The 267440-nt window shown below is 44.0% G+C and overlaps 1 protein-coding gene, 2 long non-coding RNA genes, 2 other non-coding genes and 1 pseudogene across 8 annotated transcripts in view; 4 read left to right on the top strand and 2 right to left on the bottom strand.

Annotated features, from left to right (window-relative positions):
* Positions 1–25651: 25651 nt before the first annotated feature.
* Positions 25652–192449, top strand: Sash1 (SAM and SH3 domain containing 1). Of its 3 annotated transcripts, XM_076926829.1 has the most exons (20): positions 25652–26006; positions 65134–65262; positions 99608–99658; positions 99776–99825; positions 125625–125665; positions 128918–129004; positions 131446–131558; positions 135065–135166; positions 158523–158655; positions 163935–164281; positions 169100–169174; positions 170619–170762; positions 172540–172675; positions 173367–173536; positions 174571–174780; positions 175471–175621; positions 180859–180972; positions 184422–185533; positions 187007–187138; positions 189223–192449. In XM_076926829.1, exons 1-20 carry the CDS (start codon positions 25860–25862, stop codon positions 189484–189486), a joined length of 3708 nt encoding a protein of 1235 aa, XP_076782944.1. In that variant the 5' UTR covers positions 25652–25859; the 3' UTR covers positions 189487–192449. The 3 variants fall into 3 exon arrangements, with proteins under 3 accessions (XP_076782944.1, XP_076782946.1, XP_076782945.1); XM_076926831.1 differs by lacking the exons at positions 25652–26006; positions 65134–65262; positions 99608–99658; ... (3 more) ...; positions 131446–131558; positions 135065–135166 and adding an exon at positions 152831–153628 and having other exon boundaries at positions 189223–190159; XM_076926830.1 differs by lacking the exons at positions 25652–26006; positions 65134–65262; positions 99608–99658; ... (3 more) ...; positions 131446–131558; positions 135065–135166 and adding an exon at positions 158223–158357 and having other exon boundaries at positions 189223–189635.
* LOC143439967 (large ribosomal subunit protein uL15 pseudogene) lies at positions 39348–39794 on the bottom strand (annotated as a pseudogene).
* Positions 90402–90534, top strand: LOC143440201 (small nucleolar RNA SNORA36 family). The gene has a single exon (XR_013108043.1). It is a non-coding gene; the product is annotated as a small nucleolar RNA SNORA36 family (small nucleolar RNA).
* Positions 192450–198865: 6416 nt separating the features above from the next.
* On the top strand, positions 198866–252176 carry LOC143440145 (uncharacterized). Of its 2 annotated transcripts, none has more exons than XR_013108010.1 (6): positions 198866–198926; positions 199356–199516; positions 219231–219350; positions 224490–224569; positions 234516–234614; positions 251986–252176. It is a non-coding gene; the product is annotated as an uncharacterized LOC143440145 (long non-coding RNA). The 2 variants fall into 2 exon arrangements; XR_013108011.1 differs by lacking the exon at positions 251986–252176 and adding an exon at positions 236895–237024.
* Positions 252177–258200: 6024 nt separating this feature from the next.
* LOC143440196 (U6 spliceosomal RNA) lies at positions 258201–258302 on the bottom strand. Its single transcript, XR_013108038.1, has one exon. It is a non-coding gene; the product is annotated as a U6 spliceosomal RNA (small nuclear RNA).
* A 5467-nt stretch (positions 258303–263769) lies between these two features.
* LOC143440146 (uncharacterized) overlaps positions 263770–267440 on the top strand; it is a 3965-nt gene continuing 294 nt past the window's right edge. The window contains exons 1-4 of the long non-coding RNA XR_013108012.1: positions 263770–264049; positions 265080–265149; positions 266052–266173; positions 266703–267440. The exon at positions 266703–267440 is cut by the window's right edge and continues 294 nt beyond it. This is a non-coding gene — a long non-coding RNA (uncharacterized LOC143440146). The remainder of the gene's footprint in view (positions 264050–265079; positions 265150–266051; positions 266174–266702) is intronic.

Below are 267440 nucleotides of genomic sequence, written 5' to 3'. Positions count from 1 at the left end.
GAAAAAAAAAACAAAAAACAAAAAAACCTTCTTTTTAGTCATCTTTCTGTGTCTCTATAAAACTGGCCACTTTCCACATTCATAACACCACCTTCACAGGCAACTGGAGGAGAGGAGGAGAATCCTGCCCTAGAAGGGCTTACAGTATATTGAGCTGCCAAATCCATAAATAATAGGCTCCTTCTGCAGCAGGATATTCATGAGCCAGCTTCCTAGGAAGGGCTGGTCTTCCACCCCTTGTTGCTCACAGGCTTCACAAGATGATGTATGGTTTGTGCTGAGAATGTGGCCCTACCAGAATGACCCGTTGTCTCCCTGGTGTGGCTAATGGCAGCTGCTTGTCAAATTGGGTTATTAAAATTTTGCCCAGCCTCTTAGTCGATTTAACTTGGCTCTGTTTTACTGGAAAGCAAATCACTTGCTTGGTTGGAATGAGTCAATTGGATCACTTGTCTCGTGGCTTAATGAGTTTTCCATTGATATTTATACAACAAACATATTTTATTTAATCTTACCCTGAAATAACTCAGATAGTCTGATAGTTTGGGTGTAGAAAGCTCTGAAGGGAAGGCTGGTCCCAGAATGAGTTCTGAATATTAGGAGGACAGAAAATATGGGAGAGAGACAGCTGGGCTCTCAGAGATTTGCTGTGGGAACAAGCAGGACATAGAATAAACACAATACTGTTCCTGTCTGTTGTCTCTTTCTTTGCCTTATCTGGATCTGTCTTCTGGTGTTTCCCAAACACTACCTCCCTCTGTCTTACCTCAATTTCTCTGGTATATCATACAAGTTACTTTTACCTATGTGTACACACACACACACACGTATGTATGTGTATGTATGTGTATGTATGTATATGTATATATATGTATATGTATATGTATATGTATATGTATGTATATGTATGTATATGTATGTATATGTGTGTATGTATGTGTATGTATGTATGTATATGTATGTATGAATGAATGAATATATGTATGCATGCATATAAGTATAAAACTTAATGGCATTTATCTGAATTAAAATTATTGTTTTAGGCTGGCCAGTGCTGGCTCACACCTTTAGTCCCTGCTCAGGGAAGGCAGAGGTACGCAAATCTCTATGAGTTCAAGGCCAGCCTGGTCAACACAGTGAGTTTCAGGACAGCTAAGGCTACACAGAGCAATCATCTCTCGGGAAAACAAGCAAACAATGAGCGAAAAATATTGTTTTTATACATATATATACATGGCGGTATATGTCTGTGGCCGCAGCACTTAGGAGATTGAGTTTGAGGTCAGCCTGGTCTCACAATCACTTCTGGCCTCAGTTCTTGCTCCAAGCTGACCTGCCTGCTGTCAGAGCAGACTAGCAAATGATCACCTCTCAGGGCAGCCAAGACTTGAACACAATAGAAGGATGTGGCTATAGGAAACACAATTACCTCCACGCCATTAATAGACTAGGACTCTGGCTGCTGCTTTTTTTTTTTTTTTTTAAACAGAAAGGCTAACTCCTTTATCCTTAAAATATGAAGGTCAACTGTAATAGAGGCACATGGCCTCCCCTATGTATACAAGCACCATCCTCTTTTTGCACAGACAAGCCAGGAACTTTTAGTGGGAGCAACTGTGTCCAAGACACCATGTCTTGTGGGATACAGAAAAGTACGTCTAAGAGTTTAGAACATGCCGAGCGGTGGTGGCACACGCCTTTAATCCCAGCACTTGGGAGGCAGAGGCAGGCGGATTTCTGAGTTCAAGGCCAGCCTGGTCTACAGAGTGAGTTCCAGGACAGCCAGGGCTACACAGAGAAACCCTGTCTCGGAAAAAAAAAAAAAAAGAGTTTAGAACACAGTAAAGTAGACTGGGGACCTAGCTCAGTTGGTGGGATGACTGCCTAACATGTACTAGGCTCTAGGTTTGACCTCCAGCACTGGATATACCAGGCATGGTGGTGCATATCTTTATTCCCAGCACTTGAGAGGTGGAGGCAGGAGGACCAAAACTTTAAGATCATCCTTGGCTATATAGCGAGTTCAAGGCTGTTTTGGGTTACATAAAATCCTGTCTCAACCTTCCATTCCCCAAAAGCAAAAGTCAGAACCCAAGTCAAGAATTCAGTGTATGAGTAACGCAATAGTAGGAAATACATGGTGAGCACCCAGACTCTAGAACCGGAGAAACCTGATTTCAAATTGGTCTTTTACACAAATGTTGCTGGAATTGGACACCACCCATGTGTTAGAAAAAGAAACTCTCCTCACACTAGATCAGTTACTCTTCTCATGGCCATGACAAAATTATCTCAAAGGGGCTGGAGAGATGGCTCAGCAGTTAAGAGCACTGGCTGCTTGCTCATCCAGAGGTCCTGAGTTCAATTCCCAGCAACTGCATGGTGGCTCAGAACCATCTCTAATGTGATCTGATGTCTTCTTCTGGCATGTAGGTGTACATACAGATAGAACATTCATACATATAAAATAAATAAACAAATAAAAATATTTTTTAAAAATTTCAAGATATCTCAAAGAAATAACTTAGAGGAACAACGGTTTATTTTGGGTTGTGGTTCAGGGAATACCGTCTCTGGTGGCACAGAGGACAATGATATTCTATTGCTGTGAAGAGACACCATGACCTTTCAATTGCTCTATTTCATAGTTACCCAAATGAAACAAAAACCCTATGTCCACCGAAAACTGTCCATGCTTGTTCAGAGTGGATTTGCTCTTACCGTACGAAACCAAAAAATAGCCAAGGCGACATCAGCTGGCAAGCTCGCAGATGCAGTACATCCTTACAGTGGACAACTAAGCGGCAAAAAACGGAGCATCACAGGTACCTAAGTGGCTATCACCGGCTTCCCGCCTAGTGAAAGGTTCTAGATCCCAAAGGCCACATGCCACATGAGTCTGTGCGCAGAACATTTTTTGGGAAAGGCAGGATAGAAAAACCCCAAACCCGATCAGTGTTTGCTAGAGTTTGGGGATAGGAGAAGTTAACTATTGAACAGCAGAGGGGATTCAATGGAGTGATGGAAGACCCTATACCTTGACTGAGATGCTGGCTGCGTAGTGTAAAGCATACCGCACTGTACTGTGAAAGAGTTTTTGCAATATTTAAAATTTACCTTCATTATCCAGACTTAGGACCAGGTAGATATAGTGCATTGGTAGAGTATATGCCTGTGTTTGACCCAAGGCACTTTAAAGGATAAAAAATAAAATAAAATAAAATGAATTTAGAAAAAAAAAAGATGTACTGAACTGTTACTATAGACAGTAATGTGTCACTGTCAAATATCATTTGGAAACTGCTCCTGCAGTTCAAAGCTAAGTAAAGGGCCAGAAACATTCATTTTGACTTCTTCAATGTATTTAAAGGATTTTATTTATTTATTTATACATATGTCAGAACACTGTTGCTGTCTTCAGACACACCAGAAGAGGGCATTGGATCCCGTTACAGATGGTTGTGAGCCACCATGTGGTTGCTGAGAATTGAACTCAAGACCCCTGGAAGAGCAGTCAGTACTCTTAACCACTGAGCCAATTCTCCAACCCGTATTTATTCTTTCATTTATATCTGGGAAGGATGCCTCACGGAGCCCAAGCTGACCTGATTTCTGATCTTCCTGCCTCTACCTCTTGAGCGTTAGTATTATTGACAGGTATTGGTTATCTTGCCAAGGTTTGCGGATGGCTGGATCTGGAACCCAGAGCATCATGACTACTAGGCAAGCAGTCTGCCAACTGGGCCACACCCCAGCCCCACCTTCCTAAATTTCTAGCTCCTCGTTTTTAAGTTGTGGGGAAAGCAGTGATAGCACTGCAAAAAAAAGGCCTGTTCTGAGAGTTAACATCATAGATCATAGAGTAATATGAGCGGAAATCTGTGCCTATTGGGTTCTTACCAGGCTTTCACTATGCCTCTGTTCTCTATGTAAGTCAGTGTAAATAGCCTCGGGAGATGGGTTCTGCTACGCTAATGCATAGTGCAGTAAGACCTCTGGAAGAGTCTTACTCATGTATTTTGAACATTTTTAACTTCCCAGGCATTATGTTAAGGTGCTAAGAATAATGGCTGGGGGATGGGGTTGGTGGATGGGGATGGGGGTAGCAAGCCATTGTAGTCTGTAGCTCTGCCACTGGAGCCGCTCCATCCTGAAGGACAATGAGACAAACTAACTATTTAAATGCAGGGTGGTAAGTCTCTAGGGGGTGGGTTTTGCAGGATGCTTGGCAGGAAGAGGAGGAGGGGAGAGAAAAGCTGAGTGCAGGCGGAGGAGGATGTAGAGGCAATGTGGCTGGGTGGGAAGAGACCGTTCAGAAAACCTTCTAGGAAAAGGAACATCTGATTGCATCTTGATGGATGAGTAGGGTACCATCAGGCAGAGACCCAGTGGGAGGCAGGCACAGTGAACTGGGAAAGAGATGCATCAAATGATATCAACGTGAGCGAGCACATGCACACACCTCTAAACCCCAAAGCTAATACCAAACTAAGGGGGACGGAGAGAACCCAGAGATCTGGCTTTAAGATCACATAAACCACATAACCAGGTGCACATGTCTGTAATCCCAGCCCTCAAAAGGTGGAGATAGGAAGATCAGAAGTTCAAAGGTCATCCTTGGCTACAGAGTAATTTCAAAGCCATGGGAGTTAATGTCAGAGGAAGGAGAGACAATGGAGCCAAACCAAAGCTGGGCTGAGAGGTTGTGAGTCGGAAACTATGTTAGCGGACCGCATGACGGAGATCTCTGGAAGCTGACATGATCTCCTCCTGTCTAGATCTTTGGGGAAAAGCTTTCAAAATCCTCTCTTTGCCCACTCTGGTGTCTCAGGATTCACCCCTGAAAATGTGTGAGTGCTCAGAGTAGTGGTCCTCTAGGTTAGGTTGGTTGTGAATGCAGATGGAAGGTGACTCAGAAACCCCAAACTGTCCGCTGTGCCCCTAGCTAGGTCTACCACACAATTCTGAAAGCCCTGTAATCCAAACACAGCTTGTGATCTTCTGGGTACCAAGCAGAGCAGAGGGAGGTGGCAGGAACAGGACACTGAATGGAACGACTCTTTGTTTGCATAAAAATACAAACCTGTGTTAGGAGTAGCCCTTCTCCACCACCCTACAACTCCTCAACAGGTGGCAGGAGCTTGGTGACATTTGCTCAGCAGATGGGGTATCATTTTTATATTTCTAACTGATGAGGACCTTGGTGACTGTCACATGTTGCTCTGTGTGTGTGTGTGTGTGTGTCTGTCTGTCTGTCTGTGTATGTGTTGTACAGTGATTCATGGAGTTCAAAGTTGCTACCTGCTCTTGGCAGAGATCAGAAAGCCTATAATTCTGCCTAGAATGTATTGTTAACTCCAAGTCAAAGACTTGCCCGGGTGGTGTGTCTCCCTTGACTTGCTCTTTCCTTGTCTTCTTGAAGGCTCTAAGTTCTGGAAAATTCATCAAGGAAACCTTGTCCCCCTGCACATTGCCTTAACATGAGCCCAGTGTTTTCCTCTCCAGAGTTTTACGAGCAATGAGCAATTCAGGTTGCATTAAATTTGTACCAGAAACAGCTTGGGCTTCTCAAAATAGGAAGCAAGGAAGACTGGGAAGCGGCCCCAGAAATCCATTCAGGCTACCAACAATTCCAACCAGAAGAAAATGTGCAGACAAGCCGTCCTGCCCCTTAGCAGCTGTGGTTTGTGCAACCTTTTTTTTATAGAGCCATATGTGAGGAGATGCGTCGGCATGCCCTAGGAGTAAGCACATGCAATGCCAAGGCGACAGCCACACTGCCCCTCACTCATCACCCAAGGCGACCCTGCACGCTTGTCACAAAACAAAAGAAAAAAAAAAAAAAAACACCTGGTGAATTTAGGAACAAAAGAAGAAAAAAAAACCCACCTGGTGAATTTAGGAACGGACTTTGAAATTCTATTGGGTTTCTTCCATTCATTCAGCTCCTTGGAAGAAAACAAATCCCAATTATGAATCATATTCTATTTGATCAGATTTGAAAACAATTTATATGGTAGTGAGGAATGAACGTGCCGAGCACACTACCTTGTGCCTGATGTCTGAGGGTTAGTTCTCAGACATTCACGGTCATTTCCCATAATCAAAGGGGCATATGTTTTCATTTGAGTTCCTCGAACACAAGTTTGGAACATGATGGGCTTTCTATATCCCTTCTCTTCCCTGCAGCTAGCATCATCGTCATGTTTTCAGTTCAAAAGGAGAGACAGGAAAGAGCAGAGAGCTCTGGGTGGGCAGGAGGCATAGAACAAACTTTTCTTAAGTACCAAGGATCTTCATGGGGAAATAGTGTATATGATTTCTTTTTTAGGGTCTTGGATCAAAACTAGGGGTTCAGGCATGAACCTAGAGAAGTTATCGCCTGTAGGCTACATCCTTACTCTCTAAATTGCTTTTTGAATCAGCCAGAGATCTGCAAACTTTCTCGGGACTACTATTTATCATTGATAGCAACTGAGAGTTACAGTGACCACTGTGACTGTCTATGGAATCGTGCTTTGTACCTGGAGCTAGATATTTACATTAAGAGCTTTTCTGTGAGATACGTTTTCAAAAGTAGATGTGCCTCTTAGGGTGGCAATGCCAGTCTGTAATCTTAGCTCTTGGGAGGAGGGGGTGGGTTAAGGGGGTGGGGAGAGGCTGCTATTTGAGGTTGGGGTCAGCCTTAGCTACATAATGAGTTCCAGGCCAGCCTGAGCTATAGAGGAAGACCCTCAATAAGTGAGTGAGTAAGTAAACAAACAAACAAACAAATAAAGGTAGTATAGTTTTATTGATTATTTACTGTGGGCCATGTATGCAATATTTGCACTTGACTTTACTAACCCCTCACATGGATACTGTGGCATCAGCTTGTTTGCTAACCCCCTTTTATCACGAAGAAAATAAACTTCAGAGACCAACTTACCAGGAGGCGAACTTGGTGTGGTTGAAACCAAAGCCCCTACTCTCAGTCCCTTTCTTAGAGTGTAGGTAAATTTCTTTGAAGGCAGCATTTTTTCCTGATGAAAATAATTTTACTATTTGATCAGTTTCACATTAATTTGAACCCTGGGACTCTGGGTTTGATCTCTAGGACCCTAAGAAAGACCTATAATATCTCCCATAAACACCTAGGGCTTAAGACAAGGATGTATATTCTGGCCAACCTTCTTCTTCTTGTCACTCCTCTTGAACTAAAGGCACAGTGGTGATGATGTCTGGAGGAGTAAGAAGAAAGAGTCAAAAGGTTTTCTTACCTTTTTAAGTCAGTGTTTCTCCCTGGCAAAAATCTCAAAACTCAACACAGCCTGCCAGCAGGATCCTGGCCATCTTACGATTTCTGAACCCTTGTGATGTGGCCCAGTGGGTGCTCCTCCTCTCAGCTCTAGGGACACAATACTCCCTCTGTCCACTCATGTCTTGAAACACGGAGGTTTTCAAACCAGAATCAACACAAGGTCCAAACATTCCTTTTACCTAAATCGTCCATTACTTGTCCGAATGTCTTGTCGGAGTCAGATGTTTCCTTCCGAAGCTTGGGTTGTATCTGGGTCTTGAAAGCAGTTGGATGTAGCTTCCATGTCTTCTCCTTGGTTCCTGGAAGTCTCAGTGAGAAAGTCTGAGGGACCCACCAGAGTCTTAGCAGGGGCAGCATTGGGCTGGCTGACCTCTTGGATTTTCAATTCACTGAACATGAAGGGAGTCGCTCAGAGGTTGTTTTCAGTCTAGACAGGATATGAGGATAATAGCAGAAATAAAAGTTCATGTATTCACGCCAAGAACAAATAAAGTGGGTACGCAGCACAGATGATATAAGTCATGGTGTTATTGACGTTGAGTGACCCTCTGTCCCTGCCCATGTCAAGGCATGGTGCCCAGATTAATTTGCCCAGAATGAATTTTGTGATTAGCAGAAAGCTCTCAGGAAATAATGGGCAGTGTGCATTCAGACTCTTATATATTTTTTTTCTTCTCTTAGCACGAAAAGCGAGGAATCTTAGTGTGCAGATCAAAAGAGTGGATGGTATTTGGCATGACCAGCTCCTGAGAGTTTTTGATGGTTTTCTACCATAGATTATAAGTATCTCTGAGTGAAACCTGGCTCCTTCTGTTGAGAGGACGCAGGTAGAATGTATGACTGCTTTACTGAGATCCTCAGTCCCCCACACAGTCAGGAGTTACAGAATCACGGCACCAGGTCTGTATCTCTAATCGGTATGTACACACAAGAGCAAATAAGAATGTTTTTGCAGTAAAGGCTAATGAAACCGAAGAATGGAGATGTTTCAAAATGCTGCCACTTGGGTCTCCAGGAATACGGTTTTGATCAGACACAGAACTGGCTAAGTTTGCAGTGTATTCTGAGTCAGCCAGAAAGAGATGGAGTCAGGGGAAATGGTGGATAGTTCAAAAAAAAAAAAAAATAGTACTTCTTAGTGGAAAAACCTAGAGATGAACAGTAAAGAAGGTAGACTCTGTATCCAAGAAATTTTAGTGGGAATTTGCTGCTGTTGCTGTCCAGAGGCTAAATCGTTGTCTTGGATGCAGACATGGTGATCCCAATGGCATCTACAGACCTAGGCAATCAGAAAACCTGGTCCAAAAAGGAGTTCTTGGTTGCCCATGACACCATGTTAATCATCAGACCTAAAAACCAAGAAAGTTAATCATCGGAAAAACCAAGAGAGTGAAACTCCATGGGTGGATCCAAAGAGGTGGCTCTGAATATCTGCCATTGTTGCTGAACTCTGAGGCCATGCGTGAAGACTTACAGGGTTAAGGACTCAATGGTTTAGGCTTGCTGTTGTTGGATGGGTTCGTTTTCCATTTGTGAGCTATTTGCCATGGCCTTTTTGCAAATGCTGCTCTATTACATAGACCTTTCTACAACACATTCCATTCTCTAACGGGGAGGCACCGAGGAATACTCACAAAGGGGTAAAAGGGTACACTTTCTGTGGCTGTTTCAAGAGAAACTTTCCCTTGATCCCTCAGTTTCTGGAACCAGGTCATTCCTGTTCTAGCAAGTGTTTGCACAGGGAGTGTAAGCATCTCACTCAGACTTAAGTTCTGAGACATACTGACTATGTCACACACTGGGAACCTTGTGGTCTAAAGCACCTGTTAATGAGCCTCAGTTTCTGCCACATCCATTTACTGAACTAGCCTGCTTGCCCGATTGCTTGCCTTCATTGCTTTCCCTCCCTGTCTGTCTCCCTCCCTCTTTCCTTCTCTCTCTTCTTCCTTCTCTTTCCTCTGGGTCTGCTAGCAGTTAGATTTGCCTCCATAAAATACTTAAATCTAAAGGTGGAAAAAATAGCAGCCCTGTGTTAGAATCATCCCTGGAGGATCTGGAGTTCAAGGTCAGCCTCAGCTACATAGTGAATTTGAACTCATCCAGGGCTACAAGAGACCCTGTCCCCCAAAATAAATTTTAAAATAGAACTCAAAATATTTAACATCTAAGGGAGTGCCCACATACAGTAAATGCTGGGCAAGTATTAGTTGCTAACAGTTACAGTGTTTGTTATTAAGTAAGCATAGTAACTGCACAGATGGCTTTTCAAAGATAATTTAATCCAAACTTCCACCATCTTCATATGTTAACATGTTCTATCTGATAGTCTCTCGTTCATTCAAAAAAAAAAAAAAAATCCCAATCTCCTACCACACAGTTGCAAACACTGGCGTAGGATGTTTGTGAACTCACCTCACCTGTGTGTGCTCACGTGCACTCTGTGTCTGAGGAAGGTTTCCCCACAGAGGCTCATTAGCATGCTCGTAGCATGTGTTTCCACTAACATCTTAATCTATACACATTAAGCTTTCCAGACACTGTATCATCATCGATTCAACCATTCTTCAGCTATAAAGTGGGATGTTTCTTTCCAAATCCTCGATGTCACATACAATTCAATAATAAACCTCTGGGCAGAGCTTTTGCTCCCACAATTTACATGGATAAATGACCGTGATTCTGAATGCTGGGTCAATGCATATGAACCTCATGTAGTTTTTCCAACATACTGCCAAGATTTTGAATCTTGTAGCAATAAACAAGTTACAATTTTCCTTACATCAGTCACATTCCATTGGCAGCCTTTTGAAGGAATTGTTTGGTTTCTGGGTAGGAAACTTTGGGATGCTTTTAGTGTCATCGTTGAGGTGTACATTTCAGGACTGGACATGTCGCTCAGTGGTTGAGTTCTTCTCTAGTTTATACTAAGGACTTATAGCACTGTAGATATAAAAGGAATGGAGGGAGGACGGGAAGAAGGGAGGGAGGTGGAGAGGGAGGAAGGACACAATGCCTTCATATTTTAAATGGACTAACAATTTTACTATATAGAATATATGTAACTGCCACTAAGTAGAAAAGGTATTTCTTTGGTTCCCAGTTTTTCAAGGTCTCCACTTAAAGCTGAATGTGGCACGTATCTATAATCTCGTCATTTGGGAGGTAGAGGCAGGAAGGTTGGTAGTTCAGAGCCATCCATGACTACAAGGCTAGCTGGGGCTACATGAGACTCTGTCTTCAAAAAGCAAAAACAAAATCAGGGCCTCCCTTCTGTTTGGGGCCTGAAGTCATTTCCACTCTCTTGGCATCCACATGTGGATTACAGAATGCTGGGAATCAAAAAAACCTTGGACATTTCTCTGAAGGCCATTCTGAGTTTGGGGTAAAGGGGAAGAAGGGTGTGGAAGGTGATGTCACTTTAGATCCAAGACCTGACAAGACCTTCTGAACCTAGATCCTCTGGGAAAATTCTGCTGCCAAGGAGGTGGCTTTAGTCCCTGTTCTGTTGTTGTGAAGAGACACCGGGTCATGGCAACTCTTACAAAGGAAAGCATTTAATTGGGGCCCGGCTTACCATTCCAGAGGTTTGGTCTGTTATCATCATGGCTGGAAGCATGGTGACATTCAGGCAGACATGGTACTGAAGTGATAGTTGTCAGCTAGCATCCTCGTCCATAGACAGAGAAAGAGAGGCACTGGGCTTGGCTTGGGCTTTTGAAACCTGAAAGCCCATCCCCCAGCGATGCACTTCCCCTAGCAGGGCCACTCCTCCCAATCCCTATCCAATAGCACCACTCTCTAATGATAAACATTCAGACGCATGAGCCTATGGAGGCCATTCCTATCACTGTGGCCCATGTACTAATGTTGAAAAGAAAAAGAAGTTAGCACTGCTGAATAGTTGAGCTCCAAAAAGGGGAGTTATGCCTGTCATTCCTCACAAATGAAAATTACCATCATCTTCATCATCATCATCACATCATCACCATCATCATCACTATCATCACCAACATCGTCATCATCACAGTCCTCATCTCTGAGGCATCATTTTTAACAGAGCTCTCTCTTAAATCTCAATGTCTCCGACTGCAGAAGCTTGAGGGTTTTTTTTTTTTTTGTCTAGTTTATAAATGTACTCCAATCTTTATTATTTTTTCAAAATATTTATTAACCTGTCCCTGTGTGTCTATGTCTGTGTGCCTGCACATACACATACGTTCTGTGGAATGGATGTGGGGGTCAGTAGACAGCTGACTGGAGTTGATTCTCTGCTTGTACCATGTGGGGCCTGGAGACAAAACTCAGGTCATCGGAATTGGTGGCAAACATCTCTATCCACTGACTAATTTAACCAACTTCCATCTTTAATATTCTTAAACATTTGTCTTTAAAACTTCATCGCTATCTTTTATTTAAAATGAACCTATGGCAGATGGCAGTGTAGCGTGTCAGAGCCCACTCACCTCATGGTAGAGTGGTGGGGTGAAGGAACCCCGACCGGGTATAATCCTCTTCAAAGGCACATACCGAGTGTCTTATTTCCAGCTAAGCCCCAATTCCTAACATTTCCACCATGTCTTACAACAGCGCCACCACTGGGGAAAAGCTACTCAACTAGTGAGCCTAGGCTGGCCCATTTTGTTTCAAATACAGCAAACATCTTCTAGGCTGTTTCCTTCCAGTTTGATCCTGTTGCTCTGAGTTAGCCCCTTGAAGTACAAAAGTCACCCTTAGGATTTAGGATTTAGCTCCATGATAGGACCTGTGGTTAGCAGGCCTGAGGCCCTGAGTTCAGTCGGCCTCGCCCAAACTGAGCAAACAAATTAAAAAAGAAAAAAAAAAAAGAAAGAAAGAAAGAAAGAAAAAGCGAATTCTTGCCCAGTCTGGAATGAATCAGTATAAATGATCAGCTAAAGCAAGCTTATTTATGGACTTACTAGCAAGTGATTAGCTTGTGCCTTTGCTCTTGGGAGTTGCTACAGAAAGAAGTGCAGGTCCTGTTTGTGCTGATAAACAAAGCACAGCTCTTTTTCAGAAGGCTCCTCCTTATCTAGCTGCAGTGAAGAATGCTTGGGCAAACGCAGACTCTTTTTTTTCCCCGCTCCCATGTGTGTTCCATTTAGATCAGGAAACTGGCATCTCAGCCTGGAAGACTTCGGGCCAGATGTTGGTTCGCTGGCTGAAAGATTTCCTGCCCCAATAGGTGACCTCTGAAAGCAGAATAGGCTTTTTCTTAATGGGTAGACTGTCCAGATGACCTCATTTGCAGAACAAGGGTTCTTTGTGAAGTGTCCCTTTGCTATTAGAATCAACATCATCTGATTTTTGAGAACATTCATTAGATGAGGGTAGATAGCACCTAGTTGTTCCTTTTATGAGCAGTGAGAACAAATTAGGCCCAGGCACGCCACTAAAACATTTTTTTTTCCTTGCATTCACTGAGAGAGAAATGGTAAAAAGAAAATCTGGTGCCTGCTTGCCCATGCAACTATTTTTTTTTTTTTAATTTCAAACGCTTTTCAGGCCAGCACCAGCCATAGGAACAGTGAATGTTATATACATCCCTAAACAGGGAACTGTCTCACCAACTCCACCAAGGCGTTAATTAAAGAGGCCCTTCTGACCTACTGTCCTGTAACTAGAACCTCCTGTGTCTCCTCATGTGAGAAGCTCTTTGAGGGAGTCCCTCTGAGCCACCTCTTTGGATGAGTTTGTCACAGGGCTTGTTTATTAATATCTGGAGTTGTGTAAGAACTCTCAGAGAGGCTGCAATAATTGAGCCTGTGTGTGTGTGCATGCGTGTCTCTGTTTCTGTGTCTCTCTGTGTGTCTGTATGTGTGTTTGCGTCTCTCCGTGAGTCTGTATGTGTCTGTGTGTCTGCGCCTCTCTGTATGTATCGATGCATATCTCTGTGTATCCGTGTGTCTGTGTGGCTATGTGTGTCTGTGTCTCTATGTAGGGATCCTTGTGTATCTTTGTGAGTCTGTGTCTATGTGACTGTATGTGTCTGTGTGTCTCTGTGACTGTGTGTATCTGTGTGTCTGTGTGTGTCATGGGAAAGGAAGGATCTAGGAGAATAAAAGAACCTTGAACATCTCTGGGAGAGTCCATGAGACTCCACTCCTCATGGGAAAGGAGGGGAATTGAATCGCATTAGAAGGAGATTCCAAAATAATAGAGGTTTAGCTGGAGGGACAGTTGGGGTTCTTTTGTTTAGTAACAACGACAGGAGCATCTCTTTGTACAGGGCAGTGGGTGAATGTTACTAATAGAGAAATCAAGTTTCATGTGATCCAAAAGCTGGACTCCTCTATGAAGAACAGAACAGAATGGACTAAGCCACGAATAAGTTAATGGTAGGGCTGGGCATTCTCTAGTCATGTCTATAGTAAATTTCTTAGTCTTTTAAAAAATGATTAGTAAAAGAGATATCACACATGATTTTTTTTAACAGAATGTTACACTTAATCCAGGGCTTTAGAAATGTGACTGTGTAAAGTACCTGCCCAGAAATCACAAGGAACATAGCTTGATCCCCAGAACCCATCTAAGAGAAAAGGCAGTCCTAGTGCTTGTTTGTGAAGCTGATGTTGAGGAGACAGAAGATCCCTGGGGCTTGATGGCTAGCCAGCCTACTGTTATTCAGCACTGGCTTCCAGGCCAGTGAAAGACCCTGCTTCAGCAACAACAAAAAGGTAGAGGGCGGAGAGATGGCTCAGCAGCTAGGAACTCTTGCAGAGAAACTTTCTTTGGTCCCCAGCACTTCTGACGTGGTTCATGATGGCCTATAACTCTGATTCCAGAGCATCCAGCATCCTCTTCTGACTTGTGGGCTCCTGAATGCACATGCAGCAATACACTCAGGTGGCTGATGCCTGAAAGGACCCAAAATTCCCTCTGGACTCCTCATTAGAAGTGGAACTCCTGCCCCATGCAGCAAAACACTGAGGCAGTTCAAGGAAGCAATGAAGCAGTATTAGATATTTTTAATTGAATGGGAAAATTTTTCTTCCCAGCAACAAGCATGCTTAAGTAACAGAGAAGCAAGCAGGCATTCTCATAAACTTCACAAAATAGACAAGATTGATGAGCCAGTTTGGGTGGTAGATGCTCTCCAGCTGTGCCTTTAAGTCTTTTTTTTGCATAACTTAGAAATACCACAATCTCTGTTTTTTTTTTTTTTTTTACATTCCCAAAAACTATAAGTAAAAAGGTAAATAGCAAGACCATGAAAGTAGCAGTCTCCACACATTCTTCTTTCTTCTTATGGCAGGATCATCTCATATAGCTTCATGGCTTTCCATAGGACAGACCATTTCCACCTTATTTTTTTTTTTTAATTTATATTGAGTTGGACTTCCTTGGATCTTTGCTTTCAACAAATAGCAGTCAGCTCTAGCTACCCACATTTTTGGTCCTCGTAGGTACCCGTAAACAGCCCACTAGAATCTTGCTTCCTGCCAATAACCCATATTTCTGAGCATATTCCTTTTGAGTGACTGTGACCAAAGTATCCGGAAGAGACAATTTCAGGAAAGAGGCTGATTTTGACTCATGGTTTCAGAGGGCCATACTCCACCACACTAGGAATGACAGTAGGTACTGTGGACTGAAACATCCAGGGTCACACCCAAAAGAAACCAGTTAGCAGAGGAAAAGCTAGAACCCCTTCCTCACTTGGACATCATGGAATAAACAGAACATATTAAAAAAAAAAAAAAAAGTCTGTGCCTTCCAAAGTAGAAGCAAGTAAATATCCTTCCTATACAGAATATAAACCTGGTGGCTCAATCTCAATACTTTTGGGGGCTTTTCCTCAGCTCACTAGATCATGTTCACTCTTGGTACTTTTTTTCTTTCTCAATAAATACGGAATATCATCTATCTATCAATCAGCTATCTTTCTATTCTATTCTATCTATCTATCTATCTATCTATCTATCATCTATCTCTCATCTATCTAACCATCCATTTATTTATCTAGCCATCCTCTTTCTAACTATGTGTCCCTGCCACAGTCCCTTGTTCTGGAAGACAAAAGCTTAGCATCAGATACCTTCTGAACTCCAACCTGTAGCCTGGCACTAAGCATGCTCTTTCTTTTCTTTTTTCTTTTTTAAATCTCTGTCTTGGATATTGGCTGTCTTATTTAGAGTTTCATTGCTGTGAACAGACACCATGACCACAGCAACTCTTACAAAGGAAAACATTTAATCGGGGCTGTCTTACAGTTTCATAGACTTCATCTTTTATTGTCATGGCAGGAAGCTTGGCAGGGCACAGGCTGCTGGAGAGGCAGCCGAGGTTTCTACATGTTGAACCACAGGCAGCAGAAGGGGACTCTCTTCCATACTGAGAGGAGCTTGAGCACAGGAGACTTCAAAGCCCACACCACATTGGCACACTTCCTCCAACAAGGCCACACCTACTCCAACAAGGTCACACCTCCTAATAGTGCCACACCCCAGCCCACCCCCCACCTCTTGGGGTCAAGCTTTCAAACACACAAGTCTGTGGGAGCCACACCTATTCAAAACACAACACTGGCTAAAAGCCCAAGCATGCTTTCTCTGAAATTCTGAACTCCCTCATGTTTTTTCTGAAGCCTCTGCCCCTTCCGCCAAGCGACACCTACTGGACCTCTATAGCTGAATGAGCCAGTATTTGACCTCTAACTCAAAAGGCAGACATTCTTGCTTTTCTCCCTCCCCACAATGCCACACCCTCCAAGCTTCCTAGATTTACAGATTGCCCACCCTGCTGTTCCTCTCTTAAATTCTGATGACATTGTTCTTGGGATTCCTTCTATGTCCTTTTTAAAATTCTTTACTGATGAAATTAAGAACCCAGACGGGACCATCAAATTCCTTGCTCTCAGTAGCAGGGAAGGCATGATAGAACTGTCAGCATCAGAGTGTGTGACAGGCCGGGCGATGGTGGCGCACACCTTTAATGCCAGCACTTGGGAGGCAGAGGCAGGCGGATTTCTGAGTTCGAGGCCAGCCTGGTCTACAGAGTGAGTTCCGGGACAGCCAGGGCTACACAGAGAAACCCTGTCTTGAAAAAACAAAACAAAACACAAAACAAACAAACAAACAAAAAACCAGAGTGTGTGACAGACTTTGCTCGGCAGCAGGCAGGACAGGATGGCCGTGTGCAGGAAACAGGAGTGGGCACGACCTCCAAAGGCTTGCTTCTACTTACATTGCCAGCCATGGCCTGCGGTCAGCCACGCCCTATGGTCAGCCACGCCCTATGGTCAGCCACGCCCTACATTCCAAAGTAGCCACAGCCTTCCAGATAGTGTCTCATCCTAGGAACTCAGGGTTTAAGTGAGCTGTAGAGACATATTTAAGATTCAAACCAGAACTCTATATAATGTGCCAGTTCCGAATTACATATGGCTTTAGGAATTTTCTAGGCTGCCTGGGCATGATGCCATACATTTGCCATTCTGATACCTAGGAGGTTAAACTAGAAAGACCTTGTATTTGAGGCCGGCCCAGGATGTCCTTAAAGGACAAGTGACTTAAAATATATTTATTTTAAAAGTATTTGTATGCTGGGCGGATTTCTGAGTTCGAGGCCAGCCTGGTCTAAAAAGTGAGTTCTAGGACAGCCAGGGCTACACAGAGAAACTCTGTCTCGAAAAAACCAAAAATAAATAAATAAATAAATAAATAAAAGTATTTGTATGAGTGTGTCCATGTGTGAATATGTGTGAATATGTGTGTGTACGGTATGTGCACATGGTGTTCAGGTGCCTGTGGAGGGCAGAGGCATCAGATCCTTTGGGGTTGCAAGCACTAGGCACTTGTATGCCGTATAACATGGGTGCCGTGAATGTAACTCAGGTCCTCTGCAAGAGCAGTACCAATATGCGCCCTTCATTGCTGAGTCATCTCTCCAGTCCCAGGAGTATGGTTTTTATTGTCGCTACATTTGTTTGTTTCTTGAAATGAGTTCTCACTCTGTAGCTCCAGCTGGCCTGAACCCTAATATGGTCTGGAACTCATAGAAATTTGCCTGCCTTTGCCTCCCAAATGCTGGGATTAAAGGCAGTCTCCACCACTCATGTGATCTTAGATTGTGGGATGAAATAGCTGTGACGTTACTGTTGTGTCCGATAGAGTCACTCAAAGACAGAGTCTTGATTTTTCTATAGCAACCACCACAGAGGAAGACCTGTAACTGGCCAGGGAAGCAGTGTTGTTTGTATCACAATAGAAGAGATTTCAGCCAGGGTTGAGGAGATGACTCAGAGGGTAGGGGCTACTTGAGGTTCTCACAGAGGACCAATCTAAGCGTGGTTCCCAGTACTAACATAGAGAGGTTAACAACCACCTGTAACTCCAGCACCAGGGCATCTGTCATCCTCTTTTGGTTTCTGCAAGCACCCACATGCACATGTATTCATAAGTATGTGTGCACAGGCTCTCTGTCTCTCTGTGTGTCTCTCTCTGTCTCTTTCTTTCACTCTCTCTCACACACATACACACACACACACTAAATAAACAAATTAATTAATTAATAATAAAATGTGCAAATAAAGAGATTTCAGAGGAATGTAAAGCCTCTCATTCTTGCTTTGTTTGCCTTGTCACCTTGACTTTTTCTGTCAGTTTTCAACTTTTACAAGAATAGTTCTTAAATTATTATTTTATGTTTTGCCTGCATGTATGTCTGTGCACCATTTTTGCATGCCTGGAGCCTGTAAAGGCCAGAGAGGGTGTTAGATTTTATTTGCAGGAATTGGAGTTACAGATAGATGGTTGCAAGCTATCATGTGGGTGCTGGGATTCGAACCCAGGTCCTCTGGAATTGCAGGCAGCACTCTTAACTGCTGAGCCATGTCTTCAGCCCATGCTTTCATTTTGTTTTAATGTCTCCTTACCTTGTTCTCAGATCTTTTCTCAATTCTCTCAATTAGTTCTTGATGGAGGGGATTTATAGCAAAACAAAGCAAAACAGCAACAACCAAACCAAACCAAACCAAACCAAACCAAACCAAACCAAACCAAACCAAAAAGCCAGGCACTTGATTTTGCATAGGTTTGGATCACCTTTCAGGTCTTTGTGAGAGAGAGAAAAAAAAAAAAAAAAACATTGGAAATTTTGTTAGAGAAAAACGTTTTAGCCTGTCAGACAGCCCTGGAATTTGGTTCCCAAGGCATTATGGAATGCCCCATTTGGGAGTGCCAGAGATGAGACAGTGGTGATGAGTGGCAAAAAAAATTAGATAGGCTTCTCTGTTTTCTTTGCTCAATGTCCATGCCAAGCATAAACTGGTCTGTTTATAATCTCGAGGATTTAATATATGCTATCAGCAGAAAATATGTTGTTTGAAACAAAACAAGTATTCAAACAAAGCGTTGTTCCGAATACAGGTGCCACTCTTTCAGAGAGTCTATTTTAGTGTGAATACTTAATTTTCTGCCCTTCGAAACCTGGGTGTGGAAATTTGGAAGCCTGGGATTCTAGCACGCAGGAAGCTAAGGAGAGCGGGAGGATTACACATTGCAGGCCAATTTGAGCTCTAGAGAGTTTAAAGTTAGGCTGGTTTACATAATAAGACTGCCTCTCACCCAAACAAAGCAAACAGCAATCAATCAAAACACCTGAAAACATTGCATCAAGTAAGCAGTTCTGTTTTCTTCCCTCTTTTCCTCCTCCCCCTCCCCTCCCCCTCTTTTCTCTTCCTTGTCCCTCTCCTCTCTCCTTCCCTCCCTTCCACCTCTTTTTTTTCAGACAGGGTCTTAGGAAGCTCACGCTGGCCCTGGGTTTCTAATTTCCATGCCCCTACCTCTCAAGTCCTGGGATTATAGATATGCAAAACTACAACTGCTCACTTATCTCCCAACAGCATCTTTAATCAGTGATGTCTCTCCTCTCTCTCTCTCTCTCTCTCTCTCTCTCTCTCTCTCTCTCTCTCTCTCTCTCTCTGGTTTTGAGCCTAGCCTTTAACGGCTAACCCCAAATCAGTAAATTTTAAAATATTTATTCCTTTGCCGGGGCACACGAGTCTAATTTTTCAATATACTTTGTTAAAACTTCACATTTCCTCAGTGGTACCCCACTTTTCCTGTTCTGACTTGCCCAAAGTTTGTCACACTTGAGCCCACAGCACTATCTCCCCCCCTCACTTCCCACCCCCCCCCCAAGTGGCATCTACAGATTGCCTGGCCAGGCATGAAGGTGCAGACCCTTTCATCCCAGCCCTCAGGAGGCAGCAGGAGGAGGAACCCTGTGAATTCAAGATCACTCTGGTCTACAGAGGGAGTTCTGAGCCACCCAGGTTTACATAATGTGAGACCCTGTCTCCAAACCAAACCAAACCAAACATCTGAAGAAACACACAACAAAACGAACTTGTAGATGATGTTGTAACTGTACCCTCTTTGTAGGAAGGGCCATTATTGGTAACATAGGGTAGGAAATGGTAACCATAATGTTCCAGAGGCTGGCAGTGAAGATGAAGGAAAGTGGATCAACTTGACCCAGATACAGGAAACCATCAGCAGAGCTCATGTGTTTTAGGCGGGAATGGTAAGGAAGGGAGGAAAGGATGAAGCTGGGAGGGGAAACCCAGCAGATGAATGGAGTGGAGGATTCGAATGAGAAGAAATGAGTTAGGGGATCCAGCTCACTGCTTGAACCCTTGACCAACATATTCGAGGCCCGACACTCTCAATCCCTGGTATTGGGGAGAAATGCATGGGACTGACCAGCTGGTTCAGGGCTTAAGGGTGCTTGTCATGCCACCTTGAGGATCCGAGTTCAGATCCCAGCAACCACCTAACATGCAAGGAATGACCTGTGTTATTCACACCTCTAACCCCAACCCCAGCACTGTGGAGTTCAGAGACAGGAGAATCACTGGGGATTGCTGGCTGCTATCCTATCTGAAAAACAAACAAAAAATAAACCAAGAGCGTTGGGCTCAGTCAGAGACCTGGCCTTTAAGGAATTAGGCACAGTGTACTCACAGGCATGAATACGCCTCCCACCCGCCCCCACTGTACACACTTATACACAACAGGAAGGAGCTGGGTGTGGCTTTGGATGGTGAAGGGAAATCCTAAGCAGTGGTTTAAGAATGTTGATGTTTATAAAATGTGTTTGTTTGTTTGTTTGCTTTGAGACAGGGTTTCTCTGTGTCGCTTTGGCTCTCCTGGGATTCAGTCTGGCCTAGAACTCAGAGATCCGCCTATCTCTGTTTCCAGATAGCTGGGATTGACCGGCAACTACCACCATGCCCAGTTATAAAATGTATTTTAATTTTAAGCACAATTCCAAAGAGAAAGTAAGCCTAAACAGATAACTGTCTTAACTGTTATCTTTATTATCTTCACTATGAAAGCTGACGAGAGATGGATAATACAGCTTGGTGGGAGAGGCTGGGTTTGACCTCCGGCACACAAAAATGAACAAACACCCAAAAATGACAGCCAAAACAACAGAGAGTACAAACAGAGGTGACCATAAAGTCCTTATGACCACACCCAGCCAGAGGTAGCCTCTCAGCTTTGTGACTCATGACCACATTCCAGGGCAAGGAATGACTTCTTATGACCCAAGAACTTAGGTATGATGAAGAAGGAAGGAAACTCAGATCTTGCCTCTCAGGACAAGTGGGGGAGGAAGGGCTGGAAGGGGCAAAGTTCTACTGGGTAAAGATTCTTGCATAATCACCAATAACCTCACAACTATGAAAACAAATGGAATTTCCCTCTTTTACATAGGAGATAAATAATTTGCCAAATGTTTTAAAAACATGACTGTGACTTGTCACATTACTGATATTTGTGCTTTCTGGGTTGGGGTTTTGCTCAGTGGTAAAACACTCACTTGTCTAGCAAGCCTAAGGCCTAGGGTTCGGTCCTCAGCTCCAGGGGGTGGGGGTGGAGAACTGGGAGCAAAATAATATTTGTGTTTTCTCCATGGTAAAACTTTCACCCCCACGCTGCTGCTTGACAGTCCAGTTGCCTTTCTTGTATTGTTATGACAACTTACTCAGGCTGAATCAAGAATCCTAAGTACCTTGCAACTTCTGATGGTGTGGCCTGAAAACTTGTAATCCTGACTCACTGAAAGAACAGTCACAAAAAGCCATTATAAACATGTTTATGTAGTCCTGTGTTATATATAACATATGTATAACATGACATATGACATATTGGGACAATATGCCAGCAATTTCCAATAAATTTATTGAGATAACCACATTATCAAAGAATACATTCTGACAGTTTTCTGCTCATTTGTTGCAGTAAATATTTATTACACCAGGTGTAATGGTTCAGGTCTGAAATCCCAACACTTGGAACACAAGGGCCAAGGCTATCCTTTGTTACCTACTGAGTTCAAGGTTAGCCTGAGTCATGTTCTATTGGTGTGAGGACTCACTCACAAAGGTTCAATTCTTAATCCCGATTCTTTCAAATAGCAAGGCCCTCTGGTGATTTAGCATTCAATTTCAGGAGCCTGTGGGGGCCATTCTTATTCATACCACCACTCTGACCACAGAAACTCATATAAGAAAGCGTTTAATTGGTGCTTGCTTACTGTTTCAGAGGTTTTAGTCCTTTACCGGCATCGTGGGAGCATGGCATGGCACCAGAGCAGTACCTGAGAGCTAACATCCTGGTCTGCAAACAGATAAAAAGAAAAATAGACACTGGGCCTATCTTGGGCTTTTAAAACCTCCAAGCCTACCCTTGGTGACCCTCTCCCAACAAGGCCATGCCTGCTTTAACTTTGTTATGATTACCTCAACTCCTAATCATAACCCCTTCAAATAGCATCACTCCCCGGTGACTAAGCATTCAACTACAGGAGCCTATGGGGACCATTCTTGTTCAAAGCATCACAAATACATAATATCAACAAACAAAACCATTTGTTGAGCCCCACAGAATTGCTTTCCCAATTCCAGCAAGCTGGAAAAGAGCCTGGGTAGAAAGGGAAACACGGAGAAGGCAGGGTCTTAGTGTACTCTCTCCAGGGTTTACCTACCTTGTCAAGGTTTGTGGAAATCAAACATAGACCAAAATCAGATGAAAAATGAAGATGAGGGATGATGGTCATTCTTTGATAAAGGAAAAGGAATAGTTTAAAAGCCCGAGAAGGCGTTGGTAGGGGAAAAGACTCAATCTTAGGGCAATAACTAGTTACATTTTAAGTTAGTTTATGAAAGTCGATAAGGAGATTCAGCGTTTGTTTGTTTGTTTGTTTGTTTGTTTTGAGGCAGGGTTTCACATAGCCAAAGCCAGCCTTGAAGAACTGATCTGTCTGTGCCAGGATGTACAGGCTTAAGCCATTTTACACACACACACACACACACACACACACACACACGGGGGGGGGGGCGGGCGGGGGAGAGAGACAGAGACAAAGAGAGACAGAGAGACAGAAACAGAGAGACAGAGTGAAACACTTCTGCTTCACCTTTTTAAATGGTCAAAATTACTTGTTCCAGAGGTAGAGAGGTCACTAGGCAATCAGGCAAAAATGTAACTTGCCACTATAGACATAGCCATAGGCCCACCCCCAGATCTTGTTTATCTCATTCCCCCAGCCAGGTGTAAGGAAGTGCCAGGAAAGGGAGCTCACTGTGGAGGAGATTAAAGGGCAGACAGCTTTCAGTGCCAAATGCTGGCTAGGGTTCAGTTACATTGATGTATCTCATGTGTTACAGCAAAGCCTTATGATCCTTTGGTGACATGGGAACATACTGGCCCCAAATTCAGTGGGTAGCAATTAGGTTGGCCTTGCTTCCTCTTGGACAGGGAAACTGCAAAATGGGAAGGCTCATGTTTTGCCTCAGGTCATCTGAGTCAAGAAGAGATAGACTCCTGATTGGTGTTTGAGATGGGTTCTTCTTAGTCCCAACCCCAACTCACTTTCCAGGTTGTTAGGCAGAGCATAGACTGCACACAAAACTCCCTGAAAATGCCCATAAAGTCATTGGTAAAGGCTGCTTTCCCTTTCTCACCATTTATTTATTTTGATGTCTTTATAGATAAAACCATTTTCTTTCTTAGTGGAGTTTGTTTCGGCTTTCGGCATCAAACAACACCAGTGAAGCCAGGACATAGATTTTCTCTGCCAAGAGAATAAACCAATTCAAGCCAAATTAAAGTAGAAAGGCAGGCTTATTGGGGGCAACTCTCAAACTGGTTCACCAGTCCCAAGAAATAAGACCAGGGAAGTCACCATGCAGAGGGGAGGAGGGAGAGAGGTAGGAGGTTGGGGGAGAAAAATTAAGAAAGGGGGGGTAGAGAGAGAGGGGGAGGGAAGGCAGGAGGGAGGGAGAACAGGAAGAAGGGAGAGAGGAGAGAGAGAGAGAGAGAGAGAGAGAGAGAGAGAGAGAGAGAGAGAGAATGAGAATGAGAATGAATATGGGGAACAGCCTCTGGGAGAGGGGAAGCCCAGGTCTAGTAGGCCAGGCCAGCCATAGGGGATTGAGGGATTCTGGAATAATCCGGAGGCCAGGTTGGCTTTGATATGCTAAATAGGCACCTCACTCGCTCCTCCCAGCTCTGAAACCCAACATTTGGAACCCTCTGGCTTAACTGCATTAGCCCAGAGAAACTTGTGGCCTGGCTCCACTGATTCAGGCTCTGGGGCTCTTCTTCAGTTAGAACACCACACACACACACACACACACACACACACACAGTCGGGGAATAGGTAGTAAAATCTTTTGAGTGTGCGTGTATGTATGTAAGTGTGTGTATGTGTGCATGTACACTCATAAGCATGCCTGTGGAGGGCAGAGAGTGATGTCAGGTGGTGTCTTTCTCTAGCACACACCACCTTATGTTTTGAGACATGATCCATCTCTTATTGAACCTGGAGTTTACCAGCTGTCTGGAATGCCGGCCACTAAAGCCACAAAAATCCCGCTGTCTCTGCTCCCCAGCCCTGGGATTATAGGCCCATACTGCTATGCTAGGGTTTTCCTTAGATTCTGGGTGCATCAGGTCACCAGGCTTTCTAAGCGATCGCTTACACCCAACACTCCGTCTCTCCTGCCCACTTCTTTCATTTTTAGGTTCTGACCTTGTCGATGAGAGCTATTCACCCATTGCACAGACTGGTGTTCTCAATGGCAAGATGATGCAGAGGCAGCTTGACCCCTTTCATTTATGCAAGCTGAAAGAGAGAGAGAGAGAGAGAGAGAGAGAGAGAGAGAGAGAGAGAGAGAGAGAGAGAGAGAGAGAGAGAGAGAGATGGAGACACTTCAGAAGTAATCGTTCTATCCGGGGGTGTCCCTCATTTCATCCCCGCCCACTCCACCTCTTTAATAAGGGTCAGATTCCGTGGGTTTCTTTAGTTCCACAACGTGATCAGCCATAAAATCAAATAGGATAGGCACTGCCATCTGTTAGAAAAAAAATCTGATTAGTTTATAAAAGGAGGAGGAGAGGGAGAAGGGAGGAGGAGGGGTAAAAAAAAAAAAATGACCTCTTTAGGGCTATTTCCCTCTGGTATTTCCACTTGTTTAATCATATCGAGGCCAGAACTGTGCATGGGCTTAGCGGCCACAAAATTAACTTTTAGTTTTGAACATACTCCCTTGCCTGTCTCTTCCATGTAAAAAAAAAAAAAAAAAAAAAAAAAAAAAAAACTCTTACAACCCAAAGAGGGTCTCATCCTAAAACGCTAGAAGTGCACGGCACTGCCGCCACTCGGGAGCCAAAATGCCCCCAACTCACGACCCAAACAATGGCTCGTGACCAGGAGAGCTATATCACACTTTGTTTTCCAAGAAGCCTGACAAACAGGACTGTAATTCCATGAGTCGTTCGACTTCTCGAGGGCAAGGTGTGGGTTGTCACCATACTGACTCCTCGTGAACTCGAACTCAGCGAGCAGCTTAAAGATTAACTTTCTGCAGTTTCCGTGGCGGAAGGCGCGGGGTGAATGGCGCGATTGGGGACTTGTGCAGGGCCCGGGGCCCGTGGCGCGGCTGCGCTTTCAAAAGGCGATTTGTTGGCCGGGTTGAAGCTCATTTCCATGCAAAGCGCCTGACATCAGAGCACCTTTTGTTGCTAAACGCTTTCTTGAGCCTGGAGGGGAGGGAGTCATGTGGAGTTGGAAGAGCTCATTCTTAAGAGAGGGGTCCAGGACTGGCTTAGTCAGGGTCCACAGGCGTCACTGTCCCCTGCCGGGCTCTACACAGACTCTCCAGTAGAAGCGAGTCGCGTGTCACCCGGATCCGGTCTCCGGAGCAGGACCCAGCGCCCGTGCTTTGAGGGTCCTGACTTCTTCGACCCGCGAGCTCCCCGCCGCAGCCAGTGGTGTGGACTCCGCTTCGGCTACCCTGTTGCTGCGCCGGGCCGTGCTAGGAAAAGTTTCTGGAGTTGTCAATCGCGGTCACCGCGGATCGAGGTGCCTAGTCCTGGCAGTGGTGTTCGTACCCAGCGGAGCCTGGGGCATGCGACGCGGGGGCGCGGCCCGGTGACGCCGCGGGCGGGGACCTTGCGCCCCGACGGCCGACTCGCTGCTGCGGGCCGTGGGCAGCGTGGGGACCCGGACGCACGGGGACGCGGCCATGGAGGAGGACGCGGGAGCTGCTAGTCCGGCGCCGGAGCCGGTGCCGGAGCCGGAGCCCGAGGTGGATCCCACTCGGGAGTCCGAGCCCGAGGCCGGCACGTCCGAGGCGTTCTCTCGTCTCTGGACCGACGTGATGGGCATCCTGGTGAGCTACCTGGGGAGGCCGGCTCGGGAAGCGGGGCTCACCCCTCGCCCACCTATTGGGCACCCTTTTTTCTCTACGCTGTATTCTCTCTATATAGGGGTTGAAACTGAAATTTAAAAAACCAAACAAAACCAAACAAACAAAAAAATCACCCACCGGTCACATCAGAGACACCTCTTCAGCAATCGGCTGTATCCAGGGACACCTGCTTAGAAAAGTTGGTGTGGAAAAAAAAAAACAGAATGAGTAGATGTAAATACTGCTTGTAAATATTTGGCGGGTGGACTCCTAATGGCCTCATGGTACTGATGTTTATCCGCACAGGGATTGTCGTGTGCCCATGAGAGGAAAACAACTATTTCCTTGTGCAGAACTACCACGGTGTTTACTTGCTCTGTCCTCAGCTCTTCCAGTTTGTAGAATTCAGGATATTTGTTTTATGTCTTTGGCACTGAGAACAATAAGACATATATTACTGAATCCGTGCTGATGAGAGGTTTTGAACTGTCCAGTGATTTGGCTTAGTTCTGTAAAGTAGTTCTTTTACTACTGAGGATGAAGTTTTAACCTGCTATGAGTTTACCTCGAAAGGATAGGGTTTTAGCAGCGTCGCTTTGGGAACCACACAGTGTGTATAGTTTTCTCCATAGTGGTTAAGGTCTTGGGCTTTGAAGTGAGTTAGCCTGGTTCAAATCCCTGCTCCCCAACTGTCTATCTATAATTACCATGGCGAGGTCATCCACTCCTTCTGATTCTCCATCTCATTTGAAAAACAGGAAGACTTGCATCTTGGGTTTTATGAGAGGCAGGCACTAGGTCAATGTGTATGAGGTACTCAGTATATTGCCTGATGAATGGTAGATGGTCAATGAATACAGCTCTGTTTATATAACTTTTCTTGCAAGTAGAGCCTGTGTCTCATCTTTCTGGACATCTTGAAGTTCAGCGTATCCCATTTTCCTGGGTTAAAGATTTCTGTCTGTGCTTTCAAATACATAATAAAAGACATGTTTACCTCTGCTAGAATTTTAGATATGTATGCTGTGTACATATACCATCTCTTTTGGATTTAAAATCCATTGCATTTTCTAAACCTTTCAGAGATACATGCGATGATCAGTAGAATTCCAGGAAAACCAGCGATTGTTTTAAATGGTGACAATCTTAAGTTCAACAGGCAGACACCTTATCTTGGTTCTTGCCCAGAAGCCACTCTGGCTTTTCAGTCACAGATAATGCTGGTTTGACAGTATCACATTGCATCCTTTAGGTGGGTGTAGGCAGGGTGGGTGAGTGGGGGTGGGGGAGGGGTGGGGGTGCTGGGGAAAGTGCAAGTCATACTGAGTGCTGTTTAGGGAGGAGGATTGGCAGGTCACACTTTCTGAATATTTGCTTCCCTTTCCCTGGCAGATCCCAGCCCTGCCGGGGTAGTTGTAGCAGAGTGTTCTTTGGCTGAGGTAAAAGATGGGGCGGGGCTCTAGAAGATCAAACCTGGTATTCAAAGAGCAGATGAAAGAGAAAATAGATGTTCTTACTCAGCCTGGAGTTGAGTGTGGAGCAGGAGAGGTCAATGTGGCCCAACCCTTTTCCTATCCTTTATACAGTCTCCATTTTCTTTGGGACAAACTTAAATGCAGAGAGGGAGACCTGGCTGCCTGCCTCTACATTCTAGTGGGAAGGTCTTGTGTTGGAAGGAGGACCAGAGAGCTGTCCTCCAAGTGTTTATTAAAACCTGTATCTTTGGGGCAATATATCAAGACGCAGAGGTGACATTTGGGTCGCTCTGTTTTTGTTGAAACATGAAATACAGTTTCTTTTATTTTGTGTTTTTAATTGTGGAATTCTAAAGTCATCTGAAGGGTTTGACCAATGGCCTGTACATTGTTGGTGACAATGTTGGAGGTGACCCCAGCCCATTGCCTATCACCCTAGTAGGCGAAAGCCTTTTTGGGTAAAAGAGCAGGACCCCCATCTCTGGTAGTGCTGAACAATGAGAGGTGCCCCCTAGATCCCTAACAGGGCCAAGGCAGGGGGAGGGTGGAATCTGTATGTTATAATCTAGGGGAGGCTGTGGCATGGGGTTATTAGTTAATTAATTAGTCCTAATTCAGTAAACAGGGTATGAATACTTGAGCTCACAAGAACACCCTTTGCTTATAAATTAATTCAGTCCGTTCACAGGTAAGCCGCAAATGGTTGCTTTCAGATAATTGTTAACAAAATACTTACTTAGAGAATAATAAAACAGTCTAAAACAGGGAAATTAATCAGTGATAGAATAAATAATACTAATAAGTCAAATTGTGAATGAAGAGAGAATGGCCCATGAGAAGCTCTGCTTGTGATTATCTGGAGAGTGGGGTCAGCATCCGAATTCAGTGTTCAGTCTCCAGTGCCAGGAGTTACCTGGTAACTAAGAGCATAATTATGTCCAAGTCAAAGAACTGTGTACTTGTGAAATACGGAAGTCTCATTACTATCCTTTAGAACAGGGAGGACTTTCAAGGGTGTTAATGATTTCTGTTCCAGCAAAAGCTACCATCTGGGCAGTTCCATCAGGCAAACCAAAATCCAGGCGCTTGTAAGATAATAAACTTGCCATCGACCCCCACACCCATGGAGTTGTTACAGTGTGGCCAGGCCTAGAGTTTCAAAGCAGAGCACCTTTCCCTATTCAAGGGATGTCTGCCCAGAAGTGCAGAATTATTCCAGTCTACTATAATTGTTTTTTCTTTTCTTTCTTTTTTGGTTTTTTGAGACAGGGTTTCTCTGTATAGCCTTGGCTGTACTGGAACTCACTCTGTAGACCAGGCTGGCCTCGAACTCAGAAATCCGCCTGCCTTTGCCTCCCAAGTGCTGGGATTAAAGGCGTTCGCCACCACAGCCCGGCTTGTTTTTTCTTTACCACCTCTACCCTCAGGCTTTTGATTGGGTACGGTGCTTGTTTTTAAGAGTGGAAATTGCCAAATTTATTTAAATGTGGTTAGATATGAAAAGCCTTTTTCTTCTCTTTTCTGGTTTTTTTTTTTTTTTTGTTGTTGTTGTTTTGTTTTTTTTCAATTATCTTTCAAGGACTGATTGTTCTTGTGGCAAATTGGGATGGTCATTTAGCTTTGGCCTTTAGCAACTGAGGGCCTCTACGGCTGAGCCAGGCCTCTACTACTTGAGAAGTTTAGTTAAGTCCTTATTGTTCCCAGGATCCTGCAAGACACACCTCCCCCAACCCTAAGCTTCCTCTGGCCCCTGCAGACTCAGTAGTTTGTCTTCAGTTCCTAACACTGCACTGAAAATACCCATTGTGTGGAAAGATCCCGTCTTAAGCAAGTTGTGAAAATCTGCAGAGTAGGCAGGAATCCTCAGAACTATTATGTTTAGATGTCTTGCTGTCTACATCAGTTCAAAAATAAAGCAGAACCCAAACCCTTCAGTGAACTAAGAAAAAGAAACTAAAGAATCCATTCCCTTTTTTTTTTTTTTTTTTTTTTTTTTTGGGTCAGGCCTAGAGTGGGGGAGGAGAGATGTTAGTGAGATCCCAAAAGGGTAGTTAGAGAGGTGACTCCTCAGGGAACAATTCATTTACAAGTACCCTTGGGAGGTGTCTTGCTTGAGTTAAGCCTATCAGCTAATGACCTAATTAGATTTACACATTGGCATTTGAGAGTGGGGGGGGGCACCAGAGGGGTAGCTCAGTATGCAGCCTGTTTGCCTAGCATGCCCCAAGGAATAGCACATTATCCCTCTGGTGTGAAGACATATGTCTGTACTCCCTGCACTCCACTGGAGGCGGAGGCAGGAGGATGGGAAGCTTAAGAGTGTCCTCAGCTGCTATGACCAGAGGCCAGAGATAGGGTTGGGGGTAAGTTGGAGAACCTTGGTTTAAAGTATTCTGACTTTTAGTCAAAAGCCTGTGCCTAACCTGCACAAGTTGGGAGGGTCCCCAGGTGAGTTTGGTTGATGACTGACTTGGTTCAGGTTGATGACTTGGTCCAGGTTACTTGTCTTCCTGAGAAAAACCAAACCAAACTAAACCAAACCAAGCCAAACCAAGCCAAACCAAGCCAAACCAGAGCACAGAGCTGTTTTTTGTTTTTTTTGTTTTTTTGTTTGTTTGTTTGTTTGTTTTTTTTGTTTTGTTTTGTTTTTCACCCGGCTCTGTTTTTTGTTCTTAAAGGAGACTCCTGTTCCCTGCCACCTCCTTTCTTGGTTGCTTGCTCATTGGCTTTTATTTGTCATTCTCTGCCTACGCTGGGCCTTTTGCTCCATCGTAAGACCCTTCTCTCTTCTCTGTGGTTGGATGTGGCTATAGGGTAGAGGCAGCCCTTAGCAAATATGAGGATGGTGTTCCATTGCTGGGCTGAGCCTGTGCATACCTGGTCCTGACCCTTTCAGTAGGTATGACCTGTCCCAACAAATTATGCTTGTACATGCCTCCAGATACGTCAATGAAATGGACAACTAATGCCAAAGTAGAGGCAAGCAGTGTATTCAGTGTGGCCACATTAGGAAGAGGGGCATAAGACAGATCCCAAGTTTGTCCCCAGGTTTATTTAGGTTTAAATAGAGACTAAAGTATGCTTACTGAAGCAGGCCTGGTCAAGGTGTGCTCCTGACCGCCGTTCACTCGTTCTTGCCTCTGCAGTGGTCCACCAAGCTTCACTGCTGGTCTGTCAGCCTCTAAGGTTGTTACAGCTGTTCTTTTCTGGAGAGGACAGTCTGTCCTGGGAGGCTTCACTCTTCCTGGTGACTTTCTGGCTTAGGACACACATGCACACACGCACGCATGCGCGCACGCACGCACTTGCATGTGCAAACACAGAATATTACATTAAAAAAAAATAATGCATGTTGGTGGTAATACATTATCAGTGATGTGGAGGAGGAAATGAAACACTTACAGTAAAGGTTTTTATACCTGTTGGAGCAATAGAATCCTGTGAGTTTGGAGGCTTCGGTAGAGAGCCAGGCAGAAGTGATGCGAGCAGAGGCTACATGTATATACATTTCATCATTCATTCTCTCTCCTCCCCCTTGCCAAGCCCCACATTTGACTCAGCATCAAAAGAAATGAAGGGTTGTTCCCTACCAACACTTAAAAGGATCAACACTACTGCCTGTATGCCTCACTCCATCAGTCCTCTTCTGGCCTCCATAGCCAACAGCACACAGTGTACATACACATAGCACATACACACGCAGACAAACATACACACACTGGAAATACAATAAATCTTTTATTTATTTTTTTTATAGCCTTGTACGTATGTAGCTCAGGTGGCCTGAAACTCTATGCAGCCCATGCTGGACTCAAGCTCATAGTCCCGTCTACCTCGCTCTCCCAAGTTCTGTTTACAAGTATGAACCACCGGGAGCTGGAGAGTTGGCTCAGTGGTTAAGAGCACTGGCTGTTCTTCCAAAGGTCCTGAGTTCAAGTCCCAGTAACCACATGGTGGCTCACAACCATCTGTAATGGGATCCCATGCCCTCTTCTGGTGTGCATGAAGACAGCTAAAGTGTATTCATATACATAAAATAAATAAATATTAAAATAAAAAAAAAAAGTGTGAACCACCATACCCAGCTGTAGGTGGAGACCTCTTGGGCCAGGGTGCGGTGGCGACATCAAATGACTTTTTTATTAGGAGTCACATATCAGATATCATCCTGTACAACAAATACTACAATTTGTAACAGTGACAAAATTACAGTTATGAAGTAGCAGCAAAAAATAATGTTATGGGTGGAGGTCACCACAACCTGAGGAACTGTCTTAAAGGGTCACAGCATTAGGAAGGTTGGAACCTTTCTAATGAGAACCTGTAGATAAGATGTAAGATGTCTACTTGTATATTTCACCTGATAAAAAGTATACTTTGCTATAAAGTATATACTTTTTTTAATACTTTGCTATAAAGTAGGTTTTTATACCTGTAACAAGAAAATCCTGTGGTTTGTTTTTGTTCTGTTTTGGAGTACAAACCCAGGGTCTCACATATGCTAAAGAAGTGTTTCTACTACCTCTGAGGGTCTTCCTGACTTACGGAAAAGTTTGAATGGCTGGAGGCTAGAACTCGGGGTGAACTATCCCATATAAACCAGTGGACTTAAGACCAAGGCTTTAAGAATTAACCAAAGCTTCAGATGAGTTTTGAGGTAAGCTATATTTTGATAGCTATGAGGCACTGCCGCCATGCCTCAGAAGTGTCCTCATTCATTTAATTGCCTTGGTAATGGGACCTGAGCATGGTGGCCTTGCTCCCAGCCAGCTGCTTACTGCCTCTTTTGCTTTGTTGAGCAGTATTAATTCTTTATGAGGAGGGATGCCACCTGGAGACAACCTGTCTTGTGTCTTTCTAAGCACATTAGGCCGAGTGTTCTCAACATCTCCATCCGAGAGACTGCCTTGCCAGGCAGGGTAGCTCTGACTCAGAAAGGGAAGCTGGATGCTCCAGTTCTTTGTAGTCAGTCTTTGGGCCGGGTTGCGGGTGGGGTGGGGGGTGTGGTTTGCCTACTTCTTGGACCTTTGAAAGTTGTCTGGTAGAAATGGGAATCAGTTGTATTCAGATTGTGTGCTTTCAAACTGAGGCTGCCTGTGTTGGCAGAGATCCCTGCTAACCATCTGAACATCTTGAGATTCCCTCCCTGCACAGCTGATTTTAGTACCCAGTCCATTGCCATCTCCCCCTCCCCCCACCTTCCTTTATTCCTCGTATTCCTTTTATTCCTTTTTGAGACGGTCTACTCTTTATCGCAAACTGGGTTGGAACTCACTGTGTGGCTCACCCGCACTACCTTTGAAGTTAGGGGGGGTGGGGAAGTGGAGGTTGGGGTTGGGAGGGTGGGGGGGTAGGGGGTGGGGGAGCGAAAGGGGTGGGGGAGGGCATGCCAAGGTGTCACTCAGAAAAATCATACCACGTGACAGACCTGGGAGGTTTATTGTGTGGGAAGGGAAGGAAAGGGAATAAAGGCCTGGAGAAGGGGTAGAGGCAGACAGAGCCATGAGGGCAGAGAAAGTGGGGATAGAGAAGGTCAGAGAGAAAGAGAGGTCTCTTGGGAACTATGGAACAGAAGGAGGTAAAGAGACAGAGAAGAGGGAGGGAGGGAGGGAGAGAGAGAGAGAGAGAGAGAGAGAGAGAGAGAGAGAGAGAGTGAGAGTAGTGGGGCTAGGGTAGCGAGCAGTCCTCTTACACCACCCGCACCCGGTGGCAGGTGATGACATAACTGTTGCTAGGTCCCTGGACAGAGTCTAGCGGAATTGTCTGTAAGCCAACAACTAGGATTGCAGATGTAAGCCCACCAAGATAAGATTTTCACGGTTTTGAAGCAGATGCTATGGTGGATCAGTGCTGTGTACCTGCTCGTGGCTCCATTTTTTCTCTTAATACACAGTTAATAGAGAAGAAAATAGACGAGTGTACCACATACTTTCAGCTAAGTGCCCTTCAAGACCAAATTTCATTCTTTTCAGTATGTGTTCTACGTCCTAGCTACTTTTGAAATTCACTGGAAGCCCCTTTGACTATGTTGATTTTTAGTACTGCTGTCTAAGCCTTGTCTCTGCCAAGTATTTATTTTCATTTAGAGCAAAAAAAATGATAGGTTTATATAATTTTAAAACGTGTGCTTTAAAAAAATGTGGTCTTCTATATTGAATTATTTGTAGAGAAAAGAAATGATTTAGTTCAAGAATGTGTATCTCTGCCATAGGATTATTCCTATAATGGAGGTGGGTTTTAAAGGCCTTACTTATGAAGTAAACAGTTAACAATCGTGCTTTGCCATCTCAAATACCTTTTTCTTACACACAGTTTGGAAGCAAATGAGTAGCCGGTCTTTGTGGCACATTCCTAGAACTTTAGCCCTTGGAAGGCTGAGGCAGGAGGATTAAGAAAGGCCAACACAGGCATAGCAAGACTCTGATTCGAAACACAAGACGAAAAAAAGAAGAGAAAAACAAAAATAAACTCGTGAACCACTTCAAGCTGTTAACTTCTCAAGTTAACGTGCCAAGACATGTGTGTTTAAAATATTTTCTGTATTCAAAAGAGAAAACTTGAACACTATTAATAGCTAGGGTTTTCTTGAGGCAAAATGATAATTTGTAATGAAAATGTGATTTCTGTTTAAAAGTTGTCTAGAATGTTATTTTTATATTTCATTGTGTCTAAGTAGTACAATAACGTGAGACTGTTTTAATTCTAAGTTTTTTTAAAAAGAAGAATCTTATGATTTTTATTATTCTTATAAGTACATAAAACAGTTATGTTTTAATTTTATTAATTAATTTAGTTTTAGGCTGGGTCTGATGTGGTCAAGACTAGCCTCAGATTGGATACATAGAGCAAGATGGCTTTGACATAGGTTTTTCTGTCTGTGCCTCCCAAGTGCTGGACTTGCAGGTGGGAATTCCAAGGCTAGGTTACTAGAACTTCACACCTGCTGGACAAGTACCACCAATGTGCGGGGCCACCATGCCCAGCCTCTCATTTAATTATTTGTAATTTATTTTTATTTTACGTGCATTGATGTTTTGCCTACATGTTTGTATATGTGAGGGTGTCAGATCCCCTGGAATTGGAGTTCCAGACAGTTGTGTGAGTCGCCGTGTGGGTGCTGGGAATTGAACCTGGGTCCTCTGAGAAAGCAACCAGTGCTCTTACATTTATTTTTTTTAATCATTGAAGAAACAAACAAAATAAATCCAACTTTGTGTGCAATATTCAAATCAAGTCAAACCTGGCCATATTCTCTCACTTTAACATCCCAGAGTTTTTTCATCTAGTTTTGGAAACACACAGCATATGATGATTGTTGTTTCTGTTCATCCTGCTGGCAGCATAAGTGCAGAATCTGTTCCTCTAACTGTAACTTGGTACCCATGACTCAGTTTCTCTTCTCGCCTTGTCCCTTCTCTTTCCTGCTAGAGGTGGTGGCCTCTGCTAACCACCACCACCACCACCACCACCACCATTATTATTATTATTTTTGTATTATTTTTGAAGATTTATTTATCTTATGTATGAGTACACTGTCACTCTCTTCAGACAAACCAGAAGAGGGCATTGGATCCTATTACAGATGGTTGTGAGCCACCATGTGGTTGCTAGGAATTGAACTCTGGACCTCTAGAAGAGCTAGCTGTCCGTGCTCTTAACCGCTGAGCCAACTCTCCAGCCCTATTCATTATATTATAATAAAATGTTTTGTCAATATACTTTTTGGGTACTTTTTATTTATTGATTGATGTAGTAAGGTCTCACTCATATAGTCCAAACTGGTCTCAAGCTTGCTATGTGGTGAAAGATGACCTTGAACTTCTAATCCTCCTGCCTCCATTTCCAAGTGCCAGGATTTTAAGGAGTGTACCCTCACATCAGTTTACATGGTGCAGGCATGAGCCTGTGGCAAGCATTCTATGTGAGTTTTTATTTGGAAGTAACTTTACTATAAGTCTGCAGAAATGTGTATTAATGTATAGAAAATGTCCAGAAGAAATTTGAGATCTGGGGGAAAGTCTGGGGGGGAAAGACCATGAATAAGTTATGAATGAATAAGGCAAAGCTTTCATTTGAAGTATTTGATTATGAATTACAGATCCACTAACAACTTTCTAAGAATGTTTGGATTAGGCTGTGTCTTTTGGGGTGTGTGCCTTCTGTAGCATATTGGAGGGACCTAGGTCTTCTGTGGTGTCCAGGTTGTAGTTTAATGGAGGAGCCGTGTAACACTACTGCTGTGTAGCCATTTGCCTTGACTGGAACATTATGAAACCGAGACTTACCGATGAGCATTAAGTAGGTGTCAAATGATTCATTCATCAACGGTACATGAGAGGAAGAGGAAAATCTGTGTGATGTAACTTTAGCGTCGGCCAAGAACAGTGTCTCGTCTCAGCAGAGCTGGGTCAGATACTCTTAACACCCCACTGATGTTCTGCATCGGGACCTTTCAGCTGTCACTTAGCTGGGTGACACATCTTGGAGTCTGGGTCTACAGAAGGCAGGATTCCTTCTATAGTGGAAGCACTTCCATAGAAACCAAGAGGGGGAGATAAATGGAGGCCAGCCACTCCTTAAACGTGGGGAGACGTGTAGCAGGTGTTGTCATACCCCCTGCTCTAATACTGTTTTAGAGGGGAGACTAAGCATTTTTATCCTGACACGTGGTGTGTCATATATACATGGAGGACCAGTTTATTGATTGTGTACTTTTTATTTGGTTTGGTTTTTTTTTTTTTTGGGGGGGGGAAGGGGCCCAGGTCCTGACTTTCAGCCTAGGCTGATCTGGGGTTTCCTATGGCTGTGAGTAGTCTTGAAGTCATCAGCAGTCCTCTGGTTCAGCTTCCCTAGTGCTGGGATTCAGGTATGAGCCATCATGGCCTGTTTCCTTGGCCAATTAAATGCTGTCATAGCTACCTACCAACAATTACCCGGGTTGACACCCACAGTCCTTTAGCCACATAAGCAGCTTGAGCTTCCTGGTTTCTTTGTTATTTCTTCTAAGGTTACATTTATTTATGTATGGCGTGTGTGTGTGTGTGTGTGTGTGTGTGTGTGTGTGTTTGTAAGTGTACATGGTATGGAGCACAAATAGAGACTTACCCCTTTCTGCTGTGCTCATGTTTCAGTACCCACAACTCAATAGTCTGGCTTTTGCAAATCTCCAGTTCAGGTTTCTAGGCTCTCCCATTTCATCTTATGTGTTTGCAAAGTGCCCTCTGCAGAAGATCGGATGCAGATGGATGTGACTCTGTTGGTGTGTGTGTGTGTGTGTGTGTGTGTCTAAGATTCAGGTTCATGCAGCTTATGTAGCTGACCTAGAACTCACGACCTTGCTAAGGATCCTCCTGTGTCTGCCTCTTGCACCACCGTGCCCAGTTTATGAGGTGCGGAAAATTGAACTCAGGGTTCATGCATCATCTGTAGGTTTCTGCTTACTAAAACAACAACAACAACAACAACAATAATGATTGATTGATATATAAATAAATTGATTGATTTAGTATGGGAATAAAGAATGGAGAGGTTGTCACCCATGCCATGGTGTGAGTTTGGAGGTCAGAGGACATCTCTCCTGAGCCAGTTCTCTCCTTCCATTATGTGGGTCCTGACCATTGAACTCCACTTGTCGGGTTTGGTGGTTAAGGATGTGTAGCCACTGAGTTGTGTAGCCAACTTGTATCTGCCGTTTTTGTTCATGTTTTTTTCTTAGCAGCACTTGTGTGTGTGTGTGTGTGTGTGTGTGTGTGTGTGTGTGTGTGTGTGTGTATTAGCCAGAAACTGGCCCGCAGACTGGTTTTTCACTAGGCTACCTGGTTCTGGAGATACTGGATGTTTTCTTTGGGTCAGTGCTGCAAACTCACCCCTTGCAGGGAACCAGAGAGCATCACAGAGACCTGCTGTCTTCCTGCGACTGCTGCTGTGCTTATGACAGCTCTGGACCATCACCATCAAGTCTTGTGACTTCCAGTCTGTTCTCTTTTGGAAAACAGGAAGCCCCACTTCCCCAACATTGGGAAAGACAGCAGTCTCTTGCTGTTGGCCAAACTAGTGTTTCAAGCCTCAGAGTCGTTTGTTCAAGTATGAGGTTTGGCTTTATGAAAACATTGAGGCTGCAAGACACATAAATCTATTGTTTGTCTGCCTGTAGATAGACTTGCAGACAAGTTTGGGTATGCAGCTTCAGGTCCTTACACAGGGAGAAAAGATTCCAGGGCGGGGATTGCTCAAGGGCACTAAGTAACCCATGGTTTCCGAGGATCAGCCAGAGATCAAGAGAGCAGGTCAAAGCACATAGGTTTTGAATCCTGCATTTGCTAGTCATGTCAAGATAAATCCTCAGAGAATTATGCAGTGGAGTTGGCAGAGATTGTTGGTAAGGCTCCAAGGGTTGTTTTGGTAGAGAAATGACTTAGCGAAATAATTGGGAGGAGTAGGTGGTAGTGCCTTACCACGTTCTGTGGTCCTGTGAGAGTCTGTATCAAAACAAGCTTTCTGAGTGCTGAGAAAAGCATGCTGGGACTGTACAGCTGCTGGTTTGTCACTGTTGTACAACTGGATATGGCTACACACTGAAAACTCTTGTTTATTTTTAGGCTAAATCTTGCTTTGTTCCTCAGATTGGCCTCAAAGTCCCGGCCTTGTGTGATCCTGTTAGCCTCCCACGTAGCTGGAACTAAGGCATGTGCCGTGGCTTCTTATACTCATTAAAACTAAGGGTGATCGTGCTTTGTTTTGTTTAAATTGAATCATTCTTTAAGGGATTTTTGGGACAGGGTCTTCTGTATGCTACGTCAGCACTCAGTCAACTGAACTTGTGTGTAAGCCTTAAGTCTCTCTTTTTGGATGGATTGACAGTTGGCAAATACCTTTTTGGTCTTTTATTGCAATGCTTAACCTTTCATTGCTCTTGGCCTTTTTAGTTAGTATTTTTATGTATTCTATACTTATATATAATATGTAATATATAATGTATATTATGTATAAATATGCATAATGTATAGCTCCACATATCCAGATAAGCATAGATATAGATATATGGAGATTATGGGGAGGCTGCATAGTAGAATTGAAGTGCTTTTCCTCAAATCAAAAGAACTTAGCAATTCAATTGTATGCATACCCACAGATTCTTTGGAAGCCTTCCTTTAGTGATTTTTACAGAGCTTTGCATTCCAGGCATCCTGGAAGCCACAGAGCCCTTCCATAGGACAAAGGACATCCTCCAGCTTACCACCCAGACTTCCATTGTTATTATTTTTTCCCAAGGAGTTTGGTGGGCGGGGATGTTTTTGTCTCTGCTTGGAAAATTGGCTGCCACGAAGATAAATTGCATCCATCCATCCATCCATCTATCCATCCATCCATCCATCCATCCATCCATCCAAGATCTAAGATCTTGCAGTGTACCCTAGAGGAGTCTCAAACTTGGCATTCTCAGATTTGGGATTTTGGCAGCGTGTTACCCCTCTGGGTTAAAGCTTACTTTTAAAACATTTTTAAAAAGATGTCACAGGGCGAAAAGAATAGGTGATCTAGGAATAATAAGGGCTGAATTAGACACTGTCACTGAATTCATTCTCAGCGCCAGATGCGGCAGTAGTACCGTGAATACCCGGCTGAAGTCTTAACTTGTAGACGCTTATGGGTTCTTTGTAGACTAAACTAAAAAAAGATGTTTTTGAAGTTGGGCTACATTTATTACCACAGACTGAGTGACTCTGTCAAGGGCCAGAACCTCACATCTTCCTAGGCAGATTCCCAGCATGCAGACAAGGAAGGATGCAAAGAACCTACCCAGACCACATAGAAAGTGTTAGCATTTAGTTAACCTCTGGAGTGGCTTTTAAGCCACCAGAACACAGGCACTTCCAACACCCTTAATCTTCTCTTCAGCTCTTCTGCTGAAAAATTTGGCCTTCACGATGACAGGTTGCCTAGGGAGCTTTCCCTTGCCCAGAACTTTGTAGTAGCCTGATCGAACGACATCAGTGATGGGAGCAGCTCCAGTCTTGTTTCTGGCTGCGTTGACCCGTGTCTGCTCGCTGACCAACGTCCATAATTTATCCAGGTTGACAGTTGGCCAGAAGCTCTGGTTCCTCTTCAAGTGGTAATGCCTCATACCAACTCTCTTGAAGTAACCTGGGTGATATTTGTCAAAGTTGATCCTTTGGTGGTGCATGCCTCCAGCCTTCCCAGGGCCTCCTGGGTGCTTGCGGTGCTTACTGATGCAGCCATGACTGGGACTCACGTGGTCCCAGAGTTTCCAGGTCTTCCTCAGTCTGGATGGCATGGCAGTGGCAGAAAGGAAAGAAGAGTAAACTAAATTTTAAGATGGGGTCATTAGGATGATTTTCCAATTATGACTGATATCCCTTACAAAAGGGAGATTTGGACATAGTCACAGACAAGCAGGGGGAAAGGTGGGCATATAAAGAGATCCAAACATCGCACGGAGAGTCATACTGGAGAGCTAAACCGTTGTTGGCACACCACTAGTGGGAAGAAGCCAAGAAGTCTCCTGTTTCTACAGGTTTCAGAGGGAATCCTGACTTCTGGTCTCAACAACTAAGACAATCCATTCCTGTTGTTCGAAGTCTCCTCATTGCTGGCACGCAAGAGCCAGCTGTAGGACACTCCTATAGGTAGTCGAGTGCTCTCTGACTTTGTGCTGGTGTAGCATGAAGCCAACTGGGAAGAGGCAGAATCACTTTGTAGGGCCCAACGCCTCAACCAGTAGGAAGAAGAAAACACAGAGAGAGAGTTAAGCTGGGCAGCACAATACAAACCTGTCTTGGAAGCTTGGAGACAGAGTCAGCAAAAGCTGTTTATGGGGCATGAATGGGGGAGTTAGTTAAGTCCTCTGGGGTATTTACTAAGGAGACACAAAGACAGGAAAGTTCGACACCCAGCATTTCATGTTAGAGACTATCCTGAACTGAACAAGTGAACCTTGGGGAGACATTAGAGTGTGCTTGTCTCCTTACAAGCACATTTGAGAAATCCCTATGGCCTTCCTTTCTCCCTCTACTGATAGTGATTTGTGTGCATTTATAATAAAGTGGGCGGGATCAAAGAGCAGTGAGGATTGGGAGCCTGAAGCCTGCCTTTGAGCTGTCTTAAGTTTAGTTTTCTAAAGAGCCCAACTTTTGGCCTTTAGGTCCCCATCTCAACCACCTAAGGCAGAGCTACAAGAGGGTGTGGAGAGAAAAACTTTACAATACAGGCCAAAAAAAATAAGTGTCGTCGGTGCTAGGTCCTAGAACTGACTTCTTGGTTGGGTGGATAAGCAAGTGTGGGGCAGGGCTCTGGTAAGGGGTTTGGGGATGTAAGGAGAGGTAAAGAAGGTAGTTTCTGATGGTGGACTCACCCTTCATAGCAAACGTGACGGTGTTGTATGACTCCTGAGGTAAATCTCCTAACCTTGGTGTTCTGTGAAGACTGAGTTAGGGAAGGGGTGATGGAGGCTTCTGGATGGGAAGGTTAAGTTCTCTGTGTTGAGAGTCCTCCTGGCACTACTTTCTGTCTGGCACATTGCACAGACATCTCGCCCGTGACACCATCCTTGGGTGTTCAGAAACCACTCTCAGATTGCTAATGATTAGGGATTAATGGAAGGGAAGGCGTCGAAAAAAAAATGGAAACCATCTGTAAAATCTTTTATTCCCTGTAGAGTCTATGTTGGACATTTTAATTAAAATCAAATAGGTCATCCTGTCATTTTAAAATTCATTTTAATCTCTACTGTTCGCCCAGGGTAAATGCATCCAGAGGAATGTCTTCATATAGTAATAAAAAAAATGGTCGATTAGAAAAATCAAGTTTCCTGGCTCGTCTGTAGCCCTGTTAAAAGTTTTCTATTCCCTAAAGAATATTGCTGCTCACCACCATCCGCTTCCAGCCCAGTGACTCAGGCCAAAACCTCTGTCACTTCCCTTGGAGACAATTATGCAGCCCAGCACACTTCCCATTAGCCAACTTTGGATTTGCAGAGGAAAAGCAAAATTTTAAAGTCGAGACTCAGGCCTGAGTCATGCTTCTAGAAGAAAAGGTCCCTGGAAGCTTGAAGAAATGGCCCATAGCTGTCACCCTACCTTTGCCAGTCATGCGGCTACAGGAGTGCCCAGTGGGCTGTCCCCTCACAGAAAGACAGGGTTGTTTGAATCCAAACTTCACGATAAACAAAAATGAGTGGAGTGTAGAAACCGCATCCGTGGTGTGTTAGACACTCTACTGAAATGCAGATATTTCCTGTCCTGAGTCTACTCACAGTAAAATTCTGCAACATGGAGCTAGGTTTGCTTTGGGGATAGGAAATGATAAAGATGAGAGGAATGTTTTCCTGGAAGAATCAGGATCAATCTGAAAGTAAGTTCTACCACGGACAGGGCACAGGAGTAGTATCTCCACCATTCACAAGAGTTCCGACAGCTTGCAACTTGGCAAAATATTAAGAAAGTGAACTCAAGGATATTGGTTTTGCCAAATGAAGAACATTTGACGATAGTCAAAACCCTCTATCAAGTGCATTCATGTGTTAGTGACAGGCAGGTTCCAAGCTGTTTGCTCTGCTCTGTGGCTTCCAAATCGAGACAGTTTCTTTTTGGGGTGGAAGGCTTGATGGGAGATCTTTGCCATGTTGTATCTCTGGTTGTCCTGGTGCTAGCCTTGAACACATAGCAATCCTCCTGCCTTAGCTTTCTGAGTGCCAGGTTTGCAGAAATTTACTGTCCTATGCAAGTAGTGGACTATTCTCTCTCTCTCTCTCTCTCTCTCTCTCTCTCTCTCTCTCTCTCTCTCTTTCCCCCCTCCCTCCCTCTCTCCCTCTTCTCTCCCTCCCTCTCTCCCTCCCTCCTTCCCTCTCCTTATTTACCTTTTTAAAAGTATACATCCCAACATTGTAAATCAACTTGTTCTAATATCCACATAATCTTTTATTTTTTTGGTTTTTAGAGACAGGGTTTCTCTGTGTAGTCCTGACTGTCCTGGAACTCACTCTGTAGACCAGGCTGACCTTGAACTCAGAAATCCACCTGCCTCTGCCTCCCAAGTGCTGGGATTAAAGGCATGCGCCACCACTGCCCGGCCCACATAGTCTTTATTTTTTTTCCTGTGTAATCTTTATGATACCTACTATTTGTATCATGCGTTTGACATTCAGTTTTCTATAGGCTTGGGCACTTGTTAGGTTTTGTTGGGTCATGTGCTTCTGTCTTGTTATTTTCACCCAGGCCTGTTGGGTATGTGGACAGAGCTGAGAGGAGGGTCACACTACCATCCTAGTCACTCGCTCCTACCTCATACTGCATCCCCTCCTCTTAGAAACCCCTCTTTCTACAGTCCTTAAGCACCTCTTGGGTCTTGCTTCTTCCTGCAGTAGTGGCCCAGGTAAGAGGTGTTCTGACTGAAGGGAAGGGCATGACTGGAAAGATGAAGGTTGGTTTTGAGAACAAGGTGTTAAAGAAAGAAATGCACTGTAAGATGCAGCATGAGGAAGAGTTGGGTGTGCAGGAGTCCAAGACATAGCAAGAAGAGCCTCATTTACTGGGTTCTGTCTAGGCTTGGAGAGGTGAATGGTGGGTTTCTCTGTCTGATTAAGGGTCTAGTCCTGAGGATGAGCTCAGCAGGTTGTTAGTGGTGGCCCTGAGGATCCCCTCTTTATGTAACTTCTTGCCCCGTTATTTTATATTTGGAGCCTAGTGGGTTGTGGAACTAATGCGTAACTCATATTCTGAGGATTTTCTGGGCATTTAGAATATCTTTTATTTCCTTGTTTTGCCCCACCTCTTTGTGTGTATTTGTGGGTTCACTTTTAGGTTGATTTTTTTTTTCTTTCCTGAGAGAGAACATCTCTCATAGCATGCAGAACTGTATAAGTTATAAAAATTGACCATGATAGTGGACTTTACCTAAAGTAGAGTGTAGAGGATGGATGAAGTGTGGTCCTTTAGTGGTGACTCAAACAGACTGAAAAAGTGGCTCTCATCTAGTATTTTGAATTACTGCTTAGAGTTCTTTGTGAAGAAAGACAGGATAGAAATATATAATGTTTAATATGTTTTGAGACCATCTTTTTGTTTGTTTCTTGAGTAAGCTTTTCTCTGCATAGCTCGCTGTCCTGGAACTTGATTTGTAGATCAGGCTGGCCTGGAGCTCAGAGATTCACCTGCCTTTGCCTTCCAGGTGCTGGGATTAGAGGCATGTGCCACCACCACCAGGCCTGTCTTTTATTTTTGAAGTGGGTACTTGCTCTGGTTCTTAAAAATCACATTTATATACTGTGTGTGTGTGTGTGTGTGTGTGTGTGTGTGTGTGTGTGTGTGTGTATGTGTGTTTGTGCTCACACACACAAGCTTGTGCACAGATGCACATTTTCACATATGCTGTGGTGCCATAGGAGGTCAAAGGAGAACCCATGCCTGTGGGAGTCAGTTTTTTCCTTCTACCATATGGGTGCTGAGTATCGAAAACTCAGGTCTTCCAACTTGGTGACAGTTGCGCTGACCAGCTGAGCCATCTCGATGGCCTGCAGAAGTGACTTAAGTTCCGAGTTACATAGTTCTTAAGGACTCAATGGGTGGCACAATCTAGATTCCTCAGTGGCTGGGTTTAGACAGAGTGAACAAAGACAGAGCTGATGATGGATCAGATGATGGATATCTTGGGAGAGCACTGTCAGGACAGACAGACTGTCCACCACAAAGGCACCAGGGTAGACTGATTTTGCGATTATTGTTTAGTGAGTATGAGAGATCTGAGACCGGATCAGGGAGCAAGGCTGAGGCCAGATGGTAGATGCTGCAGCTAGCCTATGGTTGGAAGCCGCGGGAGCTTTTAAAACAACTGACATTCTTGCAAGGTTACTGACAGCGTTTAAGAAATGAAGTCTAATCTATTTCAAGTGAGACATATCAGTGGTCCCAGCAAGGTTGGAGTTCTGGAGCTGGGGGAAGTGGGCAGATGTGGAATCTGTGAGGGAGGTGGACTGCCTAGGTGTGGGTGGGTTCAGTAGTGGGGCAGGGAGTGACAATCAGAAACTAAGGAACATAGTGGGATGTTTGTCTGGTCATCTAGGTGGAGCGGCTTCAAGGGCAGTAAGCCCTTGAATGAACATACTTGAATGAACAGTTTAATGCCCAGTGCCATTAAACTGGGTTTACAGTGAGATTTTAAAACTGTGGAGCAGGCTGGCCTGCTGTGACTGCTGTCTTTCCTATAAGGGAGTTAGCTGGGACCATTTCATTAGACTTGTAGCAATCCTCCTGCCTCTACTTCTTGAATGCTATATTAATAGGCTTAATTAATTAATTAATGCCAAAGCTGTCCAGTTTCTACGAATCCCAATCACTCTCCATCCCACCTACGATGACTTGGGGCAGGTGCTTTGTCACCAGGACTACTTTCTCCTGGACAGCACTAAGAGTCCCATGGTCATGTTGTCCTGTCAGAAAAGGGCACTGTGATTTGTGCCACAGAGCGGAGGTCCTGGGTTCAGACCCACGTTAATTACAGAGAGGTGTTTTCTTGCCAGATTGATGAGAGACAGGGAAGGTTCTAGGAGGACTTAAGCTCAGTTAAAGAGACCATGCTGTGCGAGGTAGCATTTGAAAGGCTGAGGCCAAGAGATCGCTGTAATTTGAGGCTAGCCTGAGCTACAAAATGAGTTCTAGGATATGTAGCCTCTGTCTCAAACCAAGCAAAGCAAGCCACTGGTAATACTTAGCGTCTGCTTTGGATGGGACACAAAGAGGATGGGAAAGGAACTACACCATATTGTAGTGACCCTGGTATCTATGTGTCTCTATGGAGGAGAATGAAAACAACAACTGTTCTTTACATGAGGAGTGTGCGCTCTCAGATATGACTGTTCCTGTCTGCTTTCTGATACATACAAGTGCTTCTGACCAAGTAGAGATGGTCTTCAGTCATCTTCCCACCCTTCCTGCCTTCTCACTTAGGATTCAGTTTCCCATGAGTCTCTTGCTCCTCCTAGGAAGTAGAGTGGCCAGAAGTTGTATGGCCGGGGTTGGAGAGATGGCTCAGGGGTTCAGAGCACTGACTGCCCTTCCAGAGGTCCTGAGTTCAATTCCCAGCAACCACATGGTGGCTCACAACCATCTGTAATGGGATCCGATGCCCTCTTCTCGTGTGTTTGAAAACAGCGACAGTGTACTCACATACGTAAAATAAATAATTCTTAAAAAAAAAAAAAAGTTGTATGGCCACCCCTTTAAGGTGTGGTCCTTCTGTTGGCGTCCCGGGACTCTCTTACTATACAGGACCATTCTCAGCTGTTGAGGAAAGCCAGGCATCCATATCTCCCTCAGCCATGATGCCCCACTGCTTGGCTGGGACGATGTGTGATCTACAGTATATGTTGCTGGTCTATGGCAGTGGGAAGTTTGTTCCCATGCTGACTAGCTAATCACTAACATGTAAGTAATGACATGTAACAAGTAATTACTTACATGTTAGTGATGGCACTCAAGCAGTTTCCCGGTCTTAAAAAACCAAATCATTTCATATAATTCAATGAAGCTTTTTTTCATTCATATAATTCAATGTTCACTGTGATGGCAGTGGGTTGAAATTGTGGCATATTTTAATTAAATATGTCAGAAGTCTCTTTGGGGTGCAGGGGATGTGGCTTGGTGGGGGAAAGTGCTTGCTTGTCATGCATGAAGACCTGGGTTGGATCCCCAGGACCTTATAAATTTAGTTGTGGTGCCACAGGAGGGTCAGATCATTTTTGGTTTATACACAATAAAAGGCCAGCCTAGGCTACATGAGACTATCTCAAACAGACAAAACAAAACATAACCAAAATCCCATCTTTTCCCCCTGAAAACTCCACCACTGTTCCTTGGAAAAAAATGAGTTTCTTTCATGGGTGTTGTAGAGGTGATATTTAGAAAACAGCACCTAGTCCTTGTTCCCTGGCAGCCACCATGTTCCCGCTGGTCCTCAGCTCTGACCAGGGCTCCAGCTAGCTAGATGCACAGGCCCTGGCACCCAGAAGATGCCAGAGTGGGGGAATGGCTCTACCAATCCACCATGCTGCATCCACAAAGCTCGGCTGAACCCCAAATAATATCTGCCACCCTTGCAGTACCCAGTAGAAATGAGACTCTTAAATCTTAATGATAATCTAAAGGATTATATATTTAGAAATGCTCAATCAACAAGATGCCCACACAATTAGAGTTGTTACCCAGTATCTAACCTTTTGATAGAAGTTGCTGCCCAGGACAGGTTTCAACCCATCCGTGGTTCTCTATGGCTGACAGCCTCCTTCTTCTCCCCTTCCTCTTTTTTTCCTCCCCTCCTCTTCCTCTCTTCTTCTCGCAGCTCTACCTCCTCTTTTACTGCCTAATCACCGAGCTCCACTGCGAATACAATGTAGCAGAATAAATATCCTGCTACAGGTGTTGCTATAGAAAGGTAATGCCCTAGTCCTGCCCTTCAGTAGTTGCTCCTGGCTGAGGTCGTTGTAGCTGGGGAAGCAGACCCTGTTGGTTCGAAGCTCACTAGGGCTTGTCTCTTTGACCTGAGCACAGCCTGTGGTGAAGTGTAGGGATTGTTGTTATCATCCCCATTTTACAGATCAAGCAGAGTAAACTTGGGTAAAAACACAGGAATTCTGCCTTCATATGGAATTCAGCTTTTCCACTGCAGTGCAGTGGATACGGAGTCAGTTACAGCAACCTTCCCCGCCCCTGAAAGGACATACAAGCCATTTGCCTGTGGTATGGTGGTAGCTATGATGGTCAGGTGCCAACTTGCCTTCCAGTCTGACAACAGGAACATCTGGCCCTAGTGACGTGGGTGACGAAGATAGACAGGAAGTGGGGCTGGATAGGGAGACACATTTCTACACTGGTGAAAGGAACACACAAATTCTATCAGGCTCCATAAGATGTGAGTTCATTAAGACACCAGAACAGAGAACATATGTTAATGTCCCTTATTAGCTGTTTTTAGCCTATAGAAAGGCAGGTTCCAGACTCCTAATGCAAAGGAAGAATCAAGAGACAACTGTAGTGAAGTAGTCGAGTGGGTGGGGCTGGGGTGGGCATGAGAAGGATGCTGGAGGGAGGGGACACAACCTTCCTTCTACTCACTCTCTTTTCCCCCCACTTTCCATATTTCTGGGTAGTGGTCCTGATGCGTATACCTATTTTGAAGTGAAAGCCGAGAAGTGGCTTGTGAGGAGAAGTCTTCATTTAACACTATGTATTGAGTAATTCTATGTGCCAGGCACTCTAGAAGAGATGCCAAGGGATGCATGGAGTCCAGACAGAGACACATTCTGGGCTTTCTGACCACCGAATAGAAAACCTATCCTCACAGTGGTCTGTGTCTTTTGCTTCATTCATCTGTGGTCTTATGTAGCCCAGGCTGGCCTACTACTCCCATGTTTAGCTGGTGATGAGTATACTTCTCGGATCCACATGCCTTCATTTTCCCAGTGATAGGATTTCCGTCCTGGTTTATGCAGTGCTGGGAATCCAACCCAGGGCGCTGTGCATGCTGGGTAAGCGCTCTACCAACAAATCTAAGTCCTTAGCCCCTTTGCCACTTAGTTTAATTCCCCCTCTTCAAAACCAATCAGTGTTGGTGAGAACCTCAGTCCTGACAGGGGTTGTCTTCATCTGAGCTGCTCTGTGCATTCTGGACTTGTAAATTCTCATTCTATAAGCCATGGTGGCCCAGCCCACTCTCTAGTTGTAATGCATCAAAAAAAAAAAAAAAAAAAAAAAAACCTTGAGCCAGAGGCTGGACAGGTTTGCAGGACACAGAACAAAGGACTAACCACGGGGCTCCTGTTTACGTCCTCAGGCCTGGGGCCACCCGTGTTTCTGGAGAAGTCAGGATTTCCTGAGGAAGCCTCCCGAGGAGGGCGTGGTGCCCTCAGCAGGATACGATGACACGCAGCCCCCTGCCCTGGCCAAAGCCAAGTTAGGGTGTGTGCCTTGGCCCACCATTCCCAGCCAGCATATTTCCAGGCTAGCCTCTTGCCCAAGTGGGGCTGGGGAGCTTGGGTGGGGTAGACCAAGGTTCTGGACCTGGCACCAATCTCTCAGGGTGCAGTGGAGCTGAGAGGCTGCCAAAGTCTCAGGCCAGAGCTGCATCAGCATTTGAGGCCCAGTTTTTCCCACAGGACCTTGGGTGGGGTCACTCATGGCTGCCGGGTCAGCTGAAAGCCCTGGCTGCAGGAAGAAATGATGGACCTAAGGATGTGACAGTTTGTTTGGGCTGGCTAAGCACCCGGGCATGTGCTTCCTCAGCTGTGTGCTGCGTGTAGCTGAGGGATACTGAAATTCACACTGATTTTTATTTAGCCATATAAAGTGTGAGCTGGGGGTGGGGCCGGGCGCCACTCCGTTCATAGGTCTCTTACTGAGCGAGCATTCGAAAGGCCCTGGGTTTGATACTAGCACCATATTAACCAGGTGTGGTGTATCACTTGCGATCCTAAGGAGGGTGGAGGCAGGAGGATCAGGAGTTCAGGATTATCCTCTGCTAATATAGGAAGATCAAGAATAGCCTGGACTACAATGACAACTTGTTTCAAAGTAAAAACACCTGACAGGGAGATGTCTGGTAATCCTAAACTAACCTCTCTGGTTCTTCCCTTTCATTGGCTAAAAACTCAGATGTTCTATGGGGAATAGAGGGAAAAGAAAAACAACCCCCCAAAACAACAACCTAAAAACCAAATACCCTCCTTACCCCCCAAATTTACAGATTAAACAATCTATTAATAACAAATACTATTTTCTCCTTGAATAGAGGATGGGGGTAGGAAAAAATCAAGTGAGTGATTTTTTTTTAGGTCTATTTGTGCAGCTTTTATTGAAAAACAATTTATATGAACAAAATACAGACAGTGTATGTAATGACAAAAGCTTATAATCCTAGGACCCAAGAGGCAGAGGCAGGATGATTAGGAATTCAAGGCTAATCCCAGCACTTGGGAGGCAGAGGCAGGTGGATTTCTGAGTTCGAGGCCAGCCTGGTCTACAGAGTGAGTTCCAGGACAGCCAGGACTATACAGAGAAACCCTGTCTCGAAAAAAACAAAAACAAAAACAAAAACAGAAAAAAAAAAAAAGAAAAAAGAAAAATCAAATAAAACACAAAGGGGATATGGACAGAATTCATTGCAGTCCTAAGAAACAAGTAAGCATAAGCCTGTTCCTAGAGGTTTAGACACAGCAAGATTTAGAATCTGGGGGAGAGTTACATAACAGTTATCCCTGGAGAAAATGAAATAAGTAGAAAAAAGATTTTAGGGGCTGGAGAGATGGCTCAGTGATTAAGAGCACTGACTGCTCTTCCAGAGGTCCTGAGTTCCCAGCAACCACATGGTGGCTCACAACCATCTGTAATGAGATCTGATGCCCTCTTATGGTGCGTCTGAAGACAGCTACAGTGTACTCATATACATAAAATAAATATATCTTTAAAAAAATATATTTAAAAAAAGAAAGAAAAAAAGATTTATTTATTGGTCAAGTGTAGAAGTGCATATACCTTTAATCCCAGCACACTGGAGGTGGAGGCAGGTGGATCTCTGTGAGTCCAGGGCCAGCCTGGTCTACAAAGTGAGTACAGGAATGGCCAGAGGTACACAGAGAAGCCCTGTCTGGAAAAACCATAAGAAAAAAACATTGTTTGTTTATGTGTGTATCTTTCTGAGTCTGTGCACATTGTGTGTGTGTGTGTGTGTGTGTGTGTGTATGCACGAAGGCATGTGATTACACATACCTGTAGGCACGTATAGAAGCCAGGAGCGAGGGAGGGTCTCCGAGTGGGAGTTGCAGGTGCTTTTAGGATGCTTGGTTTGTTATGTGGTGCTAGGACCTGAGCCCTGGTTCTCATAACTGTGTGGCAAACATTCTTAAGTGCTGAACCATCTGTCCAGCCTGCTTTTTAGGCCTAGAGTCACGGACAAACCCCCAAGACCACTCAGCAGGTACCTGCAGAGCCCTGACATTCCTTTGAATTCTTAGAGCTCAAAGCAGCGCAAGGAGCCAGCATCTTCCCCATCAGGCACCCCTCTACCCCGACCTGCCATCCATGGCCCAGAGGGGAATAAGATATCTGCTGTTCCTCAGAGCACAGTTAACTCAAATGGCCGGTGGAGGAGAATCTTTATTTCCTGTGTTTGTAGCTCTGGCTTGGAGATCAAAAAGGGTTATTCCACGATATTTTTTTTAACACAGCAATTTCTCTCATTCATAGTTGTGTATAGAATTTTGTCTCTTGCTGTCGCACCAAAAAATTATCCAGTTAGTCCACAGGTACACTTTGTGACCCAGGTTATTCCACGATATTTTTTAACACAGCAATTTCTCTCATTCATAGTTGTGTATAGAATTTTGTCTCTTGCTGTCGCACAAAAAAAGATTATCCAGTTAGTCCACAGGTACACTTTGTGACCCAAATGCGCAGACTGTCTGGAATAACCCTCATTCATACGTATTAGACCAGTCCATGTAACTGTCTCCCTGTTTGAGCCGTGGCTGCAGAAGGGAGCACTCCATCTCTCCTCCGTCAGTCTCCACCAGCATGTAGAAACCTGCCTCTGCTGCTGCTGTGTTCCCTGACTCTTGGACTTAAAGCCTAGAGCCGTTCTTAGGCTTGGCTGTGGAGTGGACTCATTTCCTTTGGTAGAAGCTATTTTGCAATATTATGCTTATTGTGTTTGACTTTCTCACATGTATAAAACTAATAAACCACACACACATAAAAGTGCCCAGTGTTAGAACTGACAGTCTCGGGGGCTTGTTTTTAATGAGCGTGTGTAATTAACACCTTGAACTGTATCCTATTTGTTTCTTTTGAAACCGTACAAAGAGGATGGTGAGCTCTACCAAATGCAAGGCACCAGCAGAGTTAATACTGGCATTTTAAATTATAATGAAGACATGGGAGTTGAAGAAATTAAAACATGCAAGCTACTTTTATGGCTGAGGGATGCAAAGTAGGTTTGTTACTTAAAGGAAAAATTAAAACATAAAGCAACATATAAAGTGTTCCTATCCATTTGCCCCTAGGCCCAGCCTGGCACAGAGCTTACTGATGGATCGTCCGATTTTTTTTTCCCATGGTCCTTTGTCCATATAGTTAATATGCTTATATTGAGAGGCTGTTAAACATTGTCCTAAGCTTCAAATAAAACTCAGAAAAATATTTGCTCTCTGGAACACAACTTTTTTTTTCCCCAAGGGTTTCTCTATGTATCTGGCTGTCAGGGCACCCACAAACCAGGCTGGCCTTGAACTCACAGAGATCTGCCTCTTTTTTTCTGCCTCCAGAGCGCTGAGATTAAAGGTGAGCATCACCACCAACTGGCTGGAAGTCAACTTTTTATTGGGAAATGAGAGGAGATAAAAAATCTAAGTAATGGTAATAAAGTGTTTTAGGTGTAAAAAGTGGAAAAAGAAATGTAAGGTAGAGAATGGGTCAGAGACTTTAGATATAGGGGAAGGAGACTGTGATTTACTTATATATTTATTTATTTGAGGCCAGATCGCATATAGCCCAGGCTGGACTTGAACTCCATACTCTCTTTTTTCCTCCCCCCTGGCACTAAGGCATGGGTCTGACGGTATCTGGTTTATGTAGAGCTGATGTGGAACCCAGGGTTTTGTGGATACTAGGCAGGCAATGTACCAGCTGAGTGACTGACCCAGTCAGCCGAGACTCAGAGGATCTGAGGGATGTCTGCAGGTAAAGGTGAGTGACAGCAGGCAGAGATGGGGCACTTTCCAAGCTGCTGACCGTAAGCAGGCATAGCGTGTTGAAGGATTATCAGGACAGGCGAGGGATGAGGCGAGCCAGGCAGGGTCCACAGGTATGTCGTCTCTTTTTATTTTGTTATTATTTAAGTTTTCATTCTTCACATCTATGGGTGTTCTGCATGTATGTGCATTTTTGTACCATTTGAGTTCCTAGTGTTTGCAAAAGCCATATGAGGCCAGATCCCCAGGAGCTGGAATTACAGACAGATGGGAGCCTCCAAGTAGGCACTGGGGATTGAACTCAGATCCTTGGAGTCTAGGCTCTTAACTGCTGAGCCATCTCTCCAGCCCTGTGTGGCCTTTTACTTTTATATCGTCACAGCGACTGTGTGGCCCTTATTCAGAATGAAGCAGGAACTTGAGAAGTCCTCTCAGTGGGTCAGTGGGTCATGGGCTGTTAGGTTCTGACAGGACTTTTCAACCGTTGTGTTTACAGGGAGGGCCTAGCCTTTAACTGCTAGGTATAAAAGTGTGTCATTGAACCGATGTGAATGGGGAAACTGTCTTGACAGAATCAGACTTTCCTTTTAAAAAATAAAAACAGAAAAACAAAACCAAACAACGACCTCCCTCCCCGAAACCCCTATAAATCTTGATAGCGCATTTAATTATCATATCACAGTAGGCTTTCCTCCCAACAGTGCAGACAATTAAAATAAGTATTATTTATTCTATCCACATCACAAAGAAGAAAGTGAAACTGACAAATCCCCCCCCACACCCCAGCTCTTTTTATAGGGCCATTCAGAAGAGTCAAAAAGTCTTGGCAAAAGGAGAAAGTGGACGTGTCTTAACTAGTTTATTTCCTGCGTGAGATTGCATCCTTGCAAATCCAAGAACGTGAATGAAGTTGGGGGTGTTAGCGTAACGAGCTGGTTCCCAGGGTCTGTTTGATGAACTGGTGGAACTGCCCATGCTTTGTTAGATCAATTGCTTTTCCAAAAAAATGGGTGGTAGATTAGGTGCCACACACGAAAGCCAGTAATGTTCTTTAGAAACTCCCAGCTCATGAGCTACTTGAGAAAAAATGGACATTTCCCTTCCCTCAGTCAGCAGCTAGAAAGACAGACATACATTTACTGCCTGTTGCTGCAGTGTAAGAGGAACGTAAGAGGAGCATCCAGTTTACAGAGCAGAACTGGGTAGGAATCGAGCCGTCTCCGCTCTCAGCTTCTCAGATGTTTTTAGTTTGAGAATAAGAACCAACCCACACGTGTCCGGTGTCTGTCAGAGAGCACTTCAACATTATATTCTGGCAAAAGCAAATGTTTTTTTAGGATGAAAACTGAGATCATCTTGAGGAGAAATGATAGAGTGAGCAGAGAACTCTGAGCTCTCAAGAAAGCGCAAAAAGCAAGTCTGACCATCTGATCCCTGGGGTGGCTCACACAGTTGTATGGTTGATGGACAGACAGCTGTTGGAACAGACACACTCTTATGCAAGAGCCGTTGGTGAACCAGAGGCTTCCTACACCCCATTTTCTGTATCTTAGGGGTCAGAGAGTTGTTTGAGGTGGAACTGTCACTCTTCCCATCCATAACCTGTACATGAACTCAAGTCTCTATATGGAATTCCTAGCACAGTGGAGCTGCCACATGACGGTTTTGGCTCCAGAAACTAGCCACAAAGGAGCCTGGGTGTGTGTGGGAGGGGGGTAGGGTGTAAGAACATGTTGCTTGAGACCCTTGGGTTCCTTTCCAGGAGCCTGGGAGAATTGTGTTCTTCCTGACTTTTGAGAGATGTCCCACAGTTGGTGTCTCTTGAAAGAAGAGCTCAAAAACAGTTGTCAGCAAATAAGAATAAGCAGTTTCTCTCTTGGCTTCGGCATGGGTCCTGACTTTTTTTTGCTCATTGCCCCAGGAGTCTTGTGTGTTTCTGAGGCTCCAACATTGCAGTTTGTTTGTTTTCTTTCCACACCTGGACCTGAGGCTTTCCAGCTGTGCTTTTCCTGTCTGATGTGAGTGGAATATTAAGGAGTCAGTCAGACAAGCTTCTGGTGTTGTCTTTTTTTTTTTCTTTCTTGTTTTTTTCTTTTTTCTTTTCTGTTTCTGGTTTTTTGAAACGGGGATTCTCTGAAGCTCTGGCTGCCCTGGGACTCACTATGTAGACCAACTTGGCCTCAAACTTGGAGATCCACTTGCCTCTGCCTAGTGAGTGCTAGGATTAAAGCCAGATGCTACCACACCAGCTATTTAAGTTGTTGTTGTTGTGGTCGTCGTCATCATCATCATCATCATCATCATCATCATCATCATCATCATCGTTGTCTTTCTTTTCTTTATTCTCCTCCTTGTCTTCATCTTCCTCCTCCTCCTCTTCCTCTACCACCTCTCCTCTTCTGTCTTTTTCACATAATCTTTGTTACAAACTCTTAATGTTGGGATCTCAGAAGATGGCAAAGCGTTAGTGAACTTAATTAACCATACTACACCAAAGAAATTTTCCTTTAATCTTTTTGCTTAAGAATTGTCTTTGGTGCATACCTTTACTGCCAGCACCCAGGAGGGAGAGACATGTAGGTTTTTTGGGGGGTTCATATACAACCTGGTCTACATAGTGAGTTCCAGGTCACCCTTTGTTATGGAGTGAGATTTGACCCAAAACAACAACATAAACAAAACAAAACAAAACAAAACAACAACAACAACAACAACAAATCCTGGTGGTCATGGTTACCATAGACAGAAGGAGAACTCAAGACCAGACTATGGGCACACAGAACACTGAGAGTCCAGACTAGCCAGGGCTATATACAGAGGCACCCTGCTCCCCAAACAGAGAAGAGAAAGGAAAAGACAAACAAGCAGAAAGAGACAGTAACCTTTGGATTATATTAACATTTATAGCCATCAGTTTGTTGAGCATTATTAACACTTAGTAGGGCAACACCTTGGTTTTCCACTTCTATTTCTCATTGTTCAAATGAAGTAACGAGACAAGGCCATATTCAAGATCTTTCCTGACTTTCTAGGTGTCTCAGTATATGTATACTAAATTGGAATCCTATGAGTGACCATGTGATATGACCTGGTTCTTCTAAATAATAGGGGTGGTGGGGGGGGCTTTTGCTTTCCTGTTAGTGGAGGAAGATGACCTCAGGGGCGTTTCTTGGGTACCAGCTGCCTTGCTATAGATGTATACTACATGCATTTTACTTAATCCTATCAGAGTCAATTGGTTAGTAACACCGCTACCATTTTAGATACAAGGGAGAGGTGCATGTTAAGATATCTTACTGTGGACCATTAACCAGTAACTGGCAGAGTAGAGTTCGCCTGTAAGACCTCTTTATCCATGGCTAGAATCCTTGGCCACAGCATGATTCCTTCTTTCGTGGGCCATTCTTATTCCATGTAGCTTTTCTTTCCCTGGTTGACCAGTTATCCCTGGAGAAAGGGCTAATGCCCAACAAGTTCTTGCCTTTGTTGTTGGGATGCAAGCCTTTCTGTGACAGAGATGGGAAGGGGTTCTTTGGCAGCGATCACGGAGACACACACACACCCCGTTATGTCTCTCCTGGGGTCCCTTATGTGATGAATGCTGGTGTCAGCAGCACGGATGGTTTCATAACTTGACAGAAACTAGATGTGGTGGAGAGGAGCAAATGAGCCCCCTGGGTCAGTTCCTCATTTTCTTAAGGGGGTTTTCTAGCTGGGGAGGGACAAGGTGCTGCCATGCCACAAGTCTCCAGGATGTTTTTATGCGTAATGTGCACAATGTGTGTAATGAGATCAATGACCCTGTCTCTAAAATCTGTGTGATTTGATTGTCCTGGAAGCACATGGCTATTTTAAGCAGAGTGTTTGTATGCCATCGCTCCCAGCTTAAAAAGCTATGTGTGATTATTGATTCACAAAAAAAGCCCCAAACCTAGGGTCCTCATCTGTCCCTGGCCTACCATACCTCTGCAATCTGATGCTTTAGTCTTAAGTAGCTTTTCCTCTTGGAACAAGTTGGCCTGTCTCTTAGAACATAGGCGCCAACGTCCTTGCTTCTGCCAGAAGCCACTTCCCATGGTTTCTCACTTCCCACGGTTTCTTACTTCCCATGGTTTCTAGTGATGTGTTTCTGTTCCGTTGTCTCACTCACAAGACGTGTGTTGTGGGTCTAAGGTCGGTGAGAACAGGAACTGATTAAAAGTTTACCATTCTGCAATAAAACGATGGTTTAGGGCCAGGGGGATGGCCCAGAAAGTTAAAGCTTGCCACCATGCCTCATGACCTTGAGTTCAATCCCGAGGACCCACATGTGAGATGAAGAGAACCAACTTCTATAAGTTGTCTGTTGACTCTCCTGTGTATGGTGTCGTATCACACATCTAAATATAGACAAAGAAATCAAAGTAACATCGTTAAAAAAAACTGCTATAGTTGGAAATTTCTCAATTCATAGTTGCTGAATGAACTTCGTGGAGCTCTCAAGAGGCGTTCAGTGTGTGAATAAGTGAGATGTATACTCATCGGATAGGTCTTTCTTACATAACTGGTTAAATATAGGGTGTTGCTGTGGAGTCAGGTACGAGGTACAAAACTGAACAAGCCCTAGCTGAAGGCTTCAGAAACTCTTGGAAGTGTTATGCTGATAACAAATGGAGGTTTAGTGGGAGATATTAGAAAATGAACCCACAGACTTCCTGCGTTACTGCTGGGCTACTCTCTGCTGAGCTGGTTCCACTGGGCTGTTCTCCAGCTTGCTCCCGTAGCGACCGGTCACTGCATTTTCAGCTCCGGTTCCATCATCCCTGAAGCCGCTAGTTCCTTCACAGCCATATCCACCTGGTTGTCCGTGGACCCACCTTCCAGTAACCCAGTAAAGTAAAACTCTAAAGCTTAAGATTAACCAATGGATTTATATATCAGCAAATACTCAATACACAAGATGCCCACACAATTAGAATTATTATCCCAATTATCTAACCTTCTGATATAACTACCTGAGACTGCTAGAGACACTTGGGTATACGTCTGCTGCCTTCTCGCCTCCCTTCATTCTTCCCTTCTCCCTCTCCTCCCAACTCCTAGCTCTGCCTCCCTCTTCCCTGTCCAGTAACAGGGCTCCCGCTGCAAATACATTGGGCAGGAAATTTCTGCCACACTAACACATAACAACATTCTTAAAAGACCATTTATAATAGAATATTTCATGTGTAGGCAAAAGCAGAGTGACCATCACAGAATTGCTATGTCACTGCTAGAGTTTTCAATTCTGGCTGACTCTTGCTTTATCTCAATGTTTTCCCTGGCTCTCCTGATTCTATGAATTCTAGGCAAAGCAGGATTATCATGTTAGGCCACCTGTGTCATGGGGGGTTGTGAGTAGATGACGAACCTCGGAGTTCAGACACCTCCAGACTGTGAAGCTGTTACCTGTTGGTTCTTAAATATGTGGCTTTTTGGTAGCAGCATCACAAAGCAGTTTGAAAAATTGGAATTGCAAGCGTGTCGACTGCTGTCCGTCAGGTTTGATGGAGTTGGCTAGGATGCCTGTTTCACCATTTGCACCGAGGAAAGGTTAGCGGAAGTCCATCAGAAAAGGCTTATGGGCTGGAGGAATAGCAGAGAAGGCCAGCCAGACCCCAAGTAGAAGATCATTTTCTAGAGCTGAATGGAATTTTCAAGCATGACAAAGTACTCCTATATTGTAGAGTATTTGACGATGTTGTCAGAAGCTTACAATTCCCATACTTACTGCTACAATTTGGGAATGCCATAGACTAGTTTTTTCCCAGTCAGATCTTGGTCAGTCAGACTTAATAAAAAAAAAAAAATGCCTCCATTTTCAGGTTCAGGTGCCAAAGTCAGCTTGAGAAAAGTGTGATTCACCCTCATCAAAATTTGTGAGCATGGCCCGAAATGGTGACTTCATTCCCATCTAACTAACTGTGCTGTTCTTTCCAGATCAGGGACTCCGTTAAGCTCAGGGCAGCTTAGACATGGAAAATGAGTTCAGCCTAAATTTGCCATCTGCTAAATTCTGGTGTGCACTGGGGGCTGAATTTATACTTGTATTTAAAAAGCAAATTCTCAGTGCTCTGCTCACTTGCTCGCTCGCTCGCTTGCTCTCTTCTGCTTTTCCAAGTCCTTGGGTTTCCATCATGGACCACTAATAGAATGGATCTTTCCGAGGCTGCAGTTGCAAAGAGACCTTATGCAATGTATACAGTTCACTAATTTCCTTCAACACATTTCTGTGGTTTGGCCAGATAGCCACATTAAGTAAACTAAGGGACACACCTTGCTAGTCTGTCCAGCCACAATAAATAAAAATTCATGTTGTGTTTGTTGTTCTTGTTTTTGAGAAAGGATTTCTCTGTGTAGTCCTGGCATCCTAGAACTCGATTTGTTGACCAGGTTGGCCTCAAACTCACAGCATCTGCTTCTGCCTCTGGAGTGCTGGGATTAACGGTGTATGCTACCATAACCTGGCTATGTTTTATAAATTTTTTTTTATATTGTACTCTCAATACTAGTTACCAAATCGAGAATGTAGTCCTCTGTGTATTCTGGTTTTGTCATTGTTTCTGTGATGCTAGGGTTGAACTCATGGCTATCGAAAAGCTGTACCACTGAACTACACTCTTACACTGCAGAGAATTGAAGATAAAAATACATTGGACTGATATGGGTAAATACTTGTGAAGAGATGTGAAACTCATCGAGTGGGTTCTATAGCCCCCTTTTTTTCCTGATATTTTTTTCCCTTCAGATTATGTGGAATCCAGCGGTCTAGCCTTGAGAACTAAGTATTGAGGATGGAGCAAGTGCTCCATCCTGCCTTCTTTCAGAAACAGTTTGTGTTAATTGGGACACACCTACACTTGATAGTGAGACCTCATTTGCCAAAGTGAGAATTACTTATTATATAGGTTCTGGTAAGTTCTGGGTATTTTGGAGAGGGGAATGGAAGGCATGAAGTCAGCCCTCCTCCAGCCACCTGCTACATGGGTGTGCACCCTCCCAGAGGCCTTCCTCCCCTCTCCATGATCTCATAATTCCCCTTAGTGTAGCTACATGGTTGAGTGTGTTAATTCTTTTTCCTGGACTGTGGTCCAGTTCAAACCATCTTTAGAAGTAACACAAACAATCCCTTAGAGATTAGTCAGTTATTTGAGATCAGTTATATGTTCAACACATTTCTCGAAACGTACCACGACAAGAAGAGACAGGATGGGATGGGGGACACAGTTGCTTGAGCAGTGTCGTTGCACAGATTCAGTAAGGTTGAACACAGAAACCAGAACTGAAGCCGTCTGTACAGTTTTACCTGAGAGAGTGCTTCAAGTCCTTATCAGCTCAAAACCTTTAAGCAAGCTAATGAAGGATGAAGACACATTGGGAATTCATTTTAGGAGAGCAGTTAGGCTTCCTTGCAGTGTAGTGATTTTTTTTAAATGAATTTGGCTTATAGGTTTGTGTGTGTGTGTGTGTACTTACATTCATGGACTCATACAGTCTCTATCCAAGGAAAAATAAGAGCAATATAAATAAAATAAAATATACAATTAATATCCTGTAAAGTACACCATGCATGTACTTAGAAGAACAGAAAAAGAGAGAATGTAATCAGAAGTTTGCTCTCTTTTCTTCCCTCAACTCTTTTGGTTTTTTGAGACAGGGTTTCTCTGTGTAGCCCCAGCTGTCCTGGAACTCACTCTGTAGACCAGGCTGGCCTCGAACTCAGAAATCCGCCTGCTTCTGCCTCCCAGTGCTGGGATTAAAGGCGTGCGCCACCACTGCCCGGCCTTCACTCAACTCTTATGGAGTTACAACAAAACACCGAGGCTTTCTCCTAGGGCTCTTACCTTTATAGAAACATACAATAAAAAATTAGGGGCTGGAGAAAGGACTCAGCAGTTAAGGATGTAACTGCTTTTCCAGAGGACCAGAGTGTGGTTCCAACACACACATAAGGCAGCTCATGACCACCTGTAACTCCAGCTTTAGGAGATCTGATGCCTCTTCTCTATTTCTTGGGCACCCTGTGTACACACTGTATGAACATATACACCACACATAAACAGAAGAAGACCATTAGTTTATTTGCATTCATTTGCATACAATCTATATAAGCTCTATCTCATTGTTACTGGTTCATTTGCATTCATTTGCATACAGTCCACATAATATCTGTCTCACTGGTGGCTCCTGGTGTTTTCAGAGATCTTTGCTTTGCTTTGGCTGTCAAGATGGTCTAAGCCATAAAAGACATCACAACAGCAGTTCATCTAATCTGATCTGTGTGTTCAGAGTGCTTTGTCTCTGTGTCTTTATGCTGTGTAAAGTGCCAGATATAAATGTGCTTCTTGGCCTCAGGAGCAGGTTACCCTCTGTCACCCACTGAACTGACTGTATATACAATGTGTCCCAGGTTTCATCCACACAGACTCTGTACGGATGTTGGTGATAGGGTCTGCTCTCTGCATCATCTCTGTAGTATAGAAGGGCAGTGGGATTTGCCCATAGCCCCCCCTTTTTTTTTTCTTGTTCACAAACATGGACTGGGAAGAAAACTCTTGCTGGAAGATAATATGACTCAAAATTTAACAGTTTACTTAAACAGTCTTTTAAGGAAATGAAGTTAATTTTCTTCCTAAAGTCAGGCTATAGACTGGCTTTGTCTAATTTACGAGAACCAAAAAGAAGAGAAAAAGGGAAAAAATAAGGAAATGAAACAAATTAGGCAATTAATTAAGTCTAGTCCAGAAACTGACGACTTTAATTATGTGTGTGTAGGTCTGTGCCTGTGGTGCAGGCTGGAGGTGTCAGATCTTCTGGCGCAGGAGAGACAGAGGCAATGGAGAAGCTATATCTGCTGTAGGTGCTGGGAACTGAACTCAAGGTCTCTGCAACGGCAGCGAGTGCTCATTGAGTCTCCGGCCATCTCTCTAGCTCCAACACTAAATAGTTTTTAAAAAAAGTGTTTCAGTGTTTTCTTAATGGTGTTTATGATAGCAACTGAAGACATGATACAGAGTTACACTTCTCTTCTAGAAGATTATTTAAGATTCAGGTGAGCCTTCTGGAGTAGGGAAAGATGCAGTTTTGCATTTCCACAAAGAAAGATGCATGCTGGGTGTTTTGGCTCACACCTGAAATTCCAGCACTGGGGAGGCTGAGACAGCGTGATTGCCATGCATTGAGGCCAGCCCCGGCTACATATGGAGACCTGAGAGAGAAGATGTAGTGTAGAACAGATCAACAGCACCGTTGAAATTCCCCCACAGGCTTTGGTTGCAAATCTTTAGTGGGATAGATACTTCCTTGAAGTAACTCTGTAGCTATGTCAAACAAGGGCAGGCTCGTTCAAAGTACTGCCGAGGTGGGCAAGTGATTTGAAAGAACACAAATTAACTCCCCACACTCCCCCACCACACCTAGGAAAAAAACCTGTCCAGAGGAGAACAGACATTGCACTGATGGTCCCATAAAAAGCTTTGCAGACTTAATTCATACACTTGGGGTGAGTTTGGAGACCAGTCTTCCCATTGAAAGCTGTCATCCAGACCGTAAAATTCATCATTGCCTGGGGTCTCCTCCCTCCCTCTTCGTTATCACTAGTTTTCTGTTTTCTTTCTTTCTTTTTTTTTTTTTTTTCTTTTTTAACTTAAGAGCTTGGGGTTTGAATGGATAATGAGAAAAATCACCAGGTATTTCTATGGTTCTATTTGATTAGAACATAAAGATAATTTTGTGGATATGGCAGACACACTTTTAAAAGACACGTAAATTCTTGTAGTCTTTGGCCATTTTGGCATCTAAATCATCAGTGCACAGAAAGAGTAATTATAGGGACTTGCTGCACATCTGGGAAGCAATTCGGGTGCATGTAAAGGCAGCTGTGCTGCCCCACTTGAAATTCTTAACCACCGAGTGACACATGAAGAATGGCCACATGGCTGTATTGAAGGTGTGAAATACGGGCTGGCTGCGGCCCGACTGGAACAGAACAGATGCTTGCTTCCTCAGGAGCAACAGAAATGTTTATTAAGGCCTCCAGAGTACCAGGGGAGTTCTGAGCGATGTAGAATGGAGCTGAAAAGCCAACTGTCCGGCTGGTATGGGAAGCCCATTAGTAGTCAGTGTTAGACGGTAGGTAGTAGATTGTCCTTTAGGATATATAGAGAGTAAAACAAATAAACAAAAACATAGTTTGAATATACCTTTATAAGTATTTCAATGCTTTCAGGCAGCCTGGAGTGGTTTAAGGAAGGAAACAGTCGTGAATGAATCTATAGTTCACTAATGGGGAAAGTTGTACAGAAGCATCCATTTTATTTGCCTGTTTGACACAGGGTCTCGTGTATCTCAGGCTAGCCTCCAGCTATCAGTGGAGGTGAGCATGATCTTGAACCTCGGATTTTCCTGTCCCCTTAAGTGCTGGGATTATTTATAGGCGCGAAACATTAGGCCCTCTTAATGTGGTGCTGGAGATCAAACCTGGGGCTTTGTGCATGCCAGGCAAACGCTCTCCCAGTTGAACCGTATTCACTGTCAAATGCTAGTGTGTGTGTGTGTGTGTGTGTGTGTGTGTGTGTGTGTGTGTGTGTGTGTGTGTGATAGAACGTAGGACTAGCAGGTCAGAGCTGAAGACATGGCTCAGGGTTAATTAAGCTCAATTACGATTCTTGCAGAGTTCAAAACTGTAACTCTAGGTATAGGAGATCTAGTGCCCTCTTCATGCCTCAGTGGACACTGCATGCACATACATACAGGCAGGCAGGCAGGCAGGCAGGCAGACAGACAGACAGACAGACAGACATACATACACATAGCAGGCAAGGGGAAACATGAAGTTTGACACATTCAGTGAGCCCACTTGGTTGGGTATTACAAGATGGGATTGGTGTATCTGGTCCAGTGTGACAAATGTGTTGCCTCCATGGATGGATGGAGACAGAAGTTTCTGGGGAAGGATAACATCACATTGTGGAAAGACTTAGAAAGTGAGGAACCCAGTGTTCTCCAGAGGCCAGGTTGTTGTTGGAACCAGGGCTCTGACTCATGCCAGTGAGTTCTCTGACAGTGTTTGCCAGAGTCTTGCTCTCCTCAGACAGCAGACACACTGAGGAGGGCACCCCCATTTCTCCATCTTGCCACTGTTCCCTACTGGAGACCCGGAGGGCAGATGGTGGGCTCCCTCCTCTCCTGCTGTGTCCTCTTTTCCCTAGACAGGATGATTTGTATTTGAAGACAAACTTTTGCCCAGACTTGTTCAAATGCTCAACTTACTGGCCTTGTTTGCATCTCCCTCTTCCCCCTCTGTGCTCTAGGAGAGCTGAGACAGTTCCCTCCGAGGCAGAATGTGTTAGTGGTCGAAAGGAAGGAACATTTCTAGAAAGCCATTTATTTCAATTTCCATGCTTCACTCCCAACTTAGTTCCTAAAATCAAAAAATGCCAAAGTAGAGCAAGATGGTCGCTGGCTCTCTTGTCTTTTGACCTCCTGGGCAAGGCTTAGGTCTGCACACGAAGTCTTCGGGAGACTTCTGCTAGCTGGAAGGCTGCTTCGCTGTGAGAGATCTGTTGACACCTGCAATGCACTGACATTAATAACCCACGGGTCTGGTTACCAGTCAGCAGTGTGGCTAATCGGGTGTGAATGAATTTTAGGACATCTATCAGTTGTGGCTGTCTTAACAAAATTATGTCCTTCTTCTCTGTCCTGGTCAAGTCACCCAAATTAGGGGAGATGTGTGGGAGATAAAAAGAGGAGTGGAGGTATCTTTTGCATGAAAGACGTGATAAAGAAATGCATAGTTCAGACCCATGTAGCATTCCGGTCACCCTCCATGTGCCAGTGTTCAGACAAATCCACTAGCCTTGAGAACTGTAGGAGGATTACCTCTTGTAGTGAATGCCACTGGGTAAGGAAGGATTGCACATTTACCGTGTGCCAGGCAGTCTGCGTGTTCAGAGGTGAGGCTCTGCTCTCACTCCTTGTCTGGCAGGTACTGTCATTAACCCGGTGTCACCAAGAAAGCTTGAGAAATGCGCTCCAGGCTCGATAATTGAGGGATCACAGAAACGGATGTAAACCCGTAGCGCTGTCTGAAAATCTGCCTCTGTGAGGAAACGGGTGACATATTTATTTATTTATTCAGGTGAACTTGTGCTCTTGTACCTGGATGTCTAGTAAATAATGAATCTAATGAATATCATGAATATTAATGATGGCAACAATGAATAACGACCCCTAGCAAATTTGAGTGATGAAAGGCTTTCTAGTTTTCTGTCTTCTGTGAGGGGACACAGTATGACCTCCATGTAGCCTCCTCCCATGGAGTCTGGAGTCCCAGGCTTTATTCAGAGCTTGGACATCTGAGTCTTTCAGAAGCTTTCTGGGAAATTCTGTGCAGCCATGGCCATAGCCATGGCCATGGTTGGGTATCAGTGAGCCTGTTACAGAGTCTGCCAAGTACACTTGCTTCCTCGGTGGCTCTTTCAGCCAAGTTAGACAGCTATGAGTAGGTTATTGTGGCTTTGATCAGTAGATCCAGAAACTGCATTTCTCGTTAACCCTGGAATCTCCAGGCAGATACTCATGTTTTCTGAGCTAGCTTACCCAAAAAATACAATAAAGAAAAGACCTGGTCCCATTTCAGAGGACTGTCCCGGACATTCTATCTAATAAGTAAAACAGCCTGGCCCATGAGTACCAGGTAATGAATATCAGCCATTATTATATATTATTTTATATATGTCAGCCACGAATATATATTATTATTATATAAACACTCGTTAGCAGGGAATTAGATGCTATGTGGCTTTTCCAAAGCGGGCTGACCTGACTGCCTCTCTTCTTTTCCTGTCTCTTCCTTCCTCAGGATGGTTCCCTGGGAAACATTGATGACCTGGCACAGCAGTATGCAGATTATTACAATACCTGCTTTTCTGATGTGTGCGAGCGGATGGAGGAGCTTCGGAAGCGGCGTGTTTCCCAGGACTTGGATGTGGTAAGTGTGTAGCTGTGGGATGTGGCTGCTGTCAAGTGGGCAGTTCCCATCGATGCTTCCAGCCTTGCAGCCTTGGTCCGTCCTACAGCCCATCTCTGTCTGCTTCTGGCTAAGTGTGGTGAAATGTCAGATGCCCAAGAGACCGACTTTGTTCTTCTGAATGAGTGTTGACTGGGACAATATGACCAGTAAAGCTAGATCTCTCTCTCTCTCTCTGTCTCTCTCTCTCTCTTTCTCCTTCTCTCTCTTTATCCCTCCTTTCTTTTCCTTCCTATCATCTTTCTTTTCTCCTTTTCTTTCCCTTCCTTTCTTTTCCTCTCTTCTTCCCTTCCTCCTTCTCTTCTTCCCTCCTTCTCTTTCTTCATAAAGAAAAAGGCTATTTATGTAATTGGCCAGATGATACTGTGGTTTGTTTCTAACTACCAGCTGAGGGCTTGTCAAGGCAAGTTTTTTCCTTCTTTTTTCTCATTTCTTTTCTTCTGGTTTACCCCAACCCAACCACATGGGTGCTGGGGATTGAACCCAGAGCCTTATATGAGTTAGATAAGTTCTCTGCTGGTGAGCGTTTGAAATGTAAACTGACATGTGAAGAGTCAGGAAGTCAGTCATAACTTCCCTCCTGGGCAATGAGGCGGTGTATGCATGGGTGCTACTTATGTAGGGATCAGAGGACAACTTTAGGTCGTCTTGCCAGCTCTTATTTCACATTTTCCTTCTTTTTCACCAATTCAGTGATTTCTAAGTGACTGAGAATGAGCTATGTCAGCCGGGGACAGAAAGATACTCTCTGGGGAGCCTAACAGCATGACCAGCGTGGCATATGCCGTCGGCATTGCCCAGGGATCGATTCTTAACTTTGTCCTCTTGTTTGTGTGAGTGGTAGAGTTCTCTTTCCTTCTCCCTCAATCCTGGGGGAGAGGGGGCTCAAATGCAGGTCACCAGGCTTGGTGACAAGCTCCTTTACTCCCTGAGCCATCTCACTGTCTCTATTTTATTTTTTGAGACAGAGTTCCATGTATCTTTTTCTAGCCTTGAACTCACTAACTAGGAAGAAATGATCCCGAATTTCTGATCCCCCCTCCCCGCCTCTACTTCCTAAGGGCTGAGATTACCAACATGTACCACCTCGCTGGGTTTATGTATTGCTAGGGACAGAACCGAAGACTTCATATGTGCTAGGCAAGCTCTCTGCACACCACTTATTAATTAATTAATTAATCAACCAATTAATTAATCAAATGTATTTCAATGTTCTGTCATCATGCACACCAGAAGAGGTATGCATTACAGATGGCTGTGAGCCACCATGCAGTTGCTGGGAATAGAACCCAATACCTCTCAAAGAGCAGCCAGTGCTCTTAACCACTGAACCATCTATTCAGCATCCAGCCCTCCCTGTTACTGTTTATTGTTTTTGTTGCTTTTTTTTTTTTTTTTTTTTGGCAGAGTTAGGGAATGAACCCGGGTCCTTGGCATATGCTAAGCCAATGCTATGCCATTGAGCTCTAGTCCTGGCCCTTACTTCTTGATCATTGTCATTTGAAGCTGGAATGAATGATGATATAGTTAGTGTATGTCTCCCCAGATTGTGAGGAAATGACGGCTGTGAACTGGTAGACGGTGGCTGACAACAGCACTAAGCCGCTCTTCTCAGAATTCTAGCTTGTATAGATTTGGGGTTACTGTAGTTCCCCATGGCATTTGGGAATCCCCCCCAAGGCCACACTTCTCAGTAGGGCAAGAAGCCTATCAGTGGGCTAAGTAGCCTTCTTCCTGTTTAGACAGATGGGCCTAATTTGGTATGCGCTCTTCCAGAGCAGAGAAAGACAGTCTGGGGGGAAAAAAATCACAGGAGCTTAATTAGTTCCCATCAAAGGTGGTGGTGGGTAAAATTGATGGAAGCTAATTTGAAGCAGGCTGGGAATTTGACGCTTCATTTTTAAACTATAGTTAGAGAGATCAGTAGGACTCCAGAGGGGCACAGTCAGATCTTCTTCCAGTGCAAGTCCAAGCAAGTCAGAGTGTAAAGGTGATTATTGTTTGAGCTGCTGCTGGCCAGGTTATCAGCTGGATTTTCCAGTGCCATTCACTCAGTGCCAAAGCCTAGAAATCCATGTTAGATGCAGTTCAGGTTCCTCCCTTCTTCAGGCCATACATACAGTGCCAGCATCTTGCTCACGGTCCCCCTTTCTCAGTGATTAGCTTGCCATGGGCTAATGTCCATAGGAGTGCTTGCCTATCGTGGCGGAAGCTCTGAGCTTAGTTCCCAGGGCTACACTTGATGGCTGTCTTGTTGTATACCGATAGAAAAGCAGAGATCAGAGGATCAAAAGTTGAAACTCACTGTCAACCACATAGCTAGTTGGATGCCATCTTGTACTCGGGGGCCCCTGTATCAAAAATGAAACCAAAACACTCATGTCGAGTTTGTAGTAACAGGCTAAATCATATTATGAATTTCTTTATTCTAAATCTTCTGGGTAAATTTTTGAGAATTGAGAATAAATATTCTGTAGGAAGGTATTTAGATACTTGTATTTAGCTTAGTCAAGGGTGAGGACCCTGTATTGTCCCTAAGAGCTAATTACATGTCAGCTGGAGGACACACAAACAAGAAGGACGACTTCCCTACAGAGATGTTTGACTTAGTTCTGAAAAAATAAAAGGTTTTGATAATTATGGTAGTAATTAACTTTCTGGACTAGATGGTCAGCTACTTCTCAAGGAACTCAGTAGAATACATTTGGTAGCAGGGCCTTGGGGCCAGTGGCGAGGAAGGAAACAGTGAATACAGATGGGAAGGACCTCCACAGTACACTCAGTAGTTCTGATTGGCATATTGATGGGAAACAGTTTTTACTTAGTACCAAATAGGCCTTAAAGGGATGGTGTGTTTGGACAGCAGCCATGGCTTCTACTGAGGATAAGGACATTAGTGTTTGTGAGCTGCGGGGAAGTGGCCCATATTTCCACACATTTGGCAACTCCCTAAGCACCATGTGATTATTTTTGGCTGAGAGAAGATGCAATCAGAAGTGGCAGCAGCTTTCCAAGTCCATAATGGGCTCATCTCTAGTGATGCTAAGTTTGACATCTGTCAAAGTGGCACCTCGGCCAGGAGAGAGGACACACTCGAGGCTATGGCCTCTGATTACTGGCAGCATCAGCCTCCTTGGTGGAGTTGAGGTTAAGGCAGTTTGGAGTTTTGCAGAAGACTAGGTTTGTGTGGTTCCTGATGTGGTACAGAGCTGATGCAGAAGTCTCCACCTATGGTGACGTGCAGTTGATGGTGTTTGTTGGCAGCTAAAGACTGGCCTGGAGTTTCTGCCAAATTATCATCATGGTAGTGTGTGTACAAGAGAGAGGGAGCCAGGTAGAGGCTTCCCCAGATCTTTAGATAATAGAAACATAAGTAACAATATAGCATTGGTGAAGGGGACCATCAGAACCACTGTTTCTGATGTGTGGAATGCTTTTCAGTTATAGTTACTATTCCTTGCAATTTTAATAATTTCATTTTTTTCATGTTAAGTTGTAATAAGATCATTTTCCAAAATGCAGCTTTTAAGTACTATCGAAACAATGAAAGCAAATCTGGTGGTATACATCTGTAGTCCCAGCTCTTAGGATGTTGAGGCAGGAGGACTGGGGAGTTAGACCCAGGTTTAAATTTTGTTTCTTTCACTGTCTGATGAGGCAAGCCTCAGTTTCTCCATCTCTAACTGTCTCATAGTTGAGAGGAGTAAGTAAAACAAGCTGGGGGTCACCCTAAGTGACTTAGAACTGTTTGCTTCTTTTCCTTCTTCCTCTTCCAAGTTCAAACATTCCTGCAGGAGTGGGGAAGAGTTTCTAGTATTGATAACTTCATTAATATCTATTCACATGAGTGCAGGGGTTTGGGATTTTAGCTTTTTTGTTTGGGGGCAATTTCAAGCACACATAAACAGTAATGACAACGAGTTTCCTGTGCATGACACTCATCCTTGGCAGTTCCCAGCGTCCTGTTACTTTGATCTCGTCTTTACTCCCTTCTCCCACAGTACTGTTATGACTCCTTTAAGGCAAAATGCAAACTTACAGTCATCCAGTTCTGTCAAGTGAATACACACACACACACACACACACACACACACACACACACACACAAACACGCCCTGATACCCATTTTCTGAGATTGTTTATATATGGAATCAACAGAAAATATTTAGTGAGCATAGAGCCCACACTTGGATGGCATTTTAGTGCTTCCAGAGACGCCAAGTAAAGATATTCTCTCTACTCAAAAAGAGTTCAGAGTGTGCTGGGCATGAGAGAAGCTAACAGATTGTTCGGAGGTTGCACAGGGATGCAGATGAAGAGGGTCCCTGGCTCAGGAGGAAAGTTTGGAAGCAACCTAGAAGTGACACCTGGGCTTCCCAAGTACAAAGAATTTGGGAGGCTTTAAAAAAAAAAAATATATATATATATATATATATATATAGTAGGTGAACATAATGTTAAATTACCCAAGGTAGAGAAGTCAAGGCCATAGTTTGGGGGAAGGCCAAAAATTGAGAGTTGGTTGCAGAAAATATACCAGAGCATATTCCAGGTAGACAAAAGCAAAGACTGATGTGGGGACAGAATCATGGTGCTCTTCATGGGACCTCGGGTTATCAAATGCAGAAAGAGGTCAATCAGAATGCTCTTCTGATTTGTCCGTTAGATAACATAAAACAAATATATTTTCATTTTCACCCCCATTGACCAGCTGGGTCAAGGGGAACTTGTTCTTGTATGGCATAGCTTCACACAGACAAGCATGATCAGTCCGCCCTCTTTGGGACTTGCTGTTATGTTTTTGATTCTTCTTCTTCGCGGACAGAAAAGCATGCGGAAAGTAGAGTTTCTGCACAGCGGGGCTTCTGAATATTCTAGAACGTATAGGGAAAGTGAAGTCATCTAGGCTAATCTGCAAGGATCCTGGTGTTGTCAGGGAGTCTCACAGAGCTGAGAATAAGGGACATCTGAACCTTTACTGTTCCTGTTCTGGTTTTCATCGGACGAAAACCCGACAACCATGTTGCACGGACTCCTGAATTACTCCGCTGGAGCCCCCCAGCACCCCCCCAAGCTGGCTGCTCTGAAGGGCGTTTGTTTTGTTCTGTTTCTCCTTGTGTTAACTTCCATTATTTGCTAACTTTGGGCCACTGTTGACTTGCAGATTGCAATCAGAATCAGTGGGCCCGAGACAGGAGTCTGAAGTCCGTTCTGCTGGGGGATTCGCACACCCGATGTCAAAGCACACTGAGGCATTATATCTTAAGCCAGATGGTAACACTGCCCCCTGTTCTGCCTCCTCTCAGACAAAGTCACATTTGTGTTCCCAAGGCCGGTCCCAATTTTGTCAGCAGTTTTTGTGCATTGCACGGCATGAATGTCACCGTAAACAGATCTCTTGGTGCTGGGTTTGATCTTGGCCTACGGTACCTCTGTTTAATAGGAAGGGCTTTGCCAATCCAACAATACATTTGTGGGTTTCCGTTTTTTCTTTGGATGTCTTTGCAGTCTCTTTGGGGAATCGCAGACACCTGTGTGTTGTGTGAGGCCTGCAGAGTTTTCAAAAATGCCTCAGCAGCTGCTTCATTTTGCTCACAAGTGATCTGGTTTTAGTTTGAGTTGCTAAAAGACACCAAGATGAGAATGCCCTAAGATGTATGTCTTTTGTTTAAAATATAAACACCTGGCTGAGGAGATGACCAAGTATCCTGTAGTGTGCCTGCTACTCAAACAAGATGACCTGAGTTCAGACCCCCGGCGTGGAATGCATGTAAAGTCAGGAATTGTGGCCTGTGTCTATCTATAATCCTGATGCTGGTAGTTAGTGGAGACAAGAGGATCTCTGGAGCTCACCCAGTCAGTTGCTCTAGCCAGTCGGTGAGCTTCAGGTTCAGTGAGAGACCCTGCCTCAAAAATGAACAACACAGGAAGCTACCTGAGACTCTGCCACCCCCCATGAGCATGGCACACACACACACACACACACACACACACACACACACACACACACATGCAGAGAGAAAGAGAGGGGGAGGGGGAGAAATATATATATGTGTGTGTGTATATATATATATTTATATATATATTTGTATATATACACACACATATATATTTGCATATATATATATATATATATATATATATATATATATATATATATATATATATATATTTGCAGAGGCAGGCGGATTTCTGAGTTTGAGGCCAGCCTGGTCTACAGAGTGAGTTCCAGGACAGCCAGGTCTATACAGAGAAACCATGTCTCCAAAAAAAAAAAAAAGTATGAATTGCCAACAGGGGAGCAATTTGCTATTTCTACTTATGTAGGTCTGAGAGACCTCCTGAATGCTAATAAAATTCTCGTCAGCTGGGAAGAGAAAAGCGATCCCAGGAAAAATGAGCACTTACTTCCCTGGGGCAGGAGGCATATGGTGATATTACCAGTCCTTTCCAATAAAGGCCAGGCCAGTGTTTCTTTTGGAACCCTGGAATATTACACCCCAGTGGCCAAAATTGTAGTGTGATCTAAATGTTTACATTTAACAAACACTGTTTTTAAAAAAATTATGGAAGATTACAGTACTAATCACGAGCTAATTACAGGCTATGTAAAAAAATTGTTTAATTTGTAACCCTCTAGAGGCAGTTTGGTCTTGGAATGAAATGCAATTTGAAGGAATGTGTGTTGGGATTGATTGCAAACTGTCCCCATGGCATTTTTTTAAATGGCTTGGCTGTAAATTGGTGGGGCATTTGGAAGTGACTGGTTGATAAAGTCGTAATTTAATGGCACTAGAGATCGGACTTGTTGGAGGAGGTAGGTTTCTGGGGTTTGTGGCTTAGAAGAGCAAAAGCTGTCCCCTTTTTCTGCTTTTTGTCTCATGTCACCATGCCTTGTCACATGCTCCTCCATGAGGATCAGGTCACCATTCATAGCCAGTCCTGAAGCAGTAGAGAGCGAAGCGATTGCGGACTCTCAAACCATGAACCAAAATTATTTTTTCTTTTCTTTTCTTTTTTTTTTTTTTTTTTAAGTTGTTTTCTCAGATATTTTGTCATGGCGGTGAATGTGTGTGTGTGTTTTCAGGCGGCTGAAGGGAGAAGTTGAAGTTTCCAAGCTATGTCTATGATGTCATTTGGGGAGAGTTAGCATCTGGAATGGGGTCACAGACAGGTCTATAGAGAATCTAGCTCGGTGGTCGCCTGAGACGGGGCTGTGAGCTTTGCAGAGGATATCATAGCTACCGTCGACCTCCTTGGTCCACAGATCCACATTTTAGACTGATGTCCTACCTCAGAAAAGAAAAAGAGAAATTATTCTCCACTTATGAAATGAGCCAATTCAAGCCAGATTAGAATATATAAAGGCAGGTTTATTGGGAAGCCACTTTCAGGTGGGTTCACTGGTCCCAAGGAACCAGGCCAGGGAAGTCACCATGGGCAGGGAGACAGGCGAGGGAAGAGAGAAAAAGCTCATACAGGGAAAGAGAAAGCCCTAAACATCTGGGTTATGTAGAAAATAGCTTCTGGTGGAGGGGAAGCCCAGCCCCTGGGCTGGAAAGTTCAGGGTAGAGGTCCTACCTGTATGCTAGGTAGGGACTGAGGGATGCTGGGAGAACCTGGAGGCCAGGTCCACTTTGCCATGTTAAATATGCACCTCAGCTGTTTGTTCTAGGCCTAAATTCCAACAAAAACTATCTATGGGTAAATCCACATACACAGACACACACCCCTATGCATTCATTTATTCATTGACATGCTGAGGAATTAACGTCAAGCCTTGCATGTGCCTTGCAAATGCTATTTCAGTGAGATGGTACAAAGCTTCATTAGCAACTACTTTGGTTGTCTGTGTTTTGAAAAACCTCTTTTCAGGTGACTGTACCTCGGCAAGATGTTTTGATTTGCAGTTGGTCCTTTTCCTTTAGTTTGGAAGTTTCAAGGTTTGTATTTATTTATTTATTCGTTCATCCACTTAGGCCTTTTGAGACAGGGTCTTTCTAGGTAGACCTGACTGGCTTGGTACTTGCAGGTTACCTTTGAATTTTTGATGGTCCTAATGCCTCAGCGTCCCGATTACAGGCATGCGTCTCTACAACCAGCTTTCAGAAGAGGAAAAACAGATAGTGAAGTGTTCATGAAGTTTGTTTTGGGTCATTGGTTGGGTCTGCTTTTCAACCACGTGTGCAGTATCTGGTAAAGATGAAGCTATGTGCTGATGTTGTACAACTCAGGGACAACACCCCCCCACCCCCACCCACACACACACCCCACACACACACACCGGAAAGCACAATTCTTACCTTTTCTGTAATATGCCCTGCATTATTCATCAAAGAAAATCCGGTGCTAACATCCCCGCCCCGCTTGATTTGTCCACTTGTAGCCCTACCTCCCCTAAAAGTCAGGCCCCATATCTTAAGCGGAGATTTGATTTCATTCCTTTAGCAGTGAAATTAGAGTTCAGAGTCAGGATTCTATCCTTGGCATTCCACAGCCTGTAAATAAAGTATTCATTTATAAGGGGTAGCTTGAGAGACTTTCTGCAATCACTTAAAATATGAAGATGCTCTAAATTTGTACCACGGCACCACTGTTTATCTCAGAAATCCACCAGAAGCCGGTGGAACTTAATCAAAAATAAATCAAGGACAAGTCCAGACCAAATTGGGAGAACGTCATGAATATTCGTGAACATCTGGATGTGTTTGTGGGGGTGCGAGTTATTTTTCTAATGTGCGCGGGAGCTCTCTCAACAGAGATGCCCAGAGGAAGACGGATTTCCATCTGTGATTTCAAAGGGTGCATGTGTTTGTTTGTATTTGCCCTTTCTCCTTGGTTCTGGGCCTCTCTTCTCTTAAGCTATTCCTTTGATCTCTTTCCTCTGTCAGAATCCGTTTCTCTGCTTTATCTGAATACTTGGTTGGAGGCAGGCACTTAGCTCATGGAGCTTAAACCTTTCTTGATAAGAGAGAGTTGTAACTTAGGGAAATTTTACTATTTAATGTTTTTTGATGAATCTTTCACATGTCAATGATGTTATAATTATCCAGTGATACAGTCTGCATCATTAGGACTGCTCTGCATGTTCTCAACCTCGGGGTGTTTTATGTGCTGCGAGGAACCAGAGTGGAGGAGGCTGCACTAATGGCCGTGCTGATAATTGCCGAGTGACATTTTAAAAAGCACATTAGGCCCGATAAGGCTTCCATGTCTCTTACCTCATTGAGTTCTTTTTAATGACTTGCGGGGTGGGTATGACCAGTTGTGTGTAATCCTCGGGACAGAGGCAAAACCCAGTGATCCAGACAGGGAGATGATCTAACCCTATGGGCATGGCCCAATCCACTATGCTCCTCAGCCTAGGCCTTTGGTGAATATCCTTCACTGACAGTGTGTGTGTGTGTGTGTGTGTGTGTGTGTGTGTGTGTGTGTGTGTAAGAGGGCAACTTACAGGGATCAGTTTTTTCCTCCATGTTGGTTCCAGGGACTGAGTTGTGTTATCAGACTTAGTGGCATCCTTATCCACTCAGCTGTCTTTCTAGCTCCTCCTCTCCCCCCTCCTTCTCCTTCTCCTCCTCCTTTCTTCTCCTCCTTCCCTCCTCTTCCCCCTCCCCCTCCCAGTCCTCCTACTTTGGTGTCCTGAGCAGTTAGGATTTATAAACATGACGTCATAGGGTTTCTTTTGGCTGTAATGAAATATCAGGACCAAAAAGCAACTTGGGAAGGGACAGCACAGTTCATCATCACAGGAATTCAGGGCAGGAGCTCAAAAAACGGCAGGAACTGAAGACAGGAGTTGATGCAGAGACCATGGGGGGATGCTTCTTACTGCCTCATTCCCACTACGTTGCCCAGACTGCTTTCTATAGAACTTAGATCACCAGCTCAGGGATGGCACCACCCACCATGGGCTGGGCCTTCCCCCATCAATCACAAATTAAGAAAATGGCTTACAGCTGGATATTATGGAGGCCTCTTCTCCATAGAGTTCCCTCCTTTCAGACAACTCTAACTTGTGTCAAGTTGATATAAAACTTGCCAGGATACCTGCACTATAACTGTGTCTGATTTAAAATCTTTATATTTTTTTAGAACACAACAGAAAAGACTTCAGAAACATTCCATTTGACAAGTTGAGTTAAGATAAAGATATTTTCATAAAACTTGTGGCTTTTTTATTTTTAAAATGTTTTTTCTCCATTTATTTATTCTTTCTTTCCCTTCCTCCTCCTTCTCTCCCCCTCCCTTCCCCCTTCTGAGAGAGAGAGAGAGAGAGAGAGAGAGAGAGAGAGAGAGAGAGAGAGAGAGAGAGGACTCATGTAGACAAGCATACATTCAGGTGGAACTTAAGGGACAATTTTCAAGGGGTTGGTTCTCCTTCCAACATGGGTTCTAGGGATTGAACTCAGGTTGTCAGGCTTGGTGGCAAGCACCATTACTGGCTGAGCCATATTACTGGCCCTATAAACTTCGTGAGGTTTTTTTTTTTGTTTGTTTGTTTTTGTTTTGTTTTTTAAAACAAAGTTTATTTAATAAGACAACCTGGTTTTAGAAAGTTCCATAATTTTTTTTTTTAGATTTATTTATTTTATGTATTTGAGTGCTCTTATCTGTATCTACACCTGCATGCCAGAAGAGGGCATCAGATCCTAGTATAGATGGTTGTGAGCCACCATATGGTTGCTGAGAATTGAACTCAGGACCTCTGAGAGAGCCGACAGTGCTCTTAACCATTGAGCCATCTCTCCAGCCCCAAGTCCCATAATATTTTGCCAAAAATTATGTATATTAATCAGCAGGAAAAGTAACAGATTTTTTATGGCATTTTATAAATGCTTTGCGCCCGCCCCCCTCCCATGCTGTGAATTTTTAGTATATTATGTAAAAATTCTTGTATCAATTGCTAAACGATGGCCTGTTGCATTTTACTCGAGAATAAGTGTTGGGAAACAGTAACAAAAGGAAACCAAATACTTGGTGGAGTTCTGGTGTGTTTTCGTAATTTGGTATCACAAAGAACTTGCTGTTAGGATAGGAAGCACAGCCATGTGTCAGGCAGGTCGTGTTACAATGGGACTAGACACTCACAGATAAAGATCGGATTAGTCACACTCGTCGTCGTGGTGACAGGGATCTGTGTACAGCAGATTCCAGCCTCTAGTTCTCGCCTGTTCTCACGGAGATGGGTTGAAACCCTAGGACGACAGGACCGAAGTGAAAGTCACAGTGCCAGTGAAAGGGACAGTCTGTCTGCCTGGAGTGGTCTGGGAGAGCAGTCCCATCTAAGGCGGGGACTCTGCAGTGTTCAGGCTTTAAGGATGGGGACAGCTTGTATCATTTCTCAGCTCATGCCATGCAGTAAATAGGAACCAACAAATGGGAACAAGCAGACTGAATGCATGGGACAGGGCTGAATTCAAAAACACAGTGGCAGAGCACTAATGCCAGCTATAATAAAAATTAAGGCTTTATAGGTAGACATTCACCTGTTTAGGTAGCTATCTTTTTATTAAATGCTTTAGCTGATTGATTGATCGATTGACCAATCGATTGATTGAGACAGCGGCTCACTGTGTAGCCCCAGGGCAGTCTTGAACTCAGTGCATATATAGCTCAGACTATATACTCTGGATTGTCCTGCTTCAGATTCTCAAGTGCTGGGATTCCAGGCCTGCACTTCACAGTGTGGCTCTGATCCTGTTCTTTACTGGATAGATATCTGCCATGTAAAAACATCACACACCGCCTGCCAAACTTTCACAGGTACAACCCATAAAATTTACTTCCTAAAACGTAGTTCAGTGGTTTGCAGTATTTTCATAAGATTGTACAATCTTTTTTTGCTGATTCCCTAACTTAAAACCTTGAGTTTGGTTTCTCACCTTTCCGTGGGGACCATACACTAAGTATATTGTCTATTACTGTATCTCTGAGAGTAGAATGAGCCTTGGCATAGAATGTATGACCAATAAACGTTTGTTGAATGAATGGATCTCAGTGGTTGTGCACTTGAGAGCTATTTAGATTTCGCCATCAACAAATGAAGTTTTCTATTATTCTGTTGTTTAAAAAAAAAAGACGTAAGAAAAACTAATTTTAAAACCCAGAAAGATTTTAGAATTAATGATTCTGAGAAGGAAGTGCCTGTATTACCGCTGAGCCTTCTGGCGAATAAAAATGTAAAGTACGTTGAGGTTCACACGTCTAATTAAGAGGAGGAAGGGTTCCCAATTAAAGTATATTAGGTAATAAAAAGCTCTTTCATGCTTTAAGGGTCGCTTCTATAAACCCATTTTTAATGCGGTTCTAAGAGATAGGCTGTTGTCTTATAATAGATATCAAAGTGTGGAAGTCCAGAATTCAGTGAGAACAAAACCTGTAAAAACTAAAATATAGGAGAATAATTCACCCTAGCCCCAAGCTCATTTTTGATGCTCTATCTATGTGCCTCCCTCCTGCTAGTTTTTGGCCGGGGCGAGCAGGGCATACTAGAGATGGAGCCCAGGACTTGGTGCACACTAGGCAAGCATTCTGTCCCCGATTCAAATCCCGTTCTGTCCAATGGAGAGCGCGCCAGGAGCAGCAGGCTAAGCTTTTCATTTAACTCAGCTGAGTGTGTGAATGGAGAGCGACAGAGATGATAAAATAATCCCGTTTTGGAAGCTGCACAGATTGGGAATCACCGGTAGCTGTTCCTGACCAAGGAGAGGCTGGGTTCTGCTCATAAACACGCTTCCCATCCTTGTACACACTGCTTACAAGGTCTTCTTCCAGCTTCCTGTTTGCTCTCTGACCGCACGCCCTAGGCAGGGACACTTCCGGGAGTGCGTGCGTGGGTGCGAGCGTGCGTGCGCGTGCAAGTAAATATGTGCTATGAGCAGACACTGGTACTAGAAGAAAAATATTCTAAAGGGGAGGAGGAGGAAGAAGAGCAGAGAATAAAGAGATAAGCTCCTTTGTTCCCACCCTCATCCTCCTCCCATGATGATAAGGGGTTGAGCTGGATGGCAGGAGGTGAGAGATTCCGCTCTCTTTCTGGGGCTCTACTCCATGCTTGGTTGAGAGAGATGCCTAGGAGGCGCTGCCTGTCCATTAGACACTCTTTCCCTCGGCACAGTTCTTGCTTGCTGTTTGCCAACAACTCTTCATCCTCACGCCCTCCGGGTTCATTCCTCCACCTTAATTAACCACCTGCTTCTCTATCCATCGACTCCTTTGCCTTCTTTTCCAGGAGTCAAGTGCAAATAGCCCCCAATCCTGGCTGTAGCTGTCCGGCCAGCCTCACCCTCCCCTCCCCGGAAGCTTGTGCTTTTTTTGCTTTTCACACAGGTCCTTTACTCCACCTCACCATAGAAACTTTCCCTGCGTGGTGGCCAAGTTCCACCAAGTTATGGATATCCAAGTTATGGATAACAGCATAGCTGGGGAGACACTGGGTTTTGTGGTTTAGCCTGGCGTTGTGACTGTTACTTTTGCTCACTTTGCTCAATGTGGAAAAGAAAAGAAAAGAAAAGAAAAGAAAAGAAAAGAAAAGAAAAGAAAAGCCAGACATTGACAATATACTCTTTGTATCTCGTTTTGAGCTGAAAAAAAAAAAAACCCTTCCATGGGACACCTTGGAGATAGTTTTCTCTGATAAAGAAAGGCCTTAGGACCAGATCCTTTGATGGGCAGGGGACAAGGTCAAAAAGGGACAGGACTATAGGTCATTCCAGGTGGTCACTTCTTTCATTTCTGGGTGCCTGTCACCTAGCTTGCTGCAAAGAGGTGGAAGTGTTGAACATTGCCACCCCTTTCCTCCAGCTTGAGTGTTCAGCCCTGTGCTTCTTGCTTTTTCTGCTTATTAGTTTTGGCCAGATGAGCTTCAGAGAGCACTCCTGAAAGACTTTATTAAGAGACCCAGTGTGAACCATACTGATAGGAGGAAAACCTGCTTCTGAGCTGCAAGAGATAAGAAAGAAGTTATTTGGCATTTGCTGAGTGCTGTTGTAATTCTTGAATTATGTTAAGCAGTGTTGTGGTTTGCATACAGATTTCGAAGGCTCCTGCTTAGCCTGAGGACTGGATGCTACTTTTGCCTTCTAGGTCTTGATGGATACTGAGAGAGATGGCTTAGATCTCAGTAAGGAAAAGAGTGGCATGGCAGGCCTCTGAGCTCAGGAATGTTCTGGAGGGGACCAGCAGGTTTAGAAGGCATTGACCAGAGTGGGGAGGGAAAGAGGAATAGAATTTTTTTGGTTGAGTTTTATCTATTCTTCTCACACCCCCCACCCCCACCCCATCCTCCCAATAGAAACCAAATCCAGGACTTCGGGTGGGATAGACAAGTACTATGCCACTAAGATGGTCTCCAACCTCATCATTTCCATTTTGTTCATTCATTCGTTCATTCATTTATTCACTAATTTATTTATTGATTGATTTTTCCTAGACAGGGTTTCTTAGTGTAACCAGCCCTGGCTGTCCTAGACTCGTTATGTAGACCAGGCTGATCTCAAACTCACAAGAGATCCACCTACCTCTGCCCTCTGAATGCTTTGATTAAAGGCTTGTACCACCAAACAAATGGCTCTCATCTCCATTTTAAAGCATCTTCTTCACATTACTGTCCTAACATGACAACCGTCCATCTTCAGAACACTTTTCCTTTCCCCTTCAGAACTGAAGCCATTTCCTCCTGCACGCAAACTCCCCCGGCTCACCTCCCAGCCCTGGCAGCCTCCACTTGACTTCCTGGCTCTGACTTCTGTTACTCTAGACCCCACATCCAAGTGAGATTCTACAGTATCCATCCTCTTCCCACTGGCTTGTCTCACTTAGCGTCATGTCTTCTGTGTTTATTCACGTTGGATTATCTGTCACAAGTTTAGTCTTGAAATACGATGATTTTATTTTTAGGGGGCTGAAGAGATAGCCCAGTGGTTAAGAGTGCACGCAGGTTGGGTTCCCAGCATCCAGATCACATAGAGTTAGACTGCTTGCCATTTTGAGGAACTCTGAGAAGGTTTTCTCTGGTATCTCTTTATTTTGAATCTTGCCAGCAGAGCGGCCAGATAGGACTCCCCCTTCTGGACTCTGATGACACCTGTATATACCACTCCCCATGTACACACAAACATTAAAAATCAGTGTTATTTGTGTTTTTATGTCTGTGGGTACATGTATGTAAGAACTCTGTACAGTCTGTTCTCTCTTTCCGCCATGATGGCTCAGGTTGTCAAGGCTCGAATGGAAGGTGCTTTACCTCTCTGAGCCATCTAGCCAGCCCACAATCTCTGTTTTAGGATCGAATAATATTGAATAATTCTATTGTGTTCATACCCTATGTTTTTAAAACGTTTATTTATTTATTTATTTATTTATTTTAAGAATTATTTATTTTATGTAGCTGTCTTCAGACACGCCAGAAGGGGGGCATTGGATCCCAGTACAGATGGTTGTGAGCCACCATGTGGTTGCTGGGAATTGAACTCAGGACCTTTGAAAGAGCAGTCAGTGCTCTTAACCACTGAGCCATCTCTCCAGCCCCATACCCTGTGTTGACACATTCATTTTTTGACATTCGGCTGTGATGGGGTATATACATTGGAGTTCCTGCATCCTTTTCTTTGGAGGAACATATCCAGAATGGCTGCTTTTAGTTAAGTTACATCTTTGTACTCTTCAGAGGTAGACTGTCTGATCGTATAGAATTAGATTGCTTGCCATTCTGGTGTCTCTTCTTTTGAATCTTGCCAGGGGAACACAAACATTCCCATGTTTCTATCTCCATCAACACTTACTTTCTGTTTGTTTTGTAAATAATACCGTGGTGACAGGCATGGGTGGCATCTCATCCGATATTGGATTTGCATCTTACTAAGGATCGGTATCGTCGGATGTTGTGTGTCTTCCCCCACCCTCAATATATCTGCTTTGGAAAAAAATATCTATACCTGTATTTTTGTGGTTTTCCCCTTTGGAAAATGGGTTGGTTATTTTCGTTGTTGAGTCGTGGGTCTTCTTTATGTATTCTGGATATTAATCCTACATCATCAGTTCTGTGATTTGCACATATTTTTGTCTGTTGCAGGTTGTTATTCTCTATGCTTGATAGTATCCTTTGAGGTGTAAGGGTCCATGATTCGCAGAAGAGTGATACCCCAGACTCAAATAGTATGTAAAAGCAAAAAGTGTTTTTTATTCTGCAGAAGTCTGGCATGTTTGGGGTCTCCCATTCCGAGATGGGGGCTCCAAAGCGAGCTCGCAGGCTTGTTTTAAAACACATTAGGGGAATTCTGGGGAGGGGTAGGTGACCTTTGCCAGTGGCTTTATCTCTAGGGACATTCCAGAACCACTGCTGGGGAAGTTTGGAAACTGCTGCTAACCCATTTTCCTTGCTTCAGGCCATGTGGTAGGGCAGCTTCTGAGGCCTGGACTTGCCTAGGCCTAGTCTCCTGAACTGCCAATTTGAAGCCTGTCATGGAGTCAGCCTGTCTCATTAGAGGCACAAAATTTTATAATTCCGATAAAGTCCAATTAATCTTTTTTTCCCCTTTTGGTGTTATACCTCAGAGGTCACTGCCATATCTGGTGGCATTGCCATCTCTGCGCTGTCTGTAAGAACCTGCTACTTTAAGCTCTTAGTTAGGCCTCGTTCAACCTAAGTATGGGTGTGAGGCTCTCCCTCGGGTTCTGTTATCAAGATATTTTAAGGAAATTATGTCTGTCATGCGTGCATACATGCATGTGTAAGTGTGTGCATGCATTCATGAATGTGGGAACATGTCTGCTACAGTGTGTGTGTTGGCTAGTTTTATGTTAACTTGTTAACTTGACACAAGCTATAGTCATCTGCGAGGAGGGACTCTTAACTGAGAAAAGGCCTCCACAGGGTTGGGCTGTAGACAAACCCAGCCCGTGGGGGTATTTCTTAATCAGTGACTGATGCCGATGGACCCAGCCCACTGTGGCTGGTGGTCCTGTGTTCTATAAGAAAGCAGAGTGAATAAGCCCCCCAGGGACAAGCCAGTAAGCAGCACCCTTCCATGGCCTCTGCATCAGTTGCTGCCTCCAGGTTTTGGTGTTTTTTTTTTTTTTTTTTTTTTGCAGAGGCTTTCTTCATGGACTGTGATTCAGGATAGTAAGTTAAGTAAACCCTTTTCTCCCCAAGTTGGCTTTTTGTCACGGGGTTTCCTCTCAGCAGTAGGCAAACAGGATAATGTGCCTGTGTGGAGGTCAGAGGACAACCAAGGTCTTGAGTCTCCTTGCCTTCCACCTCGTTTGAGAGAGAACCTCCTGTGCCCCACTTTATATGCCAGATTAACTGGCCCGGGAGCTTTTGGGGATCTTCCCATCCCCGCCCCCCAGAGCACTTGAATCACAGGTGTTCACTGCCCCCATCAGCTTTATATGAGTCTCGAGAATATGAACCCAGACCCTATAACCACATGGCAAGCACTTTACCAACTGAGCCATCTCCCCAACCCCAATGATTTATTTTAGAGAATCCCTTCCTCTGCCTCCCGGGAATCACCATTGATCATGCCTGTCTTATTACTCTGTGGCTCTAAGGTCACTTACTCTCCTGGCCCTTGCTGGTTTCTCCAGGAGAAAAGAAGCATTTGTTTCTGAACATCTGTGGCATTGTTATTGTATGTATTGTACGTAGAGCGTGCTGTCTGCTCTTCTGTCTTGTACATGACTATTTACTATTTATTTTCTTCTCACATTATAAACCCTGGCCTGGCTAGTGTTAAAATTGAAGCCATGTGTTCTCAGATCATATGTCACAGTCCCCTGTGTCAAAAGCAACTCAGCACCCGTCAGCTGGATACCCAGTTACAGAGTGTCATACCCAGAGGTAGTCTGTGGATAGAAATACCGAGCTCAGAACTTTTACGACACAATATTGCAGTTCAGTTTTGCTTTCTTTAAAGTGGAGTGCTGATGAGATGTTGCTGTAATTACTGAAGAGAGAGACAAGAGCTATTTTGACATTGATGAGTTATGTAAGGATTTTTAACCAAGTGACTTCAACATTGTCCTTAAAGACTGCAGCCATATTTAAAGCCAAGCAACAGAAGATGTCCTCATGTCTGTAAGAAAGCTGAACTGCTGGAGGCGGTCATGAGGCATCTGTCAGATGACGGCCTGGTCACTCTGCGAGTTGCTTTCCTCATGTACTGCAAAGGAACATTCTTTCCTTGACACACAGACACACGCTGCCTGTGGGAATCTTCCTCGTGTGTCGTCAACCAGCAGCTGTAAACACACTTAGGGCAGAGGACCTCAGGGCAGGGACATTTTGAAAGCGTGTTGTAGAGCAGTCCTCGGTAGCGCCCACCATAAGAAGTTGTTGAAGTACTGAAGTACACATACGTTTGTTTATAAGCAAAAGAAAAAAACGACAAAGATTGTGGAAGCCATCCCCACATTTAACGACTCCAAGCCCAGATCATGGCAGAGGATGCCGGATAATCTAGAGCAGATGTTCTTAAAGCTGTCCGAATGGGGCCTCTTGATGCAAGGGTCATCTCTCTTCCTATAAAGCCGGGCAACCGTAATTACCAGCATTGCATTTTTGTCTACAGGGTAGCCTTAATTATAAGGTAGCATTTAAAGTAACAACCCATATTACATGAAGCTGCGTTTTATAAGGTGGCAAGCAACCACATAGCTTCAGAGATTTTCTGCCTAAGGTGGGTCATAAAGAAGACCTCACTAACAAGCAGGCCCAAGTGCCACAAGCTACCCTGAGGTGCTCTGAAGGCTCTGCTCGTGAATCTGTGGGCAGTCATAAGAAAGGTGGAGTTCAGGGTCAGTATTATCTCATTTAACCAGTTCAATCAATTCTATCCAAGTGTGTTGTCCTGCCATTCAGTCAGTCACCAAATATTGATTGAGCACTGACTGTTTACCCTGGGGACTATAAAAATGTAACAGGAAAGTTTTTCCTACACAAAGAACCCATATGAAATAGCAGGGCACTAAATTTTTGAAATTTAATGTTATACGATTGCATTCATTCGACATTAATTGAATACTTGACCTATGTCTTAGATTGCATGGAATAAAAATAGTTCCCCCTTTATCTGGGCACTGCGGAACATGCCTTAGACTCCAGCACATGGGAGATAGAGGCCAGTGGGTTTCTTGTGAGTTCAAGAACAGCCTGATCTACCTAGAGTGTTTCAGGATAGCTAGGGCTACGTAGAGAAACTCTGCCCCAAACACAAAAACAAAGGAAAGAAGGAAGGAAGGAAGGAAGGAAGGAAGGAAGGAAGGAAGGAAGGAAGGAAGGCAGGCAGGCAGGCAGGCAGGCAGGCTGGGTATGGTGGTGCATGCCTTTAATCCCAGCACTTGAGAGGCACAGGCAGGAGGATCTCTGTGAGTTCAAAGCCAGCTTGCTCTACACGGTGACTTCCAAGACTATAGACAGAGATCATGTCTCAAAACAAACAAAACCAATAAATTAATAATAAAAATAATGCCTTTTGATCGTTTAGTAATTATCTCCTTTTCCCCTTCTTCCTGCCTCTTCCTCTCTTTTCTTGAGATAGGTGTCCCTGCATCCTAGGCTGACCTCAGTCTCATTATGTGGCCAAACACTTAACTTCCTTCCTCCGCCTCTCTAGTGCTAGGATTCTAGGCCTGTACCACAACGCCTGGCACATGCTATCTTGAAGTAAGAATTCTTCAGGACATCATAGCTGCCACGAATGCTTCCAGGAACAAAAGAAAAGTTGCCTAAATACTGATAGAAAAAGACACATGGAAGCATGTGGTGTTTGGCTTTGAGATGTGTGCGTTTGTACCATGGCTACTTCAGTTCTCAGAGCAAGGAATTACAGCAAAATTATTACGATTGAAGAAAAGAAAAACCTGTATTTTTAAAGGAAAGGACTCAGTGTGTCAGAATATTGCTCTGGCTTTAATGATGAAAATTAGAGCAGGAGGGAAACATTTAGCTTGTGAACCCAGAAATGGTGATTTCTTGTAACTCCAGTAAAACATGGAACTCTTTTGTTAACTTTGCTTTGTTTATTGTGAGATAGTAGCTCACTGTGTAGCCCAGGCTGGCCCCAAACTTGAGCTCTAATCTCAGCAGGGCAGAGGCTGAGACTGGAAGTTTACAAACTTCATTCTAGCCTGGGCTACATATTGGGACCCTATCTCAAAGGTAGGGAAAATAGGAGGAGGAGAAGGAGGAAAAGGAAGAAGAGGAGGAGGAAGAAGAAGAGGAGGGGGAGGGGGGGAGGAGGAGGGGGAGGAGGAGGAAAAGGAAGAGGAGGAGGAGGAAGAGGAGGGGGAGGGGGAGGGGGAGGAGGAGGAAAAGGAAGAGGAGGAGGAGGGGGAGGAAGAGAAGGAGGAGGGGGAGGAAGAGAAGGAGGAGGGGGAGGAAGAGAAGGAGGAAGAGGAAGAAGAGGGGGAGGGGGAGGAGGAGGAAAAGGAAGAGGAGGAGGAGGGGGAGGAAGAGAAGGAGAAGGAGGAGGAGGAGAAGGAGGAGGAGAAGGAGGAGGAGAAGGAGGAGAAGGAGGAGGAGAAGGAGGAGGAGGAAAAAACTCATAATGATAATAGTGTTAATTATGAGAAATGATCTTTTAAAATCTTATCCAACACATAATTATTAAGTACCTCTTGTGTGCCCAGCACTGGTTGTGGACCTGGTCACCAGCAGTGGAGCAGATGAAGCGTGTGCTCCCAGGAGCCATCATTCCACTGTATACTAGTACATTTGTTGAAATAAAATATCTGATGAGAATCACTCAGGGGAGAAGGGGGTTAATTTTGCCTGCAGTGTGAGTGGATGTAGTCCATTGTGGTTGGGAAGGGATGACAGTAGACAGTTGAGATGGCTGGACATTGCACTCCAAGCCAGGAGACAGAGAGATGAATGCTGGTACTCAAGTAGATGTCCCCTTCTTAGTCAATCCAGGACCCCATTCATAGGATGGCGTTGCCCACATTTAAGGTGATCTTCACTAAATTACTGAGTAATCTCTCCAGATAAGCTCCGAGACCCGTCTCCTGTGATTCTAAATCCTGTCAAGTTGACAAGCACTATTAACCATTGCAAGAACCGAAGGAGTCGCTGTAAGACTCCACCAAGTACAGTGGCAGGTTGTGCATAGTCAGTGGATATAACACTATTGACTTAATAAAGAGCAAATTGGATCAGATGGTGATGATCTTCCCAGCTCGACTTTGAACTCAGCTCAACCAGTGCTCCCTCCTCAGACTCCCACAGTTCTGGGACTATAGACATATGCCACTGTGTCCAGCTTGGAAACGGTTTTCTTATTTTTCCAAAGATTTATTTATTTTTAAGTGTGTGTGTGTGTGTATACACATGTGTGCATGTACTGAGTGTTTGTACATGTTCGATATGTGTGCACGAGCCTGAAGATGTCAGAAAACTGCATCAGGTCTCCTGGAATTGGAATTATAGTCCACTGTGAGCTGGGAGCCAAACTTGGGCCAATGGAAGAACATTTAGTACTTTAAAGTGCCAAGTCATCCCTCCAGCCCCATGCTTTCTTACTTTTATGGTGACCGATATGTAGGGCTTCCAGTGGCAAATGAATTTAGAATTCTTGAGTTAGTGTGTTTGGCAGCTGAAGAATTTAGGTATTGGTATTAGTCAATAATAGTCGCATGTATCTAGGTAGTCTAGATTATTCTCAACCTTCCTAATGTTGTGACCCTTAAAACACAATTTCTTGTGTTGTGATGACCCCCTAACCATAAAATTATTTTCATTGCTACTTCATAAATAATTTTGCTACTGCTATGAATCATAACGTAAATGTCGGTGTTTTCCGATGGTTTTAGGCAACCTCCATGAATGGGTTGTTCAACTCTAAGAGTTTTGCAACCCACAAGTTGAAAATCACTACTCCAAAGAACTCTGGGTGCTTGTTCTTATATATCTTCCCTTCTCTCTTAAATGCCAAGCACTAGGAATGAGCCTGACGTTTTCTGACATTTGCTCGATACAGGCTTTTCTCCAGAGTGTCCCTACATTTTGTCACATTTTCTGAGGTTGAAAACAAGACCCATAAAGCAAAACTTGAAGGAGTTATATCAGTTAAATACTGCACAAAACTCAACCCTAAAACAGTTGAGTTCAAGGTGAGTTATAACTCAGCTTCGGGTAGGAACTTTGTGTGATCGAGATGCTATCTGAGACATGAGACAGTAAAAGATAAATCCGGAAGGTTTTGGCAGCATGTTAACACTTGTCCCTGCAGACTTCAAGACCTGAAAAAAATAGCGAACCGGTGGTGGCGCAAGCGAACTGGTGGTGGCGCAGCGCGTAAGGCGGGCGCCTGCAGAGGGCGCGGGGGCCCTCTGCGTGCGTGCTCTCTAACCCGCGGGTTCGAATCCCACTCGCTCCCGTCCATCTCCTCCCGCGTCTCATGGGGAGAAAAAAAAAAGAAAGAAAGAAAAGAAAGAAAGAAAAGAGCCGGGCAGTGGTGGCGCACGCCTTTAATCCCAGCACTTGGGAGGCAGAGGCAGGTGGATTTCTGAGTTCGAGGCCAGCCTGGTCTACAGAGTGAGTTCCAGGACAGCCTGGGCTACACAGAGGAAAAAAAAAAAAAAAAAAAAAACTGAAAAAATGATGGTAATCATCAGAGAGCCAGTAGGACAGAGCTCCCTGAGCCAGCACCTAGCTGTATTAAAGGAGAAGCCAGGTAGAATGTGGGCAGCTATCAGTAGTTCTGTCACTGGAAATATGTCACTCTAAGTGGACTACCCTCAAACCTCTTAGCCAGAGGCAATTTATTAAACCTCCCTTTAGCTAAAGGAAGCTCTTTGAAAGAGGGAATTAGGGACCTACCCTCATTAATTAAAGATAAACCCTTGATTTTTTCCCCTGAAGCCAGAAAAGCTTTTGCGTACGTAATTATGGTTTGGTAGGAATCCGTGATACCACATCTAAACCCACACCCACAGAGATGCTTGGCCTAAGCGCCCCAGCGAGTACATCCAGGCTATTGAGAAGCTTCTTTTGTTCTTGTGTGAGCTACCCCTGAAACCTCTTGAGCATGTCCTGGGGTGGCCACAAGTAGTGTGATTCACTGGCTTATGTGCAAGTGACATCCATAGTCTGTTCCCTCTTTTCCCCTGGAATTGCTTGCTTTCAAAAGCATACATGAAACACAGCAAGCACTTCATGGTTTCCCTCCAAACTTGACATGGAGTGCAACTTCATGAATTTTGGGGGGGGGGGGGGCGGGGGAATATCGTCTATAACCTTTTCAGCCCCGCCCCACAATCGTGACACTTTTTGAGGTATTCTCTTTCATTGGTCAAATAATGAATTCACAGTGCACTGCAGGAGATGCTTGTAAGTTCTGCTCAACTGGTGGGTTTTAAAAATAGCTCCTGGATTTTGCAGTGTGGGGCGCCATGTGTGAGATCCGGGATGACATATGTGCTACATGTCGCAAAGCCCTTCACAAGTGTCACCCAATTAACTGCATGCCCTCTGACAGGTGGCGGGGCCCCTCTGTGGCTTACAGAAAGGCAGCCCCTGCTTGCCTTTCATTGACTCGGGACAGTGCCTCTGGGAGGGGGGTGTCTGAAGAGAGAAGGCACCTTTACCAAAAATTCTTATGGGTCTTAAGTAATTACGAAGTGAGTTTCAGCACCTCACTTTGCAACTTCTATCTTTTGCCAGACAGAGCCAGTTCTTTGTTCATTTGGTGGTGGTTGTGGTGGTGGTGGTGGTGGTGGTGGTGGTAGGAATTAGGGCTTTACCCAGGCTGGGCAAGTGCTTTGCCTCTGGATGACTTCTGACCAAAATCCCAAAGTCAGTCATTGCAAACAGGAATAGACCACCCTTTGGCCGTGTCTGTTGGAGAGATCTGCAGTCCAGGTAGTTGGGCTCTTCAAGACAGGCTAATGGATTCACATAGTGCTGGGAAATTGAGTCCATCCTGTACTTAGATGGCTGCTTTTTATTGGGACTGGTAGCAAGTAGAAGAGACTCAGGTACTAGGCCTATCAAAGAGGGGACAGAATCCCTGTCCCGAGAGAAGAGGAAAGTTACTGCACATTATGAGAGCCAGACCTTAGGAAAGGAACGGAACAGAAGGGTGGGCGCAGGCTAGGGAGTAGAGGAGGACAGGAAGCCCTAGAAGCTGAGGGAAGCCTTTTTGCATGAGCACCAACCACAGGGTTCAGCAGATGAGCACAGCGGTGTGGCCTGTGCACCCACTATGTATCAGGGACCCTCCATGGACTCAGCCACTCCTAACACAGACCTCTCTTTGTCTCAGCCTTTTCTTTGGTGCGAGTAAGTAGTAAAGCATCCTACCTGACAAGCTTTTGGGGGAAACTACATTTTAAAAAAAATGTGTGAAGTGCCTGGAACCGTGGGTGGTGTCAGACAAGGATTGGTTAAGTACTGTGAGCAAGAGAGAGGCCGGGAGTAAGGAAGACTGAGATTCTATTAGCTCAATTTGCGTTACTATGATGAAATACTTGAGATGACCAATTTATAAAGATAAAAGGTTAATTAAATTAGGCTCTTAATTTTGGAGGGTCTGATGTAAATCAAATGACACATTGCTTTGGGCCTCTGGCACCATGGTTGGCAGGGGGCTCTTGCAGGGTAACCCACACATCTCATGAGCCAGGGTCCTCCTAGCCCCTTTGAAAGCATTTCTGCGGTGAGTCTGTACTGATGATGTCTGTATTCATTGCTTTTCTGTTATTGTGATAAAACCGTTATGATCGAGACAACATGAAGAATAGGGAGTTTATTTTGCCTTCTGGTTCTAGAGGAGTGAGATTTGGTCATGGCCGGGCAGCGTGGCAGCAAGTGGCAGACATGGTAGCAGGAACGGGAAACAGCTTACACTCTAAGCGTGAAGCAGGGAGAGAGAGATGACCCTCACTGGGAATGATAGCAAGCTTTGAATCCTCAAAGTGTGACATACTTCTTCCAGCAAGGCCACATTTTTTTTAAGATCTCCCCAAACAGTGCCACCAACTGGGGGGGGGGCAAGAATTCAAACGCCCAAGACTACAGGAAACTTCTTCCATTTTCATTTACACTACACGATGTCTCCTTAGGTTCCACTTCCTAAAGATTGCGCTCCCCCACCCCCCAGAGTGTTGAGTTCAGTTCAGGGCAACTTCCCTGTTCTGTTAATTAAACTTTGGGACATTGAAAGTGGCTGAGAAAAAGTGATTGAATAGAGAGTATTTCTCTATTCATAGACTTCCTAGCCTACACCAATTAAAGCAAAAAATTTACCACCTCCCAGTAACCCTAGCCCAGGAGAAGTCTTTAAGATAAAGAGTTTTATAGGGTTGCCCATCCGAACTGAGACAGGCTTGATTTCTGGATGGAGATTCAGTGGGTGCTCTCAGGGGAGCGGATGCAGGGTGAGAATTGATGGGCCATCCTTGGTGGATACTTAGATAGTGTGTGGGGCTTACGAGCTTCACAGAGCAGGTAGCCCACAGGTATTTGCTCCCAGTCTTTCTGGAGTTAGACTGTCGCCGCAGTGTGGATTTCTTCTTTATATATATTATCTTGATTGGAATTATTTAAGAGTTGTTCTTTAAGAAGTCAGCTCTGCGATTTTATTGGCACTGCCCTCCTTTCTGGTGTTTTATGACCATCTCAGGATAAGTAAGGACAAATGTCTGTTTGTGATCCCTAGCAAAACCCTGGCACATGTGGCAGAAGATATTTATAGAGCCTGGTGCGGCTCCTACCCTTCCTTGAGTGTGTTTCTGCCATTGTTTTGCTTTACAGCTTCAGTATTCTGTCTTTCTTTCATGCTTCATGAATCAAATCTACAGTGTGAACACCTCATTAATAAAATTTGAATTGATTTATAAATTTTTATTGATAACCATTATGTGTAGCACGCTGGTTCTTTGTACCATAGTGTCTCACACCCCCCTGGTATTTTAATACTTTTTATTCACTTATTCATTCAACAAAGTGTTATTAGATCCTTAATCTACACAGATACTTTGTTAGGGCTTGACACAACAGTGCCTGGAGGCCTTGTTGGCAGGAGAATGATTATCCCCTACCTGTCATGGGAAGACCGGACGCAGTCCCAGAGGTCCACGGAAGCAGATGGAGAATGTGAAGCTTTGAATTTTGTTAAGGTTCTGTCAAAAAAAAAATAACACTTTAACCTTGTACTTGAATCATGATCTTCAAAAAAATGTCTTCAGTCTTTGCTCAGCACTAAAGTTGCCTGGTGATTCCTTGTTTTCTGTTTGTACTTCTCAGAGGGAGCAGCTCTAGAACACTTTTGTTGAGATTTTTTTTTCCCCCTTCCCCTTTCCCTCTTGCTCCAGCCCTGCTCACTTCAGCCCTGCTCACTTCAGCCCAAAGGTTGTTATTTATTTATTATATGTAAGTACACTGTAGCTGTCTTCAGACACCCCATAAGAGTGCATCAGATCTCATTACGGATGGTTGTGAGCCACCATGTGGTTGTTGGGATTTGAACTCATGACCTCCGGAAGAACAGTCAGTGTCCTTAACCACTGAGCCATCTCTCCAGCCCTGGTGAGATTCTGTTTGTCAAATTATATAGAATGAATGAATGAAAAGGGTCAGGTATGAATGCTTTGATTTGCATACATTGTTTTAAGGCTCCATAGGGAAAAGTATGTCTGGCTTGGCAGTGGTTTCCTACACTTTAGAAGTTAAGCTCTTTAAAAAAAACAAAGCACTGAGGGGCTGGAGTGGTGGGTCAGCCGTTAACAGTACTTTCTACTGTTGTAGAAAACCAGAGCTTGGTGCCCAGCATACATGTCAGCTGGATGATAACTATCTGTATCTCTATTTCCAGAGGATCTCATGTCCTCTGCTGGCCTGTGTGGGCACTCACACATGCACACACATGTGTGCACGTACATACACACACAATACAAAAAAACAAAACCTACCTTAACAATAAAACCAAAACACCAGCTCTGTTTGTGTTGTGGACAAACCCTTTCGAACCTTGTTTTTCTAGCTATAACCCTACCTGTGTTGACTTCCCTTTTAAATAGACTTGTGGTTAGGGACATTGCCAGTCTCCGCATCCTGTCTTCCCAGCTAAATCACCCACAGTTTCCAGGCTCCCTGCTTTTATCTGCCTTGCTATGGACCTAGGAAAGGACCATGTGTGTTCTGCCCTTGACCGTCCTGTCTGAATATGTTTCCTGTTTGTACTCTTGGGGGGGGGGAGGGTTTGTTTGCTTTGCCTGAGAATATAACAGTATAAGAATATATATATATGAGAATATAACAGTATAAGAATATATATATGAGAATATAACAGTATAACAGTTTTCTGATCACCAACTTTATGCTATTTAGGTGACTGGGGTCTAACTGAGAAGAGACGAGAAAATACCTTCATTCTACCTTTCCATACTACTACAGTGTGTATGTGTGTATGTATATACACAAATTATATATATATATATATATATATATGATCAACCAATATAGAATATTTTTTGTACATGCATACTTTCATGTCTTTATTTCTGTGACTTATTTCTTAAAATCATGAGCCTATTTTTCTTTCTTTTTTTTTTTTTTTTTTTTTTTGGTTTTTTGAGACAGGGTTTCTCTATATAGCCTTGGCTGTCCTGGAACTCACTAGGTAGACCAGATTGGCCTTGAACTCAGAAATCCGCCTGCCTCTGCCTCCCAAGTGCTGGGATTAAAGGCGTGCGCCACCATTGCCCCGCCCTATTTTTCACTTGAAGTAATATTTCTTATTAATTTATCAGCACTCCCCTCCTCTCTCCGACTCTTTCTCCTCCTCCCCTCCAGATCCTCCTCCCCCTTTCTCTCGCGCATGTGTGTGTATGTCTCTCTCTCTCTCTCTCTCTCTCTCTCTCTCTCTCTCTCTCTCTGTGTGTGTGTGTGTGTGTGTGTGTGTGTGTGTAGGGACACACGTTTGTCGACGTGTATGCCTGTGCATATGTATGGACAGAGGTCAATGTCTGGATTCTTTTTTAATGGCTTTTATCTTAGATTTTGAGACAGGATCTGCCACTGAGCCTGGAGTTCAGTGATTGGCTGACCATCAAGCCCCAGGTATCTTCCTACCGTCCTCTCTCCAGGGATGGATCTACACATTCACACATGGCAGTGTGGATCTGCAGAGCAGCCCCAGTGCAGACAGTCTGTACATTGACCCTTTAGCTTGTTAGCTTATATGGCATACCCTTAGGTGGAAAATGTGTCCTTTCTGTTCTGTGTTTCCACGGTACTGGGACTAGAACCCCGGGCCTCACATGTGCTAAACACAGATTCTTGCATTGAGCTACACCACCAGGCCCAGAGAGAGGGGGTGGGTGAGATGGGGGGGGGGGGAAGATAGAGATACAGAGACACAGAGATACAGAGAGTCAGAGACACAGAGAGTCAGAGACACAGAGAGTCAGAGAAAGAGTTCCTCAAGGTAATAGAGAGAAGTAGGCGTTTCAGACTAAAATTTCTCTCACTGGTGAGCAGCAATGTCCTGGCTTCAGTGGCTTCAGTATTGGTACAGTACCCACAGTCATTAATGCTCAGTAAACGTGTTACAATAGCTACTTTCCCCATTACTGTGATCAACTAACTACTTGACGGTCTTAGTTACATAGTTGTCCCTCCCCCCCGCCCCTGCCCTGCTCCTGTTTGTGATAAGTACCCCAGCCAAATCAACCTAAGGGGGAAAGGGTTTATTTTGGTTGACATGTCCAGACAAGAGTGCATCAAGGCAGTGAGGGTCTGAAAGCAGAACCACAAAGCCATCCCGTCAGACATCAGCAGTCTGTAGGCAGATACCCAGCTAAACTTCTCTGCAAATGTCCTTAAAGACATACCCAGAGTTGTGTCTTCTAAGTCATTCCAAATCCAGTCACATAGATGAGGGTTAACCATCCATTAACAATCCACGGTGTTGTGGATTGTCTTCACAGGGCCAATTGCTGCTTCCTGGTTGAGCTGCCGCAACCATGCATAATGTAAGCGGGCATTTGGGCCTGCTGGGTGGACTTTATCCTGGTTATGGTGCTTCTCCTCTTCCCTTCCCCACTGTAGCAGTTAGTACAGAGTGGAGTGGTGCTGTTTAGAGTTGTAGAGAGCAAACGTAGGCCTTGTGGCTGTGAAGTAACAAACGAGATCTTGACAAATGGCTGCTGCTGTGCAGTGCTGGGAGATTTATGTTTAGACCAGAGTAAACTATGCATCCAGGTAATAATTTTGAGCAATGAAGTAAGTTTGCTACAGGAATCGTTAAAGAAACAGATAAATCACAGTAATTTCAACATGGCACTTTTGCCATTCAATAAATGGGTATTTTAAATTTCATTTGCTTTTGAACGAAGTTCAATAATTTATAGAGTCAGTCATTCAAAGATTAATGCTCAGGAGGGAAGAAAATCACCACACAAGAAAAGAAACATATCATTTATGTATATTATATTGGAGCCTTCCCTGCCTCCGTTTCCATTATAAATCCGATTTTGCAAGCATGTGTTATAAAAAGTTTGCCACGGGCTAAACTTTGACATTTGTCTCAACCTCCTGAGACTTTTTTTTTTTTAATTTGGTTTTCTTTCTCAAATAGTATAACAGCTAGTTAAGGGTTGTTTTATTTTTTTTTTCTAGAGGTGTGTGTGTGTGTGTGCACACACGTGCATGCAGGTGTTCCTTGCATGTGTGTGCATGTGGAAATCAGTGTTGGGTGTTTTTCTCAGTTATTCTCTTTCACCTTAGTGTGAGTGTGTGAGCAAGTCTGAGTGTATGAGAGTGAGTGAGTGTGTGTGTGTGAGAGAGAGTGAGTGTGTGAGAGTGAGTGTATGTGTTGCCCACATGTGCGGGTGTGAAGGCCAGATGTTGCCACTGGGTGTCACGTAGACCTACTAAGCCTTGAAAGTCAGGGGTAATTGTGTTTAAATCTTCTCATGAAAAGCTTCTTTATGTGAAATGCTGTTACATGTTGTATGTTTCTGTGCGTGTGCGCATGCACATGCAGTGCTCAGGGAAGGATCAGAAGATAACTTTAGGGACTTGGTTCTCTCCTTCTATCATGTGGACCCAGGGATTGAACTTAGGTTATCACGTTTGGCAGGGAGTGCTCTTACCCACTGAGTCATCTCACTGGCCCTAAAGCACATTTTAAATTTACCAATGTTGACTACGAGACTCCCTGAGTTAAAACAGCAGACCAGTGAGAGCATGAGGCATTTTGCTTTTCCCTCATGTTCCACTAAGTGAGCCATGGAGCCCGGCTTTTTCCACCTCCTTTGTGGTCCTTGTGGAGGAGGAGAAGTTGGCCCTGAGCTGAGTTGGTGGGTGCTTGGTGTTCTTCCTTTCTGTCTTTGGAACAGCACAGTGGTTTGTCCCTCCTTCCTTTCCAGCTGTAAAGTTCATTTGGCGTGGGACTCTGGCAGGAATAAGGGACAGCGAAATGTGAATTTCCACAAGAACTTGGAAACATCTGGAGAGAGGGATGGGTCATGGAAGCTATTTTCCAGGACCTTATTTCTGCCCTCAGGTGGATTTGGAGTCTGGTGTATAGCATAGCAGGTTAGAATACATTAGAAAAAAAGTATTCACTTAATGCCTTAGTGTTGCATTTCTTCTACTTGTTGGGTAAAGTAACTGGACTACACATGTGCACACATGGACAAGCAGGTGGGGGCACACATGTGCATATCTGTTGATTTTTTTTTGTCAAGCAACTGGTTTTGCGTTGAGCTGTGTATCTGTGCAAATATATTTTTTTCTTACAGAAATACACTTTAAGCTTGAGAGTCTTTACGTATTGTTTCCGATGCTTAAGTCTCTGCCTTCCAGTTTGGACTGTCAGCAGCAGGCATGCTGACTGCACCAGGGATCCACACAAGACCAGTTGGACTTATGTTCAAGCTCTGTCTTGTAAAAAAAAATTATGTGTCAAGTTTGCTACAGAAATAGAAATACTCTAAACAAATGGCAAGAAGAAAAAACAGGAGGATGGGCTGGCGGGATGATGGCTCAGAGGGTGAAGTGGATCTAGCCAGAGCCTGACACCCCCAAGTCCAACCCCTGGAGCCTACAGTACAAGGAGCAAACTGGTCCCCAAAGTTATTCTTTGACCTCCACAAACACTCTGTGGTACACTCATACTCCTCCCATCACAATAATATACATATATGATTATTATGTTATATAATAAATATATATTTATATATGCATGTATATATACATGTAGTATATAGGTACACATATATAATTAATATATTGTATTATATATGTGATATATATGTAATATATATTACATGTATATATACACGCATATATGAATATGTGTGTATATGTGTGTGTACACACACATACTTCACACATAGGGCAGTGAAGTTCTGTGGTTCTTCATAAGCTAGGGTGTAGGCTAAGAGGCCGAGCAAGCAGCCAGTCCCTTAAGATGTTTTCCCTCATTCAGGCTGTTTGTGCACAATTAACTGTCTTCTCAGATCTACCCATTTTGGCACACTCATTGTTTTTCTTGTGGCAAAAACAAAAACCAGCCTACATGGCGTGCAACCCACCCTCCTTCTGGTTTCAATGTATACAGTACAGCATCACCCACCACATGCAGCGTTGAGCAGCGGCTTCCCAGAGCCCACCCTTTCACCCTGTGAGAAAGCGCGCTGTTGGAGACGGCCTGTGTCTGGGCCTGATTTTCACCACATCCTCACATCTGTGGCTTTACTCCGAATCGTCCTCTCTCTCTGCCGCTTTTCTCCGTCAGCACAGTTCCTCTGCTGGTCCTTTATGATCGTGTTAATCATGACTCATAATGAACTTAGTACAGAGGCCCATGAGGACGCATTACTGCACATGACCATGACCTGTCTGATTCCTAGATGTTGGTTGAGGCAAACCAAACAGCTCCTAAAGTCATGTAGTCCTGAAGAATAGATCGAACCATAGTTAAACTGCTGCAACCAGATTAGTGAAGAAATCAGAATCATTTGATAGTTTGAACTATAGACTGCTTCTGCCTGTGCACCATCATCTTACAATAAGCTGGTTGGGGAATGATAACCAGTGCCTTGGCTAACCCTAACCTGATAACTTGAGTTCTGCCAACTTTGACACGCTAGGCTCAGCCATTTATCCCCAGTATGCTAATTTCAGATGTGGGAAATAATAATGAGCACACAGGAGATTTATTCAAAGTAGCCATGTTAGGAGGAGGGACAGATAAAGGTGGGAGAAGGGAGGGCTGTCCACTGGCCGAATCCATTTTCTAAGTGACCTCTAAGAGATGGTTTCAAAATGCCAGGTCTGCCTAACTGGCCTCTCCGAAGCTGCATAGGGGTGAGGCCTGAGGTTTGCTAAGAACACAGGTTTCTTACAAATCAAAGGTTCAAATATGTCTTCTAACAGCGCGCTAAGGTTTGCTAAGAACACAAGTTTCTTACAAATCAAAGGTTCAAATATGTCTTCTAACAGCGCGCGCGCGTGTACACACACACACACACACACACACACACACACACACACACACACACACACCTTCTTTCAGTAAATGGAGTTTCAGGGCAAAAGCCTGGCCCCAGCAGTCTCAATAGGCTCAGCTGCTCATCTCAAAGAGTAATCTGAAAAAGCAGGGAGAGAGAACATTTAATCAACATTACCACATCGGGTAAAACAGATAAAAGATCCAGTGACTCCAAGTCTGTTTTCAGGGTACTGACGTGCTTTTGGAAGATCAGGGGTCTGCATAGGTGGGCCGTCTTGGTCAAAACGTGGTCTGCTTGACCCTTGTTTGGACTCTGTGAGGGTGGTCTGAAAATGTCTAGTCTCATTCATGCATAAGAGTATAAATCTGATCCCTCTATGATGAACAGTCGTACTCTAGGGTATAGATAATTATTGTCATCTACTCTAGGAATCCGAGGTGACTACAGGATCAGGATCAGGACCTAGCTTTATGCCTTCTACTGAAGTAAAGGGGTCAGACAGGTGCACAGTGAAGGCAGAGGTGTCAGACTTTGAGTTAGCAGTGGCCTAGGTGTGGCCCAGGTGAAGAGTCAATGCTTTTAGTCTGTTTATTTGTTTTGTTTTGCCCGAAACAATTTCTAAGTGTGTGCTCTTTACCACGCCTTTGGAGACTTGCCTTGGATACGAACCTTTGTTTACACTGGTGTTGATTTGGAAATTAGTCTCTTAAAAGCAAAAGAAAAGAAAAGAAAACAAAAACAACCGATTGAGTCTCTGTTCTGTGAGGAAGGCTCTCCGTGCCCATTGAATTACATCCACATGTTTTCGTGGTACAACTTTCACATGCAAACCCCCAGAGCTCATCTCAGCCCACTATTTGCATCAGATGCTACTTATGCCTCTCTCTCCCAGTTTGTTTTTACCTTTCCAAGGGAATCACAGCCTTTCCTATAAAAGCAGGGTTTTATAGGACATGGTTTTATCTCTAGAATTGATTCCTCTGTCCTTGTGATATAATGGTTCTCAATAAACTCACAGCATCATGCATTTTTATATCATTCATAACCTGTAAGCTGAGAGCTTTTATAAATTTTCAAGCAGGCCAGTTCATTTGTATTATATTATATGGTAATTTTAAAAAAAGAAAAGGCTGAAAAAATATCCAGTTAGTTTTTCAGCTTTCTAACACACATTTACAACAAGCTTTATATTACTTGAATTCTTCGAATACATTTAGAATTTCAAAAAACCACCTTGGGAGTTGCCAAGATGGTTGTCCCAGCAGGTAAAAGCACTCTGCTAGCAGACCTGTCGACCTGAGTTTAATCCCAGGAGCCCACATGGTGGAAGGCATGAGTTGACGCTTCCACGATGACCTTTGACCTCCACGTGCATGCCAGGACACCAGTCTGCTGTCCTGTTCTCCCCACTCACCCCCAAGAAATATAGACAAATAAATATAAAATAATGAGGTCTGAACTCTGCTGTTATTGAAAAATAAACTCATCTTCAACAGCTGCAGTAAGTTCAATGCCCAGTGGTGGTCCAGTGTGTCCCGATTCTCATTTCACCAGTAACTGTCAGTGCCTTTCAGTCAATGGTGCTTATGTGTATTAAAATTGCAAGAAGACAATAGATAGCAGTGGAGTTTGGTAAACAGTTCAGTTCTGAGAGTCCTGAACTTCCATTTGAAAAGCATTTCAGGTTTTCCAGAAGTATCCATTTATCTCAGCCATCTCCTCCCTCTATAGAGCAGAGCGTTTCCCAAATCCTCCCATCTCTTCTTACACAACTATTTATCTTTCTGTGTGTGCCACGTTTGGGAGTCTCATTAAAGCTGCATCTGTTCTGTTTTAGGAGAAACCCGACGCCAACCCCACGTCACTTCAGCTGCGGTCCCAGATCGAAGTAAGCACAGCTATGTTCATCAGCAGTCTTGCGTCTGCCTTTTCTCTTAAGTGATAATTCTCTAGAAATCAGTCTCCGCTCTCCCATGCTGACACAAGAACCTTCTCTCTCTTCTAGGAGTCCCTGGGCTTCTGCAGCACCGTGTCAACACCAGAAGTGGAAAGAAAGTAAGTCACTCTCCTCCTGGCCCAGCCTGAGCTTCCAGGACGGTGTCAGAGCTGGACTCAGTTGTGATATTCTTTAACATGTTCTGTGTGGCACATCTACCAAGGTGGGCTTCGCAGTCCAGCTGAGTCCATGCTTGAGGCTTTCTAAGAGGATTATTAATTTTGCATAGCTAGTTGCAAGGGAGTCCTGAATAAATGCCTAGAACTAAAAAAAAAAAGGGCAGGTAAGTCATGGGGCTAGGGTTGCATCTTTGGTGTTGGCTTTTAATAGAGGATGAAAAGCAGGAAGGAACCAAGTTTTTTTTAAATGGAAATAAAAAATAAATTCTAAGTAAAGCAGTAGATTTTGAAAGGCCTCCCTACACCTCATTTAGGTATGCCACCCCAAAACAAATGGGTGATGTATGTGCAAGAAGCTTGCACATGCTCGTGAACCTGTTCTGTTAAAGGAATATTTTTGTTCTCTTATCCTAACTTAGACTCTATAATTTCTGCTCACATACAAGATAATGTTGTGTTTTATATTTTCAGCATTTCTTTTGGACAACTTTAAAAAAAAAAAACCTTTTTTATATATAGGCTTTCCCTTTTCTGTTTTATTCCAGTACCATCATGGTTTACGTGTGATTGTACCGAAGTAAAGAAATTTAAAGAAAGTTCACATCTCTAAGCAGACACTTCCTCTGGCCCAGAGCCATTTGTCCTGTCCTGTGCCAAGGGAGGCAGAGCAGTGGTTTAGGAATGAGGTATTTTAGGAATGAGAAGCACATGCTGGGGGAGCGTGTGTGTGTTTTACAGCCCCCTCTGCCTAATCCGGCCACGTGTGCGCTGCTGGCAGGGCCAGCATCTAGGAGTGAATGCCACTTTACCAGAACGCTGCAGTTCTGAACCTAAGGGACTGAGTAGGCTTGGGGGCGAGACTAAAGAATAATGCCATTGACACCAAAGAGCTAACACAAAGCAGAGGTTAGAGGACGTAAGCATACACGCTGTGTGTAAGTATGGAAGCATCTCCTGTTCCAGTTGACTTGGATCTTGCCAGGATCCTAGTCACGCCCAGGCTGAAGTGGACCAAGGGTGTATGTGCACATTGACTTTGAACCAGTAGGTACTGAGATGCTGGGGCAGCATTGGGAACAGGGGCTGTGGGCTCTCTTGGCCTATCGTATCTCTTGGGGATGAGGTAGGCAGGGGCTCAAATGCTCCTTCAGAGCCTCTGAGTCCTTCAGGAAGGAAGAAATGCTCTTCCTTCCTAGGGGGAAGTGACTCACCCAGTATGGATTAGCCTTGGTTAAGCTGGGTATTCCTTTCCCTCAGTGGTGAGGAGTCATGTTTTCCCTGTTAGTATCCTTTCCTTCAAAATATAGTGTGTCTCCTGTGGCCGAGGGAGAGACAGATGGACTCCTGAGGTTAACAAAAAAATCTGCACCACACACACTGTTTACAACATCTCCCCGGACCGACCCCATCTCCCCGTCTGTATGGTGCAGCCATTTTGCTTCTGTTCTTTTAATTGGTTAAGGTTGAAGTATTGCTAGACATTTTTGAACTTTTTAAAAATATCTTATTCATTTCTCTAGTAATGTTTCTTGAAAATTATAGCATTCCTTTTTAACTTCAAAACAAAGCTTTGTTTCAGAGTCAGCATTTACTGACATGTGGATGCTCTTTGTTTCTCTCTCTCTCTCTCTCTCTCTCTCTCTCACACACACACACACACACACACACACACACAGTTGCTGAGTTATTGGAGAGTAAATGACACACATCACAATCTGAAACCCTTCAGTCCTTTGGCATTTCTTAAGGACAAAGGAAAACACTCTTGTTACAGAACCACACGGGATTTACCAAGAAAACACAGTGAGTTCTGGCTTGCAGCTTTCTCTCATTGCTCCAGTGCTGTCTCCTATAGCGGTTTTTTTGTTTTGTTTTTAAAATTTTAATTCAGCACTTAAAAAATTGCTCATGGCATTGTCTGAAAGGCTTTGTTAGTCTCTTGCCATTTTTTACGGAGCGGGCTAGTTGTCTTAGTTCACTAGTCCCGTGATTGGTGACGACGAAGTTTGATGGTTTGCTTAACCATGGTATCTGTCAGGCTTCTTTGGGGAAATAATGTCCTTTTTTCTTTTTTCCTTTTTGAAACACTCAATGAGGAGAATTTCTGTGACTCCATCCCAGCTCACCCCTCATCAAACTTTTACCAGGGTCTTAGATTCAGCAATTCTTCCTGAGTCAATTTTTAACACAATGGCTGTAAAGTAGAAAACACTTATTAGTTGATAATTATTTTGAGACTAAAATACTTTTAAGAGGTTTCAGGTTTCGTCTTGTCTTGAAAGATGAGCTATCACTCTGAAATTTCTAAGTCAGATACAGTTTAGGACAGATTTAATGCACGGTTTACTTTGAAAAGTTACTCATTGGGCTTTAAAGGGCAGGTATGTTCAACTGGAAAATTCCCCGATTCCTCCCACCCGGACGCGGCTGGCATCTTGGCAGTTAGTTGCTCATTGAGACTATGGAAGATGACTTGGCAAACCAGTTGGTTGTGTCTGGTTAGTGTCCTTTGAGTATCTGCCAACTAAAATACTTCTCTGACTCAGAGTGCTGCCTTATGGGTAAAAATGTTCTTCTGCTTTTTATTCCAAACCTATGAGATCTTAGTAAACAAAAAGAGTAGCTCAGGGCCTACAGGCAACTTCAAGACTACAGCAGCCTTCAGCCTTCTGCATCCAGTGTCCCCCAGTGTCTTGGGGGACCAGAGCTCCCACACTGATGCCTTAGGTAAAAGCTATGCTAAGACAGGAATCTGGCCTGGTGTATGGTGCAAAAGAAAACAAACAAACAAACAAACAAACAAAAATAGTACTTTTTCCAGGGTTGCTTTTCACTTAATAGGGTTTGAAGTCTTGAATTCCAGGAAGTGAGCCTGGATCAAGGGAGGTAGGTGTGGTGAGTCTGTCATGGAGAGGATAGCAATGAGGAGATCTGACCCCACTAGCATCGCCTTCCTTGATGGTCTTGCCTGATTTGGCTGTAAGCTTCTGGGTTCTAGGCTGCTTGGCCTGCCCAACATAGAATCAAAGAGAAAGACAGACAGGGAGGTTAGGTCAGTGGGAAGAGAAACTGGCTTCTCCCACCCCATCACCTCCTTGACAAATACCCTCGTTTATCCTGGTTTTCAGTAGGATGGTTTTTGTTTTACTTGTGGCACTGGGGATTAGACATGGGACTTTGTGTGACACGTGCCACAGCAGATCTGTCGATGAGCTGTGTGGCCAGCCACCATCCTCCTTCTCTCCTGCTGGATGCTTTTACTGAAAAGGCGATTATGGGAACAAGGAAGCCTCCATTTGCACCCTTAATTTTCACAACTGTCCGAATTACCCGTTGATGAGATAGAGTATACACTTCCTGGCCGCAATCTTGGATGACTGTCTGCTACCTGGATGGATGAATCTGAGGTAAATTTCTTGTTAGCAGCTATTCTCAAAGACTGCTAAAAAGCAAAGCCTTTCTTTCTTTTCTTTTCTTTTTTCTTGGCTAGGATATATCTTCATATCTATGAGGACTTAGGTTAACTATGACTGTCAGGAAGCCTGACACATACTGACACAATACCAATTTCAATAGATCCATTTTTGTTGTTGTTGTTCCTAATAATATATTTGGGACTGGCCCTGTGACTTATGTCTTTCAGGAACCCAGGCTGCACTCTTTGTTTTGTTCTGTTTCTTTCTTTCGTCATGGGAGTGGTGGGAGAGTGTCATCGTGACCACAAAACGGCTGCTACAGAAAGCGGGGGAGGGGATGGCAAAGGCAAGCCTTTCAAAAAGTTTACTCAGAAGCCTCTCCCCACACCATGCCTCTCTCTATTCTTTGTTTCTTCATTCAGCAGCTGTTTGCTGAGCACTGACTTGGCATGGAGGGCAGACAGTCTTCTCTGTGTTGAGATGTGGCAATGCCCAAACAGATAGCTCAGGTCAGAAGGAAGAGAGAATTACAGGGGAGAAAAAATCATACATTTCATAGCTTAAAGCAAAGAGGTGGGTGATTTGAGGCACTGGCTTTGGCAGCAGGTAGACTGAGTGTACTGTGACCTGGGATCCCCCTGTGAGGACCCCCACGATGTGCTTCAGTTGCCACAAATCCCTGAATTCTACCACTCCACTGGGATAGACTGAGACCCTCCAAAACCAGGAGCCAAAATAAACGTCTCCATCCCCCGACACCCCCCCCCAATAAAAGTAAACAAATCAAGGGAATTGGGTTATTCCATTGCTGGATTGCAAGAAAGTTTTGATAACTGAACACATTAGTAGCTTCCACAAGAGCTAATAATAATTCATTTGTGTGCTATACACACTTATAAGACTGAACTGAAAATGAGACAGATGCCTCATTTTCACGTCATGCCAGGATGCTCTGTTCTGTATGACCGAGGAGCCATGAAGCCAGCAGTGTCTATGGTCATCTGCTTGTTTCTTTCATCTGTGCAGAGGTGGTCTCATAGTTAGTTCATCTGGATTGCAAATCAGAAAAGAGAACAGTAAGAATATGTGCTTTAGGGTTTATTATCTCCCAAGGATGGTTCCCGACATTTTGTGCACATTCAGTACCCACAGTCCTCTTCCTGTGACACTCTTCCATTACTGTCCCTTACATTCACAGACACAGAAAGCAAAGCATAGAGGGGCCATTACATTGTTCAAAGCCACACAGCCACTCAGTGTAAGAACCCAGATTTGATCCCAATTAAAGTGGCTGAGCATGTGCTCACAGCACTTTGATTCCAAACTGTTTACAGTTGTTTTACTTCTGCAAATCCAGAGGTTAGGGGTAGGGGTTGTGATGGTAAATCATCAGTTGTCAACTTGACTGAATGTTAGATCACCGTGGAAACACACCCGGAGGCGGTGCTTCTTTAAAGGTATTTTGGAAAGGTTTATCTGGAGGGAAAATGCACTTTAAAATGTGGGTAGCACTGTCCTAGGGACTAGGATCCCAATTTGAATGCCTAGTTGGGTACTAGCATTCGTTCCTCCCTCCTCCTGGCTGAGGACACAGCACCTCACCAGCTCAAGTTCCTGCTTTAATGCTTTCCCCATCATGAACTGGATCCCTTGAAACCTTGAGCCAAAGTAAATCTTTCCTTCCCTCCTTGCTTCTTGCCAGGTGTTTTGTCATAAAGGGAAGGTGGAACCCAACAGGTTCATTTGCATTAGATACAAAGCAGTTAGAACCTACATTCTACTGTTCTTGAAAACGGATACCAGGTCGACTCTCACTGAGGTCTAAGCTGGGCCTCAGTCATTTATTTATCCACCGAGGCAAGAAAGTCTGAAATAAATCGCAAGCTTCACCGTCGGCCCGTATTTATAACTTGTTTCTTACTAAGTCTCTCACCGGAGTTGAACATTCACTGATTTAGTTTCACCTTTTTCCATTCCAGTGACTACACTTGAACTGTTTTATGGCCAGGAAAAGTCCAAATATATAGGGTGATAGAAAAGGTAGATGCATAAAGGGAGTCAAAGGCAGTGGAGCAGGCTCTGTGCCCAGCAGTGGTTGGGATACACTTGGTGACCGATGAACGCCCTGTTGGCACATGTGTGGAGCTCAGCAGTGCTTTCCTGGCTTGTCTGGCAGATGAGGGAGGACTTTTCCTAATGTGTCAACTTCCTATCACCCACCTACTTAACCACCTCTTCCCTTCACCGCCCACACCCTACCCCCCAGGCTCAGGAAGCCGTCTATTCCTTTGGCCTTTCTTCTCCATCTTCCTGTCTTCAGGGAAGTTGCCCCTGATTGTGTATTTGCTCAATGCCTGACTCTCTCCTGCCCCACCCCCTTCTCTTTGAGCCCAGTGTCCCATATTCTGTTCTCCACCCACGAGGTCACCTCATGCCCTACCACCTGCTCCCCAGGCAGGTTCCTCAGGCTGGTCCTGTTGTGTGGTGCGGTGTGCTTAGCCTCTGAACTTGCTCCCTGTCCCCGTGGGATGTTCCCATCTGTGAGATACATTTGCGTTGTTGTGACCAAATAGCTGACAGAAAGAGTTTGAGGAGGAATTTATTTTGGCATAGGATGCAGGGGATTCAGGCTGTCCCAGTGTGGAAAGCACAGTGACAGCATCAGTTTCTAGCCCTGGCAGCAGGAATATGAAGCAGCCCGTCACATCCTGGTAGCTGAACAGGAACCAGAGTGCTCCAGCTGGGAATAGGGGGTCAGACTGAAGCCTCCAAAATCTGTCCCCCGCCATGCTTTCTGTCTCAGAGGTTCCATAACCTGCCAACACAGCACCACTAGCCAGGAATGACATGTTGAAACACACGATTTAAACCTTTCGTCATTACCTGAGCAAAATCTATCCATTCTCCACAATTCAACTATGAGCTTGCCTACCCTGCGAGGTCTTTCTGGATTCATCCTTGAGACCAGCCAGTTATTTCTATACTGGCCATTTTATTGCCTCTTGTCACTTCGTGGTTCATGAGCTCTTTGAAGGAGATTCCATTTTTTAGAGTAGTTTGCGTGCCTAAGGTACCAGAGCTGGACACAAACATGCCGGTCCAGTCTTGGTGTTCCTTTGGCCATCGAGTAGGGATGACCTGCCTGGTTCCAGACTTGGAGTTTGGATCCAGGCACCAGCTCTGCAATCCTGGGGCCCAGTTCTTTGACTAAATGGGATGTAATTATAGTAAGTATCTCACTTAGTAAGCTATCTAACACACAGTAAGTACTCTGTAATCTTATCTGTTGCTATTATGTGTCTAATATGGCTCAGGTTCATGCCCTTGCCCATGGCTCTGGTGATTATGTTCTTGAACCTTACATGAGTCAGGCTGGCAGGGACTCTAAGGCTTTTTCCCTTGGATCTTCTTGGGGCTCAGAATTAGAGCCCATTCGATACTTGCATCAAGCTCATTGCATGTCTTGGGTTCTTTGAAATAGGATGATGGTAATGGACTGTTCCCAGGCATGAAATCTGTAGAAGACCACTCTTGATCTGTGTTACCTAGCATGTTTCAGTGTCTCCCCAAACAGAAAATAGCCTATTGACATGCTTTCTGCCTGCAATTACTAACACTAAAAGGTCACCTAAAAGCAATTTAGTGGCCGGGCAGTGGTGGTGCACGCCTTTAGTCCCAGCACTTGGGAGGCAGAGGCAGGCAGATTTCTGAGTTCGAGGCCAGCCTGGTCTACAGAGTGAGTTCCAGGACAGCCAGGGCTACACAGAGAAACCCTGTCTCGGAAAAATAAAACAAAACAACAAAAAACAAACAAACAAAAAACCAATTTAGTGGAAAGAATCCCAGCTTTCACCAATCTCCCATCTTTTTCTAAGGACTGTCCCCCTTCTCCGCCTGATTTCATCCTGTACTCTTCAGGTCTCCCCTCATTTTCTCCAACTCCAAGCAGAAACACCCCATAAAGGTACGACATCTAGAAACTTCATGTAAAATGCTGTATGTATTCAATTGTTTGAACTTCTGAAAGAAGCTATTTGGTTGAGGAAGTGCTTTTATGCCATCTTTGGTAATTCCTTCATTGAGCTGTAATTTGTAATTTCTCCACCCACTAGGTCACCTCATGCCCTACCACCTACTCCTTCCATTAAAAGGACCCAGGGAATGTAGAACACTCCTATGTGGCCCTGGGCTCGATGGCTGGCACTCCACACAGGCAAATAAGGATGCGGTTTAACTGTTTCTAGTATGTTCAGTTTCTCAAACATCACCACAGTAGTCCATAGCTGGCTTCCTGTCGCTTAACCCTACTGTTTCCCAACAGTTTTACAGCTGTACTTTATTCCATTAGGCATGCCCGCACATTCACATTCCTGTACGCATGCGCGTACATTCGCATTCCTGTACGCATGCCCGTACGCATACCCATCCGGCGTTCTGTTTATCCATGGCTGACTGATGGGCGTTTGTATCGTTTTCACCTTTGGTTTCTGGGAAGAATGTTACTGTGACCGTTTGTGTGCGGGTCTCTGTGTGCACAAATGTGTTCTTGTCTTTATCAGCTTGGTCAAGATATAGTACACGTACTGTGCAGTGTATCCACAAAAGGGGAAATAGTGCGTCGTTTCTTCACAGCTGATTGTTGTCATTGGCATAGTCATCAATCTTATACTGTTTCTAACACCCCAGAAGAAGCTTCCTGCCCGTTAGCTGTGACAGTCCTATGGTTGTCAAAACCCCAAGCAATCATTCATATATTTGTAGATGTGTAAATTCAAATAAATATATATTTGTGTATATATATGTACATATATATGTATATATATATACATATATATATACATACATATACGTATATATATATTTGTAGATGTGTCATATAAACAGAAAGTGTACCTTTGAAAGAGAATATATTAAATTGATAGTGCAACATTAAGAATAGACCCTTGTGTCTGATTCTAACTCTGCATCTAACTCTTTTAGAAATGTGTAAGAAATCATTCCCCTTGTAGTATAGTATTTCTCTACGGGCATGGTTGTGGGCGTGGCTCTAGGAGGGGGTTGGGGCTTTATCTGTCTGTGTATGTTCCCCAAGGACACAGGGTCTGTCGTCTGGTGTCACGTAGACCTGTCTCCAACATGCCCAGGGTCCAGCACTAGAGAACCTTCCTGGATGTGATAGTTCATGTGTGGAGGGCTTATTCATCCTTGGAAGTAGATCAGATCCACTAACAAGAACAAATCAGGACCCGAGATAGCTAGGAAATCCAGGTCAAGCCATGTCCTCTGGAGCTGAGACTAATACATCCTGTCTCTATATCCTGTTTGTGACAGGGATGTGGGGTGGGATGGGCCACCAGTGCTCCCATGAGGCACAGGCCTACATGTTCCAGGCCTGGGTCTGCCTCAGTGTGAGGAAGTGAGGAAGTCACGTGGGTGTACCCTTAAACAAGTTAATCGGTTATCCTTTCCTGTTTGAGATGGGCTGGTCTCTCTGCAGGCTCCCTGCCCTGGGAGGTTGTCACAACACCATAGAGAACCAGGACATCTTGGATTGTCATGATTTGGTCCTCCTACTGTAATCGGCATAGGTTACATTCAGGAGATAAGTATGCTGGACCAAAAGCCAAGTATTAGCGTATGCACTATATGTTGTTTTGCCTTAATAGGTTTGTTAATTACCGTTTATGGGAAGGCCAAGGGCATAAGGGCAAGGTCCTGCCTGGGAGTTTGAGGGAAGGCTCCTCTGTGATTCATTAGGACAGCTCACCACTCTGGGCTTTGCCTTGTCCATGTCTACCTTGCTAGGATGAGGAGACGCCTCCCTTGGAGGCTCCTCTACCTCAAGGGCCTTCGATTTGCTGATCTCAGCGATGTTGGGGTTGTCAGGGATTTGCCTGGGTTGCTGGTATCAGCTCCAGAGACCAACAGAATCTATACCTGAACTTCAGCTCTGCTAGATCACCTTGTGAACAGGAACAGTGGATTTGAAATTTCTAAGCTTTGAGCTCCTAATCAGCTAGACATGGTGACAAGTCTTCCCAAGGGCTGGCACACACCCAGCACAGTACCTAGTTTGTCCCCTCACCTTAGGGGTCTGTGTTGCTCCCAGCAGAGGTCTGTCAGGGGGTCTGTCTTTAGCCTTATGGATGGGGCCATACGCAGAACCAATCAGTGGCCACCATTACTTAAAATTTCATCATTCCACATGATTTTTAGTTTGCTTTCCAATTTCACTAGTTGGAGGAGGAAGCTAAGAAACACCGGTTTTCTGGAGCCTCTGTGCTCAGTGTGTCTGTGTTTGTGCATTTATCGGTGTCCACACGTGTGCACACCACTGTGTGGCATATTTGAGGGGCTCGACATTCCTGAATGCTGGGGCCGGGGGATGGACAACAGCTGTACTAATGTTCCCTGCCTCAGCTGTTCCCGACCGCCCGACTGAGAAGGCTTTTGCTCTTCATTCTGGCTGATCAGTGAGCTCCAGCTGGCCTCACCCCAGCTGGAGGCCACGTGCCATGCCCGGGTTGCTTCCTTCGAGGTGGCAGGCTGTGTGCTGCCACTGAAGGTGGGGGGTGGGGTGGGGGTAGGGGTGGGCACTGCAGCCAAAGATGTTTAACACATAGAGGTGACTGCTGTCTGTCCTCCTGCCGGAGAAGTGAAGAGAATATTGCGTCAGTGCTGAAGGAAGGGAAAAACCATTTCATATCTATATGCAGGCTAAGAGGGGACTTGACTGAAATTAACTAATCGATCCATGTATATCTGTATTCTTTTTTTAGATTTATTTATTTTTATTTTATAGGTATGAGTGTTTTTCTTGTTTGTGCGTAAGTACACAACACACTTTCCTGGTGCCTGTGGTGGCCAGAGGAAGGCAAAGGATCACTTAGAATGGAGTTACAGATGGCGGTGAGCCACTGTCTGCGTGCTGGGATCCAAACCCAAGTCCTTGCAAGAGCAGTTAACTCTTAACTGCTGAACCATCTCTCCAGCATCCCACCCCCATCCTATATATCTTTTTAATCCTGCTAACAAATCAATAATTTGGATGGTTTATAGTAAAGGAGACCAAGGTTCAGAAAGGTTAAGTGATTGCTAAAACCGCGAGACTTGTCCTAGGAAGATCAAAATCTCTTATCCAGGTCCCTTTGTCTATAGGCAGTAAGGCTCTTATCAGATACCTTACCTCTTGGAGAATAAAAGCGTAATATTCTTTGGAAAGACCCATGATGGGCTAGACAGCTAATAAGAATTAATTTAATAAATACTTCCCACATTTCTGGCTTATGCAAAAACCTACTAGATCCTGGTAGTAGGAGGGCAGAAACAAATGATGATAGGCAACGTGAAAAGCATCATGGGAAAGAGGAACCAGGGGCGAAGGATGGGGGACTTTGGAGGATGGGCATTAAAGGCCGTGTAACTCAGGGTCTCAGTGAAGCAGCGTGCCCAAACTATGTTACTCTGGGATTTGACCTCATGTGTTAGTAGGGGCTGGTTCCACAATCTGGCTGAGGTTACTCCTCCGCTGTCAGATGGCATAGCTTGCAGTCAGCTGAGCTGTAGTGTGGTTTTAAAAACCATGCATGCAAAGTTGGAGAAACAAGACAGACTGCAGGCAGCCAGGCTGGGTGTGCGCCCATTGCATCTCTCAGCATCCCCAAGGGAACCTTTAAATCCATCCTCGAAGAGGACCACAGGAGTTTTTATATCTTTCCCCACCCCCACCCCCACCCCCCAGTCAACATGCCTTGAGTCTGTGAGTCAACAGGAATATGAGTGACACAGACCAGTTGCTGTCCCACGCTGTCCAAATCTCAAGGGAACAGCAGTGACACCTGCTAGCTACGGCTGTCTTCATGCCTGTACTGACCTTGAAGGGCAGAGAGAAAGTGGCTACCTCCACCTCCCCTATCTGCTCCTCACAGAAAATGTCATCATGGCCCACACCAGAATCCATGCAGGGAAGAGAATTCTAGAAGCTGTGAGGCAGCTGAGCTATGCTAACACACACTCCATGTCCAGTATGGGTTTGTAAGGAAGGAGCTGAAAAGCTCCTACAGGGTTTCTCAGCACAATAGAGAGGAAGTGAATTCCAAGCCCAAGATAGGACTAGCAAGGCTGCTGGGAGAAGGTGGCATGGTCGAAGGGTATGCAGCTCTCATCTGGCTCTTGGTGGGCCTTCAGAAGGTAACACAGGAGTCCCACAGTGTGGGAAGGACCACTGTCGGTGAGAGGTTGATGCCTCATGGCTTCAGTGTAGCCTGAAGTCAGTGGTAGGAAGCCTGAAAAATCTGAAACTTTAGGAGCCCCTTTAACCCGTGCTTGCAGCTGAATGCTTTTACCTGCTGGCTCATTCTGTCATTAGGTCTTTAAGGAGTGCCTCTGAGCTGGGAATACACAGCCTTGTCCGGATGAAACCAACCAGACAGGACACTATTAGGAGTGGCCTGATCACTTGTGTTTGGGTTGTTCAGCACGCTGTTCTTGACTGAAATTCCTCTCGTCCCACTCAGATGCTGGGATAGAAGGACGGGGTCGGGGTCGGGATGAAAAAGGACCCAGCCCCAGCTAGTACTATCCTGTCTGTCTCTATTTGATTGACACCATTCCTCCACCCATATCCACACCCAGGAAAAGATCCAAAGTGGTAGAAAGGACAACCCACAGGCCTGTTGGAGTAGTCTGCAGTTGAGAAACCCTGGAGAACGACCGGAGTGTTACAGTAAGAGTGCTAGGCAGGCAGCTGGGTTTTATGAAATGCTACCCAAACCAGAGTCTTATCATCAACCAGATGTTGGGGGCTCTGTCTCGCAAACACAGGTGGAATTTAGGGGGCTAGACATCTGGTGCTGGGAGCTCCTGTGTTCATGATGAGCCTGACAGAGCTTTGTGGCATCCTAGTCTTCTCTAGCAGGTGCTGGTGTGCTTGCTTTGGCTAAAACCACGGTCTGTGAAGCGGGCGGGGTGTGAAGCCACCCAAAGGTGAGGTAAAAGCAGCCTGCGGATAAGAGAAGAGGGAGTGTGTGAACGGCCTGGTGGGTTTTCATGCACGAGGACACGGGGGTGTGGGTTAAGATAATGCTGAGGAATTTCAGAATAAGATAGAAGACAGGAAAGCCCAGGCTCTCATTTTCCGTTGTGTTTAGAATGTTCTCACAGATATGTCATCACCTGTCTCTGTCAAAGAATTTAAAGTGTCTGGGGAGAAAACAGAGCTCAAGTGGCTCTGCCAGCGGTCACCATGGAAGGGACCCAGATTCAGGTCACCACTTTGTTTGTGCTGCAGGCTCGGAAGTAGGGCAGGCAGGAGGCTCCCACAGGGGTGTCCAGGAGGGCCTCTAGCAAGGAGAGAAGGGTCCTTCATACCCAGAGTTCTCTGGCTTTGACCTTCAGAGGCAGTCTCACCATCCCCCTGCCCCACTCCCTCCTGTCCCGGAGCAGGTGATAGGAGAAAGGCTCCTCAACCCCCTGTCCCTGCCTGGGGCCGTCTGCACAAGCAGCTTGTGTGGCCAGCAGGCTTGGGTGCTGGTGAATGGGAGCTGCTGTTTGTTTCCACTGAGAAAGTTCTGACCCGCTTCCGGAGCTGTTACCATGGAAACGACAGGAGGAGATAATTGAATGGAGTCTCTTTTTCTTCCTCTCATCCTCGCTCCTCCCCACTCTGAGGCCAAACCTGGTAAAGATGGCCTCTTGAGGCTAGTTTTCTCAGTAGGGTATAATAGCTTTGTGAGGAAACCCAGCTCTCCTCACCTGGGATCCATTACCCAGTGTTCCCGAGGCCTGCCTGTTTGATGGCCACTTGGTCTCCAGTGCAGAAGACAGAGGTGGCCTCCCTGTACGTTCAGCAAAGCTCCATCCCAGACTTCCTTGCTGGGAAACTTTTTATTTTTTATTTGTTACACATACTCAGAAACTCCTCAAGCGGAACTAGGAGGAAAGGTAATTTTGTGGCAAACACGAAATGAGTAGCAACTATTTAACTGTTAGGCAAACGGTTTTTCCTTTTGTTTCCCTTGGGTTTTGCAGTGTATCTATCACCTTGGGCCTTCTGCACACTGGGCTACACCCTCCAGCCTTACATGTTTTGGTTTATTTATTTTTCTTCTTCTTAGACTATTTAAGCTCATATACAATTACTTATAATACCCTTTAGTTTTGTGAAAAGTAGATTTTTGAGGAGAAAAGAACCCCCCAACCCCATTTTGTTTTTTGTTTGTTTTTGTTTTAGACAAACCTAATAATTATGAAGATATAAAAAAAAAAAAAAGCTAAATAAAAGTTGAAGTTCTCAGAGGAACTGTGAAATGAGGGCGGAGAGAATGACGAGGCGCAGTAAATAGACTGAACAAGATTTTCAAGGTTCTTTACAGCTCTCTCCGCCTTTCTTTGTGTGCCTGTTGAGGAATCACCGAAAGTCAGAGTTTGAGGCTGGGGTGATGGCTTAGCAGTTAACCGTTGTCTCCAGCAGCAACACCAGATAGCTCACAAGTCCAGCTCCAGGGCACCTGTAGCCCTCTTCTGTTTTTACAGGTACCTGCATGCTTATGCTAGAAATGTAGACACACACACACACACACACACACACACACACCTCACAGACTGGTGATGGTGATGATGTGTCTGTTTTTAAGCCAAAGTTCGATACGGGGCTTGAGGCTCCAGAGGCTGATCTACAAACCCGTGTTGTGTATTCATTGCTAACAGCAGCTCACAGTATTGGACCCAGCACTCGGAAGATAGAGGTGAAGACAATGCTGTGACCTCTGCATTCACATTCATGGAGGCCAGCTTTTATTGAAAAACTACTGGGCTAGATGTTTTGAAGAACTGAGTTTAGCTCTTAGCTCTACAACCTAACAATTAACAGCTGTCTCCCCTCTGATACACTGCATTACAATACTTTTTGTCTATTGTCTTTAAGGATAGTGCTTCATTGCTGACCCGAGCCCCCAGTCCAGAAATCATTTCAATTTTTCTAAATTGTTCATTTGTAAGATTTACTCCAAAATCGCAGTATTTGCTCACGGGTAACTGAAACTGCGGAAAGCAAAAACTACATATACATTTACCATTTGCGTGGCCTTGGGTAAGTCCCTTAAATAAGCACCCTAGGCTTTGGTACCTTCACCTGTATACTAGGGTATTGTTCTTTTCAGGATCTCTCTGGGCCTGAAAGATGATGAATTATATAAAGTTTGTCTTCTGTAGCTTTTTTCATGTTTGGTTGTTTTGTGTTTAGACAGAGTCTTGTCTTACTGTGTTGTAACTCAAGCTACAATTCATGACCTTCCTTCCTCAGCCTCCCCAGTACTCAGATTACATAGTATGGAATACCATGCCTGGTGTTCTCTGTTTCTTTCTCTGTCTCTCTGTCTCTGTCTCTCTCTGTCTCTGTCTCTCTCTGTCTCTCTCTGTCTCTGTCTCTGTCTCTGTCTCTCTCTCTCTCTCTCTCTCTCTCTCTCTCTCTCAATTCGCTAACCAACTGTGTCTGTTATGAATATACCCTCAGGTTAATTTGACCTCAGCATTGACACTCTCCTATAGCCAGGACCCTGAGGGGCAGTATTCCAAGACTGGTTGAGCTGGAATTACTTCCTCTCTGCTACACCATCCTTAGAGTGTGACTTCCTTCCTTATGGTATGCATCCTGTGTTTTAGACAAAATGGAGGAGAGCAAAGGAAGAGGGTGTGTATGCTGAAATAGTTCTTTCAATCACACAAACACTAACTTTCTTAAAACTACCAGAAAATTGTAGTGTTTCTTTCCCGAGCAAGGGTGATAACTAGCTCTCCCATAGCTGCAAGGGAGTCCAAGGAAGTATTTCACAGAGTATGCTGCCACTCAGCCCAAATCAAAACTCTGGCAGGAAGAAAGAAAATGAGAAAAGCTATTGAGTTAGGAGGCAAGTTAATTTATTACCTTAGAGCAAGTTAATGAAATCTACTTGATTAATTGTGGACTCGTGGAAGCCGTGTACTGGACCGTTCCCTCATCAAGTAACATAGAACTTCATTATCTCTACCAGGCAAACAACAAGCCATCATTAACATCATTTTATATGAAACTAATCGGTCATGATTCCTTTCTGTATGATCTTACTTAAAATATTATGGGCCACCCAGTATGTCATAAAGATGTTCTGAAGATCGATTACTTCATTTGGAAGAACTGGAAAGGCATTTATCACAGATGCTGGAATATATTGCTGTTACTATCAATGATTATTACCAGCAAAGCTAGCATCCATGTATCCATTTGGTATTCACTTCTTTCTTAGTTCTGAACCATTGAGTCACAAATGAAGAAAAAATATGAGGGCTGGAGACGTAGCTTATCACTTGGTAGAGCGCTTGCCTACATAGCATGCATAAGGCCCCTGGTTCCTTCTCGAGTGACATATTAAGCCCTATGTGATGGTACATGCCTGCTGTTCTAGCATTCAGAAGGTGAAGACAGAAGGATGAGAAGTTCAAGATCATCCTAGGCTAAACAGCAAGTTTGAGGCAGCTTTACCTACATGTGAATCTGTCCAAGACAGAGAAACAAAGATAGAAAGAAAGGGGAAGGGGGAAGAGACAAAAGAAAATAAAGGAAAAGAAAAATATGGCTCCTAAGGAAGAGAGAAGCCACTGTAAGAGGCCCCTGGGAACTGAGGAATAGCACGGTGATACAATATAAACAAATCTGTCCTGGATTTGGTTCTTCATGCCTCTAACTCCTAACCTGAAATCACAGCACAGTGTGATCAACTCCACCCTTCTGCTCTTAAGTCCTGGCCTTAATGAGCCTGTAGCCTGGGCACAGTCAGGCCCCGGACTTCCGCTGTGGATAGATGGCATTTGGCTGTTTGTCAGACTTGAAAGTCTTGCGTTTCTGCCAGTGACCTGAATCATTAACTTGCAGGACAAGTTACTAGCTGGTGCATGAAAGGATGCACATCCCTTCAGTGCATCTCTGTGAAGGGTTTTCAGTTGCAGAAGGCTTGGAACCCTGCTTTTTGGCTTGAAGGACTTATTGGCCACACTGGAGGTGCCGGAGAACCAAGCTGAGAAGGTGAAGTACATTTTAAGAAGCTTTGAGAGAGACATGAGTCAAAGCCCAAAAAGAAGAGCTACTACATTTCATCATATTTTATTAAGTTAATGCTTAGCATGTGTACACATGATCTACTTACCATCCAGGTCATCTCCTTGTTTTCTCAATACAATGTTCTTCTGAGACATCTCATATGGAAGGAATGGCCTTATTTAAAGTGGTTTTGAGGATAATTTGAACCAAGGAAATTATGGAAAGGAGACGGGATAGAAAATTGTAATTGTGAAAGTTCAAGGATTGAGATTTTAAATGTCTTCCACGTGCTTTCAGCAGTCTCTAGGCCTAAAAATTCGTACCTCAGGGTAACAGGACCTTGTCCTTTTCTGAGCTGTGATAAAATGCCCCAACAAAAAGCAGCTTAGAGGAGAAAGGCTTTTGTTGATTTGTTTGACGTATAATCCCAGGTTATTATTGTCAATCATTATAGGAAAGCCAATATAGACACTCAAAGCAGCTAGTCACGATCACATGCAAGAGCAGAGGGAGAGTAAGCATGCATGCCTGTATAAAACTGGCTTTCCTTACTCCTACAGTCTAAGCCTCCTTGCCTAGGGAATAGCACCACTCACAGTGGGCTGACTCTTCACATATCAGTGAATGTGTAGTTAAGACAGTCTCCCACAAATGTGCACACGGGTCAACCTGATCTCGATAATCCATTCCTCGTTAAGACTCTATAGGGTGATCCTAGGTTGTGCCAAGTTGACAGTTAAAATTAACCATCCCAGATCTGTATATAACAGAATTAAAGAGTAGGTGGTAGTATTGTTTGGTGACAACAATTAGACTTCATAAACTTGAAAAGCTTACCATTACTTTTAGAAAGTTATTGTGACATAATTGATGGATTCGAATCATTTCCTAGGAAATGTTTCCATACTGAAAAACCTTCTCAGCCTTAATAAAATTAGTATATAATATGCTTTACCAAGATAAATACTGCCCTGGGAGACATTAGGATATAAAGACTTTAAAAAATTCTTTAAATTTTAGACGCACACACATGTGCACACACACACTGGTGCCCTCAGAGGCCAGAAGGAGGTGTGGAGTTCCCTGGAGCTAGAGTTAGCTAGCTGGTTGTGAGCTGCCTGATGTCGTTGTTAGGGACTGAATGTTGGACCTGTGAAGAGCAGCAAGCGCTCTTACCCACTGAGCACGCCTGACAATAAGATATAAACAAATGGAAATAGTATCATGTCATAAGTAAACTAGATAAAGAACAATTGACATCATACTCCATCTTCAAGTGTACAATTTGTTGGGATTCTAATAACAAGTAGCTTCAGGGCCTGGAGAGATGGCTTAGCAGTTAAGAGCACTGGCTGCTCTTCCAGAGGTCCTGAGTTCAATTCCCAGCAACTATATGGTAGCTCACATCCATCTGTAATGGGATCCAATGCCCTCTTCTGGTGTGTCAGTGACAGTGTACTCATGTACATGAAATAAATCTTTAAAAAAAAATAATAAGTAGCTTCTAGAAATGAGAAAAAGAAATAACTATATCAAAATACTGGAGAGAGGTTGACATGAAAAAAATTAGCACTGGGACAGCCCAGTGATGGGAAATGGTTTAAATCTAGCATAGGGGGTGTATGCCAGCATCGTGTGCCGGAGTGACAAAGGTGATCTTTGTAGAGCATGCTGGAGGCTTCAGTTTGCCCATGGCTCTGATGAATATTTACGTAGGTGTCATTTACAAGGATCTTCCTAAGTGGCAGGCGACACATAAGATGTTTCCATTCATCCTCTCAAGTCATCTCCCAACAGCTTGGTAAGGTAGGAGCCATTTTATTATAGCTATCACCCAGTAGCATCAAGGTATAAACAGGGGGCAGCTTTTGTCTCCTTCCAGATCTGCTTGACTTCATAGTGTGTGACTCTTGTCCTGGGCTGGGCTTGTTGGCTTGGATCTCACACTACACAATTCGCCTTGATCATTTTTGGAGGTCACTTTGTTAAGCAGAAAGCCAGAAAGTACGGGCCAAAGCTGAGCACGGTGGCTTGTGACTACAGTCCCAGCAATCCGGAAGCTGATGCCTGAAGGTTGCTGTGGATTTAAGACCAGCCTGGGCTATGTTCGTAAGTTTTGAGCTAGCATGGACTACAGTATGAGACGCTGTCTCAGACAAAACAAAAAGCCAACAAACCAAAGAAAAGACAACAAGAAGAAAGTTCTAGCTGAGAAAAAAGACCCTGAAGTGAAAAAACAAAGGAAAACAAAACAGGTCTGAATAAGAGAGTGTTTTGACTGGGTTGATAAAATATGACTGGTGTTGCTGTTTGCACTGGATATTTATGGAGTTCTAAGACTCCGTGTGAGAATTATTCTCAGTCACAGTTGGAGAATTTGCTGAGCTGTGATGTGTATGAAATCCAGCCTTTCCATGAGGAAAGACCAGGTTTGGTATAAAGCAAGAGAGTTATGCAGGACTGAGCACTAGTGGGCGCCAGCTTTGTCTCTTCCCATGCTTGAGAGTGAGCCTTTTCTTAGGGCCCAGCTGGAGAATGGTGACCTCTTGAGTTTTTATGGCAGGTAGTAGATAGTATTAGCTGAATACTGTTCCGTGTTTATTTCTATTAAATAGAAAAGTGTGTTCATGAGATAAAAAATGTATTTGTTATCTTAAGGATAATAATATTTATCAGGCCGGGGAAGATGGCTCAGTTTGTGATTGTTTGCCTAGCATGAGATGATATGGGGTGGATGGTGACTTTCTATAGTCTCAGTGCTTCGAGATGGAGGCAGAAAAGATGAGAAATTCAAAGCCAGACTTCAGCTTCATATCAGGTTAGAAACCAGCCATGGAACATGAAACCCTGTCTCATAAAAATTCGATATAAAAGTGGACACAAAGTCTCACCCCTAGCTAAGAACCTATTCACAGTTGATAACCACTGAGAAAAATCAGTTAATTTTGCCCAGTGGAGTGACACTGGGTACATCAACCACACTCCAGTGCAAGCCCCATTCTCAGGAAGATTTAGAGGAGGGAAAAGAATGTGACAAGATCTTGTATAAGTTCCCAAGGAATAAATCAAAACATTAAAATCCCATACATGCCTACTATGTATGTATTACCAAGCACAATAGAAATTATATATATACTTACGCAGCTCATGAAAAAGAAAATTGCTTTCTTTAAGATCAGTAAGCTATTTTTAAGACAGAGTCTAGTTGTATAGCCCAGGCTAGCCTTGAATTCAGCTCTCTTCTTGCCTCTGCCTTTCTAATGCTGGGAGTGTGCAGCCCCAAACTGTCACACCACACCTAGCAAAGACCCTCTCTCAACCTTACCACCTTGTAGCACAGCCATGTCCCTTTTCTGTTTCCAGAGAAGAAGGTGACTAGCTTTGGGGGCACTTGGGCTACCCCCAGTGAAGCTGGATAATAACAAGAACCGCAAGATCCCCATTCAAAATTCAGAAGGGAGAAAACTAGTGCCCAAGTTTTATATCCTGAGATTTAAGATTATGGCACCATTAAAAAAAAAAAGCCTCTGTAAGTCCAGGTTTCAAGTAATGTATAACATATGTTGCTTCTTATAAATTAGATTATAACTGCATTTGTATGTGTATGCACATATATTTGTTTGTTTAGTTACAGTAATGCATTACTGAGCCTGACATGGAGTATACCTTAGGATGTTCTTTGAGCGCCGACATTTATTGTGGTTTTGCTAAATGCTAGTCTCCACATGTGAAAATGAGATGGGGTGTTTTTCTTTTCTTTTCTTTCTTTCTTTCTTTCTTTCTTTCTTTCTTTCTTTCTTTCTTTCTCTCTCTCTCTCTCTCTTTCTTTCTTTCTTTCTTAAATGCTAGTCTCCACATGTGAAAATGAGATGGGGTGTTTTTCTTTTCTTTCTTTCTTTCTTTCTTTCTTTCTTTCTCTCTCTCTCTCTCTCTCCTTCCTTTCTTTCTTTCTTTCTTTCTTTCTTTCTTTCTTTCTTTCTTTCTTTCTTTCTTTCTTTCTTTCTTCTTTCTTTCTTTCTTGCCAGGGTGCACCTTAGGATACTTAGATTGCAACAAGAAGAAATGGGTTGGACACACTGTAGTCATTCTCCTTCCTTCTGTCAGTGACCAGAGGCGTTGCAATATCCCCTCAGCCAGCTCCTCAAGCATCCTTGAATCATGTGGTTCTCATGTGTTCATGCATCCTTGTTCAGATCTGGGATGAGAAACATAGCATCACATGTTCTCGTGAGCAGCTGTCTATTAGTTATGACAGAGCAGGGCCAGCGTATTCCAGTGTGCCCTTGAAGTTCATCTCAAAAGCAGTGCATTCAGCAGAAGTGTGGTAGGTTAGTCCTTCCTCTGTGCAAACGCAAGAGAAATAAAGTGATGAGATGCTGGAAGACTGGGTATTCCTGTGTCCCCTGCTCTGAGATTTCAGGGGACTCATACATTCAGCGCTTGAAAATGTCTACATGGCAGTCTTGACTTTGAAGATTGAATTCTAAAGAGGAGAATACATTTTGACCCATGTTTTTGTTCATCTGCACAGTGGGTGGTTTAGTGAGGATGTCTTTGCTAATGCAAGAACTCCATAGAAAGTAGGGTAGCCCGTGAACAGCCCATGCACCGAATGTGAGGCAGACTATAACTAAAATTGGCTTGAGTTTTATTCCAGTCAGAGACGTGAACATCCAGCCCGTTTTTCTCTTCTCTCCCAACAACTTCTTCCCTTATCATTGCCTGGTCTCTCTTCTTTCTGATTCCTAAAAATAAGGACTTGGTTTCTAAAACGCCTCTTTGTGTTATACTCCATTGTCTCCCCCCCCCCATTGCTTTATAATATGAGTAATATCTATTGAGCTTTTGTCTGCAGCTCTGGTCTCACATATGCACCCAGCTACTCCTTTTATATCTCCACCCGATACCACTGGCCCAAGGTAGACCCCTGGATGCCCTCCTTCGTCTCTGCCTTGAGTTCTTCCCCACTGCTGGGGTGTGACTGTCACAGCGGCTCCCCCCCTGCTCTACTTGAAGGCTATGTCTTCAGGGAGGTCTCCTACACCTGTCCATATCCCCACCCCCGCTCTGCAGCTCTTCCTGCATCTCCACCCTAGCCCAAAGCACAAAGCCTCACCTGTCTCCTTTAGCCAATGCCCTCTGTGCCCCAGAGTGCCTGACTCACTGGGATCTGACTGCTTACAGAGCGGATGGAGGAAAGGAAGTATGGTTGGAAATGCTTGAACGAAGGAAAGACATGGGCCAAGTTCTGAGGATATGCTTCCTTGATTTTTTTTTAAATCCAATAATTCCTTAATTTAGGAATTTTCTTAAATGAATTTTGCCTTTAGAAACAGCTTAAGTAGTTTTTGGATCTTAAGGAGAAATGTTCACATATTAGCGATATAGGGGATCTTAACCGTAGTTATTGAAGAAAGACATGTTTACTCTGGCTTACTTCTGGAGAAATAAAACAGGCTTGTCCGGGATTTGAACCCAGGACCTCTTGAACTCTAAACAAGACATCACATCCCCAGATTGATTGAGACTTTAGGTGCGATACTTTCAGAGTGTAACAGACACTGAGTATTGCGTCCTGGTGCCCATCCCATACTCCTTTATCAAAGGAACTGATGGTGCTGGGGGTGAGGGGTTGGCATAGTGGTGGGGCCAAACATCCTTCAGATCTGTCACTCTCAGGCACACGGTGTGAGCTTAGAAGAAAGTTGTGAGTGAAGGCGGCTCGACCACAGGACCAGGAGATGACTCTCCTGCTGCTGACATACAGACTTGGATGGTCACATAGTTAGTTTCAGGCCCTGTAAGATGGATGCTAGAAATGGCCTCAAGAGCGTGCGTGGGTTTGTGTGTGTGTGTGTGTGCGCGCGCGCGCATGCATGTGTGTGTGCATGGCATTTTGTATTTTCCTCTGCCAGCCTTGCAGATAGAATTCACTCTGTCCAAATTTATATAGTGTCACTTTTCTCTTTTGAGCGGTGGTGAGCTGAGGAGCCTCACACTTAGACACTGGCTCTAGCCGGTCTCTGTGTTGTAAACTTGTGAAAATTTAAAAACAAAATTCCACGCTCTACATTACCACTGAAAGAAGCTACAGTGCCATCTTCAGGCGATCTGGGGAAATGCAAGAAGTGTGAGTCCAGCCAAACCAGGGATCAAATTACCCAACGTGAGTGATGATTTGAAGAGAGTGAATGAAGGTAACCAAAGGGCTGTAAGTCTGTACTTTGGGGTGGAGCCTCCAAGTACATTTTGTAATGTCTAGGTAGCAGTGAAAACGAGCCTTTTTCTCAAATGGCAAATTTGGAAGCATTTTTTTTTCTTATGGTATTGAACATTTGCATTTGACTGAAAGTATGAAAAGATGACTTTGGGATGGAAAGGAGCCTTTGAAAATTTCAAAGATAGGATTGAAATGATTAATGTTCATTCTATCCGGAGAGGAAAAGGCGTACATCCCGAAGACAACTGGGCCTCAGCGGGACAACGGTTGTGGTCACAGAACAACAAACTAATCCACCTTCCCTTCTGGGGACTGTAGCTTCCTATAAAATTAGTATATAAATCAAGTGATAGTTTAAAGTCATTTAACTCATTAATATTTACTAATCTCTGTCATCAGAGGAGTTAAAGATTTCTGCAGACCATTTGCCTGAGAACACATTTCTTTCAATGTAAGGAAAAATGGCTGCAAACCTCTGACCGCATTGGTGCTGGTTTTAATAAGCACTGTGGATATTTGATATAGTGGGCTCTTAGCAGTGGCCAGTATCATTCAGATGCTAAGAATTCAACAACAGCTCAAAGATGATTCCTCTTTGAAAGATTCCCTGCCTTTCTCTCCTGCCAGCTAGCCAGCTGATGGCTCAGTCTCGACAGTCTTTGTCTTGTCTCATAACTCACCTGTGTCCATGAACCTGTAGCTGTCCCTACTCCTCTGGCTTCCGGTGTGCATCCTTGTGTCACCATTGTGACAAGGGCCAGAAGAGGAAACAACTTAAGAGAGAAAGGATTTGTTTGGGCTCCTGCTTTTGCTTGTTTCGGGGTTGAGATGAGGTAAGACACTGTGGAACAGAGAGCAGAAGGCATTCAGAGAGAACAGTGTTCACGGCATAGTGTCTGGTAAGTGGAGACTTACCATGGAGTCCTGGACCATTGAGACTTTCTCCTTCCCGTTTTTAGCTTGTCTAGGCTTCAGCCTATTAGATGATAAAACCCATATCCAGGTGGGTGAGTCTTTTCTCTTAGTTGATTATCTTGTGAGGACTTTCACAGATGCATCTAGACTGCTTTACTGATCTCCTTGTACTCTGCACTCCAGTCAAGACCAACCAGACCCACCCCGACATCTTTGTATGCCTCCTTGTTTGTTTGCTTGTTTGAGACAACTCCAGAGTGGCCTTGAACTCTCCTCTGTGTAGTAGAGACCCTCCTGCTTTCACCGCCCAAGTGCTGAGATTACAAAAGAACACCAACTCCTCTCAGTGTTGTGCAGCGATGGGTCAAAACCAGCGCTCTGTGTGCTAGACCGACACTCAGCCAACCGAGCTACATCTGTATCCCGGCATGCATCCTTGTTCATACACACCCGCTCTCTAACCAAAAGCCTCATTTCTCCGTACCTTGTCCCTAATGTAATATTGCTAGGTACATTTTGACTGAATGTTTATAGAACTTAAGATGGCTACCACCTGGCACCCTGTCAGGTAGATGTGAGTCGAATCTCTTATTTTTGCAGTATGAAGGAGGAGAGAAAGAGTAGATTTTAGAGCTTTTGGGGGAGGGGCGTAGTTTGGTGATCAGGTATGTTTTCTTACTGTGGGAGGGTCAGTGTGTTTGTGTGTGCACACACATGTGTGCTGTGCTGTGTTCTAGAAAGGGGGAGGAGTAATACATTTAGCTCTTGAACTTGGCCTCTGCAATGGTTTCACCTGTGTCTGTTTTTTAGTACCTTTCCTAGTTTATCGTGGAGATCTTTCAGGGTTTTGTGCCCGCCGGAAACTGTTCTCGCCTCTCAGATGTGGAGCACCATGTTGCACACAGGGTCTGGGTACCAATTCACCGGTCGTCATCAATACCTGTACATCTAAGTAGTGCCTCCATCATGGGGGAGGGGAGAACTGCACGGGAACCCCCTTTCCATTCTGCACCTTAGATTCTTGAGGTCCATGTACCTGCGAGGTCTCTGTTAGGTGTGTAAAGGTTCTGCCACGTTTCCTCTGACTGTTCTCAATCTTATCTCTCAACACCCGGCCTCACAACTGGCTTCCTAAGCATCTGGACAGTAGCTACAGTGTTTATTGGCAAGCATCTTTTTGATCTTCCTTTTTGGCAGAGAACTTGGAGAGAAGATTTGGGTGTGAATTCTCTTAAGTACCCAACTTGTTCTGATACAGGCTCTTTGGCGTGCCCAAGGGCACTAACTTTGTCCTCTAGGGTCTGTACCCAGCAAATGAGGATTTTTGATATGATCTCTACTTGCACTGCCCCAACCCCCGCCCCACATTAATATCCTTTGCTTTTCCTGCTGTCATGCTTTAAGTTGGTATTGTCTGAGTGCTTCCCAGAGGAGCACGTCACTCACTGGTTTTAGGCTGTTACTACCCCACATTACCTGGGTTTACCTGGCTCGGCTATCTCACACTGACAGCCTGGTTCAATGTGGGATGTAAAACAGACACAGGTTGACTAACTTGGATCCATTTTCAAAAATCTGCCATGACTTAAAAGCACGAAGCTTTCACTGGCAGATTTCCGGCTTGATGTTGAGTTTTACAAGGTCTGGCAAAGCCAGCTGTCACCTTTGCCAGTTGGAAGTCACCAACTACAGGAGCTCTGTACTGCCTGCCCCTCCACTTGGGCATTGAGTCTCATTTGACGGCATCTCCCACCATCCCAGTGTACACTGATCTTGTCTTCCGGCTGCCAAGCAGTCACTGTGCTGTGGAGTCAGTATGGTCACTACGATGTGCTGATTCTTTCCCATGTGCCATATAGACGGCCTGGTGACAAAACTTGACCAGTGATAAGCAAGCTCACGGACAAACAATCTGTAGTGACAGACTGGGCCTTTCATTAATCAGTATTGACAAACGGTACCTCAGCAGATAGATGGGAAAGAGGAACTATAAAGATTCCCCAGGCTCGGTTAAGCACAGTTGGGCCGAGGTCCAGCAGGTTAGGAAGGTTTCAGTGAAAATCCCCTAAAACCAAAGCCCTCTATTAATATATATGCCTTTTGTTTTCTTTTCTAGGTACCCTCTCCACAAATCAAACTCAGAAGACGGCTGTGTAGGTCAGTATCATTGCCCTTGATTTAAATATTTAATTGAATTATTTTATTTTCATAGATTATAGAAGATATATAGACATGTAGAGTTATAGACCTTGCCAAAATAGCAATAGTAATCACCATCATCATTATCACCATCATCATCTGTCAACTCAGAAACAAACACTAAAAAGATTGTGTGTGTGTGTGTGTGTGTGTGTGTGTGTGTGTGTGTGTGTGTGGTTGAAGGCCCCACTAGATGTCCTCCAGTCATTCTCCCCTTTACTTTTTGGGAGGTCTCTCATACTTGGAGCTCCATCAGTTCAAGTAGACCAGCTGGCCGGCAGCCTCTGGGCAAACCTGCCTGTCTTTCTCCTTGGCATTAGGGTTGCAGACACATGCCACCATGCCGTGCTTTTTATTGTGATTGCTGGGCATCCAAGCTCAGCTCAGCATGCTTTTTACGAAGCATCATATTGGCCGAACCATCTCTCTGGCCCTGGTATTTGACGTACAGTTTTCTTCTCTTTTTCCCGTTATGAAATAGTTCTTTTGAAAGTACAAGTAAGCATCATAGGCTACATACTGTTTTACAAGTCTTCAAAAATGGGGCAGGTCATGAATATCTCCACCTGATAAATGTTAACAGAGAAAGGCTTGCTTCTGCATCATACTGGATGCGCCATAATCTCATTGGCCAGCCTGTTTGCTAGATATTCATAATTTTCTCTGTCACAATCACATGCCACTGTTAGAGAATTCCTTAAGCTTGTTTCTCTGATGGTGCCCTCTGACAAACCATTCCATTTGGAATGTGTAGCTAAAATAAGATGCACTCAAGGCATTATAAATTTGATATATCCTTGATTGTAAGATCTACTCTTGCTACAGCAAAGGCCAGAGGGTGGCTGGGTAATGAGCACTGAATTCTGGCCACCAGGATTTGAATCATAAACGCTGACCCAGCAGTGACCATGGTAGGACATGAGGGTAATTTCAGCACGTGGGAGCCTGAAGCGGGAAGGTGCTGAGTTCTGGGCCAGCCTGACATACATGATATGGCCCTGTCGCCGTTATAAAGAAGGAGGAGGAGAAACACGAGAGATTTAAATGAGATAGGCTGTTAAACAGCGAACGGTTTGGGTACTGGACGTGCTGAAAAGATGTTGGCTATTTTCATTATCTCCATTTTACGGAAGCAGAATATGAGCCGGGTGGTGATGGCACATGCCTTTAATCCCAGCACTCAGGAGGGATACACATACATGAGGGCAAAGGAAGGGAACACAGCTTATGGATAGAGAAACGCGTGGTAGCCTCCTCCCTAAGAAAAAGCCAAATGACCGACACTGAATCTGCTTTAACTCTTCATGGCTGACATCTGCTTTCAGGGTCTGCTTGCAGGCAGCAGACCCCATGAAACTAGCCTCGAGGATCCGAGAACCTAGGAAATCCAAGGCAGAAGGGCTTGGGTTTCATTCCCGGGCTTCCAGGGCTGTCGGCATATAAATGAGGCCATCCTGTTTTGACAAATGACACCCTTGCTAGCTTGGGAGCACCAGAGATGGAGTTCCCACATGGCTGTTCCATGCATCATTGCTTGGCACCGCCAGTCTAGACTGTGGAAGCCGCCACTTTGCTGGGCCTTGTTTCCAGTGGCCACAGGGCAACCAGACAGACACCAAATGGAGACAGAGCTGCTGCCCTGGGCGTGCCACATCAGCACCGTGACGGCCATTGCTGCCGCTGCCTCATCTTTTTAAAGAATAAAGAAGTTCCCTTCCCATTTACTGACTGTCTTCCCTTATGTTTGTCTTTTAAATGTGTGTGTGTGTAAGAGAGAGAGAGAGAGAGAGAGAGAGAGAGAGAGAGAGAGAGAGAGAGAGGAGAGAGAGAGAGAGAGAGGAGAGAGAGAGAGAGAGAGAGAGAGAGAGAGAGAGAGAGAGAGAGAGAGAGAAGCAGAGACAGACATTCATCAGAAACTAGCTACCTTGTTTTACACAACAGTCTCATTGGCCTAAAACACCCAGGTCACTAGGCTGACTGGCCCAGGAGCCAGAAGGAGCTGCCCTGTCCCACAATGGGATTATAAGTATGTGCCACCATGTGCAGCTTCACCTTGTGGATTCTAGGAGGTTGAACTTAGAGCTTCTCATGCTTGTAAAAACAATCTCTTCACTGACTGCGCTGGCATCCAGCCTTTCTGGTTGCTTTTAAAAAGGTATTTTGTATTATCAATTACTAGAACCATAATAGATTGAAAAAAAAAAGTCTATCGATGGCAAATTTGTTTTCATTGGTGAATCACCTGATCCTAGTCTGAGATAGGAGCTTGGTCAGAGCAACAGTGAGCTAGGAGAAATCACAGCAGGACTGGCCTCTGTTTTTCTTGTCTTTGTGACTTTGTTAATCTGTAGGTTGGTCACCAAGAAGCCTAAACATCAGAGAGGTGTGGGTCATGCCTTACCCAGGCTATAGATCCATGTCACCAAATACTACAGTGAACCAGGCGGCTTAGCCTGTGCTGACCAGTGCATACCGGTCTTGTGTTTTCTCCATTAAGTTTGGAATAGGAGAAAGCAGTGGTGGGCAGACAGCAGGAACAAAACAAAACAACGTGGACCTCGAAAGCCTTTTATTTGTGGCAGAGTGGAAATAATTGTGGCTGCCACCAAAGGGCGGGAGTGTACCACAATACAAGGCGAAAGGCAGGCTGGCTAAACAAACTTCAAAGTGAGTGCAGGAACGAATGCCTGACCTGCCTTCCTGATGTTTCTGTATTGCTTTTCTTAACCCTGTCGAGCCTTTCTTCCTCTTCTTCTTCTTTTCCTTCTCCTTTCTCCTTCCTTTCTCCTTTCTCCTTTCTCCTCCTCCTTTCTCCTCCTCCTCCTCCTTTCTCCTCCTCTCTCCTCTTCCTCCTGTCTCCTGCTCCTCTCTCCTCCTCCTCCTCTCTCCTCCTTTCTCCTCCCTCTCATCCTCTTTCCTCCTCCTCTTCTTCCTTGTTTTTTTTTGCTACTAGCAAATTTGCATTCCTTTTAAACAACTTTACAGCTAATTCCCCCATCCTTCACAAACCAAAAAACTGTCTTTTTGTAAAATCAGAGTATTTGTTCAAGCTTTGACATTGTAATAAAGAGACTTCTTTTTGGTATTAGTGAATTTAATGCTTCTCTCTCTCTCTCTCTCTCTCTCTCTCTCTCTCTCTCTCTCTCCCTCCCTCCCTCCCTCCCTCCCTCCCTCCCTCCCTCCCTCCTTTTCTTTGTTTCTTTCTTAAAGGCAAAGGAGATTGGAAGAAGAAAAACAAATACTTCTGGCAGAATTTCCGAAAGAACCAAAAAGGAATAATGAGGCAGACTTCAAAAGGTACCGTGATGTGGGTCCTTGTAGCTTTCTGAGAACCAGAAGCCCTGCCCCTGATCTAACTGGACCCCTCCCCCTACCTGCAATATAGGATTAACTCATCGCTTATAGCTTCGACATAGTCAACTTTTCCAACATTTTTTTCATGACTTCAAGATTTTGACCCCATGAGTTTCTTGAACTTGAAAAGACCATAACTAGATAAGCTCGTGGTCTTCTGATACCGGGGACCACGTCTACAAATGTCCCCCTCATGCCAGCCACCCTGCTTTTTCTCTTAAAGCCGCCAAGCGCTGACCCCAACGGGTCGAGGGAATCTTTGAGTTTGTTAGTTTTGGACCCTCCAGTGCATGCCCCCACTTGGAGCCTTTGCATTCTTCTGAACGTTGTGCTCTGTGACAGGGACAGTTATGGGGCTGTTGCCCCTGGAAACCCTCTCTGGGTCTGACATCATGAGAATTTAGCCGGCTGCTCTGTTGAAGGGAGCTCTGCCCTTTCTCCAGGCCTCGCTTTTGTTTTTGTTTAGATAGCAAATAAATATATCGTCCCCTGGAGCCTGAGTTCTGTAATTTATGTTTCTCCCAGTACTCACAAAGGAAACCAGGACACATAGACTTCCACATTCCTGTCTCACTGAAAGGGGTTATCAATAAGTGAACATGTTTTGTTGTCCACCCCTGACACTCTTTTCCTTTTACACAATGACGTGACCTCTCCTGGCTGGAAGTCTCCCCAGACACCAGAGTCGTGGCAGTGGATTTTAGCTTCCCTCTCTGCACACCTAAGCTTTCAGACGGCTCTCAAGTGACTGTTTTTAGTTGTCCCACTTTGAGAGAGTTAGTTATTCTTCAATGAACTCCCAGCTTTCCGTTTTGGTAGAGACCCAGAATCCTCTGTGGTTCTGAATAGACTTTGCATTCTGACAAAGTTTTTACTTAGAAAGCTGTAGAAAAAGAAGGCAGTGAAGAGAGGGGGGCAAGGCCTAAAGAGAGAGCTCAGTGGTTAAGAGCATTTGCTGCTCTTCCAGAGGACCAGAGTTTCGGTTCCAGTATTTCTGTCAGGCAACTCACGTTGTATTTAACTCCAGTGCCAGGGGAATCTGATGCTCCTTTTAGCCCTTTGTGAGCCACATGTGCTACTCACTTACACGGAGACATGAATGCAAATGTCAAAAAGTCAGATTGGTAGGTAGGTAGTAGGTAGGTAGGTAGGTAGGTAGGTAGGTAGGTAGATGTGATAGAGTCAGCAGTTCACACGGCTTTGTGAAACACCCAACCAGCTCCGAGTCACTCAACACAGGAAATAAATGAATCAAACGAGTAGGCTTCTCTCCACATCCAGCATGCCCTTTCACTTTCCCACAAGGGGATGAGTATCAGAAAGGACTTGAGGGGTTCCTCTGAACTGACTGGTTACAAAATGGAAATGAGATGCAGAGCCACGGGGAACACAAATCACAAGCTAGGTCCCTCCACCATGGTTTCCCGTGAGTCTCCAGGTAGCCTCCTTAGTCCTGTCCTTGTGCAAATAGGGTATACAGAGCCCTGACTGAGGTCCCAGTGATACCAGAAGCCACATAACTATGTTGGAGGAAGATGGGGCTGAGGAGAGGGGCCAGCGCCTACAATATGGCTTCCTCCTGGTATGTGTGCTAGCTTACTGTCAATAAACCCTTTCCCACATGCTAACCAAAGATGCAGCTGGCCAGTGGAGCTCAAGAGGAATGGTGTTGTTTGCCGTGTGGGAAAAAACTTTTTAGAAGGACTCAGTAGTCTTTTCCTCTGTAGTTTTGGTAGCCTTCAGCTCTGAATTAGATGGTGGTTGCTTGTCACAATCTGTAGGCCCATGTGACTGCAGTGCTTCCAGATGCAGGTAGCTGTAGTACTTGCCCTCCACGAGGTCGACGTGCTTAGCATTCTGCTTTATTTATGTGTTTGTTCTGTGAGAATTCTAGCCAGATAGCTCAGTAGAGAAGGACAGTTGAATCAGGCTTAGCAGGCTTGGTTCTGTGGCTTGACTTCCCATGCTCCCACACAAATAGATGTCCTGCTCATTCATATTTCACTTGGTAAATTACTAGCCCAAAGAAGCCTCGCAATGCCTGTCTGATCAAGTTGAGTGTTTAAGTGAGATTCCTGGCCCACCTGTAATAAGAAATTCCCTGCCAATTTTGTACCGCGTCTAGAAGGCCTGATTTAACACTTCTGGTCATTTGAGAGGATTGCTTCTGTGGTAACTCACACACATTCTTAGCAAGCACTCCCCAAAGAGATGCGCTCCGGCTCTCACACAAGCAGCTTGGCTCTACATCCCTTTGATCCAGCCCTAGCATGCGAGATCGACAGGGTACCCGAGAAACATTCCTCCCTCCCCCAGGATGAGGGGCATCCAGTCTGGAGGGCTGCTTCGTCCCTCATTTGTGTTTGTCTGTCTTTAATCCCCAGGAGAAGATGTGGGTTATGTGGCCAGTGAGATTACGATGAGCGACGAGGAGCGGATCCAGCTGATGATGATGGTCAAGGAGAAAATGATCACCATTGAGGAAGCCCTCGCCAGGGTAAGGGTGCCGACATTCAGTTTTACCTATGAGTACCAGCTTAAAAAAATGTGTGGGGGCACCAGAGGGTATAGGAATCTAATATCTACAGTGTGCATGTGCACGCATGTAAAGCATGCCCTTGAGTATCAAAGTTCCCAGGTATTCCTCCATAGTTCCGTTCCTCGTGTGTGTATGCCCCAGCACTGGGGGAAAGTCCATCAGACTTTCTAGAAAATACATATAAGGGGAGTCTACCTATATGTATCTTCCTTGTGGTGAGTAGGCGGTTTTCTTGCCTCCTGGAGAGTCGGGGAGGCCCCACTGTTCAAATAGCAAACTCCATCATCTGAATGCAGACATACAAGGCTGTTTCGAGGCGCCTGTGTTTGACATGAGAGTTGCATCGGCATCGGCTGCCGTTTTCTTGTTTCCTTGGAGCAAGGGAGGACATTTAAAGCGGCCTCCGGATAGTCTAACACAGACTGCCAGAAAAGAAAGGAATAATTTCAAACTTGTAGGGGAAAAAAAAAAGGAGGGGAAAAATGAGCTCCTAATTTTAGCCACTAGACAGAGGTTAGGAGACAGCCTAAGGCGGCCAAGCCTTATGCAAATGAGTGTGAGGTTTCAGAACGGCCCGCAGCATGGCTACCTTGGGCTTGCTGACCTGTGCCCAGTCTCTAGTGGAGCCATAGAGTTTACAAAGCTCTCAGTTCAGGATTCTGTCTTTTTTTTTAAATGTCAAGAGATAGCTTATGATAGCTTACAGATTATTTCTATATTAGCTGAATGGTTCCGTCAAAGAAAATGGCATGTCAAACAATTTCTAGGAGTTTTGTCATAGACACATGCTTTGGGCTTTAAGGAAGTCACTCTTGTTCATTAAGCAAAAAAAGATTAAACGTTTATGTGGGTCTAGGTATTTGGCGGTTTCTGAATAATACAATCAGCAAGTACTCATTTTAAGCACACGAATAACTGTTGGCAATTAAGTTCAGGTCTTCATGGACTAGAAAGTTCCATGACATAGGGTAAGGTATGAATCATTCATTTATCTGGGTGATTTGTGCATTTGTAAGGGTGGAGTATTAGGCTAACACAGGGAATACACTCCCATGTAAAGCCTTGGATCGAGCTAAGTCCTGCTTATTCTATCACAGGGACGCTCAGTCACAGCACAACGGGCCTGTGTCATAGAGAACATACCTTGTTAGTATTAAGGAAAAAAAATAACAAAGAAAGGAAAGTTAAATGCTGTTGAAAAGTGAGCAAGTTTCACTTAGCCAGGCTGGGTTGAGGCTCTCTCAGAGCGCCATGTCTGAGACGGTCCAGGAGTGTTTACATAAAGCACAGGGGAGCTGCACTCAGTACTCAGAATTTCAACTTTCTGGATAGTGTCTGGATAAACATGACAGAGAGAGAGAGCCCATAACTGTGGCATTGTAGTTTTATTTTCTTGAAAATATAACTCTTAAAACCGAAGCTGCTATCCATACCATGACCTAATTACTAAATTGCATATTTACTCATCTGATAACCCAGGCCTGCTCCTAAGCTATGTCTGTGTGAGTCAAAAAGAAAGTCCTTCAGAGGTGAAAAAGCTTGTCAGCTTACAGTTGCCCAGTTAGGAATTTGTTTCTTCGTGTTTTACTTAAAGATGAAGCTTATTTAGTGACTCCTGGTAGTTGGAGCTAAGACGGAGCGTAGGCATAGAAGCCTGGACAGAAGTGACAGTCTTCTGAGGATCCCTTTCCACCTGACAGTTCTTCCTGAGCATGCAGGGAGGAGACAGCATTTCAGAAAGCACACAACCAGATGGAAGGATCAGCCCAGTAGATATAACATTAGTATACCATAAAGATGAGGACAGTGTATATGTCCCTGGTGATACATGTAAGATTAAAATGATTAGTGTCACTAACAGCAGAAGCTTCGGGCCATATGCTTTCAATGTGAGCTGCGCGCTTACCTGAAGCCACAGGGGTGGCAGTCACGGTGCTGTATTTGTACATAGATGTGTGCTGAGAGCTTCTCTGCGTCAGCTTGATTGTGGTCACGAGCTTCTGACAGGGTTCAGTGTATCCCGTTGTCCTAGAGGAGAGGATGAAACAGAGGGGGTCAGTTTTCTGTCCCAGACTACCAGTGGTAGTTAGTGTCTACATCCAGGCCTTTATTCCATAAGCAGTGCTGTCTTTCTCCTCTTCCTCCTTCTCTTCCTCCTCTTTCTCCTCCCCCTCTTTCTCCTCCTTCCTTCCTCCTCTTTCTCCTCCCCTCCTCTTTCTCCTCTTCCTCTTTCTCCTCTTCCTCTTTCTCCTCTTCCTCATCCTCCCCTCCCCTCCTCCTCCTCCCCTCTTCCTCCTCTTCCTCTCCTCCTCCTCCTCTTCCTCCTCCCACATGCAGAGGTAAAAGAGACATCCTGGTTTTCAATAATACAAGGACATTTGTGTTTCGGATGATAACTTTGCTGCGTCCCACAGCTCTGGCTGAGGAACACTGTTAATACCCCGATGTCAGGTCGTTTCTCTCTTTAACTTACTTGCTTCATGAAACAGGGCTTGATCAATGACTTCATTTGGATATGAAGACTAAATTACAAGGAGGTGTGACTGCCATATCAGCTTAGGTGCCTGAAGAGTTGAGTGCCGCTCCGCTGGGCCGTACACAAACCACTCTGGACTGGCTCACACTTGGCGTTCGGAAAGAGCTCCTACTCTTTTGTTATATTTGCTCCGTTTTCTATAACATTTTCTTTCCTTTCCGTGTTCATTTTGCTTTTTCTTAACACTTAAATACTGTTTCTAAACCTACATTTTCAGCAACTCCGAAAGGTGTTTTGTTTGTTTGGTTGGTTTTTGTCTTTATTATTCTGTTCCCATGTTCAAAGTCCCTAGCGAGAGTTATTTCATGTTTGTTAGGTGATAAAATTGTCAGACATAAGAGTCATAGCCTTAAATGAAACAGGCCAGGCCTCCTGGTGCCTCTGCCTCTCTGTGCTGCTGGGATGACAGCCACCTCCCCCCCACACCCCCCATGCCCAGCTTGTGAGATGCCGGGGAGTTGAACCCAGGGCTATGCAGGCTAGGCAACTACTTGAGCAACATCCCTAGCCCTGCCCTGACATTTCTAAAAGTTGGCTTCAGGCATTCTGCCTTTGCTATTTGGATGTCGCTGGCTTCTTCCACTGCCCTCTGAGAGGATGGATGCACATTTGGTTGTATACATGTGAAACTGTGCTATAGAAAGTTCCTGGTTTCAGACTTATGGAGAAAATGAGTCTTGGCGTTGGAGGAGGAAAATCAAGGTTCCTTTTGGAAGAGCATGCCAAGAGTCTGTTGTGTCTGTTGGTCTGGTTTGAAACCCGAAGGCAGGGTTTCATACCCTGCTCTTGTGGTTCTGGAAGGCTTAGCTTTGGCTAGCCCTGGGTCACCATCACCAGCGTGGGAAAGTTCTATGTGATTTCTACTGTGGAGTACACGGCAGTAAATGACCATTATTCTACTTTACTCTTTCATTTATTCTTGCTGCAGCTGAAGGAATACGAGGCCCAACACCGTCAGTCATCTGCCTTGGACCCTGCAGACTGGCCTGATGGCTCTTACCCGACACTGGATGGCTCATCCACCTGCAATGTGAGTCCATGTCCCTGAGTGTCTGGACCATTTGTGCTGATCAGGGTCAGCCTGAGCTGGCTCAACCTTTGCGTTTCTTTCTAAGGTCTCTTTCCATAGACCTCTTCTCCTGGTCCCACCTCAGCTGAGTCAGAATCCTGTCGTTCAGGCTGACCTTCTTGGACTTTGTAAATGATGACTAAATGTGCAGAGCAAACAATACTACCACGTTAACTGGCTTTGAGCATTCAATTCAGCTTCAGTGAGTGTGCTCACACTGTGGACCATGGTCCACTTCTTCCCATACAGAATTTCTTCCATAAGCATCGGTTGCTTCCACCCCCAGGCCTTGGCTGCCACTACTGTACTTTGTGTCTCTTAAAGGCGGACTTGTTCCATGTTTGTTTGTCCATCCTGTGTCTGTTTGATCTCAGCACCTCAGCATGGACTGCAGAGTCCTTTTTACTTTACCCACACATCTGTTGATAGGCACAGTTTATAGGGCAGAGCCACCCTTTAAATATTGTGAAAAATGCTAATTAAATACCTTGGGTTACACTATCTGCTTTGTATGGAGTTAAATAGAATTCTCTAAAGTTAAATATATGGCTAAAGACTCAGAATAACGAGTAATTCTGCATTTAACTCTCTGACAACTTCTGTATGTTTTCGACAGTAACTGTAAACCACACTGGCTGCAGTGTATTGGTGTTCCAAATTCTTTCTCACCAACACATTTTACTTTATTTTTTTTTCAAATTTCTTGATCATGGCTGTGAGATGGGATTCGTTTGTGTTTCTGGTTTTCATTTGCCTAATAATTCATTATCAAAGTTGAACATCTTTTCAAGTGATCGTTAGCCATTTGTGCGTCTTTGGGGAAAGGTTTATTCAAATCCTTGGCACTTGTGGCCTGTGACCCATGACCCCCATCTGTTTTTGTTTGTTTGTTTGTTTGTTTAGCTTTTTATAATGCAACAACAACAACAACAACAACAACAACAAACTTCTGTTATTTTCTCCCATCCTATATGGGTGGCTTTCTTTGACTATGTTGATGATATTTTTGGTACTGATGTTCTTAATTTCAAAATTCCGTTCTCATCATTTTTCCTGTTGCTCATACTTTGGGTGTTATATTCATGCCATCATTGCCAAAACAATGTGGAGGTGGTGATGATGATATCACCCCGTTTTCTGCTGGTGGTTTTGTAGATTTTAGCACTTACTTTTTTTTTAAATCCACATTACATTAAAAACTCGTCTGCTTGTGGCTATCCAGTTTTCCAAGATCTCTTTGCTGACATTTTCCCATTAAATGGTGTTGGCATCCTTTTTGAAAATTAAGTAACCACCCGTATGTGGGCTGCTTCTCCTATGATCTGTTCTTTTACTGGCATCTGACTGGTTACTGTAGCTTTGTAGTAAGTTTTGAACTTGTAAAGTGGGACTCTTCCAATTTTGTTTACCCCTTTAAATTCTTTATATGTTTAAATGATGTGTTTGTGTCTGTGTCCATGTGCACATGTGCATGTAGTGTTCACGAAGGCCAGATGAGGGCACTGCATCACACAGAACTGGAGTTCAGATACAGGCAGTTGGGAGCCACCTGACCCCCTGTTGGGAATGGAACCTGGTTCTTCTGCAAGAGCCAAAAGCTCCCTTAAGCCCCGAGTCATCTTTCCAGACCCATTATTTAATTTTAAAAGCTTGATGTAACTATTTGAAATCCCTTGAGATTCCATATGAATTTTAGGGTGGATTTTTCTATTTCTACAAAACCTGCCATTAAGATTCTCATTAAGAGCAAAATATGAAGTTTTCTAATCTATGAACATGGAACATCTTCCCATCCATTTTATGTCTTTTTAGTTTCTGTCAGGAATATTTTTCAGGTTTCGTGTGTATACTTTGCATTTTTCATTATGTCTACTCCCGAGGTTTCATTATTTTTAATGCTTTTGTAAATAGAATCATTCTTTTTTAATCCCCCTCAGCTGACCGTTTATTACAAAGCGTACAATGCAGCTTTATCTCAGTGTGTCGGGCTTGTCACCTGCCGCTTTGCTGGTTTGGTTTGTTTCCTCTGATTGTGTGCACGTGTTCATGTGCCTGTGTGATTTGATGGTTTTCTCTGCATAAGATTGTATTACCCACAGATAGAGACATTTTAATGACATTTCCCCACTTATATCATTTGAGACTATTTTAATATGACCAAATGGTACCTTTTCAACCAGGAGTTTCATGATGGTTGCAGGAACTGGAATCTAGACTTTTTCCTGCATAGTGCCATCTTCAAACAATATGGAGCAAGAATGGAGGGAGTTCCCTTGTCTCCAAGTATAGAGTTTTGTTTGCTAGGTCATCTCCTGATTGTTGGAAGCCACTCTCCACTCATGATCTTAGGTTTCCATCTGTGCCCTACATAGGCAGTCTTTCTGAAACAAAGTTCTCTTTTTCAGCCGTGTTTTATATATAAAAAAAATTGCTTCCTTATTCTGTATCTATATCACACACTCCATACATTTTTGGCACACCCATGGCCCGGTGTGATCTGGCCTTGGTCATTTTCTCTGATCCCATTTTTACACCCATGCCCAGCACCCTTCATTTCAGCCACACCAGTGTCCATGCCCATAGCTGAACTAACCCTGGCCTTTTCATATTTCCGAGTTTTAACCCCTACACTTTTTCTACCCAAAATGTGTCCTCCATTTTCTCCCTGTTGCAAGTGTGTGCGTTCTTCACGGTGAAGCTCAATTCTTATCTTCCTCTATAAAACTTCCCTTAGCCTCCCACGGTACATTTATTGCTTCCTACGTCATGCTTTTGTCAAGCCAGATTTAATACATCCACCCTCAGCTGTTATCCCCGAGTGTGAGAAATAATTGTACCTGTCTCAGGCCCCTTGGTAGCAGCAGGCCCTTGAGCAAGGCGGACCTGCTGTGTTCTTTGCCTCTGTGGGGAGAGCCTGCCCCAGTGTCCAGCTCAGTTAAGCAAAGCTTTATTTACCTAGTCTAGTATCCATCTTCCTTGCTCCTCTAGGAGCAGGCTTGGGAGCCTTGCAACGACAGATTAGTCTTGACTTTGCTTTGTGTCTAAGCAGCGAAGGGTACCATACCAGAAGTAAATAATCCCTTTCTCTCCCTTCTTGTTCCCAATTCCCCAAACAAACACCAGATTTCCATTGCAGCTGAAGGACCGTGCATTTTAAAGCCATGCCAGGCTTGCTGAGAGACAAAAATGGTTCCATTTATAATAATAAGTATGTCATAGGCTAGCGAGCCTTGGGTCCTGAGACTATGAGGCCATCCAAGAACCATATCCATAGTTTTGAATATGGCCCTGGGTCTCTCATCCCAAATCCAGAAGGCTAGTAGTATATATTGTGAACCCAGTGAATCATAAAGAATAAACACAGTAACTTGAGAGGGATGTGAGTCACTCGAATTGAGAGTTCATAGTGGGTCCTTTAGTATCAAGCCCACTGTGTACTGTCCTGGTCAATACTGTCTGAATCAAGGACAAGGTTGACTTGTTCATTCAGAGACACAAGGTCATTGTAACACTTCACACACTTAGACTACAAGCAACTAGTCATCTGTCATCTAGGAAAGACATTAATATATGCCAATGTCTATGGGCATTTTATCCACTGGGCATTTCATCTGGGAGGTGTGTATGGAGGTTTGCTATGAAGCAGGCCTGGTGCTAGCAAAGTGAATGAGAAAGAGGGGCAGGCCCTGCCGGGACAGAGCTCACACGTTAGTGTAGATGGTAAACTTATACTCATTTGCACACATAAACCCAGAGTTCCAGGTTCACAACTCTATTAACAACCTTTCACCAAACTGTCTTCTTCTACATGTCCCCCAAATAAATGCAGTCTGTCACAGTCCAGTAAAGGGCCAGGAATTCTCACATTTTCTTCACATATAGCACACTCTTCCGGAAACTCAAGAACGACTTCTGCTTGTGGGGCAAGGCACGGATGATGATGGTGGTGGGATGTTTACTAATGGGGTAAGCTTATGAAATCGAGTTATTTACTTCGTTTTTTTGCCTGGTGACTTTCTGCACATTCCCATACCCACTTAGTCATGGTGCCTGTGCCGAGCTGCACCCAACAAGCGTCTTCCTAAAGTCTGCTTGAACTCAGTTGCGGCCCTGACTTGGGTGACTCCTGCCCCTCTTACCCTGACTTAAGCCTTTCCTGTGTTTTGAAGGAGATCGAGTTCAACATTCTCTCAGCCCCAGACTATTTCCATCGTTATTCTGAAATTGCCTCTGTCTCAGGGCTCTTAGTTTCAGATAGTGTCCACTGTGATGATTCCTCCGCCATACAAGTCAGGCAGACTTCAGGATTCTATTGATTCCTTTCTATGCGGAGATGTAAATAGCTCACTGGTCACAGTTGGGAATGCCCAGACCTTGAAAGGCCCAGTGATCATAAGGCCTTTGTCACCAGACCTCAATGCCTGTATTGACGCTTGGCATGCCTTAAGATGTCATTTGCACTGATATCATAGCCTCCCCTCCCCCCATAGCTGACATAGATAATTGCGCATTGCCTCGTAGTAAGTCCATATGCACATTCCTAGATCCTAAGAGTTAAAGTGCTAAAGATAGTTACCAGGGGAAGTGAAAAATAGCTTTCTCCATGCCAAAGGATCATCTGTTCTGTGCTGGATTCCGTTAATAATGAACTTCTGTTGTCCATGGTGGAGTGTTTAGAAGGGGCTCTGGTTAAGAATTTAATTTTATTCCTCCTTAAATAGCTGAATGGTTGCTTACGTGTTTTTCTTTTAATTTATTGTAGCAATTTTTTTTTTCCTGTTTGTCTCCTGCCAGGTAGAAGGTTATCAGGATTGTCACAGGGAACTGCCTGTTTTGTGCCTTCAGGTTCAGCTTACCTTCTGGTTAAGAACACATTTAAGGGGCTGGAGAAATGGCTCAGCAGTTAAGAGCCATCTCCTGGAGATCCCGAGTTTAGATCCTAGCACCTACATCTAGCTAATGGTTACTGCCTGTAGCATCAGCTCCAGGGGATCTGATGTCCTCTGCTGGCCTCTGCGTGTATGCACAAGACACACACACACACACACACACACACACACACACACACACACAAATAAAAATAAGGCTAAAACACACATTCATTTCATTAAAGTAGCATTTAGTTAATAAGCTATGCTCTCTGTTTTGTTGTTATTATGCCTTAGGTCTTAGTAAATAGTTTTATATTTTCACAGAGCTGATGGATAAGAGAAGAGCTGATGAATTGTATTTGGTGTTTTAACATTAATGAAAGTGCTTCAACTGAAATGTGTGACAAAGCAGATGGGCTCAAGGAGTATTGCAAACTCCTCGTGGAGTGTGGCAAATCTGTATTAGATATAATCTTCACATCATATAAAATGTTCTAGAAAAAAATTGGATTCGTGTTCCCAAGGCTGAGCTTCTTTGCGAGGATAAAACAACTATTGTGGAGTATATTTGTGAAGTCATTTGTTTCGTGAAGCAGGTCGCTCTGTCGGGTAACTTGTTCAGGTTTGAGGACATTTAGCATTTGAGTCTGGAGAGATATCTACACAAGGGAAAATTACCGTGTACCACGAGGGTGTTATAGTTCCTCACATCCGGGAACTCATCTCTCCCTAGCCTTTCATTCCAGCTATAAATATGACTACTAACCTGGTCTGAGGTTCAGGAGAGCCATGTGGGTGGACCGTTTCCAAAATCTGAGTAACAAAATGTTATGTGGCCTTTTCTGAAGACACTATTTTAAGTGTTGACGGAGGACCTTCACGGAAGGTCAGCACTAAAATACACCCTCAGTATTATGTTTGGGGTAGAATCTGTTAAAGCGTCAGAAATGTTCTCAAATTATAAGCTGCGGACTTTCAGTGGCTGGATTTTACTCAGGTGGTTTTGTTGCTATTTTTGTATGTAGCACTAAGGATAGAGCTCACGGCCTCGTGCACACTAGACAAACGCCCTCCCCCTGTAGTACCACGTTGGCAGCCCACAAAGTCATTTCGTGTGCCCCATTAACCAGGCATTGTCCTCAAGCCAGAGACGTCAAGTTAGATATTCTGAAAGGGGAAACCTATACAACAACTTCCTAGAACATCATTAGCTATTTTGGCGTGTGCCGAAAGCTGCAGAGCACCTCACGTAAGGGCTAGATACCAGTTCTTGTAGCAGATGACGTAATGCTATTGTGGGAAAGATACTGCTAAGCGCTTAACAGATGAGCACACTGTACGACTGGCATGTCCTGAGGAGGTCGCATCCTTACGCGTTTGCCCCCTCATCATCTATGCGTATCCAGTGCCCTTTTTAGTGTCTAGATTCTAATATTCTAATATTTTCCTCCTCTTCTTCCTCTTCTCATTGGCTTATTTTTTTTTTCCTTTTCTGAGAAGGGGGATGCATGTTGCCCTGGTTTATGCTGATTTCCTGAGATCAAGCAATCCTCCTGCCTCAGCTCCCAAGTATCATTGATAAACAGATATGTGCCTTTAGGCCAAACTTCCCATTGTAATTCTAACTTTTAATGTGTTTATTTCGAACATGTTTATTTTATCATAGAGCACTAACATCTATAAGTTAACATTTGTCATAAACGTGAGTTTTCATACTCAAAAGTATTCAAAGAAAACCATGAACCAAATCGGCTTCATCATTTGGAAAAATAAAACTCCAAAGAGAACTTTCTATGGCAGCATGCGAATTTATAAAACCTACCACCTGTAAATAATCCTCAGTTGAAAAATATATGGTTTTTATATTTTTACCAAATCAGATGGTAATGAATATTTATTGGACACATAAATGATGCATAAAGATATACATATCAGAGCTGCCAATCCAGGACCCATTTTCTCCAAGAAAACGGAGAAAATGGCCGCGTTTCCACTGTCTTCTCTTATATTTTTTTTCTTTAAGAGTAGGGCATCTAAGAGAGACTAAGTTCCAGGAGTAAAAATAACTTGGGTGTCCAAGCCAGTGTGGCTTTTTCTATAATATCCCCTGTTTGCCTTCGTATTTTCCCCCCATGGGAACTTTTGTGTTACTCTTGCTTCATCCCAAACAGGTTCAAATTAGCAAGATGGTTTTTACCTTGCAGCTAGAAAAAATGGCTCTAAAGTTGAAGCTTCACTGTTATCCTAGCTGGCTTTGAACATGAGGCAGTTGGACCTATGCTTCAGTTCTTAATTTCACACACAAAACATGAGTGTACCCAGTTCACTTGCAAGATGAACAGGAAGAAAGAGAAACAAGACCCAGCAATAGTTAGCAGAGGGCATTTATATCCCAACTGAGGTAGGCACCCCCCTCTCCATTCTTTGAAGTGCTGGGGATTGAGCCATGGCCCTTAAACGCGCTGGGTGAGAACACTACCACAGACCCTATTCCCAGCTTAGCACTCCTGCATACCTTGCTGAGTTTTTACCCCAATAATTAACCCTTTTTCCAAGTGTTTCTGAATGGAAATATGTTTAAAAAAAAAAGAAAAACAAAAAACTGTTACTGATTCTGGTCTCTTAATGCACCCTCAAAACTTTTAGAAGATCATTCTGCCGTTTAAGAATAATTTCAGTAACATTTTATTTTATTTAGCTGAATGAGATACTACAGGAAGAAACGGTGCTTGTATATTTTATCAGTGGCTTTGGATCTAAAGTAAAATTGAAATAGGACCTTTCAAATTCCTGTGGTAGAAGAAAGTGCTCCCTGGTTTCCTAGTTTAGTATGACAGGAGACAAGAGCCAGCCAATGGAAAAACAGGCATATGAAGTGGGTTGGTTTTTTTTTTTTATTCACTCATTTATTTGTTTGTTTGCTTATTTTGGGAGGAGGTAAGGGAGGGGAGAAGGAGAGAGGGAGAGAGAGAGAACAAGTGTTTACAGTGCCTTGGTGGATATGCGCATGTCAGGAAGTTGGTTCTTGACTTTTCCCTTGTGAGCAATGTCTCTCTCTTGTCTGTATTGCTACACTGTGTAGCACTCCAGGCTAGCTGGCCACAGAACTTCCAGGTCATTCTCCCATCTCTGCCTTCTATCTTGCTGTAGGAGTGCTGGGATTACAGCTGCTAATTGGCACTTCTGCCTGGCTTTGTTGTTCTTTGTTTTGTGGGCATGAGCATTGAACTCTGATCCTCTGGTTTGCATGGTTACCACGCTGACTGACTGACTGACTTGTCTCCCTAGCAGTGAGAGGGTTTGTGAGAATTAAGAATTTGCTCCAAATTCCAAGTGGTTGAAGAGGGAGGGGTTTGCTGAGACGACTTCCTGTTGTTCATTTCCCCCACTTCCTGTTCTTTACTCAGCACTCTCCCCTCCCATTCCCAGCCTTCTCCCTGGGACCAGGGCCAAAGTCTGAGGCATGTATTTCACGAGTCCCTTAAGATCACCATGAAGAAATCGAGTTAGACAAGAAGGAGGTACTTGCCTCTGCAGACCTCTGGAAGCCAGAATTCACCCAGTGTGGGCAGGAGCAGGGTTCGGGAAGCTGAGACATGAGTCAGATGTGAGATCAGGATCACACTCTCCTGTCAGGTCTGCCTCTGGGACAGAGCAGCCATCTTTGTGCTTCGGTTTCTTCCCTAGATCCAGTGTGCCCAGTGATTGCTAATGTCGCAGAACAATCCATCAATCCCCAGTGGCTGTCACCTTTAGTTACTCTGAGGAAGATCACCTGTCCTTTCCATCCACTGTCATTGCTGAAATGCTTGAGTCTTCCATGAAATGCTATTTCTGTACGTGCCACTGTGTGTACATGTCAGTAGCCCAGGTGAAACAAAACTCACCAATGCCTGCTAGCTCTGCTCCACTCTTACCAAACACACACGTAGCTGATTTCCTGCCACGGTATGCCTTGCTCTGTAAGTGGATTTAGGTGAGGTGTGAATCCAGTGTCACTTGTAAGGAGTAAGCAGTTAACTATGTGGAAGTGATCTTACAGGTGGTTGGATTTAGTATATTGTCTGGCTTTCTCCTAAGTTGAGGGAATCCTCATCAGAGACCCAAAAATAATAACTGCAAATAATAACTCGGATTCTCTGCAAGCTAACCAGGGACACTTTGGTTTTCAGTTGTTTGTGGGGGCCCTCCTCAGTGTATCAAGGACCATGTGAATACAAAACAAATGCTGACAGAGTGCCCAAGTATGACATATTCTGACGTCTATTTTTAAAGAGATTTTTTTAAACTTAAGATAGCCTTTTAATACAGTTTGATCTGTTTTCTTTATCAGTCTGAAACCTATAACATCCGAGATATAGATAGCTTTTGACCTATAAAAAGAAGCTTCATTTGTCCAGCCTAGTGCACAGCTACCCGACGAGATATACCGTATTTACTCTGCTCGCTGATTATATCAAAGTGCAGAGATGCTCTAATAAGGGTCAGGGTTTGGCATTTGGATTCTCAATAGCTCTTCCTCTCTCTGCTGGAGCGATCGACTGCAGGGAGTCTGAAGATAAAGAGGTTGCCCGGCATTGTCCAGTGTTACTGATTCGTCACATCTCTGCCCTTCATTAAGTCATTTGCCCCAGCGCCAAGCCTTATTTATTGGGCCACAAGGCCTTCTTCTGGTTCATGAACAGGATCCAGAGTCCAAGAAGCTGGATGCCGAGCCAGTTCATTTTCAGGCCGCCCATTGCTTGTTTATGGTGCGTTTGAACTCTTGTCATCTTAATTACCCATTATACCAGAACTCTCAGAACTGCAGTCAGCAGCAGACAATGACACTCATTTGAAAAAGCAAAAATCAATAAATAAAACCATGTGGGTGCTGGAGATTGAACCCAGGGTTTTGAATGGGAAAGCGATATTTTGCACAGCCGAAAACTAATTGTACAGAATAATAGCCATTGAAAATATCCCTCTGTCCTCTTCTGAGGCCCGCTCTCCCTTCTCTGTGTCCCATCTCGCCCTCCGAAGGGCCTGATGGTGCACTGTTAGTTGTATAAAGCTAAGCATTGCATAATTGGTTCCTAAAACTTCGTGATTCATCTCCTGCCCTGCTGCCCATTTGACCCAGAGTGTAGATGAAGTAATGCTATCTTGGGCATCCCTCTAAGTGCCCACTGGGCAAACATTTATGGAGGCTGTACCATGCACCAGTCTTTATTCATGATGAGCTTGTGCTTGGGAAAAAGGGACAAATGGATAGCACGGTTGTGAACCATGGGTAATATGGCTATAGGTGCCAGGCACATAATGGAAGTCCATTACCCTCTCAGAGCCTTTCCCAAGGAAGGTGCCTGATACAGCAGTGGGTGTCAGGTAAGGGGGGCGGCAGGGTTCAAGGTGGCGTAGTAGGGAAAAACTGACTTACCTGTTATGAAGCTTTTTCTCTTTGTATTTTGACTACTAGGGTGTACATGGTGTTCTCAGTTCCTTCTTACTAACAAGTTGATTTTGTAACTGGTTTTGGCTTTTTATTTCCTTAAATCTGTTTTTTTTTTTTAACTTGTATCATCTGTGCCATCTTATCTTGGAGGTTTAGTTTAATTAAATTCATGACCTAGTTAAATTATTTTTAAAAAGTTTTTAAATGTATATATATGTTCAAGGGCTTGTCTGCATGTGAGTCTGTGCCCTGTGTGTTCGTGGTACCCAAGGAAGCCACCAGAGGGCATCAGAGCCCTTGAAATTAGAACTACAGACAGTTGCAAGCCACCACATGGATGTTGGGAACTAAACCTGAGTTCTCTATAGGAGGAGTAAGTGCATTTACCTGCTGAGCCATCACTCCAGCCCCTTAAATTAGTTTACAGAGGGAACCAACTGGAATTTCCACTGGCTCTTAAATTTTTCTTTTTCCTGGTGAGTCTACTTGTCACATCTTGGATTTTGGTTAAATAGCTGTCACTCATGTTCTCCCAACTTGATTGCACTGGTGTGACTCTAGTCACATGTTGTCCTGGGGCTGGTGTCAGGAGGGTTGTTTATGTTAAACAGTGGCTCTCTCTACCCCCATCCCATTTCTTCCAAGATACAGCTGAGGTCTGTTGTGTAGTCTGGTTGTGTTATCGTTGCTGTAGGCTGATGGACAGCCAGGATGAGTGCTCTCCATGGACCTCCCAGTACTGTGCTTCCTCTCCCCCAAGATGACTTTAAACGCTCTGTCACAGTTCTCACCCGTTGGTTCACACCATCAGAGCCAACCCTGTCTTTATTCAAGTCTACAATTCTAGTGAATTCCAGAGGCTTAATATTGATCAGGCAGCTTTGTAATCAGCTGTTCATCTGTCACTCACTGATTCCCAGTTCCGTTTCTGCTGTTCTGTTCCCAAGTCATGAGAGATAAGGAGCTGGGAACATAGTTCCTTTTCAGATGTGCACTAATGACAGGATTCTCTGCTGTTTGCTAGTCTGTTTTTTTTTTTTTTTTTTTTTTTTTTTTTTAAGTGGGAGGGAACTTTGATGATTTGTCTCTCACCTTGACCATGCAGTTTCTAAGTGTCAGTGCATGAGTCTTTCTTTGCATGTTGATGGTGAAATGTATTTTGCTGGGTTTTAACACTGTTTTGACAGAGGAGACTGATCCTTCTGCTGATCTCTCTGAGAAGGCCGAGCAGTGGTTCAGTGTTCAGAAATTGTATCCTGATGGTTTTGCTAATTCAGTGATTACAAACAACCTCCTCAAAGCTAATGATTTGATTGATTGGTTGGTCGATTGATTGATTGATTGATAAGCATTCAGCCTGGATCCTTTAGCTTGGAACTTGCATCAAAGCTTTTTTTTTTTTTTTTTTTTTTTTTTTTTTTTTTTTTTTTTTTTTTTTTATTAAATTCTATAGACAAAACCAAATAGATATACAAATTGTGACTTAAAGAATGGCATGGGCTCCCCTGCTGGCCTGGTGGCATAGTTGGGCCTCTATACCCTCCTTCTGTAATTACTAGATTCCTTGGGTTCTCTGCATTTCTGCATTGTCATGTGCTTAGACAAAGTTGTTAGACAGCCCTCTCCTGAGAAGTCACTGTGCCTGAACCATGAGTCAGTAGCCTGAGATGCCAAAGCAATGTGACTTTGCAACACACCCAGTCTCTGGGGAGACTTACCGCTTCGGGAATGAACACTGGACTTTCCAGTCCATGTGTGATTGTCCCACTTGGCAGCGCTGCCCTGAGTCAGCCCTCTCCATGGCATGGGGCTGCATGAGAGCCTGGGCTCTTGAGAACTGTGGAGGTTGGGGTTGGGGGTAGTTTGCTGGAATCTTCAGAGTTTCTCACAACATTGTGTGCTTTGGGTGTACCCTCCCCCTCTCACAAGGGAGGTCTACTATTGCTGCTGGCTTCCTAGGTCCTTCTTGTTACTTTCACTTGTGACCTTAGGCTACTTCATATCAACAACAGGTCCTCTGCCCTGTGAACAGGATGGCAGCATGCAGAAAAGTCACCCGAGGCTTTACATATGGGGAGGAAGTCAGTCCCCTTGCTCCATCCCTCCCACCCCCCAGGGGAGGAGGAAAAACATTTTCTCCGCTTCCAGGGACCTTGTAGATTTGGAGTGGGCAGGCTTCTTGTGCTCAGAGCTATCCTAGGTTTGGTGGTAGGACTGTTGAGATCTGTTTTTCCCCCTCCTCCTTTGGGAAAAAGAAGGTAGCACATTGTTTTGAGGGTGGTTAAAAGTAATTCCGTGTTCTTGAGTTTAGGAAACAGAATTGAGTAAGTACACTGTAGAAGGTGACATCCGTTTGTGTTCCTTTGGGCCTTCTATTAATTTTTAAAGCTTTTAAAATGAATTAAGTGCTGACAGTCCTTTTTCTCCAGGGCATAGTAATATTACCTCAAATTCCCACATACTTTTTCCAAATGAAAGTGTCCTATAATTATCTTCTCTTCTTCTACCTCCTCCTCTTCTTCTTCCTCCTCCTCCTCTTCCTCCTCCTCTTCCTCCTCCTCTTCCTATTCCTCTTCCTCCTCCTCCTCTTCCTATTCCTCTTCCTCCTCCTCCTCTTCTTCCTCCTCCTCCTCCTCTTCTTCCTCCTCCTCCTCCTTCTCTTCCTCCTCCTCCTCCTCCTCATCCTCCTCCTCCTCCTCTTCCTCCTCCTCGTCATCCTCCTCTTCCTCCTCCTCTTCCTCTTCCTCCTCTTCCTCCTCCTCTTTCTCCTCTTCTTCCTCCTCCTCCTCCTCTTCCTCCTCCTCTTCATTCTCCTCCTCTTCCTCCTCCTCCTCTTCTTCCTCCTCCTCTTCCTCCTCCTCCTCTTTCTCCTCTTCTTCTTCCTCCTCCTCTTCCTCCTCCTCTTCTTCCTCTTTCTCCTCCTCCTCTTTCTCCTCTTCTTCTTCCTCCTCCTCTTCCTCCTCCTCTTCTTCCTCCTCCTCCTTCTCCTCTTTCTCCTCTTCTTCCCCTTTCCTCAAGTTTGGCGACTAGTTAATTTTGAAGCTGCCAGGGTGATTATTTCAGTGTTGCACAGTACCTTTGGGAGGAGAATGGAATCTCATCTTTTTTCCCCATCTGCTGACAAAATTCTCCCAGTTTCAGAGGGCAATGATGTCACCCTCTAATGAGCAAAATATTTCTTACTAAACAGATGGGGCTTCTTGCCTGACTTCTTTGTAACAGAGTAGGGTGTAAGGCACAACGATGTGCTTCGTGTCTTATGTAGTTGTACGATTTAAGTTGAACAGGATTGCTATAAACTCAGTGAGAACATTTTTCTTTTTGTAAACACAAAGATCACCATGATAACAGTGACCCAGAGGTCCCTGACATGGCTGGACATGAGCCGGTCCTCACGTGTTGGGAAAATCTTGAGTGTATCCAGGCAGAGCCAGAATACAGCCCTAAGGTCGGGAGGGGACCTGAATACATCACTGCTTGGACCATGGAGGGAGGCCAGACATGGCGGAGAAATGATGAAATTCAGCTCAGAGAATAGAGCAGAAGCTGCTGTTGATTGGTGTCACATGCTGTTTATACAGCGACATCAGCTGAACTCCGCTTTATCCAACTAGATAGGTGAGCATCTGGGATCAGAGTGGACAAGGAATTATGGCTTTGGGACTCACAACACTAACCTCTAGATCATATATGAATATGGATACACCCTGAAATCTATAACTAGTTTTAACCAATCACTAATGCAAATTTCAGTTTTCATAGCTGAGGTGCACTGTACCATGTACAGATCTTTTCTCCATCCCAGGGATGAGGCCATCACACCTGATGTGTGTTAACCAGCCTGCTTCAGGGCCTCCCATGAGCTTCTCCTCACTGTGCTCTCTGTCCTGTAGCCTTTGTAAGTTTAGGGGATGCTTCTTAGCGATGTTGACACATCATGTTCTTCTGAATGCCTTCAATCAGTGTGTTCGCTCATTCATTCATTCATTCATTCACTCATTCCCATCAAGAAATACGTATGTAGCATCAAGATAGATTTAAGTTTTATTTATCCAAGTAGAAAAAAAAAATGCATGGCATCGGTACTGATGAGGGATGTAGTTAAGACAACACATTCCTTCAGAGCAAGTTGCAATGTGTGTCAAAAGCCTTGCAGACGTGCACATTTTTTAAAGCCCTTCAATTTTAAAATATAATCATTCAGAGAAAAAAAGACTGTGCTAGACATGTTAATAAATTTTGCCACAGTATGCATCTGGATTGGTTTATGTTGGAGACGTTCAAATGTCCAATGACAGGCACATTGTTTAAGTAAATGACAACATACTTCTGTGACGGAATGCTGGTAAATCACTAATATGTCGGTGTACCCTATTGGAAGAATATTTGTTGACATGGGAAAAATTTCCATGCCTGCTTTTAAAATTTAAGAAGTAGACATGGCTTAAGAAGTATCTGACCTCATGCTGAGACTCTCTAGTATAGTTCCTCATGTTGGGGTGACCCCCCCCACCCATAAAATTATTTTTGTTGCTACTTCATAACTGTAATTTTGCTACTGTTATGAATCTTAATGGAAATATCTGTGTTTTCCAATGATGGTCTAAGGGTGAAAGGGTCATTTGATCCCCTAAGTGGGTCACAACCCACAGGTTGAGAACCAGTATTCTAAAGAAAAACCACAAGAGGTGCCAGAGGGAAGGGGTGGAATCTTCCTCACCGACAGAGTAAAGCAATGGTCAGGAATGTTGTTCAGTCCCCTTTGTGTCACTGGGATTATATATAATTGTGTGTATGTGGCCCTTCAATTCCTCACGTTGTGGTGACACCCCCCACCCCCATCATAAAATTATTGCATTGCTACTTCAAAACTGTAATCTTGCTACTGCTGTGAATCGTAATGTAAATATCTGGTATTCAGGAGATCTGATATGCGACCCCCGTGGGGGTCACAACCCACAGGTTGACAGCTGCTGTTCTAGATAAAGGTTGTCTAGGTTTCTGTGCAGCCACATAAGCTAAGGCAGTAAGAGGGAAGACTGGATCAGTGGACAGAGCTGTTGTTAGATGAGGAACTGACAGATACAGTGACATGTGCGCGCTCAAGAGCGTGGGGCATTTGAGTTGCTGTGAGAGGTAGAGGACAAGAGGCAGCTCCTCTGGGAGGCCCTTTCCACAGAGTATCTGAACAGTGGAGCGGAGCACAGTCAAACTGTAAGGAAGGGAAGGGTTGTGACCACGCGGTTCCATGTCCCACGGCAAGGCTTTGTCCCTGTCCCAAGACCTAACAGCTAGTTCCTTAGCATCGAGTTCAGATATTCCAAATGTGAATTTGAATCCATTTGCACATCTGCTGTGCTCAGCTAGGTTCAAGTCTTCTGTTAAGAGAGCAAGATTGTAGGAGGTGTTTGTCCAGAACCAAGACTCTCCTTAGGTCCCTGCAGCCCAGTCTGTTTGAGAGTTTGCTCTGACGTGTGGTGAAGACTGGGTCTGAACGTCTTCACTCCTTGTTGACTAGGCTTGCGATAGGTTGACACTCTGGGAGTGGCTTGCCGTGAGCGGGCTCAATGCATCCAGGTCAGGCTTTTGTCCCCACAGTTTCCTGTTTTCTTAAAGGCAGATCCATGTTGTATCCCACATTAGCTCTATAAATGCCAGGCTTGTCCTCTGAGAGGTGGGGGCAGAGACATATGGAGGGATGGGTAAACTCAGTTTTCTTGCTCATCCTTGTAGATGTCCCTGAGGAGGTGGCCATGGGTGGGTTGGTGTGGAGGAGGGGAGCCAAGAGGTGTGTCTTTCCTCCACCCTCTTCACAGTGTCCTCATCAACCCAAGCTTCTGTGGCTTCCCACTCTGCCAGGTCCCAGGCTTCATATAAAGTGGATCGTCATCACTCCTTTCTAGATCCCACTGTCTGTTATAGAAACGAGAGACAGTAGCACACATGCCTAAGGCTTACCTACTCTTCCCAGGGGAGGAAGGAGAGATATCAACCCATGCCTGCTGAATTTCAGAGTCCTGGCTCCTAAGCTCACCCAACCTTCTCTGCATCTTAGCATCTAGTGTCCCCGAAGCCCGAAGGTCATTGTGCCTCTAGCTTTATGGGTCGTCTTGGCCTTGCTGTGTTCATCACATGCAAAAGAGCCATTTATAAAAATAAAATGGATTCTGCCTGAACTCCAGTCAGTACCCAATAGAAGACACATAAGTAACAGACACTACTGAACTCCAGGAGCACCATCAGCACTGTAAGATAAATGTCATCAAGCCAAAGTGGCATTTAGGACTCCTAAGACCATCATCAGCTAAGATGATCAGCTGAGGTCTGCTAAGACTTACTTTGAAATGAAAACCAGCTTGTTCTGATACTAGAGGCAAAAACCCTTGCCCAGGTAGAAAGCAGGGTAGGGCCAGATCCACAAGGTCCTGCCTTGTCTTTCCTGTTTGAGAAAGGGGTCATTCCTGAACCCATTTCATTGTGGTGTTTGCTGAATGCCAGAGCTGGTAGTACTTCATCCAACTCACCTGCCACCATTTGTGTCGTGTGTGGCCCTGAAATGCCAGTGGCGGGAGGTGAAGCCACAGAATGTGGGAGAATTGGTTTGCGACCTGGGGAGCAGGGCAGTACAGGGGAAGCTATGGTGAATTTTTGTGGCAGATAAAAAGAGGAAGGTTCACTAACAGTAGAAGAGAGGCTTCTGAGGCAGCAGACTTGGGGTGAGGCAGCATGAAGTTTGATGCATTTCTAGCTGAAGGAAGGAAAGAGAAGGGAGAGAAGAGGAACAGGTGATGGACCCAGCAAATGGGGAAGATGGGCTGTCAGTTTGCTTACTAACCTGGAGACTCTGGAAAAAGCATGACTTTCCCCTTGTGAGCTTCGGGTCTCAAATCCCTCCCCCTACCCATTTAAGTAAGCCCTAGACCTCCTCCCAAAAGACCTTCTGCTATTTTAAGGAGACAGTGGTTGGCACTCATTGGTGTGCTCTGGGCTGCCAGGTGTTTTATCTGTGTTGTGTGATCACCTATAAGGGGATGGATATGGGAGAGCCACAGGATGGGAGAAGACAGCTCGCCGTGAATAGGGATAGGGCAAGCCAAACGGTGGGGATAAATGACTCAACTGAGTGAAGTTAGCCACGGAGGGGAATCACACCACATGTCATGGAGACTTCTTTCTTCGCTTTTCCAGCTCTGTCTTGTTTAGACGATGTTCTGTTTAAGTAACAGCTTGTGCCTGGTGCTCCCCAGGGACCCCCCCACCCCCACCCCCAAGAAAATTAAACAATCATCTTGTGACATAGTCCTCAGGCTTGCTGTTCTAGAATGCCTGAGAACTCAGCTGCCCTGAAATGACTGTTGAAATAATTTGGGGAGACAGTTTTAGAAGCCTCGGGAAAGGGAAAATCGCCTACATTTACTCTGGCTATTAAAACAGAAAGGGGAAAAGGGGGAGGGGGAGAGAGAAAGTGATAAGTCAGGGAGAAAACCAGAATCACAAACTTCACGATAGTAATTTCAAAAATAGCCCTGGAAAGGTGTCCACTTTCAATCCTGACCACTCCCTTCAGGGAACGTTTGGAAGCCCATCTGCAGAAAGGATCTGTTTTAGAGTTCAGTCACTCGGAAGGGTTTAGCCCTCTGTCCTGGATTCGCTCAGATTCTCGCGTTCTTTCTTTCTTTCTCTGGAATTCCATAGACAGTAATTAAGGAACTGGAGGCCAGCAGGAGGTCAGGGAGCCTTCCTCAGTGAAAACAGGGATTGTTGGCCATGCACAACACTCCCTTTTTTCCTTGTGGTGAATAGGAGATTTGCTTAGAGCTGATGACTTGTGCCTTTCTTACAAGTTATACAGTTAGCAAGCGACTGGGGAATCGGGCAGCAGGCAGGCTAATTGAATCCAGTCAGTGTCCCGGTGCTCTTCCTCACATGTTGGGCTGTGACTGGGAGAGCCTGCCCGATCATGTAACTGCAGAGAACATGCTTGTGGGAGTGCCTGGTCCGACGTGGAGATTTCAGAGCTGACGGATCGAGAGTGGGGTTTGCTCTGCGTGGGGAGGGGGAAGGGGTACCTGCTGCATCTTTGCTAAAACTACTTACGCCTGCTAAATGCCGAAGCCGGTAAGTTGATGAATTTGTGTGTGTGTGTGTGTGTGTGTGTGTGAAAGGAAAACTTTTCTGTCGCTCCAAGAAGGCTTTCTGCTCGCTTCTGCCTAGGAAGGAACTTTCTTGGCTTCTTAAATTTTTCTAGGTCTGCCCATCTCCTAGCCGCTTCCCTGCCGTCTACCCCTGAGCGTTCTCACCCAGCTTGTTCACCCAGCCTTTGCATGTAACTTTGGAGAATACTAAAGGTTATTTTGAGACTATGAAAGTAAGCAAGCGGGAGCCGGAACTACTCTGTGAATTGTGCTGACTCCGTGCAAGGGACTTACATCCAGACGGCATTTGGCATTGTTTTAAATAAATCTACAGTCGGCTGGCTTTCTTCTCGTAACTTACAATTAATGCAATGACAGTGTGGACGTAGAAGTTGAGGTGTGTGTGTCTTCTTATGGACTAAGTTCAAACAAAACTGTTGTGTGATTTTTTTTTCTCAAGCAAATATATTTGCAATTGAAAAATACTTCTCAGGAATGCTTAAATATTGTATGATGTTGTCTCACTGGGTGGATGGGTGGGGGGTGGATAAGGTGACTGAGTCTGGTTGTTCTGATTGTTGACTGTGACAGTGTGTCTCAGATTTGGAGCCAGGGAGGCAAACTGTAACCCTGTGCTCAGGATGGTCTCATGTGGTTCCCCCAAGGATTTGATTGTTCCTTGCAAATATGGGCTACCATTTATTCCGGCATATCATAGAACTGTTTGGTATAAGGACCAGTGTTTCAGGCAGCAATGACAGGCTTAGGATAAGCAGTGTACGCCAGCACACAAATCTTATTTACAGATGTGATTAATTTTGTTCCCCTTTCCCGATCACATTGCGTGTAGTTGTGTTATAAAAAGTTCTCCACGCTGGCTCCATGGCTTTCCCTATTAGAACATCACAGATGTGTCAAAGGATGCACTTGTTCCAAGAGAAGCTGGGAAGAAAGGAGGCTCCACCCTCCTGTTCATGCCAAATGGCCCCATAGACTCCTCAGTCAGTGCCTAGCAGCCGAAGGGCTTGCTATCTCTTTAAAGCAGCTATAGTTTTGTGCCTTGGCTTGGTCAATTTGTTATGGTTTAAAACTGTGGAGCCAGCTGTCTGCAAGCTGATGTAATGTTGCCATAGAAACCAGAAATGAAACACTTAGGCATTCACCACAGAATTACTACATATAGCATTAGCCAAAGTAATTAAAACTTGAGCCATATGGGTTTTCTGGTGGAAAAAAAAGTCGGCAGCAGAAAGCTTAGAAGTGAAATGTCTCTGTTTACAGCACTGCAAGGGCGTTTTGCATGTCTTTTGGTGGGGGTCACCCTTTTTTCTCTGGATGGCTTGGGATAGGGAGCAGATAAGGCCGATGAATTCGCTTTCTTGTTTATGGGATGATCAAACGTAAGTTTACTCCAGTAAGATGTAATAAACTCTAACTTGGAGGTGCAGGGGTACCAAGATGGAAAAATGTTTGAATATGTGTGAGCATATGCTTTTATGTTTATCTTTCGTTTTATGTGAATCTGTGTTGGTTATGAGCCTCTTTCTTAGAATCATTTATTTATAAAGTAGATAGAAATCCTCTATATTCTACAAACTCCCTTTAGGTAGGAAGGTTTTTTTTTAATACTTATAAATATTTATTTTTGTTTATCAGTGCTATCTCAAAAATATTTACATTTTAAAATTATATATGCATATTTTTAATGATTCTTAATTTAAAAGATTCTCAAACCCCCTTTTATGATAGTCAATTTGAATAAAAGACATGACATATACATATATATATACGTACAAATGCAAGGCTAATTCAGCATTTAGAAAGTAACACAGTTATTTGAGAGAGAAATACACAGTGAAGAATTTATTACTCCGTTTAGAAGAAATGTAGTCATTTGTGTCTTTATATTAAAACAGCTGGAGAGAATTTCTTAAAGGCAAATATGTCCACAAGTCTTTTCCCTGGGACTCAAAATGAATCCAGAAGTTGACCCTCCCCGTCCATAAAAAGTGCCTCAAAGACTCACTATTGAACTCAAATACCTCCGAAGCTGACTACAGAGGGCTCTTCTAATTAAAAAGATAACCCATGCAAGTATACATTTCTTCAATGGCTTGCTGCATCAGCCTGCCTAGGGTCCAAGTCGTGATACCACAGAGGAAGTCCTTAGTTGCTATGGCTTGAGGTTTGTCAGTGGTCAACACTCCCAGAACCTCTACTGAATTAGGAAAGTACAAGTGCCATCAATGTAAAGTTCTCAAGAGCTCTGTTCCTCAAAAAAGTAGGTAGACCTCGTGAAGCTAGTTACAGAATCCAGGCAGAGGAGAGGAAGGTTCTATGAGGGAACGGAAGTTGGCTTTCAGTCTCATGACCTGATGTGACCACCTTCATTCCTTCCTGGGAAGCTCACGAAAATGCACCTTTTCTATCTCTATGCCTGTTCTGTGTCTCTGTAGAATTTTGTGTTACTTATTCTTTATATTTATAGTCTCTGTTCTATTCTTTATATGCTCTTGTCTGCACCCCTTCCCTAATACGTAAGTCACCAGCAGCCACTGCCAACTTACTAGCTATGGGGCATACTGACATGTCTGATTTTGATCTCATAACCCAGCTTCCTATCTAAGTGCATACAATTGATACTTATTTCAACTTTGACTTAACTCTGGAACTTATAATGTCAAGGTTAGATACTTAGCCTGGGTTTTTTTTTTCCCCCAGGGGGTAGAGGTGATACACAGAGACCTTGTGTTGTGTAAGGTTAGTTCTTCTGTCTGAATCGCTGATACCTGAACTGCATGCAATAGGAAGACCCAATATCTTGAAACATTTGCACGAATTCAGTGCATGGTGACTTACTCAGGTGCGCGTGACCCAGAATGCGGGTGACCAAGTTCTCATGCCTCTGGTTGGCTGCTCTGACCATTTTATTTTCTTACAGTCAGCAATTCAACAAAGTAAAAATAAAATTTAAACCAGATGGTATTATTTTGTATTTGGAGCAGCTAAACTAGCTTTTTTTTTTTTTTTAACCTTGCACCTTCAGCTAAGTGCACTAACATTAATTGTTCAACATAACTGCCTGTTTCCCTTTCTGAGATTAGGGGTAGGGGGATAGTTCTCATTTTCCTTCTAGTTTGTCAAGTAGAGAGTACACAACATTTTAAACATTTTTTTTTAATTTTGTTTTATGTGCATTGGTGTTTCATCTGCTTATATGCATGTGTAAGGATGCCAGAATCCCTGGAACTGGACTTAACACACCGTCATGAACTCCATATGGGAGCTGGGGATTGAACCCGGGTCCTCTGGAAGAGCAGCCAGTGCTCTTAACCACTGAGCCATCTCTCCGTTTGAACAGTCGTAGGCACCTTTAATTGTGAATCTGCAAGCAGTATTTTCCTAGAAAGTTTAGAGAAGCTAGAGATAGATCCTGATTTACTTCACAGAGAGGAATGCCAAGGACTATTCCAGTCTGATGATTTGCTGAGGGGTTTATACTAATTAATCATCAGTGAGTAAATTGTTTGCACACAGGAAGGAAGTACAGTGGCTCTATGCTGTGATCTCCAAGGGAAATGGACCCAGTTTATCCAGAAAAGAGTACAGTCTTGCAGTGGGAAAAGCATCTGTGCACTCCCAGCACGCACTATTTCTAAGTCATCCATATGGTTTCAACCCCTTGCCTTTTGTGCTTTTCTCTTACTTGCCTATAAAATTGAGATTAGGGAGGGCTTTTCTTGGGGGAAAAGTGCCCCCATTGGTCTCAATATCGAGATGCTGTCTGGTTTTGTTTTGTTGGGGAGGGGTGGTTGAATCATTTCCCTCCCTGCGAATTGCACGGAGGACAAGAGGGGATACTGTTGTCAGGATGTGCAGGATTAGCTGGACCGGGTATGCCGAGGCTGGGGTGCTCCCAGAAGGTCCAAGCACCCAGTCGGGTGCTGCAGCATGCAACGCGCTGCTCCAGTGGGAAACTTACTTTGCACTTTCACAGTTTGAACAGATAGAGCAGAGGAAGTTGCATACTGAATGTTGGACTGGACTTGGAAACGAAGCCCTCGTTCTGTTCACAAGGAAAGGATTGTTTTTAGCCTGGGTCACTGCTATGGAGAGAGTCCACCCCCCCCTTCTGTAATGTTTGATACTTGAGGGAAAACAGCTGGGCTGGAGCACATTTGAATCACTGCAAAATGGAATGGGTTGCTGGGGAATATGGACCGTACTGTATGGCTGTAAAGGTCAGCCTTTTCCCTTGTCTCTTTGGAGGAATGCAGGGCTGTCCTCAACCTTGCCTCGTGAGCCCTCAGAAGGCGCTGGGGGAGGTGAGGGATGGCCGTGATGTGGCAGGCAGTTCCAACGAATAGGAAAGAAGGGTTTTTAGGTTTTGTTTTCATTGCCTGCTGGTTTTGATTTTTTTTCCTTTTTTTTTTTTTTTTTTTGGTGGGGGGAGGGGTCGCTGGAAAAAGTCAACAAAATTTTGGTTTGGAGAAGTGGTTGATGACCATCTTCAACAGCAAGTCCCAGTGGGCCAGACAGAGGAGAGGCTGGCCCAAACCACAGCAGTGTAACTGGAACTACAGGGGCAGCTTGGGGAGAAAGCTCTGCGGACTCGGGGAGTGGGATGATGGGGCGGACACCCCTATGGTAGTCAAAGCCAAAGATGTGTACTTTGCCCCTGGGATTGATCGGCTATGTTAGACCGTCCCAGGGTATGTGTGGCTTCTATAAATCTGGTGTGTAGATTTGCCGATGTCCCATGTTGGTGTCCCAAGTTTGTCGGCGGAGCTGCGGACGTTGGGCCTTGGCTGAGACGCCAGCCGGGAGGGTATTGCTCTGGAGCAATTAACTGATTAACTGTTCTGTTTCTTTGCCAGTCAAGAGAACAGTCGGATGATGAGACGGAGGAGTCGGTGAAGTTTAAGAGGCTACACAAGCTGGTAAACTCCACTCGCAGAGTCAGAAAGAAACTAATTAGAGTGGAAGAAATGAAAAAGCCCAGCACAGAAGGTAAAAAAAAAAAAAAAAAAAAGTGTGGGGTTGGAGGCAAACCTCGCCCTGGTTCTTCAGAAAGAAATCACTTGGGGTCAGATACTCAGTCGAAAGAGAATATAATTTTCAAGTAGGAAATGAATTGAGTTCTGGCTGAGGCCGACAGTTGTCTGTGTGCCAGCGGGCAGTGCTCAGACTGTTATGGAATGAAGGATCCTGGTGTCAAGTATTTTGGGCACTTAGTAATTCAAATGTGACAGAGATGGGAAATGGCTAGGATCTGAGGGTAAAGTCTGAGGTGGGGCGCTGCTTTAATTATGAGCTTGTGCTGCTATACATAAACCCTCTAAGTTCTCAGCACAGACCCCTTTTCCAAAGAGGACTGGTGTCTGTGATGCAGTGGATCTGGTGCAAATCTGATACCCAGCGCATCCATCTTGCAAAGCTACCTGACAATCAAGGCACTTAATATCCGCTCAAAGCCTCAGGGCTGCTTGGCTCCTACTGTAAACAATCTCAATTCTCTACTCAATAGGGGCTTTAAGGACCTTCCGTTCTAAAGGGATCTTTAAGACGGGACTGGGAAGGTAAAGCAGTAATGTCAAACATTAACTGGGGATTATTAGAATAAATAGTAAGCTTTGAATTATAATTATGATGGTTTAATTTGTGACCTTACTCATTTTTATTTATAATATGTGTAAACAATATAAAAATCTATCCCCCCAAAAAGATCAAATAAAAGCTTAAAATTCTGGAGTAGAGTGGCAGACACCTACAAGGTTTATAATCCTAGTAACCCTGTGCCTGAGACGGAGTACCGTGTGCTACATGGTAATACTCAGTCTCAACCCCACCCAGTGGTAAGATTGACACTCCATCTCAACCCCACCCAGCTGTGAGATTTTCTTGTTTATAAAATAATAGCGAGTAAATTGGGAAAATACTGCACAGCTTTAATAAGAAAAGCACTACTTGTTAAAAATATCATGTCTATGTTATAAGGAATTTCAAAAATTTTAACACATGGGTTTTAGAATTAATATTATCAAGGCCTTTGTGATCTTTGTAAACAAAACCAAGTTGTATGCAGGAAAACAAATTTCCTTTTATTTTTAAAGATAAGGGTTTTGTTGCTATACAGTGATTTAATTCTTTAGGATAAAACTGAAGATGCTGGTAAGCTGTACGAGAGTGGGAGACGGGAAGAAAAAGGGGGGTTGGCTAGAGAAATAAGCTTGGTGGGTAACTTCATAAATGTGGACCTACCTGTAATTTGGGAGTTACATTGAGTGTCCCTTGGTCTAGAGATTCGGTTTACAGTTGTCTGTATTGTTGGTTTCTATTGGATGTTTTAATACCTGTCTGCTGGCTGTCATTTCTACTGTACAGAATATCTGGAGCTTCCTCACACAGTTGCAGATCTTACAGAAATGTGAACATGGAGAGGGAGACTGTAATTTTGTAGTCGCCAAAGCCGGACTCTGAGCGTGTGTTGGGAAGCAAACCAAAATCAAGTGTCAGCTGCAACAATCAGAGCAATGGGCTGGTTCACCAGTGACATTAAATGAGTGTCACACTCAGCACTGAGCCAGTGGGACTTATCCTGTGGCAGCCTTTATGCTGGAATCATATTGTATTATTCCAATATTGTACATCTTGATATATCCAAATTTGCAGAGTGTAATGATTCAAACTATGTTGGGGCGGGGGGTGGGGAGGGTCAGGGAATGGCGGAACACCAAAAGAGGCAATTGAAGGTCAGAAGCAGTCACCTTAGATCAACTTTCTGATCGACTTCTAAATGAATTCATCTGAGTGTGGACTGGGCCTCACAGATGGGCTTGAACTCAAGTTTCAAGGCTTGTGTTAGTATATGACGACCTGGGAAGCTGGGGGAGGTCATTTACTGTCTCATTCACATGTGTGTATGTGAGTGTCTGTGTGTGCACGTGTGTGTGTGTGTGTGCGCATCCATGAGTAGGTGTGTGCATGTGTGTGTTTGTGCATCCATGAGTGTGTGTGCTAGTGTGTATGAGTGTGTGTAGCTCAGAGTGTCTGCCTCCAGTCCCCATGTGACCAGGCTCCGGCTGGAGGGAGAATTGGGAGGTAGGACAGGCTTCTTGGGTTGTGAGATGCTTCTCTTCCCCAGTGCCCTTGGGCTTACAAGAGACTTGATCAAGTCACTGATTGCCTGCACGCCTACGCCACTTGTAAGGCAAATAATAATTCTTTATCAAGATGCATTCCGCATACTACACATTTCTCTCCCACACTTGAGAATTGATGCTCCCTTTTAATGTGCCATCTCTAGAATACCCACCAGAGGCAGGCACTTACTCATTTCACCAGGAGGGAGACGGAGATAAAGAAGCCAGGAAACTTCCTCAAGGTCACTCAGCTGACCATCCAGACTTCCTCAGGGTGTCCTTCCCCCTCTGGATATCCTACCACTCAGGAGAACTAATGGCTTTAGAATTCTTTACCTGGTCTTCCTCCTGCCTTGACTTTCCAGGTATATCCTGACACAGCAGCCCTAGATAGTATTAAGCATGGGTATTGTTTGTGCCTGTCTGTCTGCCCGCCTCTGTGGGTTGACTGTAGATACAGCCTCCTCCCCACAGTGCACCAACACTTCTAAGCCAATACAGAACCATCAGCTTCTATGTGGTACCTTTAAGCATAAGAAGAAGCTTCAAGTGTCTCTTTTTATTAACTTAACACCCACTATACCCGTACTGGGGTGTTAGCTAAAGATGAGTAGGTGTTGTGACAGAGAAGGCTCGGAGTGTGAACCAGATGCCCAGGGGCCTGGAGCTAGGGCTGAAGACCAGAACTTGTGGAAAGCTGTATCCTTGCATGAAGTGGTCCAATATTCTCACCTCTCCTTGGGTATTCTGATCTCATTGTGTATTGGCATAAGGGCCCTTGTGAAGCAGGTTTCACAGTGTATGGGAGTGGGGTTGGGGGCTCCTCTGACTCACCACACCTGCAGAGCAAAGCTGTTCCTTTGGATCAGAAGAGGGCAGGAGAAGAATACTGTGTTGAGGGAGCCCAGGTCGGGGCTGGGCTTCTGGGCTGCTTCTCAGACATGGACAGTGAAGCTCATGCTGCACGGGGCCAGCTTGCAAAGGCTGACACAGCCTCTTTGGAGGCATTTCCCTATTCCCCTCAAAGCTCCTTTCCAGGGTAAGGCTGCACATGTCAGGAACATGTGTGTCCCAGCTAGTGCCTGACGGCTGCTCCCAAAACACTCCAGAAGATGTGACAGCTACTTAGAGAACTGGACAAAGCACACCAGGCCTCCATGATGCATTTCAGGACTATATTGCTTAGACTTTTCATGAATCGGTTCCACCTGGCAGGCTTAACATAGCCGTATTCATTTACTGCTGGGATACCTCTGGCACCAGGCTGGGTCTCCAGTCAACCCAATTGCTTCTTTCTGGAAGCAGGGAACAATCTTTAGAAGTTGCTATATTTACTTGAGAAACCGTAAGTGCCATTGGTCTCCATAACTATTTGGGATCTGGAGGAGAAAGCAGGAAGCAACTCTCTCATTTGTGTACCGTCTGTGGTCTGGCTAAATCCTGTCCAACCCTGGACCTTGTTTTAAACTGTCGCTAAAGATCCTCAGACAGTTCTTTGGTGAACTTGGGACTAGGTGTTATGTTGATTTCTCCTTCTTCACCCTTTCTTTCCTGCCACTCCTTTCTGCACATGAATGTGGAGTGGGTCTTAAGTAGGATTTCAAGCCACAATTCTTCCATAACTAATAGCCATCAGTTAGAAAAGGTAGCCATTTTTAGAATCTTCTAGAAACGAGTGCCGTTTTTATCACCGTCCCCTCTTCCCTTCTCCCTGACACTTAACCATCCATTGCTACCTTTGTCCCGGCTAGTATGTACAGTGCTGTCCTTCTGTCCCAGGGAGCTTTGTATTTTTCCCTACGCCCCTGTTCAGCTGGTGGAAATCTGCAAGGCTCCAATGTTTCCTTATAATTAAGGGATGCAGCCAGTTGGGCTCTACACCCACAGCTTGACCTAATTCCTCCCTCACATCTGTTCACATAACACACGCAGAAAAGAACTTGGCTTTTCTGCCAGTACAGCCAGGCCTTTCCACTGGGCTCCAGAGGCCTTGGCTCCGTACCTGGCCCCAGAGAGAGAGAGAGAGCTTCAAGGCCCGGAAGCCTGAGCCCATGTGGAACACTGAATGAGCTGCCTGCGTGTCAGGCCCTTAAATGCCCTTGCTGTTCCCTCCGGGGCTGGGTGGATGGAACTATCTGGCTGCAATCACTCAGTTACCCTGGCTTTTAGTATTTGGCCAGTCAACTGGAGACCATTTGTCAATCACTGTTGCAAGTATAACCCTTTATGGTGTTTTCCCCACCCAAACTCTCTTGGAGATTTAATCGCTTAAATGGCATATGTACCAATAAAAAAAAAAAAATCATTGTTCTGCCACATGACATTCATCACACTCCAACTATAAAAGCCACTGGAGCTGACAGAAAGGAGGGCCTTTCAGGATGGGGGAGACTGTTCCTAGCTTCTGAGTACCACACTTATAAACCGCAGTGACAATTATCTTGCAGTGCCAGCGTATACCGTAATGACGGGCCTTGGTTTTTTTTTGTTTTTTTTTTTTTTTGTTTGTTTGTTTTTTTTTTGTTTTGTTTTGTTTTTTTTTGTTTTGTTTTTTTTTTTGCAAATGGCATTTTTTTAATAGGTCAAGGGAAATGTTGGCCTATAAACTTGTTTTGAAGGAAAAGAAGAGATACCACAAGCTTCCCAGCTCTGGTTTTGTAGCACTAGGTTAGCACTGAAAGCCTCACACATGCTAAAAGCTGAGTAAATCCTCCCTACCGTTAAGCTATATCCCCATCTGTGGTTTGCTTTGGTTTGCTTTGGTTTTTAGCGTCAGTCTCAGGTACCGTAGGCAGGCCTTGACTGTATTGACTCTTGATGCCTACCTTTACCTCCCAGCCTCTGTCTTTCCAGTAGCTGGAATTACAGACCGGTGCCACCAGGCCCAGAACCTCACAAATGTGTAATGTTAAGCTTTTTTTTTTTTCTTTCTTTCTTTCTTTCTTTTTTTTTGAAACAATACAATGTAGTTTGATTACCTTCTTTGTTGCATGTGCATTGACCTGTAAGTCATTTTTATGAAGAAGATCGTAGGGCAGGCAGGGAGAGTATTACCATTGACCATGTCAGATGGCATGTTTTATGGACATAGACAGAGGTGTTTGGGACACTCACTCACAGGAGACCCTCGTGTTGGTTCCCTTGCAGGTGGAGAGGAACACGTGTTTGAGAATTCCCCAGTCCAAGATGAAAGATCTGCACTCTACTCTGGAGTGCACAAAAAGCCATTTTTCTATGATGGCTCTCCTGAGAAACCTCCAGAGGATGATGCAGACTCTCTCACCCCATCTCCATCATCCAGCAGCCTGGATACTTGGGGAGCTGGCCGGAAGCTGGTCAAAACCTTCAGCAAAGGAGAGAGTCGGGGCCTGATTAAGCCCCCTAAGAAGATGGGGACATTCTTCTCCTATCCAGAAGAAGAGAAGGCCCAGAAAGTATCCCGCTCCCTCACAGAGGGGGAAATGAAGAAAGGTCTTGGGTCTTTGAGTCACGGGGTAAGTACCGATGGTGTTTTCTTCTATGACAACCATCGGCGCAGGCACCACTTTCTGGTGTCCCTGGAGGAGGTTCAGAGTATCCGTAAGCAAATCCGCTTGAAGAAAACGGATACTAATTACTCCTGTTCCAGAACTTTTCTCTGCCAGCGTCCCTCCAGAAAAGGAGTAAATGGCACCACCTGTGACCTGCTGCCGCGGCCGAAGCCCAAGGGGGGCGGCGGCTGCGGCTTCCCTGGCAGGAGGGGCCGAGGGCGCACCTCGGTCAGCGAGTTCAATATCACCTACGTGGTGGAGCGGAGCCTCTACAGCCACCTGAACCTGACCCAGCTCGTGCGTCCTGCCTCGGACAGGACGCTGAGCAAGGCCGAGAAGCAGGACCTGAGGCGGTGCTTGCTGGAGGAGGATGAGGAGGCAAAGAGGAAGTGGGCTGCCACGGTGGACCGCTGTACTAAAAGGGTTCTCTTGAGAATCCACCAGAAGTCTGTGAGTCGCCAGGATGGTCATGAGGAAGGCCTTGTCATTTCCGTGATGTATAGTCAAGCGTTATGGCCTCTCTTCTCGCAAAGCTGCCTTCCTTCAACTAACTCACCACTTCGGGGTCCATTCCTCTGTCACCCTCCGATCTCTCACGGTTCTTTCTCGAGCGGTGCCTTTTTCTTATTTCCATCTGCCCTCTGGTCAACTGAAGCTGTTTGATATTCTTAACAGAAACTAAACCTTGAGGTTGATCTTCCAGGGTGCAGGGGTGGGCTTTGGCTACCTTCTAGGAGTGGCTGTCTTCATACCCAGCAATCTTGTCACTTGACCCCAAATCAGGACAGTAAATCCTGGAAGAGACGCCTGCATTGATCATGAATAAAAACAATAGGAACGAACTGGTGGACAGTCTGCCATCAGATCCTCCAGTCCTACTCTTTCTTTAAGAGTAGGACCAGCCAGAAAGTTCTTACATACATTTAAGAGAGGCGGGGCCGGGGAGGAGGGAAATCACTTAAAGCCTTCTTGTTTTAATTAAACTAGTTCGATATTTTTTACTTTTTTAAAATAGAGGACTTGGCACGTAGTAAAGGGCTTACTTCTATGATTGCTTGTTTCGTGAATTTTTGTTTTTCAGTTTTCATACTGGGGGATCAGGGAAGCCTGGTTTAGCTTTTCCTTGCTTTCAGAGAGTGACTTAGTTCAAACTCGAAAGTATAGATATTCCCCCTGGATTGCCACCTAACTTGGAGCTTGCACAATGGCCCATGTAAAAGGGGACAGAGTGAGGCGGAGCTGGCATTGCTGTGCTCTGGCACCTTGCTTAATCCTCCCAGGGCCGCTGGCCCAGAGCCCCTTTGAACGATGTGAAAGAACCTGTGGGGAAGAATGGGCTTCCACGGTTGCTTTTCCCAGGGTTCCTTCGGGCTCATGAATAGGATGCTCTTGTCCAGAACTGTATAACTGTAATTTAAATTCATGCAACCAAGTTCTGCTTTTGTGAAAACGAAGACGGATTGGCCACCGCCATCCTTCAAGTGACCTCCCCTGGTTCTCAGAGGATCTGTGGGTCTTTCCTCACTTTGGGGTTTTGAAAATAATTCCCATGTGTGTTGACTTCCGTCCTAGATTTTACTTTCTGCTTTTTCCCATCCTTATGAGCCTTGCAGCACTATTTTTTTTTTTTTAAATGCTACCGGTCTGTTGAGAAAACTTTACTTCTGTCTCTTTCTGTATCCTAGCAGCAGTGTTTGGATTTTTCTGGTTTGTTGTGTTTTGTTTTTAATATCAGAATTTTCTTCGTTACCCATTCATTCAGTCTCTAGTGTGCTCTGACCCCCATATCTTTTGTGCAACACTGGGTTTGGTGTCAGGGCTGAGCCAGGTTCGTCTGCCAGCTGGCCTCCAGACATCAGCACCACTCACTAAGGATGGCTCTGTGAGCCGGGGACTTTTAATGTGCTAAGAGCTGAAGACAGTACCGGGCAGTTTGAATACCCACTAAATAATGTGTTCAGGGCCAAGTTAGAAATCTGTGCATAGCCGCTCTTGTGAGTACAGTTGTATAATTAGAAGATATTTAGAAAAATAATTAGAAATATTAAAAAAATAATTTCCTCGTTACTTGGACAACATGGGCTAAGGTCAGTGTCTTAAGAGTAGAAAGTGATGGGCATCTTTGATTGGCTTTCTTATTTTATACTGGGCTTGAACCCACAGCCTCATGCATGCTAAGTAAGTGCTCTACCACTGGGCTACACTCTCTTCTTTTCGTCTCTCACTTAAAATATCCCTTTCGTCTTCCTTCACTTTACCCCAAAGTGCACAGTTTGCTTTAATCTTCAACCTTGATCATTTTTGTCCTTCAGAGATGCCATACTTGCTTGACCAAACCTCGGGGAAATGAGAACGCTTTAAATTCACTGGAAACAGTCACGTGTCTTGCTTTTAATTTTTATTCATTCAAGTCTTTTTTTTTTTTTTTTTTCTTTTTTTGGTTTGTTTTGAAACACAGACTTGCATGACATTTTGGAATCTTGTCCCTTTTAAATTCAGTCCCACTCTGGACATGTACTCAATGCATGCTCATCCCATTGGCTCACTCTTCCTCATCCCAAGCGTCAGTCAGAGAACATTTTTATAATTATCTGTACAAGCGATGAATGAGCAAAAAAAAAAAGTACGGTTTGCTTGAGCTTCGTTGATATAGATCACTGGAACTCAAAGATTATTTTTTTTTCATTGTTCTTTTTAAAATCCGTTTTTCCTGCTGAAGGAGTGTGCTCCTTTAAGAACTGGTGCTCTCGGGAGAGGTGAGAACTTCCTCCCTTCTTAGTGCTCCATGCTTGTTAGCGGGAAGGAACCTGCCTCGGATATCTTAGCATACAACTTGGAGAGATTCTAGCTGCTGATTCTGAAAACCGGTCCATTCTTCTAGTCCTTTACTGTAGGGCATAAATGCATACAGCAGGCACATGCGAACCTAAACAGGCTTCTAATTTATTACAGTCATCCTTTCCACATAAATTCCTTGTGCGTTATTTCATGTGCATCAGAGGAAAGCATGCTGGGCCCCAGTGTTACAGGGGATGTTGTCATTTAACGCATGGACGTGCAAAAGCCATACAGTGATCAGACATCTGGGCGCCACCCTGTGTCTGTGAAGCCCTGAGTCACAGGAAAGGAACTAGAGTAAAGTCCCTGCCTTTGCAAAACTGAGAAAAAGAATTTGGCACCGTAAGCTCTGAGGGAATGTTAATGTTGAAAATTTGAGTTGTGGGGTGGCCATGATATTTTTTCCCAGTTAGGTGAGCTATATTGGTCTTCTATAGGGAAATCTTTCTCATTTTATGGACTGGACACAAGCTAGTTGACTGTAAAGAAAGTGAGACTACTAGCTGCCGATATTTAGTATAAAATTGAGCTAACTTCCACTGGAAAGGGAATAAGTAGGGTTATTGAAAGCAGTGGTGTTCCTGAGAGGTTGGTGGCTCCAAATCCCCCTTTTCCCCCTTCCATGTACCCAAAACAGAGTTCCAGCCCCTCGTTTGCATGTTTATAGTCTTGACTAAAGCTTACAAATCCAGGGGAGTTTCAGCCTCTCAGCAGAACCAGAATGAGACATCAGAGAATAAACGAATCTCCAGGGTGTCTGCTTTCTGAGTGCCCCTGTGCTATGGTCAAATATGCGACGTAAAATAATATCTCAATGGAGAGCCCTAAGTCAGAGAATTTTAATACTTGAGCTGTGGTCACACAGCGAGTAAGTAGCAGAACCAGAAGTTGGATCTGTGCGCAGGGTTAAAAGCCTACTCACTTTCCTCCTAGACTGTGTCTACTTTCTTGATGCAGTACAATGTCTTAAGTATATCTGGTTAAAAGAAGCAGAGCTTAAGTATGTACTCTGCTTTTCTGTTCATCTCTCTTGTTTTGTGGCTGTCATTACGGTCTCTGAGCAGCAGGTCACACAGAGCAGCAGAGCCCAAATCCGCCATTCCCGTTTTCCTACCAACTGCGTTTACAATGTTACAACTTAAAGTGCTTCGGAGACAGAAGACCAGCATGAGCGTCTGATGCTGTTTTCCTTTTAATTGCTAGAAAAACCAGAGAAATCAGACACATGTTCCAGAAGCAGAAAACTCATAGAAATATAAGTAGTTTCACACATTTTGAAACCAACTTAAAAGTACGATTAACTTTTCATCCATTTTTACGACAGCATTTTTTTTTTCCTGCTGAAAGTGCAGTATGTACTCAGGGATAATCAGTCCCCCTCCGCCACCTCCACCCTGTAAATGTGATGTCATCCACTGTGAGAAAGGGGTTATAAGCAATCAAGAGGAGTAGTTAGATGGGAAAGTTATCTGCATTTTTGGCCAGGATTGTGGGGGTGTTTAGTGAGGACCCCACCCCAAGCCCCCACTAGCCTGACTAGGTACCTGTAAACATAACCACCACCACCACCCCACCCTGGCGTTTTAAAACTAAACAAGACAAAAATAATTCAGAAAGGCCTGCTGTCCATGGCAGAGCACAGGACTCCCTAGATCATGGAGAGGTGAGGGGACTTTCCTGCACTACATTTGTGAAGGTTAATTTATTTATTTTCTTAGAGTCCCTTGTTTTGCATATTACAGGACTTTTAGACTCCTAGTGACCTGTGTGAACACCACATAAGAAAGGTCTCATGTTTCTCTTCCTCATGTCTCATGCCCTACTTCCATCCTGTACATGTATGTGTGACTCAGAGGTGCTTTGTACTGGGGACACGTGTTGGGGTGTCTGTGTCTGCTACGTGAGCATAACTGGATTATTTCCGCCCTCCCCCTCCTTCCACAGAGAACTTGTAGTTTCGGTGGATTTGACCTGACAAATCGTTCTCTGCATGTTGGCAGTAATAATTCTGACCCCATGGTAAGTAGGCCACAGGGAAAAGCAGTGGATACAGAATTGCAGTGACCTGAGTGCCAACGGGTGCCGCCCTCCCCTTTAGTGTCTTGGATAGTTGATTCTGGCCTTGCTCAGTGGTTCCAAACTATATTTGCAATGAGACTCCGTTGCTCCCAATCTTGAAGACAGCCTGCTGTCTCCATGGAATGGCTGATGACAGCCTGTACTCCTCAGAGCGTCTTTAGTTCTTTAGTGTTTTTTCCAGTATTCTGTAAGCAGCACACACAGATTTGACTCCTGTGGCCTTACATGCTTTATAAAGCTTTCCCTATGAGCTTTCCCTTCTCCGTAGCCTCAGTTGTCCACGGAGTATATGATCTGAGGCAACCCTATGATGTGGGCATCACTGAGCAGTTATATAGGATCAGTTATAGTTATTATAGGATCAGTGCCTGGACCACCAAAGCCTGCAGTAAGTGTAGGTGTTCTCATGTGAGCTGTCCTGAAACAAGCCCAGTTTTCATGGTGTCAAAGCAAATCAGGGCCTTGATTACCAAGGTTAATGTCTCCTCAGACATTCTTATGGGCCATGGTCAAGGGCCAGGACACTATGGTAGTGTTTAAAGTTCCCTAAAATTCAGGCCTCCAAGGAATAGGTAAGCTTTACATGGTTTTGCTTGTCCCTTAAATATTCTGCCTTGAAACCATAAAATGAAGAGTTCATGCTTTATGGTGGTTATAATCTCATGTCAGCCAAAATACACATCTGTGAGATATGAAGTGTTACGGAATTTCCTGCAAGATTTAAGCTGTTTTATTTTGGGTATCAAATTTTATTGATTCATAAGCCAATAATTTTATATTTGTCAGCTTTTAAAAACACAGAAGTCCCCCTCTCACCTTCCTGTCTTCAGAAGGTGTTTTTTTTTTTTTTTTTTTTTTTTTTTTAATGCAAAATAGAATGAGAGGTGGCCACAGTCTAGCTTGTTCAGAGAAACAAGTTACACTCTTAGGAGCTGGTCATACTGAGCAGTTCTATACAGCTTAAGGTGCCCTCGTGCCCACCTTCTGCCCTGGAGATGAGTCAATATGGACCCCTCCATTCTCCCCAACTGCTGAGGTTACCTGAACATTGGATCCTCTAGATCATTCTTCGCTGGTGAAATGCAGCCCCTCAAGTGTTTTTAAATGGTAGGGGTGGGGGGGAAACATAATTGGAAAAGCGTGTACTAAGGTTAAATAAAATAAAAAGTGCCTCAAGACCCAGTATAAACTGGCAAACAAAATACTTCTTGGTAGATTTTAATTTCTAATCGCAAAGATAAATAAAGCCTCTGCTCTTATTTATGTGACGCTCCCGGGGAATGCTAATATTTTTCTGAGGTCTAGCACATTAATGGTTTGAGTAACGGAACTGGTTTGTAGCCGTATCTCCTAGGACTAATGGCGTTTACGTTCCATTTTACAGGGTAAAGAAGGAGATTTCGTGTACAAAGAAGTAATCAAGTCCCCTTCTGCCTCCCGAATCTCTCTGGGAAAAAAAGTGAAATCAGTGAAAGAGACCATGAGGAAGAGAATGTCTAAAAAATACAGCAGCCCGGTCTCAGAGCAGGTATGTGGTCATCTTGCAGAGACCCACGTTCTTGCTGAGGATGGTCTGCCTAGGTTATTGAATGGTGTTATGGATGTGAGTTCTTGGGCATTAACTGGTCGCTAGACCAGGATGTATTTGTGTAGAAAAAGCAGGCAGTTCGAGAAACATTCATTAAGCAGTTAGGGCTTTCTCAGAGCTGGGAATGTAAATGTATCATGGCAGGCAAGTTGTGGCTTGAGTCAGCTGGTCACCCTGTACCCACAGGCAGGAAGGAGATGCAGAGACATATGCTGCCATTCAGCTTCCTCTCGCCTTTGTATGTAGTCCAGGACCCCAGCCCATGTAGGGTGGGCCTTTCCACCACAACTAAGAACTCTAGGAAACCCATCACCAGCACACCCACAGGCTCATTTCCATGGTGGTTCTAAAGCTTATCAGATTGACAAGATGAACCCTCCCAGCAGGCCCTCCATTTCAGAGAACAGAAGACAGGGCCACATTTTTACAAAGAAGGTTCTTAGTGTGGCAGGCAGTATAGCTCTATAGAATAAAGCTTGTGAACGTATTTAAGAACAGGGGGGATGGGAGGATATTTTTCTAAAATACCCTTGTTATTAAGTACCCATCACTAGGTGCTTCCTCAAAAAGAACCCTGCAGAGTTAGAGAGCCTGCTCAGTGGTTAAGAGCACTGGCTGCACTCAGAAAGGACTCAGGTGTAATTCCCAGCGTTCACATGGTGGCTCACAGCAGAGTGTAACTCCAGTTCCAGGGAATCCAGTGCCCTCTTCTAGTCTGTACAGGCACAAGGCACACATACATCCATGTAGGCAAACACTCATACACCAAAAATAAAAATTAGTAAATCCCTTTTTGTAAAGTGGTATTAGTCAGCTGTCTTTTCAGATGCAGGATATATTGTTCTAGATGTATGTAGCAGGTCTGAAGAGGGATTTTACACAATCCTTTCTGGCTAAGAGATTCCATTAGTCGTGCAGGCTTATATATGGGGTGAAAGAAGGCTGTCTTACTTACTGGGGTTATAAGCCATCAGTAGGATATCATGAAGCTGATGTCTCACCCCTGATTCTTCATCACTAGAAACATGTCCAGCTTCTGTGTTAATTGCACATGTGGAAGGAGGGAATCCTGGAGGTCTAAACTTTGAGATAGTTTTGACTTGAATACATAAGGAATACATAAGGAATCTTTGAGATAGTTTTGACTTGAAATACATAAGGAATGTTCTTGCTCTGGCTAGCCAATAAAACCAGCTGGGACAGCAGGCATTTTTGCTCAGCTGCTGCCCCCTGGTGACTAAACACCAGCATCTGCCTCTTCCAATCACTCAGCAATTTATATAAATAGAAACACTCTGGTCAGTTGTTTCTAAGAAATACGATTTTTCTTAGTGTAAATGTTTTCCCCCATGGAGTTAATGAACTGCCCTCTGATTATATTCCTAAATATTATGTTAAGAGTAGACTGATCTTGACCTACATTTGAGGCCCAGCTTGTTCTGGGCTACCGAGCGTACTAAGTCCTTTAACCTTTAGCTGTTTTCATATATGGTAAAAAGAGTCATCCTATAAAATTTAAAAATACCCGTTTGAACTTGAAAAACAATCGCTGAGGGCTACATATTTGGATGTAAACAGATTTAGCTTAAAGGGAGGATATTGTATGTGAGATCGACCACAGGCATAGGCAGCAGTTTGACTGGTAAAGTCGAGGACCAACCACTGTAGAGCGTCACTGTTCTGCTCAGAAAACTCAGTTCTACTGCTGTTGTTTCAGGACTCGGGGCTCGATGGGATGCCCGGCTCCCCCGCCTCAGTGAAGCCTGACTCTGAACAAATGGACAAGCCTAAGCTCAAAGCCGGGGGCTCTGTAGAAAGCCTTCGGAGTTCCCTGAGTGGCCAGAGCTCAATGAGTGAGTATGGTTTGTAGTGTTTTATGCCTTCTCTTTGGAGTTACGGTCAGACGTTCCTTTGAGCCTCAAGTTACGGCAAATTAAAGATGAGTGCAGCCGGAACCTTGCCCTTAGGGGGCTATTATATATTTCTTCAAGTGTAGTGCAAAAGAGGAATGTTTAATTTTGATTGGTGAAGATAGGAAATTTATCTCTGAGGACGGACCTAGAGAATAAGCCAAAGGTCAAAGTACATGAAGATGATCAATGGGATACAGGGGTCTGGGCAAAGGAGAGGACTCCTGTGTGACCCTGATAGCAAATATGACTAAGCTTCCCCAGGACCAAAGACACCTGGTGTTGACCGAACAATGAGGAAGAAGACGTAAAGTGTAAATTCAGAACTTTAAGCTCTCTCAGGCAGTGACTTCACAGCAGGGCAGCACACCACAGCATCCTCCCCCGGTGAATCTCCGAGTCCCAAGGATTCCTGTCACAAGGACAGGGTGCTGGGAGTCCCCAGTCAAGTTAGGCACTGGATTAGGATAACAGAAGGCTCACCGTAGGCCTGGCTGTGGTCCTGTCAGAATGTTGCGGCTCATAGCTTCCCTTCCTGGGCCTTTTCTGATGCACAGAACTGTTGGTGCCTTTCATCTTTGCTCCCTGGGAAGGCTGTGTTCAATCCCCTATGCTTTCTGCTCTCCCTGTTCAGGTGGTCAGACTGTGAGCACCACCGACTCCTCCACCAGCAACAGGGAGAGTGTCAAGTCAGAAGATGGTGATGATGAAGAGCCACCCTATCGGGGTCCCTTCTGTGGGCGTGCCCGCGTACACACTGACTTCACCCCCAGTCCCTATGACACCGACTCTCTGAAGCTCAAGGTAGGCTTGCCCTTCTTCTTGGGCAGTTAGCCCAGGCCCTCTTGTCTCCTGGAAAGGGTTTCTCTCATCCCTGCCAGTGGATGCTGGACTCTTATCATATAGACTAGATCATGTTTTGGCCACACTGGTCTCCTTTCTAGTGAAAACAGAACCAGACCATGATGAAGGATGAGGAAGCTGTGTATTGACTCTGTTACCATTGCTTCCTCCCTGGCCCAGCCCTTTGACCCCAGCTTCCTTCTAGAACTTTCATGCCCCTCCTTCCATGCTTCCTTTATCTGAAGGAAACAACCACTCTCTGTATATACAGGGATGTTTATGTGCGACCTAAAGATGTAATGGAGCATAGTTTATAGGATGTGGCCACAGGTTAGGAGACACCCTCTTATGACTGGGGGCAAGGATTCCAATCTGACTGACAGCCTGGATGGCAGATAAGGCCTGCTCGACCCTGCTGAGCAGAAGGTGGGGAAGGTTGTCACCTGGGGTCCGAATGGCATCTAGCACAGTTAAAAGTATCCTGTCTGCCATCCACCAATCCCCCAGTCCTACCCTGTCTCAGTCACTCAGAACGGAGGCCTGTGGTGCTGGAGTGATGGTTCAGTCAGTCAGTAACATGCATGTACACCAAGCACGAATACCTACCTAAGTTCATATCCCCGGCACCCATGGAAAAGCTAAGGATGTTAGTGAGTCCCTGTAAAACCAGTGCTGTGGGTGTAGCGACAGGTGGGGTATTCCCCAGAGCTCATTGGCCAACCAGTCTAACCAATCAATGAACTCTCAAAACTAAGAAGGAATACAAGGAAGAAAACCACCGGACATCCACCTCCGGTTGCCACGTGTGCACATGTGCACACACCCATATCAACATGTATACATTGCACATGTGTATAAATACACACACGCTTTTGTAGGAAGGAAGCTGGGACTGTAATCCTGACCATGTAGCATTTCCCCAACCATCTGAATTACGTCATTGCTCAGACTTAGAAATCCGCCTAACGGAAAGATCTTTATTCCCCGGGCCCCAGAAAGGAGACATTATTGACATCATCAGCAAACCACCCATGGGCACCTGGATGGGCCTGTTGAACAACAAAGTTGGCACGTTCAAGTTCATCTACGTGGATGTGCTAAATGAGGAAGAGGAGAAGCCCAAGCGCCCTACCAGGAGGAGGAGGAAGGGAAGACCATCCCAGCCAAAGTCTGTGGAGGACCTCCTGGATCGGATCAACCTGAAGGTCAGTCACTTGTTACTCTTGTCATGCATGTGTCCTTGTCACCTTGTCCTCTCTCTAAACTGGGTGAGTGATCTATGTCACCTTGCATTTGTGACCCATTAATGTTATGAGTATTTTATAAAAATAGTTACCAGTATTCTAATGTTACCCTTGTCCATCACTAGGGGTGATAACACAGTGTAAGCCCTAGATCAGAATTTGCTTTTTTTTTTTTTTTTGGAGGACTCTAAACAGAAATCCAAGTTCTGCCCACAGGGATCATGAGGCATCTGCCTTCTCACCTCTCCCTGGCTGTGATTGCCAGCATCTTCTAAGAGTATGGCCACAGTGGTGGACTCTAGTTTTTAACTTATGAAACATCTTGATCCTGAGAAATTCATAGGGTTTGCTACGTTGGATTTTAATAAGCCTCCCCCGCTCCGATGTAAAGGGAAGTCTTCTCACCACAGGCCAAGTGGTGATAAAGGAATTAGTTCCTTCTTAAGCCATTAGTGAGTGAACCTATACACCCCTATCTCCTACTAAGCTGTAAGACTGGGAGGCTCAGAATATATTACAAATGATACCCATCTCTTGATGAGCATAAGGAGGACTGTGGAAAATAGTCTGAGGTGTCTGAGGCCAGTTGTGTGACATGGGTCACATGGTTGGGCCATGGACTCACTTTGATCTTGTCTCTGTGCCTTCCAGGAACACATGCCCACCTTCTTGTTCAATGGCTATGAAGACCTGGACACCTTCAAACTCCTGGAGGAAGAAGACTTAGATGAATTAAATATTAGGGACCCAGAACACAGAGCTGTTCTCTTGACAGCGGTGGAGCTGTTACAGGAATATGACAGTAAGCGCTCTCTCTCTCTCTCTCTCTCTCTCTCTCTCTCTCTCTCTCTCTCTCTCTCTTTCCCTTCCTCCCTCCCTCCCTCCCTCCCTCTCTGTCTCTCTTACACACACATACTCTCTCACACACACAGTTAGACAAACAGCAGCAATATCATTATGATTATTATTGGCAGCAACAGGCCCCAAATAAGCTGTCATCATGTGCTTAGGGTACCTGGAGTCACCCAGTTGGTCTTCTTGCCAAAGCCAAGGTTAACTTTGTATTATGACAGAACAGTTCACAAAACAGACATGCCTGTTAATATGGTGTGAAAAGAGTGCCAGGGCCTTTCTGAAGGGGCCAGTAGGTTCCCTGTTGTTCCCACTGGAACACACATCCATCAGTGGGTCATAAAGAATCCCTAGTTTGGCCTGGAGAGATGGCTCAGCGGTTAAGAGCACTGACTACTCTTCCAGAGGTCCCGAGTTCAATTCCCAGCAACCACATGGTGGCTTACAATCAACTCTAATGGGATCTGATGCCATCTTCTGGTGTGTCTGAAGATAGCTACAGTGTACTCATATACATAAAATTAATAAATAATTGGGGGAGGTGACCACTTAGGAGTCTCCTTGCCCATCTAAGGGTTAATTATTCTCCAAAGCATGAGTTGTTTTCTTACTGAATAGGCTTAGCAGTGAATAAATCAACCGATCAGTTTCCAGGAAAGAAGGATGTCTCTCTGAAGTGAGTGTGTGGAGCAGGAATTCCCGAATTCAGTACAGGAGCTTACTCTTTATACTGTTTGCACAGAATTCAGGACATTCATGGGTTTTGTTGAGTCCATTGCTGTTGCTCTGCTAAGCCAGGCCTATCATGGTCTTTATTCTTCAGTCTGACATAAAAACATTCTTAAAGTATTCATCATGGAGGGTGTATCCTTTCCAGTTCTTCAATTCAAGTGCATTTTTTTTTTATGTGCTCTGCTTCCAGGGTGTAAGTAGCCAGTGGATTTCTATCACTGGAAGACACATCAAAACCATGGGTAATGATGGGGGTGGGGGGAGGCCCGCACACGTCATAAATGGTCTCCAACTTAGGGTTTTCTTGCTTTTCCCATGCCAGGAGAACAATACACAGTTGTTAGAAACTATACTTCGAATTTTGGTTTCTGTTCTTTGTCTGGCCAAGCAGGCTGCAGTCTGCACACCTACAGAGATGAGCAGTGGCAGTGAGCTGGAGCCCTGGTCAACTCTGAGACCGTGATGGGTAACGGCTAACACTCTGCAGTGTCCCAGATTGCCAAATAGTCTGTTCAGTGGATTAGGGGAGTTAGCATCTTAGTTTATAATATCCGAGTACACTATTGTAAACTGAGGAACATTTGCATTTACTGGCTACATAAGACTCAAGAGAAAACGAAGCAACTGCGTTGGTAAATTCACTCTTTAAATTATTACCAATAACATAAAGGAACACTATCAATAGAAGTCGGAGCCTTAGACGTGGTGGATAATTGTGAGCGTGACGTCACTAAGACCACTTAGGAGACAAGCCTCTGGACACATCTGTGAGGAAATTATCTAGAGTAAATTGGCTTTGGTGCATGCCTGTGAAGGATTGTGCAGGTGAGGTTCGTCAAAGTGGAAAGACCCGCCTTTGCTGTCGGTGTCACCATGCCATAGGCTGAGGTCCCGGACTAAAGAAAAGACCATGAACTGTGTATTAACTGTCATCTCTTTGCCGATGACTGAATGCCATGGGCCCAGCTGCTAAAATGCCTGCACCCACAGTTTCCCCACCAGGATGGACTTTACCCTAAATCTCTGATAAACTCCTCAGCCGCTTTTATGAGGGCATTTTCTCATGGCACCAGAAAAAGTCACTAATAGACAAGGGAAACAGGCAGCCTTCAAGTCTAGCTTTAAAGAATGCCCTCTTACTTGCCATGTTGCTTCCTGACCAGGTCTCTGTAGCATTTGATTTTCTAGAGCAATGGTTCTCAACCTGTGGATTGTGACCCCTCTGGGAGCCAAATGACCTTTTCCCAGGAATGGCCAAGGACTATCAGGAAACACAGATATTTATGTTTTGATTCATAACAGCAAAATTACAGTTATGAAGTAGCAACAAAAATAATTTTATGTTTGGGGTTCACCACAACATGAGGAATTGTATTAAAAGGTCACAGCATTAGGAAGGTTGAGAACCGCTGCTCTAGAGAAACCCCGGGGTCTCTGGCCAGGCTGTGTAAACAGTCTGCCTAGTGACTGACTGGTACAGGAGACTTGCTCCATCAATATGAATTAATGTAGAACCATCTGTTCTTCTGAACCGCATCTGCTCTGAATTATATGCCGTTTACTCTTTACAGAGGACAGCTGGCTTATATACAGCATCCATTACATTTCCTGTTTCCTTCAGATATCAGAAGAGCAAAGCTAAGCCCTGCATACAGGCAGGGATCTGAGCCTAGTTTGACACAACGCATTTGCTTAGACCCATCGTCCTAGGCTCAGGTCCTAAGATTTGTACTAGAATCATTTCACAGGATGTTAACTTGGGGAGGCTCAGGCAGACTCCTTGTTCATAAATCCCATTTTGGGTCTTTGCATTTGCACTGCTTGGAATTTCTCTTGATACTTAAAATGATATTTCCTTTTATTGATCTTGAAACAAAGGCTTCCAGGGCTCACCAGCTCTAATTACTGTCGAGAGGCCATATTCAGATGCAGCCTAGTGAGGGAAGAGTTTTCCATCCAATGCAGTTAAATTCATTATATTTAAGAAATACTTCCTCCAAGTACCTCAGTGACGTAGAGAAACACAGTAGTGTTCTGCCGAACTCAGTTTGTTTGTAGTAGAGAGAGATCAAGTGAGGTTCTTGAGGATATTGAAGGGACATCTTGAAGTTTTCCTAGCTTGCGTTTCCACTGAAAGTATTAAGTTTATCTCCAGTATTGCTTGGAATCCAAACCTTCCCAGTGTCTCCCACATACGAGGAAAGGTGGTCTGTACTCAGCCTTCCGTTTGGAAAAGACGGCCAGCTCGCTTCTCCGTAGACTCCTTTAGTTCCTCTAAATGAAAACACTCTTAAAATTGTTTACTTAAAAAAAATTGTAGTAAAATCCATATATATAGAGTTTGCCTTCTTAGTCACTGCCTTGGGTACTAAGTGGAAACAGCCTTTAGAAGCTGGGTGTGGTAGCTCCCCCTTGGAGCCTCAGTTTACTGTTTCTGAGGGAAACAAGCATTGAAGCAAGTATGGCAGGATTATTCAAAGTTCCAGGCAAGCCTGGGCTAAAGAGAGAGACTTTGACTCAAAAGAAGAGGTGTTGTTTGTTTTTGTTTTTTTTGGTTTTTTGGTTTTTCAAGATAGGGTTTCTCGGTGTAGTCCTGGCTGTCCTGGAACTCACTCTGTAGACCAGGCTGGCCTCGAACTCAGAAATCCACCTGCCTCTGCCTCCCAAGTGCTGGGATTAAAGGTGTGCGCCACCACTGCCCGGCTGTTGTTTGTTTTTGTAAGACTCTTAATTAAAGTTTATTGGAAATATGGAGAGAAATAAAATGGATGACTAGTCTGCTGTGTAGGAAATATGGTAAGCCCTTTGAAGGGGCTTCTCTCCAGGAGTCCCATTCCCTCTCCTTATTCCTAAGAAAAGCGCCTTCCAGAAACCAGTGTGTGCCCGTATATGCCATTGCTTTTGCTATTTGAGGATCTCAGTGTCTTTGCATATTCAGCCCCCAAGCCTGCTCACCTATGCCGGCTCACTTGTGGGGGTGGGTGCGGTAGGGAGGCAGTTTAGACCAAGCTTGCTGAGTCCCTTCAGGTCATGACCAAATGGGACTTCAGCCCTTTTGGTGACGACAGTTGGCTTATTCCTCACGGTCAGTTTTGTCTTTTCTACATTGGCATTGAAGTTAGTGAGTTTGAGAGAAAAGTTTAGACACATAAAAGAGTCACCTTCTCCCTGGTGTGAGTGGTGGCTCTAGCCCCGGTCAGATGTCTTCCTTATGACTGTCAGTTGCACCGTGCTTCTCTGCACCAGAGGGATCTTTCCCTTTTCTGTAACAACAGGACGTTACAGTGCCCGGTAAGGCTGGGGTCCCAGGATGCACTTCCCAGCAGCAGCACGGGTCATGATTCTCTTTTGTTGGCTCTAGTCTGCAGTCTGCTCTGCTGCTGTGTACACTGAACTGCGGCCACAGGGACAGATGAGATCCCTTTCACAGGGTACTCAAGGACAGCTAGAAGCCCTCATTTCCAAAGATCGTTTTCCTAAATAGCATTCTAGACGAGAACAAGGGTCAGTTCAAATCCACAGGCTCTTCCACAGGATGAGGACATCAGATCATGTTCCAGTTTTGGGGTTGTTTTAGGGGGAGGGATGGGATTTGTTCATGTGCTTCCAATTTGTTAATTTTTCCCACTAATTGTTTGATAATTGGCATTCTTCGGGCTATAATTTAAGAATGTGTTCTGACCTCCTCGTTGGCATTGTACATGTTACAGAATGCTTTCCCTTTGAGAAATGCAGACAGGAAGTGGAAATACGATGGTGGGACCCCACCAGCACAAGCGTGGCGTGGCAGGCCCCAGCCTCTCCACGTGTTCATTTTGATGGTCCTGAGAAAAGGCATCATAGTCCTGGTTTATTGATTGATTGATTTTTGCCTTTGTATGTGTGATTGGAGTGAGCAGCTGAGAGGAAAGCAGAAAGAGAAAGGAAACTTTGAACATTGCAGAAGACAAAAGATTTTGTTTCTCCCTGTACAGGGTCAGTTCCTCTCTCACCAGCCTTCCTTTGACTGAGATCATACAGTTGGCCACATATTGTTAACCATAGGCTAACAACACTCCCCAATACTTATAAAGCAATATTCCATTTGACACTTATATAAGCTCCCAAATTTGGAGAGCCTGTAACATAAGTAACCTGATGTACAAGTCTTCCAGGTGTCTGACAAGCACTTGATCGAACCCGCTTTTTAAAGGCCCCATTCACACACACTGCTTCTCACTGATGGTGCTGTCTCTCAGCAGGACCCTCCTCCTCCAGTACCACAGTAGCACACTCTGTATTTTTCCCCCCTGTGGCCTTTCGCATGGTGGATACATTACGTGAAAGAGAAGTGTTCTGATCCAGCTAAGCTCGGTTTTGTTTGTTTTTATTTAGTTCAGCTTTAACATGTGTCACTTCAAGGGATGAAAATCCAGCTGACTTTGGAGCTCCTTATGCTGTGTTTTCATCCCCCAGGTAACAGTGACCAGTCCGGCTCTCAGGAGAAGCTTCTGGTGGACAGCCAGGGCCTGAGTGGACGTTCCCCACGAGACTCTGGATGCTATGAAAGCAGCGAGAACTTGGAAAATGGTAATGTTGGCCCAGACCACCAGAACCTGCCTCAGTGTCTCCTGATTTCAAGTGTTTTCACAGGCTCCACTCTCGTACGGAGATGAAGCCAGTGGCCATCTTTCCGTTTCTGGCCTTGTCCCCCACTACTCTTCCGGTAACCTCTGTTTAGTCCTCCTGGCTCCTTTGTGGCATTTATAAATACCTGAAGCCACGAAACCTAAATTGTGTGTCTCCTGAGCCCTTTTCTTCACTTGGAAACCACTAAGATCTCAGTACTGGGAACAATTAGGCCCACAAGGAAAACAGTCGGCCAGGTAGACCATCCATCAAGGGAACCCCAGCGGCCGTATGTTGTAGCCGCACGGTCAGATTCCGGAGGCAATTACCCCTAGAGAGGGTGACTAGAAGGCTGCATGTCTTATTTGTGGCTTCTATCTTTTAACAGTTGGGAAGCAATCAATACGTAACTCTCAAAGCCCCCTCCACACAGGGCCAAGGTCTTAAACAGAAAGATTAAATGGCTGGTGACTCCGTGGCTTCCTCTTGTGTCGCCCAAGTTTCCATCGTTACAAGATTAGAAGCAATGGTGAAGGGTTCATACCACCACCACGTTCATCTCTGCTGACTGAACACTGGAAGGCTATATCAAAAACATACCCAGGTTTCATACCCTTTAGTGGCCATTGGGATTCCCACCTGGTAGTAACAAGTTAGGCCCTTTCTTAGCATTTACTGAAGCAAGCCGTAGGTTCCAGTTTGTTAGTGAATTGTGAAATCAATTAGTGACCCCCTGGATAACAGTTTTCTAGGACACAATAGAAAGCATCAACACATTCCATGGGGTAAGGCTTAGTGTCTTTAGTGGCATTACCGTAATCTTTGTATCGGATCTGTGTGCTAGGTTGGTGGACCTAAAAAGTTATTTCTTAATGTCAACCATGTTTTTAAAAAAAAAAAAACAGCATGAGAGCATTATTTTGGGCATCCAAACTGGTTCTAAGGTAAAGTAAATAAAGTCTTGAGTTCAAATTCTTGTGGTACAACCAACCACACTCGTAGAGCAAGCCCTCACCTCTGCATTTACACCTGGCCATGTAGCCTACCTCACACCGCTAAGCATACTGGGAACCTAGAAATTTACCCCTAAGCTCTGCCACCCAGAATGTTCTGTCAATTTGGGAAGATAACTGATGCTTAACATGTAGATAGCCCTGGTTAAAATGCAATGCAAAACAGATCCAGGAGCCCGGCACTGTATCATTTTTAGCAAACAGCAAATCCTTGGGTACCTTTGGAAGGCTTTTGTTTTGTTTTTGTTAATAACTTTTCTATAGCTGAAGCAGTCAGGTAAAGTTAACCTCAGCAGTGCTGGGTTAGTACCGAAGAAAGATAACAGTGCCAAAGGCTTTCATGCCCAGGAGAATTCAGTTATATCTATTGAAGAACTGAATTAAATAAACTGGCGAGCCATCCTTTGATCTCAAGGTGAACTCAAAGCTCTTCCTTTATGACACAGAATGTGAACCTGGCATTGATACATATGGTTCATATTGGGAGGTAATAAGAGAAGAAAATATTTCTAAATCCATTTAAGCCAATGGATTTTAATAAGAAAGAGTTTTCCATCTAAACTGGTTTTGGGTTTTTTTTTTGTTGTTGTTGTTGTTGCTTTTTTTAATGATGTGTTCGGTGAGGTATTTCCCCCTTGCATTTAGCTGTAGTGATTCTTCTGTTAATTAGAAACATAGCCAGCACTAACAGTAACCTATCTCCATGTATCAAGAGAATAGCAACCTATTAAGGAAGGGCTAGTGCGTTTGCTGTTTGACCAGTGTAGAAATCCAGGCGGGCAGAGTTTATAGTGTGAACTTCTTCCTAATGGAGGGCAGGCACCATTTGGCTGGGTCTCTGCTTTGCAGGGCATAAAATATTTCACATACTGATGTGGGTCTCATCAAAACAGGATGGCCTCATTAATAAAAACTCCAGTTGAGGAGAACGCTGTTCTCGGCTGCTGGCCTTAGGGTCTGCAGTTGGTCTCGGCCTGCAATGCTTCATGTTATCAGTTTGAGTGAGCTTAGAAAGCTGTGAATTCATGGGAGGAAACTTTCTCCCTGCTGATGAAGGGCCAAAGCCCTTGGAATGTCAGCCCTGGGCCTTTTCTTTCTGTTCCATTTCCTTCTTTGTCTAGACTGCCTCATACAGAGGTGGTGGTGGTTGTTGTTTTTATCAAAGAATACCTTCACGTGCCCTAAAGTAGCTACTCCCGTACCGAGTGGGCACCATCCAACCCATATTTTTAAACCCTCGCTATCAAACTGGCCCCCAGCCTGATCTCTCCCTGCTGCAGTTTGTATATTATACCCAAAGGGTCATGCTACTTAGTGGGGAAGAGTCAGGATTCTAAACTGAAATGCCGAATTTGTGATGTTTACTAATAGGTTAGCAGAAAAAAAAAGTCTCTTAGTTAATTACTTAGTAGCTTTTCAGAGGGTAGACACAACCATTTCTTTGTACTTTCCAAAAATGTGTGGTGCTTACATCTTTTTTCTAGAGTAACATAATCATGTGGCTTAGAATTACCTGGAATTTTCTCAGGTTTACCAGACTAGCCACTAGGGACACAGCAAAATGTCTTATTAACAGAAGAAGAGACAAAGCACCGTTGAGTGTGTGTGTGTGTGTGTGTGTGTGTGTGTGTGTGTCTGGTATCTGGTGTCTGTGCGTGTGTACACTCACACATGTGCATGTGCTTGCTGGTACCTACACATGAGCCTACATAGAGCATGTGCCCAGGAAAGCTTGTCAGACAGCAGCTGCACAGTGAATATAAATCAAGAGTTATCAAGTTAGCGGCTTATGTCAAGCTGATAGCTCAGCTAGCAACCCCTATTCATTTTAACCAAGACAGTAACTGTGCTAGAAGCATCTGAGGAAGTATTTTATAAACAGTCTCTGGTGAAGTGCTCCCTTCGGCTTGTTTACCCATCCATATCAATCCTCATTTCTGGGTATATTTATTCAAGAAGAGCAGCTTAAAGGAGAGCATGATTAGAAGTTTTGTTTCTCTTCTTTTGATCACCCCTTCATGGGTACCATTCATAGACCCCCATTCTAAGGAATCAGTTCAACCATGACTTCAGAAAACCATATCCACAAACAAGAGATCTTACAGTTTGGTTTCTGAATGTGTTGCCAGTCTTTCTTTACCAAAGGCAGCTTGGAATAGACACTAGCTCCAACCTTCTGCTTCTGCTCGACCCAGCGTTTCTTTTCCACATAACCAATTAGTTTCAGTCTCTATACGTGCTTTAATAAGACTAGAATTCTTTATAAAAATGGGTCCCTAATCACCTACTTGTTTTTCAACGTCATATGTGATGGTTTTGTTGGTCCCTTAGCTCTTGTTTGTACATCAATTTCATTGACTTTAAAACGTCGTCGTAAAATATCTCCTTCTCTCACAGGCAAAACTCAAAAACCCAGCGTTCTGCCCACCAAGTCATCCACGGAGTCCAACTTAAAGTCTTTCAACAGGAGTCAGCCAGGCAACTATCCAACATTGCCTTTAACAAAATCAGGGGAGGTGCGCAAACAGGGAGAGGAGGGCAGGCTAGGACGAGATCTAGCCCCGGACACTGCCAAGTGCTGTGACGTGCCCTGTGTGACTGGTTTAAATAAGAACCGAAGGAGCCTCCCAGTCTCTATCTGTCGCAGCTGTGAAACCCTGGAGGGTCCTGAGCCCGTGGAAAGTTGGCCCCGATCCCATTCCCTGGATGACCTTCAGGGAGATGCTGAGGTTGGCAAGGACGTGCCTACCGAGATGCCGGAAACCTCTCCTAAGAATGTACCAGAAGTGCCACAGAAGACATTTGCCTGCATCTCCAAGGCTCTGCCCCGAGGCCGAGATTCCACTGCAGAAGATGTGATGCTTCTGACCCAAAGCAAGAGATTTTCTGACCCCCCGAAAACGAAGGCTAAGAAATTAGATGGCTCCATGGTGGCCTCTAACCTTGGCATAGGTCCTCTTCAGAGTATACCCAGAAATTTCGAGGCTCAGCCTCCTGTTAAACCCAGCTTAACAAGGACGTCTCTTGAGGGTCTCAGAAAAGGACATGACCACAACTCCCCAGGCACCAAAGAAGGGGTAGATGGGGAACAGAGTGCCCCTGAGACCAGGACACAGTCCAGACATCCATCGCAGCCCCCACCTGTGCCGGCCAAGAAAAGCCGAGAGCGCCTGGCCAATGGCCTGCACCTGGTCCCCAACTCAGAGGCACCCATTCTGCCACTGAAGAAGGCCAGCCCTGCCAGCCCCGTCAGCCCCAGTGACTGCCCCTCTCCCAGGGAGCCCAGGTCCTCCTCGGGGACTGAGCCGGGCAGCCCAGTCTGCACGAGACCTCCACCCTGGCTGGCCGAGTTGCCTGAGAGCACCAGCCTGCAGGAGCACGGTGTAAAGCTGGGCCCAGTGCTGAGCAGGAAGGTTTCCTGCATCCGAGGTGTGGACCTAGAGATAATCACTGAGAACAAGCTGCAGGCTGAGGGCATCGATCTCACCGAGGAGCCCTACTCTGATAAGGTATCCGAGGCTTGGGCCTCAGGGCCCTGTTATTCCTTTTGGTTTTTTGATTTGGTTTTTCAAGACAGGGTTTTCCTGTAACCCTGGCTGCCCTGGAGCTTACTCTTTAGACCAGGCTGGCCTTGAGCTCCCTGCCTCTGCCTCTCAAGTGCAGGGATTAAAGGTGTGCACCACTCAGATAAGAGCCAGGAAAGGCTGGGGGTCACGTGTGCTGTGCAGACAGCATGGGGCACTCTGCCTATGGCCTCTGTGAGCTGGGAGTGCAACTTCCTACCCCTGGGTTAAATACAAACACAGCTTTGTGGTTTTCTTTTCCTCTTACTTGGTTTTAGTTTGTGGCAACTGTGCTTTGCAGGGATCAGCACCAGAACTGGCCCCAATGGGATGGTGTAGTGGGCAAGAGACTCAAGTCTAGGGTGCATATCCCACAGCAGGTTGTGTCTTCGTTTCTGTGTAGTTTAACTGGGGTTTCAAATAGCCTGCATTATAACAGGTTGTCATGAACAAATACAGGTAACAGGAGCATATATAGAAAACTGTAGCACCCTTACAGTTCAGAGTTCAGATGAACTACAGCAATTATACAAATATCTATATATAACAGGGGTTGGGGCATAATATGAAAATCTCTGATGCACCAAAAACATTTATACCTGTACTGAAATACAGTTCTCATTTGAAAAGAGAAGAGAAAAAGGCTACCAACACCAAAGCAACTTTGAAGATAAATCAGTAATAATGGAGATGGCTTTGCTTCTCTTCTGGAAATGCATCTTCTGTTATAATGTGTCCCCAGGAGTCCTTGTTATTAAATCCTTATGATCATGAACACCGCCCAAGAACACCTTCCCCATGTCCCATCCCCCCCCCCCCCCCCCAGGCTTTCCTTCTTTTCCTCTCTTTGATACTCCATGACTGTGTACCTTTGAAGGGAAAATAGGGAGAGTTTGTAATGTGGCCTGGTGATTAGTGGTGTGATTCTTAGATGAAGGGCAAATAGTGTCTGTAGAGTAGTGGTTTGGCTTTCTACAGATTAGGGGACTGTGTTCAACAACGCTAAGGAATCAAATTTTGTAAAAATGGGTTTAAGGCATTGGCCTGAAAAACACAGGACTGTGTTGTCCTGATTATGTTTTGAAGTATTTCTTTAGAACTCATCAGCATTTGTAAGGTGAAGATACAAGCATGCTCCTTTTAAGTGTCTGCCCCGATAATAAATAGGTTATGTTCCTTTGAGCTGAAACTCTGGATGTTGTTTTCTGACAGCTAAGCTGTGTGTCTTAGGTTGAGATATGTCTGGATGTATCTTAGGTGGGGGTGTGTCTGGATGTATCTTAGGTGGAAATGTGTCTGGATATATCTTAGGTGGGAATGTGTCTGGATGTATCTTAGGTGGGGAATGTCTGGATGTATCTTAGGTGGGATGTGTCTGGACCACCATTCATGCCATATTTCCCTTCCCCCCCCCCCAAGCATGGCCGTTGTGGGATCCCTGAAGCCCTGGTACAGAGATACGCAGAGGACTTAGATCAGCCTGAGAGGGATGTTGCCACCAATATGGACCAGATCCGGGTGAAGCTGCTTAGGAAGCAACATCGTATGGCGGTGAGCAGCCCACATTTTGGGGGGACGCATAGCTTTCTGCAGTATATTTAGTTACAAGACCAGTACTGGTAGGTGTTGCTAACACAAAGACTTGCTAGAGTCCTAGGAAAACACACCAGGGAGAAAACAATACTGTCAGCCTAGACTGGGCTTTTATTTTTCTGGGTTTTATGTGTATTAGAACAGGACTCGTATTAGAACCACTAAGCTCCACTAATTCTTTTTTTTGTGTTTGTTTCTCTCTTTTTTTTTTTTTTTTTTTTTTTTTTTGCTTTTTTATTTGTTTACTTAGAGACATGGTCAGGTTAGCCTCAATTTGTGATCTTCCTGCCTCAGGCTCTTCAGTGCTGAGATTACAGGCACATTCTCAGATGCCCAAGTCTAAGACAGTTTTAGAAAAACAAAAAGGGAAATTCATCCTATCTCAGCACTAGCGACACCTGTTCTTAAACACAGGACACCGAACTTCGGCTAAATAAGTACGTTTGTTCAGGAGCTCTGTGTGCATCCCACAAAGATTGCAGGTGACAACAGTGTGTTAGGTCTTCGGCGGAAGATGCTGACACAGCTTTTCTTCTCATTACACGAGAGAAAGGCGTTCGGATTAGTGAAGTAATTAAGGTCTGTTAAGTAGCTTGGCTTAGCTGTTGTACAACTTTTGCACTTGCTCTAAACACTGTGCTGTATGCCCTAAGTATATAAAACCTCTACCTCTCAATTTTAAACTAGTCATCTCTGGGCACACGGGCGGCAGTAAAGATACAGCTTTAAGCCTGATGGTTTTCGCTCATCAGATCATGAATCTGTCTTAATAAAATTAGTTTTTTGTTATCAAGATTTCAAGGTCTTTATTCTATGGCTTAGCCAGTTACATATCCATAAATTTTTAGGGTTTATTCCTTTTTATTTTGAATGATATAGTGAAAGGCAGCTTGCTTTAAAACATACCTGTGGACGGTGCAATAGTACCTGAGGATTTATTCTCTGGTGAGAGTTTGCTTCGTCAAGATCATACGAAATCAGGGCTTGCAAGCAAAGAACATGAACATGAGTACTTGAGGTTCATCTCCAGTACTGAGTGCTCCAGTACTGAGTGCTCCAGTACTGAGTGCTCCAGTACATGGAAAAAGTCCATGTCGTACCCACACTTGTGATCGTATGTGTGGCTGGGGAGGGAGAGACAAAGGGATCCTGGGATCTCACTGAGCACCCAGCCTAGCGGAATCAGCAAGTTCGAGATGAAAGCCAGAGACCCTGTTTCAAAATAAAAGATGGATAGCTCTTGAGTAAGAACATGGAACGTTGACCTCTGGCTTCTGACCTCTGGCCTCTGGCCTCCAGCCTCTGTGCCTTTGTGAATCTGAGTACATGCACAATTGTACAAAATTGTGTAGGCTTTTACACCCTGCAAATCTCCTTTAGAAAGACATCTTTTATACAGCTAGCAATAAGTCTCCAAGGTCCATTTCTCTGTCCTAGTCAGCTCAACATTATTATGCTTTAAATTGTTGATTAATGGTATATATTTAAATATTTAAGTTTCTGGTTGTTAATATAGAGTCAAAGTACAGTAGAAAATACATTTTATAAAAGCCAGCAAGTATCTTTTTTTTTTACACATTCAAGTTTGTCTCTAATTTTTTTTTTTTGTTTGTTTGTTTTTTTTGTTTTTCGAGACAGGGTTTCTCTGTGTAGCCCTGGCTGTCCTGGAACTCACTCTGTAGACCAGGCTAGCCTCGAACTCAGAAATCCACCTGCCTCTGCCTCCCAAGTGCTGGGATTAAAGGCAAGTTTGTCTCTATAGTTTACCTTAGTTAAGAGGTTTCATGGAGACAAAGATAACAATAACTAATGTAAATGCCCACAGCCTGGAGCCTTATACACATAAGTGGGGTTTGATCTAGTCTGAAACTCCTTTTGGAATCTTCTAGAGATAGTTCCATAAAAGATTTTTACATTGTTGAGCAAAGTTCTTTATGTTGACTTTGACATCTCTTGGCAACGACGTAGCTCTCTCAGCCAGACCAAAGGTAACTCACGGTGCCTGTGCAATCTTCATGACATGGCTTTCCTTCTTTATACAGATCCCCAGTGGTGGGCTGACGGAAATCTGCCGAAAGCCCCTCTCTCCTGGATGTGTTGCGTCCGTGTCGGATTGGCTCATCTCCATCGGCCTGCCCATGTATACGAGCACCCTTTCTGATGCAGGGTTCAGCACGCTGAGCCAAGTGCCTTCCCTGTCCCACACTTGCCTTCAGGAGGCCGGCATCACAGAGGAGAGACACATAAGGAAACTCCTATCTGCAGCCAGACTCTTCAAACTGCCACCAAGCCCTGAGGCCATGTAGCCAGGCCTGCCGTGGCCCTCCCTGGACAAGAGTCAGCCTTTCAATGTGCTTAGGAAGCCGATACAATCCCTCCATATCTGCTGGGGTTGACCTGATTGGGAAGAAAAGCACCCGCTCGCGGCTCACGAACTGCAGGATTAGGACTCAGAACCGAGGACCCTCTCTTCCGGAAAAGGCAGCCCTTGCCTCTCGAGGAAATCCACGTGGTTCTCTTCGATGCCCAAAGGCAGGACAAGCACTTAGTTCTGTTTTCAGACACGGAAGAGCCAAGATGCCGACTCACTGCAAACACTGTGCATCCAGTCTGTCTTTGTGCTGGCGGGGGGGCTGGGAGGACGAGGCAGCCTGCTCGTGTCTGATCGTGCCCTTGCGTGTCTGTCGGTCACCCGGCTGGATGCCCGAGCCTGATGGGCTTAGCTAGGCCAAAGCAACAGACTCTGGAGTTACTGTATACTATTATTGACCATGCTCATGTGTTCAAAAGCTACAACAGCTGACTCTGTCAAGAACAGAACGGTCCTCCTCTCCTGTAGATAAACGAGAGACATTTTAATTGCTTTCTAGCAATTAGCTTTTATTTGCCTTAATATAAACTTTTAACCAGTTATCTATCTAGTGTCCACAACCCTTACTTAACCCTCGTTCCAGATCTTCAGCTTAGACTGCCATCTAACGCGTTTGGGATGTTTCCAGCAAAAAAAATAGCCTTTTTTTCTTTTTCTTTTTTCTTTTTCTTTTTTTTTTTTTTTTAACAGTCTCATTCTAACGTGGCTTATTTTATAGGGGTGACTACCAGGCACACGTTACATGTTGACTTTTAGTTTCTGAACTAACTACAAATTCAGTAAACGTCGGTTGGGATTCACAGAGGGGCACGCACGTTCTCTCACGCATGCGTAGTGACTGCCCTGGAGTCTACTCACTGTAGTGAGTGGCCGTCCGTTGTGGTGGCCATGGTGTTGCGGTATTTACATAAGCTCCTAACCCCATCCATCCCCAAATCCATTCATCAGCTAACGGATCACCTTTGCAGAAAGTCATTGTAATGTTGCATATTTCAGAAGGATTCTTGTCTTTCTAAAAAGGGAAGTACTTTACACTCATTACTTTAAAGCTCTTTTTGTTTTCGTGTTTTTAAATTTTTTTTTTTTGGCCAGTTCTATAATTATTATTATCTTTCATTTGTTACTTAGATAATTGTTTTAATTCAAGCAAAGGTTCAATTATGGAGCCAGATAAACCACATCAGTTGTGTATTAAATATTGCATACATATTTCAACTGGTTTTTTCCAACTATGATTTCCACATAATCTACCCTTTTTGTCTGGCGTCTGGTTTTCTAGCAATTGGCAAAGTTAGGCAGGTGCATATGCTCTATTGCTTACAAAGTGTTTTTTCTTCACATTCTTACAAGCACAATGTGGAGTCTCAAGTTACCATGGAAGCACTTTGGATACAAGGCCAGGCTCAATCCTCTGATGGTTCATTGGGTTATTAAAACTTGATTTCCCTCAGGAGAGAAGGGCAAGTGATTTTATGAATAACAAAGCCATCCTGGCCATATGCTTTATATAGCTGAATCCAAGTCTCTGAGGAAAAACTCAGGTGATCCCCCCCACCCCCCCACCACCCCACCCCCCCACACACATTTTAGTATGCATTAAAAAAATAATGTTTGGTTTCTTCACTTCCGTTCACCTTCTATAAGATGCCATGAGGAGAAGTAGATGCAGTTTAGAATAAAAAGGTAAAGGCACTAGATTCCTATTGGACTCGTAAAAAGAGAGCTCATGGTTGCTCTCCTGGGTTAGCATAGCCCACCCAATGGGTGGGGGGGGGGGGGTTGCAGGATTCTCTGCCAGTCCCAGCACCCAGCACTTTCACATGCTGTTGTGGGGGTTGGCATTGGAAAACAGGCTTCTCCTCTTGCTTTTGAAGTAACCCTGGCCCGACCTTGCAACAGACCACCCGTCTGATTTTAGCTGAGCAAAGAGAGAGACTACAAAAAAAGTCACACAGGAGGTCACAAGGGAGGAGGAGAAATCTCCTGGGAAGTTCCCAGTTTCAGTTCATTCTTGGTGTCTGGTTTTCTTTTTTAAGTCAATCAAGGAGGTCTTGAGAATGTCAAACAGTAGCTTTTATCACTCTGGAAATCATCATTGCCTTGCATGGAGAGTTAAATTCAGGGACCACGAGTTTAGTGTGAATGTCTGATCTGAAGGGGCTGAGCTTGCTTGTCTGTCTGTCTTTCTGTCTGTCTGTCTGTCTGTCTGTCTGTCTTTCCTTCTTTCTTTGTCTCTTTTCCTCCTTCCCTCCCTCCCTTCTTCCCTCCCTCCCTTCCTCCCTTTTGGTTTTCTTTTGCTTTGAACGTTTCATTTGGTCTGAGAAAAGCCTGAACGTTAGCGTATGACTCTGAGGTAGCTCGGGGCTGCCTGTGGCTGCTGGCTGACAGGCAGCCGCCGGCTTTAGCAATGGCCACTTTTGATCAGTTGCATTTGATACAGAATTTTGAGTGATGGTGAAAATTGTTGTCTTTGGAAAAGCACAAAATTAACCTGGAAAGGCGTTTCGGCTCAGGTAGCTTACCCAGAATGCGTGTGATCTGTGTGTCTCAGCTGTCTACAGAGAAAGCAGCTGCCCAAACGACTACATTCCCAGATAATGAGAGCAAATAGCTTTTCATGGCCTTGCATATGTGGGGGCCCCTTTCTCTGTCTTGACCCCAGGTGTGGATGAAATTGGAAATGATTCCTCTGTGAGAAATGAATCCCAGACACGGCATAGTGTGTTTCACAACTGTGATGGAACAGAAGTAGATCCCCAAGCCCCGCTGTGTGAGGACTGAGAGAAGCTCCAGAACAAATCCGACTGTCTTGAGTCCACGTTATCTTAATTTTTAAATTGATAGGAAAAAAAAAAAAAAACCCACAAACTGTCAAGCAAGTTATATGACAACTAACAACATTGCACTTTCTGTATATGAAATCAATATTTAAATAACTTATTTTTCTTCATTGCTATTCCTAAACATTGTAAGTAGCTGTAATATACCAATACCAATACGTTCTTGCAATTGCTTCAGCCCAAGAAATCTGTGTATTGTTTTAAAATTGTAGAAAAAATAAAAAGAAAGAAAGAATTATTGTGATGATCCATTAAAAAAAAAAAAAAAGGAAGGTAGACAGAAGGGTTTTCCTGTGTATCAAACTTGTCTATAATTATGTCATCTATGTACTTAAGGGAAAAAAGTAAATAAATTTCTTCAGTTGAATTTGTTTCTTTTGTTGTTCCTGTAGCGCTTCAAAGATGGAAGAAAAATTAAAGGTTGAAAAGTGTAGTGTTTTGTGAAAATACTAATTGTACAGGGTTCTTGTTTTTAATGACGCAAAAGGGATCTTTGTTTGCCTGATGTCTGTGTGTCTGTGTTCACATGTATATATTGGCATGATTGTGTCATGACACACGTGTGGCCATTGGGGGCCAGTCTTGGGTCGAGGCCTTTGACTTTGATTTTGTTTGAGACAGAGTCTCTTGTTTATGAACTGCTGTGTCCTCTTGGCCAGCGGCCCCCACCCCACCCCTCGAGCTGTCTGTGTCTCTGATCTCACTGGAGGAGCACTGGGCTATTGCGCCCAGTTTTGCTTGGGCTCTGGGTACCCAAGCTCAGTCTCCACACTGCAAGCATTTTACCCACTGAGCCATCTCCCTGGCCTACTCACTTCTGGTACCGGAAGTACACTGTTTGCCTTGCCCAGTTCTCGTACTGTTTTCTTTTCCAGTACACAGGAGTGAGTCACAATCACGGCCCCTTTCAAAAGAGAAATGTTCACAGGTCCTCTCTAAGCTTATACTCAAATGAAGAATCTCTCTCTCTTTCAGTAGATATGAGTTTGGTTATTCCGTTTCACTGTGAATTATTGGTCCAGTCAATCATTTTATGGCGACAGAGAGAGAAAAAAATCAGGTTAAGATAGTCTAGGACAACTTGACATAACTGTCTTTCCAATGTTGGTGACCCGGTGTTGGTATAATAATACTGATTTAGCTTAGTTTGGTTTGATTTTTGTGTTGAACCCCAGCAGTTGCATATGCCAGGGGAGTGTTCTGCCACTGAGCTATGGACACGTCCCCAAAGAGGGTGCCAGCAATAACATTTCTCAAGTATATCATGCATGCCCTTGAAACAAGACAAAACACCACTGCTATCCTGACAATGACTTCATCTCTCCTCCCCATGGACAGATATTACGGCAGAGCTGACCTAGCTTTTCAGACATATTTATAAACATAATGCCATGTGCAGTCCACAGAGAAGAAAGTCTATTCTTCATTCGTTTTTAAATGAATATATTTTTAGAAACTTAACCTTAACATCGTTCCACCCTCTAAAAGTCTGTGTAATATTCTGTTGTGCAGAATTTTACACAGAGTTTAACCAAAACTCTACAAGCTTGAAAACTTTCAGTTTTCAGATTTATTTTTTTAAGAAAAGATTATGTATGTGAGTCCCCTGTCTTCAGACACACCAGAAGACAGAATCAGATCCCATTACAGATGTGAGCCACCATGTGGTTGCTGGGAATTGAACTCAGGACCTCTGGAAGAGCAGTGATCTTAACCTCCAAGCCATCTCTCCAGCCCCTAAGGTTTGGTTTGGTTTTTTTTTTTTTTTTTTTTTTTTTTTTTGCATTTAGGAATTTCCTAAACACCTCTATCACTTAAGGAAGTGGGTCAGATGGCTTACAGCTGTGCATGTTCTAAATCATGATCAAGTATTTTAAAGTCACTAATTTTATTAAAGTACATATTACTGTGGTAGGTTGGTTTTATGGGGTTTTAGGGTTTTGTTTTGTTTCAGTAACAAATTTATTATGAACTTGACTTCACATATAAAGTCCTAATGAGGACATCACTTAAATGTCCGCATTTAAAGGGTTAAAATATCATGTTATAGACGTATGCTTTCCAAAACTTTACAAGTCTTTTAATGCTCTTCCCTCTCTGTATCTTCAGGCCTCCTAAGATACATGTGCCCCAAAGACCCTTAACCTCAGTTCTTCCCCTGACTGATATGATCCTCCTCAGGACAGGCAGAAGCATCTCTTCCTACAATTCAGAACAGTCTAGTGGCACCAAATCCAGGTAGGATGAGGCAGCCCCAGTCTTGTCTGGGAAAGCATTTGCTTGTCTGGTCTAGCTGAATAACTCCTACAGGGTGTCAAGCCTGACAGGTGAAGCAAGGGCTCTCATTGTCCTGTCAGTGACAGTACCTTGTACCAACTTTCCCCATAGTGAATTGGGAGACGCTTAATGAGCCATATGGTAATGCCCTGGCCATGGCTCATGTGGCCCTGCAAGCCAAAAGCTTGCAAAAGCAGAGAGCCAAAGTTTAATTTCCTTTCTTCTGATTATTGTGTGGCATCCATAAGAGTTTTTAAATTTTTCTATTCTTATCGTTATACTGCTGTGCTGTGATACTTAATAAATACTGATCAAATGTAAAGAAACTAAACTCACAATAATTGTCTCATGCAGCCTTAATCCTAGAAAATACTCCACTCTTATTTATTCCTCTGTAGCCCCAGGTATTTGAGTGAAGTAGATGCTTTTGTGTGTGCATGTCAGGTCAGCTTCCCAACCAGATTGATCTGGAAACTTGATTCCCTCACCAACGCCACCCCAGGCACAATTCTTTGGAAAGAATCCCTGACCGAAGACTGACTGCCATAAGCTGTAGGGTGTTGTACCAAAACATGCCCTTTCTGGTCCATGAGCTGGGGCTGCCTGTTGATGTTGCCCAGGGAGAAAGACTCATCACCTGGCATCTCGTGCCCCATAGCTCTCCCATGTAGACGATCCTCACCCCTGCTCGTCACAGCCAAACATCTTCAACAGGTCTCTGTTCCTTATGGACTGCATATTTCCTAGCCTGTTCACGGCGCCCTGACATAACATGGCGGCAGCATTCTGATTGCTGAATCCGTTAGTGCACCCAAGCACTGTTCTGCTCTCCTCGGTACTGGACAGTATTTCCTATTCACAACCAATTCATTCCGCTCGAAGCTTTCCTCGCATCTATCTGTTTCATTCTTTGAATATTCTGGAATCTTAGATTTCCACTACATGGCTCCTTCCCCCCTCCTCTTCCTCTTCTTCCTTCTCCCTCTTCTTCCTCTTCCTTCTTTTTTCTTCTCCTCCTCCTCTTCTTCCTCTAACTTTATCTCATTTCAATCCGGAGAGACATGCATATATGTGAATATATAATCCCCTGGTGGCCAGAGGTACCAGATCCCTCTGGAGCTGGAATTCAGGGTGGTTGTGAGCCACTTGTTCCAGTTGCTAGGAGCCAAACTGGGGGTCTTGTGGAAAAGCAGTAAGTTCTCTTAATCACTGAGCCATTCCTCTAGTCTTCCAGGGTTTCTTGTTACTGGAGTTTTTAGAGTACAAGCCTGGGTCCTAGTGGCCCCGAGAAGCTAGGATCAACATATCAATTATAGAAACATGTACTAGTGGAGAATGGAGAAAGGAGATCTGTTCAATGTGGCTGCACTGAGAAAAGGAACAAATAAAGAGGCTTCAGTGAGCCCCAAGTCCATCTTAGAAGTCTAGACCTGGTGTTTAAGTTTAGGTAGAGCCGCGTCTGGGCCCATTGCAGTATGGTGAATTGTCAAGTGAGAGCTCATCTGAAGACAGCGGAGATGGTTCCTCCGGCTGTATGCCTGATTTGCCTTTCCCTTGCAGCTTGGGACTCTCAGGGAAGTCCCAATGCCTTAGAGCCTATTGTGCCAAGAATCTGATGGCCAAAGGGAGAGGCACAAGAGTGTCCCTAGAGTCTTCATTCCTGCTAACCACCAGCAGCACCGGGGATCTCCCCTCTGTAGTTTGCTTATTACCTCAGCTTAGAGACATCTCAGGTAACCATCACTTGTCAACTCTCCTCAGAGGTACCCTCCAGATCTAAGCTCTTTCTTAAGGCACTGAAGTCTAACTTAATACAGACTCAACAAGCAATCCCATCCAGGGGCTCAGTACTGTAACAGCTGATCCCTGGCCAACCATGACTGATAAACTACAGTTAATCACAGGCGGCCAGCTTAATCTGAAGAAGGCAGTGGCAGGCTGCTGAACTCACTCTGGACCAGACTTCGGGCTTGTGCCTCTTCGAAATGGCTCTGGTTCAAGCTGTCAGACTTGTTTCATTAAACTATATAAATGATCTAAGGCTTTTCATGCTACCACACTGGCCCAGCCTTGTTTCCTACTACACCAACTTTATTCTTGATATGGGTGCTGGGATCTAGGATTCAGGCAATGGAATATAGAAAAACAATCAGAGGCTATATTCTACAGAGAAGTTACATGGGTCTCTTCTCTCTCAGTTAGACTTACGTGTTTTATTTTACAGTGAATGTTTTGCCTGCCTGTATGTATGTGTACCATGCATGCTTGGTATTCACAGAGTTCAGAAGAAGGTGTTGGGTCCCCTGGAACTAGAGTTATGGGTGGCTGTGAACCACCATGTGGGTGCTGGGAATTGAACCTGGGTCCAGTAACAAGTGATCTTACTGGCTGAGCCATCTCTCCAACCCTGGTTGTCTCATTTCTGGTACTCTAGTAAAGCTGAAAGGCTACTGCCCAATGTCCTCAGCTTAAGTTTGTGACATAACTTGCTATCCAGTGGGTGGAAAACAGGGAGAAGGGAGTGGAAACACCTGTTTATGAGAGGAGAAGCACATTTTGCCTTTCAGTGAACACTGCTTGTCACTACCTGTGCTTCACAAGAGTGAAGAGCAGGGACTTTGTTTCATTTTGTCCTGTCTTCCCAGCGCCCAGATCACCACCTAACACCAGGACATGCTGGGAAACAAACAAACATTATGTGAAGCCTCCATGGGACTTTCTTCTTGGTCTTTTTTGTTTGTTTGTCTTTTGAAACGGTGTTTCTCTGTATAGCCCTGGCTGTCCTGGGATTCACTCTGTAGACCAGGCTAGCCTTGAACTAAGAAATCCACCTGCCTCTGCCTCCTAGGATTAAAGGTGTGCGCCACCACTGCCCGGCTCTTCTTGGTCTTTAAACCTGGCAGGCAGGATTTCACATGGGCCCTTTGCAGTTTTTTCTCTGTCTGGAATGTTCTTCCCTAGAAATTTCTGTGGCTCACACCAGCTGCTCTCTTCCCTCAAGTTTTGATCTGACACCTTTAACCTCACCCCTACTCTGGATTCACACCCACCCTATCTTCCTAACCCTCACCATCCACCTTGTGAGTACCCTGTAGAGTACTTCTTGCTCTTTCGTTTGTCTCCCCTGCTGAAACTTAAAAGCCAGGAACGCATAGGTTTTCTCTCCAATATACCAGAAACTTCACTGCTTGACAGACAGTGTTGTTCAAAGTACTAGCTCCAGAATCCTGAGTGACAGCTGACAGGTTGACAGGAGCAACTAGGGTCATACACGATGATGAGGGAGAGAATATTTTTTTTTAAAAAAAGCAGCTGCTAGCAGCCCATCAAAGGTCTAACGAGCGAGCATGTGTGCATCCCTGACTTTTCTTGGAAGAAATCAGAGCAAACTAGAGCTCTCAAGGCAGCTTTCAGCAAGCAAGCACGTGCCTAAGGAGCGGCGAATTCAGCGAGCGGCCACCAGAGGGCGACAGTCTACTAGACCGTAGGGAGGACAGGAGACTGCAGGTAGGGATAGCCAGGGACATACGGTCTGGCAATGCAGGACAGGGGCCGGAGGAGGTCCCCAGTGACACCAACACCAAAAATGAACATCGATAGCAGAAAACAAAATCAGATGTTCCCTGTATTCAGAACATCATTAAAACACTCTAGGACTTTGTGATCCACAGAAGCTAAAAGCTCTGGTTTTTAAAGACTTAAAAAAAAAAAAATTGTGCGCATGTGCGTGTGTGTTCTGATTTTAAACTTTGGTGGACTGGTGTGACAGCGAGGTTTTTTTACCCTCTGAGCCATCTTGCTAGTCAAGGTTCACTTTTTGTTTGAATAGTACTTTATAGCTTACGCCCAGAATAGCCCAACATTATAAAGAGAGCAGTGGCCATCGTTCAGTGTTCACAGAGCACCTACATACTTGAGAACATTTCACCTTCACAGTGGTGTTTGTGGTCCATGTTACAGCTGAGGGGACTGCCATCAGAGGCTTTGAGTGGGAAAAAAAAAATGACACATAACTTGGGCCTTCTGACCTTATTTTGTACTGATGCCTTTTGGGAATTTGACTTGTGCTTACATGGGAATTCACAAATCCGCTACAGGTCCCTGCCAACAGTTGGGTTTTTAACTGGTCAATAAAGAGCCAGCAGCCAATGGCTGAGCAGGGGGATAGGGGCGGGACTTTTAGGATTCCCAGGAAATAAAAGCGGAGACAGAAAGAAGAAAGGAGTTCCGCCATTAGAAGGGTGAAGCCTGCTGACATGTAAGAATCGGGGAAAGTGGCCCAGGGCCCGCTCCCCCATTGGGGCTGGAGTAGCAGAGATGAAATACAGATTTAGCAAGTATTAACTCAAGAATATCGGAGGGGATTGTGTTAGCTACGTGGAGGTTCAAGAGTGGGCTAGCCGTTGAGCTAGCTGAACCATATTAAAATGTAAAAGTTGCATGTGCATATATTTCATTTGTGAATCCGCTCTTGGGTGGGTGAAGAGACCTGCGCACCCACCAGGAAAATAGAGCAGATACTTAAGTGCTGCTAAGTATTTCCCTTGTTCTTGAAGCTGCATGTTAAAACTACCTGGTGCCGCTGTCAGTAAGGCTCCGGGAAGACAAGCAGAAAGCGAGAGGTGCGAGGTGCGCATTTAGCGCTGGAAGATGGCTTGGTAACCATGAGAACTGGTTAAATCTACAGGGCAGGCCACCAGGGCGATCAGGCTGGGACTCTCAGAAGCCAGCGGAAGATACTGTCCACATGCAATTTCTTCATCAAATAGGAAGCCTCTCCTCAGTCTGAAGACCTATCAACACCTACCCAGGTCCTCCCAGGTTGCTTCCCTTGCCTAAAGGCCTGTGGTAAGAACGTCAGTTATACCTACCATCTCTTTTGTTTTGTTTTGTTTTGTTTTGTTTTGTTTTTCGAGACAGGGTTTCTCTGTGTAGCCCTGGCTGTCCTGGAACTCACTCTGTAGACCAGGCTGGCCTCAAACTCAGAAACCCACCTGCCTCTGCCTCCCAAGTGCTGGGATTAAAGGCATGTGCCACCACCACCACCTGGCCCTACCATCTCTTGTAAACCAGCGTCTGGGTTGTTGTTTGATTGAATAACAAGATTCAAATCAAAGTTGATTTGAATCAACTGGATGACAGCTGGGAACCTCTGGTAGGCCATCACCTAGACCCCAAAGAAACAAGCGAATCTGAACCAGCCTCTTGCATTTTTTTTTTTCAAACTCTTCAGGTGATTCTAATAACGAGTGGGTAAGGAATGTTTCTCCTGGGCCTCAGGAGTGCTGGCCTTGTTTGGACTGTATCAAGATCACCCAGCGTGGGCCTGCTTTGGCTGTGTGCTGTCTGTCCCCAAACACGTGACTCCATCTCCCAGTACCTTTCGTCCATGCAAGGAGGAGAATGTGAGTCAGTGATAGCCCGCCCCTGGCCCGCCAGCTTGATGCTCACAGCCACCCCACCCCACCCCCACTCTCTTACTATACAGAATGTTGTGTTTGCCCTCATTCCCTCAGAGTGGCTCACGATTATTACAAAGTAGTCATGGTGCTAAAGACCTTTCCTCTGAAAGTGAGCTCAGTGTTAGCATTTTGTCTAAGCTCCGCCCACAGTTACCTGGCAACAGCCAGGTTATGCCTGACTCAATATAAAAGGCTCGCTTGTTCTCTCTCTCTCTCTCTCTCTCTCTCTCTCTCTCTTTCTCTCTTTCTCTCTCTTTCGCACTCTCTCTCGCTCTCGTCTTCCTGCTCCCCCTCTGTCCCCTTACCCCCATCCCCTCATTCTCTTCCCCCTTCTCTCCACGTGCTCATGGCTGGCCTCTACTTCTCCCCCTCTCTCTGCCTTTCTCTGCCTCTACTTCCCTCTCAACTCCCTTCCCCATGCCCTGAATAAACTCTATTCTATACTATACCTTCCTGTGGCTGGTCCCTCAGGGGGAAGAGATGCCTCAGCATGGGCCTGCAGGGACACCTGCCTTCCCCCAAACCTCACCACACCTCCACCAAAACATATCCCCCCCCTCTATCTTTTTATAAACACAGCATCCATGACTTGATTCAGGCCAATAAAATAGAGTGATATTTCTCTCACTAATGGAAAAAGATCTGTGCCACCTCAGAGGCAGCTGAAGGGGTGGGGAGCATACAGATGGCCTTCCATATGAGCTATGGCTGAGGAAGATACAACCCCACCTGCTGAGGAGGTGGTTCCCGGGCTCTCCTCTGCTTTCTTCTGTGGTCAAATGAGAACACCTGCTTTCTCTAGCAGTGAACAAGACAGGGAAGCTGACGAGGATTCTGCCTTGATGTTGGTGGGGTCCAGGGTAAGGTTTTGGAAATGGACTGTGTCAGATATGGCTGTAGCACTCACACATATGAAACCATCTCTAATGCACTCCGGGCTCCTGTGGGGAATTATAATCCTAAAACTAGTGGTCAAGGCCCCACACCAATATGTGTGCTGTCTCCTCAATGGCTCTGGAATATCCCTGTGGATTCTATGTGCATCCTGGCTTGGATTTCTTACCCCACCTAGATCTCTCTCTCTCTCTCTCTCTCTCTCTCTCTCTCTCTCTCTCTCTCTCTCTCTCTCCATTCTTGGTTGTCAACTTGACGATATCTGGAATGAACTACAATTCAGAAATGGAGGTCACACCTGGGAGAGATTATTTTTGACTGGTTTAAAGTGGGTGAATCCACTTCTAGTCTGGACTTTTGAGGTGGGAAGATGCAGCAGAAGTAGTGCCTTAGAGTTTCATGGCTGTGAAGAGACACCATGACCAAGGCAACTCTTATAAAGGAAAACATTTAATTGGCGCTGGCTTATAGTTTCAGAGGTGCCCAGGCAGACATAGTACTGGAGAAAGTACTGAGAGTTCTACATCTTAATCTCCAGGCCGCCAGGAGGAGACTGTGTGTGGGACACTGGGCGTAGCTTGAGAATGTATAAAGTCAAAGCACACTGCGACTGTGACACACTTGCTCCAACAAGGGCACACCTACTCCAACAAGGCAAACTTCCTAATAGTGCCGCTCTCTCTGAGCCAAGCATTCAAACACATGGGTCTATGGGAGTCAAACCTATTCAAACCACCACATTCCACCTTTAGGCTTGTAGCTACAACATAATATAAAATGCATTTAGTCTAACTTCAGAAATCCTCATCACAGTTTCAACAATGTTTAAATTTCAAAGTCTTCTGAAATCCATGCCATCTCTTAACTATAACTCCTTATACAATCAAAATAAAAAATCAGATCACATACTTCGAACATATATATATATATATATATGTGTGTGTGTGTATGCATATATATATATATATATATATATATATTCACACATATATATGTGTGATATATATTACTGTTCCAAAACATAGGGAAGGGAGCACAGTGAGGAAATACTTGATCAAAGCAAGAAATACTTGATCAAAAACCAGCTAAGCTCTCCAAACTCCAAACTCTCCATTTCTATGTCTGATGGCAAAGCACTCTTCAGATCTCCAAATCGTTTCAATTTTGTTGGCTGCAACAAACTTCTTTCTCTTGGGATAGTTCTTCTTCCTGTTATCAGCTTTCCGTGGTAGGTATGCCATCACTTTGGCATCTCTAACATCTTGGGGTCTTTAAGGAAATTCAGGCTTCATGGTTTCATACAATGGCATCTCTAGGCCTCCATGCAGGGACACCTGTGCTACAGTCCTGGCATCAGCAGCTTTCCTTAGTCACAAAGGGGAATTCCATCTTTGGTTCTAAAGCCAGAACCACATGGTCAAAGCTGCCAAGTTCTGCTGTTTGCTGGGACTGGAAGATGGCCCCCTGGTTCAATTACATCTTCATTTTCTGTTTTCAATAGTTTCCTTCACTGCCTAAGCTTGGCTGTCATGATACTTGTACTGTAGACCAGGTTGGCCTTGAACTCAGATATATACATGCCTCTGTCTCCTAAGTGCTGGGATTAAAAAAATATGCCATCATTCCTGGATCTAAGCTTTTATTTAATTATTTTTGATTATAGACTTTAATAAGCATGGCCACTATGCCTTAAGATTGGGATTAAAGGCATGTGTTGATCTGGATCAAAAGTGTGTGCCACCCCACCTAAATATCCAGATTGAAAGCCTGTGTTTTCTAATCTCAAGATCTGGACCAAAGGGATGTTGTCTTCCTGACTCTAGATCCCAATCAGGTGTACCCTCCATTTCTGGATTGTAGTTTATTCCAGATATATTCAAGTTGACAACTGAAAATAGCTATGATAATCCACCCTTGTAAACTTGTCACACAACCATATATTCTTATGTCCAAATAAAAATAATAACCAGGTTATAATAACACCTAGTATGATATAACTATTCCTCCTGCAACCACAAACACATTGTAAATTTAGAATAGGTGACAATGTTCCTTGGTGAATATTCTTTTCACAAGATGGAAGCTTAGCTGCGTGGGATCTTGCTCTGAGGACACCACTCGCTTGATTTCATTTAGTATCTTTACTCTAGTTATATCCTTGAACACAGTATTTAGCTCCATTCCACTTTCTGGTGCCCCTTCCATCCTTGAACCATATATTTGTATTTTTTGTTTCTCAGCTTGCTAGTTTGATTAAAAAAAAAAAAAAAAAACACTTTTCCTAAGAGTGAACCACAAGACAGAGTCTATGTGAGGCTGCTTTAAGGTTCCAGTTGTCAATGTATGAAGTAGAAACTTCTTGTTTCTTTGGAAAGTCAGTTATGTCAAAGAACCTTTTGCCAAAGCAGACAGGTGAAGGGATGTTTTGCTAAAGCCAGCATGTGAAAGAACACTTGATGAAGGATTCTTGGCTAATGACAGGCATGTGTTGGTTCATCTTACATTGCATCGCTGAACTCCATTTGTCATGACTCCATAGAAAGAAATACACCAAAAATCTTCTGGTGGTGTTCTGGTGGCTTCCTGCCGCTTCTGTGGACTCAGGTCCTTTGGCAGAGTGATATTAGCTGATACAGACTCAAGTGGAGTTTCACTAAGACAGACTCACATGGTGAGGCAAGACCCATGGGAGGACATGTGATACTTGGAGGGAGTATAAGTAGGACTCAATGGACAGTGACAGGGTTTGCATAACTAGCTTTGTCACACATCATTGGTCTCTTATCTTCTTCACTGATCTTCACTTCACTGAGAGAGGCATGGCAGAGAACTTCTCCTGGCGTCCCCACTGGCCCTGGTTGCTCCTGCTAATATGTGCTGCTTCAGCAGAGGCCTGGCTGTTTCTGCTAGGCTGTACCTCTGCTGCTGATTCCTGTTTGCTATCCTGACCCTACTGAACTGGACTGCTGGTATATTCGTGAAGTGTTTGCAAGATCGAGCTGCCGCTGCTCATTCCTGCGAACTGAATTGTTGATCTTCTGACAACACAGATTGGATTTGCTCCAAAGAACAAATTCTAAACAGGTCCACTTCCCCTAGATCCTAATAACCTTTCTTTTCCACTACCTCTGGTGGGTGGTGGGCTAGGAGGGAGGTTAAAGCATTTAAGAACCATTATTAAAAATAGGTCTTGAAAAATTGAGGCTTACAAATGTAATTAATCTAAATCTCTTCACTTTGGCCTCAGGCAGACTCTTCAGATAAGAGCTTGTCTTCAGACAAGCAGCTGTACTCTTCACCAAAATATCACACGAATGATCTCTAGGCAACATACTTAAATTCTTCTCCTATGAAAACTCTTGATCCAGAAAAGCTCTATCATTATCTTCAGACAACTATTTACTTTTTCAAAGACCACTCTGGCCTGCTATTGAGCCTTAATAGAAACAATGTTTGATAATGGGCCACCAAGTTACCATGAGACCTGAGCTGCCCGTCATGAGCTGGTGTTATCTAACCCACTAAGTCATAAAGTAAGAAGTTCAGACCAGCAGTCTGTTGTCATTGGAAGTGGAATATGTGATTGGACCTAAGCAGGTCCTGAAGGCACAAGCAAGTTACATGAAGAGGTTGCCCAAATGCCTGTGTTTTCTACTCCTGTTACAATGCACCTATAGCCTCAGGAGGCTGTGATTGGCTGACTGAGGAAGAGAAGACTAGGGCCTGGTTTACCGATGTCGCTGCATGTTATGCAGGTACCAACCAGAAGTGAACGGCGGCAGCATTACGACCTCTTTCTGGGACAACCCTGGAAGATACAAGTGAAGCCCATAAGCATTAGGATAAATCGTGTGTGTGTGTGTGTGTCTTATGATGATCCTATATGTGGTTATATAGGATATGTATACATATATATGACATATATGTGTATTTAGAAAGAAATTCATTCTGTAAGTTCTGTTATTCTAGAGAACCCTAACTAATACAGACCCAAACCTGCCATTAGAAATTAGACTTCATCAGCAAGATGAACGGCCTCTCATCTTGATGGCATCCCTTTGGCCAGACTACATCTCTTCTCATGATTCTTCCCAGAAGCATTTGGTCTCAGGACCCCTGGAGACTCCATACAATGCCAGGTGGGATTGAATAAAAGAGACTTTAGGATGAGGCCCAACAGCACCCCAAGTGTACAGTACAGAACACCTCATTTCCTTTTCCTCTTTTTTTTTTTTTTTTTTTTTTCTGGTCCACTAAAGCCTGATTGAAAGAGAGAGAAATGGGCTGAAATTCCTTTCAAGGACATTTTACTATCCCTCATACATATTCAGCATTTTCATGTTAATTTAATTGCTACAGGTCCACTTGCCCAGATTACAAAGTGTCCTCTCACTAATGCAACCCCCGCCAGATGATTGCTCAAGAATGTCAGAATGGAGCCAAGTGTGATGGCCCACAACACTCCCTGGTTCTCAGTGAACACTGGATTGAACAATGACCACAGCTCTTATTATAATGTACAGCTATTCTGGGCATGAGCTATAGAGTGCTATTCAAATAACAATGAACCTGGCCAGGCAAGATGGCTCAGAAAGTAAAAGGCAGAGGCAAACAGACTTTCTTGAGTTCTAGGACAGCCTGGTCTACATAGTGAGTTCCAAGACAGCCAGGGCTATGTAGTGGACCCTTTCTCAATCAAACAAACAAAAAAATAACAAAACAAAAACAGTGCCAGGCTTTACTTGAAGACACCCAGTTTTCTTCTAAATGACAGGCTCAGATCCAAGTCAGAAGAGCCTGCCCACTGCTGGCAGGCTCCAGTTTTCCACCATCATTGTCTTTGGTCACAGTGTCCTTGTTAAAAAGCCAGGTTTCTGTGGTTCAGCATGTCATTTACTGTCATTACTGTCAACAAACTCAAAACCAGTGATGATTTGTGTTGAGGAAAGACAAAGGACACTCTCCAACCCCTCCAGCTAACTGCCCAGGGTTCAAACCCTAATTAGTGGTTGAGGTCCAACTGCTTCCCCCATCCTAAGACATTCTCACTGCAGGCAGAGTTCTCAGTAGCAACTTGTACCACAAGTATCTTGCTTAAACCTCCCTTTTAAATGTGGGAAAATCTAGACCCAAGGCACATCTAGACTCATCCCTTCATGGAGTAGATTCTTGGGGTGATGCTGACCATGGCACCTTCTAGTAAACGGAGAAGTTTTCTTTCTGAAGAGGTAACTCGGATCCTCGGTCACATTTATCTGTTGGGATGGTTAATCTTGAATGTCATTTTGACGGAATTTAGAATCAACATGAAAATAAACCTCTAAGCATATCTTGTTAAGGAGTTGCTAGGTGACAGTTAGTTGAGATGAGAATACCCACTGTAACTGTGGATGCCAGAGGCTGGAGTTCTGCACTGAATAAAAGAGGAGATTGTGAGACAGGCACCAGCATTCATCTCTCTCTCTGCTTTGGGGCTGCTATGTGACCACGCGCCTCATGCTCCCCCTATCACAATGGACGGCCCTCTCAACCTCTGAACCCAAATATACCCCGCCTTCTTTTGTCAGCTCTCTTACTACAGCAGTCAGAAAAGTAACAAACACACATCTCTCCCACACAGTGACCACTCTGCGTAGCAAGGATAGAGAGAGGCTGGGTTTTGCTGGTCACAAATGTTCCAGGGCCATCTGTGACTCAGCCTTAAATAGGAGTCACCCTGAGGTGCCACTGAAATCGCTACACAGGAACAGCAGGCATGGGGCCAACTGTATTCTCAAAATGAAAGAAAACAGCACAGCCCTGTGAGAGCCACTGGGAACGTCTTAGTGGTCTGGCCTCATCTCTGGTCCCTCCCTCCTTTGTGGTGTCTGTGCTTCTGTCTCCTGTAACTATTTGAGGAAGGATAAAGCTGAGAATGTCTCCTCTGGGAGTGTGAGGCCCCCTGTGGAGGTCAGGAGAGTGTAGGATGGGTCCAAGAAAAGCTTCCAGAGCTGAATGCCCCGAATAAGCATTGTGGTGAATTTAAAGATGCTCACGGGCTGGAGAGATGGCTGAAGGGTTAAGAGCGCTGACTGCTCTTCCAGAGGTCCTGAGTTCAAATCCCAGCAACCACATGGTGGCTCCCAACCATCTGTAATGAGATCTGATGCCCCCCTCTGGTGTCTCTGAAGACAGCTACAGTGTACTTATATATAATAAATAAATAATTCTTTAAAAAAAAGAAAAGATGTTCACACGGCTCTGTGGCTCCTCACGTGGCATCTCTCACGTGCCTAGTCAAAACTCTGCTTCAGTGGGTGGCTTCAGTGGCATAGTGAGTAGTGGTAGGCTCAGGGGTAAGGAGGATGAAGGTGAAGACATAACAATCTCCTCTTGGTTTGGTGTCGTCAGTTTAGAGCCACCTAGGGACAGATTTGTGCATCCTGCCTCACAGCCGCAGCTTCCTGCAAAGTTTGCCCCTGGTTGCCCAACAGCCTGGGCTTAGGCTGCCTCGGTGTCTACAAAGCCGGTGTGTGCTCCTTTGCCATCTTCCTAGCCGTATGCTCCAAAAGTTTTCCAAGGGCCCTTTCAGCTGTGGTTGGAATCCAGGCTCTTGGCATCACCCCAGGCAGGAGACTCATTTACTTTGGCACTTGGGCATTTCCTACGGTGTCCGATCCTGTGAATGTATGGAACAGGGCCTTTTGAAACAGGCTCTGGTGAAGACCCTCAAAGACTGTGGCTAAGCCATTAAGCTGTCACAGATCTCCCAATTCTTGACCCAGAATCTCTCCCTTGATAGTTTTGAGGTTTAAGGGAGGTACCCACAAGAAGCATCTGATGGAGGGTTTGTTGTAGCTTCTGGAAGATATTACAAGTACTCAAATTTTCCTTATAGATATTTTTCCCTCTCCAAAAGAGAAAAAAATTATAGTGTCCACCTAAGGAATCTCATCAACAGAACAAAGCATGAAGAATTAAGCTCATAAATGAAGAAATAAATAGTTTTTCCTTCGTGACCAGCTGGGTAAGGCCTTACATATGCCTCCTCAGGAGGGCTGGCTTTACTCATTGTGCTTTCTAGAACTGTGTGAATCTGATGATTAATTTACTCATGTCTTTTTGGCATGGAAAGAAAGGATGATGCACTGCCACCCGTGACTGTACCAAAGGCACCATGGAGCGTATTTACGACTTGGCTGCTTGAAGGCTACCAATTTTAGTGTCCAAATGATCCACTGTAACTTCTCTCGCCTACCCCAACCAAGGAAGGGATGGCTCGTCATGAAGTAGTCACTTAGTGTACAGGTTATCATGTGAGCTCTGCAGCCTCCCTCGGCCGGGTTTGCTGTGAGCAGATGTAATTATTGCCACATCAGAGCTGGTCTTGCTGCTCAGCTGAACCCTTTGTGATGTGTCTGCAGATGGTCTGAGAGGTCTCGGATTCTGAACCTGTTTTCCTCATGCATTTCTGGGTAGTCACTTCCAGAATTGATCTTTGAATCTAGTTGGTTTCTGAGTACTCTCTACCCCCACTGTGGTATTAGGGAGTCAGTCCTTGCATTTGTCGGGTGATAGCTCTGCCACCAAGCTACATCATTAGCCTGATCTAAGGGATTTTTTTTTTAACCTTTATGGGTTTTATGTCTGTTTCTACTGTAGATTTACACAGTTCTAGAAAGCACAATGAGTAAAGCCAGCCCTCCTGAGGATGTATATGTAAGGCCTTACCCAGCTGGTCACGAAGGAAAAACTATTCACTCAGTAGGCTGAGCGAAGAGATGTTCCAGAAAGGAAGTGGTAAATTAGGGCTCTCTCAAGGACAATGCCGAGTACTTCAGCCCATTTCTTACCCCCAACCTACTACACATTGCCTTAACTCACAATATTAAACCCTAAAAGAGAACCCCCAAAGTTCAAGGGTCTTCTTGTAATACCATGAAGCCATGTGCATGTCAGGATGGATGCGGCCTCTTTACTCTCATAGCACTGGGGCAAACTTCTAAACTGTAGCAGACTCTCTCAATGTTCAAAGGCAGACTGTCTGGTTTTCCACCTTAATGGTGTGAATGTGCACCCACCCAGGCATGTGCTTTTTCACATTTCGTGAAGTGAACATTCATTTAAGTCCAGGAACTATTCATTACTTTATTATAAACTCATCTGTGTTAGATCCTTTTGCCTGACTGTAGGTTAGTTCCATGCATGTTTAAGGTGGGCTCTCTTGATCTGGAGAGATGGCTCAGGGGTTAAGAGCACTGACTGTTCTTCTAAAGGTCCTGAGTTCAATTCCCAGCAACCACATGGTGGCTCACAACCATCTATAATGGAATCTGATGCCCTCTTCTGGTGTGTCAGAAGACAGGTGCAGTGTACTCATATACATAAAATAAATAAATATTTTTTAAAAGATGGAGATGATCTGGGAAGACGAGGGAGAAAAAAAAACATGATCAGAGTATAATATATAAAAAAAATCAGTTTTCAAGGTGGGCTCTCTTATGCAGAGGTTCCCACACATTGCATATCATCTCATTTAACTCTTTCCCTACTGGAACTGAACTCAGGCAAGGACTGGGGACACTTTGTCATTATGTTTCCTACATCCAGCCAATGGCTAGCAAAAGCAGATACTTACTGGATGAACAGTACATGCCAGTAAAGTATGCTGGTACCTTTATTCCCTCCATCTATAGGAGGCTACCTCAAAGAGAGTGAAATTGGACAAGAAATAAGTGTGCAGCCTCTGGATTAAAGCTCTGTGCTCTCGCCTGTGCTTGGCCCCTCTGCCCTCTGCTCTCTGCCCGCCTCTGGGACTGTGGTGTGTGAGTTGTATGACACAATGAAGGGAGTTAAGCTTGTATGTATCCCCATCACCCAAGGGGTCAGTAGGTCAGCTATCCAGTTCAATACCACCCATGCAAACACACAAGCGTTTCCTTTTCAACTGACTCACTTGGCCAATCGTGGGCAGAGCCAAGTGGCCTTCACCCAAATCTATCAAGGACATCATTGTGTCTCCATGTGAGCCAGCACTGTTAAGCTGGAAGCTTCCCTCTTCCACATGCTTACGACCGCATGCATTTGTTTTCAGTGCTGCCCTGTGCAGAGGCAGCAATATTCTGGCATGAGGCATCAGACAGGGGCCTTTCAATGGGTCATCTGGAGAAGTACCCAAAGCTTCCCAGCATGTTTTATGTGCATAGACAGGGCTAAGAAATGGCTGATATTTGAGTTTGGGTCATTAGTCCCCTGATATGCGCTTCGAAGGTGCCTACCTGGCATGCAAAGACACCCAGGTCAACCTTAATGTCAATGTTGGAATGCCCCTCCAGAAAGATTTCTCCACTTACAAGGTCAGAAACTTGAACAGAATGTATCTTTTTTTCCTCCCTACTAACTTCTGATTGAATTATATCATTGTCTTCAACTCTGAATATAAGCAGCAATCAGCAACAGCACCATCTGTAATGGCACCAGTCAGCAAACCATGGGCCTCTTCATACTGATTCATAGTACTATGGGTTCCCCACAATGTCTTTTACATTGTTACTTCCTCAATCATAAAGCGCTGACACATACTGATGGAAAGAGTCTTTTTACCCTGCAGTATTTCAGTCAGGGTATTGCTCACGTAGCAGGGGAAGTCCTGCCAAGGGCAAAATGCTGCTGACTAAGCTTGGGCATCAGACAGACACACTGAACTCCCCTCCTCTGTCTGTTCTGTACCTTTCCTCACTGGACTCAGTGACACTTAGCCACATCCAAATGACTATCTCGTTATAAAACACATGCCTACAGATGCTCCCAGAATCCTTAGCCAGCTCTCTGGGTTGCCGAAGACCTAGTCAAGTTCACACAAAAGACTAATCCCCCTATTGTGCACTTAAAAACATTATATTCTGCAACATGGTTTGAAAAGCAATGTTAGACTTTCTGCCAAGTACTCAAAGGGACCCATGGCAACCCAAAATGTTAAACATCTCCGTGATAACGGCTCTACCATGTGACCATCTAGTGTTTGCTTGATATTTCTCAAGTGGGAACAGATCATTTCTAAAATAATTCTTATCTAATATTCTCCCTATATTTGAGAGAGGTAGACGAGCTAGCTACCAACTTAGTAGCTGTCAACTCTTTACCTTTCCTTGTTTAACCCACTCTGGAGCTGAGCACTGGACGTATTTTTCTTTCCAAGTCAAGAGACAGTATTAGCTGGATCAGGGCAGGAAACCAGGCTTTCCACTACGCAATGTGCCCCCGCTTCTTTCCTGGATGCTTGTCTTGCATGGCTACCCAGGGAATGGGCATCCACTGTCACCTCCATCAAGTGACACATCCTGCAGTTTTTAATGACTTCCATCCTGTTCCTCCATGCTTGCCACACACATTTCATTGGCAACAGAAGTTTCTAAAGTCCTCTGGCTGTCTAGGAGAGCTGGGGTATGCTTCGTGACCTCAGGCCTGTGTATGGCCCGAGCCATTCCTGACCTGGGTCAAATCAGCATACTGATCTCTAACCCACTGAGAAACTTGTGTAATAGAGCCTGAATCCAGGTGAGGATTAGGCCTCCTAGACTTTTCCAGGGCTGCCATGACAAGCGATTGCTGATGGAATGGCTTATGATGAAGGTTCTGATAGCATTCTTTCCTTTGCTTGGCTGGGAGACGATGTGTTGGACAGTTGCAGTGGCTTGCAGGAGATCTTTGGTGGTGGAAAACATCATTGTTTCTGTCTTTCTCTTTATGTGAAGTTTTTCCCCTGTATTTATATTTGGTGTTCAAAATTTTTTTTTCAATAGGATATGGGTTCTATTTGACTTGGAGTTTCCCGTATTCTCATATGATCTTGTTATAACTAATCATATCCAATTCTAGCATAACTAATTAATGACTCTGATTTCTAAATAAAGTTATCTCCTGGGTAGAGCTTCAACATGTGCTTTTTAGAGAACACAATCCTCCCTGCAGTTCAACATCCCTTTTAAATTTGCTCAGAGCTAAGATTTAAAAACAAACCAAACCAAAACAAAACAAAACAAAAATGTTTACTTGTTTGTTGAGCAGGAATTCAGGTAGCCCACGATGACTTTAAACTCAGTATGAAACAGAGGCAGGCCTTGAATTCCTGACTTTCCTGCTTCTATCCCTCCAGGGCTGATATTAGAGGTGCATGTCACCATACCTGATAAGATATTGTGGTAGTTTAAATGAAAATAGCCCCATAGGCTCACAGGGACTGGCACTGTTGGGAGGTTTGGCCTTGATGAAGTAGGTATAACTTTGCTGGAGGAAGTTTAACAATGGAAGAAGCCTTTGAGGTCGCATATGCTCAAGCCAGGCATACTGACCCAATGTCTCTTCCTGCTGCCTGCAGGTCCAGATGTAGAACACTCCAGCGCCATGTTTGCCTGCATGCTGCCATGCTTCCCACCATGATGATAATGAACTGAACCTCTGAAACTGTTAGCCAGCTCCAATTAAATATTCTCCTTTGTAAGAGTTGCCTTAGTCATGGTGTCTCTTCCCAGCAATAAAAACCATAACTAAGACATATATTTGGAGATTTGTCTTACCCCTTTATAACTGACACCCATGTTAATGGAATATTATAAATATTATAATATTTATAATTTTATAATATTATAATATAATAATGAAATATAATGAAATATTATAAATATCATAAATAATATTCTTCAGTTTGGTCTTGAGGAATCTCTTAGGAGAATAAGTGCCTTCCTTCATGATACATGTGATGATTTGGTCATAAATGTTTATAGTGTCCTGCCATGGAATATGGCTTTATTCTGGAATATGGCCTAATGCTGTATGGCCAGCCTGTGTTGGGGAGTTCCTCTCATAGGAGATTTGTGTGTATTGGTGGATAGCTTTGTGGTTCTTATCTGACATGTACCTGGCTTATTCTTCCTATTATGATAACTGATTTCTAATAGAGCTCTAGTCAAGAAAGAAGTTAGTCTAGGGTGTGTTTCTGACACACAAGAGAGACAGCAAAGCACAGCACATAAAATGACAGAACGCAGAGGACAGTCTGTGTCAGAAGGCCGAGTGGGACACATGGTCAGCCTCCACATGCTCAACCAGTGAGGAGGAGCCAGATAAGGCAAGAGAAGCTAAGACCTGTGAGGAAAAGACTTGGTTACTCTCTTGGGTGCTTCCCTAGAGTCGTGCCATGATTGAAAGGTGGTCCTTACCACACAGTATGTGTAGTTTGTGCAGAGTGGAGGTGGGGGGGAGGTGGCAGAATGAATGCACTCTATAATTCAGTCCCATTGGAAGGTGAACAACAGGAAGCGGGTGTTTACAACAGATTTATGGATTAACCACGTTGAGGAAAACTGAAACTAAGTTAAAGATGACTATACCCTTTCCTCCTTATGAGACCAATCAAATTATATGTTTAATGACTAGCAAGGCAGCATAGAATGGTTAAGAATTCATTGCTATATGGTAGGTGTCCCTATACTCTGATTGAATTCCAGCAGGCCCATGAGTCAAGGGGATGGATATGAAGAAAATACCAGACACTCCAGTTTCACTTTTTTTTTCCACCTTATAATTTGGGTACATTGTCATCCCTGTTCACAAAGATACTGGAGACAGTAAGTGCCAGTTCTGAGATGCCAAGTGTGCTGACCTCTGGAGCATGGTGGCTGTGGGTCTCTTCTGCACAGTGCTCCTTCATACAGTAATGTCGCTTCATGCACTCATTAATGCCTTGTTTCTGTGAGCAAATATCTGACAAAGAGTGGAAGGGAGGAAATATACACTTCGGCTCACAGTTTCATGAGTGTCAGTCCAGCATGGTAAGAATGGTATGTGGAGCAAAACATTTATAACATTGTGGCTAAGAAGCAGAGCAAGGGAGACATGAAGGGACCAGCAACAAGAAACAGCAAAGGCCTGCCCTCAATGGCTTATGTCCTCCAGCCTGGCCACGCTTCTTCTTCTTCTTCCTTCTTCCTTCTTCCTTCTTCCTTCTTCCTTCTTCCTTCTTCCTTCTTCCTTCTTCCTTCTTCCTTCTTCCTTCTTCCTTCTTCCTTCTTCCTTCTTCCTTCTTCCTTCTTCCTTCTTCCTTCTTCCTTCTTCCTTCTTCCTTCCTCCTCCTCCTCCTCCTCCTCCTCCTCCTCCTCCTCCTCCTTCTTCTTCTTCTTCTTCTTCTTCTTCTTCTTCTTCTTCTGTTTATCGAGACAGGGTTTCTCTGTGTAGCCCTGGCTGTCCTGGAATTCACTCTGTAGACCAGGCTAGCCTGGAACTCAGAAATCCGCCTGTCTCTGCCTCCCAAGTGCTGGGATTAAAGGCGTGCGCCACCACCGCCCAGCTTGGCCACACTTCTTAAGTTTCCAGAATTTCCCAAAATGGTACTATCAGCTGGGGATCTAGGCTTTAACACATGAACCTGTGGAGGGCAGTTCATATTTAACCATGACACTGTACTTCTTTGTAAAGACTTCTTAAAACATTTTATGTATATGGATGTTTTACCTACATAAATGACTATGTACCACATATGTGCAGTGCCTGTGGAGGCCAGAAGAGGGCATCCAATCCCCTGGAAGTGAAGTTACAAAGAGTTGTGAGCTACCATGTGGGTACTGGGAACCGAACCCCAATGCTCTGCAGAAGCAACATGTGCTTCTTCTCTTCTGTGCTTCTTCGGCTACACACTGATGGTCGCAGCTTCTGTGTAATGTGAATCACAGGCAAATCACTCAACAAATGTTCACTGTGCATACTTACTACTCTATAACAGCGTCTAGATGCTGAGAGACCCGGAGAGAGCTGAGGCTCTGCTCACCAGGAACTGAAAGGGTAGTTCTAGAAAAAGACCACGGAAGATGTGTTAGGTATTGCTGAAAGGCTTTCTTAAGGTAACTCTTGGATTCCTCTCTTGAGTTACAAGTTTTATAGGACAGCCAAACAGGAAGACATGGAGGTGGGATATTCTACAATGAAGAAAGAACATGGGGAAGGGCACTTAGGCAACTGGGCATGGTTGGTTAAGAAACTTACACCAGAAACAGTGAAGATATCAAACCTAGAGAAAGATAGAACTCCCATAGCTTTAAGCTGCTTGTGACTTGACACCACACACAATTGCCACAAGTGAGTCACAACCCCAGATGATCAGCCTGGTGTGCACATCGTGCAACATGATGAATGCATTAAGGCTGTCACTCGGTTAGGAACAAGAGTGGTGCCCCATCTGTTATAGGATACAGGCTGCCTCCTGAGATTTTCCAGATAATTAGACACGTTAGGAATGGTAGAGCAGAATGCACTCCACAAACACAGGTACATTTCTTTATCAAGGAAGTTTGTAAGTGACCAGGGATATCCTTGTCAGCATTTACTTTCATAATGCAGCAAACATCCTTAAACTTTCAGTAAACAACGGCACAAATTTTCACGATAGCATCCTGCCTATCTATGCAGGCTTCACTCTGGAAGTCTTAAGTTACATTTCGTGATTCACCAGCTTGCTGACTCATTGATAGGCTCCAGTTGAATGACGCTGGTGGCTGAGGCAGAGCCCTCACAGCGATGCCAACGGCAGTCATGCACATTTGGTTTATGAATATATGATCGCTGCTAGTAATGTGTGAGCCAAATGGTGGCACAACACTTTCTCTTTCCGGACTTGCTTTGAAATAAAGAAACGCGTACAAAGCTAAGGAACATCCGTGTGTTCCATGTGCCACAAACCCAAGTCTGTTAGCTCAGAGCAAATTCGAAACGAAATTTCTCTGATGTGAGACTTTGCTATTTCCCCATAGATTGACAGCTAGCACATAAAATCTTCCTATTGCCTTGGCTAGGCACATAGCAGACAACTTCCACAGGACAGACAAGTGGTCTTGGGGGCACTTCAGCAAGACTTCTGTGCCCTCTGGGACCTGGCCTCAGATGTTGCATACGGCCACACACACACTGCTTTCAACCTACTGCTTAGGTGACCTCGGTCTAGTGTAAGAGGGGTTGGCCCAGGAAGTGAGGTTTACTGGGGACTGGAGAGGGAGCTCACAGGATGCTCTTGAAAGATGAAGTGGAAAATGTACGAAGAGAATGAAGAAGAGGAAAGCAAAAGAGTCGGAAAATAGAGCCAAACCAACAAAGGATCTGGACAGCCGCTGTGGCGGGCCTAGAAGGGAACCAGCTTTGATTGTCTGAGAAGACTGCATGGCAGAGTGTTTGGAGCAGTCTTCAGAAAAAAAAATAAAAGAAAATCACGAAAAAACAAATGCTAGAGAGAAGATGGCTCAGTGGTTAGGAGCATATACTGCTCTTGCAGAAGACCCAAGTTGAATTTCCTAATAATTAAAATTTGAGTTCCCTCCATAATTAAAAATAGTAAAATTTTCAAAAATAAAATAATGAACAGAAGACCAACTGCTATGCTTTAGCATCCAAAAGCGGAGGAGACGGAGAGATGGCTCAGTTGGTAAAGCGCTTGTGGTCCAAGCGGGAGGGCTTGAGTTTGGATTCCCAGCACATGTTTACAGAGCCTAGGGAAACAGCAGAATGCATCCCTGGAGCTTCCTGGCCACCTAGCCAAACACATGAGCTCCAGGAACAAAGAAAGACGCTGTCTCTAAAGCCAAGGTGGACAGTAACTGAGGAGGCATTCAGTGTGAACATCTGTCCTCCACACATGTACACACATGCAGGCACAGCCTTACATGTATACACACCAACACCTGCCCACACATGTACATACACCACACACATAAGATACCTCAGCTGATATATAAGCAATATGATAAAGAGAAAAGGAGCCTGTGATATATAGGATACCATAAAGAGAAGAAGAAAAAAAAAAAAAACCCAGCAGTTATATGTTCAGAAAAATAAGCCATTTTAGAAGAAAACAATGGCAATAGATGGCTTCAATTTTGCAAAGAATATTGATTAGGCAGAAACAGTAATATTGATGCCAGCATTGATCTAGTTAAAATGGAAAATGTGAGGATGGCGAGAGAGGAAGAGAAGGCAGAGAAGAGCACTAACTCCTTATCTGTAAAAGCAAAACTCAGAAGCAAGGCCAAGTGAAGGCAACTTACATCACCACACTACTTGGAATTGTAGAAGTTAATATCAAGTGAAACAGATAAGGAATTGGATGTGACCATCCCTAAGGAGTCTGTGGGGGCAAGGCAGGGTACAACTGTTCATTGCTATCTGTCGTCGTCAGATAAAAGCTAACATAAACAATACTTATAAAATTGAGTGACTGTTTTATAGCATCTCAGGTTTCCATAACATGTTTTAAATTGCAAATGATTCAAAGCATAAACAAATAAATGACCCTCTTTCTGCTCTTTGTATTTTGGGGTACCCTCCCTAAAATCTTCACGATCTTCCTTGAAATTTAGTGTGTGTGTTTTCACACATGCACACACACACACACATACACACAAAGTCAGTGGACAACTTTGTCAAGTCAGTTTCTCTCCTTTCATCTTTATGTAGGTTCTGGGAGGGGGGTCTAAGTCAGATCAGCAAGCTTGTGAGGCAAGCACCCTTACCCACTGAGCCACCCCACCACCTTAAAACGTAATGCCTGTCTTTGTTTCATTTCTCAAAGTTAGGAGAGAGCTTTCTGTTACACTTCATGAAGATGTTTTAAACTTCTTCCCTATATACTGGTGTCATGTTTTAGTGACAAGATCTATATTTCACTGGCACTTTGATCTTACCAATGTGCTTTTAAAATAAGATACTCCTTAATCTGAAGAAAAAAAAAAAAAAAAAGGAAATGAACGCTGATCTGATCAGTGTCTTTGCTGCCCCCTACAGACTGAGACTGGGACTACATGTCCCCTTTGTAGTTTTGTTTTGTTTTTGAGGCAGCGTTTCACTAAGTAGCTCAGCCTGGGTTTGAACTTCAGATACTCCTGTCTGCACCTGCCAACTACCAGGATGATAGGTGTCCACCACTTCACTGTGTTTATACATCACTTTGTTTTATACTTTCTTTAATTGCTGAGTTATCATTCGTAAGCAGCCAAACATTCTCGTCAGTGTTTATGGTGATGGATGGCTACGATGCAGTGCAAGGACTTTGTAAAAAGTCATTAAATTGGATCTTTAGGGAGTTTACTAATCTAGCTGGGAAGCCAGAGACTCTTGGGGAATATTTAAAACAGTGAGGGAACGCTCTGGTCAATAGATGGCTCTCTTTCATGGGGAATTCAGTCAGCTTTATTCCTTTATTGTCACATGTGCTCTGAGAATGATGTGCTCCAGCCACTCGGGCCTCTGTTCTGTGCTGTCCTGTTAGGTATAATGGCCTATGATGCAAATACGCTCCATGAAGATGAGTACAGGTATATTGTCCTCAAAATGGAGGCAAATTTGCACCAAAATTTAAGGCAGAATGGAAGAACTCAAGGAAATGTACTACATCCAAACACTGCATTTTCTGTAGAGACCCCAGTAAATCATTCACAGAAGTGGTGTTCTTAGAGGACATGCTTGATAATCCCTGGTGGATTGTGGATGACAATTCACTAGAATAAAAGGCAAAAATACTTTGGAGTGTAAACACACACACACACACATACAGAAATATACGTATGTATATATACATACACACACATATAGTGGTGATTTGAATATGATTGGCCCATGGGAAGTGGTACTATGAGGAGGTGTGGCCTTATTGGAGGTGTACCCTTGTTAGAGGAAGTGTGTCACTGTTGGAGTGAGTTTTGAGGTCTCCTATGCTCAAGATCCACCCAGTATAGACGATAACCTCGTCCTGGCGGCCTGCAGAAGTGAGCTTCTTGCTGCTGCTTTTGGATCAAGGTGCAGAACTCGCAGATCCCGTTCCAGCACCATGTCTGCCTGGACACTGCCATGCTCCTGCCTTGATGATAGTGGACTGAACCTCTGAACCTGTAAGCCAGCCCCAATTAAATGTTACCTTTACAAGAGTTGCCTTGGTCATGGTGTCTCTTTACAGCAATGGAAACCTTATGTGTGTGTGTGTGTGTGTGTGTGTGTGAGAGTGTGTGTGTGTGTGTGTGTGTGTGTGTGTGTATGTTGTGGCTGGTGTTCACTGCCTTACGTCACTGAGGAAAATGTTCTAGAACATGACAATAGTGGCAAAGGGTAACAAAGATCTGCTTGTGCTCTATGGAGAATTTCCCAGGGAAATTTTCATGTTTACGATGTGAGTGCTTTTTCAAATTATATTACAGAGTCTCTCAGAAACAGTCCTCACAGAATAGACAAGGGACCATCAATAACAGAAGTCCACCCATACACAATCAATAAAGGCAGGATGGCCTCAGAAGGACTTCCTCGTCGATAATATTAAGGTAAATATTAGTGGTCATCTAATTATATCTTCTAAGAGGTTAGTTTTAAAATTTGAAAGTGATCCAGAAGAGACTCAAAACAGAGATCTGCACACATTCTCTCAAACAATAAGATTTCACTCAAGTGTGGGGTGGAACAGAGAATATGTATTTTTATAGAGGGAAAGACAATTTTGACTTCAGCACCCAGGGAATAAAAATAGATCTTTCTAATCATAATAATAAAAGGATGCATTGTGGTCTGTGTTTCTCCATAGGATGCTTGTAGCACGTTTGTTCACTCAGACATTACACATTGATTTTCTGTTACACTAGATGAAAATGTAATACTTCTGTGTTCCTCAGCCCTCGACCTCTTCTCCTCTTCTCCAATAGTTCTGTTTTACTCTTAGTGGAATCAATAAAGACATTGACGTCAGGCTGTTCCTATAGAGAACATTCATTGCGGCTCTGCTGGTGGGAAGGCAGTCCCCAACACTGACCAACTCAGCTCAACCTCAACTGACCTCATCCAGGCCCAGATCAGTCGCTTTGAGACAGTCCACCCTAACATCCACTCTATCTATGTGCTGATGGAGTTTGTGAAGGAGCATGTCCTGTAGAACTAGAGACACAGGATCTGTATGATGCTGGGTAACAGCAGGATACTTGAAAGGAGCCTTGGAGATAGTCTAGTATTGATGGTGTGTCAGAAACCAGAAACCTTGAACCAGACCAACAACTTGTTGCAATGAACATTTGGATATAAAGCTGTTTGGGCAAAAAAAAAAAAAAATATGTGTGTGTATATATTGTGTGACACACCACAGCTTCCAACGCCACTATTAAGAAATATATGATGGAGAGGTGGCCAAGATGGAGGAGTGGAGAGGTTCATGCACAGGGGAGAGAGGTGGAACTAGAGGTGTGACAACTGTAACAGGTATCAGAGAAGACTACGGTTAATGGGGAACAGGTCATTTCCCAGTAGGGTCTGGAGGGTGTTGTGCAGCAGCCTGGAGCTTCAACAGAATCAGCCCTGAACAAGCTGCCCAATGACACGATCCTCCTGGCTCTGAACGGCTACAGGATGCTTGAGATGAAGAACGCTTCATTTACTGGATTGGACTTTTTGAAAGTCCCTCATTGGTCCATACTTCTCCAGGAGGCCATGGACCAAACTTTGGTACCCATGTTGACGTCTGAGGGCAATGCTGCCATTGGAGACCAAGCAGAGGACCTTGGCATGCGTTGGAGACTATGTGCATGTTCATGGTCCATGCTGTTGCCAGAAATCATGTAAAAGTCCAGGATGCATGCTGCCACTGATTGTGAAGGCCAAGGAAGCAACTTTTGCAGTGTTATTGACTGCAGATGCACAGCTGGGAAAGAGTAACATCAAAGGCTTCTGTGACAACCCCTACCTCTACCCCAACCCTCTTCTCAGAAATAACAACCCCAAAAGGAAGCCATCAAAGAGAACTCTTAAAAATTGTGATACAGATGTTGAAGTGTAGCTCTCCACAGTTGATGGCTTCTAGTGGGGTGCAGGTGGAGAAGGACTTAGGTTTTTTTTTTAGGGGGCTAGCCACTGAGAATTTGACCATGCTCCAGGAGGCATATGGGCAACACAAAATAAACTTTTTTCTTTCTTTTTTTTTCCTTTTGCTCTTTGGAGGAGAAGGGGTCAAAATGGCGGGGAAGTAGACATGGGATGACTGGGAAGTAAATGTGATCAAGGTGCATGATGGGAAATCCCCAAGTAATTAATACAAATATTATGTTGGGGGAAAAAAAAGAACCCAAGTTATTTACTATCATCATGTTTTCTTTCTTGCAAAATGACTTATTTTTCTGGGCTTTACATCAGTTTGCTTTCTGTATACTTCCCTGCCATTTACATATGAATCAACTTCCAAAAATACTGAAGAATATAAAATATTTTTAAAATTTATTGTTTCCTATTTCTCCCTACTTCCCACTGAGCATTTGTTGTCTAAACATAATCTGGAATATTTGACTCCAAAGCCTGCTAGAGTTCTATTTTGTGTTGTCCTAGGCTAAGAGGGGAACTGGATGCCAAGACGAGTTGGCACAAAGTCATCGTTTGACTCACCCCAAGAATGAGTCTAAATTTCATTTAGTCACTGGGGACGGCAGAACCATAGAAAATAACAAAGTGAAGTGTATATTTGAATGACCATTGCACTAGCATTGCCAAGGGTCAAGGGGAACATGTCTATTCTGAAGAGTTCCCTGGGATGCCTATAGCAGCGTGCCCTCTGTGCTGGCTGGTTTTTGTCAGCACAAACTAGAGTCACCTAGGAAGAAGGAACCACCAGTAAGGAATTGCCTAAATCATGCTCAACTATGAGCGTGTCTGCAGGGCGTTTTCTTGGTGAATGATTGATGTGAGAGGTCCAGTTCACTGTGGGTGGTATCATCTGGGTCTGGGTTGCATAAGAAAGCAGGCAAAAGAAGGCGGTAGTGTGGGTGAGAGAGAGCTGGCAGGCTGACAGCTTGGCTATCACCCAGGCCCAGATCCAGGGCTCTGATCCACCCCAACATCTACCCCATCTAGGAACTGCTGAAACGTGAAGGGGGCTGGTCCTACAGGGCTACAGGATCTCCAAGGCACAGGGCAACTACGATAACGGAAGAGTCTGAGAGGATAATCTGAGAGGAGTCCTGATGAGGATCCAGTATTGAGGATGTGGCAGAGGCCAGGGGCCTAGAGCCAGACCGATGACTCATTGAAATGAGCATTTACAAGTGGGGAGGTGTGGACAAAGGCGTATGCTGTGGGACACACCACAGCTCCCTCACCGAGACTTTTTTTTCTTTTTGGGGGAGGTTGCAAGGGCGGAGGGTGGGTAAGAGGGAATGATCAGATGAGCAGGATTGAGGTGCACAATGTGAGGGCCATGGAGAATAAACAAAAAATTAAGTAAAAAAGGAAAAACTAACTAATTAGAACGAAAGCTGAACAAGTCGGAGAGCAAGCCAGTAAGCAGCATACCTCCATGATTTCTGCATCAACTCCTTGTGGCCTTGGCTTCCCTAAGGGATGAACTATAACCTTGAAGGCAAATACACCCTTTCATCTCCAAGTTGCTTTTGGTTAGTGTTTTTTTTTGCAGTGACAAAGAAGCAAACTCGGATAGCCTCCTTCCTGGAACCATTGCACACCTCCATAGACCATGAGAACAATGACTTGGAAGAGAGAAGCAAGTGCTGATCCAAATGCCACTCTTAAAAACAACCTTTATAACAAGAAAAGAAGAATGATTTTCAATGTCAAACTCCATGCCAATATTCACCTAGACATTTCCCCACCTACTTAACGTTTTCAAAAAAAAAAAAAAAAAAAAAAAAAAACCACACCACACCTATCATGTAAACTTTGAAGTTGGAAATAAAGATGACAAAGAACACATCTTTTAAAAGAATATAGAGACAATCTGAATTTTTACACAGTGAGAGTGAGCCAGAGAAAATTTGACCTGCTGGCCACATTATAGCAGGCAGAACCTTTCATTCTTTAGACTCCTTCAATCGAACTGGTCTCTGCTTGCTTTTTATGTTTCATATTATTTATGTTATATTATCACAACTTGCTGCCTTATATAGCACCTTATAACTTATCGATGCTTTTGTGAAAATCCTCTAAGGCCTTAAAGGTCTATTTCATTTGGGCAGCTAGAAGCAAGTAAACATAATGACCATTCTAGATGCTTCAAGTCACATCTTTGGTACTGCGTATAAAGTTTCCCTACAGAGAGATTTCTTTTCAAGAAAGAGGTACCACTGAGGTTAGGAGTTGAGCGTTAGTGTTAGGTGAGTTGGCTTGAGTTCAAGTCTTGCCTTTGCCACCAGCTGTAAGACATGGAAACATTGCTAAGTCTAAATCTCAATGACCCCACTAAGAGAGCCACCCTTTCTACTTCTCAGGGTCATCAGAGGGTTGATACAGTTTGTAATGTCATCAGAGTAGTGCCTGGCACTCAGGGAGTTGGATACTGGGCAAGAAGGAGGTGGTATCTTAGAGGAGCCTGGAACATTTGTGATTCACCTCTGAGCGTTCATGAGTGTGTGTGTGTGTGTGTGTGTGTGTGTGTGTGTGTGTGTGCAACTGTAAACACTTTCTGCAAGCAAATCTTCAAAACCTTATTCTGGCACACACAGAGCATTGGGGAGCAGTTAGGAAGCAGGGGATCTGGCTTCCCACCAGCTTCATTTCCCATCCTTTCTTGGCTGTGTCCCTGAGTCACCTCTGTGGAATTCTAGGATGCCTCAGCAGAGTTTGATCGCCCCCAGGACTCGAGGTTCTCTGAACTATTTTGTTCTACCTCTACCACTTTCTGGCAATGAGAAATGGCATCTGGCCATGAAATAGAAGTCTTTCCTCCCTGTGTTTGACTTCTTCCTGACTTAGCAAATTGTCCCTACTATGACTTCGAGGACACCAACAAAGCCCCTCACTCCTTGTAACGCCCCACCTCTCAGCTTCCCAGCATTGAGATCAGAGAAACAGGCAGAACAGGGAGTGGGGGTGATCTTGACCTCTTGCTCCCTCTAGGATTCTGCTGGTATCACACTGGATTATCTCAACAGCCAGGGGCAGTGCTTTTGGCAAATGAGGCAAACTCAGCCAATCACAGGTCCTGGCTGTGGAAGACCCTATAGCAATAAAGCTGTTTGGTATTCTACTACCTACAGCCTGTGGAAAATTAACCATTCAAATTTCCCATCTTCGGTGCTCCTTGTTACCAGTGTGAACTGCACGCAGAATTCCAGTCAGCTCCAACTGGGCAGGAGCCATTCGGCTTCCACTCTGCTGCTCAAACCCTCCAGGGCCTTTCCCTATTGAAATTAAGTTTGTGTGGGTTTCCAGCCTCTGGTGTTTCTCACCGTAGTCCTTGCTACCCAGTCACATTTCCAGCTCAGGAAAAAATCTCTGTCCTGTAACCTTCTTCCCAGAGAGATCCATGACTCCTCCCTTTAGCTCCCTCCTCTCAGAGGCCTTCCCTGGCGACTTTGGCTAAAAGAAAATCACCAGTCTCTCTCTAAACATGTACCCAGGTTTCTATGCATAACTCTGAGCTTCTCCGCTACATAGAGAGTCTACTGATTATTTCCATACTTTCATCTGCTTTGTAGGAACGTGAATGTGGAGAGAGCAGAAACATGGCCTGCTGTGTTCACTGCTGCATCGTCAGGTTCTGGAACGGAATGCCTAGGTAACACAAGCTATTACTCGTGCTTCTGCCCTATGGTTTACAAAAAGTCACAAGGCTACAGTGAATACAAATGCATTCACTGTAGTACTGGTGGAAGATGTTGACTCTCAGACGCTTGTATGTTGTCCTGGTTTAACAAAGCTCTTTAAATCCCAGACTGATTCAATAAGGAGGTCCAGCGAAATGTGAATCTCCTTAGCAGGCAGCCCAAAGAACCCAGGTTCTATTTAACCCCACCTTCCTTTTTAACCACAGAGTCATAGTCACACCTCTGGTCTCTAGTCTTGCCTAGACTCAGTGTTCCTTCTATTCCTTTTCTGTTATGTTACATGCTTTCCATGTTATAGTTAACCTTTCCATCAGGTAACACATCACTGTGTGAACTAGTCTAAACTAGAACTACATTTCCCAGCATTCCCTTCCCAGTATGCCTCTGAGTTGGAGTTGGCCAGTTCCCTTCTAGGAGAAACTGACACCAAGATGCCAATTACTGCCAGTTCATCTTTTTGCTTGCTGGCTTCAAAACAGGACTCTTCTCCCTCACACCTGGCCCTGCTGTCCAACAGCAACAGTCACCCACCAGCAGAAGTGGGAGTGTCCCTGGCCACACACATCCCTGCTAGCACCTGGAAAGGCCTGGCTTCTTAGTTTCCTGAAGGTTTTGGATCCCCAGTGTCCCCTGTGTATCAGAAGAAGTAGTGAGGGAGGGCGTTTCCCGGAACTTCTAACACTTCTTGCTACGTCTTTCCTTCGCGCCTCTCCCACAGTTGCAGGGTCTAATTCTTTCGGTGCAGCCCTTACGCACAATGTCAGTGCTGGTTTTGTTTCCAGACGAATTTCCATTCCTAAGAAGTTTGTTGTACTCAGTCTGCCAATTAACAACTATGTTACCGGTGTTTTCAGTGTCGTTTAAAACATACTTCCTAAACACTGTATACCTCTTCTGCTTTATAAATGAAGTCATAATAATCTCAACAAGAACCTGGCATATATTGTATCTAATGTTCAATGTAACCTCTTACATTCCAAAATAGGCTTTGGCAGGATGTAAATTTTAGGTAGGCTATCATCTGGTGATTTTTTTTAAATCATTTTATTTTTTTTTTAAATATTTACTTTATTTTAAAATTATGTGTATGTATGTGGCTCCTGGGTATGTGCACTTGCGTGCAAGTGCCTACAGAAGCCAGCAGCACAGGTTCCCTGGAGCTGGAGTTACACGTAATGGTAAGTTACCAGATATTGGTGCTCAGAACTACACACAGGTCCACGGCAAGAACAATGTGCACTCTTAACTGCTGATCCGTTTATCCAGCCCTGAAATCCACTTTAATAACTGCTTTGAAATAGAAAAATATGGCTGACCCAGAAAAAAAATCATTACATAATTACTTTTAGTTAAAATGGAACAAACTACAGAGAGTTGAAGAAAATGAGTGCAGCTGAGAGATATCACAAAAAATCTGTGAGAATGACTGACATTTGGGGAGTTCTGATTGATCCCTGCTGCGGCTGACCCTCACTGTCTTGACAAGATGGACTCCCACTCTCCAAGGGTAACTTTTCCCCATCAGGTAGCAAGAGATCAGAGATGAGCGCAGGTGTATTCAGTGGCCACAGAATGGAGAGACATGGCAGCCAAATTAAGTTCTCAACCCATTATGGGTGAGAAAAAAAAATCATAAATATGAGACAAAGGTGAAGGTATCTTTTCTGTGTTTGTGTTTTTCTGTGCCAGTGGCTAATAATGAAGAGAGAGATGTTTCAACAAAGGAATGGTTGAGTTCTTCTTCTGAGGAAAAGGCAAAGATTTTCTGGAAACTCATGTGCTATCAATCACTCTCTCTCAACTTTAATTTTTTTTTAAATCCTATTTTTAATGGTGGTTCCTAAATGCTTTAACCTCCCTTGTAGCCCACCATCCACCAGAGGTAGTGGAAAAGAAAGTCTCCGGGAAGTGGGGGGGGGGGGGGGGCAGAGTGGACCTGTTTAGAAAGGTTCTTTGAATGAAGCACCTCCCGTCTCTGTTGTCTGGGAATCAGCAGTTCAGTTCACACGTTAGCAGGCAGTAGCAGCTCGATCCACTCGCAAACACTTCACAGATACACCAGCAGTCTAGTTCAGTAGAGTCAGGCTAGCAACAGAGGTAACATGACCTAGCAGAGACAGCCAGGTTCAGCCTTGGCTCGAGTCAGCAGGAGGGACCAACAGGGACACCAGGAGAAGTTCTTGGCTGTGTCCCTCTCACTGAAGTGAAGATCAGCAAAGATGAGTGACCCAAAAGTGTCACCCAGCTAGCTGTACCAGCAAGCCAAGCTCTGCCTCTGTCACTCAGTAGAGTCCTAATTATACACTCTAAACATCACGTGTCCTCCACATGTCTTGCCTTAGCACATGCATCCAGTCAGCCTGAGTTCAAGGAGTCCCGACAAATGGAGCTCACGTACACAATGTAAGGTGGACCAATACATGTGTGTTGTTAGTAAAGAATTCTTTATCACGTGTCCTTTCACGTGCTTGCTTTAGCAGAACATCCTTTCTCCTGTGTCTGCTTCAGCTAAATGTTCCTTCATGAATCTGCCTTAGTCTTTCACACCTGTGTCCACTTCAGGAAAACACTCCTTCATGTGTTTGCCCCAGCAATCACCACTCAACAAAACTGACTCCCCAAAGAACCATTAAGTTTCCACCTCTCTCTCTCTCTCTCTCTCTCTCTCTCTCTCTCTCTCTCTCTCTCTCCTCTCTCTCATTCTCTTTCTCTCACTCATTCTTTCTCTTGCTCTCACTCTCGTTCACACACTCACTCTCTATCATTCTTTGTTATTCTCTCCCTCTCCCCCTCCCCCCTCCCCCATGTGTGTGAGTGTGTTTCTGGTTACTATTATGGTAGTCAACTTTCTGAGTACTGTTAGAAGACATTTAGGTAGCATCTTAGATCTAACCAGTTTCAACTAGTTTTGCTGTAAAGGACTCTCACTCTGAACATTCTTTTCTTAGCAATAAGCTGAGTTAGGGGTTATATAATAGTTGAGATTATGAGATACTTAGAATAATAATTTACCAGGAAATAATGTGAAAAAGATCCTCACTAGGAGCCAGGAAACTCGTTGTATGTCCTTTCCCAGGGACAGAGTTGCAGAGGCAATGGGTTGTTCAACGTGTCCACTGTTGTACCATCTACACAAACACTTGGGCCGGGGCTTTCAGATAATACACCCAGCCACAAACTGTCGCTGGATCCTTGTCCTGTGCTATGTCATACTGTCTAGTAACTTAGGATTCCCCTAAACTTTCACAGTTATTTATGTACTTATGTGTTTCTATCATTAAAGCTTCTTTCATCATCCTGTGCCTTTGTGTGATGCTTGGCCTCTATTGACTACCTAGATTCAGAATCACCAAGTAGACCCATGTTATGTTACAGAGCTGGGTCTAGATGGATGGCTATTTGGGTGGCTTGGGTCAGTGGGAAGCTGAGAGAGCTGAGTTGAACTGAGTGAGACTTGGGATACAGAGTTGGAAGTTCCTGTTCACCATCTATTTATCCCATGATGCATTCACTGAATGGTCTGGTGACACATCCATGGGTGTCCAGTGTTAATGGTCCTTCCTTTCAAATGATCTCAATGAGGAGGCTACATCAGTCTGGTGTGTTTGATGTGTTGATGGGCCTGCTTATTCTGATGTGGTTTTGTATATTCATGAGCCCATGTGTTCCTAATTAACTTTATTAATAGGCTCATGGTTAGTAATATTTTATCTGTGCTAATCATTTATTAGCTGTGTCTCGTGGTCTGTGTTGGACAGTTACTGGTGGTTTCCCAGCACAAAAAGGGTTCAGTCTTCTGCCACCTCATGTGCACTCGAGGTGGAAAACATTGACATTTTGTAAAATTAAATCACTCAGGGCAGGGAATAGCCTGAAAGCAACTCTTGTGTACAATATAAAATTAAATTAGAGCATGAAGCTGCCCGATCCTCACAGGTCCCAATGGTCATATGGAAGGCACAATGCCTATTCTTGACAATCAACTTGACTGTATCTGAAATGGACTAAGACATAACCTGTTGGGCACTCCTGATTATTTGCAAAAGAAAGACATATCCTAAATGTGGTTGGCATCTTCAGTTGGCAGCCTAGATAAGAGGACACAGAAGGAAATTTTACTTTTTGCCATCTTGTCCTCACTCTCACTGGCAAGTCGTTTTGTGCTATTGCTATGGTCTTCTTTAATTCATATTATTACCAATTTCTGAAGGCCTGAACTGAGACAGAAGACCAGTATCTCTCCATAAGTCCTTCGGGCTTTCAGCTCCAGTTTGGAACTAGAAAGATAACCAGCCTCATGAAAATTATTACCTCTATTAGTATCAGCAAACTCATCTGAAGCTTATTGAATATATTTCATATGATATGCTAATAACTATCAAATGCTTGTCCTCTCCAGTTTGAGGCAGACATTGTTAGACTACCTGGATCATATAGTATTAGTCAATCTAATGAATCCCATATAGATTCTATCTTTTCTGTCCTTTGGGAGAAGCATGACTAATGTAGTAAGCAATGGATTAGCTTCCTGTCTAGGATAAGCCATCCCTGAAAAACTGAGAAATAGACACTTGTCTTAATTACTGTCTGATTGCTGTGAAGAGACATCGTGCCCAAGGCATTTCTTATAAAAAGTGCTTATAAAAGACAGCACTTAATCGGGGGGCTTCCTTACTGTTTCGGAGGCTTAGTACATTACCGTCATGATGGGGGCATGGCAGCAGGCATAGGAGGCATGGTGTTGGAGAAGTAGTTAGGAGCTATATCATTCAGCGAGAGAGAGAGAGAGAGAGAGAGAGAGAGAGCGCGAGCTCAAAGCCCAATCCTAGTGGCACACTTCTTCCAACAAGGCCACACCTCCTAATCCTTTTCAAATACTGCCACTCCCTGATGACTAAAAATCAAATATATGAGCATGTGGGCCTCTTCTTATTCAGATTGCAACCCTGCTCACACCATTTCTACGTCTTGTAGTTGAGATGAAAAACTCCTTGGAAAGAAGACTAGATTTCAGAGCCAAGTCTGGATTTTCTTTCTTTCTTGAGATTTACCCCAAATCTACCCATTCCTAAGTCTCATCTTCTGTCGTGCCCCGCTTGTCCAGCAAGGAAGACGCGACAAACCGGATCCTTCTCAACAGCCTTTATTGGAAGCGCTCTTTTAGATTTCTGGGAGAGACTGACTGGAATGCCCAGAACGGGCTGCTTATATACCCCCAGCCCTGGGCGTGGCAAAGTGCATGGAGGTGTCCGATTGGTCAATTTGCAATGACTCATTAGCATACTCATTAGCATACCCACCCGGGAGGGGGTGATTGGCCAGGTTCATGGTACCCTAGTGGTACCTCATTTGCATGCCCCGTTTGGGAGGGGCTGGAGCCAAATTGAACTGCGCATGCGCAGGCCTCTGGTAGTTCCTACCAGAGCCTAGGCAGGTGCCATCTTGGATCACCGCCTCAGAGCGGCTGGCGCGTGCAAATGTGCGCCCTTGGCCCGCAGAGTTGACGTGGCGCAGCGTTGTTTTAGTCAGCCGTGTCAACTCTGCGGTGCCGTTTTATTCAGCCGCATAAGGTTGGCGGCCTACAATTTTCACCTCAAAGTCACCTGATGATGACGTGGAATATCTAAGGCTGAGTCTGACACTCTTTGCAATGCATAGGAGTTAATCTTACTGCCCAGCTCTGACAGGACTGTGCTGCTGAGATTGATTCTGGCCATCAATATCAGCAAATTCAGCTAATACTTTCTGAATACACTTCACGTGCTGTGCTAATAGCACACCATAGATCCCATCTCATTTCATATTCCAACAATTCAGTGAGACTGAAAGAAGTTAAATCAACCTGCCCATGGTCACCCCAGTAAAAAATGGGAATTGGCAGGGAAGCAAACCTACTCTTTTTAAGTATAGACAGCTTCCAGCTCTCTACAGTTTCGCCACCACTACTGGCTCAGCTCAGCCAGATGGGGAGGGAAGCTATCTTTCTCATGTTTGTATTCTGCTGTGTCAAGCACCCCCAAAGGCTAAGAGACTTGTGTGTGTTATCCATCTTAACTTGTTAGCCCTGAGAGGTCTTTATACACAATGGAGACTTAAATCCACTTGAATGATGACTCTTGCTACTTTATAACCTGACAGCCACGAGGCCTAGAGTTTAGTGCTGGCTGCTTGATAAATCCCTTGTCAGGGCAAGTGCTGATGGCTTGTTTTCTTTCCTTTGCCAGACTATTTATAGAAGAACTCTTAGCAAGCTCCAAATCATAATACTCTCCAGGGATAGGTTTTGAGCCTTGAAACTACATCCTGACATGAAAAAAAAAATATCGCTAGGATTCTGGATAAAAGCTCAAATATTGATTTGCTAGGACCTCCCAGACTCCTCATCTCTGGTTTGTTGTGTTCTGTGCTATTCCTACCCACTTCTACCATTATTTTAAATGAACTGCTAACGGATTCAAATAAATCCTATTCAAAAATAAAAAAAAATTTAAGTCGTGTTGGTAATGAATTTTATTGCCAGAAGAAATTCTTGAGTTAATATTAAAATCTTTTCAGAATCCAAGGGGTAAACAGGAAACTCGGCATCTGTTTATGGCAATACTGCTACATTTCAGGATGGTTCAGAGGTACAAAGGGTTCTGAACTTGACTATGTTGAAGCCGGTCTTTGTCTCAGTTATAATTAATACATAAAACTCAGTGACTATAACTGATGCTTTTGGATACAGCTGTCCTTTTCCTAAATCACTGTCATTGATGAATCCTCAGTATCTGATACAATACAAGTACTCATGAAACGTTGACTATGTTGATGTGCTCAAAATAAGAGCTACGTTTAGGTAAAATACTTGCTGTCTTAAGAAACAAAAATGTATGTTCAGCATAAAAGAAAGCATCCAGGAAGACGTTAAAACTGTGTCAAAGCAAAGAAAGGAGAGAGATTAGAGTCACCTCTGCTCAAATAAAGGGTGGGAGGTTTTAGACCCTGGAGTAAGAGAAAGTGCCAGAGGCCAGAGAAAAACACAAAGACTGTGTCTGCTGAGTGGAGAACCCAGACATCAGCAGCCTTTGAGGTGAAAGGGCAGTATCAACTGCTGAGAGGTTTGGAAGATGAGGTTTTGTGGAGAAACAAGTAGCGTTTCCTAATTGAACCTTTCTACTAAGTTCTTCTTTGTAAGTCAGGTCAGGATAAAGACCCTGGGATAAACAAAACCCCATTCCTACCCCTAACCCATGCTCTTCTTGTGATAGTTTACATTGTCAGCTTGACAGGATTTCAGATTATTATGGGAACACATGTCTCTGGGAGGGAGGGGTTCTAGGTTAGGCTAAGTGAGATGTAGACAGTGCTGCTGAGTGCATGGGGTGCGGAGTGGATGGTACATGGAAGTACATGTATGAAGAAGTACATGGAAGTAGTTCATGCAAGAATTAAGGGGAGAGAGCAAGTTGAACATCCACAGTCATGACTCTCTACTTCCTGACTAGTATTGCATTGTAACCAGGCACCTCAAGCTTCTTCAGCCATGATGGACTGTCCTGTCAAACTGTAAGCTGAAATAACCTTCCTTGCTCCTGTCGGGTATTTTCATCAGACCAATGACTAAGTAACTAATACATCACTCATCTCTAAAGGCCAATGCAACAAAACAACTAGAAAAGCACACAAGAGGAAGGAAGACTTGTTAAGTAGATATAACCAGATCTAATGTAGGAAATAGAAGAGGAATCACCAATGGATGAGGAAGATTGATTCTAAGGTCACCAGAATGCCTAGTAGAGGACAAATTTAAACTGAGACAGAATAGGGGATTCCCAGGGCTCTGTCTTATGAAAGCTAAAAGTAATAGAATATTCTGGAAGCTAGAACACTGATACTTGGAGGATTACATTACATTAGAGACGTAAGACCCTCAGAAGAAGCTCAGTGGTAGAGCAATCGCCTAGCATACATCAGGACCAGGCTCAAGCTACAGTCAGCTTTCTACAAATCAGACTTGGAGGAAGCCAGCCAGGCCATGAATGCAGGAAGACAAACAACAGTTTGGGCAATGATGACTAAAGCAGCCCGGACTTGATCGCTAACTAACGTTTTACGATTTTTTTTTTTAACTGCCTATTCCAATTTAAGCCTAACCAGAGAAAGCCAGGTGTGTGCTCAGGGAAGATGGTCCCAGTCCTCCACAGTGGCTTTCCTCAGCCACAGCTGTCTGCCGCTGGTTGCTTCAGATCCCACCTGAAGCACTGTCTCCTTCAATACCACTTTGTACTCCTCTACTGGAGTCGGGCAGACAAGGGCAGCAGACTCTGGGAGATCGGTGCTTTCTTTCAACATAAAAAGATCCAGTTGGCTCTTTTTTTTTTTTTTTTTTTTTTTCAGAGAACAAATGATTTCTGATGCAGGTACAAATGATTTCATGCTTGTTTCCCTCCGCTGTGCCATCCTTCGTCTTTGTTTGCTTCTTTTTGGCTGGTTTTCATTCATTTCCATAACTGTCAACAAAAGTTTAAAGAGCTGTGTTTAAGGTAATAGAAGGGCAAAGGCATGCCTGTAACCATTCCCAAAGAAAATGGATCATTCATTCTCCATCACCCATCAACTGTCAGTAACTCCTCAGTTAGGGGTGGGGCCTCTGAGGCCCCCTCTATATTCCATGCAGGGATTCTTAACTGGCTTGAACTTGTGCGAGTTTTGTGCAAATAACCACAGCTGTTGTGAGTTCCTGTGTACAACAGCCATGCCACGTCTAAAGGTTGCTGTTCTCTATATTTCTCCCATCCTCCAGCTCTAACTCTTTCCACACATTCCCCTGTAACGTTCCCTGAGCCTTGCATGGGGATGGTAGCTATAGATGTCACTCACAGTTACTTACTCTTGGCACTTTTGAACAGTTGTTGAGTCTCCGCCTTTACTACCGCCCTCTGCAATAAGATGCTTCTTTGACCAAGACTGAGAACAGCACAAATCAATAGCTGTAAACAAAAATATTTAGAATGCACTCTGACAATATAAGCAGTTAGCAAAACAACATAAATTCGTTCTCCTTGGGCCTGTGTCTTCTTCAGCACTGAGTGTTGGTTATGTTTATGGTGCCAAGCATGAATTATCTCCTGTGGAGCACACTTCAAATACAGTAGATAGTGCAGTTGGTTACCCATAAACAGTCTTGCCACTATTACTCAGTGATACTGTAACAGGCAGGGTCCAGTGCTAGATAAGACTGTTAATACTCTCCCCCAGCAGTCTACATAACAGTCTAGTACTATGTAATCTAGCCAGCAAGGAGATCCATTTCCCAGTGGATAGCCCCATACCCATTGTGCATACAGACAGATTTAATTTTACTCTGTGGGGAGGGAGGGGCTGAGGAGGGAGGAAGGAGGGAAGAGGAGAGAGAGAGAGAGAGAGAGAGAGAGAGAGAGAGAGAGAGAGAGAGAGAGAAATGATACGTGGAAGTAGATATGTTGAGGGGCCTCAGGAGAAATTAGTTGGAGGGAGCAAGTGGGGTGATATAATTAAGATACAACGCATACATGAATGAACGTTTCTAAGAATAAATGTTCAAAGAGAAAAGAAAGCAATGATTTTCTACTATGAGAAATAGCTGAGAGTAGCAACTTCATAATTCAAATAACGTTAACTGTTTACACGTTGTTTTCATTGAGAATGCTCAGAATATCAACATTTAGTCTTTTATTTAACCAATGTTGCAGGTTCTTATTTCTCAGTTCTGATCACAAAAATCGGGGCCTCCAGTGTGCTACGCAAGTGATCTACACCCCCAAATCTGATGATTAAGCATTTAAACCCTAATGTTTAAATCATTTGCATTTAATATTGTTTGATCTTTATGAGGTTTTCTGAAACTCTCTTTCTCCCCATTTCCCCTACCTTCAGTACTCAGTCAATGCAAATGTTGACCTTCATTCCTGTGAATAAAGTGGTGGCGCTGTGTGCTATTTGGAATCTCCCTTCTGATCCATAAGCAGAGTCCAGGTAACCTTTTTCGTCTTTATCTTCATAGGGATCAAAGTCCTGTGTGGCCTGTCATAATCCACTATCTCACTGTCGTAATCCACTATCTCACTGTCGTAATCCACTATCTCAAAACTACTTGCTTATATTTTGCTCAGCTTTCTGGCTGTTTGTGATGGGAAGGTAAGTCAAGTCTCAGTGGCTCAATAATAACCAGAGCAGAAGTTTCCCTCAATATCTTTTAAAATAAGTTAACTAGATAAAGAAATCTTGATAAATATGCCACCAACATCTGGATACCAGGCCAAAATCTGAGCATGGCTGGGGAAGGAGCTCATGGATCCCCATTATTAGATGAGGAACTGTTGGTGGTTGATGGCTGCTGGGAGCGGGGAGAGTCAGTATTTTTCAGGGATGTTGTCCCTGTTTGGTCACTGATGCTTCAGTAGAGGGTCCTCACCCATGCACATCCAGACAGCACTAAGTGGACTTGGTGAGTTTAAAAAAGTACACATGAAGTTGGAAGGGAAAAGTAGTGGTAGATAGGGGGAAACTGGTGCAGGGGGATTACACCAAACTACATCGTATGTGTATGACACTTTCAGACAGCAGCAATACCTCCTTCTGTCTACAAAGTGGTATTCATACATCAGTTTAACACAAAATTACATAAAGGTGGCCAGATAATACCGTGTCTACTGTGATCTCTAGTTCTGTAAGCCTGTAAGCCAAGCTCTCCCAATGCGACGAAAATGATTTTATTTATTACAACAAGAATAAGTTGTTTTTCTTTTTCTTTCTTTTCTTTTCTTTTTTTTTTTTTTTAAGAAATCACTTACCATGTTCTAGGTCTTAAACTGATTTTGTATAACTTGCATTGTTGGGAAGTAATTGTCTTTCCAGGACTCGCATCATTAGAATGTCCTTTATAGCAAGGAGTGAGAAAGTATGTGTTCTCTGAATCTACATAGAACCAGGAGAGGTTGTTTGTTTTCAGGGTTCCAATGGCCTCTGTTTTATACATTTGTCTGGTGCTTATGCTGTCCTGCCCAGCCCCAGATCTTAACCTCTTCATTTTCACTCCAATTACAATAACATTTTAAACAATTTATTTTTATTTTATGTGTATTGGTGTTTTGCCTGCATGTGTGTCTGTGTGAGGGCGTTGGATCCCCTGGAACTGGAGTTAGACAGTGTGAGCTGCCACGAGGGTGCTAGGAATTGAACCCTGGTCCTTTGGAAGAGCAGCAAAGTGGTCTTAACCACTGAGCCATCTCCCCAGCTGTAATAACATTTTAAAACTATGTATTTGTTTAATGGTCATAAATTTAAACTACAGTATATTATTATATATGTTTTAAATACCACATATTTATTTACTTGCTTGGGAGGCATGAGTATGTGAGTGTATATACACACATACACATACATATGCACATAATTATACTTATGTACATGCACACACACACACACACAAGTGTGGCAGTCAGAGCATCTCTCAGTCTTGCTGGAGTCAGTTCCCTCCTCCATGTGGGTTCCAGGGATCCAACTCAATGTGTCAGGCCTGGTGTCAAAGGCTTTCATTCCCTGAGCCATCTTACCAGATCAAACCAAATGTTTTATAATGAAAATCACTTAATTCCTATTACATAGAAAGTAAACTTGAATTGCATGTGTATTATATTTTTCAAAGGTCAGAAAGTTATTAATGACAGAGCTAAATCTGAAACCTGTGTAGATTTTTAAACATATCATGACTTCTTCCCTTCAGTCCCTCTCCTTATTAGAGGTAAAGATGATTCTTTCTTAATTTTTTTCAAGATTATTTTGCCTCAAAATTTCAGTTTTGATGTGACTTAAAAAATTCAGGGCCTTTTTAATCTCTCAGGAATGACAGAACTATGTATGACTCATGTACAAACATGTTAGCAAAATCTATTTTGTTTCAAAGATTTGTTTACTTTATATGTATGCATGGACCCCAATATATGCACTGAAGCATGTGCATGTAGGTGCCCATGAAAACCAGAAGAGGGTTTCAGCTCCCCTAGAAGTGGAATTATAGGACACCCCAGTTTGGGCGCTAAGAACTGAACCTGGGTCCTCAGTAAGAGCATCAAATGTTCTTAACCACAGGGCTATCTCTCCATCCCAAAAAATTCTTTTGAAAATAAGTTCCACACTTTGGGGGCTCCCAGAGACTGAGCACCAACCAAAGAGCAAGTATGGGTTAGACCTACCCCCACACCCCCCCCCCAACACACACATATGTAGTCGATGTGCAACTTTGTCTTCGTGCAGGTCCCCAAACAACTGGAGCAGGGCCTGTCCCTGAATCTGTTGTCTGCCTGTGGATCCCATTCCTCTAACTGGGCCTTGTCTGTCCTCAATAGGAGAAGATGCTCCTGGTCTTGCAGTGACTTGATGTGACAGGGTGGGGTGATAGCCATCGGGGGGCTCCCCCTTCTCAGAGGATAAGGGAAGGGAAGTTTTAGGGGAAGACCCATGTGTTGGGGGGACCTGGAGGATGTGCTGAGATCTAGATGTAAAATCAATCAATAAATTAATTAATGAATGAAAAAGAAAATAAGGTCCACAGTCTAAATTTGTGCTGTTGATGCTCATTTTTATGAACATGTAGAGTCTTAGAGGCTGTTTGTGGGTTACCCTTGGAATTTTGAAGTCATAACGTATGCATTAGTTAATGTATCTATATCTGGGTAAAGTTGGGTCTCTCCAGAGAACTGTGGTATTTGTGGCTTTAGCCAGACTTGCTTTCTGCTTGGCCTCTCTTCTTGTTCTCATTACTTTTTGGACCTAATGAACTTAATGATGTTAATAAACTAACACAGAATCCAAACCCAATCTGGCCTACAGATGTGCATGTGCTTAACTTACCCAGAGCGTTCATAAGATGGAGTTAACTGTCTGATGGAAAAAAGAAAACCAAGGGCTTTCTTATAAAAATCACGCTCTTCACACCATCTTGGAAAATTGAAATACTCATGATGGCAGCCCCCAGTGAGAAGAGCTGAGATCCACCCATTCTTCAAAGGCCTTGATTCCACATTGTCTTCCATTAACTTTACTTCCTGTATTGACTTTGGCTAAATACATGATTTGGGCCACAGTTTAAACCATGACCAAAACGTCTCTGGTGCCATGCACCATGGTGACCCTAGAGATGATGGGCTGTTTCTCTGAAAACTTGTTTTGTCCTGAAGGAAGAGCAGAGCTGAGAGTTTGTGAATAGCTACCCCCACTTAGTATATATGAACATGCCACAGCATCGTTATCCCCCATGTGTCCCACACGTGTGTAACTGCAGTCAAACATGAGTCATCTGTTATCCTTGGCAAGTCTTGTGGTACACATGGATGTGTGTGTGTACACAAAAGGTATAGAAAGTAAAGAGGAGCTGGTAGCCTGCTGCCCTTCAGCAACCCTGCTGGAAATCTAGCATAGCATAGCGGGAAGTCGTTCACAGAAGTGTTTAGGAGAGTCCCTGCCTTTTCTGTATTGCTATTGAACAAGACCCTTTACCACACAGCAAACAGAACACAGCCTCTGGAATCACAGAGGTGACTTAAGACCTCATTTCTTCTGTTTACTGTCTATTGATCTGCAACAAGGGCCCAACTATTTATAGACTTTGTTTTTCTCATCTAAAAACTGGACAAATAATCGCTGTAATTTAGCACACTTGTGCTATTCAGGGTCCTATGTGAAACCCACTTGGTTGTGACATATTATCTCCAGCTGAGGCTGAACATATTCGTTAACTTTGAAAATGATTTTTTTTTTTTTTCATGTTTAACCATAACCAATGCGTTTCTAAAAACAAACTCTTATTGTCTGGATTCTGAAAGCCATTTGGTAATGTTTGGCAGGACTTTATGCACAGTTCTGTTGTTCTAACATCTCTTAGTCCCAAGCACACCTCCTATGTGGATGTTCTTGGATTTAATGGTTATTATTAACACACTGTCTTACACACTTGCTCTCTTTACAGACTGTCTTTCATGGAGAGCTCAGCCATGGTCGTGGTGTCAGGGTCACAGGTTTTTAGATAGTTATTCTTTATAGTCTGTCACCTGGGTTTCCTACTGATTGCTTGAGAGGTATTATCATTTAGATTTCCCCCTTTTATTAAAATTAAAACATTTCTAAGTAGAATAGCATCTAATCTCCTCTCTGATAATAACATCCACATTTCCCCAACTCTATGCAATGTGGATTCATTCTCTGATCTCTGGGCTTAGAGACCTATGATCTACAACTTTAATCCATCTCCTTGAATCCTTACATCCTCCCTCTGGTCTTTCTCGATGGCAGTTGAGAAGTGACCTGTAGCGCACAGCCTCGCCGATAAGGAGAACGCCACACTCAGGATTCTTCTGACAGCATTTATTGAACAGCTCTTCAAGATGGAGAAAAGGGGAAGGTCGCCGAGCTCAGAAAGCCCGCTGCTTAAATAGAGCTTTGGGAGACGTGCAGATCCCTCATTGGCTCAAATCTTTCATCCAATTGTCATACTCGGTTTTCGCGCCATGCGCAGGCGCATTCTCAAGTAAAGCTTCCATGAAGAACCAGGAAGCAGAAGCCTGCGCCATCTTTTAATGGCGAATGCAGCTCCTCACAGTGACCCCTCTCCCCCTTTCTGATTTGCTTGTAGCAAGCTGGTCTAAAGCTTCCTGCTTGTTCTTGCATCATAACACAAGACCTGATTTCTTGCCCAGTTGAAGCATGCTGGGATCTAACTACATCAGAATGTCACTGTGGTTTCTGGTACATCATCCCTTCAACCCTGACTCTCACTGGCCTCAAGACCTTTCCTTTTCTAACATGGTACATTTTACTATCATTTATCACCAGCCCAAACCTTCATACCAGCAGTCTAAACCTCCATCTGTGTCAGTCTGGTCTTGGCATCCAGCTCTATCATATTCTCATGGCTTTAATATTTACCTTACATGGAAACTCTTCCTTTGAAATGTTTTAAATTCAATAGGACTTCAGGAGTCTGTATCATCGGCCCTTCTCTAAGACTTGCTAGTCTCTTTCTCTCTTTGCTTGTTTCCTTCTCCCTAAATGTCTTTGACAGTAACAACCTGCCCTGCACGAATCACACTTGATTACTTATCCAGGATCCTTGTTGACAATCAGTCAGGAGCACCAGCTTTGCATTTTTGACTGAGTTCCTTGAAGAGGGACCCCACATCATGCTGCCTCTCTAGCTCATTAAGTTCCCTGTGTGTGGCAAATATTGATTGAAGGAAAAATTTTTAATTTCTTGTTGATTTGTCAACTTAAGTGAATAGAATATTTGGTTTAGATGGGTTTTGATGAGGCTTAATTTACTTTTCGATACATTTGTCTTTCTTGGGCAGGCAAGTTGCATTTTTAAATGAACTCAGTAAAAGAAATGCCTTAGCTGACTTTGAAAGTAAAAATCTGGAACCTGATGTTTTGAGTACAGAATGTACTTTAAAAGGCAATGGTACAGCCTACTTGAAACCAGGCCCAATTCTCAAAACAATCTGAGATATTTGGAAATAATATCATTTCATCTACATGCAACCTATTTCTAATATTTAAATATTGCTAAGCCCCTAAAGAGGAGATCAGGACAATGCTGATTATAGGCTATGATGTTGGGATTGAGTGCCCAAAGGAAGTAACAGGAAGTGACACCCACACATGTACCAGGTCATTTTTCCATGAACTGGACCTGCAGTGATTAAGTATGTGTACTTGAGAATGCATCCAAAAGCTTGAGCAATCCATCTGGCCAAAGTGTCTGACACTATGGGATTTGCTGTGTGGTGGTGTGCCAGCACCAAGACTTATTTCATTGCCTTAGTCAGCAGACCACAGTGCCACTAACCCTGTGTCCCACCGAATGGTGCTTGGCTTGTCTGGAAGACCAAACAAACAGAGCCAAACCAGAAAAAAAACAAAAAACAAAAACAAAACCAAAAAAAAACCAACCCTCCTACATCTGAGTGTAAGGTCTGGAGGATCTGAGTTTCCATTTCCAACAAGTTCTGCAGCAAACTGGAATTGTGCTAAAGAGAGAGGACTGAGAAAATGGCAGGCGCTGGAACACTACAACAGGCTTTGTCTGTTAGAACCTGATGGTCCTGTCACATGATAAACATCCCCCAATCACCATTAATAATTTCTATATGTCTGAGCGATATGTGCAGGAAGTTTTAATTTAAATACTACCGTACTATGTGTTAACTTCCCTGCTCATACTATGAGAACCAGCTGGCTTCCTCAGGCTGGATGCAGGGGCACTGAAGGCAAGTGGGTTTTAGTGGCCTGGGGATGCAAAGGTTATCATTTTAAGCATAGGAGTCTATGCGCCAGCAGTAACATCTCCAGGAGGCTCTGTCCTGAGAAAAGTAGCCATTGTATGATGACATGAACACCTACTTCCTATGCCCCTGCTGAGCTGACATCTGCACTTTCATTTGCCAGACAGCATTTGGAAGATTTATTTATTCTGTAAGGCCTTTAACTTTGCCAGTTTGTACATCAAAAGCTTACTCAATACTTCCAACTCAAAAAGTTCAGCCAAGAAAGGGATGGAAAAGCAGGAAAGATAGATAGATAGATAGACAGACAGACAGACAGACAGACAGACAGACAGATAGAGATAGAGAAAGAGGAAAGAGAGAGGTTTGTTCCAAAGAAAGGATCAACTTCTTTCTGTTTCCTAAAATTTTTTCTTTCTATAAAATGCTGTCCTATGACAACAGATTTGGTTCTGCAGTAACACTCACTGCCTTGCTGTTCTCCTACAGGACATTCATTGGGTAAGACAGTCCCAAAACAACTAACCTCCCTGTTACCTCTAAAAGGAGAATACATGGGTATTTTGAAGTATCCAAACATCTGAAGAGATAGAATTGTGTTTGTGTCCTGGATTGGGGCAAGGTGGAGAGGAGTGGATGGAGCACAATGTGGCGGGGCAGCTTCTCATTAGGCAAGATGACTGGCCACAGCAGGATCAGAGCTCTGCTTCATGAATATGAGATAAGGGGAGGGGCATACAGTGAATCACAAGGGATGATTCTCCAGGACCATCCTATCTGCCATTTTTGGGACGTTTGGTTTAAGACTCTGTATCATCTGGTTACACTGTTTGAGTTATTCTGGTGGTTGTTACACCAGATACTATAAAATTAGTCTTCATGACACAGATTAGACACCATTATACCCCATCCCTTTAAATGGTGAGTTTTGTCTTTTTACAAAATTTTCTTTGCTACAAAAGCTGTGAGAAAAAGAAAAGAGATGAATACAATTAAAAACACAATCAATGTGTGTGAAATTGTCAAAGTGAAAGTCGTGGCAGTCTTTGCTCATTAGCTAAATAATCTGAAGCATTTGTCTTCATGTGCACAGAAAAACATTTGGATGCCTACATTGCATTGCTAGCCAAGGAAGAGGAGGAAGAGGAGCAAGAGGAAGAAGAGGAAAAGGAGGAAGAGGAAAAGGAGGAGGAGGGGAAAGGGTAGAAAAAAAGTACCATGTCTCTTCTAAAAGCATCCTTTGGGCTGTGATGATGCAGCTGTGCCATACACCCAGTCCAGGTTGGACCACTGTGGCCCTCTCTACATGTTGCAGAAGATAACAGTTTATAGCAGCTGGCCTACACTGAGGTCACTGGTTTATCTTGCTAGAGGTCATAAAGAACTCCAGTTTATATCTGCACTGTCTTTTCCCCAAAATGGCCACACAGAGTCACCACCTGAACACACCAAAGTCTGCAATACTACAGAAAGCCACATAAGTGCTTCCCGGGTTCTACGTCCTCATCTTTGGCAAGTCTACATCTTCCAGTTCAGTTCATGACTTGCAAGGATCTAGAGACTGAGATGAAGAAGATTTGGCTCCATTGGTTGGAGTCAGTTCCTGGCCTGAGACTCAGGGCACTCGTTGAGATTTACAAAACACAAGGAATTTGTCATGAGAGGAGAAAGCAAATGACGGGATATGGAGGGGAAAGTAACAAAAAGACAGACAGCAGATCTAGCTGCTCCATTCAACTTCACCTTCTTCCTTGGGTTGGCTACTTCTCCTTTGCCTCCTCAGATTTACCCCCCCCCCGTCTTTCCTCACTGTGACCTCACAGTGAGTTGCTTGCTATGAACCTCTCTCCCTCTCTCCCTCTCTCCCTCTCTCCCTCTCTCTCTCCCTCTCTCCCTCTCTCCCTCTCTCCCTCTCTCCCTCTCTCCCTCTCCCTCTCTCTCCCTCTCTCTCCCTCTCTCCCTCCCTCTCTCCCTCTCCCTCTCTCCCTCTCTCCCTCTCTCCCTCTCTCCCTCTCTCCCTCTCTCCCTCTCTCCCTTCCAGTGGGATCAGTTGGCCCGGACTCACTATCAACGAGTCGGGAAGCTGGGACAGTGTGAGGTTGCAAATATCAGGTTAGTGGTGATTTCAGAAAGCTTTATATCCTTCACACAGTTTCCTGTGCTGCTCTTCCAGCATATACAGTTCTGCTCCCAAGATAGAGGTAGTAAAGGCGGCAATATGTCTGAGCAAGTGCTGGTTTGTGGGGAGGGGTCCTACACGCTGCTTTGTCAGATCCCCTAAACCTTTCCTGAAGTTCTGTAAATAATCCCTTTATTAGCTTTCCACAAGTTAAATTGAGTTGTCCTTGGTATCCTGTCAAGATTTGGATGGATGTACTTCCTAAAGGCAAGAGTTTTTTTTTTTTTTATTATGTATGATTTTTTTTTATCCATTTGTTTGCTTATCAATCAAGACAGAGACTTATTGTATAGATCTCGATAACCCGAGATTCCTTATATAGATCAAGCTGGTTTCAAACTCATGGAGATCTGCTTGCCTCTATCTCCCGAGTACTAGGATTAAAGGTATGTACCACCATGCCCAGTGTGGTGGTTTGAATAAAAATGGCCCCCATAGGTTCATAGGGAATGGAACTACTAGGAGGTGTGGCCTTGTTGGAGAAGGTGTGGCCTTGTTAAAGGAAGTGTGTTTCAGTCATTTTCTGCTGCCTGTTGATTTAGATGTAGAATTCTCAGCTCCTCTAGTACCATGTCTGCTGCATGCCACCATGCTTCCTGCCATGATGATAATGGACTAAACCTCTGTACTGCAAGTTAGCCTCAAGTAAATGCTTTCCTTTATAAGAATTGCCTTGGTCATGGTATCTCTTCACAGCAATAAAACCCTAACTAAGAAAGATGTTGGGACCAGGAGTGGGGTATTGTTATGATAGGTCTGACCATATTTTGTTTGGAATAATGTGGATTTTGGAATAGGAAAGCAGTTGAACACTTTAATTGGGGCTTAATGGGCCATCCTAGTAGGATCATGGAAGATAGTGGTGTAAAGGGTGATTTGAACTGTGGGGCTTGGCTCAAGAGGTTTCAGAGGAGAAGAATTTTAATAAGTGGCCTAGAGACTGTTCTTGTGATAGTTTAGTGAAAAAATGTGGTTTCTTTATGCCCTTGTTCAAACAATATGTCTGAGGCTAAATTGATGGGTTTGGATTAACTCCATTGGCAGAGGAAATCTCAAAACAGCATAATATCAACTGGTTATTAGTGTTCACTCTTATGAAGATCTATAATAAAAAAGGAGCAAGCTAAGCAAGGAGAATATATAATGTACCATTTGAAGAGAAAAGAAATACCAGGAAGTATAAACAGATTTAAAAACAAAACAAAACTTGATGCTCAGTGGAATAAAGGGAGTGGTGACTTCAGAACAAGAACCCACCCTGCTAAGCTTCCAATTTATGAAAAGGAATCAAAGAAAAGCTTAGGGATGGGTGTGGTGGTGCACACTTTTAATCCCAGCACTGGGGAGGCAGAGGCAGGTGGATTTTAGAGTTCATGGTTAGCCTGGTCTACAGAGTGAGTTCTAGGAGAGCCAAGCTTAGGAAGTGAAGGAAACCATCAAAACCAGAAAGCTGGTGAGGATGTAACTGAACGAGGGGGGCATGTTCAAGCTACAGCAAGCAGCAGAATTTGGCAGCTTCGAGCATATGGCTTTAGAGTCAAGGATAGAAGAAACAGGTTATGGGATCTCCCTCTGTGACTAAGGAAAGCGGCTGGGTCCAGGAATATATCAGGGATGTCCTTGAAGGAGCTCAAGAAATGGTCATTGACTATGGATGTCAGCCTTCTATTAACCCTCTCATGACTTTGTCATTTAAATACTATCGTTTATCTTACCTATCCTTACACATTCAATGATAGTTTGTTTCATGATGACTGTTTCACTCATAAGTTCTAGAAGAAGCAGAGCCAAATATCATTAAGAAATGGTCCCGACTCATTGAGGGATAGACTCTAAAGGCATCCTGAGCAGTTAGCTACCCACACTTAATATGGCTTGGATACATCTGCAATCCAAATCTATTTGCCCCACTTCAAAATTTGCACTATCTTTTCAGAGAAAGAATTGAACCAAGAGGTTCTGGAAACCTGAGGCTCACTGTGGGATTTTATGAGGTCTGAGAAAGGCAAGGGGCAAGAGATCGGAGAAGGCGCACAGTCAGTGGGGTATGACAGTCCATGCTATCCCTGACAAATGGAAATTCCATTTCCAGGGCCCTTTCAAATGAAAATCGGGAATTTCCCTTATCAGACTTAGTCAATGATACTTCTGAAGCAGAGTCTTTCTAAGTGTCTTTGCAGTTAAGTTTATTTCTCAGAAATTGGATGAGTTCCCGTTGGTTCAGAAAAAGCCATATGACAGGGTTATTCTCCTCTCAGGGACAGTGATGACTGCCTTCCATTGTATCAGCTAAAGCTTATGATGGCTGCCTTTCTCTCATATCCATGAGTTTTCTTGTTAACCACAGGGCTTCCACAGCTTCAATTAGATTCTCTTTCATATTCATTGAGCAGATGCCTCTCTCTTTAGCCACCAAGTATCACAATCGCGTTATTCTTAGCTACTTTGTTCTCATAGCTTGTGGGGGTCAGGGGGAGAGCTTTTTGTTCTACAAGTTTTTGCATGTCATACACATTCCAATACCCACAAAGTCGCCCCAAAAAACTAAGCAGGACAAGTAAAGAATGAGGCATTCAAGCAAACAATGAGCATAGGAATTTCCTTGCCACCAAATTCTGAGTTAGGGTTCCCAAGGGCTCTTGGTTGTCACTGATTGGGGTAGATCCAGCCTGTTATAAATCAGAAAATGGAGCTACGTTTGGACTGCCTTTCCTGACTTGCCACAGGGGACACACGATGGAGAAACTTAAACCGTCTTCCAAGAGAGTAGACAGCCTAGCTACATTCCTCCAAAGCTCAGAAAGAACCGAACCTTTCCACCTCCTGGTCTGAAAACACTGCCCCTGGTAGGTGTTGGAAATGCTCAAAGGCAGAGCTCTCTAGCAAAGAATCTACTCTAAATTTAACATGTGGTTTCGGGGGCCATGTTTTTGTAGAGTGAAAAATTATAAAGACCATTTTATGAAATACAGATAGGCTTTTTCTTTACCCTAAACCTGAGCTAGAGAATGCAGGTTCCAGAAGGCGGAACTGAATGTAAGATTTCAGGCCCTCAAGCCTCAGGGAAAACAATCCACCTGTGGGTGGGGAAGGCCCAAAGCAGGAAGACACATTCCAGACCAGAAAAAAGATGCAAGTCATCTAGGTGGGGCTATGGCCGGATCAAGTGAGAAATAGTTAACCTGAAATAGTTGATAATGACAGGGTAGGGCACAGTGACATGGTAAAACTACATTCTTGAGAAGAATGAGTGTGCAGAGTGATTTTCACATGACTCTAAATCATTTGGGGTGGGTTCCTCTGAAATGTTCCACTATTTTTATGTTATGTATCCTTGACAACCCCTCACCCCCCTTCCCACTCCACCCTTTTAAAAACCCTCCTCAGACTGACTGGCGGGGTCAAACTCTGCTCTTGAGAGAGCTCGTGGTTTGACCTTGGCCGGCCAACTTCCCTAATAAAGCCTCTGCTGATTACATCCTGATTACATCCAAGTCTTGGAGTTTGTGGGTGGCCGGGACTTCCTGAGACTTGAGTAAGGGTCTCCCGAGTTTGGGGGTCTTCATTTTCAAGTGTCGTGAAGCACAGTGGTAAGAACAGGAAGAGAGAGGAAGGAGGATGAAGCCCTCAGATGCTTGTGCTACGTTACTGTGAGTGCAGGCCTTTAAGAGCCATTGCCTCCTTCAGACTGAAGGAGCTGAAAGGGTTTGTGGCCCCATGAGGAGAGCAACAATACCAACCAACCAGAGCTCCCCAAGGTCTAAACCACCAGCCTGGGAGCACATAAGGAGGGACCCATGACTCCAGCTGTATATGTAGGGGAGGATGGCCTTGTCGGGCATAGGTGGGAGAGGAGATCCTTAGTCCCATGAAGGCTAGACACTGAGTGTGGGGAAATTCAAGAGTGGGGAGATGGGAGTTGGGGGTGTAGGTGGGGGCACATCCTCATAGAAGCAGGAGGAGGGGGATGGGATGAGGGTTCCTTGATGGGTGGGGGAGTGGGGTAAGGGCATAAAAATCTGAAATGTAAATATAATATCCAATAAAAAAAAAAAAAAAAGAGCCATTGCCTGCTTCTGAAGTACTTTCCAGATTGGGGAAAAAGTCAGATCATCTAAGTTAGTTTAAATGCCTTCTCCTTTTAGCAACTTCATTCTAATGGAGCCCATTAAGTAATTAGCCATAATAATAGATTCATTTTATGTCTAATTAATTATTAAAGGAATAAAGCATCACCCAGTTATAGAATCCATTAAGAGTTTTTATAAATGCAGTAGAGTTGCAAACTTTCTGAATATTTTTCATTTAAAATGGATTCCCCCCCCCTTTCTTCCTTTTCATTATTTTTATTCTTTGGCCTTGTAACATCTTTGACAATAAAAATGATAGTACACAAGAAATATCGACAGCATGACCAACAACTTGGCTCAGCATGCAAGGATCCTGACTGGTTGTCAGAGGTTATGCCTTGGCACTGGAGAGAGGGGAAAGCCAGAGCAGGGAGTCTAAATGTTTCAGCCAGATGTTCCATGTGTTTCCACACACTCCACTCACCATCTTGCTGGGTGCCTGGGATCAGACATCTTTCTTCACATGCAAGGAAATATCCTACAGAGAGCATATTGGGGTGCATCTGTCCTTATAAAGGGCTTCGTTTTCTGTTTCTAATTGAGACTCTAAAAGTTAGCTTATTAAAAACCCTGTTGCAAAAAAAAAAAAAAAAAAAAAAGCAAGCGATAAAACATAGTTCACATCTTGGCCTATAAAAGGAGAATATAGACATTTCAAACAGGAGGTAATGACAAACACACTTGACCTGTTGTTAGTCTGTGGTAAGATACAAATAAGAGCCTGACAGCTTTAAACGCAGGGGTCCTTCACCGTATGAGCCCAACAAGATGGACGCCACAACTCCCTTCAGTGTATATCCCAAATTAGCTCCTAACTCTAAGCCTTCATTCCCTTCACTAACAACAAAACCAACAAAGCAGAATGAAATACTACCGTGTCTCACCGCTATTGTGGAAGTAAAAATAAATATTTTGTTTTATAAAATCTTGTGATCATGACACAGGACACTCACAAGTTTGTTTTGAGGAGGCCCGCCTTGCACGTAGCACATGCTCCAGGTCATCTGAAGCACATTTAGCTCCCTGTGTTATGAAATTCAAACAGTCCTTTTCCTCTTGGAGGACACCTTGCAGCACCCAAACCATAATCTCCCTGGACCTGGGTCAAGCAGGAAGGGTTGACTCAGTCTGCTCCATGGGATCCCTCAAGTTTTGTGTATTTCATTTCCTGTTTCTATCTTGGGGCTCTGCAGATGCACTCATTCAGTCTGTAACCTTTACTTTCCCCATCTCCCCCCCCCCTTTTTTTTTCCCCAAGACAGGGTTTCTCTGTATAGCCCTGGCTGTCCTGGAACTCACTCTGTAGACCAGGCTGGCCTCGAACTCAGAAATCCGCCTGCCTCTGCCTCCCAAGTGCTGGGATTAAAGGCGTGCGCCACCACTGCCCCCCCCACCCCCCTTTTTATCTAGTCTGTTTACTACCCTGTAATTTCCTGACCACGGTTCTCCTATGTCTAACATAGGTTTTTGTCACTGTGGATGTGATAAAAAACAACATCCTCATCCCACAGGCTTGTTAAAAGGACTAAGCTGAACTCTGTTAGGAGCCAAGTCCCCATTTTTTCCTTAATACCAATATTCAAGATGAATGAGTTTTTAAAAACAATTGTTTGGTACGTTCTATCTTATTATTCTGCAGCTTTAATTATTTGGTTCTTGGACATTTCATGGACCAAGGAACATCCACAGGGAGCTGAACAGTGGGACAGACCATGTCAGGAAAGACAGGAACGATTCAGGATGAACCAAAGTGACAGAAATAAAACTCAGGTTCTTTAGAGGAAGCTGGTAATGTGTTAGGGGTATTTTTCTCTTTTAAGAAAATGATTTTTCAAAGGCTCTTTGGAGGGAGGTTTATGGATCAGGAGCCATATGTGAAATGTGATCTGGAGGAGAGAAATGATAGTTTTGCAGCTGTCTGGCTAACCAGACTCAAAGGATATTAATGAACAGTCAGGTTAACCTGAGATTCCAAGTGGTGAACCATATGGCCCTGAGGACTGGTCTTATTTAGACTGCTGTGTAGGACCTATAGAAGCCATAAACATTCAGAGGATACACATGTGCAAAACACTTCATTTGGAACTTGATGGGACCAGGAATGTGCCTCAGTGGAAGAGTGTTTAACTTGTTAAATGGTCCCGAGTTTAACTCCCAGTAACCTATACTGCACAAACATTTACACATACACAAACATATGTGCAAATACATGCACATACACAAATCTAGAAGCATATACAAAGATAGCATCAGGATGTACAGTGAGTTTAATATGTTCAAACATTATATCAAAATAAATCATCTCTCACTTGAAAGGCAATAAGGCTGCCTGGGGTGGCCATTTAATGGTCACGTGTTCACGTTTGTTTTGGAAATTTCTAGATTCCTGAGGTAGAGTCCTATTTGAAGGAGAAAGACTATAAATAGAAGTAGAGGGAAATGGACACCAGAAAATCAAACCCAGCAGATGTGCACCCTAGGGTCACCTTCCCACTCTACTGTTCAAGAGAAGATTGGATGACGACTGTCTAGAAAAGCCAGAGCTGGGAGAAGGAGTGAAGAGATGTGTTACAGCTCAAAAAGTGTTTTCACTGTGAAGTGTTTTCAGAGGACAGAGAAAAGAGGGAAAAAGACTCTGAAAGGATGGTGTTAGTTCCATACATGAAAAAAAAAAAAGTAATGATTTAAATTGTCCAACCAAAGTCCAGGCATGAATCCCCAAAGAAAGAAGAGGCCGTACATTTTTGCTGATGAACCTCTGACTAAGTAAACAGCTGGATTCTATGACCACTAAGATAGCAACAACCTGATACAGCCGATGTCCAAAGGACATGACAAGTATTTGACCTGGCCCAAGGGTCAGTCAACGGGGTCTACACGGGAGAGAGTGGGGATGAAGGGGGCAGGAGATGCGAAGAATGGAGACAAGACAGGGTGTCTGATCAGGTCTCGTTTATTGAAAGGCAATTATGAGTATATAAGCACAAGCAGGGGAGTGCAGCTGGAGACACTTAACCATGAGTGCCTGGAGCTGGGGGCACTAAACCGAAAGTCCAGGACATGTCTGAGAAAAACAAGATGTTTATCAGAGTGTGCTCAGCTGTTGTGGGCTGTTTGCAAAAATATCATGCTATTAAAACAAGTCTCTTGTCAGGTGGAAAAGTATCAACCTTCAAATATATGGCCCAAGATGGCTGCAGAGATGATAGCCGCTTTCAGCTAGGAGTCGGCTCCCAACAAGTACTCTGCATAGTCTAGACAGCTGTACTGGGTCTGGCTACTCCAATCACCAAAATACAAGGAAATCTGAACCTTACAGTGACTCACAGGTGTCTGCACATGTGCCATGTGTCAACGGTTATACATGATCTTTATTCAAGCACTTCTTGGTTCTGTAGGGACTCAGGTGACTCGTAAGGACTCAGATAAGTATAACTGACATGCCTTGATTGAAGTTTAAGCATGAAGAAGACAGAAATGCACTCCATGGTATGACCTGGAGATTTTTCTTTGCAGACACTGTGATTGCATTGGCTATGAAGAAGGAGGATTAGATTTCGAGTTTTCAAAGAGCAGATCTGGCGAGCTTTGGGAAAATATCACAATAAGTATTTCTCTAACTCATTTATAGTCTTGGGATGATGATAACGGCAGCAATGGTACCGATTGTAATTTCAGTTCACTGAGAACTTAGCAAACGTTGAAGCAAACATTTATTGCAGTTACTACGAATAGCTGATCTCACTGGGCAAATGGTGGCACACGCCTTTAATCCTAGCACTTGAGTCAAAGGTAGGCAGATCTCTGAGTTTTAGGCCAGCCTAGTCTATAGAGTGAGCTCCAGGACAGCCAGGGCTACAAAGAGAAACTCTCTCTAGAAGAGGGAAAAGAAAAGAAGAGTAGCCTATATCATGCAAAAAAAAAAAAAAAAAAAAAAAAAACCAAAAAACCTAAAACCTTTACAAACATTATATCACTAAATACTCACAACACCCCCCAGGAAGGTAGGTCCCAGGCTTACTGCCATATTGAAAATAAGATGGTACCACAATGTTTAACAAATTTCCTACAGCTATATAGTTATAAGTAACAATACTAGGACATCTCCAAAATATTTTTGTGCAATAAACCTATAAAAACAAATAAAAAATAATTCCATTATAGGATGAGGAAAAGGGATATCAAGAATTTATCTGTCCAACATCACAACATTTATTCAGCAAGAAATGAACCATAATTCAACCCAGTCTGCCCCGCCCCCAAACTGTATTTTTCTGCCTGTGTACCCTTAAATGTAGAGTGTCCAATGCACCACTCTCAAGACAACCCTGGTTTCTAGAGTCACATACTGTCTTTCATTTCAGGAAGATACTACTATCCCTGCTATCCTGGGAGCATAGCTGGGGTCATCAGGTACCTACTGAAATGCTCCGAGTTTTCAGAGAGTGGCCTTTCCTTACAGCTAACCATGTTGAAGTCTCCAGGGATTTGGTGACTCTCCTCTCAGGGTGACCATAGACTTCAAAAGTAGAGTCTCTTGGATCTTATGCCAGGAACTATTAGCAGGAGCTGAAGGCCCCAGATGATACGCCCCATTCTCCTAGGCCATATTTTTATGTGCCAATCCATAGGTGTTTGGGAGCAGTGATGGCAGCGTGTCTTGTTAGCATCTTATTCTTTATAGCAAATCTGTGGTATTTTAAATTCTGTCCAGAAGAAAGGGAACATAAGGTTATTCAAAGGCCTCTGTATCTTTATAGGCATCTTCTGGTGACTCTGAGATGCTGTGTCCTATTAGGTGGATGGAGAACTCAAGAAGCAAAATCCTCCACGAAGCTTTTATGAAGAAGAATCGTGACACATGAGAAAATAAATGTTCATGATGTCTGATCTCTGCCAAAGTGTGTGCTCAGAACCTCAACTTTATTTCTTACCCCATGCTTGAATCCACTCTTTCTAATTTGTATTGTGCTGACAACTGTAGCTTTTCTCTGTGTGTGCACCGACAGTAGCTCTGAAATGAACATTACCATCTGGTTTATAGGAGTAAGGGTCACCTTTGACATGGTACCAGGAACACAGGCTGAAATAGTGACACCAATGTGAAGCAGAGGACCAAAGTCTTGAGTAGGATGGCAACAAGCAGAGTGTGGGACATGACAACAGAACAGAAATTATGGGATGGGCTGTGATATCAGGTCTCAAAGGCCCTTCACATGTGTCCAAACATGGGACATCAGCTGGATTTTGTAATTGTGTTTGTTTCTGTACTACAAGTTTTATCCAGAAAGATAGAGGAAGAAAGAAAATGTATGAACTCTTCGTAAAATCTTCCCCCTCATTCATTTCTACTCCAAAGGCATCATCCTATCTGCCCGAGCTTCCCTCTCTCGGTAAGCTTGTGTACAGTGAAACTCCAATGATGGAAGTTTCAAAACTTCCAAATGATGGAGTACACAAATGCACACGAATTTGGACACTCGAGGCAGACACAATCTCAGCCTCCAGTGTTGCCATGTGAACTTGAGCTTTCTGTGCTCCCAGCAAGCTGATCTGTCTCAGCTGTCGCCCTCACAGGGAAGCTGCCAGGCCTTGAAGGCATTACCCATTATATGACTTTTGAGCCCAAACAAGAATGTTGGCAAGCACAGGATGCTTGTTACTTAATCTACTGGGTTTTTTTTTTTGTTTGGTCTTTGTATTTTGTTTTAATAAAGAGCTCGGTAAAGTCATAAAAGAAGAAAACTCGAAGGCCCGACTAGGGTTTATTTATCTAGAATCTGTAGTCAAGTTGCTGGAGCCTAAGAAATTAAGTCATGTCGGAGAGATACTCACTGCACCAGAACGATCAACACTTTTTTAAAAATGCAGTCTAAGTCTAACCATAAGTGATTTGGCTCAACATACTCTCTCTCATACTTGGTTTCTCCAATATGTGACTCATAAGTCCTAATGCATCCTTCTTTACAGGAGATGTAGGCTTGGCATGTTTGGTGAAATTGCATAAAACAAGCCTGCTAATTCTTCTCATGCGATAGCATAATCTGCTTGAGTGCTGTTAACCTGAAACATGTCCTAAAACGTCTACCACTGCCACTCATAGAGGAGGAGTCATTGAAGGAATGCCACTGACTTGGGCCCAGTTAGTGTTGGTCTTCACATCACTGGACATAGCACTAGACAAGTGCAAGTTTGGTGAAATGGAGAGATATGATGTATGAGTTAAGTGAGTTTTTTAAAATAACAAACTTTTATTAAAATAAAAAAAAATGAAGTTCATAAAGGTCTCAATGTGACTGAATATGAAAAGGTTTTAAAACCTTCAAAGGTATTTACAGCTTTCTCTAAAAATGCTTGTCATTTCCAAAAAGAAAACGTCTTTAGGAAACAAAAAAACTATCCCCTGCACAACAGGAAAAAGGTGAGCACCAGGGCCTTCAGGTCCTTATGGTTTGCTCCCTCCTTACTGCTGAAACTCATGTTCTCTTCCTTCTCTTCTTCCTCCTCCTCCTCCTCCTCCTCCTCCTCCTCCTCCTCCTCCTCTTCCTCCTCCTCCTCTTTTCCCTCTTCTACCTTTTTCCTTCTTTAGTTATTCTTTCTCTTCTTGTTCTTCTTCCTCCTGTTCTTCCTCTTCCTCCTTTTCTTCTTCTCCCTCTTTTTTCTTTTCTCCTTCTCTTCTCATCTCTTCTCTTCTCCCTCTTCCTGTTTTTCTTCTTTCTCCTCATCTTCTTCCTCCTTTTCCTCTTTTCCTTCTAATTCTAGTTCTTCTTCTTTCATATATTAATCCTGAATGCAATTTTCCTTTTTTCCACTCCTCCCAGTAGCCCCTCCCACTTCGCCTCTTCCTCTGATCCAACCCTCCCCCGTTCCCTTCAGAAAAGAGTGGGCATTCCAGGAATATCCACCAAAGATGGCATAACAAGATGCAATAAGACTAGGCATACCCTCATATCAAGATTGGATGAGGCAACCCAGTAGGAGGAGAGGGGTCCCAAAGCAGTAAAAAGAATTGGAGGCAGCCCCCCAACTCCACACCCACACTCCCCGTGTCAGGAGTTTTACAGGAACACCAAGCTACAAAACCATAACATATATTCAGAGGACCTAGGTCAGACCCATACTGGCTCTGTGATTATCTGTTCATTCTCTGTGAGCCTCCATGAGCCTGATAGTTGATTCTGTGGGCTGCTGTCTTATGATGTCCTGTATCTCTCTGGCACCTACAATTCTTCCTCCCCATCTTCTGAGGAATTCCCTGAGCTCACCAAATATTTGGATGTGGGTCTCTCCATATGCTGGAGAAAGCCTTTCTGATGAAGATTATGCTGGGCTCCAGTTTCTGAGTATAGCAGAGTATTATTAGGAATCATTTCATTGCCTCATTTTCTGGCTAGTAGTGTTTGGTTCTATCCTAGGTCTCTGGGCTATCAAGCCTCTGGTTCCTGGCCATGTAGACGGTGTTAGGTGTGGGCTCCCTCTCAGGTCTCTATTAGAGCCTTCCTTGTTATTTAGCCTCTCTAGATATGTGGATCACTGTTCTTTACTTAAAGGCTAACATCCACTTATAAGTGAGTACATATCGTGTTTGTCTTTCTGGGTCTGGGTTACCTCATTCGGAATAATTTTTTCTAGTTTCATCTATTTGCCTGCAAACTTTATGATGCCATTTTTTTTTTAACAGCCGAGTAATACTCCATTGTGTAAGTGTACCACATTTTCTTTATCCATTTTTCAATTGAGAGACATCAATGTTGTCTCTGGTTTCTGGCTATTATGAATATAGAACATAGCTGAGCAAATGTCTTTGTGGTTGGATACTGTCCTTTGGGCATATGCACAAGAGTGGTATACCTGGGTCTTGAGGTAAATTGAGTCCCAATTTTCTGAGAAACTGCCATATTGATTTCCAAAGTGGCTGAACATGTTTGCACTCCCACCAGCAATAGAGGAGTCTTGCCCTCACTCCACATCCTCACAAGAACGAGCTGTAACTTGTGTTTTTTGATTTTAGCCATTCAGACAAGTAGAAAATGGAATCTCAACACTTAACAAAATGGCAGACACATTTAGCCATTGGGGAAATGTCCATTTACTGTTATTGGGAGACTAAGCTTCACAATGGTAGTGATCATAAGGCCACTGAGGTCTGAAACTCCATCCATAATATGTCTCACTGGTCAACCTTGTTCTCTCGCCCTGATTAGTGGCAATCCCCATTACTTCTCACTGCAGCAGGGTGGGTGTTGTTGGCCCGCTCTTCAAAACACTGGTCCTTCCCTAATTTTCCCAGTCCCTGACTCTATTTATTCTGCTGGCAATTGTGGGGTGGCCCCCCTACCCTGTGAATCAGGTCTATGACTGCGGTCTGCTGTGTATTTATTACCTGGAACTGGATCTCCTCCCGAGCCTGTGACACTGGCTGCCTCCATTTCTCCCTCTCCTTTATTAGCATCTGACTCCCATCTCCTGCCCTGGAAATGTACTTCCTTGGACCACTCTCTTTACTGTACTCTGGTGTGCGTGCATGCATGTGTGCATGCGTTCGTGCCTGTGTATATGTATGTGTATGTGTGTGTACGTGATTGCACTTCCCGTGGCATCATCCCTGTCTATGAAACCACATCCCTTTCTGACATGGAACCATTTTCCTCTTCTGAAAACATTTCTCCTAAAAACATGCTTCCTGGTGGGAGATGCAGCCTGTGTCACTGCTGTCTGGGCCTGCTGAGGCGGGCATGGGGGTGGCAGGTGGCTGCTGGGTCTCTGGCCTCACTGTTCCTGGCTCAGAACTAAGGTGGGGGTGGAGGTGGAGGTGGAGGTGGGGATGGAGGTGGAGGTGGAGGTGGGGATGGAGGTGGAGGTGGAGGTGGGGATGGAGGTGGAGGTGGAGGTGGAGGTGGAGGTGGAGGTGGAGGTGGAGGTGGAGATGACGATGGTGATGGAGGCTGTGGCTTCTTGCTGAGTTGTGATGTTAGGTTAACAGTAGCACTGCTGTGCAGTGGGAGAACTTTCTGGAGTTTGCGCTTCACCCCTACTACTGATGGAGCTCAAGAAACTAATCTGACCATTGTGTGTGTGCATGCGCATGTGTAATTCAATAATAATGTTGACTATTTAATAAGTGATAATTTGATATCATCTTTTTTTTGAATCATCACAAAAATATTTCCAGATGAATCAGTTATAATAGCCAAAGAAAGTAAGTACCTTATTACAAATGAACTATTTACTGTGGGGAGGTGACAGAAGGCGGCTATCATCCATACAGCCATCTTGAGCCATATACCCTGACAAGAGACTTGATTACAACAGCCTACAAAGCTGAGCACACTCTGATAACATCTTGTTTTAGATACCCAGGATTTTCCCTTGGGTGTGTGAGACTTAAAGGTGTGATTTAGAGATAAGATCTAAGGACATGACTTAAGGGTGTAACTTAGAGGCGTGGCTTAGAAGTGAGACATAAAAGGCTAGAGGCAGACAGAAGAAATAATTAGGTATTAGGCACTTGGCACTTGGAGGAAGAACTTGGAACTGGAAACTTGGAACTTGGAGGCACTAGGAACTCAAGACTTGGACTAGGAAGAGAGACTGAAGAAAAAAATGGATTGAATCACACTCTGTCTGGTCTCCTTCGCATCGTCCTCACTCTCTCTCTTGCTGAACCCCAACCCTCAGACTGGAGCAGCTTGGGGCAGTACGGGCTCTAACAGTTTAGCTTCCAAGGCTTTTGGCAGTGTGGGTTCCAACATTGATAGAACGGTCCCCTACATTTTGGTCCCCAAACGTGGGCTAGTGTGGCTCTCAACAATTTACTATTTGCCAACTTATCACAAAGTAGAGTCACCTGAGAAGAGGAAACAGTAACTGAGAAATTTTGCCTTCATTGAACTGGCCTGTGGGAGTATCTGTGGGCCATTTCTTGATTGATTAATTGATTGAGATGCCCATTGTGGGCCATGTCACCTCTGGGCAGGGGTCCTGGGTTGTATAAGAAGGCCAACTGAGCAAGCCAGTAAGCAGCATCCCTAGGTGGTCTGTGCTTTAGCTCTTACCTCCAGGTTCCCGAGCTGCAATAAACCCTTTATTCCCCACAGTTGCTTTTGGTCTGTGTTTTGTCACAGCAATGGAGAAGCAATTGGAACAGTAACTGCTCGCTAGTTTTATGTCAACTTGAAATAGGCTATAGTCATCCAAGAGGAAGGAACAGCAGTTGGGAAAATGCCTCTAGGAACTTCTGGCTGCAAACAAACCTTTACGGCATTTTCTTTCCTTCTGTTTTGTTGTTTGTTTTATTCTGTTTGTTTGTTTTGACTTGTTCATTTAGTTAGTTAGTGACTGATCTATGAGGGCTTAGTCCATTCAGAGTTGGAACACCCCTGGGCTGGCAGTCATGGGTTTTATAAGAAAGAAGGGGAGCAAGCCAGGGGAGTAAGCCAGTAAACCAGTAAGCCTCACTCTTCCCCAGCCTCTACATCAGCTCCCGATTTGAGTTCCTGTCCTGATTTCCTTCAGGGATGAACAGTGTGGAAGCTTAAGCCAAATAACCCTTTCCTCCCCAAGTTGCTTTGGTCACAGTGTTTTGTCAAACCGATGGGAACCTCGGATAAGGCACTAATTTGAAAATGCATTGTGTTACGAAGAGGAATAGGAAGAAACTAAGGTGGGCTGAGGAGAAGCATGCAGTGACCTCAGTGAGCATCGGGTTCAAACAGCCTGCAGAGGGACACTGGGATTAGGGGGAGCAAGTGAAGGGGCACCTGCTTAGTTGGAAAATAGCTCTGATTTCTCTGCAAGGTAAAGCAGAAATCTCCACTCACAAGGGAAGGGATGCTGGGGCGGGGGCAGAGGGAAAGGATCACTCAGCCGGCTGTTCAATGCTACAGTTGGTTTGTTGTTGTTATTATTGATTCCATCACAAAAGCATGTTAAAAGCAAATCAACTTAAAAGCAAAGCAACAAAAACCTTTTTTCTTTTAATATGGAACATGTCACGAATTTGCTTGTGATCTTGCACAGGGACCATGCTAATCTTCTCTGTATTGTTCCAATTTTAGTTATGTGTGCTGCTGACACAACAAAATTTTGATTCTCTGTTTATGAAGGAGTTGCACAGATTTAAGAGCAGACCCTGTGTGAGCTGAGGCCATCTCTCTATCATGGCAGAGTCTCAGCTGTAACTAGAAGTTTCTGCTCAAACCCAGGTGTCCTGATGTCATCCTTAGCTTAGGCCTTGGCTATGTTATTTCTCAGGGGAAGTCTCTGTATATTAATTATTCTGATGGATTTTTAAAACTTGGGATGGTCCACAAGTCATTCATGAGCGATTGGTAAGGATTTGTCTAAAAGTCAGCTTCATGTCAGAAAACTGTTAGTAATTTTGTAAAGCAAGTTAAATGGATCCATTTGGGTAATGTTAAAATGTATTTACCCAAATATGTTTTAAAACTTCGTTTCCTGGAATCCAAGTGTTTAAATAACTTCACCATGATAAACATAGGAATGTAATTTTGTTAAAAAGTTTGCTTTGGCTGGAAGTCATCAGATTGGTTAATTAGTAAAAGATGATCATGTTTCTGTATTTCAGTGCAACATTTGTAAATCCTTCTGTTAAACATTAATTCAAAGTCTTTAAAATATTTATAGAGAAAAGTTTCATGGTCATAACAGTAGGGACTGGTATATGTTTGTGTTCAAAATAATTATCCCGTAATCTTTTTCAACCACACATCCAGCTCTGAAAGACAATTGGTCTGAAATGAATGAAGGAAAATTGATAATTATGAAATCTTTTGGGGGCAAAATATTTCATATTAACATATGCATATTTACGGTACATGAGTGGAGACCAGAGGCCAGCCTCAGGTATTGTTCCTCATGAGCCAGCGATCCTAAGTTTTGAGAGTGTCTCTTACAGGGGCTGGAGGCTCACCCGTGAATGAGGTTAGGTGAGGTGGCCAGCAAATCCCGGGTATCTGCCTGTCCCTGCCTCTGCAGTGCTGGGATTAAAGGTACCCACCAACATGCCTGTCTTTTTACATGGATCCTGGGGATGAAGTTTAGGTCTGCATGTTTGTGTAGCAAGTGCATTACCAACTGAAGTGTCTCCCCAGTCCACAGAGTTCCTTTAAAACACATATTTTAGTTAAAACACATCTTTTAGTTGCACTGCTAATTATAACAAAGTGGATTTTAAAAATTTTTTCAAAATTGAATCTGCAGTTTTGCTTTTATGAAACACACCTGTCAGATAAGATAATAGGAAAAACTTACTAAGCTTTATCTAATGTTGGGTTTTCTAAAAAAGAAAAAGAAAAAATAAAAATGTGCCAGTTCTTTTTCTGCCAATCATGTCACTGAAGACAGTGTTGCGCTGGGAAGAGCCTGAGTTTTCTATAGCAACTGAGTAAACAGAAATCAATGTCCTTACAAGCATCTCACAAATAGCAGAGCCTGAGTGATCAAAGAAATTCTTCACAAAGCTGAAAAAGATTCAATAACTTGGAAATATCACTTTCAAGAAAGATAATTTTTATTTACTTAGTTTGAAATTTTCAGCATATTTTATATATATATACATATATTCATATATATATATACACACACACACATATATTCATATATATATATATATATATATACACATATATACACACACACATATATACACTCTTTATACTGTAAGAATGTAATTTCAGGTCTCAGCTTGAACTTAATATTTTTTATATTTTATTTACATTTCAGATGCCATCCCCTTTCCCTATTTCCCCTCCCTAGAAAACCCCTATCCCATGCCCCCTTTTCCTTTTTGCTTTTATACATTTTTTAAATGTTAATCAAAGGCTTTATAAGTTTGGTAATGCTCAATCAGAAGCGTAACCCAATACCCAACCTCGATATATCAACTATCTTTGACTGGTGGAGACACGTGAACATCTGCCTCCATGCCCCCCCCCTTCTCTCTCTTTCTCATCACCTAGCTTCACCCTTCCTGTTAAAATAAAACTTTTCTCTCAAAATGCAATTAGAGCATAATTATTCCTAATTGTACCAGTGAGGTACAAGATAGTCCTAATACCCAGTCCATCATTTTGTTGACTAACCAGAACCTCTGTCATCTCTCCTAACTAAAACACTTAGTTTTGAACCTGGCTTTTTTCTTGGCTTTAGAGTGAATGTCATCAGCTTGAACTTAAAATTAAAAGATTCTTAAGTTTGAGTCAAATATTAGCTGCCAGGAGGCACATCCCGGGAAGAGCACATTCCAAAGACTCAAACAAACATTCCAGGAAGAAAGACCCAAGATAGGAGTTTATGAGCCCTAAACCCAGTAAAACCTGAGTAAACAGAAGCTACTTAAGCTGACCTTCTTTGTTGTAAAAAGATAAGGTACAAATTTGAGTTACTTAGAAACCAGGCCTGGGAACGGCTGTTGGAGTTTGGCCTTTATGGATATTGTTTAAGAAGTAATTGTATAACTGCCCTCATAAATTCTGTAAAAATGGTATATAAGCTGCCCTTAGCTTTAATTCGGGGTTCTTCTTGCCTGCATGCAAGAGAACCCCAGTATACTGGTTGTCATCTTGTCATCTTATCATCAATAAACCTCATGCTATTGCATGGAATCCCGTCCGTGAGTGTCTCTGGGGGAGCACATCCCTGTTTTGGATCTTTAGAGTCCAACAATACATTTGAAGAGACCTTGGAATGACATGCATTTTCTCACTGCAATGTACTTCATGTGCCAATAATTAACTGCCAGAGTTGTTTATTTTGTCTTCATTAGCAAGGGCTGACAAGAGTTTTCTTAACCTCAGAGGAGATTTGTAGTATGTCTTTCAATCCCACTTAAATGGTGATCAAAACCCAATGGCACTGCATGAACCAGCCAGGTTTTTAAACTCACACAGAAGTCATAAGCACATTGCCCAACCCCTTCATTTGCTCAAACAAGTGTCAGATAATTCTATTTTGTACAGAGATGCTTAATCCCTCTTTGTCCCACTGTGGAAATCTAAGAAATGAAGTGTTTGTTTACGTGCAAAAACAATACCAGATGACTAGATTAATGAGCATTTTGTAATTGTTTACCAGTTGTTTTCATATCTTTATCAAAGGTCAGGCTACTTTTCATTAGCTGTGCCTGTTTAATGTACAGGATAGACTGCCCAGACATACATGGAAAACAGAAATAACTCTTAACAAGCACACATGGATGACAGAGGTTCTTTCTCTTATCTGCCTGAGGAACCTGTAGCCTTGATTAAGTTCTTAGCTCCTTGAAGGGATTTTCAGCTCCAAGAAGGGAGCAACAGTGTCAACTGGCCAGACCCCCCAGAGCTCCCAGGGACTGGACCATCAATCAGAGTACACATGGAGGGACCCATGGTTCTGGCCATATATGTGGCAGAGGATGGCCTTGGTGGACATAAGTGAGAGGAGTAGGCCTTGGGCCTGAGTGGGTTCAATGCCCCAGTGTGGGGGAATGCAGGATTGGGCAGGTGGGAGTGGGTCGTGGGTGGTGAAGAGGCAGGGGAAGGGGGATGGAATAGGGGGTTCTGAAGAGGAGACCTGGAAAGGAGATAACATTTGAAACGTAAATAAATAAAATACCTTATAAAAGAAAAAAAATTAAAAAAAAATTCTTAGCTCCTGAGTCTTCCCAACTAAACCAAATGAATAGTTGTGATTAATCCTTAAATAGCTTCAAGGTTGCTGCAAATTATTAATTAAAAATATAACCTCGGAAGGTGGGGAAAGTCACATTAATAGCCCCAGTTTCAGCCCAGTGAGACAGGTCATGTGAAACGTGAGTGTCTTTGTAGAACATCTATCCATCTATTCGTTCACCCAGAATTATGCTAGACACAGTAAGGAATTTGAAAAGAAAAAAAAAATCTTACAAATCTTGGAGGAAGCAGATGCAAACAGTGAGAGATCATAGAAAGGTCATAAAGCATGTAACTTCATGGTTTATCAGCTGACAAAAATATTCTCTGATACAGAGAAAGGCAGAGGCAAAAGAGACTTTCCTCTCTTCTATTTTTTTGTATGAATGGTGTGTGCCTGTGTGTGCAGGCATATACACCCATGAATAGTGTGTACAGGCCAGAGTAGATTTTAGGTGATTTCTCTATTGCTATTTACCTTATTCTTTTTTCTTTTTGAGGCAGGGTCTCTCACTGAACCTGGAACTCAGAGATTGTCTAGACTGGCTGGCCAGCCCTGAGGTTGCAGGTGCATCTTGCCACACCTGATCTTTATATGAGTGCGAGAATTCTAAACTGAGATCCTCATATTCCTGTAGCAAACACTAACTGGCTGAATTATTTCCACAACATGAAAGGCTGTCTTCCACTGCATAAAGAAGATGCTTCTTCTATTCCTCACAGCAAATTAGTGCCTCTTCCAGACCATGTTCATTATTGCAAATTATTCCAACTATCTTGACATGTTCTCATCTCCACAATTCCTGCCCGACCTCACCATCCAGTCAAATGCAGTGAGTAGTGGGAGCTAGTTTCAAGGGCAGTTCCTGAGGGATGACGTAATCCTGGAGGTCAAAAATGAGCAGGCTCTGGCTTGGAGGAAGAGAGAGAATTGTCTGTCATGACAGGGTGACAATGTAACTGAAAACAAAAACAAAATCCTTGGCAAGGATGAGGTGTGCGTGGGAATTGAGCTCTTAAGGCTGGTTTGAAATAGAACACCAAGATATCCTGATACAGTTTTTACAGTTTTTTTTTTTTTAAAAGTTTTTACAATTTTATTTTATTTTATTTAAATGTGTATGTCTGCATTTGTGTTTCTGTGCACCTTTGTGCAGGTCCCTATGGAGGACAGAAAGAGGTATCAGAGTTATAAGGTGTTGTGTGTTATCTGATGTGGATACTGGAAACTGAACTCAGGTTCTCTGGAAGAGCACTATGTGCTCTTAACCACTGAGCCATCTCTTCTGCCCTAGTTTAACACTTTTAAATGGTTCTTTCTTGGGAATCAGTTCAGCAGAGAATTTTTATTCTGCATGAGTCCTTGCTATTTTGTTTTATTCTTTATCTTTCTGAGGGAAAATGCATTTTAATCATATCTGGATTAGAAGGACAATATTGGTGTCAAAATGGACACATGGAAAGTCCTTTATAAAAGTCTATTTTCTCTCACAGGAGACAGACTTAATTTGGTGAAATATAATGAGGATTTATTTCCTTTTCAGTGAGAGCTTTAGAAAGTCTCTTTTTTAAATATTCCATTGCTGATCTTTTAGAATCATACAAAATGACCTTTTTAGACACAGGCAGCAAAGTAATGCATGAAAGTACCTGGCTCTATCTTAACAGCGAGCCAAGAATATGTGCTGTAATTTCAAGTTGGTAGAAAGAACAGGGACACTTCCCTTCCCTGCTTCCTGTCAAGCAACTTCCTGTCACTTTGTCAGGCCTGATAATATGCGATGGACAGAGTCTTTCTGGTAACACCTGGAAAATAAGATATAGCCACACATGTAGTAGAGTCCTTCAGATATCTATGTTCAATAGAAACGCTAAGCATATCACCTCTCTCTGGAAGATTCTAGAAGAGCTTGGCAAGAGGAAACTGCTGAATAGAGGGCCAGAACAAAGCTAATCAATTCTCCTAAGTCAAAACAATGCCTGAATAATTAGTCCCCAGATTTCACCCCATGGAGAACATGTGATGAATTTGCATATCGCACCGGGAACTTTGTTTACTTTGCTGTTAAATCAAGCCAAGGATTCAAAGGTGCCACACAACTCTGAGATAACCTCCTCCACTCTTCTACTCACAGATGCATACTCGATGCCTTTGGTAAGCTGGGAAGACACCTGGGTATGGACATACAGATTTAAGTGCCGGCACAGATTCCATTTGAAGGAGAGGCAGGCATACATACCAACAGACAAAATGGACATTTAGAAACAGTCAATAGATCCTATTGATCATCTAACATCAGCTACGCACCCTGCATTCTTAAGCAGTGAGAAGTTCATCTTGCGGGCACTGGAAACTTTTAGGATGTTTTAAAAAGAACTAGACAGACCTGGATACTGTGGAATGGCAAGATTGGAGGAAAAGCAACAGTCATTTGAATAAACAAGACAAGAGATGCTGGGCCTGAACAGGAATAGGGGGAGGTCAGTAGGCTTGAGCAGACAGTGGGGAAGCGGGCTACTGATTAGAAGTGAGGAAGGTGTAGAGAAAGAAAAACCTCAAAGGCTTCACAGATGGGAAATGAGCCTGGATTTGCAGACCAAGATAAACATTGGGAAATAAAAATGGTCCAGTTAGGTCAGGGGCAGAAAGGACCCTCCTAGCTGTTTAGTGCTGAGGGAAGTTTGCTCACACAGTTCTGTTGCTGGTTTTTGCTACCTTGTGGGTTCTTCTTTTTCCCACCTTTTTTCCTCTACTCTCCGGTTTCAGCCCTTATCACTAAATAGGAGAGAAAGGATAGAGGAGACAGACAGAGAGAGAGAGAGAGAGAGAGAGAGAGAGAGAGAGAGATCTATTATGAGTCTAATTTCTTTCTTCCTGTTTCCTCCATGAGCAAAACTACTAGCAAATTGCAAACAAGCCTTCTTCACCCTTGAACAATCAACAATCACCCACCCTGCCTAGCGAGGCTCTCAAATTTATATAGCCTCTGAAGAATTTCCAGAATTCCAAACATCACATAACACAATCACAGAAACTATCTGCAGCTGGCAAAACCACGCCTCTACTAGAGCACTAGGCAAATCATAGTCAGCTGCTGTAGACAGAGTAAAACAGCCACATGTCCTGGGGTTAAAACAAAATCATATTCTTACACTATTTTTGTGGTTTGTTTTTTTTTTTAAAGAAGTCAAAACTTCAGAATTCTCACTACAGTTTTGCAATCAGATCACGATTCAGAAGATGGAGAAATTGAGGTGAGTATTAGCTGGCATGATTTTTATCTTTTAAGTAAGATTTTTTGAGGAATAATTTACACATTATAACATCTATCCATTGTATATGTATGCCTCAGTGGCTTTTACTAAGGTTAAAAAACATTAGTAGAAAATTTCTAATGTTCCAAAAAGTTTCTGCTTGCCCACCTGTGGTCTCTACAGCTCCCTTCCTAGCCCTGGCCTGCATTGGCTCCAGAAGTCTGCCATTTCTGGATACATTTGTAAATAGAGCTGCACAATGCTATATATCTGGCATCTTTTACTTAGCATGGGGAGAATGTGTGTGTTTATGTGTGTGTAAGTGCCATGTGTGTCTGTGTACAAAACCACAAACTGATGGACCTTTGAATTATTTCCAATTAGGGGCTAATATAAATAATGCTGTTCTGAACATCTGTTTATGTCTTTGGCTTGGTATTTTTTTTTCTTAATGTGAATCTCTAGGAAAGTGGAATCTTGTGTCATAAAAAGCTCATGCTTAACTTTATTTTTTAAGTATTTTTTAAAAATTTTTTCAGTTTATAATTACATCATTTCTACCCCCCCCCCCCCCGCCCTTCTCTTTCCTTCCTTCAAACCCTCCTATATACTGCTTTCTGCTCTCTTTTATATCATGTACAGTCCCACGAGGTGGATAAGGGCATTTCAGTTGGTCTACTTCCTCAGCTGATTGGCTTGTTCCAGAATAGCTCCCCCTAGTGGGTGAGCAAAGGAAGCTCACGACCACTTTCATGACAGTGCAGGTGATGACACATCTGTGCACTTTTGACTGTTCACATATATCCAAGCCTTTGGTATGTTTTCTAATTGGGTTGTTTTTCATTTTGTTATTGAATTAGAAGAGTCATTGAAAAGGAAATATTAATATATTTCCTTTGTAGATGTATATGAAAAATGATCACCATTCAGGGAAATGAAAGTCAAACCGCATTGAAATAACAGTGGGGATTATCAAAAAGGCAAAGCTGGTGAGGGTGCAGAAGAAAGGGGACTCCCTTGTATGGTGAGTAATGGAAATTACTGTAGTGGTAACAGAGAATAATACAGAGGTTCCTCAAAAAACTAGAAATAGAACTGCATGCCGTACAACCCAGCAAATCTTAATTAGATTGTCTTTCTGCTGTGGTAAGAAAATACCCTGATAAAATCATCTTCAGGGAGAAAATGTGATTTCCAGCTGCAGTAGTCACCAGTTACAGTGGGAGAAGCTTGAGAGAGCTGGTCACACAAGAGCATCTGTGCTCATGAGCAGAGGTGAACACACTAATGTATGCACACTACTTACATCCTTTACTTCCTGTTCAGCTCAGGGCTCAGCCCTGTCCACTACCAGGGAAGCCTTCCCACTTATTTAATACAACTGAGAAAATCTCTCAGAGGTATGCCTGCAGGCCAATCTAATCTAGACCATTTATCAAGATACCCCCCCCAAAGGGTGATTCTAGATTATGTCAAGTTGACAACTAAAACCAACTACCACGTGGTATTTAAACAGAAGAATTGAAACCTGCACAACATCTTCTTTTTTGCAGAACTAGTCACGTAGCTGAAATATGGTACCAGCCTAGATGCCCCCTGGCAGGGGAAAGGATAAAGAGAGTGTGGCATGTTATTATAAGCTTGCTGTCAACCACACGAAAGAACACTAGTCTGTTATTTGCAGTGATCTGAAAAGAAGTGGATGGCACTGCATTAAGTGAAATGTCAGGCTCAGGAAGGCAACTGCCATGTGTTCTCTCTTCCATGTGAAGCTGGAAAGCTGATGTCAAAGAAACAGAATCAGACAGTAGTGACTGGAGCCTGAAAAGATGTGTCAGGGGAGGATGAAGACAGGATGTATGGGACACGGTCTGAGAAGAGGAGTAACTTCTAGTGTTCTACAGCCCAGTAGGATAACTACAGCTGACAACAATGAACTAGATCAGAATACCTACAAGAATATTCCCAGCACAAAGAAGAGATAAATAACTGTGGTGAAAGAAATACCGCTCTGATCTGATCATTACATATTAAATTGAATTGTCACACCATGCCCCACAAATGTGTATAATTACTATGTATTCATTTAAAATAAGATACATTAAAAATTAGTGCTATATATACATATATATGTATATAAATGCATATATACACATATATGCATATATGTGGATGTGTATATGTGGATGCATATATGTGAATGTGTATACTATATATACTATAAGGTAAATGTAGTGACTAATCTTGGTTGTAGTTTGATTATATCTGGGATTAGCTAACACTCAAGCATC

This window comes from Arvicanthis niloticus, chromosome 28 (assembly GCF_011762505.2).
Source record: "Arvicanthis niloticus isolate mArvNil1 chromosome 28, mArvNil1.pat.X, whole genome shotgun sequence".
NCBI lineage: Eukaryota > Metazoa > Chordata > Mammalia > Rodentia > Muridae > Arvicanthis > Arvicanthis niloticus.
This window is presented reverse-complemented; position numbering and strand designations above follow the sequence as displayed.

Bases quoted from the DNA above. Each gene is read 5' to 3' on its own strand.
- Sash1 (XM_076926829.1), top strand. From the start codon at position 25,860: ATGGAGGAGGACGCGGGAGCTGCTAGTCCGGCGCCGGAGCCGGTGCCG. The intron at 125,666-128,917 runs GTCAGTATCATT...TCTTTCTTAAAG, and splicing joins CTCAGAAGACGGCTGTGTAG to GCAAAGGAGATTGGAAGAAG. The intron at 135,167-158,522 runs GTGAGTCCATGT...TTTCTTTGCCAG, and splicing joins ATGGCTCATCCACCTGCAAT to TCAAGAGAACAGTCGGATGA.